We start from the raw sequence: 263,013 nt of genomic DNA on the forward strand, positions 1-263,013 counted from the left end.
TTTGTGTATATCCCAAATATAGGACCACATTAAAGTGAGAGAGGTAGGTATCAACTCATCTGTCTTTTCTGACTGCGTCCAACTCAGAGCATTATTGCTGTATGTGGGGCTTTCCCTGGCCCTGGTACAGTCTCCTTGTGAGTCCTCTACTGTCGGGAGCCTAGGATACCACAGTCACTATTGCCCGCATGGATCTGGGTCCCTGGTTTAGGAGGGAGCCCTGTCACCACTGCAACTTGTTCATTTCCAGAGGAGGCATTAGCAGTTTGTCTGCACCAAATAGGGCAGACTCCGGGCACAGAAGGCTCACATTCAGTGGCCCTGGCTCCTGAGCTGCCAGGCAGCCACGCAGGCCTTGGAACGAGGCATGGCACAGGCTGCTCCTTTCAGGTACGCTTGCCTTTCTGCTGGACTGAGGTGGTTGTAACCACAGCCCAGATGGCCCCATTGTCTTTGCACACAAACTGTTACTGGTGTGAAGTGAGCGTCGAGCACAGGGCTGCTGGGCAGGGCAGGCAGTGGGTATGTGAGGGGCAGGTATCAGGGCGGCGGCCTCCCCTGGGGCCAGGGGCACAAAGGCAGCTTCTCCCCTCCTTCGCAACTCCTCTGGGCAGGTGGGGGCACAGCCTCCCGCGGCTCGGGCCGTTCACACTTTCAATCGCTGCTCAGAGGATGCCTATATATGCAGCTATATATATAGGTCCCTACAGAGATGAGCACGCGGTCGTGTGGAGACACGGGGTGCCAGCGCGGGAACACCTCTGTGGCTGCACAGGCCGAAGAGCGAGAGCCGGTGAGCAGCTAACGGGAGTGCGGGACAGGCCCTTCGCGGGAGCAGGCCCACGAGCGGCAGGGCAGCCTATGCCGGGTGAGTGAGGGTCCGGGGGCCTGTCTGCCCAAACACTTTTTGGGCGGGGGCTATAAGAGGGAAGGATACTGGTAAACTGGCAAACCGATAAACCACGGCAGGGCCGACCCCCGCCGAAGGGCCGGGCCCGGCAGCGCCAACAGGCCTCAACCGGGCCGGCGCTCTGTTGCTATGACAACCGAGTTGCCCGGCAGGCGGGCGGCCAGGCAGGAAGTGGATGCACGCGATTGGCAGCCGCGGAGCACGTGAGGAGGGCGAGGGGCGGGGCGGTCGGTCCGGCCTGGGGGCGTGATGAACGCGGTGCCGGGTCCCGCAGACCCGTCCGGTCCCGTCCCGTTCTGCTCCGTTGTTTTGTACCGGCGGCCGCGAGGCGACCGAGCGCGGCGGGTTCCGCGCTGCCGAGCGGACGTGCCCGTAGCCGCCGGGCTGTCATGTGTGTGCCCCGCTCGGCGGGAGGCGGGGAGTTCCCGGCGGAGAGGAGGGGAGTTAGTCAGCCGCGAGGAGGAGGAGGAGGAGGAAGGGCGGGAGGCAGAGCCATGGAGAGCAGCACTCCGCGGCGGCGGGAGGGGCGGGCTGTCTGACCGGGGCGAAGCGCGGGGGGCACGGCCCGGCAACCCGGGCGGCAGCGGCGGGGCCGGGGATGAAGGTGCCGGGCAGCCCCCCGCCGCCACCCGCCGGCCGGTGACGGGGCAGGGCCCGCGGGCTGCAGGGCGGAGGGGGTGTGGGGGGTCGCTCGTTGCCCTCCTCGGGGCAGGCGAGAGGGAGGGGACTCCGTCCGGGGCCGCCGTCGCCCGGGGCCGCGGTGACTCAGAGCCGGGGGTGAGCCGAGGTCTGTTGTTGTGGGATTTTTTCCTCGGCAGGTTATAAATAGCCCCGCGCGGCGCCGTGTCACGGAAGGACACCCTGGCCGGGCGCGGGGAGAGGCCGCCGTCGCTCAGCCGTCCCCGGCCTGCTGCCTGCCTGCCGGCGGGCCCTGGTGCCAGGCAGGGGTCCGCTTGCTGTTCGTACGGCAAAGAATCGCTCTCGGGTAGCTGGAGGCAGCGGCAGCCAGCCTTCGTGGGGGGAGCAGCGGGGCACGGGGGCTCCTGCCTGAGGAGACGGAGGAAATGAAGCCGGAACGAGGTAAACGGTTTATCAGGATATTTCTTTGTGTGTGTTTTGTTTTGTCGCGGATTAGCCTGGTATTTTGTTTCGGTGTTATCGCTCTATTTCCTTATCCCCTCCCCTGTCATTTTGGGGAATGGGAGAGAATCTTGGTGCTCGGCTTCACTCCCATTAGCATTTCCCGAGTTGGTAGACTGGATGGTACCCCGGGAATGTGTCCAAGAGCCCCGTGTCCTGCCTGCCCTTCAGCTTCCTATTGTCTGGGTTGGACGGAAGGGAGACAAAACACCGTAGCGAACTGCTTTTGCTCTGGGAATGCTGCAGTTGGTGTGTCAGCTACAGTCGGTTTGTTAGCCAGGACTGCAGTGCTGGGGCGGGAGTCGGTCAAAGGCAAATGGGACATCGACAGACAATGCCAGCACGTGGGCAAAAATGACAAAATGTAGCTGAAAAAACACCCTCGGAAGAGCCGTAACTTAATTCTGTGATGTTTTGTAATCTGGCAGAGGGGTTTGTTCCGGTTATAAAGGAGATGTATCGTAACAAGCATGCTGAAATACTATTTTTTCGCCATAATTTAGTTCCATCTTAATCTGGATTACTGACATCTGGATTTACAGGAAAATAAAGTCGACTGTCTACGTATGTGTTTGTAATACTTCAGCTCTTTTGCAGTATAGCAACAGCTGCTGATGCCCCTAGAGTTGAAAATATGTCATGACTTCTATCTTGATCTACAAGAGCAGTGATTATTGATTCCTGTTACTTAAAGCAAGGTTGTTTTTTAAACAGATCTTATGAGTTCTCATCGTAGAAGTGAGTGTTAATTAAAAAAATTACTTAGAATTATTGCTTAGATATTTGGGTTTCTTAAAATTTTGGTGATTCTATTGTTCACCTGGTTGCTTTCAGTTTTAAAAACACATTCTTTTTTTTGTGTTATAATCACTGGTGTTTTGAGAAACACTTTAATATAGCTTAGATATCCGTGTGTTAAATGCTAACACGTACATGACATACACAGCTTAATTAGGGTTGTTAATGACATGTTTGCTAATAGTGACACTGCGTAAATGACCACTCTTAGGTGTATTTCTTGTATGTATATGCTGTAAGGATTATATGATGTGGCAGTAGCACAGACAGTACAGAAATGATCACAAACATATACATAAAATAATGGGGTTTAAGTACTAGGGTTTCAAAATGGGCTTTTCTCTTTGCTTTCTTCCTTGTTTCTTAGTTGTGTAAACCTCTACCTGATCAGTTGCAGCAAGGCACGTTGTTTTCAGAATCTCTTTGTTTTAATACCAGACACTGAAGTTTGAAAGGTGTTTGCTGTCAAGGTGAAACAAAACTTCAAAATAGCCAGGTAAAACCCAAGTCAATATTTGCAGCTTTAAGATGTTCTTCTGTAGCCGTTCAGAACCTCCATATGACCTGTGCTTATTCTTTAGTTTCCAGGCAGAAAAAGTTAGATGTGAATGTCTGTCATTAACTGGGTGAAACCCTTCAGAAGTAATATCTTGGAATTCTGTTAAGATTAACAAAAAATCTCGAAATATCTCCAGACCGAGGGAGTATCTCCAGCCATTTTAGTAGATACGTGTAGCTTAGCTGTGTGCTAATGTAATAAAGCAATACCGTGCACAAAGGGGGTTGTGAAAGTGCTACCCTAAATACCACATGCAGCCCATAGAGCTTCTTAGGAGGCAGGAATTGTGCACATATTTACATGTGCTGCTTTCTGCATAGCAGCTGTACCATGGGATACAAGCAGCCAAGTGTGTAGTCACCTGCTTCCAATCATCCCAAATTAATAGCAAAGAACAGGGGAGAAGCACACTCAGCTTGCCACAGTCTCCACTTTTCTGTAGACCCTCACAATCCTGAGAGGACTGCAAATCTGTGCAGCAAGTAAAAACAAAGAAACAGACTTAAACAAACTTGAAATATTTGAGTTTTTTTTCATTCTTGCTAGTAATTATATCAGAATCCACTTAGAGCAGAGATGTAGTTTTTGTAGATAGAATTAAGCATAAAATTATAGTTAATAAGATTGTAATGGCCCCACCTTACTGGGGGAAGTTATGGTTTAGCCTTTGTCATACTAGTAGTAAGATTCTTGTTATCACCAGCAATAAAGGGTGGTGCAGGAGAAGAAAGGGGAGATCTAAATGTGCAACCACTTTAACAGTGGGAAATGTTACAGAATACTTGAAGGAGGTGAGAGGGATGAGCGGAAATGAAGAAAAAAGGGAAATCCTGCCCTAAGGTACTTACCTCCCTTTATATTGTGGAAAGTGTGAAAATTACAGCTCTAAACATGTAGTATACGAGAGCAGTATGGAGAAGATGGAATGTGGAGTGTTGCATAGCAAACCAGTGGAGCAGTTTTGCAAGTGAGGAAGAGGGGTTAGAAAGTGCAGGTAAAAATGTGGTCTTGCTTCTTTGCCATGCAAAGGCACAGGCATTCACAGGATGTGTCTCATGAGCATCACTCAGGACTTGCCCATCAGGTGGGTTGTCAGTGTGGAAGGGCAGTGGCTGCTTTAAGCATATTCATGTAAACATATACCTGGTTTAGGGAATGCATTCACAACAATACTGGTGGCTGCTGCTTGGCTTTACCTTTCCTATGCTGCCACTTTTAAAGAGAAGTGTCAAAGCATCTTAAAATACAGTGGACATGTTGGCTCAGCTGAGGCTTCATCAGTGCAAAGAATGATGTGTCTCCCTTTCTCGAATACAATGTTTCTGAAGTGATGTTTAAGTTTTGTTCTTTCCGGTTTGTTTTTTGTCTTCCTGCAGTAGCAACGTATCAGTTTACCTAGCTTTAATCTATAATACCATCACCATTTATTTTCTGTGGTACAGCTTCTTAGTCAGCTGCTTCATGTTGGATGTTTGGAGCTCTGTTTCCTTCCTCAAGTACAGAGCTTTGCTCTTGCTTCTGTTGAACTTCGTTCTAATGACTTCTGATCACTTTGCCAGTTTATTGAGTTTGGAAGACAGAACTAGGCTTCGTAGCAGAGTGCTTGCAAGCTTTTCCAGCTCAGCTTTGTTCATAAACTGTATAAACACGCTGTTTCACCATCTTAGTTAATGAAAACATTGCATAATGTCAGGGTGATAGCTTACTGCCAAACTTGGAAGGATTGTTTTGTACTCTTAGAGTACACTTGGTGCACAACTGGAAAAAATCTTGTGGTTTACATGAATCTACAGTATAGTCATATTTTACTGTGGGAATGTTACGAGACATCAAAAGTCTTAGTATAGTCTAAGTAGCTCAGAGTTATTGCTCCTTCCTCCTCCCTCCCCCTCGCTGTAAAGGAGGAAGACAGGCTTGTTTGTCTCTAAATGCATGCTGGCTGTTTTTTATCACCTTATTCAAGGCTTTTCTTACTTTTTTATTACCTTGCTTTGTTTATTCCTCGGCTGTGTTCTCTGTGTAGACTATTCTGTTTTCACTTACAAATTAAGCTAAAAGCAGTTCTCTCTTACTTTCTGAAGCATTAATTCCCTTCTTGAAATTATCATAATTTAATGAAATGGCTTTCTGTCTACAAGAGAGGAGCAATCAGTCTGAAGATTGCTTTTTCCTTCTCCCTCTTTCTTTGCAAGTCAAACTTGGATACGTGCCTCTAGGTCTGCTTGTAGTAACTGGGTTAAGAAGGTTTCTTCCACCTTATTTGGTGGTTTGGCATGGAAAGAGCTAACTCTCTGGGCCCAACAGAAGTCTGTTTACTACCTCATACTGGGAGCATAGCTGAAGGATTTCTGAGTGTATCTGTGAGGAAGCTGGAGGAGAGATTAATGAAGATAAACAGACGATTGAATGCTTTATCTCAAATTCTTAGGAGGAAGGATTGAGGAGGCATTGGGTTGGGAGGGAAGTGAGCTGAACCCATGTGGTTAAGAGTTGTGGAGTTAGCTGTTAGGAGCTCTGGATAAGGACCTTGTTTTAAAAAACAAGATTTAATTTTATGCCCTATATTCACTCTGTGAAAGATTTTTTGGAAACATTTTAGCAAAGATGGTGTGGTACAGAGTATGCAGATCAGGAAGTGAAAATATCTTTTTAAAAAGGATGAGTGGTATTTTAGCATCCCATATTGCACTGTGATGCAGACACTTTATTTTTATAGTATCTTCTCAGTGAAATGTCACGAAGCACTTAAACTTTTCCGTGGTGGAATGATGTAGCCAGTAAACAAAGTAGTAAACTGGAAATGAGGTGCTTCCTGCTTAGTGGAGTTGTCATTCCAAAAGCGTTTGGGCAATGCTTGGGGCTTGGTTGCCACAGGTAAGTGCAGGTTGGGTGATAATGAGGTGGAGGTGACGCTGCTCCCTGGCCAGGGAGGAAGCCGTACTGGCGGACACGCTGCACAGGGCACGTGCAAGAAGGTGCGTGTGGTGAGGGAGGCTGGCTCTGATGGGCTGCAGGGTGTGGGGTATCTGCTGCTCCCAGGTTGGGTAGATTGCTTCCAAATAAAACCAGATCCCTTTAAAAGGAGGAAAACCCAACCAAACTGACAGGTGGTGAGGATACTGCACTCGGATTCCATTTATAAGGCATGAAGCCATCTAGCTCTAATCTTCAGGGAGAGCAGATTTGGCCTGATAACAACTCATATGTAAATGGAGAGGATGAGTGAACAGGAATATAAGCTTTTTGTTGTTTTTATTTATTTTATTTTTCTTTTTAAGTGAGGTTGGAGTCTGGATTCTTTCAATGCAGCCTTGTCCTGACATCCAAGAAATAAGAATATATGTTCTGTTATTTCTTCTATGGAAATTTAGCTTAGGAGAATTCTTAGCTTTTAGAAGCTTAACTCCTCTCCCTCTCCCCCTGCCCCCAAGAAAAAAAACAATAAAAATCTAAGGATATTAATTTACAGACGTCATAGAATTGGAAAATCTTACGTTTTGGGTATGTTTGCTTAGGTTAAAATTTTCTTACTGTTCTGCAACTCGTACCTGGATGTTGACAATGAGGTGAGTTGTCCTGTTGTAGAAATAGCTCTTGGGTTGGAAGAGCGCTTGTATGTGTGCTCAGCAAGGAGAGTTCTTCACTGTGTGCCTGTACCTCAGAGAACAAACCATAGTAGTAACAACTTTGCCATTTTCTTTTTGTTTATTTGGTGGTGTCCATACAAGCTGCATTTAGAGGGGCTCTTGTTGCTAAAATGAATGCTGCTGGAGTGGCATTTAAGTGTATATTTTGGGGCTTGTGGATATGCCAAGCCCGTAGGTTTGGGCTATACAACTGACTCTTCTGACCGTATTCTGTACTTGCTGAAGTGAGAAACTTTGGCATGCCAGATCAGATCCCTGGGCTGAGGAGTATTACACTGGACTTTGTTGTTAAGGGCAGTGTTGAAACTATTATTGGAACTGAGGTCTGCCAGCTTCTAAATGTTTTTAAAAATAAGCCAACATTTATAAATACAGATTCTCATGAGAGATGTGAGTTTGTTGCCAAATGAAATTCTGCTTATTAAAATTAGAAATCTTCTATGAAAACAGAGTAACTGATGGGAACAAACCAGCTCTATGACATTTGTGAAAAGAACTTGCTCTGCTTCACTGTTTATAAAATGTTTCTTTGTTATTTTGACAAATGTGTACTAATAGCAAATGTTAAATGGTGGTGAAATAGCCATAGCTTTTCATTCTACCAGGCACAGGTTTAGGATAGCAGTCTGGCAGTTACTAGCTGTTCTTTCAGTCAACAAGATCTTGCCATTTAACTGTAATTATAGCTGTAATAACTTCTCCATTCTGAATTGATACTTGGTAAATTCTGCTTTTTAGATTTTTGAAGGTGTCTCACATTGTTGTCTTTCAGGATGGTAATAAATTGTTCAGTCTTTGCAGGTCATTTGTATTTAATGTTTAGACAGAAGATTTAAATTGTTTTAGGTTTAAATTGTTTTAGAAGTGCCTGTACAATCGCATGGTTACCTTTGTACTCTGGAGTACAAAAACTTCATGTAGAAGTAGGCAGTTAAGGATGTCTATAAACCCAGGTGAACGCAAGTACTGAAGAGTGCCTCTTGGACTTGGGGAGGTAGTTGGACTTTGGAAGACTTTGCATTCATTATGTGTTCCTTTTCCTGCTGGTGCTGAGCAGGGTAGGATGACTGTAGCTGTGAGCACACAGCCAAAGCTGTATACAGTTATTTTTTATCTTCATGCACAACTGTACCAGGATTGGAAGAGATTTATATATATATTTAAAGGCTACTTGTAAACAGCAAAACTGAGCTGTAAGACAGTCATGAAAATTCTTCATCTCTTCTTAACAATTCAGTGTGGTTTTGACCAAATCAAATAAAACTCACTTGCATTAATACATTTTCTTCCATGTTAAATCAGCCTGACTAGTTCTTTTGGCTAGTGGTTGTTGCGTTACCTTTTATTGTTGGCTCTGGGACCAAAACTATCTAGAGTTCCTATCTGGACGGTATTAGTACATTATGTTGACTCAAAATGGAAAGATGTAATAGAATAGTGTGAGAATTTTCTCAGTGATAATTTGAAGAGGAGAGCTGTGCATGAATCAGTGGAGCCAGATGAACACAGGAGGAAGGAAGCACTCCACATGTGAAGTACTAAAGACACTAAAAACACTTTCATGTCTGTTCTGAATGTAAGAATCCTTGTTAGGAATCAAGGGAAACAAAAAGTGTTACTGAGAAGTCTTCTGGACAACTTTGTTGCTTTAGGAGCAGTAAGGGGAGTTCTTCAGATCCCACCATACACATTTCTTTTGATTTCACCACTTTTCAGTTAGTAGGAAGGCATCCACTTTCTGTCCAGGTATACAGTGTGGGGCACATAGACTTCTCTCTTAGCAGTGATCAATGCATTTCCCAAACCTATTGCCAAGTACAACTTTTTTTGTTCCAAGGGAAAAAAGCCAAATTGTTTTCTGAAGTAAAATAAAAAAAGAACTTATCTAAAATAAGGAATCTGTGGTGCACATGAGCCATGTCATCTGTTTTATGTTATGTATCCTGTGAAGTTACTGAGGTTTTTTCCATTAAGATCCCAGAGATCCAGGTTGGTAAGTCAGTCAATTTTGGCTTAGAAATTTAGTGAGACTGGAAGCAGGTGACTGCTCAAGCTAGTTTAGCCTTTTATGGTGCTGTGCATGCAGGGATTCCTTTTTCCCACTGAGCCTTGAGGATTTCTAGGGCATGTTTCACACTTTCTCTGTGCTGGAATAAATTAAGTTTCTTTCTCAAGGTGTTGTACAAGTATCATCTTGTTGTTGGGTGTAATGGGGGAGGGAAGGGCAGAGAGAGAGCTGAGGATGGTATTAGTTGGTACCATGGTGGGAGGTGGCAGGGTGGTGGTGGTTTCCTCTGAAGGTCAGCAGAAGGAGAGGTGAAGGAAGAACTGCTGTGGTCAGCACTTTTCCCAATGATGGGAAGCCCTTCTCCCCTGCTTGCAGGTATTGTTCTCCTCGGTTCCCTGCCAGGGCACTAGCCCAACAACCTAAGTGAAACAAACCTTGGCTCAAACTCACGCTTCCAAGCAGGTCAGCAAGTTTGCTAGAAGGCTTTGTCTGCAGACTTGGAGGGGTGGAGGGGTGGCTAAGAGCAGTATCTGACAAATGCCTGTGATGCCTACTTGCTGAGGGCATAAATTCTGTGTTAGCAGAAAGTGAATTTTGGTATGTTGGGTTGATGTTCTTTTCCTGTGTGGTTTTTGTAAAGACACAAGTATCAATGCATGGTTTGTTTGCATGATGGATCTGAATATTTATTTGCAATGTAGTCCCAGTAAGATGTCCCATTTACTCACTCTTTTTTGTTACAGTTTTTAGTTGAGCTTTTAATTTTGATAAAGTTGGACTTGGGAGTAAGGGAGAAGAGCACATATGCATCAAGAAGAGCTTTAATAAATATTCCAGTGATGTGGAGTAAGAGTTTCCTACCAGTAGGGACTGAGCAGGGACAAAGTTGTCAAAATCAGTATGCACTGGGAATGCACTGTTAGGTCAAAGGAATTGATATCAACACTCATGCTACTCAAAATACTCTGCTGTATAATTGTTTAAAAATGAGTCTTCAGGCATATTTCCTATGCAAGGTTTCCCACTTCAGTTGCCTTTTAATAAAAAATATGGCTTTGTTTTGCTTTATTTTGAGAGGGAAACAGCTTCTTCCTTTTGAAGCACTTGCTATTTGAACAGGCAGAGAAATTTTGTTTACTGTGGAGAAGCAACAAGAAACAAAGTATCTGAAGGACTAGAATTGGAGGAGTGGCCTGAGTAAAGGCTGCTACCGTAACCACACTTGTAGCACTGCTCACAGTGCAGCTGCTTATGCCACGCTAAAGCAGGCAAGGTGTGGAAGACCCTTTATTAGAAGTGTGCATGCTGTTAAAAAGTGAACAAATAAAACCAAGTAACTGGTTTATGAAGCTGAAACAGGAGGAATAGTTCATAAAACTAGAAAAAATTGAAGGTAAAGATCAGGAGATCAATGTAGAGCCAGTAGGGTAAACATCTGCCTCATCTTGCATAGTGATTAAGTTCACTATAACTGGCTATTATTGTACTGACTTTGATAGTCTTACTGGACACACAAGTCTCTACGAGAAAGTATTTTGGATCCACTAGAGAAAAATGTTAAGGGACGATGCTTGATATGCATTGTATGTTTTTTCATCCCGTCTTCATGTTGAGGCTATGTAATGGCCTTTCCTAAATGTTTTAGGACACTTTTTATAAGCTGGCCATATTCATCCTCAGTCAAACTTCTTGTATGAAATTTTGAACAGCTTTATGATATACACTGATTTTGTTTTGTTTTAAAATGGTAGCAGAACTGTTAGTATCTGATGCTACTTTTCTAGATGTGCTGTAGCCAAGATGTAGTCTTTCTCACTCAAGAAGTCTGAGTTTAAACATAAAGGAAAACTATACATAATTATTAAGACTGTGAATAGTATATCTTATGAGCTCTTTGACATGCATTGCAAGCATCAAGAGCTGACCTCAGCTTTGTTCTGAGGAAGTAAGCATCTGAGGAGGGAGAAGGGAATAGGGCTGCCTGCATGAGTGTTTTCTCATTTTATACTTTTCACATTGATACCTCAGTCCAAAATGATTGTTTTGAGCAAGGGATACATTGCTAGGAGCGTGATTTTTGTTTTTACCTTGTCTCTGCAGCTAGGCTGTGTAAACATAAGGTGTTATTGAAGTCACGCTGTGCTTCTTAGAGGTCATGTGCACACTTTGCTTTTCTCACTCAAGGCAGGGCTAGAATTGAACTAGGGTGTTTTTCTGAACTAGCTCGTCACTAGACATGCTGTGCTTTGGCATGGCCCTCCAAAGGCTGGAGTTGGGCTTTTTTTTTATAACAGGGGTGATGCCAATTATGTCTACTGGCAAGTGCCTCTGAATTCGTGCACAGCTGACTTGATACCAAGATGAACCACACTTGGCTGTGATTTCCTGCTTTGTGAAATGTGTAGGACTGCTTATTCCTAAAGTTTGTGTTGGAATAAAATCCATTCTTCTTAAAATCCTCTCTTTTTATTTTAATAAATGTTACCCTGTTTGTGGTAGAAGGTGGGGTGCAATAGTCCGTTAAATTCAGTCTTGCTTGTTTCTTCTAATTTTGCAGTGTTAAAACTGCAAGGGTAATAGTAGTATTCTGAGTGCAGCTCCTTTATGATGATGGAATATGCAGCTGAGGAAAAAGTCCTATGAATATCTCTGTGTTGCTGTACATACTGTACATCTCATATTCAGTCATGCTACCAGTGTCCTTTTATATGTATCTTGTGCCTCTGAGAGTTTGTGGAAGAGTATGAGATCAGACTGACAAATGAATAACATGTTTCAAGGTGTTTTTTTTTTTTATTTGTGGCATTTCTAATATTATAGTTGCTAAGTTTAGCATTCTGCTAGGCCAGATGCATTCATTTCTGGGGTGTTCTTCTACAAGCCGGCACAGAGCTCATCTCTGCAGACCTACAGCTGGCTTAGGACTTTAAGCTTAAAAGCTGTGGTGTCAACATGCTGTCCTGCTTTTACTGTAGTTGAAGACTGTCAGATGTAAAAAGGATCTTAGTGGTTGCACCCTAGTGTCCCAGTGTGGGGAGGCTGTTCAGGAGCACTATGGTGGATATGCCTGTCATCCAGAGGCAGCTGCTCATCACTAAAACATTGTCAGTTGGCCTGTGAAAACAGCTGGTGGCTCCTGAATGCTGTCTGTGTCGGCCCCTGTGGGAATTGACTTGGGGTTGTTGCTTCTGCCTCTTGTTAGCAAAACTTTTAAACACAGTGTGTTTACCAACATGCTAAATATTCTTCTTACCCCTCCCATAGATGCTGAATAACTGTTCCGTAGAAAATCATCTGAGTACCTTTTTCAAAGGCTGGGTGGTTGATTGATTATGAAAACTTGAAATTGCTTTTTCAGACAACTGTGTAAACTTCTGGTGTTTTTGTAGAAGTAAATGTTCCATGAAAGAAAAATACTTGGAAAGCAAACTGAGATAAAATACACAGGAAGCTTGAATGTCAGTGACTAATGAAATGGTATGCTTCATGTCTAACTTTCTGTAAGCCACTATCTGTATCTACAGTCTTTAAATGGGACAGCTACTAAAGGGTATCCAGCCTTCCTCAGAGAAAATGTCTGCTTAAAGATCTTGTATAGGCCACGGCTTTGCACAGCCGCAGCTAAATGATACTGCTCTCTAAAATGTGAGTGGGGAAAAGGTATTGTTCCGTGAACATGTTCTCCATGCTCTTCAATGGGTTAGTGAGTACTACTGGATTTTGAATGTGGTTGTGAAGTCTAGTTTGATCTGGACTTACAGTTTCATGGCATCTAATTACAGAACAGGAGTTGTGGTCCTGTTTTGTAACGTGGTTAGGCTGACAGTACTTTTTTTTTTTTGTGTGTGCTGATCATGTTAATATGGTGCATGTCATCTGATTTAAGTTCTTTTAAATAGGGAGAAACTGGATGAAATTAATGCAGACAATATGTTGCTTAGACTTTGCCTCGAATAATACATGCTGTTTTGGAACTGTTCTCTTGAAACTTCATAAATTAGTCCCCAGGATCGAGGAGGGAGTTGTAAAGAACGCTGAAGTAAGGAGCTCATCGGGGGGGTTAAGAGCTGCGGTGATGCAGGGAGAGGCAGTGACGGTTTCCGTGGGGTCAGAGGGATGGGGCCGAGCCGTGTCAGAGGCGCTGTGGAAGCGGCTCCTGGGGCTGGCGGCAGGACGGGCCTTCGCCTTTTCCACTGCAGCAGCCGCGGGTGTCCGTCCCCCATGTACGCGCCCCTCTGTGTGAGCACTCGGCGCGTGGGGCCGGGCTTTCGGCGGCGCTCGACGGGGAGCTGGACGGTGCCGGTGTTTGCCCTCCCACGAGTGTCGGCAGCTCCGCGGCAGGGCACGCGTGGCGATAGCGCCCGCCCTTGTGGACGGCAGCGCCTCAGCACCCGTGTCGGCGGCTCCCGCTGCCGTGGGTCGGTGCCCGGTCCCGCCTCTCCGCTCACCTGCCGGCGGGGCGGTGCAACCGGTGGGGCGGGCCCCGGCCGTCCCGCCCCGGGGGCGGCCGCTCTCCCGGCGGGGCCAATGGGCGCGGGCCCTGTTGCTATGCGCGGCCCTACTCTGCCTCCTTTGTGGAAATGCCGTGGGCACCCACCCGCGGCGCGCCGGCGGGGCTCGCTGCGGGAGCGCCGGGCCGCGCGGAGAAGGTGTGTACCGGCGGGGAACCGGGCCCGCCGCGCCCGCTCACCCGCGCTTGGCCTGGGGCAGGCCACGGCGCCCGTTCGCCTGCACTTGGGGTGTCCTCGGATCCGGTGGCGGAGCAAGGGGTTGAACCGGGCGGTTCGGGGGCGAGGGGCAGCGGGACGCGGGTGGTGGGGGGGGGTGGACAGGCGTCCCTGGCTTGAAATCAGCTCAGGCTGCGGAACCGTGAGGGCGATCGGCGGTGTATGTCGGTGTTTTGCTGCGGGAGGTGATTTAAAGTCCGTCTGTGCTGAAGTTTGCCCCTCCGGCACAGTGCGGGAGCGCGCTGTGCTTGGGCTGTACATAGTTCCTTTAGAAAAAACAAACAGTTTCACCATATGTTCTCTCTTTCGTTCCGATTACTGAGCATAGGAAAGGCTGGGGCTTGTGAGATCTCTTTTTAACAACTCCCTTTAAAGGAAAGTAATGGACAACCTGAAAATTAATTCTGTTTATTCATTACAGTGTTAGGGCAAAAGTATTAAGTAACCTGGAACAGGAAGGTGATATTTTTAAGCCTTAAAATTGAGACGTCGTTAAAGTCAAATCTGCAAACGGTTGTCAATGTAGCCATATGTAACTGCTTGACTCTTCATTGTTACGGAGGAGAAAACTTTCTCCCCTTCCAAAACCACCCTGAAGCTTAACTGAGTTTCTTCTGTGCCTTGTTATGTAGGTCAAGTTTCTCTCTCTCTTTTTTTCTCTTTTCCTCCAGCAGGAGGAAACTATTACAGTATTTTGATTTCTGCTGGAAACAATGCATGAAAGCACTATCAGCCCTTTGCCACTGCTTGTTTGTCTTGGGACAAATGAAGCTGATGCAAGTATATCAGCTTTGGGGGCAACTAAAAATATGTATGTTTAATTAGCAGCTTACTGGTTGTTTAACTGTAGGCTGTGTTTAAAGCTAATTAAATAGCATATGAGCTCAAAGCTGAATTGAGGATTATCCATTTCTTTTTATGCCAACCTGTTCTCTAAAAATGCAGATGTTGTTTCAGCCAAGTACTTGCATGTCTTTTCATCCTGGGTTTGAAGCTTGTTCTTCCTCCGAAAGGTACCAGAGCTCTAGCTTCAGTGAGATGGCTGCTATTAAACATTCACCTCCCAATATGGGAGGAACAATTCCACTAGTGTACTCTTGTGGTTTGTGTGGGAATATTAGTTTTGACCCAATGAAACATTGCTTTATAAAGTAGTGAGGAATTTTTGAGAGAACAATGTGAAATTTCATAATTGCATAAATTGAATTTTAAATGTGTTAATTTCATGTCTGCCAGTTTGCTATGTAGAAAATTACCATATATTAGCAGAGAGGAAGGCAAACTAGATTCTTGGCTGGAATTCTGTTAAGCATTTCAATTTTGACCCTCTGTAACATTTTATTTTTTTGAGTACCAGAGCTTAATTAAAGCTTAATAACATGGTGTACAATGTGGAAACTTGTAAATAGCTGAATTGTGCTGTATGACACAGTTAAATTCTAAAATTATCCAAAATGTTTGTTCTCTGCATACAAAATTCCATAGTAGGCTCTGGTGTCCATTTTAAATTGAGCAGGCTTTTACACAGCGTGAGAATTGTAATGTCCTCATTTGTCCTCCTGAATAAAGTTTAAATACAATTTTATGCTCCTGGCTGTTCTCCCAGAAGTTTTTTAAATGAGAAGCATATATTGTCTCTTTTGTAACTTTTTTACTTTTGCAGGTTACTGTTTAACCACTTAAGGGCAGGCCTTGTAGGTGAAGGTTAATAGCATTGGAAAAATTACCTGAGGAGCTTCATGCTGCTCCACCATCATAAATGTCATCTCGGTTCTTTCAGAGCTCCTTGCCTTTCTGATGAAGAAGCCTTTGGTCTGATAGCCTTATTCCTTTCCCTCCACCTCACCCTCTAAATAATCTGGACTGCAGGTATGGAAACAAACCTGAAGCCAGAGGCAGCCTCACTAGCTAGGAGGAGGATTTTGGGTGGTCAAACATGTTCTGACAAAGTTCCACAAGATAAATTACCCACCACTTAGATGACGATGCAGGTTGTAACATCAAAGTTTTGAGAGATGAAGTAGGAAAGCAGAAGATGAATACAGAAAGAAAATGCAGTAGAAGAGGTCAGATGTCATGAAAATAGGTTGCTCTGGGTTTTTTGATTTGTCTTTTTCTCTATTTCAGGTAAAATAATGGGATTCTTAATCTACCTTCCTCACCTGGGGACACTGTGTGCCTTTTTTAAACGCCCTAATAGCTAGTTCTGTTCTAGCAGCAGTACTGGAGAAGTTTTCAGCTTGTAGGTGTAATTTCTAACTGACATGATGTTGTAATAAAGATACGAGAGTATCAGCTCCTACTTAACCTGCATACTATATATCTAATGTTTGATGTGCTGTCCATTAAAATAAAAGTCTTAAATTCTTGAGTGTTTCTCTCTTCTCCTCGTGCATATTCTTTAAAAGCTCTGCTATTAACAGCGCATTTGCATTGTTTGGTTTGTTTCTCATTTCCTTGTTTTTCAGTTATTCTGGGAAAATAAGAAAACTCTTCCCCAGTGTGACTATTTATCTTGGACTTAGGTATGCCACCAGTGTTCACAGAGCTTCTTGGAGTTGAACCAAGTCTCTGGAGTTGACATGATTTGATAGTCGGAAAGCTGCCCTGGGTGTAATTCACATGTGAACCTGAGTATCTGTGGTGGAGAATTTTTCTGAACATGCTGAAAGAAAACCCTTTTCAGATGCTTCAGTCTGTTCAGTTGCATTGTTCTTGTCAGAACCAGAAGTAATGAATTGGTCTGGGTTCTTGTTTCGATACAGTAGCACACTGGTCTCTAAACCATAGCATTGTATCAGATCTATCCTATACATGTGTGGTTGTATCTACCAAATCTCTCATCTTCATAGAATCTGAGAATGCATGTTAGCCAGTGCTGTCTGTTCACTGGGTCTTGCACTGAGAATGCTGGTGTGTTTGCCAGGCTGTTGGTGGTCTTGTCATTTGAATGAAAGACTAGTCTGGAAAATCCTGTCTTGTTATTTGGATGAGTGAATTAGTTTTCTGATGCTCTGCAACTCTCTCTTCCCACATAAATGCTTTTCGAATTTTTCATCCACTTTCAAAGTTCAGAGGATCTGATCATTACTGGCTGTATGTGTGAGCAGAGTGGTCTTAGCTTATGTGATACCATGTTTAAGTTGTTAAATGACTGAAACAAGGACTTCCTGCTGAAGGCCTCTTACTTGCTCCTAATAGCACTGATCTTTTTTGTGAAGTAGGTTTAGGAACAGTAAAAGAAACAGACATGTTGTTCCCTTTTTGTGATTGAGTAGCCTTCTGCTTTCTTCTGAGAGCATGATGGATGAGAAGTAGGAAGGCTGGCCTGCTTTCCTGGGACTAGATTCAGAAAGAGTCAGTATTTTGCTTTAGGTCATAGAGATCTGAATGTAGATAGTGACGATTTTTAACTCCAAAATTCTAAGCTTGGAAATGTGAGAATGAAGTTTTTTTGTTTCCTTAATGTGTACAGCTAGTAGATGGATTTATTTCGGATCCTCTTGGAGTATAAAAGGTAGTATTTCCTTGCTAGTAACCCATCATTGAGTCTATGCTATTCAGACTCTGAAATAAAATGACAAAACTGTTTTCTTCTGCAATATTGAGAAGGTGGAATGTAGAAGATGAAGGGATACTTTGGAACTTGGGAATATAACACACAGTGGAATACGTTTAAATGGGAGGCATGTAGCCTGTCTTGGAGTTCAGCCACATCATCTACTGCCTGAAATTCTTTTCAAATTGATGTCTCTAACAATAAAGCTGGTGCTTCCAGAGGTTGGTGTCTGTATAAGTGTATGCTTTTTCCTTGGTGAGAAAGGAGAATACTGACCAAATTTAAGTAATGGTGGTCATCCTACCTGAAAGACAACTGAGCCCTCAGATGAATTTCCACATTAAATAGGATATTTACAAAAGGGCTGAAGGTGGGGAGATAGATTCTGCAAACTTAAATAGCAAGCACCAGTGCTAACAATCAAGACTGTTGTTAAATAGTTAATAACAGATGGCTGAACTTCTGATGCAAATGATCAGACAGAACAAGAGAAGTTCTCTGCATCCTGACCCAGTGACTCCTCACCGCTGCCATGACAACTAACAGTTCCCCCCCCCATTTTAGCAAAGTTTATGAAACTAAAGATAACTTGTTGGTTTTATGACTTTAAACTAAATTTTAAAAGGCAAAGCAGACCAGCTGGAGGAGAGAAAACGTAAACTAAGACAATGTGGATGTGAATTCCAAGAGGCCTAGTGTATTCAAGTTCCTATAAGGTTTTTATAAAAGATGTTTGAAACACTGTATACTTTAAAAGCCTGGCTGCTCAATCATTGGTTTAAATACAGAAGTTTATAATCTGAGCAGATCTCTCTTGATCCTTTTCATTTAACTTAAGGTGAAAATTGCCTACTGCAACTTGAATAGCATGGCAAGGGGGAAAATAAGGAGGAGGTAGGAAGCTCTATGTATTTGGCCTGAGCATGGTACACAGGAGCAAGGAAGATCCTGCAGCTTGTAGCGTGGATGTGGCCTTTCATCTGACTTGCACTTGCAGCCAGGTGTTTGTCCTCCTTGGTGGGAATAGGGGAATGTTGCTTTAGGACAGTGGAGGTCTGTAGCAGGTGCCACAGAAGGGGTTGAAGCTCTTTGCCACTGAACAGGGCAAAGTTCTCTGCCCCTTTGGTTCAATTGACTGGGAGAGTATTTTGGGGAAATAACCAGCACAACCCTACTTTGTCTGTGCTCTTTTTGCTAAGGTGCTTGCCTTTGGCTGCTGTGAGCAGGATGCTAGAAGGACCCTGACTGCTATCTTGCTTATTTTTATAGTAAAGTTACTCTACAGTTCTTGTACCTACTATAGTTAAATTCAAATCAGAAGGCTCACTATGTCTTTTTAGGATAGGGCAGCTGAAGAAGTGTTTGTATAAAGTAAACTTCATAGCACTGAAACTGCTGGAGGGAAGTTCTTCTGAGGCAGGTTTTGATCTGGTCCCCTGGGAAAGCCTTGAACAAGACCTGTGTATATTTGTGAATGCAGGGTGCTTCTCATAAAGCACAAACAACCTCTTGTAAGTCTGTTTCATCAATGCTGTTAGAACACATAGTTTTTTCAGCTCTTGCTGTTTCTGTGAGGGACATCTATGCCTGTGACTACGACAGTGGCTTCTTTACAGAATAAAGTCCTTCATGTAGATCTGTAGCAAGCCACTGTATTCTCAAATTGTATTTCCAGAGTGTATCATATTGCTGTGTTTGATTGTCTAAATGGATCAAGGAATTATTCAGCCTCCAGGTGTCTAACTCAGTCCTAATACTACTTTTAAAGAGAAGGGAAGCAAATTCCTGGAGTTCTTTCCTGGAGATTATAATCTGTTATCTGTGATACAAATTAAGAGGTACATTCAGGTATCATGGCTTGCTGGGTATTATACAAGCATGGAACAAAAGGCCATCCTCACCTCAGACCTTATGCAAGTATCAAACATGAAATCAATGACTTCCAACAGAGGCCTGTAAGGAAACAAAGGGATAATACTGATGAGACAGATAAACTGTGCTCCCAGCGTACAGGCTAACAAGCCTTTATCAATGTAATGGAGAAGCTGGGAAACAGTCAGTTGCATCAAGTGTTCTTCCTGACTATAGGATAACACAGGGGGGAAGAAGTACAAGTGATTAATCAGAGGCTAATTGGAAGTTTATTGCAATAGTGAGTGGGGACAGTAGGAATGGTGGTGAGCTGTGGAAGATCCTGAAAGTTGGGGTTTGGGTTTTGTATATAAGTTATTTGCTTGTTATGAAAGATGGTATTTTGAGAGGCAAAAAAGAGAACAGGAAAATGTTTTGCTGTTAGACACTGACCAAACCTATCTTCCTCACAAAGCTGGATGCTGGTGAGGCATCGTCTCTTCTTTGTCCCTTTCACACTCATTTTCAGTGATGAATTCCATGAGAAATCCTGTGGGCACTGCTGGCACTTCCCCAGCAGGCAGATAAGGCGCTGCCATCTGCCTTCCTGAGCCCTGATGGCATTCACGTGGGCTGCGCCCAGCCTAGAGGTCCCCACTGCAGGGCCTGTTTCCAGCTCTGTCGCAGCTCAGACTGTGAAGGATCTCTGAGGAAAATTGTAGGATTCCAGACAGTGTTTTTCCACAGTTGAGGAAAACCAACTCATGCCAAAAGCAATTCTCTAAATGCTGTTTCCTAGGGATCCAACCCAGTATTAAGGCTGTAGTGAACCCAATTTGCGTGCTCTTCTGGGGATAAAGAGGGTGGGTTGCTTGTTGTCTGGATTCCCATGCCAAATTCTGGTTCTTTCAAGATCAGCCACTAATTCAGATGGTAAGAATAAAATGTTCTGTGCTGAAAATCTCTCGGATATGTTTTTTATTAGCTCTTGAAGATAAGTGATTGCAAATACCAGCTGTTTATAGTAATAGCCAATGTAGTTATGTATTCCTAAATGTAAACTTGAAATCTTTTCGACTACACTTACTCCTTGTAATCTCTTAGGAAAAGATCCTCTTTCTCCAACAGAATTTTGTGTTGATGTCACTTGATAGTAATGAAATTTGTTCTATTGATTTTAACAGAAAAATCTCTGGATAATCTTTTTGGTAACCAAGAGGGTTGACAAAACAAGTGTGGCTGTCAGGCCCCTGGGTTCTGTAATGGTTGGGGGAGGGAGGCTGGTTGGTTTTGGGGGTTGTTTGGGTTTTTGGTTGGTTGGGTTTTTTTTTTGTTGTTTGTGTGTGTGTGGTTTTGTTTGTTTGTTGTTTGTTTTTCCCAATGCTCTACTTGAGTATTCACAATAATTTATTAAATCTATAAAAGCTGACAAGCAGGCAAATCCTAAATGTTCACTGAACTATGCTAGTAGCTGATGTGTAGCAGATAGTGACTTTTTGGCATTTCTGAACTGAAGGCAGCTTGGGGAAATTTTCTTCTGATTTAAGTTTCATTGCATATTTACTTTGGACATTAATACCTTTTCTGTTGGTCCCTAATTCAGCTCCCCCCCCCCCCCGCTGTATATTTTGTTTGAATATATTTTTGGAAGTTATCAGGGAAGAGCTAAAGTTGGGGTTTATTTGTTTATCTGTCTTTGCTTATTTCAGTTGTTTTTGCACAAAACACAAAAGAGGCTGTGGAGGTCCTTGAGCTTTGACTGGATAAAAACTGTTGTTTTTCATATGCTGCTCATGTGTGCTATTTTTAGAGCAGTGTTTTGTTTTCCCTAATAATTTATTGCTCTGTATCTTGCCTCACGGGTCACCTGATTTTAGAGCATGCAGATGCAGAGGTTGGATCCTTCACTATTCTGTAAACTGCTAGTTTATCTTGAGGAGCAGGATGCTGCTGCTGCTGGTGAGATTGGTCTGGAAGTGGTTGTGGAGGGGTGAGCCCTGTCCCTTTGGTTCTCTGGAAAGTATGTTCTAAGAATACACAGTACAGGGTGTTACAAAACACACGTGCAACCAGTAAACTTGGAGCGGAGGCCAGGGATGGTGGGTGACTTGAGGTCAGTGCTGTGCCTGCTGACCCTCACCGTGCCTGTCTTAGCTCTGTGCCAGCAACGGTGCAGTCATCCGTGAACTCACTTTTTCCCTTGAAGGGAGAATTGGTTTGAGCAGATATGAGTACACCACTATTATTCTTGCTCTAGTAGTGGTAATTTCGGCACTTTGAATGTCTTGCATCTAGCATCGTCATGGACTTGTGTTCCATGAGGTGCTGGATGTTTCTGGCAGCCTTCAAAGCAGCAGCGCGGCCCTAGCAGGATGGCTGAATGAAGTGGAGAGGGAAAGCAGACACCTTTTGTAAGCAAGCAAGTATGTTGTTTGAAATGTCAGTGTTCAAGTGGGCCCAGGTTTTAGAAAGGTACTTTCCAAGATGTGTGTATGTGTGGAGGGAAAACATAACAAGGTCTGAGTGCTCTAGGGTTTCATTAGTCCGATTTTTAAAGTTCTATTATTGTTTTGTTTTTTAAATTTTAAAGTGAAATGTGAACTGTAACAAGATAAATGTCACTCAGTTAAATCTTGGCGATCCTTCAAATTGCTTGAAAACAGAGAGGAATGAAACTGCATCCATCAAGCTATTCAGCATTTGCACGGGTGAAATAAGTCTAGCCACGTAAAATGGGTATTGTGATAGAAACAGAAGTTCATTACTGCCCAGGCAGTTGCAGATTTTTAATTCCTGTCCCATGAAGTCTTTTCAGCCTTGTGAAAAACAGCAGAAGTCGTGCAGACTTCTCTGGGATTTACAAATAAAGCAAGTTAACCTTCACCTATGTGGATCTTGGCTTAACTGAAACCGGGATATTGGCTGACCTGGGTAACAGTGGTGGCATTCTCAGGACTTTCATTCACATCATTATAATTCTTATAGGTTCCTCTAAGACCACACAACATTTGAAATTGAGTGTTGTGTGCCTTTGAGGGAGGGGGTTGCTTTTTGGCCGAGTGCAGGGCTTATTGTTGTGCTGGTGAGTTGCTGATAGCACCTCTGTTGCGCTTGTACCAAATACGTAATGCTGGTAATGAAACCACAACCTTCTGAAGGCGTGACACTGCGAGCTGATGCCCCTGAAGAGCTGACATACTGATCGTGCACGTGGGAGGCCTCAGTTGCTTTTTTAATTTCTTTAATAGAGTAGACTCCTTTCACCGAAAAGTAGACTAGGTCATAGATGTTTTTTTTTTCCAGAACTTCTAAACTTCTGCCCACCCCTATCCCACAGCCTCCTCTGGCTTACTGTTGGTTTGGGGTTTTGTTACCACAGTAGGACTGAGACATTGCAGACAGTGATAGGTATCCTTAAGGAGATCTTCAACATACAAAAGCTTCTTAGTATTTACAGTCATGTGGTATCTTTCTGTACATTGAAAAAAGATCCTTTTCAAGGGATTAATAGGAGGGAGGAATTACCAGGGATGTCTGATTTGTACAAGTTTAAATTAGTTTATTAATGTCCTGACATCAGAGTCTAAAGATCATGGCTATCGTAAAACCCATTCTTTGGGCTTGTTGGCTCCTGGCTGTTGTGTGAAGATGAGAGTGTTTGGCTACTGGTTGTTGAAGGTTTTCAGGCTTTGTGGAAGGCTGAGTGCTTCTGTACTTACAAAACTTCACCTGCTTGGACAATGGTTCTGTGTTGAAGGCTGAGTACTTAGTGAAGGGTTTCCATAATGCGCATTCCTGTAAATCAACATGGTACTTTTTCCAGGAGGTTCCCTTGACTCCTGTGGCTGTAGCATCCCTGCTGATTCCACCCAAAAATGAGTCAGTGCTTTCACATTGCACTTTTCAAATCACTCTGGTTTATATTCAAGAAGTCTTGAGTATGGGTTTGAAGCAAATAGCACATGATGTAACTGTTCTTTTTCTTGCAGTGATCTTAGGGAAGAAGAATACCAGTTTATGCATGGTGATCATAAACCACAGTGGAACCTATGTTCACACAGCATAGCTGGCTTTCCCCAGCAGGATTTTTGTATGCTCCCATTAGAGTTTTTCTCAGACCCTTAATGCCTTTTCCAAATCATTCACTCAGTGTGTCTGAGCTGAAGGCTACTTTACATTCCTCCTCAGCATAGAAGTGTTATTTTATCAGTGTTGAGAAGAAAATAAGTACAAGAACACTTTAAAGTGTATTGTCAAAGTTTCTAAGCACGATAAATACTTAAGGTGATGAGATAAAGCATGAAATACTAAGAGATTAACTCTTAGTAGGGGAATTTCAAAACCCATTGTTTTTTGGCAAGTGTAACCCTACATCACTGTGAATGCTGTTCCCAGAGATACTTGATTATATTGTGAAGATGATAAGCTACAGAGGAATAAACTGAGTAACACTTCAGCAAACATCTGATCACCACAAGACACAAACATGTCGCATTTTAAATAGAGGGCTGCTCTCTCTCTGACAGCTCTCATAAGCACTGAAATACCTACTGAAGTATTTTTTAAACAGTCCTGTGTTGTTTTTCAGGAACATCTGAGAGTGATTTATTATTACAAATTACGGCTTTCCATCTTTAAGCCAATCTCTGTATAAAATATTGCGGAAGTCTGCAAATAGTTGAATCTTTGTCAAGCTGGATTGTTAAACAAATTAGAAAGGAAACTTATGTTTGTTGTCATGAGTTGTTTTGTGTTTAAGGCCTCAAATAAAATTTCTGGCATGCATTTTTATTTATGCATTATAAAAATGCTATCACAGCTGGAATTCAATGTAGAGCTGCCGTCAACCTGTTTAATGGGAGGGATGTCTTGGCTTCCAAATGGAATTGGACTTCCCAGACCTCAGTTGCTGCAAGTGTTGTGTGGAAGGTAGTCCTTCAGAAGGAGATGAGGCTTAGCCAAATACATATGCTTTTTCATAGCTAATTCATGTCGGGCCTCCTTTGAAAAGAAAGCAACAGCTGTGGAGTCGCTGCAGGGTGGGATTTACAGCTATCATAAGGCTGAGTAAATTGATGAAAGCCTTCAGTTTGTATGTCTTCAGCCATGTAGTTGTGGCTAAGTTGGTTCTTGAATGAGTGAGTAACAGCAGTGAAGATGGTCATCATCTATCATAATCCTTATCTCCAAAATGTTCCCTTGGCTGGAGAAGCCTTGACGAAAGATGAAATGGTCATCATCAACATCAGTGAAGGAAGCTGTGAAGTGATAAAAAAAGGAAAATATTGACTATACCTAGAATTCTCATCTTGGGAAATCTGTATTTTAATACAAAAGTATTTAGTTGTTTTTCCAGAAAACACCTTAGGAAGAAATTTTCACATGTTCTGTAAGCTTAAGTGCACTCTGTTTTCTGTTCTAGGGTGACACACGGCTCCTTCAGCTCCCCAAACCAAGCATGTTGGACGTGGTTTCACATTATGGTGGCAGTGACTGTGAAGCTAGCGTAGGTCTGACCTCCACATTGCCCTTCCTCCTATGAACTAGGGTGGGATTTAAAACAGGAGCATTTCAGTAATTTGTTTTCAGTATAATTCAGCAAAATGTATGTCAGCATATTTGAGGGTGGTAAATCACTGTATTGATGGTGAGAGTGAAGACTAGATATAAATCTTTTATTCCCCTCCAATTACAGCTTAGTGTCTGTTCTATACTTAGTGCCACAGCTACGTACTTACTGAAGAGATATTTTCTCCTAATGTTTTTTTTTTTTTATGAATTAACATATACCTGAGAAAGAATAGTTTTGAATTGCAGAATTTAAAAACCTGACAAAGCAATAGGATTTCTAAGTGTTTTGGTTTGTTATGTTTTTTTTTTTTTTGTTCAGGTAGGTTTAGGTTTATTGAGTCATGCAGTTTTTTCTAACATAAGCTAATTTAGGCAGAGCATGAGTTAAATCAAAATGTGAAAAGCTAGAGAAGAATGAATGGAAAACTCAGAAATTACTTAGTACAAGCTAATAGGCTTGTTTGTTTCATTATAACTTGATAGTTTTTTGTGTAGTCACATTTAATAAAATCACAATCTAGGAAACCATAATATAAAGGAAAACATAAATTGATATGTGCTTAAGTAAGGGCATTAGCTGAGACAAGTGTTCTTTGCTTTCTGTACCTGTCCAGTTATAGCATGTCAGTACAACTGGCATCTTTTGCAACTTGTTTTGTAGACTAGGAAGTTTAGGGATCAGCAGAAAAGTGTATGTTCTGTTCCTTCAACTTGCTTATACATAAAATGCTAAACATTGCAGCACTGATAATCTTACAGCTTTATACTGACAGTTCAGCACTTCTTTACCCATGTCAGAATAGAGTTGTATTTTAGAGATCTCTTGCAACTTTTGTTGAACTTAGGTTTGAAATGAGCCTTAAACTTCATATTTTCAGGTATTGCTTTCCATCTATGAAATACAGATGACGAAATCATAATGACCTACTTCACAATTTGTGATTTCCATGTGGAGCAAGAAACAATTCAGCTTACATAATTTGTTCTTCAGTATTCCTTTTCTTTGTCCAGTTAAGAGAAAATAAAACCAATTTTCTTGATCCAAATGCAAATATTGGATCTAGAATTTGGTTTAATGCCAAAAAAATCAAAAGAAGCAGGTTAAACTGTTGTTGCTTAGATAAAAATAGAAACCTACAGTTGGAAGAAGAGAAGTGACTCAGTAAGCAGTATGGTGATGGCAAAATAGGATGTCAGCCAAAATGCAGGAAGCAAGATGGGAACACCCAGATCAGTTTAACAGTCTGCATTTTACACTCTCAAAGAGTGGTAGTTTCCGAGATGACTGCAGGAAATCTTAGCTTTAAATAAATATAACTGGATTTTACTTCTGTACTTATTAAGCTTCTTGAACCTGAGTAAGTTTTACTAAATGTGAAATGTATGTTTTTGGTTGGTTTTTTTTTTAACCCAGCCCAATTTTAAGACCAGTCTCTTTTTGGTAACTTTATTTATGGTAAAGCTGCCTTGAGTTTAGCTTTGGATGCTGTGAGAGGCATCCAGCAGAAGTGTGTGGTAAGCAGGCAGTGATACACACGTACTAGGGAGTTACTGCGGCACTGCAGTCTGGAGTGGAGCTGATGGCACTGATTGGTACTGATTGATTTTTATTACTCTGGAGCTCTGAGCTAACTTCATCATCTGCCATGTAGCTGTGTCTTGACTTTTAAAAATCCCCCCTTAGTGGTGTACATGGTTTTGCTTTTCTAATTATAAGCAGGTAAATTTCTTCCTCTTCTGCTATGCAAAACTAAGTAGATTCAGCAATTTTTTATAGCTTATACTCTATATTTTCTTTGAATAGCAGGTATGCATCAATCCTAATGTGAAATTCCTATGCTGCCATTTCCTGCCTACAGCTGAACTGCTTTTGATGATAATCAGGTAGTGGTTCAGTTTGGTACCCTGGAAAAAGTAAGGTGACAGCAAGAGTAAGATGAGGTATTGTGCTGCAGTCCTCATGTTTTCGTAATGGCTGGCCCTGACCTTGAAGATCTTGGTCCCTAAGAATCTAAGGAGTTAATGTGGGGGGGGAAAATGTCTGTGTAGGAGTATTTTAACGTAAGGTAACCAGTTCCTTGCATATGCTTCAATTTAAGTAAACTGAACCAATACTTTGTTTTTTGAAGCAAGTAGACCATCTCATGACTTTACCTCTTGATAGCTTAAGTTATACTTAATATAGCCTGGCTTTTGAAGCGTGTGACTTCAGATATAATTACAGGCTTGTAACATGCAGACGCAATATGACTGCTCATCATGAATTTGGGGGGGTTCAAGGCAACTTTCTTTTGAAGTGAAGCACAACATGGAATTAGTTAACCAAAGCACCCATAGGTGTTTCTAATTCCAGAAGAGAAGCTGTTAGTCAAATGTTTACATTGTGTTTCATTTCCTTTACAGTAGTGTCCTGAATCGCTGCTTTATTCTTAAAATGTGGACCTATCTTTACCCCTACTTCTTGGAATAGTGAGCTAATGAAACTTATCCAGTGGACTGTTTTGGGGGAAGGGCCAGAGATCTTTTGCTGTACATTCGTAAATGCAGAGCGATGCCTTTGCTAGGAGGTGGTGGATTCTGAAAGCTGATAGTGCAGCCTGACTGTCCTGCCACGGGACTCTTAGACTGAAGCATCTCCTTACAGACAGCCTGTACTAAAAGCACAAAAAACCCCAAGTACTTAAGGAATATATTTAGTCTTTCAAAGAAAATTGTAACACGTGAAGGAAGCAGAGAGCCGAGGTAGCAACTGTGCCAAGGTGCCTGTTGGACAGCTGGGGTAGGTCAGGAGCAGGGCTTGTCAGCTGGGAATCCAACCAGAACACACCATGCGCTCTAGTCTACTGCTTTGCTTACTGGGTTTCAACTTCCTAAGAAGCGAGGTAGAAATCTGATTATTTTAAATTGGTGGCCTTCAAAATCCATGATGGATGCCCGAAGATTTTTCCAGGAAGGTCTAGACTGTTACAGAGCATATTTAAAGTCAATTATTAGTTGTTTTGTGGACCGTCTAGGAAAATAGCCCTCCAAATCTGTGGAGGTCAGGACTAACGGATAGTTCAAGCTGAATAAATTCATCACTTTAGGAAAACAAGCTCTTCTGAAAAGAGGACAAGCTTGGTAGATGTTTGTGGTGTGCAGTGCAGTAGGAAAGGTGCTAGACAATAAAATAAGCATGGACTAAGGGAGATTGCAGTGGCACTGCCTGTTTGTGGCAGGAAGAAGGCACAGGGCTGTTTACCCTTTCACTGTCCCTGCACAGGATAGGGCATAGGATTGCAGATGGCCCCTGGAGCACAATGGGTTACATGGTGCCAAATGTCTTTGTTTCTTGTCTAAGCCTAGAAAATAGATTAAATGCTCTTCTAATACATGTATTTCAGGAAAACGTTTTCTGTAATGACTACAGAAAATGCTGTGATAGGAAAAGGAAGGGAGTTGGTCCACGTAAGTGTGACCTGCTTGGGAAAGGAGTCAGCTGGGTACAAGTGGATTAACTGAAGTTTTGAGAAAATCCTTGGGTGACAGTTAAGTGGATTTGTGACTCACTACTACCACATCCTAGCACTATTACCTAACTTCCACAGATGTTTTAAGATGTCAGCCAGTTTAACTTTTTGGGTTTTTTTTCGAGTTCTTATTCTTTATTTCAGTGCTCCAGTGATGTGCACATGTGTGTAGTGGGTGGGGGAGGACAAGGATTTGAAGACTGTCTTTATGACATCTCTGGGTAAATGGGCTTTTCTGCTTGTCCAGAAGGTGTATGAAATCAGCCTTAGTTGAGGTTGGTATGTGCAGGAGGCAAAGCAAGAAACAAGGATGTATCTTCAGGTTCCAGTTCTCCAGTACTGTGTGTTCTGGGGTATGTGCAGTAGCTTCAGTCTAAATTTGTGTTTGTCTTTTTCCCTCCTAGAGGAGTCTGACATCTGCTATCTCTTGTGACCACCTGGTCAATAAACTTCAGTTCCAATGTATCTGTTAAAGGGCTGTAGTGTCTTGTTACTTTAATTCCAACCTACTCAGTCAAGTAACTGGGTTTTCTTTGCTATTTTAAGGGGAATAAAACCCAGACACTGCTGGGATGCATATTTTATATTATTTACTTGAATGTCCCGTTGCTAGAGATGAAGCATAAAAGTAATCATTTTTGTATAGTCAGATTATAGGATTGAGGTTTCTCTATGCACAATATATGATGTGTCTCTTAAACAGGGCTGATTCATACACAAAAGAGAACGGTTACAGCACACACACTGTAAGACTTTTTATAACTAAACACTGAGTTTGCTGTTTCTATAAATGTCTTTCCACCCTTGTCCTCAATTACATCAACTTGCATCATCTGTGTCTTTTGTATAGGAACAATTTACCAGGCTTTTCAATATTTATAGGGGTTTTTCCTTTATGAAAAGGGACTAAATGATAAATAAACCTAATGGAGCTAAAAAACATCAATATGCCCATGAACTTTGAAGAAAACCCATCAGTATCCCTTGCTATTTGTGCTTTTTTAGTCCATATCAAAAACTTAGTTTGTTACAATGCTGACATAAAGCATTGCCCCTGTCTTTATAATGCTGTTATGAAAACAGTAGCATTTCCTAGTTGAATACTTGCTGTTTACCATCTTCTAAGAAGCTGAAAGTTTTATTTTGAAGCAATATCATGTTTTTGTGACTGCAGCCAATACAGATTTGAATCTCGAGCGAGATGGGTCTCCTATGCTTAAGGCAAGAAACTGGTTGCTTCTGAAATAATGGGTCTGATACAGGAACAGAGGCAGTGTTTGCAAATTGAACTTAGAAGTAAGCTTTATCTGTTTACATAAAGTAGTATTGCATATGTATTCTGAAATAATCACTACTCATTTCAGATTTATTTACCTTGCTTTATTCACTAGATCTTGCTTATTTACTACAGTCACTGGATCTTAGACATGCTTAGACCGTCTATGGCTTATGTCAGTTTGTGCTACATGTCTGTAAAGACACTGAGTGTTTTAGATATACAATATAAGCTTTGATATCAGATTTTTTTCATGCAAAAAGGGGGTGGGCTTTTTTACCTGCATCTAACCAGCTCAGCAGAAGCACTCAGGCCATAGGATTTATCTGTTAATTTCTGTCAAGTCCAGAAGCTTCTGATCAAATATGGATTTTTATCTTTTTTGTTTCTAAGAAAAGAGAGCGAAGTAATACAAGGTCTACAGCTTCACATAGTAAGCTGCTAATGTTAATTAAAGGGCTTGTCAGTTTTACTGTCCCTTGCTATTTAAAATCACTGAAGGTAAATTCTCAGATACCACATCTTACTGTGCATGTTTCTGTTACATACAGTAAGATCAAGTTTGAGATGGGATCTGTGTGCAAAAGCATGTGCAGATCTTGCTCAAGCTCTTTATTTTTTCTGTAAACCCATAGATGTTTTTACTTATTTTAACTAAACAGAATTCCTCTTACACATTTTCTCAAGGTTGAATTCCCCTTCTGTTTAGTCTGCTAAGCAGGAGGCAATTCTGGTTTAAGTTAGTATCATTCTTGCTGAACAATTTCTAGACTTTTTGAACTTCTATGTCAGAGTAGGAAAATTACTCTAGTAGTGATATTTCCAGCTGTGGCTTCCTTGACATTACCATGGCCTTGAACATACAAAGATGAGCACGAAGCTTGTGTTAGCAGAAAGGTCATAGAATCATAGAATGATTTGGGTTGGAAAAAGCTTATCCAGTTCTAACCCCCTGCCATGGGCAGGGACACCTTCCACTATGGCAGGTTGCTCCAAGTGCCATCCAACCTGGCCTTGAACACTGCCAGGGGTGGGGCAGCCACAGCTTCTCTGGGCACCCTGTTCTAGATGAATAATGCTGCCATTATGTTTTTGGTCACCTAGAATACCAAATGCTTTTCAGAGCCCTTGCAAGTCGCGTTTCCATATCCTCAAGAATGATTTGCCTACTGCCCATCAGGCTTTCAGCTGGAAAAAAAGAAGGAAAAAAAAAAAGCAGGTGCCTAATTTTCGAAGTGACTCATAACACCACCGAAGTGTCTTGTCCTTTATTATTTACTATTCCTTTCATGCACCCTTTATTAGTCATTTTCTGCCATCCGTCAGATGAATAACCATTTTAACTCGTGCCAGATGATTTAATGCATTGTTCACGTGCCATGTGGGGTCTTCCAGGGTAATTCATCTGTTCTCTGGTTTTTCTTCTGCCTGAGGGCAGGCAATGGCCAGATGAATTGTCCTGGCAGCACCCTGTTCTTCCAGGGCCCATGGTCCCTTTCTGGTCAGGGTGCCCCCCAAGGTGGGGGGGCAGACAGCTATGTCAGAAGAGCCCCTTCCCTGCTCCCCCATGGAGGATGGAGCCACAGGACCTGTGCTGTTTGTGGCAGTCCAGTGGCTAGCGTCTTCTCATAGATGTGTGCATGCAGGTGTGACATGTATGGTGTGGGTCAGGAGTGCTGCACCACTGGCTGCATATGGGCACACAGCGCAAAGAGGGGCCCAGTTATAGCCTGTCCCTGCCACTGGAAGCAGCTGTGTAAGTGCATCCCTTTAAAAGGGTGGGGAGAAAGAGTCAGTAAAGATGAGGATGACTATGCAATGAATTTTGTTCCCTGGCAGTGGGCTGGCTTCTCTTATTTACTTCATGTAGATCCATCAAAAAGGCTATAAGCCCTGGGGTCTGTGGAGTACAAGCCTGGGCTAGGCAAATATGTGCATGCAAAAGCTAGTTTTACACACTTTACAATTTGCATATGCAGGTAATTGCACATTTAATTGCAGCTTTTGTTTCATGCATCTCTTCTTGTATGGATCTCTGAAGCCTGTCTTGCCATGTCTGCCAAACGCTCTGCTATGAAGGAACGAAGACAAAAGAGACTTTCTTTTCTTTCCAAGTGGAAAGGTGTTTTATGCATGGTAATCAAAACGTGAATAGAAATTAACTCTGTTCCTGTGGCAGTTTTGTTGGATGACTTAGGACATTTAAGCTAAAATTGTAAAGATGTCATGTGCTTTTGTTCCCCTAAAGCATAAACATAAAGGTGAAGGACTGCTGGCAGCCTTGCCTCCACCTGCTTTTCTTTGCTGCTCTTAAAATAGACTCTGAAGTAGAAGTAGTTTAGCTTTTTCAGAAAAGAGATTTTCCTGAACCTCTTCAGTAACTAAATCATTTTGAAACATAAGTGTTTCTAAGCAGAGAAGGGAGTGACATGATCTGGTTGTACTCGAATCTGTTTGAATGATGTATGACATCTTCATGATGAGGGAGAAGGAGAAGGGTGGTCATACCATAAACAACACCATAAAATCAGGGAACATTCTCCCTCTGTGGGAATAGAGTGTGCCAGGGTAATTCATGAAGAGCAATGCCAGCTGCTGCTTTGTCTGCGGAGACTTGTTGAGTTTTAATTCTTTGCGCAAGTTTAGACTGACCATGGTACAAAACAATGAACACTCTGTATGTTCCTTGGGAACCTTTCCTGTGTGTTAATGGTAACTGAAAATGGACCTCTCAAGTAAGCCTTGCTCTCAGCAGGAGGGAATCACAGTAAAAACTTCAAGAACATTGTGTCCCACTTTTTCTAATAGAAGTAAATATTTTTTTTTCCTTATTCAATCTTTAATGTATTTTATGATGTACTGTGATTTCTCTTTCTATCCCATGATACTAACAATGCCAAGTCATATTGCCGTCAGACTTTCCCTACCAGAACCCAGGGAACTTTTTTCTTCTAGGGAGGCTGTGATCCAGCTGTGGTTCACAGCACAAACCATTGTTTCTCAGCACTGCTGACATCTGCTGCACTGACCAGTTACTATATGAATCGTTCTTCAGAGTATTTCTAATCTTGTCTGCTTGTAGCAACAATGTTATGGGACGAGGAAAATTGTTTTGTGGTGGTACAGTAACTTACAGGGAGTGCAGCCAGTGTGGTACAAAGATCCATTTCCCATAGCTCTCGTTTTAAATGTAAATTGAAACAAAACTGTGGGCTAAGCCAACAACTGAAAGCTTAGTATACACCAGATATCATTTCTTTGTCTTTTTGAACTGACAGATACTTTGGATGAATACTTTGAGTATGAAGCTGAGGAGTTCCTGGTCTCCTTGGCCTTGCTGATCACTGAAGGTCGAACACCCGAGTACTCGATCAAAGGCAGAACAGAGGGCTTTCATTGCCCGCCGGCACAATCAGGTCAGCTGCCAACAACTAAGCATGAATGCAGCGACAAACTTGCTCAGGTATGATGGTACTTGTTTCATTTTAAGTGTCATGGTGGGCATCCTTGCTACCCTGATTGAAGTCAGCTGAGAACCCCATGGTAGAGTCACAGTTTAGCACGAGTAACAATTGCTTTCTGTCAATCCCACATTTAAATGACTATGTAATTCAGTATCATACTAATAATAGAGCTGTCCTTAAAATGAGAGATCATTAAGCCTTTTATCCTTGAACATGAAATTCTGCATGACTACTTCAATGCAGTACATTTTCGAGTCTTTATTATGCAAATGGTGAGTGCTATTCTTAGCATTCTTGGTCTGTTTGGTTTTGATTTTTTTTTTTGTTTCGTTTTGTTTTTTTTTTGAGAAAATATAGGCTGACTTGCCTAACTTCTTGCTTTTTCAGGTATTATTGAAAAGTTAGTGACCCAAAACCATGAACACAACAAATGTAGCTACTCTGTTGGGGAGTAAGGTTGGAGCACCCCATTTCAAGTAAAAGCTCCTAAGTACTGTGAGAATTTAAGCTATTATTCATGTAGAAGTTAGCCTGCTCCAAGACACAGAACTTATAAAGATACTTCTTGAGTGTGTCCATCCAAGAGGATGACTTGTGGAGAGACAAGTACAAGGTAGCAAAGTACAGTTATTGGGGAAATGTGGTTTTATGTGCTCTTTTTAACATAATTGTCTACAGAAGTTGCTCAAATGGCAACCATAAAAGGATTTGTTAATAATTTTTCATTTAATAGCTCTGGAATCTTATCTCTGATTAGTAAAACCTGGTTTACAGAATTCCACCCTTAGCCTTTGCCAGTACTTTGGAACATGTTTTTAAGTACAGTTAAATCTGGCTAATATTTTTATGGCTTGCATGCATTGACATTTCTTCTTTCCTTCAGTGTCGTCAAGCCAGGCGAACCAGATCTGAGGTTATGCTATTGTGGAAGAACAATATTCCAATCATGGTAGAAGTGATGCTACTTCCAGACTGTTGCTATAGCGATGAAGGGCCCACCACTGAGGGGAATGATTTAAATGACCCTGCAATCAAACAAGATGCATTGCTATTAGAAAGGTGGATTTTGGAGCCAGTTCCTCGACAGTAAGTTGAATATGAGGATTAGCTGACAGTTGCAAGAATCTTGTCATATTAAAGGCCTTAAAGTTATGAGTGGTTTTGAACTGGTCCATAGCCATGAGGACTGCCCTAAGAAAACCACTATTTACCAATGAAATCTGAACATCTTTTAATCATAGTCATCCTGTACTCATACGTTCTGCAGTGCACACTCTGCAACACAGATTATGAAATGCTCCTAGCTGAAGATTTTTGTACATGACTTGTTATGTTAAATTGTATGAATTACTTTGTGGATAAAACCAAATCATGTTCTGTAATCTTCAATGTTTCATTGTTTTGTTTGTTTCAGCTGTGTTTTATTGTCAGAATGAAGCTTTGAAAATGTTCTTGTTCTAATAGTGTATATTCTTGCCAGCATCCATGTGTTTCTTTTACTCCATTTTAGGAGTGGAGATCGATTTATTGAAGAGAAGACCCTTTTATTGGCTGTTCGCTCTTTTGTGTTCTTCTCTCAGCTAAGCGCGTGGCTGAGCGTTTCACATGGTGCTGTTCCCCGAAACATTCTGTACAGGTATGTCTGGGATGGAAAAAAATACTACTCGTTTGCTGTTTGCAGATTGTTGCAACTTGTCTTAAAACCATCCTTCCCTCTAGTTTTCCTGTTTGCTTTCAGAAGGTGCCACGCTGTTGTCCCAGTTCTTTGGTGGTTGTATAGGATTTATACACTTAGCAAAGTACAGCAATTGCTGCTTTTATTTAGAAATTTGTGTTATGAAGTAGATAATTAAAGACTCTTCATTTAGATAATTCTGTAAATGCCTTTCTGTATTGTTTCAGGGTGAGCGCTGCAGATGTGGACTTGCAATGGAAGTTTTCCCAGACACCAACTGAGCATGTCTTTCCTGTTCCAAACGTTTCTCACAACGTGGCCTTGAGAGTCAGTGTCCAGTCCTTGCCCAGACAATCGAACTACCCAGTACTGACCTGTAGTATTCACACCAACCTTAGCTTTTATGAAAAGAGAATGCAAGAGCGTAAGTTACATCAGCACAGTGATTCCATTGTGGCACAGCAATGCAGTACCTCCAGTCCACAGCGCTTCTGTGGGAAACAGACGTGGACAGTGACACCTGAAGGACAACTTAATGGAAAAAGGGCACCTGAATTTACCACATCTCTCAGAAATTTAAAACTTTATCCATCTACTGGACTTGGATCTGACTTTGGGGCATCGCAGTCTAAAGTTCAGTGCTATAACGCTACAGCAGACAGTAAGACACAATCTCATGAAGCACCTGTCAGAACTTTTAAATCCTTTTCCCTTGCTGATTCTCGTGTTTCGAATAGTCATTGCTCTCATCAGCCCGCAGGAGAAACCAATCCTTTGATAGGCTCTTTACTTCAAGAGCGACAAGAAGTCATCGCACGGATTGCTCAGCACTTGATTCACTGTGATCCAGCTACTTCACCAGTTGTTACTGGACGTCCGTTCAACATACATGAAAACAGCTTGGCTACACCGAAAGCTTTTCGGAGTACTTATGAAGATGAAAACTTGCCAAGGAAAGGCAAGGAGACCTCCTCTGTTTCCAGCTTAGACAATGCGATGCAAGATGGCAGTGAAGGGAAAACTAGAGCAATACCAGAGATCACATTGCTGGATTCCCGTGTTCCAGTGAACCATTGTGGCCGTCAGTTGGCAGGAGAGGGCAATCCCCTGATCGATTCTCTGCTCCAGGAGCGGCAGGAAGTGATAGCAAGGATTGCCCAACACTTGATTCATTGTGATCCGGCTACTTCTCATGTTACTGGACATCCTTTAAAAGGACATGAGACTAGCCCAGTTACTTCAAAGATTTTCCGAAGTACATATGAAGATGAAAATTTGCTGAAGAAAGGCAAGGAACCCTCTTCTGTTTCTTTTGCTAAATCTGATTTTAATTCGTTAGAAGACAGCAGTAAATCAAGGACTAAGACACCTGATACTCCTATCAGTCCTTCTAGGTTTGATGGAGAATCGAAGCCTTCTCTGAAACTCCAAGCAAGAAGAAAATTAGTTTTATCAAAACCCAGTGAAGCTGTCCGCAATGCATTTCATCAGACTTCCAATAAAACTTCTCATGCATTTACTAATATTCACACATCATCATCATCATGTATTAAAGAAAATAAATCTGAATTGCCAGATAAATCAGAAATGAAACATTCTGGTTGTGCACAGAAAGACCAGATAACCAACAGAATTAAACAGTGTTCAAATTTCAGCAGCATTGATGAACAGATTTGCACAAATAAACTTAAAGAAAGAACAGTTATTAATGAGAACAACAGCACGGACAGTTCTTTTAACAATTTACAGATAGATAAATGCCGAGTACTTGAAGGTACAAAAAAGGCAACTGTGATGCAGGTTTCTGACTCTTTGCACAAAAATGAGCTCAAGTGTTTAGATAAAGACTCAAAAAAACCAATTATTTATGAGCAAAACACTCAGCTTATTAGTATTGAGAATTATTTAAATAAAGACCATGACAGTTTCAAAAACAAAACCAAACAAGATAAAACTAAAACTGCACATGATGAGAATGAAGACCCAATAGGTGTCGATTTACAAAGCACTTCTCAGAAGAAACCTACAGAAGACAGTGTAGTTAAGTGTGAGCGGCTGAAGAACCCAGATGTACAGGTAAATACACAGAGGAAAAAAACAATTCATATAGCTGCTCTTAGTCACATAGCTTATACCCCATATCTGCTAAGGACCAATATGAACATGGATTTAAGTCTGACTTCGTGGAAAGCAGCATGTTGTTATTGCTGGTTTGGTCTGAAGTAATGTTTGGCTGGTAGTGCCTTCCCCATACCTTCTTAATTACAAATTTAACATTGAGGAGAACATTATGTTATTCTGCTTATGGTGATAGCCTTATGAACGACAATCAGGCAGTTAAGCATCCGGTCTTTTTATAAGTACACCAGTGTCTCAGAGTATGTGATCTTTAGTGACCAGTCTCTGTGACTGTAGATTGAGTCAAGGCATATTTATACTAAGTATTTCATAATATGCTGGTGTGATGCAGATCCACCTGGTTCAGAAGTCCTCTCCATCACAGCAAGGAAAGTATTGCCATGCTAGGCCATTGAAATATCCCATTGATCTTGGGTAAATTTGTTTTGCTGACAGAAAGCACAGTCTTCAAAACACGCAAATACATGGCGGAAACATAATTTTCGATCCTTGGATGGAACGTCAACCAAGGCTTTTCATCCCAGAACTGGATTGCCTCTGCTTTCAAGTCCTGTAAGTTATTGTTGGAGTTATGCTGAGAAAGGAGGTATTTTGTTCTTTTAGTATCTCTGTATGGTAGAAAAATGGACCTATTACCTAGGTGAAGTGCGTGTGTTTACTTTCAGTGTCAGAATGAATGCTCTTGCAAGTGGAAATTTGAGAGTTAACACTCACATGAAGTTGAACAATAATTCTGGAAAAGAGAATATTAAGCAGGTAGTTGTTGAGATCCTATCAAGATTAACAAAGGGTGACATTAGAAAATTCTATGGAAAAAAAAAGCTTTGGTGTTATTTTAGAGCACAGAAGAAAGCATTTTGCAAATTAGTGTAAGCTAACATATTTTGTCATTTAAGAGTTTTTGTGTGAGTTATTAATACCTGATTGCCTATTGTTCCAAAGCTTTTGTTTCTGTGAACAGTTTGTACTGTATATTCTTCAGCAATCAGAGATGTCATTGAATGACTCAGTGATACAAAGCTGCTGTGATAAGACAGGAGGACATTGGGAAAGTGTTACAGCTCTTGGTAGGTTGTTGAGAGTCTTTAAAGAAAAAGGGAATCTCAATTAAAACTTCTGAAGTAGTGATGTTTTGTAATCAATGCCGGATATGTTTTATTCTTCAGTGCTTGTGAAAGCTGTCATATTTTCAGGGAACTTGGATGGAAATTGTTACAGCCTGTTTAATAGTAATGTTCTGTACCGTTCTAAAAAGGCATCAGCCTCTTGAATGAGTCTTTATTCAAATACTTTTAAAACCAGAATTTACAGTCTTGTCATCAATAATTCTGGGATTTTCTTCACTAGGTTCAGAATGCATAGGAATGACTTACTTCTGCTCTGTGTTCATAGTTTTGTAATGTCATGAAAATTGTTGGGAAACTTGTGCTTACTTGGCAAAATTGCCCTTGCTAGCGGTACAGTTTTCAAATTAGCATGTTCTTTCCCTTTTGAGGTTCCTCAAAGGAAAACACAGTCTGGGTGCTTTGATCTGGATTCATCACTGCTGCAGTTGAAATGTCTGTCTGCAAGAAGGTGTGTTTTATTTACAAGCAACATTAACATTTTTTGGGGAGACATATCCATATGCAACCACAAATCGTGTTAGCAAAGACAGAAAATGGGGGCCTTTCAAAAAGAATCCTTAAGGCTTGGCAGCTGAGTTGCTACAGGGTTCCAGGTTAGCACAGTTCTGGGGCATAAACATGGTATGAGAGCTGCTGCCAGGATGACCTCTGTCCTGGGGGAGGCATGCTGTCATATACACTTGAATTTTCAAACAAAATACAGTAATTGTTGATTCTTCTTCAAGTCAGTGTTATGTATGTGTCTGTTTTGTTCTTGGTGTTGAATGGGTTAAACATTTTACCTTATAAAAGGAACTGACTGTGGCCTTTTGTACATTAATATAGTTAACATAAACAGCTTATAGTATGGTATTTTGATGTTAGAAACATCAGGATACAAGACAAAAATACCTGCATGCAAGAGAGAACAATCTGATACTTTAGTTCCTATTTAATGGAGTTAATGAACAATCTACATTTTTGTTGTCTTCAACCCCTGTAATGTAAAACTTGTGACTGTATTTTTTCAGTCACTTCAAACATGTTTTGCTAAAGTATTACCAGGCAATGTTCAACTGTTACTTCTTTAGGACAATATTTTGTAATGCAGTAAGTAAATGATCCTTTCTAGAGCTCTTTGTACCCAGAAGACAAAAGCCAATGCTTTTATCCTTTATATTTATTCTTTTTTTTTTTTTTTAATAGCCCACAACAATGTATAAACAGAGACAGGGATCCAGAGAGCCATGGGAAACCATTCCTAAGTTCTAGTGCTCCACCAGTAACAAGTCTTAGCCTTCTGGGAAACTTTGAGGTATTGCATATTCTCTGGAATTCTTGTGGTATTGTTATTATTCTTCTGTACTGCTTTGAAAAGTACTTGACTGTGAATAATTCCAGCCTGATTACAATGTAAAAGTTTATAATTAAATTGAATAAAATTTGTTTTAATTTCCAGCTGTAAGGGCACATATTTCATGCCCCAGACATCTTCTATTTCAGAGATTCAGACACAACGCATCGCTTAACTTTTATTTCCCACTGTGGTCAAGTGAGGAGGTGTTTTGTTGACTTAAATAAGGTTTAATAATCTGTAATTGTCCATGTATATACCTAGAAAAAAAGATTTACATTTTCAGTTTTAATGACTACTTGATCACAAAAGCTGTATTGGATCAGTGTAGTAAACAGAATGTATTTAAAGTGTAGCCTCCAGCTCTTCACTTTGTGTAGTGTATCAAATACCAACAACTGATAGCAAGTGTATTAATGGGTTGTATCATACTCTGTGAAATACAGAGTGAGTATATTGAGAAAAGTTACAGATTCTAGATTCCCCTGCCCTCCCAGCTATTATGTGTCAAGGAAAATTGTGCCTAGATCCTGCTGCAATAAAATTCTCTGGCTTTTGCACCGGTTTCAGTAGGGTGAAGACTGGATGTGGATGGTGCTTTCTCTTAAACCCATATCATCTTGCTGAAAGTTCTGCTGTTTATCATAATTCTTGCCTCAGTGTTGATTTCTGGCAGGTCACCTTAGAACAGACCCAAGATTTTATATAAACCTGTTCCCTGGTTTGCTGCTATATTCTGAGGTGTTTCCAACGTGAGCTCTGTGTGTTTTGTTTTTCAGGAATCTGTCCTGAATTTTCGCTTAGACCCACTTGGCGTCGTGGAGGGTTTCACAGCAGAAGTAGGAGCAAGTGGAGTCTTTTGTCCAACACACATGACTCTGCCAGTTGAAGTGTCATTCTACAGCGTTTCAGATGATAATGCGCCCTCTCCTTACATGGTAAGTGTGTGATTGGATTTGCTTTACATAAATTCTGATAGGTGCAGATGAAGGACAAGAGCTCCGTGAGTAGATGTTCAGCAAGTGGGTTTGAAGGGATCTGTTGTTTTCAGCTGCTTATGATGGAGTTCTGTCCCTTTTCCTTTCCCTAGCTAGTGCTTTTCCTCCCATTGCTCTGCTGCACCATCCAACTGCTCTCACCCTGGGATATTGGACATATTTGTCTCCCTCCACATTGGAGGGGTCAACCCCCACCATCTCTCTTTATTCACCTATCTTAAAATAGGCGGTGAGGCAATAGCTGGACTTAATGGGATACATTTTGTTGTCCCAACAAGCAGCTGTCCTGGGCAACTAACCACTCCCAGAGTGGCTTAGGTGCAGGCCAAGGTATATTTGCTGATGGAGACTTTAGGTACAGAAGTTTTTCAGCCCTTTCTTTTAAAGCAAATAATGTCTCAGCTACTGTGACACGTGGCACTCTCACAAGCTGTATGGTTTGCTGATGTTCACACCAACACAGTATTTATGTTCTCAGTATTTGTGTGCTAATTCCATGTTTCTACAATGACAGCATGGATTTTGGATGTCTAAAAGTGCTTCCTTGTAAAAAGCATTCTTCCTTGTAAAAAGCATGCTTCCTTGTAAGAATCAAGGGATGTCTTGTATCATAACATTGAATTAGGCAGCTAGATTTGTTCTGAATACCTGTTAAGGAACCTCAGTGTTACTAATTTTTAGAGGTTTAGTCCATTTAAGTAAGTAAGTAAAGCAATGAACATCTGATTATCCCGATATTGAGATTGTAAATTAATGGCACTTAACATATTTCTCACCTTCTGTTTCTGGCAGAAGGTCAGAACAATGAAAACAACCTTCAGAAAATGAAATGGCTTTACAAATTAAGTTTGAGTAAACTTTTATATATCTTCTCTTAACCACTGCAAAGAAGTATCTATTGTTTTGCTTTCATTTTTCTAGATTATTTCACGTGATTTTCCAGGAGGTGAAGGGATTCTGATGTTCCTCAAATGGTTAAAGTAGCATTGCTTATTTTCCTAGCTGAGTTTCATTGTTTCAGGCTTTTCCACATGCTCTGAACATGTTATTATGGCTGAGTCTCCCAGGATTAATACAACGTTTGTATAGTGCCTCCATCATCAGAAACATTGTTCATGTTTTTATAGCTAGTTTCTCTCCTCTGGGGTCTTTTTTGTTGTTGTTTGAGGGTTCTGGGGATTTAAGTCCAGTGCAGTGGGGGCCAACAGCTGTGCACTGCAGGTCAATCAAACCTGTGCTCTAGGGCAGTACCCTAAGGGTGGCCTCAGCAGTGTTCCAGCGCACTCGGATGCTCTGTAGTTCACAGCTGGTACAAAAGCAGATGTCATCATTGCTAAAGTTTGGATTAGAATGGAAGATTAAGTGCATCTGCTGCCTTTGAAAAGCAGAAATAAGTTCTTTGAGATATGGGGTATATTGGTGCAATTGTAGGTGATATAAAAATGGAAAGGAGGAGACAAAGTTTCCATTTTAACTTAGGAGCCATGTTTTAAAGACAGCTCTATTTTGCCCTAGCTCCCTGACTGCTAGTTTGGAAATGCAGCAACTTGGATCTTTACAAGATAAGAATATACCACTTATTGCACAGCTTCTAATGATCTGCCAAAGTATCTGTAAGGCCCCTACTGTTGATTTTTAGCTGCATCTTAATTTCATTGCCTTCTCTGTATTTTAGTTTTTATGCATTACTAGTTTTTGGGTTTCTTTTGTTTTTAATGAATGCAATTATATGAATAGAATGTTTTGATTTGTTTACATCTCTCCCTGTGAATTAAATGCGTGTCCTTTATTATTATTTTTTTCCTAGGGTGTAATTACTTTAGAGTCCCTTGGTAAAAGGGGTTATCGGGTACCGCCTTCAGGAACAATACAAGTGGTACGTATTCAGCAGATAGGGGTGCCTTGAAACCACTAATATCAAGGAAGTCATGCAGAGGAGATGGGGTTACTGGAGATGAGCACAAAACTAGCAGTGGAAATGGTACGTCTCTGTAGGTACTGCAGTTATTCAAAAGCAGAAATAAGAAGATTCCCAACCTTTGAACCCATCTGTGCTGTGAAGAGACTTAAAATCAGTCACTGAAGATTAAGAATAGTTGGGGACACTGTGGCTTTGAACATGTAACACAGAAGCAATTAGGCCACAGTCCAAATTCTGAAATCCTTCTAAAGGGATTAAGATTAAATACTCAGTTGTATCTAAATTTTGTAACATTTTAACACCACCAATTTATTTTTTTTTTGGTAATAAAGTTAGAGAGTAAATCACAGTCATTGCTTAAAACTGAAGATCTGCCTCTTTCTTTTAAGAACCCAATCCAGGGTAACACATTTCAGGATTAAAAGCAGAACCCACCACTGTGCTTCCTGTGAGCATATTGTGTGTAGAAAATAGCGTAGACAAAAAGCTGACTGGAAAAGTAAACGGGGAGGGATACAGATTAGCAAAACAGTATTCATACACTGATGTTTCATTCAGATGAGGTTGTATTCAGTATTATATTTAAAAGTGGGAATTGCTAGTAGCTGAGGTGTTGAAAACCAGAAAGACTGCACAATGTTTTTACATAAACGTTTCTATATGGCACCAGAACAAAGTGCATAGAGGATGGTGACTATTTTGGCAGGTGGAGTTTGTTTGGGTTTTGTTGTTTGTTTGTTCATTTATGTTTTATTAATTTGCCATCTCTAAAGAGCATTGCATTGAACCATTTGTCTTTTCAGACCTTATTTAACCCTAACAAAACTGTGGTGAAGATGTTTGTGGTGGTCTATGACTTGAGAGAAATGCCAGCCAATCATCAAACATTCCTACGGCAAAGAACTTTCTCTGTTCCTGTGAGACGAGAAGTCAAGAGAACTGTCAATAAAGAAAACAGTCAACAGACTGAAGAAAGGCTACTACGCTACCTCATACATCTGAGGTAAGCCCCTCAGAGTTAATAAAAAAAGTCCCCAAAATCAAAAGAACCCAGACAAACAAAGCCACAAAAACCCCAAGTACCTCACAACATTTATCTCATGATTTCCTTCCCAGCCAACCTTTCTGTATACAGACTGATTTACAAAAAGAATGCCTTTAACTTTGGTCCTGAAGCTAGACAGCAGCGAAAGAAGAGCTAATAAATAATTTGGACTCTGCTTGGGAGAAACGAAGTTAAAATATAAAGCTCTTTTTTGGCATTGAAGTATTTTGTAGAGCCTTGTAAAGCTTAATAGTAAGAGAGATCTAGTTCTGGCTGGATCAACGTACTTTTTTTGAGGTTACAGGAAATAGCAAGTGTGGATTTTACATGGGGAAAAGCCAAAACTAAGGATCAATGTAGAGAAGGTGCCCAGTGTCCCACATGCATGCCTCTTGACCAGAATAGCTTGTAATATGAAAAGCATTCTGAGTTACTCCTAAAAATACAGAGGTTAATGGTAAAAAATGTAAATGCCTGTTCCATGATGCAAAACTGCTGATAATGCCTTTCACTTTATAAAATATTCACACAATCTTCCTTAAATGATTTACAAAGCACTGCCTGAAACCAGATACTGTGCTGCTGCTCTCAGGAGGTTCTGGAGACTGTAGTTTGGAACAAAGGAGGAATGGTGGATATACTCTGTCCTTCTCCAGTGTGCAGACTTTTGCCTGCATTGTGGAAAACAAACCACATATGTGCAGGCCCACTGCTTTCATTGCAGCACTTGGATAAAAACAATGGCAGCTGACATTCTGGGGTGAGCAAGCAAAACAAAATCAAATCTCTCATACTCTTCTCTTTAACTTGTTGTAGAATTAATTCTGATACATACTATTTTCCCTATTTAGTGGTGCTGATTTCTACCCAGCAGACTTCTGAAACACAACTTTGTTTAGGGCAGTGATTCCAGGCCAAGCTTTCCCATTAAATGGAAGTTGAAAGTCATAAAAAAATGCGTTGGTTTACTGGAGCATGAAAATAGCATCCTGCTGAGGCTGCTGAACTGTGTTTTCATTCTGAATTTTAGCCTGGATTGAAATTCACCCTTTTGGGCTGCACTAACTTGCCATATCTAACTTGAGAATGTGGTTCTGGGCTAAATTCTGAAAAAGAATGTGTAGGCCAAATAAAGGCCCCATTCACTTGTATGTTGAGCTAACTGATGCAGAGGAACTGGGGACAAGCATCAGCTGCAGAGGTGGGAAAAAGTCTGTGGCCAACCAAGTCTGGCCTACAGGCATGGAGAATTGTAGACTTGTGTCCCCTTTACATTTCTGCTTTAGGTTTGTAAATTTGTTGTAGACTGGCTCAATAATTCTATTTGAGGTCAAACCTGGGTTCCTCTCTGTTGGCTTTTATAGCTAGAAATCTTCTTTCATGAGCTTCCTATTTCTGATACCTACTGAGAAGCAGAAATGCTATTTTGATTCTTCCAGTTTTGAAATACCTGTACCATTTAGCTCAGCTTTCGGGCATGTAAGAGGGATCAACTCATGGATTTATAATAGGTAATTTGAAATGCATCCATTTCTGTCTGAAAAAAAATGTTTAGCTGCTTAGTTGGGAAAGTAAGCACCTGCAGAGTGTGCCAGAAGTTCTTTGCTTCAGAGATGAACCCAAACAGTGGGTCCTTTCTCACAACTGGAGAACTACAAAACTCCTTGAAATATTATGGGGGTTTATGTTGATCTATCTTGTGATTTATTAAAGAGTACTTCAGATTTTACAAGTCTCAGTTGTCAATTTAGTAGCCTTCTTTACTAAAGATGGATTTTAATAAGGAGAGTTTAAAAAGTCTTAGTATACTAATTTCTACGTAAGTTGGTTTTCAAACTTCATTTTAAAAAGCAGCAATGTTTCCTCAAAGCTGTTTTACTGAAAACTTATATACAAACCTAAAAAAATTAAACTATTGAGTTTTTTTCTGTTATTCAAGTTGGCTTAGAAAAGCCTTTCAGTTTTAGCTGCAGCAGTTGTTGAAAACAAGCATCTTAAGCTTACATGTTGAAACTTCATTTAAAAAAAAACAAATGAAGTCACCACCAGTAAGCTGCATTGTGGTCGCATCTGCTTGCGAGGCCTTAATCACAGTTGTCAGCACTTGCATTATGAAAGCTTCTTTTCAAGTGGTAATGCAGCAGAAATGCTTGCACAGGTCTGGAACTTAACATTGGCAGCCAGATTTTCTATAACACTCTTTAAAATGTCAGATTTATTGTGTACGCAGCTTCTGCATGCAGCTTTGTATGTTTGAGATACTGTTCAATATGCCATTAGACTGTATTTATACCCACAGCTACAGTATTGAGATATAAAATAGAGCCTGAAAGGACAGCTGAGCTTCATTCACTATTAAGAAAATCAAGAGTTGCATCTGGAGTTTAAGTCATTTCTTGGAGATGTTTTGGGGATCAATTTTTTGTTGCATGTGAAGCAATGATTTTTGCATTGTAATTTATCTACTAAGAGTTGCGAGTCCAGCTCTGCTCATGCCTCATTTCTGCCTATGAAGGTGATGACCATCTAGGTTTCTAGGTCACATTCTGGCATCCCTATAAAAGACAATTAAACAGTTAACCTGCCCAGAGCTCAGCATTTTTCAAGTATTTAAAGCTTGGTCAACAGCTTTAGTTACTGACATTGCCTCTTTTAATTGCATGGAGCATCGTTGTTGTTGCCTAACAGCTAAACAGGGGTTGTTACTGAAAGCTAGGTGGAGGGTAAGCTTGAAACTGGTTGTTAAAAGTAGTGATTCCTCAAGGTGTTATAACTTTAAAAAGATTTTCTCATGTGGCATATGATAAATTTACTGGTGGAAGCTGAAGATGGCTGCTATTACTGATGTACTGGTTGGGCTCTGATCTTTCTGATCTCTTGGCTTTTTTCATGATCTTGACATTTGTATCCTTGTCCCAATCAGTTTACTTAGATATTTTACAGATGGTGTTGTATAGTCTTTTCCGCTTGCAAAACATGTCTTGCTACCTATGTTTTTGTGCTCATCCTGCTATATCCTGTTTCTGAGGCTTATTCTGTTCTTCGTGAATTTTGATGGCATATAAAATATATTGGAATGGATTTATGCTTGTATTTGTTATTTCTTCAGTAATGTTTGTCACTTTGTTTCCTCTGTCAGACTTTCTCGCTCATCTGATATTTGTGTGTTTAAGCCTTCCTGTATTTGTCTATTGTAACTGTTCCTAGGACACCATCTGTCAGAGACCTTTGTGTTTTTCTTGATTCCTCTACACAACACTACTGAAGCTGCCACAGCTCCTGAGCCAGTCCCATGCTGGCCACTCCATTACCACCCCTCACGGGTGGTGTGTGTAATGGTTGTCTCTTGATTATTCCAATGTATTCGCATGTATGAAAAGCACTGTTTCTAAATCCCAATTACTATGATGAACATTTCTCAAAGAAAAAAGGTGATGGAAGCAGAGATGAGAAGAATCCTCTGAATTCTGTCTCCACTCATAGAATCATAGAATCATCCTCAGTCCTTGTGAAATGTCATGCTCAGAAAAGCCAAGTTACAGGGAAGTGGTATTTTCTGGGCAAAGGGAGTCTTGCAGAATTTGCACTAATAGAAAATAGTAAGCTTGAGAAGTTTAAAAATAGACCTTGCTAATTATTTTCCGATAGATCCATGTGTAAAATGGGAATTGAGCTCTACTTTATGATGGTGCTCTGATAACTAGATCTGTCTGTTCTGGATGAATTAATTTCAATCACAGTTTTGCTGCAAAAGTTCTTTCAATATTTTACTTTTCATTTTAAATTGTCTGAAGACCTACATGCTGAATTAACTGAATTAATATGTTCAGTTTGTCTCTCGCCTCTTTCAGTCTTCCTTCTTGTGCTCTCCTCCAGAGTCTTGTCTTAAGACAGAATCCTCTCTCCTTTGCCTATCGGGTAAAGGGCTTTCACACTGACAGCACCAAGCAAATAAATAGTGATGGATGGGAGCTCTGTGGGAGCCAGTAGGAACATTCTGCTGGACCCCACCACGTTTAATGTCATTGACAGCTGTATCTAGGAGAGCAGGATTTTCCTTTGTCTGGCTGTGGGGATGACTACAGGCTGTTTTACATCACTTGCCTGAATGAAATGGGGGCACAGAATCCATTTCTACAACCTGGCTGCCCCAGACGATGAAACCTTGACATGTCTTCTGTAGCTGTCTCTTTCTTCCCTGTCACAATTTCAGCCTGATTATGGCTAGGTTTAATTGAAGAGGTACTACTTTTGCTTCAGAGTGGTCAATGAGTAAATGCTTATTAAAGATCTGTGCTAATTGTAATACATGGGATAATACAGTGTGCACTGCTCTCAGCTTTTGTAATGGTATCGTTTGGTCATTAGAATAGCAGTAGCTTTTCTGTTTCTATTTCTGTTACAGTAGCAATAGCTTTTTTTTTTCCCCTTACTGTGGCATGGAGATAACATCAGCTGCCATAAGAAATGCTCCTTAGGCTCTCCTGCTTTTCCTGGCTGAGGGAAGGAAATTAGGGAGTTCTGCCAGATAAAGACTATAGAATACAGTTCTCTGAAATGCAGATCTCTCCTCTATATATATATTTGTTAAATCTCAGGGAAAGTGGAAGTGGCACATTCCTGGCAGGTTTGGAGGACCTGAATTAGGCTGTTACAGCATAAAGGATAAATGGGCGCAGGAACTGGCTGCTGTTTACTTTGGTGATTAGGCCAGTGAACTGTAGTCCCTTTGAAATAGCTCCACGCTAAAACCTTTCCTGTCTGCCTGCAAAGATCCCTCTACCTACTGCTTCTTGAGTTGGACTTCAGTTTGGCATGTGCTATAAAGCAGTAGTAAACTTGCATAAAGAGAGTAATGAAGTCTGTATAGTAGCTAACAAGTGAGATATATATATACATAATATGTATATATGTCTTTGTTGATAGCTGAACTTTCCCTTTTCTGTGTGCTTAGGCCACCCTCTGGGCATTTTTAGGAGTGCTCATTGAAGAGCACTTCTTGCCTTTCTAGATTGCTGAGAGCTTTAATATTCAATGCACAAAATTGCAGTGTGAACTTCAAATATTCCATGCCACTTTCAGAGCTGTGCACCACGTTGGTGATTAGGAACAGAACATGTCAATGCTGAAGGAAACAAAGCAGATCAAAAACATTAGGTTATTCTTTGTTCTTTCATTTTAACTTGACTTTGTGTGTGTTCAAATGTTGTTTTTTTTTGCCTTAATCTCTTAAAGGAATACATTTTATTCAACCATATTTAAAGATGAAACTTTTGGTTTAGATAATACAGATATTTGTATCTTTTCAGGTTCCAGAGTTCTAAATCTGGAAAGATCTACCTCCACAGAGATGTAAGGCTCCTATTCTCTCGGAAATCCATGGAAGTTGATAGCGGCGCTGCATATGAACTCAAATCTTACACTGAATCTCCAACAAATCCTCAGTTTTCACCAAGATGCTAGCAAACAATGGCAAACTGAAGCATTCATTTTACTGTTGATTACTCCTTACGAGCGAAGGCTGGTAGAGGTGGCAGTATAAAGTTAAGTCTGTAAAGGAATGAAAATAGCGCTCAAGAGAGAGAAGGTTCTTATGTGATCCTGGACCAGTTTTTGAAAGGTTTCTGCAATGAGCTTTGTGTATTCCAAGTAGACTGGAAATATACTTAAATCTAATCTTTTTGTACTGTTTTAAAACCACTTCATTGGATGTGTTGCAATAGCAAATTCCCAAGGTAGTTTAGTGTTTACACTTTTTATTTTTCAGTTATTTAATATTTAATGTTTCATTTAATACTCAAGTGATGTTTGTCTTCAGTGTTCTAATGTAGCATAAATCCTATGTAAAATCATACTATGTATTTTTGGCATTAATATTGAAATCTGAAATATATACAGATGTCTTTAATCTGTGTGATGTTTTAAGTGATATTCATTTAAGTTATTGCAAATGGGGACAACCGGTAAATTTCCATAACATTTCACACTATGCAAGCATTTAGCTTTCTTTTTTCTCTTTGATGGTACCCTCTTCCTTTATTTCCTCACATACAGATTTAATAACGCTTGCAACCATAGCACAGACTGTTTCTTTACTTACTCATGCATTCAGATCATTGGTTTGATTCATATTTTTACTCCCTCAATTTCTTCCTTTGCCTAAGGGCCACTTTAATTTTGCTTTCTGTTATTAGTTTTTCTCACACACAATTCCTGCTCCTCCCCCATTTGATTTCTCAGATTGTGTTAAAGGATGTACTGTGCAAACAAATTAGTATTTATATCTTAAATATATGCAAAAGCTATGGAACTTGTACTTTTTGTTTTATTTTTAGATAAGGAGGATCTTCGTGTAATCCTAAATATTTTTAATAGGTCAATTCTATTTAGGCCACTAGGTGGCCATAGGAAGTTTTACTAGAAATGCTACATTGGGCATATAAATCTTTTACAGTATGTATGTGTATTCCTAAACCAAAATACAGCCAGAGAAACAGTTTATGCTAAGTGTTAAACTGTGTAACTGAGAGAAATAAAGCTAGAAGCATTTGATTATATTTGAGGTATATATTTAATAATGAAGCTTTGCAATGTTTGCTGAAGATCTCAACTATCTTACCTTGACTTACACATTCTTCTTTACACGGCTGTAGGTTTTCAGTGGGTAATATGAAAGGTGACCTTCATACTTGGGAGTTTTAACACACTTATCTGATGAAGACTCTGGAGAAGAAATGAATGTGCAGCTTGTATATTCAGCAGTGCCCTTAGATGAGAGGAGTCAGTGTATCGTGAAATCTCCAGGAAGTCTGCCAGGGAAAGTAAGGGAGACCAGACTTTCCAGATGATACTTATCGACTACCTTGTATATTCAAATCCCTGTTGCTCTAAAAGGGCATTACTGCATCTGTTCCCCAGTTCCGCAGTATTTTCCCCTCTGATACACTGGGTTTTCAAAGGTTAGTTAGCATTTATTTTATAGAGACCTGGGAAAACTGTACATGAAGAGATTGTTTGCCTTTTCTAGCCATTTGTGTTACCTGTGAAACTGGGAAAAGGCTTCTTTTGGTAGCAGAAGAGTTAAACACAACTGCAGCTATACTTTATACAGAACTAGACTAGTGTAATGAGAATGTGTCCTAGTTTCTTTGTAGTTACTATTGAGTCATAAGCAAACAGCATTTATCCTCAGAGTACTTTTTGTGTCATGGTGCACATCTGCTTGCATACTTGACAAAAAATAGGATGAGAAAAGGACACGCTTTTAATGAAAAGTCGCAGTTCACCTGTACTAGATTAACTTTTTATATTTTGCACTGATAATACGCAATGTATGTTTGTGTCCTCTTGATAACTTTAAAGGACTTCTTCAAGCCTTTTCTCCCTTAAGAGTTATATATTGATTCATTTTGAGCAGTGAAGTAGTGTGGATTTTGACTATGTGGTCACTGCAAATCATGCCTAGGAAATAAATTTGTATTGACTTAAACAAAGTACATTTAGTTCCTGTATGGATTCAGAATGAAAGTGACCTTAGATTATCCATGCACAACTTTGATTTAACAAAACCGTTCTCCATTTATAGCTTGATCTGAGTTAACACTTCCTATTAGGGACACACCTGGAGAAATGCTGAATGAATAAAATATTAGTTGAATTCCACATGACCTTCTATGGATAAGTTAAGAAATTAGACTACAGGCTAATTTCTGAGAGGGCATTTGCTGCTTCCCTTTACTCCTCAATAGGTTATACCACATAGAATTATTCTTGATAAACATTTGAGTGGTTTATGAGGGCCTCCATAGATGGACACTCAAGTAATCTCTTCCAGTGTTAAACTACAGAAGTAAGCTATTTATAATGTCCAACTAAGCCTTGCTGCAGTTGAAGTCAAATGCTACTTGGCCTTTTCACTATATACAAAGAAAACAACTTAGTTCTTTTATCTCCCTTCTCAGTCTTCTTTTTCTAAGACAACCCCAGACTCTTCAGTCAGCTTTGCCTTTTACATTCTGCACATCTCACCCTTCTAGCTCTTTGCTTTCTCCTGGCCTGAATCTGTCTTGAAATGCCTCAAGTAGACACACCATCCCAAGCAGGGCCTCTCTGCCAATTAGACTGGAAGGATTGGTTGATAAGTCTTATGGATTAAAGTCCTCTTCATACATCCTATTATACTTGTTTTTTTAGTATCAAAGATGTCAACTTACATTCGTCTTGCAATCCAGTATAACAGAAGTGTCCTACCTGCTTGTTCCCAATACAGTAGCTTTCCTGGATGTGATGCTATTGAACTTCATTCTCTCAGTACCCAAGACCTGATCTTCTGTTTGAATCTGAATTGCAATTATTTTCTAGTGTTCTTGTAGCTTCTCTTACTGAATGTAATTTGCTCCTGTTGAAACTGATGAGCACTATTGGCCCTGGGAAGCCCCTTTGTGAAACCCTACTAAACACAGCAATGCTGTCTGAACAATTGATAGCCATTTCCAACAGAACCTACAGCCACTGTATTAAAGTTTCATCTAATTTGCATGCAGTAGTGGCAGAAGCCTTATTAATGCCAGAAGGCATCTGGAACTTCAGCCACCTTCACCCACTTCTCCACATGGTCTGTTTGCTTTCATTAACGGAAATATGATTGTGTGAAACCCTTGTTCTTAATTGTGATTTCACATCTAGCTCCTCAGTTTCTTTTTGGGTGCTTATTTTAGGTTATTTCTCTGGTAATGATTAGACAGCTTAATTATATAGCTTGTATTCTGTCCTTCCCTTACTCCTATTTAAATTCAGAAATATGGCCAAACTATCAATCTCCTAGAAACGTACTAATTTTCTACATGTTCCTATATAGATGACCACTAGTTAATTGGAGATTGCTTCAGTCAGTTCTCTAAACCCTAAAGGTTAATTTTTCATCCAAGTTGAATACATTCACCAGATAAGAAAACCAGTAACTGATTCAAGTATCCCTTAAACTGATCTTTCCTTATTCCAGCTTGAGGTTATACTCTGTTTGTTACACTAGCTAGCTCAATTATGCCAGATTGAAAAAAAACAAACATGAAGCCCTTTGGCCTCTACAAGGTTTGTTCAGTAATTTTCATTAATGATTCTGTGCTCCTTTGTCTTCACAATCTGCTTTAGATGCACATCTCTAAAACACTGACCTAGTTTCTGTATGCTGCTTTCTTGTATTTGAGGCTATTGAAGAACTTGTGCTTTTCCTGAGGTTCTCAATTTGCTTCCCATCCTTCCTCTGCACAGTATAGTTTACATTTGTTCCCTTCAAGAAAAAAAATTGTTAAGGAACTACTGAGTCCTCAAAACTGTCTTCCCCTCACATTAACATCCTAAGAGGTTTAAAAGAAACTCCTGAAGCCTGCATCCTTGTCTGCCATCACTGCTTTGTTCTGTTCCCTTTCAAAACCTATGGTCTTCATCCTTTTCATGATCATTCCTTCTATCTGCTGCTCTGTTTCTTGCACCTCCAGACCATTTCTGCCTGGTTTTGCTAGAAGGAAATGGGGCACACCCACTGCTATCATTGCTTCTTTTATCATTAGGAAACACAATACTAGTGTGTTCTATGATTTTGCTGTGCAATCTGCCCTGCTGTATCCCTTTCTGAACAAGGGATATGCGCATTCCTTGAGTTCTGTGCTACTACACAATCCTCATCTCTGGACAAATCTCTGTTGCTTAAAATGACTCTTCCAACTACTGGTTTGGGGGGCTGTTAGTAAAATTCAGCTGTGGCAAAATCACTGACTTAAAATAGAAGCTGTAGACTTCTTTGATCCGACCCAATCTGTCCTCCTGATCTCAACCGCACAAAGCCTGCCCATGCCCTTCCCTCCTGGGTGTGCAGGAGCCGGTTCACAATCCGTGTGGGTGTGGGCAGGGTCTGCGGCGCGGATGGAGAGCGTGTGCTGGCTCCCAGGGAGAGCTGCGGCGGGAGGGCTGGAGGTCAGAATCACAGGACAACAGCAGAGGTGCCAGGAAAGGACGTTCTGTGTAAGTAACCTAAGTGTGCATTCACTTAACTGAGTATTAAGTAAAAGCTGTAGCTTGTTCAATTCCCGTATTTAGGGATCCCTACGCATTTATTGACAGTGAGCTATTTAAAACCCTCCTCTATGTTCTGAGAGTCCCAGGGAGGTTATTGTTCTGCCAGGAACCAGACAGTGAGAAGCAGACTGAGAGGGAATAAAACACTTCATATACTTGAAACCGTGCTGTTAACAAGTTTCGACGATCTGAGACCTCCTGTCCTGTCAGCTGGCGTCTGGGAGTTAAAGCTCCTCAGGTCAAAGCTGCCGAGGGCCCGAAAGCTCATGTTAACCAACCAGCAAGGCTTTTTCTTGCCTATAGCCGGTGTGGGGCCGCGCCGCGGAGCAGGGTGCCATGAGCATCCCCCAGCACCCGGATCCGCCATCGCCGTAGGGCGCCCGGCACCGGACGTGAAGTCAGGGGGCGGAGACGGAAGCGGCTCCTGAGCGCGCGCGGAGGAAGTGTGGTCCCGGCGGCACTCCGTCCTGCGGGCGGTCGCCATCTTGTGCGGGGGGCGGTGGTAGCGGTGCGCTGCGCTGCGCGGAGGAGCGGCGGTCGCGCCTCCCTCTCCTGCCCGTCCTGCTGCCGCGGCGCCATGTCTGCCGAGAGCCCCGAGCCCGCCTCGGCCGAGGAGCAGAAGGTGGGTGTCCGGCACCCCCAGCGCAGCACCGCCCAGGGCCAGGAGGCGCCCCTCGGGGCTTCTCCCGTCTCCATCCGCGCGGGAGCGGGGCCGCCATGGCCGGGTTTCCCTCGCGCCCGGCTCCCTCAGCCAGGGAAGCCTCGCGGGCCACCGCGGCCTTTCAGGCAGCTTTTCCCGGTGCTGGCCGTGGCCGGAGCCCTTCAGAGCAGCGCCGTGCAGGAGTGCAGGGGTAGCCGGCGGCTTTCTGCAGCCACCATCCGCCGCCGGTTCGGGCGGGATGGAGCTCGGGGCCTGTGGCAGGAGCGGCGGGCCGGGGCTGGAGGCGGAGGAGCGGCACCACCATGTTGGCTTCTGCGCTTAGGGATGTCTGTTCTCTAGTGGATCGCAGGCGTGCGCTGGCCTGGGCGGGCTCATGGCGCTTCTCCGCGCAGGGCGCCCGGCTCTGCCTGCCAGCGCGTACCGCTGACGGGGCCTCGGCTCACAGCCGCGGCGGGAGACGGCGGTAATCCTGTGGGCAAACGCTGGTTTTGCTTTTAGAAACATTTCGGGTTTTGATGTAAGCCGTTTCAGAGGACGGATACCCAAAGCACAATGGCTGTGACCTGTTCTAATGTGGGCCTTTAGAGCGACCAACTGGCAGGGTTGTCTTGTGATGAAGCTATTACGTCATCTCTGTAGTTAATAATTTTACAGTTTAAGTGGGATTTGGCCTCAGGTGACTGTACTGTTAGCAGCTCCCATCTGCGGGCTGTGACGTTAAGAAGTCGTTTGGTTTTTAGTATCGTTATTGCTATGTGGACTCAGTTGCGATCTCCACAGCTATTTCTGACAGGGAGAAGTTATGAAACAAATACTGCTTTGGAGAACGCTGAAAGAAAAAGCTGGTTCTGTTTTAGCTATCAATTATTTGTTTAATAATTCACAGTTTGTAATATGAGTTAGATGTACAAGTAGCGCTTTGAGGGTTAATATGGAAGGATACTATCTCCGTAGGTGCAGTAATCAGAACCAACTTCTGTGGCAGGTCTGTAATCTGCTTTTAAATGCGTGCTCTGCAGCTTGACATAACGTTCATCTTAGGTGGACTGCTGGAGGGATACTGTTCCTGTCTGTTCAAAGCCTGTAAAAATAAGTCCCTGGCCTATGCAGTGCTCCTAGAATAGCTCTGTAATAAGAGCAGAGTAAAACATGTGGCAGCAAGTTTATTGTGATGCCTTCTAGTGTGTTCTGGTGAAGTCAGGTGACTGGCGCTGATTTTGCTAAGTTTCAGACTGAAGTCTTGAAAAGCAGTGCTTATGCATGGGCTTGAAAAATTACCCTCTATCTGACAGGCAGGAGTCCCATACCGGTATGCTAATTAAGTTTTAATCTGATGAGGTGTTCAAGACAAATTAATAACATCAATAAGAAGAATTTGGATTGCTGTGAGTTTATGTCCTGTTAGGATCCTGTGATATCAGTGCTATGCAGTATTAACCTCCACTAAAACTGTTTGTCTGCATAGGCAAAATTCAGTTAATGCTTAGCTCTGAAATATAAATAATCTATTTTGCAGTACTTATATAGATATGCTTAAAAAAAGATGAAGCCCCTAAATGAACTTTGGGACAGCGTTTTCATGACCAGACCTCTTCTAGACTGTCCTACTATGCTTTCTGACGCGTGTGCATGTGTTAAGTGAGAAAGGTGTTAAACAAGAGAGTGATACACATTGAAAATTTGCCAAAGACAAGCGTTTCCTGTTCTCAGTGTGAAAACTCAGGATAGTGGCAGGGGGAAGTTCAACAACAAAGAAACTTTAGACATTGGAGAGCATATGCTTGGGTGACTGACGTTTTTTGCCTTAAAAGCCATATTTTTTCAGGAAGCTGTTGGCGGTGGTGCATTTTGTTTCTAGACTGGCCTTTGCCACATAAGTTGGCTGTAGAGCTGTGCTCTTGTCCCTATTGTTTTCCTATTTTCTGCGTTGCATTTTGTTTAATAATTTTTGCTAAAGAGGATGAACGCTTAATACCAGAATTCTAAAAGCCCGATGGCTCTTTCTTTAGCTGTGCAGTTTAGTTGTCCAACAGATACGGAACTTTATGCTGCTATTACCTCTGTAAAGTTTAAAAGCAAAAGCTATATTTAAATGAGTTAGGTAACTACTGCCTTCCTGGTAGATCCTTTTAATGAAGTAAGCAGACTTCATTAGCTGTGTCAAATTCCTGTAGAGATCTAAAATTATAGCTTTTGTGTGGTTGTTGCTAGGAAGAGGAGCGTGGTACATCTTGACATCCTCCCCCCCAGTCATGTGTTAGTCACTTTTTGTTGCTTCTGTAACTCAACGGAGGATGTTATAAATGTAAGATCAAGCCTTGCTGGCTTGAGTTAAAGCTGTTGCGGCTCAGCAACACATCTCCAGGAGTGCTGAAGACAGTCTAGTCCACAGAAGGATATAAGGTCAGGACATGCATGCAGTGATCTTCTCCAGAAAACTGTCTCGGCAGCCTGTGGTTTAAAATTCTTCTGAGCTGCGAATGAACATAATCCATTTGCTTTCTGAATTCTTCTAATTTCTTGGCACCCCTTGTATCCTTTGGCATGGATTCTGCAGCTTAACTCTTATTTTATAGGAAGAACTCTTGTCTTAACTATTTTTTGAACCTGCCATGGCCTGGTTTTGTTTGATACCCCAAGTCTTTGTGTTGAAATTCTTCCATTCTTGTATTTTTTTTTTTTGAGTCTTAGTTGTTCTTGGTCATCAAGGGTAAGTGGCCGTAGTCTGTATCCTTTTCAGCTGCATTGATGCATAACATGGCATTTTGTGTTTTGATTGTCTGCTGTGTGATGATTTGTGAGCCCTGTGAGTTTGCATAAATGTCTCCTTTGATGCACCATGAATACATATTTATGTAAGCTATTTATTGTTGGCTGGCTGTTCTTAAAAAAAGATAAATCTCCTCTTGGTTAGTATTGGCAAAACATGCCCCCTGAAATGCTTTGCCTGTTGGCTTAGCAGTGAGTACCCAGTGATTCAGCATTAGATGTTGAAAGTAGCTGAAAGGATTGCTTTTGAGAAAATCCTGTCAGTGCCGGCATGATAATAAAGCACAGTAGGAAGGACAGCAGCTGAAGAATGGTCTTCATAACATGTGAAAACAGTGGTCTTGGCTAGTATGATTGTATAGTGTGAAATAGCTCTATGTTCAGTAGTGTCAGGGAGACTTTGCCCTTTATATGTATTTTTGTGTTTTGCATTGTATTGCTTAGCTCTGTTTTCATCTGATAAAAAGCATTGGTTCCTGTCTTCATAAAGGTTTTCTTTAACTGTTCTGACAATTTCCTTGGTAGAACTCTTAATTCAGATTCCCGCTGTATTGTGCAAAGCTCTCTTTCATATGTCTTGGTCTAATGGGGCAGCTAGCCAATGTTACATTCTAAATCTGTTGTTACAACCTTTGCTTTTGAGGCTTCTTACCAGAAATATGTTGAATATTATATAGACTGTTGAGTTTTTATAAAGGAAAGTACTGGAGGTAGGCTAGTGTGGTGGCTCTAGTTCTTTGGCAGCTCTGGTTTAAATAGCTCCCAGCTGCTTGGTGTTCTTGTGCCCCCCCCCCCCCCCCCCCCCGCTTCTCTGCTAACATACCTTTTTGTGCTGCTGCTTGGTTAAACAGACTGTGAAAACTGATCCAAAGGAAACACAGCCCAGTGGGGGGCAAGGTGGTTATTTTTCTGTTGAATTATTTTCTGTAATCCATTCATGTGGAGTACACACAATCATGCTGAATGATTCAAAGGATGGTGACACAGATGGAAAGGCTGTGAAGGGGATGCCTAAACAGCTCTAAGTGCATATGAAATCTTAGTTACAGATGAATGAAAGGCCCTCCTAATTTCAAAGATAATTCTTGTTTCCTGCCTAAAACTAATTCTGTGACTTTGGATGATGATAACAATTCAGCAGTACAGCAGTCAGTGGAAATCAATGTGTATTTTTCCTGAAGTAGCAATGATTTGCATGCAAAACAAAACAAAAGCCTTAGCCAAATACTGGAAAGTAGCAAAACAAGAATTTTGAATGGAAGATACTTTAGAAATGATGTATGAAGTATAATTTCATCTATTACATCAAGTTGCTACATGGACTGGATTAGAGGTCAGTGTTGAAAGACTGGATGAACAAATTGCAGTTTTTTCCCATTCACATTTTACGGTATACTCATAAAATAGGCATTTTATTTTACCTAAATGCACTACCTCATAATTTTAGGATAATTATAGATACATACAAATACAGTATTGTTGCTACTAATATGATAGCAGGCATGTTTTTGAGGCTGAGCAGCTTTAACACTGTTTCACAGTGAATATCAACACATTACAGTTAGAGCAGTTATGCAAACTAGATTGTGGCAATGCATGTGCTAGTCTGTCCGTGCAACTTTATGATCAAATGGGCAGTTGAAAAAATTCCTGTGGCTCTTCCCCAACTCTCAGCATTTGTTTGTTCTTAGTGGAACCCTTGTGTTGACAAAGAAAAAATAAATTTGTTTAGGGGCATTTTTTATCCTTTTTTCTTTTTTTTTTTTCTTCAAAATCAATTTAATTTTGGTACAGGCTGTGAAAGAGGAATGCTTTGATTAGATTTAAACATGTCTCCAGGAAGGGTATCTAAGATGGGAGGCTCAACTCCTACAGTTGCTGTCAGTATTCAGGAGAGAATGTATGAAAAGGTCTAACCAAATAATTATGTTCACTTGGTAGCAGCAGTTGGCTGCTGGTGAATTACTTGTGAAGGGATTCTGCATAAATAGTTCCTTATTGTGTATTTCATTTACAGCATTGCTAATTGTCTTTCAGGAAATGGAGGATAAGGTGATCAGCCCAGAGAAAGTTGAAGAAGCAAAATTGAAAGCAAGATATCCTCATCTGGGCCAGAAGCCAGGAGGCTCAGACTTCTTGAGGAAGAGGCTTCAAAAAGGAGTAAGTTATTCATTGTTCACAGGGTATGGACAAGAAATTCCAAAATCCCTGTATCTCTGTGTTTGGTGTTTGGGTTTTTGTTTCTTTTTCCCCCTGCTCCACAGGTCTTTATGAATAAAAGAGTGCTGAGAAATTTAAATAGTGTCTGTGAAAGCACAAGGAAGACAAATTTTTTTCCACAAAACAAATGGCAGATTGGCAGGATAACTGTTCTACGGCAGCAGTGGCTCTACTGCATTTTATAGGAAAAAATTGAACTTAAAAGCTGGCTCAGTGCTGCTGTGATAGACATCATAAAAGACTTCATAATAAACACTAAAGGTCAGAACCTCACCCCTGTTTTGTACTGATCTTGCCCATTCTTAAGTCCCAGAAATGACCGCTCTTGTTATCCATGTTTTAGCACATGAAAGCTTAGTGTCTGCTGAGTTACACCAAGCACCATCTGACATCAGCGGCTTGAGAATGGTGGTATGATTCTGAATATATACCCTAAGGAAAAAAATAGCGATAGAAGAATGAAGAGTGAGTTCGTATTTCAGTATTGTTACACACTTAACCAGTGTCTCTCATTTTCTTAGTTATTCAGCTGGTTGTTTGGCTGGTTTTATTTTTAGTTTAATTATTCATAAAGGTGTTATGCAATGCCTTCCAGGCACGCTAGAAGCCTGTTCTTGGAATAATCCTAGAATATCACTTCTTCGGATGGTGCTTTTATTGCTGTCATGCTGTTTTCTTTTTTCCTCTTTTTTCCTCCTTTTTTTTTTCACTATTGTCTAGGCCTTTTGAGTGCATGCAACGACTCCAAGTATAAATCCTTCGCAAACGAGCTGTTGGAGTTTGGTGCTGATCTAATTCTGTACTACCTGGTAACATCTCGTGGGAATTGTTAAATGTTTTCTGAAGAAGCCTTCTCTCATAAGTTGGAGCATATGCAGCATAGTTAATGGCTGCTGGGCATGGACAGGTAGATTAGGTGACTCCTTTTGTGCGTTAGGCTGTTAACATGATCAAAGTCAGCCTAAATTAGACTTCAGTGGGTTCAGTGCACATGTAGAGACAGAACGGAGAAGGTTAGTGTGTATTGTAATGGTAATACAGGAAAACAGCATCCACTCCCTAAGGACTGATGACCATAAAGGAATTATGGTTGCTTGCACTTAGTGTAACCATGAGGAAAACTCACCAACAGTAACAATTTGTACAATATCCTCATCTTGATGAAGTGAATGAGGAAGCATTTTTACTTGCTATAGAGCCTGGTGTATTTTGGGCTGCTTGGATTGCTGACGTTTACAATAGAGTGAGGATAGTGAGTATATTTTAGATCATGTTTCTGACATGAAGATACTGGGACAGACATTGTCAGTTCAAAAGGGATGATCAAATACAGGCCATCTATGAAAAGCTAGAGTAAATCAGAGGAAAATACAACAGTAAGTTGAAGGAGGTAATGGACTGATATTCTAACGCATGAAAGATGGTGGGTTTTCTCAGATGTTCTTCTAAATGTACATACTTACCCATAGCCCAGATTTCCTTTGATTTGGCAACTAGGACACACTTTACCCATTGATAATTGCTCTCCAGAAGGAGTTCTGCATTGGGCACGCACACCATTATTATCACACTTTCTCCAGCATAATAGTAGATGAGGGTTGGAACTTGATGATCTTAAGGTCCTTTCCAACCCTAACTACTCTATGATTCTATGAGAACTATGTGATACCAAGTTCCTGTAGAAGGATTCTGTTTGGAGCTCTTGCATGGACAGAAATAGATATCCATTAACAGCAGTAACACATCTAAAGAGGGAGCAGTTCTGTTATTACCTAGTTATCATTTAAAAGTTGCTTTTGGTTGCTGTAGTCTTGAAGGGCAAAATAGGAAAGCCTCTTTCCAAATTAGGTTATGGTATAACTTGGTGTCTGGTCTGCAGATTGCAGTGTTAGAACATTATGGTATAAATAGGGATTACAGCATCTAAAGGACTGAATTGTGAAGGTTTATAAATAAAAGTGTGTGATTCATATGTACTACTGACTGCATGGGAAAACCAGGTTTGGTAACTTAAGGTTGTGGCAGGGAATATTGAAAGCCTTCTTCAGGAGGCCTTGCATAAACACCCATACCTGCTGCCCTTAGATAAAGGCCCGTTAAGTCAGGAGTTCAAGTTATGACTCTCTAACAACTGTTGAACGTTTTGCAGCTGGTTAGTTGTAACAAAAATGAAGAGTATAGTAGTAATATGTAGCCTGGAAGCACTTAAATGTAGCAGGTAGTGATGGCTGCTCAACTGACCTATGAATAAGCCTATATAAAGCGAACTGGGGAGGGTTCTCTCCAGAGTTTGTGATTGTAAGCAGCAGTTGCTAGTGTAAGTCTCCATCCTGAATCTAATTTTTTTGGCCTTATATAACAATTTGGTCAGAATCATGGGTTGCAAGTACCTTAACAATAAATGTCATAGTAAGATGTAAACAAAATAAACTTTTCCTGCAAAGTGTATTAATAAGCAGTTGAAGACTTGATTCAGACCTTGGATGAAATTCTATGCCTCCTCTTACCATGGTGCAGATGAGTCATAACAGTCATTTGGCTTTTGCATCCATAGGTAACTTATTATTTTTGGAATCTAACAGAAAACATTGTTAATGCTAATAAAAATATGCTGAAATAGTAAGGAACACTGCTTTAGAACTTCAAACTTAATGTACTTATTTTTGTATTCAGAAGAAACCTGGAGTGTGGGATAAGAATTTCCTTCACATAGTGGTTTTCTGAAGGACTGCACAGTAGATTTGACTTCGCTAATAATTGGTTTGGGAACTTTAGGGATGGTAGTTTCACTGTTTTAATGTATGCAGATAAGAGGGTTCCTTGTTAGCATGCAGTTTCATGCTGCTTTGATCTTCTGGTATGTTGAAGCAGGCTCTTTTCTCCACCTGCAGTTCATGGATTGTTTGGTTATTCTGTGTAGCAGAACTTGTTTGCTGCAACAAAATTCACAAATGCAAAGTTTCACTCTTGGGAAAGCAGGGGCAAAAGTAATGTGTGATTTTAATGGTATATGTAGAACCATAAGTGTACATTTACCATTACTAATGTTAAGAGTTCAGATACATGTGCCTAATAGTCCTTATAAGATTTTATTTTTAATAAACGTAAAGCTAACTGTGCCAAATCAGGATTTTATAACTGTGTTTAAAATTCAGGGAATATACTTTCTGTGTATGAATTCAGTAAGATTTCGGGCTTTTAAACATATGTGTTTTGTCTTCCAGCAAAAATACTTTGATTCTGGTGATTACAACATGGCTAAAGCAAAGATGAAGAATAAGCAACTGCCTACTGCAGCACCTGACAAGACAGAAGTCACTGGTGACCATATTCCTACTCCACAGGATCTTCCACAGCGGAAACCATCTCTTGTTGCTAGCAAGCTGGCTGGCTGACGAGAACAGCTGAACTGCATGATTATTCTCATTCCTGTTATTTCTCCTGAATAGTTATTTCTCACCCTCACATCCCCCTTTTTCTTTCTTACACTAAGTCATGAGACTGACAGCTTTGCAGGTAGCGATAGCATGTGCTGCTATTGTAAGGGAGTACTGTTAAGAGTAAAACGTTTAGTATTTGAACTAGTTGAGAACAATGCACTGAATAAAAAGGACAAGTTTGGTTAGAGCAATGTAATCTACTTGAAAATGTACATATTTGCCCATTTCCTAGTGTAGGACTGGTTCCAGCAAGTGACATCGCAAGTTTTACTTCTAATGTTTCTGCTTTTGTTATTTCATCTTAATTACAGCATATTTGTATTTAATATAACCTTCAGTTGTGTTGGGTTTTTCTTCCGTGTTTGAGTTTGTTGTCTAAAATAGAGGTTTAGACCACAAGTTGCTAGATGGTAAAGCATGTATTAAAACAAAGACCAGGGCTCTGATTGAATTTTGTTTCTGCTTTTGAACTTGAACGGCCTTAAACCTGTTTCAGCTTTAACAATAGAGTTTTTACTTGGGCAATATTTGCCCATTTGGTGTAACTCTTGTGAATCTAGTGCTTATTGACAACTGCCTGTTGAAGCTGGTATTCTTTTCAGTTCCGTAGCTTAGGACACACTTTTGTTGAAGATGTGAATGAAGTGTGCATGTGCATAGACTGTTGAATTCACTTTTGTGCCATTTTTGTAAATACAATAGTTTTGCACAACCTTTTGCAAACGTCTATTAGTTTTACATTTTAAAAAGCAGATAATGTGCCAATCAAAGCACAAGTGATTCTGTATCTTTCAAAGTCTTGTCCTGAAACTAAGAGCCCAGAATCTTGCTACTGAAAGTTAAAATTGTATACCTGAAATTTGGGAAACACTTTTACACTTGACTAATCCTTACGCTTTTGCAGTTGTATATTTTGATTTTGCAAGTGTCCAGCATTCAAATCTAAATCTGGAGTTTGTACCTGTGTTTGGAGACAAATGCCCTTTCAGTTCAGCAACTCTTCAAGCTTTTAAAGCTGAAATGCTCTATCTAATAACGTGGAAGATGGATAAATGTACTGTTCTAGCGAGTTTTCTGTGTGGCAAACACCAAATCTAGGCTTGCTGAGGTTTGATATGCAATTGTCCTTGGGCTATTTTAGACTTCTAGAAGGAGAAGGCTATAATTTTTGTTTTCTTGGCCTCCTAAAGTGGTAGTAAAATACCTCCTTTTCTCTCTGTTATACAGCAGCCCCTCATTGGCTTTGGAGAAACAAAGAACTGGAAGTGGTATTTATGCAATGACGTATTGAGAAATAGATAACTTTTCATGTCAGAAAATAGGAATGAATTTCAGTTCATCTTCATGATGCAGGTCGTAAGTACTAGATAGCCAAAATACATAGTTGATATAAGGCAGGTAACTTGATGCATTTAAAAGCATGTTTATTTAATGAAATCGGAATACTAAAAGCACAGTATGATCCATAATGCAATTGATTTTCATATAGGTAACCACAGCCTTTATCTTTGGGAGTTTAGAAACTTTTAAGAAGATCAGTTTACTGAATACCTTTTTCTTGAAAGCAACAGTTCTGAAACAGCCTGTTGTAAGCACTAATGTGGGTATTACAAAGCACTCTTAAAGATGCATGTTTTCAGAAGGATGTGCTTTTATTGACGTATTCAGAAAGGTCTTAGAGGATAAAGGACTGCCAGCTGAAAATGCTGGCCCATATCTTGTGTAATGCTCTCTAGTCTAAAGACAAACATAAGAAAATGATCAAGAGAAAATGAATAATCTTAATTTGGTCCTGTTTTGATCAGAACATGGGCAAAGCATTATTGGTGTCTGTGTAATGTCTTCAGTTCAGAGAAGTCATTCCAGATAATTTTGAAATTGCTAACCGGGTTCTCTTCAAGTCTATATAGCACCTTCCTAGTAAATCAATGGGCTCTGTCAAATCTGTCCTGATTCCTCATACTCCACTAGTATTATTAAAAAAAAGTGACTTTTGCAGAACAGGTTGGAGAAATGAACCTACTTGACTTCTTTACATAAGAAAGTAGGCTGGGACAATAGCAGGGAAGCTGGATATATTGAAGCAAACTGCTTTTTATAGATGTTTGTCCTAATGTGAAAATCCCTCTTTATTTTTGTATGTATAAATGAAATTGGAACTTAATGATAGGACTGGGCCTGAAGCAAATTTTGAATAACTTAAGGTGACTTGCTGTGTGTTGTCTGGTGCCACTACTCTAGCTCACAGAAGGTGAGCTTTCTTGATGTTTGGGAAGGTTTCAAAACAAAAAACAGCCATGGAAATTTAAACATTCCACTCACTTAGTTACAACTTAGCTGGTCCTGCTGGTTGGACAGCACAAGCTCTTCTGATGTTCACTCAGTGACTTGCAGCTCTTAATAATACTACAAATTCAGCTCTGAATATATTATCCATGTGTATATTTGAAGTACTGTAATACTAACTAGGTCAATGACTGATTATGAGCCTTCACATCTGACAGACCTCAGCAGCAGGCACAGCTATTTTGGTTCTATACACTGTATAAAACTTAAGTCCTATAATCACTTAACAGTAAATCAAACATGACTGCAAATCGATGCTTACTTGCAGCTTACTCCAGCAAGATAACTCAGCTATCCAAACTTATGTATATAATGTATTATATGAGTTTTACCATTTGATAATTGCCTTTTTCAAAGAAAACCTGTCCACGCTGTAGACTGGCAGTCCCTTTCATATCTTGCCTTTAAAGATAGAAGTGTTTAGTTATTACAGTAGTACTCATGTAGGCTTATAATAGCAGATAGCACCAACGTTTTATTTGAGATAGTTAAGTGGATTAATTACAACTTCACAGATATGTCCCCAAATCTGTAACACCAAAGGCTTCCCTCTCATTGTTCTTGATGTAGTAGGACAGTGTTTGTGTAAAGGCCACAGGAGTACATTTTGTTGGACATACTTACACCCAGTCGAGATGTTAAGGTGATAAAATTGTCAATTGTTCTTTACAAACTTACACATTGTATAGTATACAGAATAAATTGATCTACTTAGTTTTTATTGCAACATGTCTTGTCTTTACTATGGTTTCCTAAAAGATATGGGATACTTCGGTATTCTCCATGGAAAATTTCTGGAACCTAAATCTTGGTACTCTGTATCACTAAAAATACAAGTAGGCTTTGGTTTCTAGTATGTTAGACTACAGAATTACTTTAATGTAATCACATTTATATATATTTCAGTGCTTATTTTTCTAATAAGGCAATTAAAAGCTTATTGTTTGAAAACTCCGTAACAGATGATTGTTTTGGTCCCTTGCACTGAGTGAAGGTGATATCTGGGAATTAGTTTGGCATATAGAAGCTTGCATTGCTAAAGACTATTGGCCTGAATGTGGCAACGTTTTCAAGAAATCAAGATGCTGCAAAAAGTCCAACTAATTTTATATTCGGGTTGACTCAGGTGCTGATCTTTGTGCATCTTGAAGATCCATGTGCTATATTTACACGATTAGCGAGTTGCCAAGGTTGTAGTAACCTTCTGTACTCTGCATCTCTAACTAAGGAGAAAAATGTCTGATTGAAGTAGTGTTATTCAGATACAGTGCTGGGGCAGTGCAAAGGCTGCATGAACACTGGCATCAGTAACCTAAAGTACCTTACCTGAATCTCTGTATGGGGAGCGGCATCAATCTTCAGGCAAAGAGAAACTTTTCAAATATAGGCTTAATGGTCAAATCTCTTTCTAATTAGAGCTGAAGCACGTGCAGTTGCACAAACCTGTGCCCAGAGAAGCTTCACATTTAACGGCTGTGCGCACAGAACATGACCATGTCCTTCAGGGAGGAGGCCAGACTGCAGTAGCTTGTTCGTTTGATGACTGGGGGGCTTTCTGAAGGCTAGATTGGAGGAGCACACAAGTGGGATAAATGTTTTTGTTAATTTAAAGTGGTGTTGGGCTGAATGTGTGGTTTGGTTATTTATTCGTGCTGCAGTACTAGTGAGCCACCCTCTTTCTAGATTCACAGATTTGGCTTCCCAATTTCTGACATTTCTAGATCCAGAGTAACTTGAAATCTGAAAATTTTCATGCATATTCAAAGCATTCATTCCCACTAAATACTATCTTGAAAATGTTTCTGGAGTACAAGCACAGAGGCAGACATACCCTTGAGCTCAAGTGATGTACTTGGAAAAGCAGTAGTTCAGGGACAGGTGACAGAATTGTCAGTGTCATTCTCTGGCAGTACATCTTTGTTACAGTGAGGATGCTGGTTGATCCATGTTCAATAATAAATATCCGTATTTATAGGAGGCACAGAAGTCTATTCACTTACTGCTTTGGAAAATACTGACAAAGCCTCCACTGATTTCACAGAATCACAGAATGGTTTGGGTGGAAGGGACCTTAAAGATCATCTGATTCCAACCTTCCTCCTATGGGCAGGGACACCTTCCGTTCAGAGAGATGTTTATTTGACTTTAGTTTAAAATGGGAAGATGAAATACTTATTGTTTCTGACTTTGTCTAAGTTTAATAACATATTTCAGTTGGGTTTAGCATTTTTTTACTTTACTGCAGAACAGTGTTGTAGCTCCTGTTAAAGAGGACTATGGTTGGATGATGTCAACTTCCCTTGACAGTATTATGGAATAATCAAATGACATCTCCACAGAGACTGGATTCAACCGCTGCTGGTACTTCTGCATTAGCATGGTAGGGTTGTTTCCTTACTGGGTTTGAGTCAAAAACCAACTCTTTGTTGTCCTTGAGTAACAGGATTTTGACTAAATGCACGGCATTGAATTATATGGCTGTAATTACAAGAATGCTTAAATGCAAGAATGGGAACTGGATTCTAATGATCTTCAGGTCTGTTTGCAGGTGGTTGTTTTTATACTGTTGAGAAAAATTTGGCTAATGCATTGGAAAGAAAATACATGTTCTAGAGACAAGTGAAATCTTCCTAGTGTAGGCATAGATTGAGGCAAGCTTTTTGTATGGAAATTTCATTATGTAGGTTTTGTCTTTTCTGTAAGGCCAGAAAAAACCTATAGTAAATCGCAAATATTGGTGGGAGAATATGTGCATGGAACAGGATTTTATTTCTTACGTATCTCGTGCATGACATTTCGGAGTTCTGAACTGATAACTGTTCGGTCAGTGCCAGCTGAAACCAGCCCGGTTTGTTTTCTGCAGCTAAAAGTTACAGGCCTAATCCTTGTAGTGTGACAATATAGGAAAGGGTAAGTGGAGGATTTTAGCCTATGAATTTCTCAGTTAGCTTTGTCTGTCTTTCCAGTGATTAGTTACACCAATGGTCCATGCTGAATATACAAATGCTTTTCTGAAGGAGTGGATAGGCCCATCCACTGTGCCATATAAGCTATCTCATGTTCTTCATATTACCGCTACATATTGTTTCTGTGCCTGCAATGAATTCCCTTTCTTGTTTGGCCAACAGAGAATCCACTGCTCACTTGTGGTACAGTGTGACAGTTTGGAGAATTTTTCTGCCACAGCTGAACAGGTTATGGATGTAAACATAATGGAACATAGATGGAAGAGAAAAGATAGATGCTTTGTAGTCACTTGTGAAAAAAATTACATAAACTCAATTCATAGGATTATTCCTCTTTTGGTTTGGGGTTGTTTTGTTGTGTTTTTTTTTGATTGGCTTCAATTCAGTATAAATTCTTCATGTGGACTGTGTCAGCTACATGAGCTGTACATTGACAGCTTGAATACCCTGGGATATATGCTCTGAAATCAAATGCCATAAATGGTCTTTTTGAAAAGATGAATCTTGCCAGCAACTGCTTGATGCAGGATATGCATCTTAAAGTAACAGGTAGTCAGTCTAAATGCATTACAAACAGGTTGTTTCTTGGCAACTTTCGGTGCCCCCGATTCCTGTCCTTAATGACAGATTTGAAATCCTGGTTTATGCAAATTGTGTCAAATCATAGCATATTTTGGACTCGGATATCTATTTTTTGCTGGGGCTTATAATTACATTTGGCTTCTGAGCTCCAGCTGTGAATGGCTGATACAATAATCCACAGCCCAAGCAAACTCCTGAAGTGAGTCTTTGAATTTAGAATAGATACAGTGAAGAAAGGGTATTGAATACCGGATGTGAAGCAGCAAACAGAACAGAGGGTCCTGTCCCTTGTGAAAACAAAACAGATTCACGATTCAAACATACAGATTCTTAGATGAAGTCTGTTAATGGGGAGTGGTTACACTGTTAAATGAACCCCAGATCACTTTTGTGTTACACATGAAAGATGAGTGGCTGCTTTAGGATATATCTCTCTTTTGACATAGTGCTCATGTGAAGAGCAGCTGTGCAAGCTTAGCCAAAAACCCCACTGCTGACCTGGACAGCAACTTACAGGAATCTGGTCTGGACTCCTTGTAGGAATGAAAGGAAAAGCCAGAAGCATTTTGGTGGAGTGTGGCAAAAGTCACTGTTTGGAACTTGTCTGTATGTTGGACCACTTGTACTGGTAGGAGGCATTGCTACGGGGAAGAAGGAAAATACAGAAAGGTAATGTAGCTTCAGTTCTGCTGTCAAAAGAACTCTTGGTGTATTGTGAGCTATACAAAACACCCACTAATGATTCATAAAGCAATGAGGTGCCACTTTAAGACCTAGGCAGAACATGGATTATGCTTTTCATTCCCTTTTGACACAGACATTAAAACTTCACAGATATGTGCTGTCACTTCGTGGTGAGAACTGGTCTCGCTTTTCGACAAAACTCTTGGGCCCGGTTCTCTTCAGTGTTTTCCGTAGCGTTTTCAATGTAAAGAAGCAATCAATCTGGAAAAGATGGTAAACAATGCAAGGATGGGATCAGGATCAGAGGGAGAACACAAGAAACGGAAAACGTGGCTCTCGGGCAATACATGCAGAAACCCACAATGTGACTAAGGGGGTAGGAGGAAGGATGTCAGCGGGGCTCAGGGAGGCTGCAGCAGGCTGTAACCCAGCAGGCTGAGGGTGCACAGGAGGCTCCTCTCCCTGAGGGTTAGAGGAGGGCGCAGGGCTATCCCCGGCTGCAGGGCGGGTCGCGGACCGCAACTCGAGTAGCGCTGGCTGTGAAACAACAAACCCGAAGCGGCGGTGCAGGAACGAGCGGTAACTGCGCTCTCTGGACAGGCAGCGCAGGGATGCCGCTTCCTGCCCTGGGCGGGAGGAGGCGCGGGCCGGGCCGGGGGCAGCCGGGCGGGTGTCCCGCTGCCAGGGCCCGGCAGCGCGGAACGCAGCGGTCACCGGCGGGGCCCGCGCCGGTGGGAGGCACCGCCCGCCCGCCCGCGCCGCTCCCACAATGCACAGAGCGGCGGCCGCCCCGCAGGTAGCAACATGGCGCGGCGCGCCCGGGCCGCCGCCTGAGCATCCTCCCTCTCGCCTCCTTTCAGCCCTCCCTCCCGCCGCCGCCCTCCGCCTCCCGCCGCCGGGCTGCCGCAGAGGGGCCGCCCGCCCGCGCCCTGCGCCATGGCAGCCTCCGAGCTTTACACGAAGGTAGGGCGGCGGCGGGGCCGGGGGCTGCGCGGGGCGGGCGAGGGGGAGCGCGGCCCGGGCTGGCATCACCGCGCCGAGCAGGGCCAGGCAGGGGCCGGCGCTGCCAGCCGCGGCCCCGGCAGACGCCCCGGCGGGAGCCGGCGCCTCTTCCCAGGATGGAGCCGCATCCCGCCGGCGGTGCGTGCTCGGCCCGGTGCGTCAGGGCCCTCTGCTCCCGGGCCGGGCGTGGGGAGGCTGCGGCGGTGTGTGCCCGCAGAGCAGCGCAGGGGAACGGCCGTGCCGCCCGCCCCGGCCTGGGCAGCGGGGACGTGCCGGGAGCGGGCGGGTCAGCCGTCTCCGTAGGGATGCGCCGCTCCTTGCAGCGCCTCGGGTTGGAATGGCCATCCCGTTGCACGCGGGTCTGCGCTGTTCGGCTGTCTCCTTCAGAAACACCGCCCTGCTCCTTGCAGAGAAACCACTTCTACAGCATAGGCGCTTTGATATTAAACTAACCTTTTCGGTGACACTGCACCTTTAGATTGTATTTATTCTCTTGGCAGTCGTTCAGAAGCCCTACAGTCAGCAGTGATGCTGTGTGTGACTCTCATATGCGTTTCAAACAGGCATTTTCCTAATCTTGTTAGCCTTGTGTGTTAGTACCTCATCAGCTTCCACCTGGAAGTAGTTACTGCCCTGAACATCCTGATGATGGCCAAGCCTGCAGATCGATAGCTGTGGAAGTGATTGTTTTCTCCACTAACAATGCATTGTCTTCATCGCTCTGCCTTGATCTGGTGTAAAAAACTGGGAAAAAAGGACAGAGCTCAGTTTCTAAGGGTGGAAGAGTTGACTGGGGTCACCAGAACTGAGCACCACAGTGCAGCGCAGCAAACTTCAAATAGTTCTGTCAGAAAGCTTGCACAAAGTGCTTCATCGAAAGCCATGCCATGGCATCCAGATGCTTGAGCCGGTGCATGACATACTCCAGAATTATCCCCTGTCTAGCTCTTTGTGTGAGGGGGGAAAGGAAACAGGCTTTTTGTTTTGGCATGAATAGTTTACCTTATTTACATTGTATGCAGTGGACAACACATTGACTGTCTATCAGTGCAAATCAAACCAGAGAGTCACTTCAATAGGCTTGACCATATCTGAATAGTGTATTTGTGTAGGAGAGATTGAATGTGAGGAAGTGAGGTGCATGCCTGCACCACCAGAGTGCTAATGCATTAGTGGATATGAGGCATCTTAGTGCCTTGTGTCTCACAGAGAAACAGCTCTGTTGTCGTTGCAATACAGGATGAAAATTACCATTCTGGTCAAGAGAGAAATGGTGCTGCAGAGTTGTTCCCAGGCGCCCAATAGGCCTCTATGTGAGGAGTTACATTGGAAAGGTATTCTTGATTCATCTCTCTCTGTGGAGGTTCTTACGGAATTAAGATGCCTCATAAGGAGTTGATCAGAAATACTTAGGTTTTTAATTTCCAACCCTGCCAGACCTTGAATTAATTTCCTTGACTGGTTAAATCCTTTGGTCAGGAGGTGCCCCAAAAATGTGCGTGTCCTGTTGTCTTGGGACTGTGTAACAGTAGAAAGCTCAGGACCCCTTGTAGTTCCCAAGGAAGTCTTTGCTCTGCATTGGGTGCTGGGATAGGAGAGCTGCAGAGCATTCAAGAGAAATTGTCTCTGCTGTCTTCTTCCCCAGGTAAAGGCAGCATGCTGGTTAAATCACATTCAGTATCTCATCCTTAATTAAGTAACATAAATAATGGATGTAAGGTCATAGCACGCAGAGGTAAAAAGAGCAAATGCAAAGTCAGACAAGCACAGGCATGATCCTCCAGTAGGGACATGCTGGGTGACCAAGGCCAGTGAGATTGCTTCTGTGCTTCACACCAGAGGCTGTTCTTGTCCTCTTCAGAGCCATATGTAGGCACAGAAAGAGCGACTTTTCATCTTTTCTGTATTGGCAGGCAGAGTCAGGATTGTCATTCAGGACAGCTGCTTAAAGCACCAGAGCTTCCAGTATAGCACTGACGCTTAACGTATGGTGTTGGCATAGAACATGCTGGCAAGCAAGGTAGGGTCTGTCATTGCTGGCTGTCTAAGTGCATGTGCCCCCCCTGGAGCAAAGAGCCTGAGAGCTCTCTTAACTGGAAACCCATGTCCCAGCTCGCCCGAGTTGCTCAGGTAGCTGTGTTCGTGTGAGTTACTTGGAAACAATTGGCAGAATTACGTCAATGACTGGATGGCCAGTGTCGCAAGAAGGTTGTCAGCATCTCTGCAAATGTTGTCTGAGAATAGGAGACACGGACCTTGTATTTCAGCTGTCGTTTGTGGAAGTAGGGCTCTCTGCTGTATGCTTCAGTGTGTCCAGTTTTGCTAACATGCACTGGTGAGCCTTCTAATCTGGTTCCTTTGCATGGCAGTGTAAAAGTAGCACCCATTGTCCCAACCGTGTGCCACCTTGAAATAGCATAAAGGAACTCTTATGTTCCCAAGCTAAACTCTGTTTTGTTAGGAACTAGCAATGCACAATTTTGAGTCACTCCTGTGAAAATCCTGTTCCTTGATTCATCCAGGTGTATGTCTAAACTCGGTGACCTCATTGTGTAGGCAGCCTCTTTGTTGTGTATGGTTATGGTTAATCTGGAAATTGGATTTAAGTTAAAGGACTTGCTCTGGCACACTCACAAGAGAGTTATGAACAACGGGCCCAAACTGTGCCTGACTTTATATCCTGTGATGCTATGGGTACAGACCCTGCTTGAAGGCATTAGCTTCAGTTGTGGGATGCAGCAGTTTAAAACTGCTCCATGGGTTATATCCTGGGCATTCCTATTTAAAATATTATGCCTGTGAGCTCTCTTTAACTTGTCCCATTGGGCATCTATCACTGGCAGGTTGGTGGTTCTGCTGTAAGATCATTTCTGAAAGCTTTGGTTCTTTGACTTTGGAAACAAACTTGGGAGAATCTCTCTCTGTTTCCTGTATCACCATAGCCCTGCTGAGTTGTGATCAGATGTAGCTGATCAGCATTTCAGTAACTGTTGACCTACTTGTACTGATCCATAAAAATTGATAGGGACAATCTAGGCCATGTGTCGGTTCCTGTTAGATGTAATCTGCTTTCCTTGGAAATTAAGAACAAGTGAGAATGCTTTGTCTAGACATGGAGCTCATCTGACTTCTCTGCACTGGCTGAACTGCCATGTTTTGTGTTACACATCTTTGTGAGCTTTAGATGTGTAAAACCAAGCCCCAGCACCTGTACATGAAAATTAACAAATCAGATCAGATCGCTGTGTTTATGTCACCTCTGTTAAAGTCAGAGTGAAGAGTTGACATTCAGTCATTTCTGTCCTCCGTCTCTATCCTTTTTTGCCTGGGTTTGAGGTGTTTCTGTTTCAAGCCATGCTTTCCTAGAGCATGCTGCTTTGCCCTCCCGGGATTTCTGTTTCGGTTTTGTATGGCTGTGCACAGCACACTTTATTTATTTATCTGTGCAGTCAGACATTCATTTATTTTCATTCTTGCTGCTACCAATACATTCCTCCTGTTCCAGTATTTTTGAGATTAGGGGCAGGAGGCTCCAGCCAGCTCACTCCTAACTTAGGGCCTAAGCCAATTTCAGTTAAAGTGAGTGGCAATATTCCTTTGAACACAGAGCAATCAGGAAACAGTTTTGTGGGTGAGCACCATCTGGGCAAGCTGAACTCGGTACCTGACCTTCAGTCCTGCTGCCCTGTCCTTGAAATGGTTCAGTTTGAGGTTTATGAGCAGTAAATTAAGTTAGGGAAGTGTCAGAGGGAACTGCATAGAACAAAACACTGCTTGTGGACTCCCCAGCATCCCAAGGAGCCCTTTCTTGCTTTCCTGGGGCTGTCTGCAGGCAGCTACTTCTGTGTGCAGTGTTATGAAACTTGGTCCTTGGTCCAGTTGTGCCAGGTCCTTACGAACAAAGATGGCAAAAGGCAGATTTTGACCAGGTTATGGCTCATCTTGGGTATGTCAGTGGTACATAGGGAGGGAAATACAGCAAAAAACCAGCTTGAGCGTGAGAGAAAATACAACTATTGCCAAATTTCTGTGCTTATTAATGAGCTTTTTTGGTGGGTTAAAACCCCCTGCCTTAATGATATAGTCTTGTGTATTGCCATTCAAACTATTGCATGTGACATAAGTGTTTACTAAGCATTAAACGGTAACCACTTGTCTCAGTAGGTCTTTGCTTTGTTCTTCCAGAGCCATGCTGCCCTGTAATGCAGAGATGGGTGTCACTCAACTCCACGCATGACCTGGGCATCCTGCTCTTACCTCTGAGTTGGACCCATGTGGTTTAGAGCAGAAAGACTGTTGCAGAAATCAGATGTTTACTGTCAATTTCACATGAAAATGACGGAGATGTCATTTACATTGTATTTTTTTAGCTGTATCTCTGTCTCTTCTAAAAAATACAGCCGAAGAGGGGATATTTCAGTTGCTTTTCTGCTTCAGGGACCTGCTGTGCCACTAGAGCAAACCTGATGGCAACTCTGTGGCAGCTCCCAGCTTTGCACCAGCTCTATTCCTATTGCCTTTAAAGTGGAGGTGCTGGGGATGTAATTACCTAACAATACTTGGTTTGCCCTAACCTGGACATTTTATTATGCTTTTGTAAGAAGTTTCCTGTAGTTGAATGCCAACCAGAGCAGCCCAAGAAGCTGAAAAGCCTCTTGGCTTTCTAACAGCAGCTTTGTGACATGTCAGCAATCCAGCCTTCTTGTTAAAAGAAAGTGTGAGCCTTGGGAAACAAGAGGAGCAATGGCTTGAGTCAGAGCCCAGCCTGAGCCAGAGCTGTTCCCCTGGGTGCTGAGCGTGGCCGCAGGAGGAAATGAAACCACCCTGGGCAGGCCGGTGGGGCCTGAGAGATAGCAAGCTGTTTGTGAAAGCTGCTCGCAGCGCACAGATAGTGTTTGGGAGGGTGTTTTTGGGAAGCCTACTCAAACACTGAGAGTGTAGCATTGTTGGGAGCTGCTTTTGGGGACAGGAGGTCACAGCTTCATATTCAAAAATGTATTTTTTAAATCTTTTTTTTTTTTTTCTGTAGACCTCATCTTTAAAGTTGTGTGAATTCTTTGTTATATGAAAAATAATTGTGAAGGTCCTATTTATAATAATTGGTCTTATTTTTCTCTTAATTCGGGTATCATGTTAAAACATTTACCTAATAATATTAGTGGATTGTGTGGGAATCTCCCACAAACTGTCATCAGCAATCCTTGCAGAATAATAGTGTCTGTATGCTGAGCTGCCACTGGTTATTTACAGTCTGTTTCTACTGCAGTGATTTTATAGTGTGTGCCAGATGGCTTAGGTAATGGATTACTATTATTTTTTAGAGAAATAAATGAAGAGATAAAGTGCTGTCAAGCTCCTGCTGTGTCAGGAAATGCATGCAATGACCACTGTTGTCTTCTGGTGAGCCACAGAGCTCCAGGTTGAGTTGGAAGGAGCCAAGCGGCTGGTCAGGCAGATGCGTGGGGCTCATCCTGGGGCCTTGCGGAGTTTAATCTTTTCCACTTGTTCTAATAACAAAGAAATTTGTCTCGCTCTTTAATGAGACTCATTGTTTAACCTTTGTAGGACTAAAGAAAGCATTTTTGTTATTGAGATTTGCTCATTGAACCAGTTGAATCGGAGGAAGTCACATAACTGTCCAGTGTCACAAGGTTTTACTGTTTCTGGATGGTCTATTTTTAATAGGATTTAAAAAAAGCAAGAAGTGATAGGTTAATTGTAAATGGTGCTTCTGCTGTGAGGGAAAAGTAGTGCTCAGTTGACAAGTCTGGTGTCCTGTGGGTACCAGTGGGATGGTGCCTGGATTTCTGGCAAGTCAGAACAGCGTCTGCAGCTGACCTCAGAGGAGCCAGCAACTTGGGGTGTCCTACAGGGACATTGAATTTGGATTTCATTACTTGAAAACACAAAGAATACATTAAACAAATACCTGACTACTTGAAGCGTTGCTTGTATTACTGGAGTCTGTGATGCATGCATGTATATATGAGCATATGTACAGACGTTGCTGGTTTGAAAGGCATCTTGGCTAGTGGGAAGTAATGGACTCAGTTTCACTTTGAGCTCCAAAAGCAGCAAGAGCTCCTCTGATACAGTGGGTTTTATGCCTTTTGATTAAAGGCAGCTTAGCTTGGTTTGCCTGAATGAAGTTAGGGATGAGCAGAGCCTGAACTCCGCTTGGTTGGGTTTGATTTTGTACGCTTGAAGGCGCAGAGGTTAACTCTGATCCAGTTTTGTGTTTGCTGGAGTGGAGCAGTGTTTACTACTGTCTGTATTGTGCTGGACTCTGGTAGTGAGTATTTGTACAGTTGGGCCTGAGGCCAAGAAATGATGTTTGGCCAAGGCTATTGTTCCGGCTGCTCCATCAGCAAGCTACTTGAATGAGTTGCAGCAGCTTGCTCACCTTCTGCTTGTCTTCTCTGCTGCTGAAATAGCAAGGAAGAACTCTCTATTTACCCTTAATAATAGATGGTTCTTGTTGCAGAAAATATGGTGTTAGGGTCAGACTAAAGCTGTGGCTCTTGGAAATATTCATCATGTCTGTGACTTTGACTTTTTCCTCAAACTATGTCTTTCTGCTCAAGTTATTTTCATAGACCAGAGCCCCATTCCTGATACACCACAACAGAGGCATGTTTTTGTTTGGGGGTGATGATGCTCCTAAGAGATTGATTGGTTTAAATTAGTACCAAAACTTTTAAGTAGAAATGCATTAGGCACTGAATTAAATCTGTTATCTAAATGGCCTGGGAGATAGAGAAAATTCAAACCAAGTTGAATTCAAAGGCTCTTTGTACAGTAAGTTTTTCCTTTTGTTGGCTTTGCTTTTGAGCTGCATCCAGGATGGAGTGTTGTATGATTGGGTTGCTAAGGCCTTGTCTATCAACACTAATAGCAAGGCTTTTAGTGACTTCCTGGCAGAGAGCAGCTCTTTCATGTCGGTGCCAGTCCATGCTCTATGCCACTCTTAGGACTGCATCATTTCCTCCTGTTCTCTGTGTTGCTTGGCTTTGCTTAACCCTGGGTTTGCTTAAGCCTGATACTGCAAAAAATTATCCTTATTCCATGTGAGTAATCACATTGCTTAATTCATGCTTTGAAATCAAGCATGTAAATCTGAAAGATTGGGCCTTTTATTCTTGCTTTCCTCTTATTGCAGGGCATGACTGCTGTTGTATACCTGTTCAGAGTAATTTGTGCAGGAAAACAAATTAAAACATATCCTGGGGATGTCGTCTTGTTGAATTCTTTGTGTTAAGCACTGTGTATGCAGTGTTGCAGTAGGTTAGTCACTTAAAACCCAGTTTTAATGTTTAATAGCAAGAGTATATTCAGGACTAGCTTCTGCTTTAAGGACACTCACCATCTCGGGGACATAGCGGTTCCACTCATCTTATTTTAGCATAGCCCACTGTCTCAGAGTGCTACAGGCAGCAGCCTGATGTGAAATTCTATGTGAGATGGATAACCTGGGCTGCCCAGCACTGCACACATGTGAAAAGCACCAGAGATACAGAGCTGATAATCTTGGTGGTTTGGGATCTTCCTGTTCCTGGCCTTCCGGGTCATAACCCCCACCTTTTCTGTCACAATACAGCTGCTTTGATGCCTGCTCTCAGTTAATCACAGTATTTAGGAGTTTTATTTGTATGTATCAGTATATATACAAATGTAAAAAACAAATCAGTGCTGGCTAAAAGCTTTGTTGTTTTTTTGGGTTTCTTCTGCTTGTTTGTTTTTAAAAGAATACTAAGTACTTGGTGTGATTACATTAGGGGAGTGCTGCTCTTGCTGAATTCTGGGCATTAGGCGGCTGGAAGGTCAGCACAGGAAACATTAGGCACTACTAATAAAGTTTCACTCTTACTGTATGCCTGTGGGTTGCACATATTGATCCAACTTTTAATGTATTAGTGAATTTTAATGCAAATTCTGAAGAAGGTGAAAATGGATTACTTATGAAAGTATATAAATATAAATATGAAATATATATTATAAATATATATAAATTTATACATAATATATAAATATATATAAAATATAAAATTACTTATAAATAAGAGCAGAGATCTTGTGTCTTTACACCATCTGTTCTCCTTAGTGGCATGGATTTAATTTCTTTGCCCTGTTATTCAGGGACAATAGCAAGAAGTGTCACAGATCTTTTCCTAAATACTAATGGCGTGCAGGTACTGAAGGCTGGGGTAAAGCTTCTTAAAATGTTAAGGGAGAAGAAGGTACAAACCCTGGCATCAAATAAGTTCGAATGAGGGGTCACCGTGCTGTGAAGCATTCTGAGGGAGCAGCATGAAGATGACACTGGAGGAGAAACAGTCAGGGATGCAGAGTGCAGCTGTGCCTGCAGGGTCATCTTTGAGGCTGTTACCTGCCTGCTGCTTGGGGAAAGTTGTGGTTATTTTATGAATATCTTGAAAGCTGTTGCATTTCCCTCATTGCTCATTGAGTCTTCATTTCTGCCTCTTAACATCACTTCAGGTGTGGCTGTTGGTAGGGCTGTAAGGGTGATTCATATAGGATAAAAAGTGCCAAAGTGCCACTGGTAATTAGCAGAAGTGACTTGTTGAGTTTATTTAGCGCTTAGGAGACAGTGAGGATGGTTAAGAGCAGACTCTTCCAGGCTACTTAAATACACTGTGGTCTGGTAAGAGCCCTCGCTTTACAGTTAAATGTAAAGGCTAATGCAGCATTGCTTTGAAGAGCTCTGTCTTTGTAGTAGGTAACACGGGGGGGGGCAGGAATAATATGATGTGTGACTTGTTGTGTCAAGTTTCCCAAGATTGCTGTATGGTTAGATGTAAACTGCACGTTTCTCTCCTGTATTCTCCTAAATACAGGAGAACAGAGACTTCTCATCTGAGTGACTTTCATACTCATGGTCTCTTTTTTGTAAATGGATATGAAAACCCATGAAGTCTTGCTGCAGTTTACTGATGGTGGCTTTGAGTTGTTCCATTTGATTATCACAAGACAAGAGTTTTGCAATTACTTTGTGATTTACAGGAGGATGCTCTTGCTCTTTGTAGCACAAGAGTGTAAAAATACTATGAGTTGGTCTAACAATGCAGGAATTCATTGCCCCAACATGGCTTGTCACACGTTACTCTCTGCAGACTCCATGGGTTATTCATAAGTATCTTTAAAGCAGATGACCTCAGTTGTTTTGCTGAGGAAACCAGACAGATTCCCAAGTAGCCTTATGAGTTAGTGTACACCAATGTAAGAAATATGGAAGTATTTTCCATGGAGATTGAGCCCGTTTTGCCTGGAAGCGAAACACCAACTGCCTCTGAAAGCGCTGAAAATCTGTGTTACAAGAGATACGGGATGGAAATAGATGGTTTAGACTGTATGTATGTGAAAGTAAGTGAAATGTTTGTTTTTTCTTGGGTTTAAGATAGGTGAAGGGTGTACAGCCAAGCATATTATAGTTTATTAGTACAATGGTTTATTAAGGTTTAAAGTAAGTAGAGTTTTGGCTTACGATCTAGAATACACAAGGAAGACGTTTTCAGACATGCCAGACAATAATGTCATTGTTTAGGACATTGTCTCCCTTAGAGAAATCTTACATGAGGAGAAGCATTTGCAGAACTTGTTAGAATTTGATGTCAGAGTGCTCTTTTCCTTGTGACAGTCTTATATACTGGAAATACAAAGGCTATATAGGCATGTTGCAAACAATCAGATAGAGATCTCTTCTTGCACAGAATAGAAGTGGGATAGTTTCTCTAGGGCTGAATGTAGAATATGATTTCCAGCTATTGTGAAAGGCATTAATTTCTCCTCCAAGACAGAGGTGTTTTCTGTAATTTCTCATGTTAATTGAGGTTAGAATTGCAGTGAGGAAATGGGCTGGGCCAGGCAGCACTCGGGAGCTGGTGGTGCTGGTGCTTGCAGCCCTGTTGTGACTCCTGTGCATGCATTTACATCCCTTTGGGGATGTATGGGAGCAGGGCTGAAGGTTGCAGGGGAAGAAGTGCAGCTGCTCTTGCTGGGGAGTTCCTGAGAGCAGCATTGGCCTTAACCCTAGTTCTGCTTTCGCAGCTTCCCCTGCCTCTTGTGGAGGCTCATGTGGGAGGTTTAACTGCTGGCTGGTTTGAAGTTGGAGCTTGAGGGCTGGTTCATAGCTGGTCATTCTGGTTTCCTCGCGTGGGGACTTTCTGTTTCCCATGAAAGCATGGTGGGAATCAATATAACCTCACTAGATGTGCTTCACTCATGTCAGGTCGTTGTTATATAACATGGCAGAAAGGTGTCTGTGGTGTGGACTTGACCGTAATGACAAAGTTACGTTCTGGGTTAGCTGAGTAAAACTAGTTTTCCCTGAATAAGTCTAGCTCAGTCAGAAAAAGCTCTGTTTCAATGATAGAACCTCAAGCAGGTGTTTTACTTTCAGTGTGACTATGTTTTTTGGGGAGAGCAGGGGTTAGGATTAAGTAAAAACTAAAGAATGCTGTTTAGATTGGAGCTCAACTTTACAGAGAGATACTTGGAAAAGTACATTCTTATCTACTACCAACATTTATGCCAAATAGCTTTCCTTTCATTTTTAACTTTTGAGTTAAGCTTTCACAGTTAAGTCATCAATGTTCCATACACCAGATGCTTTACAGATACCAGAAAACTTAGCTTTATTTCACCTCTGTGAGCCAGGTGATAGTTATGGCTCCACGACTTTTTCCTCAATAACTTCTTGTTTCAAACCCCAGTGCTGCAGCAGGGCACGGCGCAGTGCATCTGCCCGATCAATACAACCCTTTATTTCCCCTTCCTGCCTAAGCGAGTGCCAGATACACCAAATAGTCTCATGGCAGTGATGCAGATGGCTCCGCGCTGAAGCGGGGACACTGAGACAAAAGACAGTGCTTCCTCTCTCTGCGTGTAGGAGCCCAGGATGAAGAACCAGCTGCAGCCAGTGCTGTGAGCCCCTTCTGTCCTCGAGCAAAACTTGGGCTGTGCTGCGTGTTGTGAGAAACGAATCAGTTCCCCTGGGTACTGTGGGCGAGGTTTCTGGAGACTGGTGATTTGTAAGATCTTAAATCCACTCCAGAACATTTCATTGTGTGACATCAGCAAGTGAAAACATGAGGGTCTGGACTGAATTTGTACCAGTGGCCTGAAAGTAATATGTATTTCAGCATTTAGGTAATGATGCTGTGCAGTCTGTGTTATGACTTGCATCATCTTGGTGTTAAAACAAAACCACTCTTTTCATTTGCCCTCATGGTATTTGTTTTCTTGAATCTTGAATTCTGGCACCCATGATGTTAATCATGACACTTTGAATGGGGGGCTTTGTGTATTCTCTAAGTATTGGCTTTTAAGAAGTTCTTAAATTGGAGTATTTTTGTAATATACCCACAACATTCACTGTAAACACACATGAAACTGTGCACCCTTTCCCTAATATTCTTTTTTCAATACGTCTCATTGGCTTAATATCCAGGCCGCTCTTCTACAACTCTTATAATGTCTTTTTCAGGTTGCATGGATTAGGGGTTTTAAGGCAGATTTATAATTCTTTTTGAAATCACTAGCATATAATTCAGTGCTGGCCTTCATTGTGGTGTTACGGCTCAAAATGCATTGCAGTGTATGCCTCTCTGTGTGGGCATGACCCCAAATGAAGTTTTATGTGAATATTTCCCTGTCGCTCAGTCTGGGGTAGGTGTCACGCTTCTGCTTGATGTTTTCCCTGACCTTATTGTGGTTATTCAGCTGGTTTGTCTCAAGTAGCGACCAAAACATTGGTGGGTTTGATGTAGCTGTAATTGCCATCTTCCTGAAGATCTTTCAGAGTCGCCTTCATTCCTTTGACGGGTCTAGAAATCAAAACTGTTTCAAACAGTATTGAAACAGTTGAAAATATTTTCTTAAGCATTGATATTTTTGGTTTGAATATCCATTTTCAAGCCTGATTTACTTTAAATGAGTGTTTCTTGATCAGTGTGCTGCCCTGAATGGGAATGGTATACTGCAGCAAGTAAAGTAGAAGTACTGGTGTTTCACCATGGTTTTAATGTGGGTTATTGCACTGCAGGTTTGCTGATGGCTGGTGATGTGTGAGGAGCCCCGCAGTCAGACAGGGCAGGTGGGGAGCTGCAGGGACAGTAGTGCAGGACATCATCACTCCTTGTTGTACTACATAAGCTCTAGGCAGTGGTGGGGGTGTAGGGAAGCGTGTAGCTGCACTTCCCATTTAACACCTTTGTCCAGGCCTGCCCCAGTCCTGTTTGTGAGACATGATTTATTTTTCAGTAATTGACAGTACAGCCTTAGTTAAGCCCTGTCAGAAGCATCATGTGGACAACTTCATGGTGTACCCAGCAGCGCTGCATGTGATGTCCCATTGCTGTCCAGTGGCTTTCTGTGGTGGGTGCTGCTGGCATCATCACAAGATGAGCGATGATCACAGCATACAAGGTGGTCACCGCAGCTGAAGGTGGAGAAGAGCCTGTGAAAGAGGGTCTGTGAAACACGACAGGAGCTGACAAATGCTGTTCCTGCGTGCAGCAGCTTATAGTGAAGTATTGTCTGGGTTAATAATGACTGAGTATAAACCAGATCTGTCTCTCTCAGTATGACATTCTGAAGAGGGTAAGTGCAGTCAACATGGAATGTAGAAAGTTATGGTTTTAAAGATGAAAATAATTCACAACTTTTAAACAGTTCATGTGTGTTAACTCCTTAAAAACGTGCCTTACAAAAATGTTATCAACTACAACCTGGGAATATAACTGTTCTTTGAGAGATTTGATAGTTTAAGGTAAAACACTGGGTTTTCTGGCCTTGATGTCAGACCCAGTGCATAGATTTGCAGGGTGATGATTTCCTCTGAATTGCAGTGGAAAGGTTGCTAAAATTGTAATAGTTCAAGAAATTTTAAAAAGTCTACATTTGTGTTTGCTGACCAGGGTTGCCGGTAGCAGTATGTGTACGTATCCTGTGTTGGGGATTTAGCTTTTCTTGTGTCGCTTGAAGCAAGGTGAAGTTTCAGGTAAACAGAAGTCAACAGACATTTTCCCAAGGTGTAAATCTTGCTGCAGTGATTCTTTGTGGCATGCCGACAGTTTCTGATTGTACCTTGTACAATCAAGGTGTGTATGGCAAACAACGTGCAAGCTGTTTTCATTTTACAAGGCACCAGGCCCTAAATGCAAAGAATCCCTTATCGAAATGCTTAAAAGAAAGAAGGAGAGGCACTTTGACTTGCATCTGCAAACCCAATGCCAGTCGCATTGCAGGCTCGTGGTGGTGGTGTCTTGGGGCGAAGCTCAGAGTCACCACTGTCCCCTGGATGCTGTTTGGGAGCTCTGCATGTGGCTGGTCAGGGAATTCCCACAGGTCAGAACAACACGAGGCTTCTGATCTTCCTATTGGGTAAATGAGCTATGTGAGGTTGTTTTTCAGATAAAACATTAATAGAAATTGTCACATGTATTTTCATGATGGAAATGTCTCTTTAGATTAACACTTTCTAAATGCCATGCCTTAAACTGTACAAGAGGTATGAGGTATATAAATGGCTGTTGCTGAGCAACAAGAGAGAAAATATGCTCCATGCCCCAAAAATGCTGCTGCCTTTAAGAAAACTGATTTTTGTTTTGATTCTTTTGCAAAGTTAATGATGCCATTTCCTTCAGGCCATAAGAAGAATTGAGATGGGTACTGCAGCAACCTGCTTGTCTTGGAAATGCTCTAATGTCCGATCCTGCCTGGTTACTTGGCCTTTTTATGAAAGGAGGGTAAAGTCTTGTCTTTCTTTTCAGAGTGCAGCCTCAGCAGCAGTTTGTTGGTATAAATGCAGTCCTTCCTTGGGACTGCCTGTGTATCACAGGGCAGATAGCAGAAATTTTAGTGGCTTCAGCAGTGGAAGAAATGGGACATCCTCTCACCTTGTGTGTGAGTGATCAGGATCTCTTTGTGGTGATCCAGGTTGGTTAAGACTTGTGTTTGACCTGTTACTCACCTGGCCGTGCCTCTGCTTATGGGGTTAATATGAAAGGTAAACTTTTCTGTTTCAAGTGTTCCTAGGGTCAGTATTATTATCCATGGTGGTGGTGCTGTGAACAAGTATAGGGGAGAAGATAAAAGCTGAAAGGAAATTATTGCAATAGCATCAAATTATGTTTTCAGAGCAATCCCATCCGAGGAAATCACACAGCTCAGAAATCCTTTTCTAGTGAGTTCGCATTTTGCACAGATCAGTTCAACACTTTTGTAGTGAGAACATTTACAGCATTGCTCTCTGGTTTGATATTGCACCTTGCTAGCACAGACACCTCTCTTTTTCCAGCCTAATAATGCAGCCTGCTCTCCCCAGGTGGCCGTGTTCAGTTAGCAACAGGTTCAACACTGAATGACTTCGGTCCAATTTGGCTTTGACTTTCATCAGCTGTTGCTGTTCCACCAGCTCCTTCAGCTACTGCTGCCAGAATTGATGGTGTCTCTTTGATGCAGACATCACTGAGCTGGCTTATTCCTACTCAAACCTGAGGTCATTCTAGAGAGAGAGAGGCGCAGTGCCTCTTGTAAGGTTCTCATGGTTAACACCTGAAAGACCCTGGGTTTTGAGGCTGTCTGTAAATAAATAGCTGATCTTGGCTAAAGTGAATTCTCGTACAGGTTCACTTGCATGGGTAGATCTTGCTGAGAAACTGGGGACAGCTCTTTTTGAGTTGAAATTTTCCTTTTTAGGATGTAGATAGTTTCATAAACTCTTTCAGCTCTTATCAGAAGAGCTGCCAAGCTGGGAAGATAGCTGTGTCTGCTTCTGCAGTGTTTGTGGTTGTGCAAGGGAAGTAGAAAACTGTTTGACTGCTGGAGCGACAGCTGAGCCGCCTGCATTGCTAATTCTGTTCTGTCAGCAATGTCAATTAGTACTTCAAGAGGTTAATGTCTCAGAAGAGAGGCTTTGTGAGTCATATGATCTTACTTGGTAGATAATTCTTATAGTCTGCTGATTTCTTCATGTGATCTGAGGCAAGAAATCATGAGGTATGACAGAATATTGCAATTTCCGATTATATTTTCTCATTATATGAAACTAGTAATACAGCCCGCTTTGTGACCCACCCGTAAAAAATGGAAGCTTCTCCCTCTGTTTCTGCTGTGAACTCTTTTAAAGAGTTACTAATAGTGTAGATACCACTAAGCCATTGCCTTTCAGCAGCCCTACTTGACCTTCGTTGAATAGGTATTCCATACTTTGTGTGATTTTGGAGGTGGTGGAGGTTTTTTTGTGTTAGCCTGCTGAGACTGGAAGAGAGTTTAGGGAAGAAACTGGGTTTGAAGTAGTCCGGTCAATACTCAATTAATTATTTGTTTTCCTTCTGAATCCAGGCATATTTCATCTACATGCCTTACATTGTCATTCTAATGTAAAATATCATTTAGTGCCTTTCCTTGAATAAATCGTACTGTTATATCCCCTGTCAGCAGTTTTATGCTGGTGGTTCAAATTTGCATTGAACTACTGCAGAGGAAGGCATTCATTGATCAGAATCAAGCACAATTTCACTGAGGTTCATTTGATTCTTGCTGCAATTTTTATTGTCATTTCAGTGCTATAATTTTAGAATTTATTGTCATTTTTAGGCGAGAATTTCCTTCCCTTTTTAGAGGGCTGATTTGTAAATTAGTGTCTCTACAAGTTTATCATATTTTAGTATTAATGTAGTCATAAACTTGATTTTATATACTAGTAGATAAAGAGGGGTGAATGGACGACAGTAAGATAATTCCCAGGAAAGAGGCCCTCAGTTCTGTTTGCACCAGTGGTGGTGCTTTAATCTCTGCTGTAGGATTGAATCCCATTAAAGGCTAGCCAGCAATGGGATTTTACCACCGATTATATAAAAGACTGAAAATCTTATGTTGCAAATCGTTCTGCTAAATTAAGGAGGTGAGAGTGTTGTGAAATGATTCAGTTCTTATAAGAAGGAACATCTCTCTCTCCTCCTACCTCTCTGTTTTACCAGGTGTTTTCTTTGGCAGGGATTTAAGGCTAGGCAATGAAAAGCTACAGCTTAGCGCTCATAGGATGACTTCAGTATCTGTGGGGTTATGTCATGTGGAAGGTTCAGCTGTCTGTAGTAAACTGGGTTAGAACCCAGTTTCTATGGTGATCTGTTTTCTTCTTTCCCTTTCCCTTCTCTAGACAGGAGAAAATGTACAGTTTCAGCTGAATAAATTAAAGGTGCCTATTTCACACCGGCATAGATCATGCAGTTAGAAACTGCTATGCAGCATTTGCTGCCTGAAGTTAACAGTGTTTGTGTTTTAGAGGGCTGCTGCCTTTTTTATGTCAGGAAACTTTTCTTTGTGTAGCCTAGAGGAAACCAGACTGCTAACCTGTTTTGCCAGACAGTATTTAAATGCTTTCCTCTTTCAGATTACATTTACTGTGCTTTCTCTTAATTCCAGTGATGAACGGCAAATAACATCCATCAGAAATGTTGAGGATGGGGAACTGCTGCTATAACTGGGATGGGGGAAAACCTCAGCAAAGTGTGGTAGACATTCAGTCTTCAGCCTGACACTGCAGCATCTTTGCTTTAAACTTGAAAACTTCCCCACTTTCTGGCAGGGTTTTGATTTTTTTTCAGGTGAAAGAGTTCTGTGAACAAGTACCTTGGGGTAAGTTTGAAGTTTTATGGGGAATCCTTTGTTTAAAAAACAAATGTAAAGGAAAGCAGACATTGCTCCTGAGCGCAGTACTTGGCTTTAATGCTGCACCCCTATGGTCATGTCCTGGTTAATTTGGAATTATGCTGTAGTTTCTGTAGGTTTATATTTGCATTGGTACATACATGTATTACCACACACCTTCATTTTAACCTGAACAAGGCTTTTAAGCCTGTGAGTTTTGGATACAGCAGGGCTGAAAACAAACACATAATCCAAGTGCCCAAGTCATGGCTTCCACTGCTAATTTCCCAGCTGCTCCACTGCCTTTCTGTTGGCCTCCATTGCTGTTATTATATACAGTGTTCTCTGTCAATGGCAAGAGCACATACAGAAGAATTGTTTTGGGATCTTTAATTTTTCGGAGAATTCATCAATATTCCTATCTTTTGGGGGGAGGGATGAAGGTGTGTAAATAATAAAGTAATACTGTACTTTGGTACAGGAAATAATAGCAAATACACATGAAAATAATAAAGTTGATGTGGGGGCAAAAACCCCAACACAGCCACATTCACTACAAAGAATTATTTCTTCTCTTTGTGTAAATTAGATTCTTAGGGCTGACATAAACATCCAGTGAAGATGAAGAGAGACGATGTGTGAGCACAGCATACTCTGGTTTTGAAACCAATTTTGAATTCTTTATTTCATTACTTTTCTCCTTTCACTCAGTGGAGCAGATCGGTTTACATCCATGGCATGTGCTTTTCAGGAGTTAGGAGCTTTCTAGACAAAGGCAGCAGCAGTGCTTTAAAGGTTGCAGAGTGTTAAGGGTAAAAGCCATTGATTTAGGCTGCTGTGAATTACTCACGTGCTCTGTTCTTGAGAAACATCCTGGGTATGGGAAGCAAATTGCTTTGTCAAGTTTGAAGGCTGCACCTTCCTGGCACCCTCCATCCAGGCAGGGTGCGTATCCCTCTGCTGGACCAGGGGCTGGGGCTCCTCCAGCCTTGCTCATCAACCCGTTGTGTTTACTGAACACACTTTATCATTTCCTGTGTTGCAAGAAGGTGGCAATGTAGAGTTTGGTCTTGCAAAGGATCCCGACTAGAAACAAGAAGTTTGCCATTTTAAGTAGAGGGAAAACTAGGTTAATAAGAGGGGGGAAGAGTGCTTCAGCGTTCTTTGAGGCAGAAGATGCTATACAAAGATAAGTTGTGTAAGATTAGGTGATGAAGCTGTATGACCACATGCAGTTTTCTCTGCCATCAAGTGTTTGCTTTGTCAAATACTTAACAGTTATTTTGAAATAACTTAGTGTATTGAGAGTGTTTTGCAACATGGCTGCACCTCTAAAGCCAGAAAACTGTTTTGTTTGCAAAGGTGATGGGTGTGGGATGATCTCAGTGCTCTCCAGGCATTGCAAGAGCATCATCAGTTCAGAAGTTCTAATACATTAAAAATGTCCTAGCCTTTTCCTTGTATTACTCAAGTGCTGCTTTCATATGTACTTATTTGCATGGATATGCAACTGTATAAGTAACTAGATGGTTTCCATACGCCTTTAATTGATTCTGGAATATGACATGACCATTATGTCTTTACCCTGTTAAAAATAGTTTCTGGTTTAGAAAACAGGCCATATGTTTGTTCTGGGTTACTTTTATGAATAAAATTTGGTGAAAATAGACATTAAGGGAATGCTTTTTTGTTAAGGGTTTTTTCCTAGTATTTGGAGGCCTTTTCAACCAAATCTTTTCATTTTTTTTTTCTATTGGCATTTTGGAGGTAATGTGTTTTAAACTTGCCCTATTTACAGCTACAAAGGAAAGAGCTTTTAATACTTGAGATCAGGTAGCTTTCCCTGAATTAACACAGATGTGCCAAAGTGTTCTCTTAGGGGGGAGGAAAAAAAAGGCAGAAAGAAATATATAATGTTGTGCTGCAAATACATTTAGAACCTATGCAGAAGAGTTACGCTAATTTTTTTTTATAGCCAAGTATTTGATCTCTCTAAAATCACAGATTTATTTTTTTCTTTGTCGATTTTCAACATTGAATGTGTATCTTGTAACATTATTCTGTGTGGGAAACGTCTTTTTCCAGTGGGGAATAAAATTAAGCTTGTATAGCCTTTTATCAGTAGAGCAACTTACTTCAGTTGTTCAGATGCAAGGGTTTGGCTGTTAAACATCCATGTGAAAAAAAAACAACGTGGCTTGGGTGTCATGTCTATTGATGATTTAACTATGTTGCCACAAGCAGTCAATGATCTTTTGCTGTTGTTACTGTATTGCAGTATGCCAGGGTTTGGATCCCTGATCCAGAGGAGGTCTGGAAGTCAGCAGAACTTCTCAAAGATTATAAGCCTGGAGATAAAGTCCTCCAGCTTCGACTGGAAGAAGGCAAGGTAGGTCTACAGTGTTCTTAAGGTGATTTTGTTCTTGACCGGAGACCGATACATCTAATGCAGGAAGCTGCATTATGTCAGAATTTATCTATGTGCAATTATACTTAGCCACTGACTTCCAGTGGTATATTTTTGGTGTGATAAATTATACTGTTTAGTTAGAAAAATCCATTTTGCCTGATTTTTAAGATAAAATTAAAAAATGGTTGCTTTTATCCAACTGCCTGTTATATTCAGTTGCATCATCTTTTTCTGCTTGCGCTATTTAACCTATAACCCTGGTTTGATATTCCAGTGAGAACAGTGTTGCTAGGAGAACAGTGTTGCAGAGAAAGAACTGTGACTTGTAGCAGAAGATTAATAAAGATAAAAAAGGGAAAAGATTAAGGGCGTGACAAAAATGATGCTGTATACAGTGTATAGAAATGATGACGAGTCTGCGAAAAGCTCCTTCTAGTAAAGGCCTGTTCATTTTTTTCGTGCTACTTAAATGATTATTTAGTTTTAATGATGGTGATTCCTCAGATCTTCTAATGGAAAATGTAGATCTAATGCAGGGGGTGAAATACTTATTTTTACTTTCTTCTTTTTTCTTACGAGTGGGCAGCTTAGATCCTGCTTTCATGTAGAGGCCTACACAGCAATAAAGTAAAAAGAGCAGACTACATATATATAGAATAGCTTCTAAATAAAATATCTTACTTGAATGAATTTCAGTCTTTGACTCAAATTTCTTATATGACAGTATGAGTACAACCTTTTTAATCTGATGAGATTAATTTTCCCTCCATGTATTCCAGGCTGTGTGGTGATGCTGCACACTTACATGTAGTAGAATGGGGGTATTTGCCAGTTAAGTCACATTATTTGGGGACAAGGAAATAGCAAGTAAATAAAGTGATTTTAGATCTAGAGACAGGTGCAATTAAACCATCTGTGTTAGAGACTGATTTTCATCTGCAAAAATTGTAAGTAGCATTTTTTCCAGTTTATGTGTTCCTCATGATGTTCTGTCATATTCTCATGTTGTATCAGCGTATGAAGCTGGCTGATGGGAATCTGCTTCCTGTGTTCCTCTCAAGAGGAAGATAATTTGGAAAAACTGGTTAGATATTTGCTATAACATATTTTGTTTTATTTAATAAAAAAACAGGCAGCAAAAGCAAGGGTTTTGCTTAAGTAATAGTCTAAAAAGATGATGTCTCTTTATGGTTGCCTGGTGTGTGTATATGTATATATATGTGTGTAGAAAACCCTTTTGAGAAATTTTAACATTTTTGGAGGAAGAGCTGCAAACGGAAATCACCAGATAATTTAAATATTGCTGTATTTTTTCGTGGTGTCTTTTGCTGGGAAGAATGACTGGAGGGACTGAATGAGGAAACCTAAACAGCAGCTCTTTCAACACGTGTTTTCATTTGATTTTCAGGACTTAGAATATTGCCTAGATCCGAAGACGAAAGAACTCCCGCCCTTGCGAAACCCTGACATACTTGTTGGTGAAAATGACCTCACAGCACTCAGTTATCTCCATGAACCTGCTGTTCTACACAACCTCAAAGTTCGATTCATAGACTCTAAACTAATCTATACCTATTGTGGCAAGTACAGTCTTTTCATACCATAATCTTTACAGAGGATGCCCTAGATGGGAAAAGGGACATTGATTGTTGATATGTCTGCCTTTAAGTTAAAGTAAGTTAATGACAGGCTGTGTTGGGCTATTCTTATGAAAGTCCCTATGTTTATTGTGGTTGTGAAGTGCTTCAAGTATACTTGACAGTATTAAGGTTCAGAGAAGAGCCTTAGTGTTCCCCATAGGCTTCCTTCAATAGGCATGGCCTGGAGGAGGGCTTCACATGGTGCAGATGCAGGAGATGAGCCTTGCTGTTCAGTGGGTTTATTGCCCAGCTATGATTGCCTAACTCTGCACTGAGCTCCTCCCTCTCTGTATAGAAAATACCAGTTTATTTTCCTTTTCATGTTTTCCAGTCAGTGCAACTATAGGAGTGAATTTTTAACAGTGCATGAGCCAGTGCTTATCCAGTCACAATTAGGAACAATCTTGGTTTTAAAAATACCATTTAGCTCATAAGGGGTTACCTGAAGTTGTAATTGCATGTGTTATTTTCAGATGGTCAGAATGAGAGGAAGTTACTTTAATGATAATTTCATTGTAAGTGCAGAATTGCAGCTGAGTGGTCTATTTTAAGGAAACATTGTGAGATAATTTAGGCTCAAAATTTAGATTTCATGGTTCTGGACTTTGTGTTCATGTGTTTCTTTTAAACCTCAGTGTTTAGTCCAAGCATAGCTGACTTTTCACATAACCTTTCAATGTACATAAATTTTGTAAATTTTCAAATATTTCTCTGGTTTATCTGTATTTGGACATTGTGCCAGTGCGTAAGAAACAGTTTAAATCATTAGTGAATGTTTTACATTTTGAGTAAAACAAAACATAGTACAATGATGCGCTTGCTAGAAACTAGATATTGAAAATTTCCTTCTTGTCTGATTGAGGCAAAGACACATTTCTCCAGTACCTGGAGTGAAATTATCATTTCATATCCATTGTAGCCCAGTTAATGCCAGGAGAAAACATGCCCCATGATTTCTTTTTTTAATATACAATTTAACTTTGTCTCTAATCAGACTTTATTAGGATAGTCCCAGTTCTTGGTATTCCAAGCCAGAGTACACTGAGCCTCCTTAATGTTATCATGTATTATGAGACTTGCTGTTTATAATTTCATTTGTTTTGCAAACTGTTGAGTAGGGAAGTCGTATTGCAAGGTGGCCCTTGACAGATATCAGCTAATCATGGCTGCAGGTAGCTGAAGGCCTTGTTCTGTCCTGCTCTGCATATAGAACATACCAAGGGTCAGATTTTCCCTCTTCTGGTCACTGTTAAAGCTCTACTCACGGTGATGTGTATGGAGAGCTAAGGCAGCCACCACATTAAACATGTTGTGATGGACAGACTAGGCATTAATGTCCTGCCACATTTTGCTCACTCTGGCTGTTCCTAGTCTGTGGATGCTCAGCAGAGTGTATCTATTCCCAGTCCTGCTTTCAAGTGTCCAGACTGTGAAGGCCTGAATCAGACTTTGCCACCCTCTGCTTGCAGCCAGTCTTCATTCCTGTAGGAGTGGGAGATGATTCATGCCCATGTCTCATCCCATCATGCAGTCAGAGCATGGCCAGAGGCACAGAATAATTTAGATTGCAGGAGACCTCTGGAAATCTTCAGTGAAGCTCCCTACTTAGAACAGGTCTGACCAGATCGGATTGCTCAGGTCTTGGACCAGTCTGTCTCTGAGATTTGAGTGTCTTCAGTGATGGAGATACCACAGCCTCTCTGGGCAACCCCTTCTGAGGGTGCATGTTCTGGTCCCTGCACTGGGAAACTTCCTCAGTTCCTCAGTTTAGGCATTGTCTGTGTTTCACTCCCTGGTGCCCCCACCCAAAGCTCTTGATGAGGAAACATTTTATGAAAGGGCCTTGCACAACTGGAATCTCACAGCTTGAGGTTGTAAGGGTTTCACTCTGAGTTTCGTGGTCCTGTGCCTACTGATACCGCTGTACCTCTCCTGTAAGGCAGCCTATCTGATTCATGTTTTGGCTGCTTACAGTATGCTGTGTTTAGCATCATTGAAGAGGCTCTCAAAAGGAACGTGCTTTCTGCTAGTTCTGTTTTGATGTGTTTGGGAAAGCATGTTGTTCTCATGTTTTCCCTAATGCAGCTTCAGTTGTGGGTTTGGCTGGTTTTATAGTTTCTCATAATGCTGGAAGGCAGTTAGCTTCTCATGGATGGGTCTGCCAAAGGGCGTGGGATGGTGGAGCTTGGTCAGCTGCTTTGCTTCCAAACAAGCCTCAAGTGATGACTCTGGTAGCTACATGCGGGTTTATTAGAAACATGTGGATCCAGTAGCGTGGGGGTTCCTGGTGGTGAAAGTGCAGGTGAAGGAGGTTTAACTCTTCCTGAAGAGACCAGAGGAACACAGTATGCAGTGGATTTATTAGCTTGGGATGTAGGCGTGTGTACATTATGTTGTTACAAGCTAAAGAAAATACAGTTGGCATGTCAGCCCTTCAAAATCTGATCCTTTGGCCATGGACATTCACCTTTCAAACTGCTCTGTCATTTCCTGTCCTGAGTACAAGTTAACTTCCCCTTTGCAAAGATTATTGCCTTAAGAGCTCTGCCTGTGGAAGGAACTGCATTTACCTCCTTAATCTGACTCACACATTAGCCAGGTTAGTTTAAATACCTCATGAAGGTGGTTTGAGCTAGCCCAGTTGATTTAGCCTGAAGGAGATTAAAAACGCTTTACTCCACCAAGAAGATTGTTCTCAACCACCAGAACTAGATGTCCACGGCCCTAGAAATGATTTCAACCACTCTTAGTATAATGTGTCAAATGGATATTAAGTCCTTTAAAATTTCACTTTGAAGTAATCCAAACTTAAACTGATTTCTTAATTTCACTTTTACTAGGAATTCAGAGGCGATTTTCAACTTTGCTTTACTGTTGGGAATATGAAATGAAGAATTAAGGAAGGAAGTTGAAAAAAGGAAAATCTGAATGCTTACATGGAAAAACTGCCATGGCTGGGATGAAAAGTCAGGGATACTGCTAGTTAGTTCAGATGTATAAACTACTGCGTGCTATGCAGGAGAGCAAACTTTCAGTTAATAAATGGTTTATGTTAATATCCAGTTTGTCCACAGATGGGTGAATATGTTAAAAAGAGAACAATTAAATACACTTATTTTGGGTGTATATATAAGATGAATGGCAAAGAGAGTAGCCGGAGTTTAGGTTAGTGTAATTGTAGGAATGAAAATGCACATAAATCTGATCTGAGTCGGGCCATGATATTTCTTAAAATAGCAACATGATTTAGTGGAGATAAAGTTATATATAAATTCGTCTGGATTACAGACCTGCGAGGCGGACTGATTTAAAAGTTCCATACAAAGTACATAATTCCTTACTCTCTTGTTCTGGATGCTTCCAGACGGTAGTTGTTTGTTGATTTTACAGGTCGCTACTGAAGATACGTGATTTAATATGCTGGAGACTTGTCATGGGGCTGCTTGTTTTGAATTCAAGGGTTTATTTTTGCCAACATAGCCAAAAGCAGGAGGGAATTGTCTGAAGCCTCGCATGGCTTTTTTTCAATGTCTCTTTGATTAGACTTGCAAGCCTGGGAGGCTCGGCTGCCTGGAGCAGCATTACTTAACTTTTTACTACTTGTCTGTTACAAAGGGCAGATGTTAAAAACCGACGCCAAAAATATTGCTCGAGTCTGCTGGTGCTGAGGTGTCTTCCCCTCATAACTCCCTTATGTTTTGGCTCATCACTACAGCATTAGAGCTTGGCATACAGTTTTATAGAGACTTTTCATTTGAGCTCCTGAGTCATTTCAGTGGAGTCACGGCTGATGGAAAAACACTGACTTGACTTACATGGGTGTATCTAGACATAAAACCTGCTGTATATTTGAGGAAATAGATTGAGGTCTCTCAGATCTCTTTGTGACAGATACTCTATTGTTTAACATTTTTGCTAGGGTTTGTGCTTGATCTGTAAGTGCATGACAGGATTTAAAAATGGGGTGATGCTCCCAGCAGCGGTGCCAGACTGTAGGTGCTTTCACTTCCCTGCTCCCAGCTTTTCCATGGAACATTTCTTAGATCATCACAACACTGTGATCTGCACAGAGCAGAGGGCTGGGATCTGCATTGAGGAAGTCTCTGTGTGTGCGTGTGAATTTCTGGGTAAATTTAGAAGCGAGCTGAGTGCTGTGGAAATGCTGCTGGTGCAGGTCCTTTGGGGTGGTTGGCCAAGGAGCATGTGTAGCATGCTTGCTATAGTTACTAAGCACCTGTCTGCACCTGCATTAAGCACTCCTAGGCACCAAAATACATATGTGAGAAGAAATTCTATTTTTAAAATGGCTACTTCAGTGATGGAGATACCACTTCTATATGTTACATGGTATTAAAAGAGGCAGATACGTGTTCAATTGGGATCTAAGAACTAGAAAATGGAAGGTGTCAGCAGTTAGACACACAAGTGTTTTGTGGTGCCTTCTAGAGGTGCAATTACTGAAATTCCTGGCATGACTGTGTACTGCTGTGTATCAGCCCTATGAAATATATCTAATGGGAGGGTTTTTATCCTTTTGAGCAGGAGATTGTCCTGCCTGACACGCAGAGATGCCCTGGAATCCAAATTACACAGTGACTGGTTTGTTGCTTTTTACAAAAACTGGTCACAGCGTAACAGCCGAAGGGTTAACACACTTCATGCATCCAAACTGTCGGTCAGTGAGGCCATGTGGTAGCTATAATTCACAAATCACTATCATTTGTAATTCACAGTAATACACAGGGAAGTAAAATGCACGTTCATTGGTTTACTGCAGTGAGCAAGCAGTGTTTCAAGTCAACACACTCTGAATCTGGTTGTTCTGTGCATGCTAGAAAAGACAGAGAGAAAAAGTGTGTTGTCCCTGATGCGTTTCATACGGCAGAGTAGAAATTAACTCCTCTGATACTTTTTGAATGCAAACCGTGGTCACAATAAGTATCTGTTGACATCAGTAATATCAGATTTTTATTCTTCCCCAGTTAATATTTTTAGAAAGCTGAGAACAATAGTTGGTGTTAAAGCTATTTTTTTGGTTTTATTTTGAAACACCTATTAATAATTCCTATTGTTCCATTTCCTTTCTAGGTATCGTCTTAGTGGCCATAAATCCTTATGAACAACTGCCTATCTATGGCGAAGATATCATCAATGCATACAGTGGCCAAAATATGGGGGATATGGATCCACATATCTTTGCGGTGGCTGAAGAAGCGTATAAGCAGATGGCCAGGTTTGTAGATCACAGCTCTTGAATTCATTGTTTTTCCAAGAGGAGTAAAACTAAAAATTCCTGGCGCGTGGCCTTCTCTTTGGTTTATAGCTTATGAAGTATTTTGCAAGATCTGTCTTTTATCCAGTGTTTTAGTACATTTCACAGGAGGATAAGTTGCCTCAGTTAGTGAACAGTAAAGCATTCTGAATGCCGCAGAGATCATGACTGCTGACAGGTAACAGGAATAACCACAGATCTGGTCAGGTCTAAAATTAGCCCAGAGCTTTATAACATTAGGATGTTTTAATTTGATTAGCAAAATATGGAGATGCTTTTTAACCATCAGTGGATGTTTAAAGAGGAAAGCACCAGATTCTGAACTGGTTTGTATTTATATGCTGTGATACTGACAGCATTAAAAATAAATCGCTCGGCTTATGAGTGCTATTATAGGCTCCTGGTTGTGATGGTAAAGTCCCAGCAACGTAATCTGCCTGTCGCTGTTGTTGGCTAGATTTAAGAGGGAGCAGAGGGAACGATTGCACAGAGCTCCTGAAACGGTGTCTCTGAGGACACTGTAACAGCTGCACAGGAAATCCTCATTTCTTTAAACATTACGTGAAAATGAGCTTGTCACCCAAGGAGAGTGTTTATTAGAAACTTCTTCCCCTTCACCCCGAGAGCCCGCCAACCTGAGGAGCCTTGGCAATGTTTCATTTCCAAGATAAAGATCTTCTGGGCTACTCTGTGGTCTTTAGTTAACAAGATGGTCCCTTGTGTCCTAATGGTCAGCTGCAAGCTACCGATACAGTTTTCCTTGTTGACAGTACAGCCCATGATCAAATTACTCCAGTAAAACTAAGGCAGATCTCTGGATTAATTGCGATTGCCCTCAAGTATACTGCAGGAGGGAGAAGCACAGAGAGAATGGGTTAAAAATGATAAAATTTTTGTCTTAGAAATTAGCTATCTGTTAATTTAAGAATCCATATGAGAGCCAGAACGGTGCAGTGACCTGCATCTATATGTCAGTGATGGATGTAACCTCGATTCCCAGAACTGGTGTGTTTAATATAACCAGTGGACATAAGAGGTTGGAGAGGAATCTCTCTCCACTGGCTGCCTCCAGCCATGGTCTGCAGTGAGCTTACCTCTTACTTGTGTTGAAATTTCAAATTGTCAGATCACCTGTATTCTGTGTGCTTGATCTATAAGTGCATGACAGGATTTAGAAATGGAATGATGCCATAACTGAGGCCTGTGAAGTGGAGGTTTCTATCTGCAACCATCTGCATTCTCTGCTGTTGGAGGAAGACTCAGGGGGCTGAGATTTTGGCTAGAGTTTCTGCCGTGGTTTTTCCTTTCTGTGTTAATTGCCTGCTCCTCGGCTCTCACTGCACCCTCCAGCGATTCTGCTGTCCTGAATAACAACAGATAACATGCGGTAGAAGGTCCTTTTTGAAACAAATGATGAGAAATTATGTAAGCATGGCAGTGATCTTAAACAATCCTTTTGCATTCATGAAGTAAATTCCTTTGTGTGTCTACAGTGTTTTATAAACAATTTGTTATTCTTTTATGAGTAACTGACAGGACTTTTCATTGGTGCAAAATGAAATCTGAGCACACCATGACAATGAAAAGAATTCTACACTGAAGTAACAATTTCAGTGTTTGTTTAGTTTCTTGATGTATATTTCCTTTTCTCTCTATTTATTTTTTTTCCTGTTTGTTTTTAAGAACTTTCTCTGTCATTTGGACATTACTGCCTTTGCTCTTTGAATTTCTTTTTCTAATGCTGTTTCCAATTCCTTGTCCTGCCCTTTAACTTCTGTGATTTCTACACCCTGAACAGATCACATTTGCACCTGAATTATGAAGTTAGACAATAATTTGCAGATTTACATTTCTGCAGCTGGTTATTTAAAAATGGAAATCAGATTGTCTGTGACTCCTTCATTAACACTTCAGTAATTGCATTGAATATTCATGTGGTAGCTACTCATATGGCATTAATCTGTATTTATGCATGTAATTAATTGGTGAGATTTAATTTTCTGTTGTTTCTAATCTCTCCTAACTCCATCTTTAAATGCTTACTGGAATAATTAGTCATGACGCTTCTACCCATAAGGCTTCCGTGAGCTCTTCTAAATATTTACTCCTTAGGTCTTCTTGTTAACTTCTAATTTAACGATCTGAAATTTGTTCTTGCCAGCTTCATTACTCATCTGCTGTGACTGAGAAACTCCCTACATGTACATGGTTGTAACTAAATGATCTCTGTGGTCATCTTCAGCCAGAGAAGATCCCCATGACAGCAGTCAGGAAGCCAGTGATTGCACACTAAATACTTGCCTTCCATCTTCAGAAAAAGAGTGCAATAATGTTGGCCACTGGAATGACAGGGATGGAGCTTACACCTGGTCTGTGCCTGAAAAGTGATACTCAGCAACTGTGTGGGGTTAATTGCAGTATAAAGCAGCCCATAAGGATACCTTTGCATGTGAAATTTTCTGCATAGAGTCAGCCAAATGGTGTGGTGTGTCTGGGCCGCGGTGTGCCCCTTTGGGCATCCATTATTTCTGCTTTCAGCTGCAGTTCTGTCACCAGTTTCCAGTGAAAAGGAATATGGCTCATCTTTACCCAGAGCTGACAATGGAATAAGTGATTGCTGTTTGCTCAGTAGCTTCTGACTGATTTCAGCACAGGGAAGTGTGCACAGCTCTTTCACGACTAATCTTGTTCTTTCTTCTGTTTCTTCTCTCTCTGCTTTTTCCTTCTACTTCCCCCTTCTCATGCGTATCTTTTTGCCGTTTTTTTCTCTCTCCACCTCCGACCACTCCTCTGTGCAGACTGACAGTTTTGTTTCTTTCCTCTGCTGTGCTCACAGTAAGCAATGGTATAGTTTTACCACTGCAGTTAAGTTGTATTAGACCCAGGGTTGTGAACCAGGAAAGTATGTCTCATTCTTACCAGTAACTTCATTGGTTTGAGCTGTGTGATCTGGACCAGAGCCGATCTCTTCCTTTGTCTGAGCAGGAGGAGATCCACCTGTGAGCATTTTCCAGTGGGAAGAAGCAGGATCGGTTGGATGGGGACCTTGCCTGAGGGCCTCGCCCCTGCCACAGGGCTTTGTGCAGAGCAATTTGGGGGCTGCTGTGGTTCTGTAGGAACAGCTGTAACAAGCTGTGCTTTTGGGAAGAGCTGGGACCTGCACTGAGCGGTCTCTCTCCTCATGGGTAGGTGATGGGTGGCTTGGTTCATTTGACAAATGTATACAGGTTTGGGGCAATGTTTAAGGCAGATGAGTGATTTAGAAGGAAGTAAATTATTATTGAAGAACTTATTTTTGTCTCAGAAATATAAACCACAAACAGTGTTTGCCTGCGTTGAACCCTTTGAATGGCAATGCAGACTTTCGTAAGCCCGCATTTCCAAATTACTAACAAAAAAGAAGTTGAGTTTTCAGTCACCTCTCTCTGTGGTAACGATGCAAATTGAGGCAAAGCAGCAGTTGGCAAATACTTCATTCGTTTTGGAAAGTGTCACAATTTCAGTAGGAATCAACCATCAGCAGGTGCAGCTCATTTTCTTTGTAATATTCAGCAGAAGCCTCCGTTTTTAACTGTATGGGTTGCAATAAGAGAAGATGTTGATGATTATACTCTCGAATCTGCTAAGAAATGCATTAGTGTATGAGACTTATGATTATCAGTTTCCTAACACTATTAGGGAAAGAAGTTCTAAATCACTCTTACACAAGATTCCTTCCTCTGCTTAGTAAGGGATATATTGCAGTAATTAATATGTATTTTTATCAGCACCTTGTTGGTCTGGTTTGTTAGATCCTACTTGTTGTTGATGACAGATACAGCAGAGTTCAGTGCTTTTCAGTCTAATAAATTAACTTGGAAATTTTCTTCTGATTAATTAGCAGAGTGCAAGTTGAAAGTAACATTTGCAAACAGAATTACATATTGATGAGATCCCTATAAAACTCAACAAATGCCAGGATGGAAAGCATTAGTGTTTAAAGCATCAATCTCCAATGAGTTGCGGTTTCTGTTTGGGCAAAGTGTTATTCAATGTTAGTGTGTATCTTTTTCATTAAATTACCTTTAATAAGAAGGCTGCCTCTCTGTTTTGTCAGATTTTTGGCATGTATCTGATGGCTGTCAGCAGCAGGAAGACTTTTTCTTCTGTCACTTTTTGTTCAAAAGGAGGCTTGGTGAGCTGTTGAGTAGGTGTTTTGAAAGCACCTTGACTGACAGTCTCCAGTTACTCCAGGCATCCCAACATGATGTCCTCTTACAAAAATGCACATTTGATCAGCTGCTGCTTTGCTTCTGGGTGTCTGATAAATGGATACTCTCTTCTCCCCTGGCAGAAGTCGGGAGGGGGATGATTAACAACCCGTCACGGATCTGCATCCAGTGATGAAATGAGAGCCTGCTGTGGTGGGTACTGTACAAACATACAACAGCCTTCTTTGACTTATGGCTTTGACATATGACTCTTTAAATTAAATACATTGAAAAGAGATGGCAATTTTGGGGCTCTATTGTTAAAATTAGAGTGAAAAGGGAAACTGTCCTTTCTGGAGAGAACAGATGACTTTGGATTAGTCTTTTATACTTTTGGTCTGACATTTTACGATGTTACGGGTACAGGACAGCAGATGGGGTAATCAACGTAACATCAGGGACCTACTTGTCTAAGCAGTGATTATTTTTAGGCAACAAAAGGGTTAAGGATGGTGGTAGCTGGAAGTGAGAGTTCATGTGAGGTGTCCTGCTGGTAGCTAAGCAATGAGCTTTCCTAAACTACTGTAGGAGTGACCTCTGACTAATCCCCAGATAAATCAGTTGCATAGTGCTGGCTCATCTTTGTGCTCTGGAGTGCAATCTGTCATGATTTTGCAGCGTGTGCTGACCTCAGTTTTCTTCATTTGTATGTGTCGAGAGATGTTACCGTCAATTCATTATCTTTTCACCTTTTGCCGTTTTACAGTCGAGAGCTGTGTTTCCTGGACACCATTAAAATGGCACGTGGCACGGTTTGTTAATTAAAACAAGGTCCATCTGCTGGTTCTGAGAGTATTGCAGAATGTTTTGACAAAGCTGTTGTTGAAGAGGACCAAAAGATGCTTGTGAGCTTAAGGTGTTTTGGAGTGGCTGAGTTTGCAACCGGAGCAGACTCAAGGGAATTCAGGTTATGTATAGTAGTAATATTTCACCTTTGTTTGGCACTTTCCATGGGCAGATCTCATAGTCCTCTACCTCGAAGTCCTGAAAATATCCTCTAATGATAGTGATCAATACTATTATTTCCATTTTATAAATTGAAACAGACAGGGGTAGGAGAGCAACTTTGGTGAGTTCACCAAGGTGGCAAAAGCAGGGCATAGAGTCCCTGAATTGAATATCTTGACCCAGTGTCTGATGACTTGATCAGACCAGCTTGACAATAAAATATATGAGAATAGAATGTACAATTGATAATGCAGCACTTAAGTGGGTTTCCTGGTAACATTCTCCCAAAGCTGATTTGTTTTCAATGTACAAAAATAACGTGCTATGTTTTGCATGTCTTCATTTCCTGCAGGTCTCTCTGTGCCAGGTGACTCATGCATACTAACGTTTGCTTTCCAAACCTCTGTCCTGTGCTCAGAATATCATCTTTTCTCCAGCAGCTAAAGATGTCTGTGAGAAATACGGTTAGGCTTCAAAAGCTATTTAAGCTCAAGATATATATAGAAGCGTGGTTAAAGAGCATGGTTTGCTGGACTAGTGTTTCGTGCCTATTAAAAATGAATGATTTTACAAAGAATTAATTTACTGCTTAGTCGGGAGCAATTGTTGTGACTCAAGATGCAGCTGAACAGTTCTCTGATGTTTTAAAGCGTGGTGTCTGTGAAGGCTGGGATGTGTCAGGTCGGAGCATGGTAGATCCAGACAGAATAAACTGGTGTGTGCAGGTGGAACAGACCAAGAAATGTGGGTGCTGTTCCATGCAAGAAGTGATGCTTGCTCCTGGGGGCACAGCACTGGTAACTCACTTTTTCTTCCCTCCATCACATCGTCACAGAATGGTTCAAAGCACTTCAGTCTCTAATAATAATCCTTAGTGCTTACATAGCACTTTGCACATTCTGGGCTTTTTACAAGAGTTAATCCACACAACCACCCTCTGAGGGTGGAAAAAACACATTATCTGTGTCAGGCCGCACCTTTTGGGATGTGCCAGTACAAGGGATTTTGGAGTCTTCGGCACTGGGAATGCTGGGATGACATGGCTCTGTGGGAAGGAGGGACTGTGCCCGCTGTGCAAGGGAGCACTGTGAGAAGGAAACTTTAAAAGTGGGGGAAAAGGGTTTCCTGCAGTACAGGTGAAGGTAGAACACTGGGTGACATTTATTGGTGCTGCCTGGTTGTTCTCCTGAGGAAGGTGACCTCCTAGGAAAAGGGGCTCAGAAGCTACATAGAGAATGGAACGATGTGTTTGTGTTGTGTGGACTATAGGAAGTGGTTGGAAAGTAAGAGGACAAAACGAGGGTGCTTTCCCGTGTTAATGAGGCCAAGAACCAAATCCAGAAACAGGGGATAATGGAACTTTGGGCTGCAGAGAACTTTGTGATTAAATTGTTTGTTCAGAAGGTTGATGGAAGGGCAAGATGTTGCCTCCTGCCCTCAGTGCTGGGAAGGCTGCCCAGACTGGCTGCTGCTGTTCTCCATCGGAGCATTAGAAAACTGCTGAATGAATCCTTATTTATTTGTTTATTGAACAGTTAAATTACTTCTGTTTGAAAAGTTAATCCTGGGTTTGTAGAGTTGCCAGTTTTTATAATGGCTCCTAACAGATGCTGTACACCCTGGGCTGAATTTCAAAGGCCTTTGCACTGAACAAGTGCTGCTAAACATGTACAGCCTTGTTTGCTGCCACACAGCACCGTGCTCAGGCAAAGGTGAAGCTAAATATATTGCACTGACTCATGTTAAATCTTTTGGGTCTGGTGGGCTTTACAGCTGCCTTTCATTTTAGGGTAAGTGTGAGAAGCAGTTTTGGTGTTTTAGCAAAGCAAGTAATTGTAACACTGGAAGCATCACACAGAAGTGGAGCACAATTGCCCAAATAGTGAACCTGGGACCTGCACTGACATAGGACTAGGAGGGCAGGTGCTGGGGAGACCACAGGTCGGGGAGCTCTGTAAATGTCCTTGTGTCTCTCATTCCATGCTGAAAAAGAAGAGTGCTCTAGGGGGGAAAACCCCCAAACCAATCCAAACCCAGTTGTATTTTGATTTCAAGTTTACAATCACTGGTATTTTTAGGAAACACTATATTTATTTCAATGTTAATTGAAGTCAGACCTCATCAGTGAGCCTTCAGATGAGATGTGCAAAACCGTTTCATTTCATCTTATACCACAGATTTGTACTTCTCTTGCTGCATTCTTTTCCCTGCATTTGTCTGCTGTGCATTCTCTTTCCCCCAGAAGATGCTCAGTCCCTTGAAGGCTGCTGGGACTGGCCACCTGGGTGGGTGGGAAGTTCCTTCCTGCGTTTCTTGATAAGTTAATCAGGCTGCTTTCTGTGAAGCTCACAAAAACCAATTAATACTGGAGAGAACTCTTAACTTTGTATTGGTACCTGATGAAAGCCAAAGGATTTCACAGGAAAGGAGTTTAAAGTCTTCCCTGTGGGTAGTATTCGCAGACTGAGTAAACTGTTTGGAATGGGTGAGATGCTAGATGCATTTTTCTATTTCTATTTACATCAGTACTTCTGAGTTATTTGGGAACATCAATAGAGCAGTAACAACGATACCGAGCACTTTCACACTGCTTTGGTTTCAGTGCATTATTTTCAGTAAACTGGTTTCCTCTTATCAGTGAGGAAGCTGTTTGGTAAAGTTTTCTGTGCTCTTGTTTTTGTTACAGCTGCTTCATGGGAGAGAAACTGATCTTTATTAAACAGAGTTGTTTAGTCATGCTCTTGGATACAAAGATGTGGGAATGTTCTGACTGTAGATACTGCAGGTTATTTTGGTCATATGTTGTCACAAACATGCAGTGGGGATGCTGAGAGATTGATTACAAAAAATAGGATGCTTACTTAGGTCAGAGTTATGTTTGCATTGCTGGAGACACTTAATCATGTCAGCTGCATGTATCTACCTGTATCCTTGCAGAGCCTGGAAATGTGCTTTATAGTGCAGGGTGTAAAACATGTCATTTAGCTCGAAGCAGGTTTGTGTTGGTCCCTGGTTAATCCAGCGGCACTCAGAGTAGCTGGAGCTAAGTTTCAAACATGCCAGCATTGCAGAATGCATCCTGTCAGACCTTTCAGCAGTGTCGCTGGGTTTCAAGTTTTATTTTCTTGGGTTGGTTTTCCTGCTGCCGTCATTCAGGTGTAGAATGGCATATTGCTAAGTGCTTTTCTGTCTTTGATGGGCACAACACACATCAATGTAATGGTAATTATGTGTGTGCTAAGAACAGGATCTATCCCAGATGTTTCCTGAGTCACAGGTTCCTTTCCTGGCTTTTTGTGTCAGGTTCTTAATCATTCAAAATTCACTGTTTTGAAAATGTGAAGCAATTTCAGGCTTACAGGTCTACCTTATTACCACAGAACTGCAGTAGAGAAACAGCAGTGGGATAAAGCAGGCCAGACTATCATTAAATAAAAGCTATATATTGTGTTCTTGTTCTTGCATTGAAGCAGTGAGAGATAGGAATGTTTGAAGACTGCGGGATCAAGCCTTTAGCAGCAGTTTGTGCTGTGTTGATTTAAATGAAAAATGAAACTGACACATGCCATGGGCTTGGTGCCCTTTGCCGTAACTTAAACCTGTTATTCCAAAAGAAAAGAAGAAGCCAGTAGCAACTCCACAAAAAAGAAAGAAAGGCACTAGATTTAATTAAACCTCAGTAGTGGAGCAGTGGGAGGAGAAGATGACCTGAAGGTGGTGGCCTTCAAACCACCCTGGCAAGAAGCTTCCTTAAAAACATCAGCACTGTGGCAGTGTCCTCAAGGTAAACAAATGCAGATGATTTAGGATCAAAGGCAAAGTACTAATGTTCTTCTCATCAAATTGCTCTGTTATTTGGCGTCTTCAATTTATATTAAGGGTATCTTGCTCTAGTCTTTTCTGCCAATCTCATCTACGTTGTATGGCATTGAGACAGCTCAGCTTTGAAGTAGTTCATCACAGGCAAGCTTTCAAAGTCCATATCAGAATCTTTTAAAATCAGCAGTTAAATACACACTTTTCCCAGGTAGAGGTGCTGGTGGCTTGGGGCCGAATGGGTTGATACGAATATTGAGGTAGATACCGATAGTTCTGTATTCCTTTTGTTCATTTTCCCAGGCTGATGCTTTCTGTGGTGTGTGTGCTTATATACATCTATTTGACATTATCTGCTGTGGAGTCATGAGTCTGAGAGACATGATCAAGTGGTACATCCGATGCATCAATCACAACAAGCAAAAAACCAATGTTGTGCTTTGATGATTAAGTTGGATAGCTCTGAGCTTCTTTAATCTCCTCTGAAATGCTCGTTGGTGGATAGGTTTTTAACTTGTTTTAGTATTCCGGCTTCAGAGGGGGATTTTCTAATGGTATAGAGGAAGAAGGTAAACAAAGATATCTGTAGGGCTTTTTCAGTTTGTATGTCTTGTTTACCCTGATCTGTTTGGAGAGTCTACTATGAAAATAATGGCTGCAATGCAGTAAGTGCTTTTGGTTTTTGAGGGAACCAGCTTAAGTGGGTGTAGTGATCTTAAGGAATGAAAATGGTTTGAAAAGTGACAACAACAAGCATTGTAATGTTGGTAATGTTAATGTTTCATTGCTTGATCAGTTTTTTTCTGTTTTGCCTCAACTTTTCCATTGGTCAGCTGGAATTGTTAAAAGCTGCCTTAGATACTGACAGCTGTCAAAGATTAGTCAGTGTTGGTGCGGCACTGTATCCATAGAAGGTGCCCAGTGACCTGCTCTTGCCTCCACTGCAGCCAACAGCTATAACCTCACTGGGACTAGCATTTCCTGTGTTCTTCTGAAAGCATCTCCCTTAGATTTCTATGAAATACAGAATTTAAAGTTAGTAGTAATCAAAATTATTAGAAGTATTGCATTAAAATACGTGCATGTCCTCAACAAGGCTTCTTTTTTTTTTTTGACATCTTGAAAACTAAATTATTATTTTTTTAAACCACTTTCTGGTTTCTCATGTATTGCCATTTCAATTCATATTCAGCAAAACCATTTTCTGCATGTAAGCTATCTCAGGTCAGTTTGTAGCACTCTTTTTCCCAAGTACTGAACCTTCTTTGAACAGAAGCAATCTTCAGTGTTGAATTTTTCAGTCTTTTTTCAAAGCATAAAAAATCCTTATTGGAATGTAATTGTAATCTCAAGATCCCAGGAGTTAGGTAAGTCTGTTCTGTTTTGGCACTCTGGCAGTAAATTTTCTCATGAACATATTGCCTGTCAACAGAATTTTGTAGGGAAAGCAAAATTGTCTTTAAAATTTAGCAGCCTGTGCCAGCCTATGCACAAATCTGTTTCTTTACTGAAATTATTATATGAAAAATTAGTGACATTTATTGCTCATTCTATAGCCATTACTTTTCACAAGGAGTGGAGTTGTGTACAGCTTGGATACAGCATCTGAATATTACCTTTAAAAATTAGACATCAGCATTATTTTTGTGGTAGATAATACTGTGTTGAATTACCAGTTACTTTTTCCATAATGTTCTTTTATTTAGCAAGAGCTGTTACCCTCACATAACTCTTAAAGCATATAAGCCTCAGATAATGGATATGGAACATTCGTGAATCAAGTCCCCCCAGCCACTGCAAGCAATCTCAGCCTTTCATTTCACATTTCAACTTGTGAAATGTTTGGGCCTGTCATCTTAAAACACAAGTTTTATTTTGCTTTTCTCATTCATTTATTCTTCTGCACTGTTCAGAAATGGTAAAAGCTGAACGTGACCCTGTCCAATGCCTGAACATAATACATTCTGTTTCCATGAATGGTAAACTGCTCGCAGTCAATGGTTCATTCTGCTGGGGTTGCACATGTATTTTCAAGATAATCATCTGATTTAAAAATTTTTAAAAATCATCTTTTAAAATCATCTATTTATGTACTTTATTCAGAGAAAAAGCTCGAAGAGGATGAAAAAGTACTGCATAGATAATGGATTGTGGCATCAGGCTGCAGTGGTGTCACACACAACGTTGTTGCCCTACTTACTTGTTTCGTTGGCTGAAAGTTTCAATTACAGCTTTTTTTTCTGACTGCTGACATGTTAAGCACTCAGAATGTCGGGTCAAAGGTTGGGGGCTAGCACTTAAACTAAAAATAACTCCAAAGGTGTTATTTATACCCTAGAAAGAACTCATCTGTTGCAACTTGTGTTTTCTGAGGATTTACTTTGTCTGTTTTGGTTTTTAGTTGTGTTTTTTTGCAGCCTGATTGTGAATATTTCATTTGGCATAAGCAGAGGTTACATTTTAGATGGACCATTGCTTATGCCAAGCCATTAAAAATAATTCTCATCACATGTCATACACTGTCCAAGGTATTTTGATTCTGTTTTACTTGTAATTTGCTTTTCATGTAGCGTTTTGTTTCTTAAAAGCTTAATGACTTAAAAGAGCCTTCTGCTGAGCTGACATGGCTGCCTGGCAGGACTGCCCACCCTCTTTGACAGACTGAGTATCTTGCTGTGTGGTAGGATGCCCTCATGCCAAGTCTTCCCGTGGGGTTGTGGCAGTAACAGCCGCTGTTGTGTTTGGGGTGTTGCATTACTCTGTCCTCTCTCCTTCTTCAAATGTCGAGTGTGATCTTGGGCGTTCTGTTGTGTTTTCCTTTCTCTCTGCCAAAAAGCAGAAAGAATAATATGCTAGAGGATGGCCACTCCAGTGTGTTAAAGCAAAACAATGGACTAATGTACTTTGGAAGACAAGAGCTGCTCTGAGTGTGGATGGAGCGCTGGCAGGGCGATGCGAGAGGACTCTGCTGCAGACAATGAGTGAGCCCTTTGTTTCTCATGATTGCTGTAGCTGCTGCAGGCACAAATATTCATTGCAGAAGAGATGGCAGCAATGTTTTCAGCTCACACAGAGCCAGCTGTATCTTCTCTGGGCAAATCAATGAAAAGTTTATGTGTGTGCGTACTTACACAGTAATACAATAATGGATCACTTATTCTTAGACACATTAATGAGCACTAAGGAGAAGAGTACATCTTCGTATCTTACAACATGGAGGAAGGAAACTGTAGGCTAATTAGCAACAGTATTCTTAAGCAGAAGGTTTTTCCACCTCATTTCTTCATTGCTGTTGAAGACAGGGAGCCCCCTCCTCTGCAGTGCTCTGAAGATCCTGGTGTTTCCTACCCCTCCTGAGCTCCCCGGCAGGCACTAGGGACTGCAAAACCAGCGTGCACTTCCCATGCTCTCGCACATGCCCTTCAGGAGTGTGACAGTTAGGAGGAGACACCTTTACTTTGGTGTTCCTCTCTTGGCAACAGAGTTTGGGTTTGTTGACAGTTCTGTCATAAGTCTGAAGTACTGAGGTTGCACTGCTTTGTTTTCTAAAAGCCTTTTGTACTTCAGGAACTAAGCTAAAAATCAGCTTAATCATCAGAGGATACATTTCACAGGACTTGAGCTTCCCGAGTCTTCATGTGTTTAATGATATTTAATACATGAAACAGAGCTGGTGATCTACAAATGAAAGGCTTGTTATGTTATTGCCCATCTCCTGTGTTGGGCAGCTGCAGTGTTGGGCAGCTCCAGTTTCTTATTTTTGAATTATATGTTTGGGGTTTTTGCTATTGGAAAGAGCACAGGAGGAATAAAAGAGAGAACAATGCCAGTCCTATGAAAAAATTGTTCTCTCTTTTTTGTCTCACTGCAGGAACTGTTTGTGTGAGAGGAAAACTGTTGTTTGTCTCCTTTAAGCCTGAATATTATGTGTTCAGTTGGACTTCTCCGCGTCCTTGTGCTGCTCTTTTTGACCATGAGCATCCATATAACTCACACCACCTCCTGATGTGCAGAGCTGCAGGCTGTCCCTTGTACGCTGGGAGGGGGTTCTGTGAGGGGAAATGGGGAAGAAGCAAGAGTGTTTCTTCTTCGTTTCCCAGCTGGAAATGCTCATTGCTACTGCAAGGCTCACAGGCCTCCTTCAGGAACATGCACAGCAGGACCCATGGCCACTGTAACGAGAGGGGTTACTGATGGGTGTTTTCACTCTCATGTGGCCAAGGCTGGCATCTCTGGCAATGCAGTCTTTGAAACCTGGAACACTCAAGCTGGTACCAAGCTGACTAGTTGTGCTTTCCCCCAGCTTTCCCAGTGAGACTGGCAGCTTGGTGTATAGGAATGTGTGAACTGTGCTGTAGTCATTCACACCTATTGCATGTGTTAAATGGAAGTTGAGAACATAAAATTAGGTTGCTTTGATCTTCTTAACACTTTCCTATTAAATTTAAATCAGCACTCAGTCATTTCAAGTAATTTACTTTTACCAAAATGTGGAAAATCTGCTTCAAGTGATGCCTTCATCCAGTTAAATGAATGCCAGCTTGGTTAAATGAATGCCCAAGTGTGTGATGGAACCAGGGGCTCCTCTAGCTACGTCTTTGTGCAACATGAAGTAGATGCTGGAGCTGTGCTCTTACCTGGGGGCTTGAGACTAACAACTTGATCTGTAATTTACCTTCATAATTTCATCAGCAGCTTTTATTTGACCACCTCAGAAACAGAACCCCAGACCTTCTGGAGGATGTTCAAGCTACAGAAGCCACAAATAGTTTTTTCATGCATGTTTCTTTGCTTCCTCTGCATAGCATTTACTGAGGGCCTCAGCAGGTGTTTGGAGGCAGTGCAGACTGCATGTGTGCTGCTTGAGTGTGTGTGCCTGAAATTCCATTCACAGTTACTGTGCAGCCTGCTCTGGGGCTTGGCTGTGCTTTCTGTGTTCCTGCTCCCCAGGCTTTGGGGTAAAATTTTACTTCTTCATTCTCCTCTTTGCAGTATGTAAAATAGAGTTAAGCTCACTCAGCTCATAGGCGTCTTTTGAAACATCATTCATTTGAACTTTTTCTTTGGAAGTATAAAGTACTGTATAAAGCATGTATGGTCTTTAGAAGATTCAGGCTATATAAATGCTAATTTCTATCCTTGTTATTTTGCAGTGTTTTTATTATTCATACAGTTGGGTTTTCTGGATAGAGCCCTCTCTGAGATGAGAAAATTGTTTTAGTAGGAAATGGAGATTTTCTTTTTTTTTTTTTTTGATGAAAAGAAATTACTTCACAGCAAAGGGATCATCTTCACTCCAGAGCTGCTATTTGTGTCCTGAACAGCCCTGCTTGCATTTTTCAGATTCAGAACAATTCTGGGAAAAGCTGGTGATTAGATCAGAAGGACGAAAGGTTTCTGTGGCTGACTCTGCTGTTGATTTCTCTATCTGTAAGATGGCATTAATGATCTTTACTAATGAGCACTGATAATTAGTGGAGCACTGTGCCACAGAGCCTGGGTAGAAGTAGCTGCAGAAGCACGTAGTGAATAGTGGTAACAGGTACTTTGCCGTAGCCAGGTTCTCTAGAGCAGCTCTGCTTGCTGGCTGGACTGTCACGGCAGCATCAATACCGACTGAGCTTCCTGGTTGCAGGCAGTCCAATCAGCCGTTCAGGAGCTTGGTCACTAACAGCCTCGTGTCTGCCATGTGCATTTACATTACTGCTCTATTGCTAACATTTATGGTAGAAGGGTTGCTGCCAAGCTGGGGCACACAAAATGTATGTCCTCGAGAAGTAATATGTCCTCGAGAAGTAATTAACATGTCTTTGTGTTTCAGAGATGAGCGAAATCAGTCAATCATTGTCAGTGGGGAATCTGGGGCTGGAAAGACTGTCTCTGCTAAGTACGCCATGAGGTATTTTGCCACGGTCAGTGGATCTGCCAGTGAAGCCAATGTTGAGGAGAAAGTCTTGGCCTCCAACCCCATCATGGAGGTAAGAGAGCTACTGCACTAACCCCCACCCTCCAGCCACAGTTATTCTGGGGTTAACATAAGCATTCAGTTGAAAGAGCAATCCATACTGGAATCAAGGAACCTAGAATAAACAGATTTTAAAATACTGGTTTTGACCCATTTACCAGGAGGTGCTTTAGGCATCATTTTGTGTAGGATTTATGACAGATTGAAAGAAGATGGGAAGTAGGGTTCCAGTGTTGTTAATGTATTTCACATAGCAAGTAATTTTTATCTGAATACTGCTTCAAATCTGTTAAGCTTTGTAACAGCAGTATTCCCCAGACCACTGGCCAAATGCGCGCCTGGTTTGTGTTTTGTGTCTTTGCCTGTATGTGTATATTCAAGTTGTAGCTGAAGTTAAGGAACTACGTTACGTAATGATTCATCAGAGAGAAAGTCTTGGGGGAATTCCTTGAGAGAAGTACCGCTGTCCATAGGTGCACACATGCGCGCATCTGTGAGCAGCCTAAGAAAATCCTTAGGACAGCTGATGCCTTGGTAGATGTTTACCATCTCTGTACAGTAATGTGAAGTATTAGTGAATAGACAAGAGTAAATGGAGTACACACAGTGAGCCGTGAAATGCTGCCATTGTTGTCTTGCTCAGGTATTTTTAAAAATTAATTTATGTTTTATTCCTTCTTTCTTCCTGGCATGAGGAGTTCATGGTACTCAGACTATAGCTGCCCCATCACAATTGTGTGTGTGTTCTGTCACAAGGTAATTGTGCCTGGTTTGTGGTGCTGTGTGGTGTTTTGAAACCATTTTATGGGCTAAACCAAGCTGTGCCGTGATGGGCAGTGGGCTCTGCTGTTGAGGGATTTGAATGTCCCGCTGTAGGAGGAAGCCAGAGGAGCTAAGCCTTGTCTTGAGCTGCATCTTCCCCAGTGGGAGCTGCCTGCGAAGCAATGGCAGTTTTGCAGGCGTGAGCTAATCCCAGAGTACTCCTATCATTGCTCCAACATTTGCAGTGAGTGTCACGCTGTCCTTGGCCACGTTGAGATTCAGTGCATGGCTAACAGGTCTGTGGGTCTGCCTTCTCCTGCACACCAGGAGGTGGTACCCGGGGCCAGGCAGGTGGCTGTGCACTCACCGCCTGTCTGCTGAGTGATAGCTACTGTAAGAGACTGCAGGATGGGTCTGCAGTTTGCTGTGTGTTTGCTCCGTAAAACACAAACTGTTCACAGGTTTCCCTGTGCCACTTCTGTTTGGTCTCAAAGCCTAAATCAACATCCTTCTCTCTCACTCCTTGGACTGCACCTCACAGTCAGTGGTCAGCAGCTTACCACTAATTGTCTGGTTTAATTTCCAGAGCGAGGAGCTCTAAACTGAGGACTAGAAATGAACTTTCCATCCATACCTTTTTTATCCACTTAAAACCAGTGGTGGTGCTTTATTTTGATTTTCTAGGGATAACAACAATTTCATGAACCTGGGTATATCTAAAATTCCAGTTACTTTCAACATTGCTATAATTGGATGATAGTAATCCTTTTAACTTCAGCACTTGAACTCAATAAGTTTTAGACTGTTATGAAATCAGGTGTTGAGGCAGATTCTAGGATAGCAAAATTAGTGTTTTGAACTCTTCAGTTGATAAATCAGCAGAAACACAAATTAACCCCTGTAGATTAGGAAGAAAATGAGTAATTCATTATAGAAACAGCAACTCCTCATCTGCTGATTGTGAAATCTTAGGAGCAGACGGTAATTTCATTTTTTTAATTCCTGTTTGAGCAACCTAAACTTCAGCATTTTATGAGCTGCCATCATTAGCATTGTAATTTCACCTCGTCTGTGCCTACTAAATACTCTGTAATATCAAATGATCACTATACCTTTCTAGCAACATTTGAATAATTAGTTTCATAGTCAGTAGCTATATACAGTTTTCCTATTGCAGATACAGAAATTGTCAGGTCTTGAAACACATCTTTATGTGTAGTTTCCTGCCTCTTGTTGTTTGTAGCTATGTGAATTGTACAGCTTAGTACATACTCTGCTAAACAATCTTGTAATACCAAAGACTGTTTCTATAATACCTTCTAAAGTAATAATTGGTTTCTGAAAATATTGTAATACTGCTGCCGCCCGCACCACCAAAACAGATCCACAGTAGCAATAATTTTAAACCACAAGAAATGCAGCTTGAGTACATTCAGTTTGAACGAATTTAGTGTTTCTTAGGGCTGCAGAGATGCAGTTTCTTGTTCCTTTATAGCAGCTGTTCATCTGATACCCACTTAGACATCTGCTTGGTCAGGCATGCGTGGTGCTGCTGTTGTAATGGAGGTTCGGAGAGTATAATCCCTGCTTCCTGTGCTGTACCCAGCTAGCCCTTACTGATTCACAAGCCTGGAATACTGCATTCCCCACATTTGGAATACTGATACTTAGCATTGCTATTTGCTCTCATTTGGTTTCCTCAAGTTTTATATCAATACAGAGTTCCTATGGATGGCTGCATGAACAAGGGAACCAGGACATAGTTACAACTCTGTTCGTTAGTTGGGGTGCACTTCAGAGTTAGGTGCTTGATAACATATACGCAGTGGCATATGATAATAGGTAGTGTGCTGTATCTGAATTACTCCAAATGCCATTCCTTTCAATACAGAGATATCTTTAGGATTTTTTTTGAAGGTCAGTTGTTATATGATGTCTAAAACACAATTTAATAGAGAAGAGAAAATGCTGTTCTTTGGAGTTCAGCGTGTTGTGATTTGCATGCCTTGATTCTGATATATCCAGCTGGTACCTAATATCCCAACACCGGTAAGGTAAGGCAGAGTTGCACCAAGGCTGTTTAGGAACAACAGTCATCAATCCAAGACCACGTGCCAGAGAGGAAATACATGAAATTTAGTTTATTGCATATGAAGCTGTGTTGAATCACTCTAAGAAACTTAGACATGCAGGGCAGCATTGAAGACTGTCTCCACAGAGTCAGTAACCGAGCTGCTAAGGAAGGGATCCAGTTTCAGGGGGATGAAAATGAAGTCTGTAAATGTGCATTTTTAGATTATATTTAGACACACAAGTAAATATTTTTTAATGATATGTTTGCAGAAATAGTTTGGAAATGTGGTTGGTTACAGAGTAATAATAGTAATAAACTGTTAGCCAGGCAGGATACAGGGGCTGTTTGCTGGACTATGGGTTTATGATAGGTAGACTTACAGAGGTTGCAAGATCTATACATATATCTGTACACATACATGTAGGGATATATACAGTGTGAAATAATTGTTGTAATTTTATTAAGTCCATAGAAGAAATCTGAGTGTAGGTGAGCATTCTGTCAGACTAATTCTTTTAAAAGACTTCAGAGAGCAATGAAGAATTTTTAGATTGAAACTTAAGTTATGTGAAAGTGAAATCATTGCTAGGAATGATCCTGCATTACTGAAAACCATATTTTGATGTAACTTGGTGACCAGGTGGAGATTGTTCCTCATTAAATTCTTGATTATTTTGAAACCAGGGCAAAACTAATGTTGTTAAATGTTTATGAGCAATGTAGATGGTTGAATAGAGTTGATAATTTCTAAAAGCTGTTTAACCCTTACAGTATTTCCATTTTTCAGTCCATTGGAAATGCCAAAACTACGAGGAATGACAACAGTAGTCGTTTTGGGAAATACATTGAAATTGGTTTTGATAAGAGGTATCGAATCATTGGTGCTAACATGAGAACTTACCTCTTGGAAAAATCAAGAGTGGTGTTTCAGGTAATACTGATACAATCTTCTTACTGTATGTTTGTGTGACTATTCTTAAAAATGCTGTTGCAATATTAGTTATCTCTCCTAAGAGCTGGCTGTAGTAGTGTATTTGTAATATAGCACATGTTGGGAGGGAGGAGAAAAAGAAAACCAAGTCAGCCCTTCATTATAGGCCTTATTTGTAGTGATAAAATGTGTATTAAAAAGGCTGTGTATTTGAACATGAAATACTGTCAGTGCACTACTGGGTGTGAGTTTGTGCTTACCGTAGTAATACAGAGTATGGCCACAAGACCCAGCAGAAACCACTCATACTCAAGAAGAGCTCTCTGTTGTGGTTGTAAAGTTGACACCTTAGCTCACTTTCAACCCCTTGTTAAAACCTGGTGCTGTCACAGTAATTACGAATGAGTCTCAGTTGCCATCACTTCTCTCCATCTTTGCCTACCTTACAGTCTAGAGCTCAGTAAAAATGGACTTATCCTTGAATAGATGCCTAAAGGTATAAACCTGAATAGTTACGATTTGCATTTTGTAGGGGTGTTACATGAAATACTGTTGTAAATTTAAAAAATGAGAGACTTCCTGCACATTGTTCAGTTGGAAGAGAGTTTTGGGGTTTTTTGGGTTTGAAATTATGAAACTGAGGGTGCTTAAATTCACAGTTATGGTGTTGGTCTTGTGTCATAACCTTCTGAGCTGTGTTTGTCCTCCGTTTGAAACTTACAGCTTTGTCTTGGCAAGGGAGATACTGCCTTCACCAGCCTACTATAAATGCTGAGGGGAATGGTATTAGTTATTTTTGGAAAATGAAAAGCTTTTAAGTATGATCATTTACCCAGCCATAGAACCCTTATCTATATTTAATAGTAATCCACAGTTCTGGAAAGTGAAATCATACATTTTTTTGAAATGAAAGTGTCTGCTTGCCTCTCGCTGTTGAAAATGGATTAATCAAGAAGGAAATGATAGGTGCTGATTTATCTTTCCTTTTTCCATGTGCCCTCCATGCTCTTAATCATCGAATCATAGATCATTTAGGTTGGAAAAGACCTTAAAGATCAGCAAGTCCAGCCATTAACTGTCACTGCCAAGTCCACCACTAAACCATGTCCCTAAGTGCCACATCTACACAACTTTTAAGTACCTCCAGGGATGGTGACTCAGCCATTTCCCTGGGCAGCCTGTTCCAATGCCTGACAAACCTTTCACTGAAGAAATTTTTCATAATATGAAATCTAGACCTCCTCTGGCACAACTTGAGCCTGTTTCCTCTTGTCCCATCACTTCCTACTTGGAAGAAGAGACTGATTTAATGCTAGAGAAAGCTATTAAACATAGTAATTCTTTTCTATTTATGGATGTTTCTGGCATTTGTTAAGTTGTGAAAAATAATAAATTCCTTTCTTTTTAAAGGCAGAAGAGGAAAGAAATTACCACATCTTTTACCAACTTTGTGCCTCTGCAGCATTACCTGAGTTTAAAACTCTACGATTAGGTATGACATTATTATTCATTGTGTTGTGCAATTGGAGGTAGAAAGCAGCATCTCTGAGCTTTTTGAGCCACAGAACTGAAAGAAGAATTGCTGGCCTTTGAATTCTAAGCTTATAAACCTTCAAATACTAAAATACATTGAAAATAATTAAAATGGCAGATTGCAGTCTTTGTGGGTTTTAGGTAAAACAAAAGTAATGAATTTGTTTAGTCAGTATATTTTAACACACTGCAGTTGTAATTACTAGGATTTATTATGTCCTAGATTACCACATAGCTTTCCAGTAGTGAGGGTGAAATTCTCTTCTCTTGGTCCTTTAAAACCCTTTTTCCATGGCTCCAGCTACCAGAAAATTTTGCCATTTCTCTTGTAAGCACCTGAAAAGCTTATTTTGCGTCTGCATTCTTTCACTTGGGCTGTTACCAACAATTCCTTTATCACAAAATTGATAAGTGAAATTTTTCATTTTTGAAGTCAAAATGTTGATAAAGGAAAGGTTTCTCATTTAACGGGACCTGCTCCTTTGTGAAGGAAAAGCGTGACCATGACCTTGGGCCAGGCAATCACCTCATAATTTTTCAAATTCAGTCTAAATTTCAGTGTTTCTTATGTATTTTTAAGAGTTAGTTTTGTGTGGGCAAACTGCACAGCCTGTCAGTGCTAATTGCTGAAATATCGTTCTGGTTTTAAAGTGTTTCTCTGCTCTTTTGCACCATCCTGGCACATTTAGGATTCACATCTGCTGACTCAAGAAAGAAGGGAACTGATGTAATTATAACTAAGGAAGCCATTTAGCAGACTCCTCTTGCAGTGTTCTTGAAACCTTAGCAGGTCAGAAGGAAAGGAGTCTGTTACTGCAGCTGGAAGCGTGGTCACTGAAACCATAGGAATTTACACAGTATCCAGGAGAGCTACTGCTCTCCCAGTGAAGCCCAGTGCTCTCCCCAGAGTGGTATGAAACATTCAGTTCTCCACCCATGACTTCTCAGCCAGAGCAGATCACAGATACGTAAGACTAAACCAGACCATAAATTAGAAATGGGAAGAAAATGGGCACAATAGTTATTAAAATATCCTGATGTAATAATAACATAAGAATATCTGCCATATAATTCCAGAGTGCTGCTGTCAACTCTGTACCTACCACTTGGGTGGCTAGCTCATACTTGAAGAATAGTTGCTTCTAAAGTTGATTGCTCCATAGGTGTGGAAGTCTGAAGTAAGATTAGGTAGAAAATATGCTCGAGGCCCTATTGTAGGAATCAGGTATTGAAAAAAATTCTTCTCCAGAATAAGTCAGTCTTGTGAGCCAGAAGGCAAAAATATAATGACATATTTCAAATCATGGATTCTGCCAAGAGCAACTCAGTCATTACACAGCTTTACAGATGTGCTGTGAATTTCTGCATCAGTGTGTGTAAAAGATTTGGTTTTTCTCTTACAGGGAATGCAGATTACTTTCACTATACAAAGCAAGGTGGAAGCCCTGTGATTGATGGTGTTGATGATGCTAAGGAAATGGTAAACACCAGGCAGGCCTGCACTCTCCTAGGTAATTTGTGCAACACAGTCATATCCCAAATCCCATATACTAGCAAGTGTTTTCTGCATTGTTTGCAATATTTTGTTAAAATCTGTTGCATTTAAGAGCAGGGGAGTTTGAAAAACTTTAGGACTGAGATGCTTTTATTGCATTAAGAAGGTATTTAAATTGCAGTGAAATCACATATCTAATATAGAAGGAGCACACGTTACATGAACATAAATACTGGATTTCCTTGGTGTAGCATATACAGTATTGGAGGTCACTGACAAAGCACTTTGAAACAGGAAATTAAATAGTTCGTTTAAATGGGGGTTTTTGGGGTGCAGAGGGGTGGGGGTGTTTTGTGTAGGTTTTTTGTATCTGTTTGTAAAATGGTTTTAATAGCAGTGGAGCAGGCAGTACTGTCCAGTGTCAAAGCCTCTGAAAAAAACAGTGGTCACTGGTTTTCTCTTCTCGATAAAATCTTTGAGCAACTGCACGTTGTGGTTCTTTATTTCTCTCTCTATTCAAAACGTTTTGTTCATCATTTTTTCAGGCATTAGCGATTCTTACCAGATGGGAATTTTTCGAATCCTTGCTGGGATCCTTCACTTGGGCAACGTGGAGTTTGCATCTCGGGATTCTGACAGCTGTGTTATTCCTGTGAGTAGTAGATGAGCTGAAGGGTATAGTTTCTACTCTGACACTTCTGCCTTCTGCTTGTTTGCAGGGACCTCTTCTGAAAGAGGATCAATATAAAAACACAAGCAATGTGTTTATTTCTAATTTGTTACTATTTTCACGGTTCTTTTTGCGGATGGATTCAACTCCTCTCATTTTAGAGGCTTTAGACAGTTCTCACTGTATTACAGCAGTGGCGGCCTTAATTTTGTTTCAAAACTGTGATCGATCCGTCCTAGAAAAGACAGGATAGCTTTGAAGTCCCGGGCAGGTGTCGAGATCTTTATATTCCTACATGAGTGCATTTCCTGCCCACAGTAAATGCTTTGCAGGATGTTTCACAAAGTCCAAGGGATACCTATCTAGACATAAGTATGGGATATACAGGTGCAATTCATGTGGCTCATCTAAATGTTGTGGAGGTCAGCAATGAGGACTGCATAATGTGATCTGGAAAAAAACCTCCTCGTTCAGTGGCTTCTTACTGAAGGCCGTGTTCTGGGGATGAGAAGCAAAAAAAGATCTGGCTTGTAACTCCTCTCTTCCTTGGATTCACAAGTGACCAGTTTCTCCTTCTGCCTTTCCTTGAATGTCCACTGCTGGACTACACAGCCTTCATCTCTCTCTCTCTTCAAATAGTAGCAACAGTTGCAGGTTTTCGTCCCCATTTTGCGATTAGTTGCTTTCTCAAGAGTCTGCAGTAGCAGTTTCCTGAGACATCAGGCCACAGATGATCAGTGTTCCTCGGACACTGTTTGCCCATGGGGTCCAATGAATAACCGCTGTGAAACTGCAGCAGTAGTCTGGCTCTTTGGTGTGTCTTAGAGAGGTTTTCACTGCAAAGAAAGCGTCATTTAATGATCACAAGTAGAAAGTTGATGAGCCCCAAGACAAGATGCGCTAGCCTGTGTTGTAATGAGTATCTCCAATGCAGGAATCCCACTGAATGAGCTAGTACAAAGCTGCAAGTTCCTGTGCAATCCTATCCTGAGGTGGTAAACAACTAGCAGGCGGCAGTGAATGTCTGCTCAGTGGCATCTGCTACCTGAGCCAAGCTGTTCTCTGGCAATAGCCATGCCACTGCGCAGTTCTGTTGCCATGCAGACAGGTCTGCTTTGGAAGTGCTGGCATGGTGTTTCAGGGAGCTCACCGATGGGTTCCATGTAGTGCTTTGTGAATGAATCTGTTTAATGCCAGTTTGAGTAACCTTAATGTGACACTCTTCTGTGCAGTGTTCATTATTATTATTACCTTATTGTCTTCTGAGCCAGTTCAAGTGGTATGGCTAAACTGCAAGAAAGCATGCTCAGTTAATTGGATTTTGGAGGTGTAACAGCACTGCCATGGGATCTGTATGCTATAAGGACTGGAAGAAGCCCCAGAGAAGTCAGGACATGGAAACAGAAAGATAAAGCTGATGTACCCTGAAGCTATTGGGCATGTAGTAACAGTCCCCTGTAACCTGTCTTTGTCAAGATGCTGCTTGTCAGTCTGCTGTTGAGCCACAGAGTGCAAAATGAACGTGATGAGGAAGTAGTATAAGGGGAGTTCCTTATGAGGAAAGACCTGTCTGTCCTATTTGATTTCTATGTATCAGTTTGCCTGTTAGTCACAAGGTGTAGTATCTTAATTCATTGAGTGGTAAATGCCTTGCACTGCCTTGCTAATTGATTTTGCCTGGTTAAACAGAGGTCAGTTTTTTCACTTGAACAGTCCAGTCTGAGAGTTAGAGAACATAATTTGTGTGCTCCAATCTCTTAATGTTTGTCACCAGAATTCACTGAGGAAATACTGTGTTAAATACTGAGACCAGAGCACAGAAGTCCTCCCACACTTACTCCTCTTCCATCTTGGCTTGGGCTGTCATGCCCCATTATTGCCCATCCCTTTGTGCCCTGCTGTGGGTGTATATAGGCAGATGAGAGCACCACTCAAGATCTGTAGTCCAGTCTGTCCCCAGCACACAGCTGATGTCTTCTGCATTTCTCTAGCTTCACTCAAACCTGAGACAGTTACAAGAGTTCAAAATACGAAGGCCATCCCTGTGAAACTAGGTGGTTCATGTTTATGAAGGCTGCAGGTTCCCTGTGTGGGGCTTTTTGGTGAACACAAGTATGGTAAAATGCATTTGGGGAAACTGAATCACTAATTTACTGCAGTGATGTGAATGTGGTGAGTGGGCAGAAAGCTTGGTGCTGTTGCTGCTTATTGTTGGATCACTGCAGGCAGTTCTGATTGCATGATGGCATGTGTGTTATTGGTGATACTGCTTCAATACCTAACCAGATTGTTTTTGTTAGCCCAAGCATGAACCCCTCACCATCTTCTGCGACCTCATGGGTGTGGAGTATGAAGAGATGGCCCACTGGCTTTGCCATAGGAAACTTGCAACTGCCACCGAAACCTACATCAAGCCAATTTCTAAACTTCATGCCATCAATGCCAGGGATGCACTTGCCAAACATATCTATGCGAATCTCTTTAACTGGATTGTAGATCATGTGAACAAAGCCCTTCACGCTACTGTAAAACAGCATTCTTTCATTGGAGTGTTGGACATTTATGGGTGAGTCTTTCTGTCAGTGATATGACATCTTTTACATAATTATCTTCCTGGAAGACATCTTTGTCGTTACCATGTGGTGTTGCGTGGATTACACAAAAAACCCCAAGCCCTTAGGAGCTGCCCGTTCCAGCTGAAGGAAGTAGGTGTTTAGTTTTGACATGCTAATGAAGATCTTTGTCTTGGCTTTCACGTTTGACATTTATAGTGGGATTTCAGATTTTTGCTGTTGGTAGTTCCTTGATGTATTGCACAGGGGAAGGTTACAAGGAAATAGTAATCTCCTGGTTCCTCCAGCTGGCAGTTCTAGAGAGGACAAAGATAACTAACATGCTCTCCAAGAGCATCAGTCCCTTCCCCACGTTCCTCATCCCTGCCTAAGGAGGCAGCATCACTGAATTACCCATGTACTGCATTTTGCCATTTCCCTGTGTGCATTGTTGCTTGACTGCAATTTGTGCCTGGAATAATGCAGTGAATTTGACTAGAGGGAGGGAATTTAAAATTATGCAGTCATTTAATTTGTCTTTTTCACTGCACTAGTAATTTTGAGTATCTGCATATTTTAGATTTGAGACATTCGAAATCAACAGCTTTGAACAGTTCTGTATCAACTATGCCAATGAAAAACTGCAGCAGCAGTTCAATATGGTAAGTAGGAAATGGCTGGCATTTCCTCTTCCCTTTCCCCTCACCCAAGCCCATTCTGCTAATTGGGTCCCCAGTGGTTACAATGAATTCCTTCAGTCTATTAACCAGCTGTCCTGGCCGTGGGCTTTGGGGGATGGAGAGAGATCGACTATCTCCTAGAAATAGATTTTATGACTAACTGCTGCTCTGGGACTATTTGAAATTCCAATCACACTAACAATTATAAGACACAAGCAGTGCTTGGCAATTAAGACCCTGAGATTGCCTGTCAATGAGAGCACCATGTGGATGAAGTTGGAGTTAGCTGTGTTTCTGTCACCTCCAGCAAGAGCCAGTGCACAGGCAGCAGAGAGCAGGGCTCCGCTGCTGGAAATGTGTCACTCGTGCTGCCTCTCCTGGAGTTGTTTTCTGAGGGTTTTCAGCCATGAGCTGGCGACTGACGTGTGCCTCTTCCCCTCCTCCGGAGAGATCACGATTCATTCTCTCTCCTCAGCCCTGTGACGTTTGTAATTACATATCTTACCTGCATAATGATGAGGCAAGTTATTTATGTCAGGTCTGTTGCTAGGCTGTGCTGCAGTGCCAGAGTAGCTTGGAACTCTCTTTACAAGCGTACTTCCATGGCAGTGTGTGCTCGGAGGACCAGATTCCCTCATGCCGTTATTCATCCCGGTGTCAGGGATGTGTGTCAAGGAGTAAGCTGGGTGCTGGAGCAGGGTCTGGGCTTTCCAGATCCCAGTGTGCCCTCGCCATGCTGGTAATGCCATGGCTGGCTTCAGTTCCGTAAGCAGGATGTCATAGCTGCTAAGTGCAAGGTATCTAGGAGTTTTCTTAGCTCAATGGCAAAAATCTGGTCACTGTCCAAACTGTAAGGGTTCACTCCTTTAGTGAAGATCATTGTCTCTGTGTTCCCTTCCTTCTCACGCTGTTGCACGTGTCCCATGAAGGATGGGGTGACAGGGCTTTTGTGTTGATGCCCCACCAAGATACCAAACCCAGTGACAGTGAACACGGACCCATTGGGCTGCTGTGCAGGTGCCTGGGGTGGAAGTTGCTTTAAACTAAAGCTCTGTGTCTGATGGCAGGCAGCAAACCTTCAAGTGCTGCCTGGGGTGGCCTGAGCCCAGCTGAGGGCAGGCTGCTCAGGGACTGCTCAGCCACCAGTCATGCCTCCACAGCCTCCCTGGCCACCCTTCCCCTGCCTGACCACACACAGCCATAAGGAAAAATGGATCTGAAGACATTTTTCACCATGTAATTGCTGATTCCTTTACAGTGAAGAAATGGTTTTATGTTTTCTATCAGGACTTGGGTATGATTCATCAGCGAAACACAACCATTGGCTTTCCAGTCAGGAATTAACTTGGCATGTAACGCAGCCATTAAGCGGCGGGGTGGGAATGGCTCCCGCGGGCACTGTTAAGGAGCACTGCTTTGGAAAGGATGGTGTTAAGCTAATGAAATAAAAGGGATAAACTGCTTTGTCAGGGTAGTTCTCTGCTGTCTGCGAGGTGTTTGTGGGCTTGTGCACTGAGCTCAAGGCAGCTGAGGCCGGCTCCATGAATGCTGGTGTTTGAGGTGGGCCCTGAACCCACACCATGGCTCTTTGCTGCTTGGTGGGGTATGCTGTGAGCTCTGTTCTGCCTGCCAGAGGAGTTAGTGTGCTTTAAAATTCAAATGGGAGGTAAAACATCATTTAAAATAACTGGAGTCAGCAGTCTTTTTGTGTTTAAAAAGAGTGCTTGTGCTCTTAAGACCACAGTTTGCCTGTTTAGTGTCTTCTTACCTTCTTGTTTCCTGAAGTTTTAATTCATCCATACACATTTCATTACAGCTGTGCAGATTTTTGCGATAATATTTTGGATTAAGTCTAAAACTACATTGTGATTGATCTTTGCACCAGGTAAATCTTGCACAGAATTTTGCTTAAAGGATTTATTGTGCTAATACTCCTACAGTCACTCTCGCAGCGTTTTGCTGAAGAGTATATTTTAGTGCAGTGTGTCAGCCATTTAAGAGAAAATGGAGCTCTGTTCTTTTACAAGGGAATGCAGAAGTATTTATAGTGAAGTTTTGCTTGAAATAGAGCAGTATTCATAACTTCAGAAATCATAAATGCACGGCACATCCTGCTTTATAAGTTGCTGTTCCTGCACTTAAGGCTTTTTCTGGGGTTTGTGCTGTTTTGTTTGGTTTTTTTTTTAATAAAACAGTTTATAATAATTGTGGAGCAATGCAGTGAAAAGATAAGAGGAAACAGACTTTATTTGCAAAGAGTATGGATGAGTGCTTTAATTTAGTCTGTTGTTTTTAGGCCAGGAAAAAAGGTTAATTTATTTTTCATACGCTTACTTGTTAAAGGGTTTATTCAGTTGAACCAGTGTGTTACTTGACAGCCTGGATTAATGTGCCAAGATGAATGCAAGTGAGAGTTCGATATATTTATTCTGCATGTTATTTCACAGAAAACTGTTTTCTTTTCGCCCTGTAGCATGTCTTTAAGCTAGAGCAAGAAGAATATATGAAGGAACAAATACCATGGACCTTGATTGATTTCTACGACAATCAGCCTTGCATCAACCTCATAGAGGCCAAAATGGGAATTCTGGATCTGTTGGATGAGGAATGTAAGGTGTGTGTACACGGGCTTTCACAGAGAAAGAGGTCATCGGCTGTCCTGCTTCTGGGGCCTCACAGGGAAAAGTCATCTGTTTACAGCCATCATTTTGACACTCTGCTGTTGAAAGGATTTGGAGAACAAACAAACAGAATTGGCAATTACTGGAGGAGAAAAAATGGTTTTACTTATGGGCTTTTTTTTCCTCTCCTCTCCATCATGTATCTGGATCTCTGACCGACCTTTGTTTTGACTCTGGCAACTGTCCCTTTCCCAAGTGTAGCAAATGCAGTCTTTGTTCCTGTCAGATTTCTCCAATCACCTCTTACTTGATGTCTTACCTTTGTCTTTTATCTTCTTTGTAATTATGCAAAGCCATGTACAGAGGGTGGCACATGGTGTCTGCTTCAGTGGAAAACTAGCTGAGGGTCCTTGTATATCAGAGAGCATTCCAAGAAATCTCTGCCTGTGGTGGATGAGTTCTGACCCACTAAGATGCTATGCAGTCAGATATAACATACGTCTTGGAGCCCTGCCCTCAAGTGTGTGACAATGTCTAGTGTGTCACATAGCCACTACACCAACTGCTGGCTACTTCAGTCCAGAGTGTTAGAAAGGCTAGTGCATAGCTGGTTAGTGGCTTCCATGCTGGAAATCCAAGGAGTTGGGAGTTTGAAAGCAAACCACTAAGTGTTGTCCCACATTTTCTTAGTTTCTTTTGCTACTGCAAAGTTTTGAAGACATTTTAAATGGCTGTGTGTTCTCTTCCATAGATGCCAAAAGGCTCGGATGACACTTGGGCCCAGAAACTGTACAATACTCATCTGAATAAATGTGCCCTCTTCGAAAAACCACGTATGTCAAATAAGGCTTTTATCATCAAGCACTTTGCTGACAAGGTGAGGACTTGCTGACTAGTGCAAGGGGGGGGCATCTTGGGGTGGGTGGCAGCAACTGGACAGCGGCATCCCTGGCTCTGCTCAGCCTCTTGCAGAATGTGTGCCTGCCTGTACACCCGATCGGGAGAAGAAACTTGACCTGGGAGCTTGTGCAGAGCCAGGAACACAAACAAGAGCTCCTGACTCCTGTCACATGCTGTAACCACGAACCATCCTTTTTCAAAACATGACAGCCTGGGTATTTGCAATTCACAGCATAATTGTATCCATTCCAGTTACGCTATAGAAATGCACAAAGCATTTGTGTATTTCTGTATATATCTCACTGCAGTTTTAGCTAAAGAACAATGAAATTACATGGTTTTGCTTCCACTTTAACGTAAAAACAGGAAAGAGGCTAACACACCCTTCTTATCGCTGGAGCATCATGTGCTGCTGCTACCCTCGCCTCTGCTGGTCAGTGAACAGCTACTTCTAGGAAGCCAGGCGAGGGGTACCTCGGTGGAGTGCATGCATGTACAGCTCCCACAGGGCATCATCAAACTGAGCAACTCCTCAGGTTGAAATACAGCTTAAAATCCTGTTTAGTTGTCCTGTTTAACAAAGCAGCTGCCTCAGAATGTTACCAGCTTTGCCAAGAAAAAGTTTGGAAAACTCAGGGATTCTTATCAGTAGGTCTCTACACGGTGACATGGGGGTTTGGAAGCCTTTATTGGCCAACCCTTGATTTTTCCCAGGTTCTGGAATTTATGCATAGGAGAGGGATCCTGTTCTTGTTGCATCTAGTGTCACCTTAATGAAAGCAGCAAGAACATCCCTGTAACTGTTTGTTTTCATGAGTTCTCTTTTATTTGGTGGATGAGAGAAGAAGAAGGATTTAATATTATTTTGTGTGCTGTTCATTAAGCTAAACCTTGGTATTTGAAAACAAGGCTTTCCTGTTCCTCGTTTGAGCAGTGAGGGCCAAGTAAAGCTAGAAGTAGCTCCAAGCAGGTATTGACTAAACTCTAAGCTCTGATGGGCTGTCTATGCCAAGCTTTTTATGCTTTTCCTGTGTGCTTACGTAAATGCATACAGACATCTTGAAGGAAAAAATAAAGCTGTAGCTGGCAGGTTGGCATCCACTGAGCCTTGATGGTGTCTTCTCTGGGAGAAGGCAGATTCTGCTGCCCTCTCGTGGCATTATTTCCCGCAGTAAGAGCATTAATGGCTGTGCTCCGAGCGGGATTTAGCTGTGGAAAGACCAGGGGAGATCCGCTGCCTTCTCCTCCCAGGAACTGTTTGAAATGGTTTACATCTCAGGGTATATTGTCACTGTGCAAGCACTGATAAATGGCTGTACCGAAAGAGGGGCTGCTGATACTGTCAGTCTGCTCTGAAGAACAAAATTGCTGTCAGGGTCTGCTCATGTATTTTGTAGTGTGCACTTCTGCTCATACGAGATTGAAGACTGAGCGTGAGGCACTTCCTGAGGGTTAGCGTACTTAATTAATAGAGAAATCTGAGGTATAGATTTGTGACAATAGTTTTTGGTTTCTGTTCAGCCTGGAATTAGGACAGTGAAATAAATACCAGGTTTTTATCTGAAGCTCTGGCTGTTCTTTGGTTCAGGAGACTCCATGGCCTTGTGATGGAGGATTATTATCTATTGTCATAACACTCAGGCTTTTTATTGCTTCTGGTAAAAATAGTCTTTCTGAGTACAAGTGAGGCATTTTCATAATAAGCTGCAGGCAGATCCACGTGCTGCCTCTCAGCTAACGAGATGAGATACTTTGTTCTCGGTTGCATCTGGATTTCACACAGTTTTGCAGCCGTGATAACTTCAGTGAAGGAGATGCTCGAGACACAGTTTGAGTCCTCACCTTTACAGTAACCATTCAATCATGCTGACTTACCACAATCATCTCTCAGCAGTGAAATATATCTGGTATAATGCAGTAACAGTATTCATCTCTATATCTTTTAATGTTCTACATTTTACTGGAAAACACTCTCCTTGAAGAAAATCTGTATTTAACAACGATGCACTTGGGAGCTGGTATTTATAACAGCCACAAGAATTATCTTTGTTAAATGTGAATGTTGTAACTGGTGAATTCCATGCAAAGTTTTCTTATTAAATACTTTTAATACTTTTTTTTTGGTAAAATGATGGATTTCAGGTGGAATATCAATGTGAAGGCTTTTTGGAAAAGAATAAAGACACAGTTTATGAAGAACAAATTAAGGTCCTAAAATCAAGTAAGGTTAGTATAAGCATTTTTTTGCCTTCTTTTGCAGTTATGGATCCTTGAACTAAGGGTCATATAAAATTCCGTACAAACCTAACAAATCTTTCCTCGTGGTATTGGATCAAGTGAAATTGAACATAGTTTGTATTTTACTTGAATATCTGTATGAGTTTAGAAAATCCTGTAGCTTCTTATTCTCCATGTAAAATCAGTCTATATTTAGCCACTGGTTTCACTGTTTGAGGGGGTGTTTTTTTGGTTGGTTTGGGTTTTTTTTGTTTGGGTGAGGATTTTTGGTGTTTGGGGTTTTTTTTTGCGTGGTTATTTTGGTGGTTGTTGGCATTTTGGTTTTTTTTTTTTTTTACTTTTCACAAAACCTTTCTATATCTTCTGTAAAGGCATCAAGGACTAACATACTATAATAGTATAAGAAGGCTTAACAGTTAAGCCTTAATTTTGTAATGTGATGACAGAAGCTCCTTACCTATGGCCTGAGCAGAAAATTTCTGGAGGAGAAACAAGTTTTGTTCCACAAGCAACGTGAGAGAGGAATGAAATGTATAGACCCTAAGGACACAAACCAGAATGTGTGGAGTCTTGCCTTCTTCATGTCTGAATAGAATAGAAATGAATAGAAAAATACTGCATGAAGCAATGTTACAGAACAGACCTTCAGTAGTGTTGTCTGCTTCTTCTAATGGCAGAAATGCTAGTTGTGCTCTTCTGAAATGTAAAGGCAATTAACTCGACATTGTACTGTGGTGGCTGTTGGGAATTTGCTCGCTGTAATGGCCCAGGAAGCTGGGTATGAAGGACAGGCTGTTTAAAATTATGCTGTTCCATCAGGAAAGCCAACACTTTCGTCTTTGCTTCTATTATGAGCAGATATATGAAGCTAAATGATTAAAACATAATGAAAAACCACATCAAAATTTCCACAGAGAAAAGTGTTGTCGTGGTTTGAATGCAGTCACTTGCTGGCAGGGGAGGTGGGTGGCATCCTTGGGATGCTGGCAGGGAGGTGCAGCAGTGCTGTGGGCATGTAGGCAGTGAGCAAGGTACAGTGGGGACATAGCTGCCATAAGAGCATGGCAACAGCTTGGGCAGGCTCAGTAGGCTGGGTCTGTTCAGCCTAAACACTGAGAAACAACCTGGTTTTCCCCAACGGTAAATCTTACCAAAACTAGCATTAGGGAAAAAAAAAGAATGAACTGTGAAGAAAATAGATTTTCAACAGAAGAAAGTTTCATTTTAATTTTCCAGCAGTCCCTCTTGGTTAGTAAGTGTAGTGAAATTGCATTTCTGATTTTTGTTTCTTTTTGTTGTCGCTGTGTTTTGGGTTTGCTGTACACATTCAACAGAAGGTAATTCTAAATTGAATGCATCATCTGTCATCCTGCCCATGCCCACTCTCACATACAGCTTGAATCTTTCTTTCCTCTCCAAAGTGCATGACACACACTGCTCTTGGCAAGCACTATAGTGTTTAGCTGTTTATTTTGGCCTTTTCTATACATCTGCCTAGAGGACCTCTTTGAACTAGTTTGGTTTCCACGCATGTATCATGAAAGGAATACAACAGTCCTCAGCTTCTATGCTTGCTACTGGCATATTGTTAAAATCTTCTGTCGTGACTCTATGTTGAAAGAAATGATCTGTAAGACTGTTAGCTGCATGGCTGTTCAGTTGTTGGGAAAAAAATACAGGGAAGAAATGCTGGCTTGCTTGTTTTGTACCATGTGAATTATCTGCCCTTTGATCAGTGTTTTCCCTCTCTTTGAACACTCCCAGTGTTCTGCAAAGCAAAGAAAATTGATAAAATACTGAAAGCCAAAACCCAATGAAAACATGAATGCCTTCACCATCTGGAAGATCTCAGCAATGCTCTCCCGTTGACCTCTGCTGCAGAAGGCCATGCATTGCTCCTTCCTTCTGCATGCAGTGGCTAAGGCAGTGTCTATGAAAATGAGGCCTTTGAAATGCACTTGCCCATTTTTACAGACAGATTTCCCCAGGGTTGGAAAAAGGGAATGAGACTTAGGTACTGGTAGCTTAGAAGACCTCATCGAGACACTAAGGACGCCTTCCCACCCTCACCCCTGGTGTATGAGAGCATCAGGAGTTTCCAAAGAAGCATATTGCATTCAAAGAAGTTTCTGTATGAGATGAAAAGACTTGGCTCTGTAGCTCAGATGCCTGCGCATAGTGACTCACTCCATCTGACCACAGGCAGCTGAATGAGAGGTGGTGATGGCCTGATCATCCTCAACTCTGCTGAGTATAAGGAGACAGGCTAAATTACCCCCTAGAAATGTCATTCTTCCACCAGCTACAGAGGTAACCTAAAGTGATTGTGCTCCTAATCTGGCACGCTCCGGTGAGATAAAGCTAAGGTGTGAAACTCCTTTTTTTCTAGTCCAGGAATTTAGGATACCTTTGCAGCATTCATAGTCATTATATTATGCTGGAGTGCTATGCTGGATGCTGCTGAGGAGTGTTTGATGCCTTCTGCTAGCCCATCTGGCAGAACCGCAGAGCACAGGCACCACTTTGTTGTGCAGCATGTTTCACTGGGTATCGTGCATGCTCACTAAGTGTTACAAGGCAAAACCAATTTTTCTGTTCTTTAGGTTGTACTTAGCCCAGACACTTTCTAGTACTGAAAATTGAATGCTCCTATCTTGGGAGAAAATGCAAGATGCTAGATAAAAGATTATTCACTGACAGGTAGAGAAGTTCAGATTTTCTTACTCATAATGCTTCTCACATGTTATGGTTGTCAGTAGAAAGACTTGGTGGTGTTATTTTTAGTTACAAGCTACTTCAAAGCAGCTATTATATATGGGTGTATTTTGTAGCAATTGAAAGGGAACTGGAAGCCCTGAGTGATATTTGGAAAGGTGTTTCAGGTTTTTCTTCCACTCCCAATAGCCTGAGAGCAGATCTTCGGTCAGATAAATTTGGCTAGTGGTTGTTTTTTTTAGTTGGTGGTTCCTCTTTTAAGTTGATTATTTCAATTTAGAGTGATAAAGCAGGAATATGTTGCCTGCTGGGTTACTCAGTGTCCTAGATATTTCTCAAACACAAAGGAGTTTGAAGCACCACTGAAATATAAGAGGACCCTGTTGTTTCCTTCTTAGATCAAAGCAGCCATATATAATTGCAATTGGTGCTTACGAAGCTGCTGTCAGTATCTAACAGTTTCACATGGAAGCTATTGCTGGCCCTATGAAAAAAACTTAAATCAGAATTTTATCTTCAGAAGGAAACTCACTGATCAAACCCACAACATTTTTAGTATTAAATCGTGGCCCACTCACTATACTAGGAGCTTGTATGCTTTTTTGCATTTGTCCCCATGTGGAGTTCATCAAAAACATGCTTGCAAAAACAGGCTGGATTCTAACTACCTTAAGCATGAACAGGTACAATCACATTCTGGATTCTTACCCTCTGTATGTTTTCTGCTATTACACCAGTTTAAGCTGCTACCGGAGTTGTTCCAGGATGAGGAGAAGGCCATCAGTCCCACATCAGCAACCCCTTCAGGGCGCGTGCCTTTGTCTCGAACGGCTGTCAAACCAGCCAAGGCCAGGCCAGGTCAAGCCAGCAAGGAGCATAAGAAAACTGTGGGACATCAGGTGAGTTTGAAGATGCAGCTCTATTGGATAATCTCTCCCTCTACTTCCTTTTGTCTTTTATGTCTCAAGGTGTGCTGGTGCTTCGTGGGATACCTTGTGATTTTGAGACAAGTGCAGCAGATTATGACTGACAGTTTGGAGCAAGTAACTCTAATTGGTAACACATTTTGGGCCACAGTGTCAGGGTACAGTTCTTACTGTGGTGCCAAAACCAAAACTCATGTTTTTCAAAATAGATTTAATGTGCTGGGTGCTGATAAATTCTTATACTGGGTCCTTTTGATCACTTGCCACATTTTCTGACTCAAATCAGAAGTTCAGTCCCCAGACAACTTGGTTCTAGTTATCAATGGGCTAAAATAAAATATCTATGTATATGTCCTAGAATTCTATTAAAAGCATGCAGATCAGTGCTTTCCACTCAACAGATTTAACAGATGCTTTCTCAAGATGGTAAGTCCTCAGTCAGTGCTTTATATGTGACAGATTGTCCCTTGGACTGTACATAGGAGCCAAGGGGAACTTTTTTGACAGTTTAGTACTCATTTTTTATCTATTTGCCAGCCTGCACCACTTTGCTGGTGAGTGGTGACATTCTTCTTTTGCCTGGGGCTTCCAGGAGATCTGTGTGGATAACTCTTTGTATGTTACTATTGGACAGCCTGGAATATAAACTAGGTCTCAGGGAGCACAAGTTCTTTGTATCAGGGTCTCCTGCCAGTTCTTGAGGATGAACCAGCCACATCTCTCAAGTGTTCAGAGTTCTGATGAAATCACCAAAAATGCCTGGGCTTTGTCCACTGCCTTGGCTGGTTGGCAATCCCCCAACAAAGATAATAGCACAGTGTCTGTGCAGTGTCATGAGCTAGTCACACTGCTGAGTGAGAATCAGAGAATGTTTGATTTGGGTATTTGTAACTTCTCTATAACCTTCCCCAAGGGAGTTCTATCAAGCTGTGGGTGGGAATAGGAATAGATATTTATGCAACTGTACAGAATGCCGATCTGCCTGGCATGTGTTTGTGGTACAGGCTGCAAATTCCAGTCTTCTGCAATTCATACAAGGGAACCCCTGCCCAGTTATCTTTAATTTCTGATTTTGCTGACAGAGAGTATCTTAAAGCTTGCAAAGGCCTAACAGTTTTGTTGTCAGACTGAAACTATGAGTTGAAGTGTTAGGGGTGTTCTCGTACTGCTCCTATCAACCAACCACATTAATTGATTAATAAATTTTAAAGAAAGCTGATACAAAAGTGATTTTTATCATATTCTATGTAAAAATAGAGGTTGATGTAGAATCATGAGTTCAGCAGAAAGAAGGAAATCCATACCAATATGTTTAAAACATCTTAAAATGTGCTTTCTTTATCTAATATGATATCCTGTGGTTAGAAGGATCTACTGCAGTATGTTGGATATTTGTGGTCATGATATTGCTTTTCAAGTAAAGCTCCTAAAACTCTCAGATACTGGACTTCCAAGGATTTCTTCAGTAGGACTGACATTGGGATCAGTGGAGCTGAAGAAATTAATACTTTTTTTTTACTACTCTGTTGATTTTAAATTTGATTTAAATGTATTTAAAATTAAATGGCTATTCAGTAATGTGCTGTGAAGTTTAGTAATGAAGAGATGGGTTAGGCAAAGATAAGGGTAGATGAGACAGAAGCTGAAAATAACCCTGGCTATCCAATGTTTTTGTAATTCATCACATGCTGTAAAGCCTAACATTTAGAAGTCTTACTGTAAGATAATTCACCCAAAGATGATATCTGAAATGAAAGTCCATTGCCATAACAAAAACAGGCTGGTGTTTATCACTGAAAGCATTACTACAAATAAGCAGATATCCCTAGGTCAGCGTCCTGGGGTTATCTCAGACTTTGAGGCTATTCCCTAATATTTTTCCCTTTTTCTTTTTCACAAAGTTCCGAAACTCTCTTCACCTGCTGATGGAAACCCTGAACGCCACAACCCCACACTACGTGCGCTGTATAAAACCCAATGACTTCAAGTTCCCATTCACGTAAGCTGCTTCATGTATAGGTCATACAGCCTGTGCAGGGGAACCTTGCTTACTTAGGAGTGATCTGTCTCCTTTCTCTTGTTATGAACTTGTGCATTTTTATGTGTACTTACTTACAGTTTGGACATTAATAGAGGGAGAAATACTTCTTGATGCTTTTTTGTTGCTGATGGTGATATATGAAAAGAAATACCAGCATTTTTATTGCTAGCTGTTTTAAATGTGACTGGCAGTTTGCACTCCTTGAGTTATTTGCCAGAATTTGCTTTTGCAGATTCCAGTGTCTTATTCCTTATCTTTTTTATTGTATATGAACTTGCTTAGAGCTTTTCTCCCAAGCCTGTTTAAAGTCCAGGCACACAAAGACCCCATGGCTATTGGGCAGACCAGTGAGAAGCACTCCAGGATGAGCAGCCTGCAGCAGTCAGGCTGTCCTCTGTTAACAGTCACTGAGTTGCAGAAGCACTGGCCAGACTTGTTAATCACCCATCCCACCCCTGTTCCCCCTCTCTGCCACTCCTGTCCTAGGTGTGCTCAGGGCCACAGGTCCCTGTAATGCAAAACTGGTCCCATAACCACAGGCTCTTTTTATTCCTATGTAGATTCGATGAAAAGCGGGCAGTGCAGCAGCTGAGAGCTTGTGGTGTTCTGGAGACCATCCGAATCAGTGCAGCTGGCTTCCCCTCCAGGTGTGTTTGCTGCTTTTTAGACGGCTTTCACCTGCAGTTCTTCTTAAGAGAATTATTCATTGCTGTGACTGACACTGTCTGTGTTTTTGGGGCAGGTGGACGTACCAAGAGTTCTTCAGCCGTTACCGTGTTCTGATGAAGCAGAGAGATGTCCTTGGTGACCGAAAGCAGACATGTAAAAATGTCCTGGAGAAGCTGATTCTGGTACTAGACTTAGTACTGTCAGCATTGGGAATCTGAAGGAGTAAAGACAGCATTGCTCATAGCCACACTATTCCAGTACTTCTATGCAGTACTAACCCATCTTATTAGTACAGAAACTGTAGAATTGCTCAGTGTATCTCAGGAAAGGAAGACAGTGATTTAAGTGTGAGTGGGTTGAGGGTGAACCTTATCTTGCTTAAAGGCAAGGTGCATTAACCACACCTTAGGAAAGGTATAGTTATCTGGAGGTTTTCTAATGTGGAGGTGTTTTTGTCTGTGTAGGGGTTTGTGTCTTTCACATTGCTCCTCTGTGCTCCTGTACTGAAGTCAGCCTCTTTCACTCCTTTCATCCTCGAACCTCGTCTCCCTGCTTAGCACCATGGCTATCCTCCTGCCTCAGCAGCCTCCTGCTTTGCCTCCTACCCCCAGTTGCAGCCCTACATTCCCAGGCTATGACATCCACACCACCATCCACCACACCACCATCCACACCACACTGGCGTTGCCCCTGAACTGATGTGTTTGTTGGGATTTCTTAAGGACTGATGAACAGTGGAGGGCAGGCAGGTTCCAAAGAGAGTTGCAGCCGATTCCCAGTAGACGGTGGGGAACTGAGACTTAGTCAGAAGTGCTGGCTAGGAAGAGAACTAGACAAAGTTTTCTAAAGATACAAAAGCAAGAGCACTTACCTTGCCATAGTGCAGTGTCTGTGTGAGGATGTTTATGGAAACAAAAAAATACTGTGCAGGTAGGCTGGGACTTAGGTCCTTAAATTCTGTGTCATTGGGTGGACTTAGCTATGTATGTATGTATGTATGTATTATATGTATATGTCTTCATTTATAGCATTAATGTATAGTGCTAAGTGTATCCTAAGCTGTAGCTCTTTGACTGCTGTTCCTTTTAACATCAGACAATGAAAAAAATAGTTTTTTTTCAATGTACTCTGGTATATTCTCAGTTTTTCCCTCCAAGGAGTACTACAGCCTGGAGTGACAGAGTATTCTCTTTCTGGTTTAGTTTTGAAATTTCAGCTGTGTTTGAGCAGCAGCAAGATGCTTTGTTCTGACTTAGTCCTGGAGCAGTAGATGGTGCATACACATTTGAAGCCCCAGCTGTTTTTTTTGTGTAATACGGTTGAAGATGGACTGTTCAAAGGTGTCATCTACTATTTAAGTAGGAAATTGTATATGTGCATTGGCTGTATTGCTTTCATCCTCTGGGCCCCTTTGTCACCTCCTGTAGCCTTCTGCGTCTCTTACAGTCTTTATGAGCAAAAATCTCAGTTACTCCATTAGGCCATATTTGTGGCCTTGTTTTATTAGTTTATTAACAGAATCATACAGAGAAAATACTCTCCTCCTCTACTTAATTTAAGTCTAGGTTTACTTGAAATATTACACAGATAATTTTGCCTCTTTACTAACCGTACTTTCATTTAGCCCTTCATGCCTTTTTTTAATGCTCTAACATTTTATGCTGTAACTGATCCTCTTTTTACCTCTGAAAATAGGACAAGGATAAGTACCAGTTTGGTAAGACAAAAATATTTTTCCGGGCTGGTCAAGTAGCCTATCTGGAAAAAATAAGGGCAGATAAGTTGAGAGCTGCCTGCATCCGCATCCAAAAGACGATCCGAGGCTGGCTGATGCGCAAGAAGTACGTGCGTATGAGGAAGGCTGCCATCACCATTCAGAGATATGTCAGAGGGTACCAAGCACGATGGTAAGCAATGCTCGTGGGAAAACCCACAGTAGCCTCAATTCAGATCCCTTTAAGTAGGACATTTAAATGTGATACATTTGTTCTCTCCTTCCTGTACTGGCTGAGAGGAAACAGTTTTCCAGAGAAATTAAGGAAATTGAATATGAATGTGTCTGTCCTGCCTGCTTTTGAACTTCCTGAGAGGACAGTAGCACCCTGACTGTATGATGCTTTGAGTAGTATGTCATTAGCGAGAGAACAGTACAAGTAGTACTAGTAGATATGTTGCAGGTGAGGTAAAACAGCACTCTTGGCTGAGTCCTTATTGTCCAGTTTCCATGTGCCCTCTCAGCTGGGCCTGACTGTCCTGCTGGAAAAGCCATCCCTCATCTAGAGTGTAGCAGTGAAGGGATTTACATCAATAAGCGTCCTTTGTTTGGATTGACTCCTGAGGGATGGCTGTGGATGGGTCAGAGAAAAGGGTAGGAGTACAGGTTCAAAGACAAGGTGGGTGGTTATGAAGACTGTAAGAATCAACCTTCGGAAAGAGGCTTCTGTCAAGATGGTTTGTAATTGTCTTGCTGAGAGGGCCATGAACAAGCAAACTTTTTCTACAGTTTGAGGTTAAGAGAGTATATCTGAAAAGCAGCATAGTGGAAATAGCTTTAAAGCTGGAGAAAACATGATGAGAAGCTGAGTTTATCTTGTCAGTTCTGTAGCACAGTACTTGGAGGAAGTGAAAACATTGCCCCATAAAACCTAGCAAGGTTTCTCATAATTTGCTATTGTAGTGCCATATGGTGGGATATCGCAAGTAAGCATGCTGCATCACTGACAGCATTAGGAAGAAGTGGAAGTAGAAAATGTGGCTCTTGAGAAAGAGGGTAAAGTTACAGGTTGTAAAAAAAAAAAAAAAAAATAGCATTCAAGCACTGGAAATAATTACAGGTGGTGGTTGTAATCTTTTTCTTGCTTAGCTATGCCAATTTCCTCCGGAGAACACGGGCTGCCATCACTATTCAGAAGTTCCAGCGCATGTATGTGGTCCGCAAAAGATACCAATGTATGCGAGCTGCTACTATTGCTCTTCAGGCTCTCTTGAGAGGTTACATGGCCAGGAACAAGTACCAGATGGTAAGAAATCATGGTTTACTTCTTCTCTCTAGCTTCATCTCCACACACCTTCAGGATGAAGCTGTGCTGTGCTTCTCCCCTGGAAATCTGAAACGTTTGTGTGGGTGCTGTTACGCATAATGCGCAAACAAAATATCACAGCATGGAATGAAGGGCAGCACCTGCAAATAAGAAAGATCTGATACTGCAATCAGTGCACTTGTCATTAGAGATATTCACATTGTCATCTGATATGGACGCACCTAGACTTTCAGTGCAGTCAGTGGAGAATCTAGCAGAGATTTACAGCATTTCTCACTTTTTCACTTGTTATATAGAGTGTTGAGGTACTTAAATACTGAGAATAGCCTTGTGTGAATGTGCCTCTTTGAGTCTGAATCAGTGTTGCTCACATTGATACATGTATGTGATGCACTACTATTCCTATTCCATCCCTAATTTCAGTGGTTCCAAAATAGCTGATGGAAGATACTGAAGGAGATTAATGTCAGCAAAGAGATACACACAAAAATAGGAGATTAAAACTTAAGCATGGCTGTGGGCTTGTTTGTTTGCTTAATATATTGTTGGTTTTGTTTGGGAAAGCAATCGATATAACCTTGTCCTAGTGATATTGATAGAATTTTCCTTATTATGCTTGATAAAAAAATGAAAATTCAATTGAAAAATTAGTGGTTACAGGGCTGGAAACAAAATTATGATTCAGATGGTTAAACTACAAAATGCCAATATGTTTCATGGCACTTCTGTCTACTAATTGTTTTAACAAGGCTCAAAAGGCAGCCTATATTTCACTGAAAAATTAGCCAGAAGAGTTCTTTTTTTTTTCCCAAGCAAGTAGATATTGGAGGAATATAACCAAAAGCCAAGTAATGCTTCCACATGTTTCTCTTTTACATTTGAAGCTTCTGTTTGTTTTCCATTTGTATTAAACTTGCCTACCTAGTCACATGTGAATGTGTCTAAATTACAGCATTGTAACACAAACCAAAAAGTCTGAAAACAAGTAATCCTGATAAGAATTTTTAAGTAGTAAGACGTGGCTGTTCTTTCGTGCAGGTATCTGTTTGTCTTTTCATTGGAATTCTTAGCATTTTCATTATTGCAGATGATATTTTATGTTGTGAGATTATACAAGATGCATTTATAACGGATGTGACAAAGCGAGACGTGGGTCACAGCAATATGTGGACTAAAAGCCATCCTTAGGAAAACAGGAGATGATTGTCTGTGCCTGAATTTAGTCGCATGAGTGATACCCACCCCATCTGTCCTGTAGACAGAGTTTTATGAACCTGTTATATTCTCTCAGTAGAGATGGTAGATTTCTGGAGGGGTCCCTGTAAGGGGTGGGTGGACGTGCTTGTCAAGGGCTTATCCCCCTTGAGCAGTGAATTGTTCGCCGTGGTAAAATGTGAAGTTCTGACAAGTGCCCCTGCAGCGTGCTGTGTATACATTGTGCTCCTAAGATGGATTGTATTAAAGTTGAGCTACAGGCGTGGCCAGCGAGAGCAGCACGGGCTCTGCGTGCCATGGGAAGGTAAACACGGTTGTGCTGAAGTTCATGCTGATTGCAAGTGAGTGAAACTGAAAGGTTGCCCCATGACAGCACACTTGGGCTGAGCCATGACTCTAAGTAATGTAGAGTACATACGTTGTTCAGTAGGATTGTGAAAGGTACCTGTTGTTGTTGTTGTTGTTAGAAGGGAGGTCATGTGTTGCAGGCACGTGGCTAATACAAGGAATTTGAAATGGTTGAATCATCTATTTCACACATCCTGGGGAAAGCTTCTCCCAAGATGTTGTGATGAGCTTCTCAGCTTAGCAAGGAGTTGAGTTCCTCCATAGCTTTTACATGAGCTTTCCTGGGAAATACCTGGTAAATTAAGTGACTTTCCTGGTCCTCTCACCCTGGAGTGGTGGGGTTCCTCACTGGATTCCGTGGGTGTGAGAACTCACTGGCAGATGAGGACCAGCCCTGCACGATGGAGGTATTTGAATGGGACTTGCTGCTTTCAAACTTGGGGTGAAAATGTTGCTGAAAGCTACTTGTATTCGAGCTGCTCAGGCATCCATGGGTAACCTGAAAGAGTATTCCGGGAACCATGTAAGAAGGAAGCAGGAGTGCTAACTGCATGACATGCTGTCACAAGGACTTTGCCTTTTGAACTTGCTGTACTTCTGAGAGAGGTATTTCCTTACCTCAGTGTGCTGTTCAACTGAGTGCTGCTATTTCAAATCTCTTCAGAAATAAAGGCTAAGGGAGAAAGTGTGTGTCTTATAATATTGCCACTTTGCCAGTGGACCTTTCAACTTCATTGCTCTGTAAATGTAATGCTTCTAACACATTTCAGTTCATTTTCTAAGAAGTATAAAAGAAAATCAAATTGTTGTTACCCTACTGGTTTGTCTCACCAGCTTTGTGGTAAATCAGTGTAAGAATGTGAGCTGCATATGATCTTTAAACTACCAAATCCAAGAAGTAACATAAAATCTTAAGTAATTTTGTTCTTTAGAATACATTGTTTAATTTGCAGAAGCTTTATTAAGTGAACTCTAACATTCTCAGAATCCTAGAAGCTTTGAGGGTTTAGGCAGCCTTTCTGAGCATAGCTGTGGTCTGCCGGGACTCAGGTGCTTCACACCTGGGGGATCTCTCATTGAATCAATGGGTGAAGGATCCAAAAAATAGTAGACTTTTCCTAGTGGAAGTCTGTGGCTGACACACTGATGGGGGTTGCTGGCATTCTGCACTGGTTTTAATATAAAATTACCTTTTTTAAAATTACTTTTTTGTTTGTTTTTTTTTTACACTCCAAAGCTATAGTTGAAATTTCTGCCATGGAGTAAGTTGGAAATATTACAATATAAAATTTCAGATTAGAACAAACAGAGATTTTTCCCTGCTGCCAAGTCTAAGGTAGGGAATACTGACTGGAACTGTAGTTCAGTCAGCTGGCAGCTGGACTAAGGTTGCTGTTTGGAACAGCTGCTACAATTGACTCTGGGTTCTAGTATCTACTAGCTGCATTGCTTATCAAGTGTGACTGTTTTAAACTGTTGAGTCCTACACTGTGTATGTCAATGATTCTAAGATGTTCATGTACCATGTATTTTTGTAATTAGCTTGGATCTGACATCAGCATAAAGGAATGCCTGGTTCTTCAGTGTGCCTCTAGTTCTTTCTTTCCATGTTTTTCCATCTGGTTCCTTTTCATTTTATTCCCTGTTATCTTCTTTATTCCTGTCTTCTTTTTCTCTCCTTTTTTATTTAAATGGATTCCATATCATTTCTTATTACCCTTCACCAGAGGTTTCTCTTTTCAGGCTAAGGTGTCTCTGTGTACATCATCTTCACGCCTCTCATTATGCAGTCTGTTTAACTGAGCAGGTGTAGTTTGCAACTCTAATATCCCCTATGGTGGTTTTTCTTCACTGTAGATGCTCCGGGAGCACAAGTCTATTATTATTCAGAAACATGTAAGAGGCTGGCTGGCTCGAGTGCACTACCATAGGACCTTGAAGGCAATTGTTTACTTGCAATGCTGTTACCGGCGCATGATGGCCAAGAGGGAGCTAAAGAAACTGAAGATAGAGGCCCGCTCTGTAGAACGCTACAAGAAGCTTCACATTGGCTTGGAGAACAAGATCATGCAGCTGCAGCGAAAAATTGATGAGCAGGTAAAAGCTCCCTCGCCTCAGGAACATGTTCAGATATCTTGTATTACCTTTCTCAGTAGCACTGTGGCCATTCGCAGAAGAATGCATTGAGGTTTCATTGTAAAGTACCAGTTCTCTTTTCTGCTGAAGAGCATTGATAGAAGAGAAAGGGAGGCCACAGTAGAACTAGAACAGTAAAGCATCTGTTTGTGGGTGTCAGCAGCGCTGAGAGAAAACATCTGCTCCCTTAACGTCAGTACTTCATTGGAAGCACATCAGCTGCTCAGTTTTAAGGGGAAGTTGAGGTGATCCTGTTTGATGTATGTATGTGGGCTCTCTGTCTGATTTTAGTTTGGAATGTTAATGTGTGCAGGCTTAGGGGCTGGAATGTTCTGTCACCTCATTAAGCAATTCTGCAAAACTAGTGGGGAAGCTCCTCTTTTGCTGCTGTGTCTGGGTATATTCTGTAGAGAACTAGAAGGCTCCCATAAACAAGAGCTTCTCCAACAGCTGCTGTGTTGTCTGTATTGTGTTTTGCAAAGAACAAAGAGTACAAATCTCTGATGGAGAAGTTGAGCAGCCTGGAGATCACATACAGTACGGAGACAGAGAAGCTGCGGAGTGATGTGGAAAGGCTTCGGATGAGTGAGGAAGAGGCTAAGAATGCGACCAACCGTGTCCTCAGCCTTCAGGAGGAGATTGCCAAGCTCCGGAAGGAGCTGCACCAAACTCAGTCTGAGAAGAAGACCATTGAGGAATGGGCAGACAAGTACAAACATGAGACTGAGCAGGCAAGTATGCAGTCTCAGATGGATGAGAAGATTTATAGGGGCCTGGTGTCCATTCAGGTTTTGCCCGGTCTTAATTACTTCAGTTGTGTGGATGATATTTCTACAGTATTTTCAAGTAATGTTATACCTCTCAATCCTAAACAGGCTTGATACCTAAATAACTACATCAATGGTAAAAGAATATACCAAATCTGTATCTTGTATGTAAATATATGTATTCAAGCTATTAAGATTTTGATATTGAAAGTATTTGCAAATCCAAATACTTAAGCTTCCTCAATTAGTCAGAGGCAGGGCATTCATAAAACCATTTTGCCTACCTAGAGAGATTACACGTAGATATCAGAAATCTGTCCCATACACAGTATTCAAAGGTACCTGCTTATATCCTACCTAACTTAAACAATCAGCCTATTAAACACATGCATGTTGACATGACATGACTAGACAACAGTCTAGTTCCACACATTTTGACTAGCTTCTTATCTTCGCTTCAATCACAAACATATCAAGCAGGTTGTTTCCTGTCAAGTTACTTGCTGATAGTGGTGCAAGTTTTGGATATTGGAAGAGCCATTCCATCATTATGTGATGTGCAGAAGTACATTTCAAGATTAGATGAACATAAGGAAAAATATTACTTGACTAAGCAAAGTGAATGCATAGTAACCATAATCAGAAACAAATGAGTAACTGGCAAAGCTGGGCACAGTTAAAGTGGCACAACTTTTGGGTGGAGGCAAGATGTTAGATTATGGTGTTACTCAATGCAATGGAATATACACCAGAACTACCAAATTTGTTCCTATTTTAGGAATATTTCTATTCAAGGCATCAGCTGCATCTTTGGGACTTTACTGAAAAATCTGACACTATGGAGTTGAAGGTTCAAGGCAGTTTTGGCATCTGATCAAAAATCGAGTGCAGAACATACAGGGGAATCTGCAGTGGGACATATTTAAGTAATGTAATTTGGGAAATGAAGATGTCATAACTTAGTTCACTGATTTCATTCTCTGAAGAGAAGTTGAAGTATTTGATCTCTTACAACAGGGATGTTGTTGCTGTTAGAGCTACCGGTGAAAACTGATCTGCATTCTGAGTCAAATATTTTGTTATTTCTGTAGCTGGTATCAGAGTTGAAAGAGCAGAACACATTGCTGAAAACAGAAAAGGAGGAGCTGAACCGCCGCATCCATGACCAGGCAAGGGAAATAACAGGTTGGTTCTGTTATCTTCACTTAGGTTTTCTACTTCATACTACATTGTACAGCAAAACTCTACTGCATAGATGGAGCGAATTTGCCGTAGTTTGCATTCCTGTTTAGTTTAATGGTTTCATTTCTTTGTCCTAAGTACTCACATGCATCAGAATTACTTACTGTTTGAATTTCCATGAAGTCCTATGGGTTTGGGGTCTTTTTGGTGAGGATGACTGTTATAAAGTGTTTCAGTTTTTTAAAAGAGGCTCTAATATTTAAAACAATTAATCTACAGCAGTTCTTCTGGCTGCTGTGACTATGTAGACAGATGCAAAGGCTGTGATGGATGCAGCTGTGATGAGGAGAGTCAGTGTGCTTGAGGCATAAAGCATTTCACATTTTGTTTTCTACATGATGCCACACTGGGCAAGAGCCCCTTCTGCCTTCCTCCTGGAATTACTAATGCAAGGTATTAGCAGAATAGCTAACTTGGCTGATTGGACCCTTCTGTGGTTACCAGAATAATGTGTTGGTTTTTCATATATTTGGCTTGATATTTGCCTAAAGAAGCACAAATACCAAACACCAGCTTCAAACAGCAGACTGTTTCACCATCTGTGTTCCCGGAGCAGACACATGCCTGTACCTCCAGTATCGATGCACTGCATAGTAGGTAGAAGTGGAGTTCTCACTTTGGATTCCTGTTCTTCATGGCAGAGACGATGGAAAAGAAACTAGTGGAGGAAACGAAACAACTAGAGCTAGATCTGAATGATGAGCGCTTACGGTACCAGAACCTGCTGAATGAGTTCAGCCGTTTGGAGGAGCGGTATGATGATCTTAAGGATGAAATGAACTTAATGGTGGTAAGTGGCTAAGTGTGAGAAATCAAAAGCTGTTCACAAACATGCTCATGCAGAAGCTAGTATAAGTTAGTAATTTATTCTGTTGTCAGCTGAGTGGTGGTGACTTGCACCTGAAAAGAGAATATTTCCTTTTAAATACTGATTAATTAGATTAGCTGTCCGCCCTTCTTTTGCCCTGAAGTTATTCACATGTGCTGGGTCGGTTTGTGTCACATCCAGTGTTAAATTTTAAGTAGTTATAGGAATATTTTATGTGGTGGGAAGAAAAACTATTCTTCAATATAATGTCTGGGAAGTTAGAGAATTGCTTCCTGTGCTTCCTGTAAACTGATCTTGTCTTTCCCACAAAATGCTGCGTTGTTGCTTGATTCTGCGGCAATACGTGATGATATGGGATCTGACCTTCCTCCATAGATTTGATTGAGGACTACCTCTCATAGGCTTTAGTGGAATGAGAGACTAGAATCAAGAAATCTTTCCTTACAGATTTTGATAGCTGTGAAATAACAGCTGCTTTTTATGTCTGTGAAGACGCAGTTATAGGGTAAGCCATATAGCTGTATTGATTTGTTTCATTTGCACTCCAGAGCATCCCCAAGCCTGGACACAAAAGAACGGATTCCACTCACAGTAGCAATGAATCTGAATATACTTTTAGCTCTGAGATCACGGAAGCAGAAGACTTACCAGTGAGGATGGAGGTAACGTTAAAAAAAAAAACCCACAACTTTTCATTGATCCATGGTTGCACTCATTCCTGCCTCTTTGCCTCATATGTGTGTGAACACCATATCCTTATATTCAGATATCTAATGCTTTAATCCAACTTTTCCCATTTACTTTTTGAAAACGGTTCATTCTGTAGTTATTAATGGTTCTATGTAAAAAGACTTTGTGAAAGTGTGCTTTGAATTCTTCTGTATTACAGTAGACATAGACTAGATATTTGGCTGTCTGCTTGATTTGCATCTGTAAAACATTTGCTTGCCAGTGTTTGTAAGCACAATCACTTTTTCAACGCGAAGTAGGAATTCAAAAAACCAGTGAGATTCCTGAGCAATCTGTATACTGTATATTCAAGGATTAAAAATGGCAAGCCAGGAGTTGAATGTAACTTCACGACTGTGCTAACCTTTGTATATACAGTGATGCAAATCCCAGGATATTTAAAAATCTTCAGAAAGATGACTCTCTCAATTCAGCTAATGAATAATAATAATGAATAATTTGTGCTGCAACTCCAAGCCATTGCTTAATACTTTCCAAGATAACTCCTCCTTTTGGCCTCTCCTACAGAGCTGGGAGTGCCAGCACAGCAGTGAGCTGTCAGGTTGGTGGTCTGACTCTGCTTGGCAGTTTGCAGATGCAAAGCTTTTTCTGTGCATTCTAGAGATCTTCTTAACTGTGAGCCATTGTACAGCTCACTCCATTTGCCCTCCGTCTAGGTTACTTATCTCCACAGTTGCTTTTTGCAGGCTGTCTTTACTGGTTTTGAAAGCTTCTGCAGAACATTATTTTCTATTATGGATGCAAAAACCCTGGTGCATCGATGCTGACACATACTGTGTGCAGAGTCTTTCATGATTTGCCTTCCCACTTACTTTTTTTACCTTGCATAATTGTTTCAGAAGGATGTTGCTACCTTCGTGGTTAATCAGGAAAAGGACAGTGCAACTGTTTGTGATAGGTTTTCACATATGAGCCAAATGTCATCTTTGCCTTTGGCCAATAGACTGACTGAATTGCTGTTCTAGAGCCAGTTTGGGGTTTTGGGATAACTCACCCAAGAGTGTGAATAAATGCAGCACTGAGAAGATTAAATCTGTATTTGTTTAACCCCTTTAAGATGTCAAACTCCAGTTTGATCTAGACTAACAATATAGATTAATGATACAAAACCACATTAAAAAACAGGGTTCATCTCAATGCAAACCAATAAAGCCAGAAAACTAAGAGTCTTCTTTTTCCTGAGCTGTTGGTGTGGTTTATGACCCTTCCCCTTAGCAGTAAAAGGAGATGAAGTGGAAATGGCTGTGCTTGCTTCTCTGATACAGTCATTAATATTAATTTTCTAGTTTATTTTCTAGGCTTCAAAATTTTATGCTGCAGTTCACAGTAAATGCTTTGATCTTCTTGCTACATAAAGTACAAAATGGCTGATGGACAATTTCTGGTGGACCTTTGGATTGCAAACGCTGGTCCTTGCCCAGAAAATAGCGAAAAAGCCAGTGGGTAGGCTTAGAATAGGCTGTATAATTAGCATAGTAAATGAACAAAAGGCATAAAAATATATCTTCTGATACCTGTTTTTTTTGTCACATCCCACTAATTAACCTGTAAATCTGCAATCAGTGGAGAGATTTCTCTGTAGCTGAAGAATTCAGGATTTAGCTGTAGAAATAATTTAAAACTGCAAAAAGCACCTCTGTTTACAGTTGTTTCCAGGTGAGTCTAACCACAGACTTTGTTTTTCTCCTTTCCCCCTCCAAACAAGTAAGAATAAAAGGTATGCTTAATTATAGACCTCCAATCTGCTAGGCAGTCTCTAGTGCTTTCTTTTGCTGGGCTTTAGGCTTAGATATGTTTTATAGTAGTAGATCCTTTTTTTATAATAGCATTTGATAGCTGATGAAATATTTTAGATGCTTCTAGTCAAGTCTCAGAATCAAGTAACATTTCTGTGTTCCTCTCTTTCCCCAGTCCGTTTCCCATCTTTACTCACTGTAGTGTTTCCTCGTGGTGTGGAAGGGGAATACTTCTTGACTTCCTTCTGTTCTTTCTAAAGCAGGAACCAAGTGAGAAAAAGGCACCATTGGACATGTCTCTGTTCCTCAAGCTGCAGAAACGCGTTACAGAGCTGGAGCAAGAAAAGCAATCCCTGCAGGATGAACTGGACAGAAAGGAAGAGCAGGCTCTCCGTGCTAAAGCTAAGGTGGACTCCTAGCTGATCAAATGCTGACACCAGAGTATCTCTTCTTGTGAAATAGTAGCTGTGTGAATGCTGACTGGCTTTTACCAAATCCTTATGTTCCTCTAGTACTTGCTTTATTTAACAACATGTTTTATGCCTGGTGCTTAGTACTAGGAACTGGTTATTTAGTTTTCCACAGTCCTTGCTATGCTCTGAGGGAAATTAACAGGAACAAAGTGATTGGGACTTCACTTAGAGGAAAAAAAAGACACCACATTTTTTATTTTTATTAAATTATTTTTTTATTTTATTAATTAATTTATTGGTTTTATTAAGGAATATTAATATAGAAATATACTTAATGATGGGGAGAATAATTAAATGTTCTTTTTAGGCAGAATAAGAAGTGTTTCAACCAGGATGCAAATCCAAAGTGCTGGGATTAGACATGTTTAGCAGATTTTATGTGAAATTCTCCTCTGATTTGGTCTCCTTAAATACTTATAAATGTATGAAAACAGTTTTGGCAATTTTGTCTTGCTACTCTTCTACCGATGAATTTCTTGAGCATCCTGGGATTCATCCTGCTCTGCTTCATTACCAGTGACAGCAGTGTGATTTGTACATGATTTTATTTATATTAGCCAATTATGTGTCATGAACTCATAAGTAAATGAGATGATGCCAGTATTCAAACTAAAGCACTCAGCAAGCACTCAGCAGTACCAGAATGAGTGTTTGCCAGTTTTATAGGAAAAAAATTACAGCTCCCTTTCTTTTTCCTGCCTCAACTAAATTAAAGAAAAGAAAGGGTTGGATATTTACTTTTCATTTGTCTTTATTCTTTCGCAGGAGGAGGAAAGGCCTCCAATGAGAGGTGCAGAGCTGGAGTATGAATCTCTCAAGGTAATTCTAAAACGGAGGTTTCTGTTATTTTCTGGTAAGAATATTGCTACTAATTGTATATGCTGGCACAGAAAATGACATCAGCCCCCCTGTTTCATATTAGCTAAAGAAATGAGAACAAAGATTCCCCAGCAATCATCTTACTGTAGGATTGCCCTTTTTGAGTGTAGAATGTGTCACTGAGGCTGCAGAACAAAAAGATTTCCTGAAACAGGGGTTGTTTTCTATTGGAACACTTAGCACAGCTTGCAGCTTAATTTGAGCAAAACCACAGTGATAAACATGGCCCTCTTTTCCACACGCATTGTTTAAATTACTGCATACCTTAGACCACTAAAACTAAAAATGTTTCCTAATTTCACTGAGTGGTGCAGAATTTTCTCAGCCTCCTGACCACTGTTTGTTGTGAACTTTATTGTAAAAATTGGTAGTTTTTTCCTATCAGATCTGTATGATACATGTATATGTGTTATGTGCTCTGATTTTGCACCTTAGACAAAAGGTTAGCTCTGTTAGTGAAATCCTCCCAGGTACTATTCACTGCAGACCAGAGGCCAGGGACACAGGAGAGATTCATTGATTTGTTGCAGTTATTCATTGTTTTTACCGTTTCTATCTGTGTAATCGAATATAGATTGTTTTGTAAGTTTTGTACCTGTGGCTGGAATGCTGCTGCTTGACAGAACTGTCCCTTTCCTGCAGCGTCAAGAACTTGAGTCTGAGAATAAAAAACTGAAGAATGAGCTGAATGAGCTGCAGAAGGCCCTCACAGAAACGCGATCTCCAGAGGTAACTGCCCCTGGTGCCCCTGCCTATAGAGTCCTCCTGGATCAGCTGACATCAGTAAGTGAAGAGCTTGAAGTACGCAAGGAAGAAGTCCTCATCCTGAGGTCTCAGCTTGTTAGCCAGAAAGAGGCTATTCAACCCAAGGTAAATAAGTTAGCGGATGCACTGTGTAGTAAAGTTACGTTCCATCACTCACATGCTTTATTTAGTTTAATAGCATGCTTAAAACGGCAGAAAAAATGGTAAGGGTTTGAAAGCCTTTGTAGGTGTAACACAGTGATCCATCATTAGTGCACAGATTGTGGCAGTCCACATTGGCAGAGTCTACTAATAAACCAATACCAATTTTGTGTTGGTCTACCAACATCCATGTAAAGATACCATGTTGTTCACACCAAGCTGGCAGATACTCATGGTCTGGCCAGAATCTCCGCAGACTCCTTTAACAGTGCAGAAATGATTCTCATTTGGAGCAGTATCATTTCTCTAGTAAGTGTGTAATTTGACTGGAAAATTTACAGTAGTTGTCAAGAATTGTTTTAATTAATAGTCCAGTAGGGAGGTACAAGGGCAATTTCTTCTAAAAGGTGCTCCATGGTTTTGTTGGGAAGAGTACTTTACCACCACTGAAATGCACATCTCCTAAAAAGCTCTCATTCTGGTGACATATTTAGGGAAGCAAAAGCTTTGAAAATGAAAGTTATTCAACCTGGAAAGGTATCATGTGAATCCAAGAATTAGTCATTTCCACTGATCTGAGCAATTTAGTGTTTCATAACCACAGCAAGGAATGAACAGATACGTCATCTTTCCTTTGCTACTGCAAAGTTATGTTTATATTTGCCCTAAATAAACTGAAAGTCTGTGATGCGTGTAGGTGTACATATCTTGTTTTAAATGATTCATTATAAAGAAAACAAAAGTAATTTTTCTGTAATATTAGTGCATTTAAAAAAAAATCTTGAACAGTAAATCCTTGAATAACTTCCTCTCAGCAATGGTGGGATACGAGTGTTGTTTTTCCAGCAGTTATGAGTATGAGGGAATACGAAGGTGACCTGTGGGGTGGCTAACATCCAATTTGCAGATTGCTTCTGCTTGTTCAGTTGGACAGCTGCAGCACAGACAGATTTGTTTTTAAATGATTTGTTTTTCTTCTTTCTTGCCTACCAATTTGATTGCCAGGAGGATAAGGTACATATTTTCTTCTACAGTTATAAACCAGAACTGTTACATGCTAAAAAAAAACCCTCAACAATACTTGAGCTGTCATTTCCCTGCCTCTCATAAGTAGCTTACATGTATTTGAAGTTGTTCTTGCACTTTACTTTGCTGTTATTGAAAAACCTTTCTCATGCCCCCTCATCCCCATCTTCCCACTCCATGCACAAGAACAAGTTACCTGAAGCAAATTTAACAATTTTGAGCTGTTGGTTTATGGTCACCTGAACGTGAAAGATTCAGGAACTGGCCTAGTCAGCTCAGTCAGTTTATCCTGCAGAGTGTGTCTGGGGAGTAAAGAGCACTCTAAGTCAGGAATCAGATCTCTGTTAACTTGCAAAATTCACAAATTTTACCCCAAAAAAAGTCTGTGGTATGCAGAGCTACCTTATTTTACAATGTTTGTTATCCTTGGCATGTCACAAATACTGAGGACCCACACTGTGATCTGTAGAGAGGAATTGCTGAATATTTTATTAGAAAATGTAGTTGAATACATAATATTTCGAAGTATGAGGAACTGAACTGACTCTAAATGAAGGCTGTTAATTCAAATACTAGAACTACAGCAGGTGGGCTATTCTTGAAGGTACAAGAGTAATCAGCATTTTTTCTATCAGCACAAAAATAATAAATGTGTTCAGACTGCTAAAGCTTGATAGAGTGGCAGGGGGGATAGAGCAGTTTTACTGTGTAATAATAGGAGAAAAATCACAAGGATCTTATAAAGATGTTGGGAATAATTCTTTAAGGAGCTCATATATTTGATTGTTTTTTCATATTAGGTAACATGAATCGTACTAGGCATAGAGACCTAGGCTCCAAAATTTATGTCTACAAAGTTCTTACTGGGAATACTCTGCAAAATTTTACTCAGGAAAGCAGAATGTGATTGTTCCTTAAGTCAAAAAGAAAATTCAGAATTCCATCTCTTATGTTCATCAAAGTCCTGTGGTTGCACTGTAATTATTCCACAGCAGTGACTCAGATCACACTGGCCAAGGTGCCTGCAAACATCTGCTGAGTATTTCAAGTTTACTGAAGAAAAAGCAGAAGTGCCATAGAAAACATTCAGAACTGAAACAAAATGGTATTATGATGGCATTTAACTTAAGAAATCTCCAGCCTTTGTAAACTATTTCCTGCTTTGCCAGGGTATTTAAAATACACAAAGTGAGGAATCAACCTTATTTATGAGATTTGAAAGACCACATGTAATGCTGTGTTTAAGAAATATTAATAGAATTAAGTTTGCTAAATTATGTTTCTTCAATTTCCTGTTCCTGATAATGTGAAATAAAATGCACATTCATCATTTCATGACATTTATTTTACACAGTGAACAAGTGAGAAGAGGTTAACACATGTACCTGCTTATTAGACTGATAGCTGACTATATTGCATACATTCCTTTTAAAGAGATACACCAGAGGGACATAGAAATTATGGACTCACCTCCTGCTCAGGTACCCACGCTATAGTTTTCATGTGGCCAATCAAGGATTAGTGTTCCCTATGGGTAAAGTGGTGAAAACATGGATTCAGAGAATGATTACATTGTTAAATTTAACCTGGAAATCATCATTCTTTTTTCCAGAATACCATGACAGATGCTACAATCCTCTTGGAGGATGTGCAAAAGATGAAAGACAAAGGAGAAATAGCACAGGCATATATTGGACTGAAGGAAACAAACAGGTACAGATTCTCTTTCTTTAATCTGTGATCATTTGGGGTCTGCTCTGACACACTGTGTGTGTATGATGTGTCATACTCACTAAGTTCCATTCATGTAAGTCAACATACTTAGAGAACATTTATACTTGGAGTTATCATTTTATTTGATTAGTCAAATTGCTGTATGCAATATTTGAAAGGATTAGGAAACAATGGGGAACTGCAAAATCAAGCTTCCTGGATTTATGTCTTCTTAGTCCTTAATTGCTACGTTGCTCAAACTGGGTGCCATTCCCCATGCTGGTTTGTTACCTTTTGTCCAGTAATGGTCACAATAGCCTGTTGTAATATGTTTATTGTGACAGCATAGTAACCAATTGGGCTAACATTGACAACTGAACTTCGTCATAAAGAAGAAATACATTTGTTAAGTTGTTCTACAGCATTTTTTGTTTCTCTTTTATAGTAACTGTAATTTAGTGTGTAATGTCCTTACCGTGTCATCTCGTCACCATCACATCTCTCTTGTATTTTTTTCTAAACACTTTTCTTGAAAGGCAATCTCCTCAGGACTATCATATGCTGAATGAGGACGGAGAACTTTGGCTGGTTTATGAAGGGTTAAAACAAGCCAACAGGTTACCAGACTTCTCAGAATGGTTTTTTTCTTCTTCATTTGCATCTTCTTTTCTAGCTAACTGTGCCCCTTGCTATGGGTTTGCTTCTGCTACAGTATTTCTATTGCTTTAACAGTTAGAAAAGCATTCACCATAAATTATACAAATTAAAGTATTTCCTCAAACTTAGTCCCCAAAACTTTCTACTTGCCAAGTTTTGTAATTTAAAAAGATGGTGCAGCAGCTACTACATAATTCATAAGAATACTTGCACAAAAATAGACAGTAAAATACCAGAAGCTCCATAATGGGAAAAGATCTGTAGTTTGTATTATTTGTCTGCCTTTATGTCAGGTATCAAAATTCACGTCCCATACAGTTTTTCAGGCTAAAGAACTACAGTCATTTTAGTAATCGTAAAACTATTGTTTTGAGTGACTTCAGCCTACTCTTGACTTTCAAATAGTTACGGGTCTTACTCTCCTTCTTATGACTCAAGTTCAGGAAACTGAATGTACTTCTCCATGCCAGATTCAAAATGTAAGACACAAAATAACCAATCAGCAAGTTCATTGTGGGGCTGTTCAAACCTCAGTGCACTCACTGCAATCTCTGCAGACTGCATGCTGTCCATGCAATGGGTGAGATTTGCCTGGATACAAAATGCAGTTCTGGCTCTGTGTGCACGGCCCGTATCCATATGTGTGTCCCAGGCTTCCAAAATGGTTTCTGGCAACCTATTCAATGGATCAACAGTGCTGATCATCTTCAGTATACACATTTGGTAGCAGAAACTACAGAAGGAGGTATTTGGTAATGAATGCTACTAATGAAAGTCTTTCTTTTTCTTGTGCTAACAAATTCTACACCTAACATTGTTTCATCAGCCTGTGAAGATCTAACTCAGAGCAAGTGTTCTGCAGAGCAGGGTGTGTTTGCTCTGTGCTTCTCGTTTCTTGTCCTAGCACTGTAGAGACAAGAACCTTTATATTAAACGGCAGAGCAATGCAGGTAAATGACTATTTGCTCTTGCGTGCTTGATCAGTCTGGTCACTAATAAATGTGCCTGCCTTATGCATATTTAAACCCTGAAAGGTTGTCTAATTGAACACTAGTAGTCACTAGTAATGTCATTTCCTGTATGTGTGTATGTATGAAATGAGTCAGAGCACTTGGACAGTGCCTTGCAAGCAGAGTAGATCCCCACAGCACTGCTCAGAAGGAGGCTGGTACGTGTTATCCCCATTTCACATGAGAAGAATTTGAGACATGAGGTGCCCAAGGGGAAAAAGCGAGTCAGTGGTGAGGGTAAAATAGAGCTCCCAGATCCCAGTCTTGGGTTTGGTTCTGTTGTTAACCTTTTGTGCACTAATGACAGCCCTCTACAAAATGTTGGTTTAAATATAAAAATAAAGATTATTTATGTGCATTTGCAATTACATGGTTTCTGACTGAAGAGAGTTAACTAGAAAGATTTTCCTTTAATATTGCAGGGTCCTAGCTTAAGCCAACAGTGTCGTCTTCATCTTACACAGTTTGATCTGATAAGAGGTAAAACCTCTTTAAAGCCCCCTTAAAAGCAGTGACAATCTGCAGTGATTTACCATTACATTTATTGCCACATGTTCTCAGTGGCACCACACAGAGTATGTGTTCAATCACAGGGAAATGCAAAGCACTGTCACAATTAGTTTCTCTCCACTTTTTGATCATGCAAGCTTAATTTAATTAGAAGGCATACTGAAGGGTTTAAAGAGTACTCTGCCTTTTTCATTTTCCTTTGCAAGCCCTGGCTAATTGTTCCTGAGCAGCAGCTAAAGCTTTACACTCCCTCTGAGAACTGGGGATGTGACTTTCTGAGTGTGTTCACACAACTGTTGCTCAACTTCTTTAGGCTGTTGGAGTCTCAGCTTCAGTCGCAGAAGAAGAGCCACGAGAACGAACTGGAATCACTGCGAGGTGAGATCCAGAGTCTGAAGGAGGAAAACAATCGCCAGCAGCAGCTCCTAGCACAGAATCTGCAGCTGCCTCCAGAGGCCCGCATTGAAGCCAGTCTACAGCATGAGATCACCCGGCTCACTAATGAGAACTTGGTAAGGGAAATGATGTTGCAAGAGCAGGAGAGGGGACTTGCTGTACCTGTAAGTTCTTATCAGTTATCAGATGGCAACCTGCAAAAAATTGTGTAAGTGTAGTGGGCTTTTTGTAGGTAAGGTAATGGACTTGCTGATGGAGTAATAATGTTTCGGGGAATTTGCTTGAAGTTTGTGGCCTGGAGAAAGCTCATGTATCCCAGCTTTCAACTGATGAGTTCAGTCATCGCTAAATAGAATGCTGATACTAGGGAGGTCAGAAAATCTTACTGCCAAGTAGTGGTGTTTCCTTTGAAATATGTTAGTTTGTTTATTTCACTCTGACATAGTTCTTCAGTTATCAATGCCACTTTTCTTCCCCCCTTCCTGAAGCTACACAGGTAATCTGCTGTGTTACCAGCTCCAACTATTCGGTATGTTTTGAAGATAAAGTAGTTTCAGAAAAAGAAACTTGGTTAGAAGTCGCTTAGATAATAATTGGTGTTCCTTGTTTAGTGCACATTTTTGTATGAAGGAAAGGTGGGGTATAACTCCTTACCTTTCCCTGCAAAGGAGTATATTCTTCATGTGCAGGCTAGCTCTTTTATGGGGAAATTTTCCAGAGAGTCCCATTTTATTATGTTATTTTATTATGTTATGCCATGAATGTTATTGGTTTATCGCTGTTTATTGGTAAAAGGAACCATGCTACTTCAGGAAGAAAAATCTTAGCTCTGAGTGTCAATGCTTCCTCTAAGCATTCCAAAGTGTAGTCTTTCCTGCTTATGTAGGTTATAGAAGTTACTTGGTTTAGTACCACAGGTTTTGAGGAGAGCATCAGATAATTCATCTAGTAGATGTTGAAAAACTAATTGAAAGTATAAGTTTGCCTTCAGCAGCAGCTGTCTCCCACTGGCAAAGGTAAATGGTGAATATTTCTGTCTTTGACAGCTCCCTCCCGCTGCTTAGTCATATGTTATCATTTTTAGCCTTTTTTTCCCTCCAGAGACCTACTCATCACATTCTGCGTTCCCAAGACAACACACAGTCACATAATTACATTCCAGAGGAGTTCTCTTTATTTTCAAATACAATTAATGTAATTTTACTCGTTAAATATAGACTCATTCCTTTGTATTTCACTTCTGATGTTTGAGTATTGCAAGTCCACTTTAGGTCAGGTATATGCTGCTTTTGCACTCCCAGCCCTAGAGTGGAAATAGGGTGGAGAAGCTTTCCAGATGAGATACTAGAATGGCAGTATTCACTGCAATCCCTTCTTGATTAGCGTAAGAAAATGTCCTGGCTGGGTTCTCACAAAAGTTGTATTCCAGGCCTTTGCAATATTAGCACTGCCCGTTTTTAGAACATCTGCAACTGATCTACATCAGCTTCTCTCTGGGAGAGGCTGATGCGAGCACCACAACTAAGGACTCAACTACCTAAATGCTAGAGCTTATGGATCTTGCTGTACTGATTTAATTTATATAGTGCTTACTGAAGTATCAGTGTCTCAAGGGAGGGGAAAAAACAATCCTGTACCTATTTTTGCAGTTTTATGAGGAGTTGTATGCAGATGATCCCAAGAAGTATCAATTGTACCGGATTTCACTTTACAAACGGATGATTGTATGTAGATCACGTGAACCCTGTTTCTCTGTTGTCTCGTTTGCTGTTTCTGGAGCACTAATTGAAAAGCAGGCTGCCTCCCTTTCTCCCTTTCAAAGGAAATCCCCTGCAGAGAGCTTCACGATGCCAATTACTTCCCTCACTGCTTTTTTTGTTAGTGTCCTTTGTTGTAATCTGTGTCTCTTTTTGATGCACAGTTTTGTTACTAATATAAGTCTTGCACTATGAGCAAAGCAGCTTCTTTCTGAATAGTACTTAATGCTGCCCTGAAACAGATGCACATGATGCAAAAGATTCTCAATTTTCAGAACCACTCCTTGCTTTAAAACTTTGGTGCATTCAAATTCAGTTCAGCAAAATAAGGGCTTGGTCATATGGAAACTTATCAAAGTGAAGAATGCCGGCAGTCCAGTCATACCCTGAATTTGTTCATGAATCTCTTTACAGTGCTGACATCTGCAGTGAATAAATACCGGAATCAAAGTACATAACCTTTAAATGTATTTCAAAAAATGCAAAATTATGTAGGATAAAATTGGAAAGAGTATTTCCATAATCATATTGAAGATAACACCATAAAATATTAACGATAGCAACATATGCAAGCTTGTAAGAATATAATTTATGATATTCTAAATCTTAGATGTGATGTGAAATCTGCTCAATTTGTTTAGAGGAACCGCAGAAAGAACTTTATTCTGCTTCACATACTTGTTGTTCAGAAGCCATATTCCTTCACTGATGCGTTTGAAACAGTCTGTTGGACTTGGACATATTTTTTACTAATTTCAGGGTAAATAGTTGTGTCTGACAAAAGTATATTGTGTTATTAACAGAACTTCTATTGCAAAATTGAACACTGCTTTTAAAGTGAAGCGTGGCCTCAATTCTGTTCTTTCAACAGGCCTAGTATCTTGCTGCTCAAGTATATTATATTAGGTTGTAAACTCTTTACTACATGATTAAGAACAATTTCTACCTCATTCTAAGTTGTTGCCCATGCTGCAACGATATTTTTCAGTACTTTAGGGGAGGTGTTGTTTCCCAGATGATGCTTTTGACGCAAGGAGCTTATGGTCCCTTACCAGTGCCAGGAAGAATCATGCTTATGAAAGAGCACTTTTCTTTTAAGCTGCTTTCCAACCCTTACCCTGGAATGGCTCTCAGGGTTGGTTTTTTTTGAGCTTGAGGTTTTGCTTCCTTTAGATTTACTTCCCCCTTTTTAGTTACATGATTATTTTATGAGTGTACTACCACAGGTCACAGAATTATTAAAAGATAGATTTCTGGGGAGTGCTCCTTTGAAGGAAAAATACAGATTTATTGCAAGAGTGGGACTTCTGGGTGCTAGGTTTTGTTCAGGTGCAGAATAAAAAAATGCAAGACACCATTTTCAGTGTAAGGAAACGTGATGACAGCAAGCACTAGGGAAACGGCAGAGCATCACAAGAAATGCTGCATGTTTGATTTTTGGTAAATTCAAGTGCAAGTTATGGTCCTTCTGCAGATCTCTCTCTTATCATCTTCTAAAATGGATAGGTCTGAGTAATGAGTCAGTCCCGAAGGCATGAATAAATGATGCAGAAATACGGGCTAGCTGTTAAATAATGAAGAACATTATTTCTGTGAGGCATTTGGAAGAGCAGGGAGGAAGCATTAGGGAGATGCTTTTGCAGCAAAACACCTTCTGCCTAAGAGCTGACCTAGTTCTGAGTGTCTGCAGAATATACCTGCCTAAGAGCTTTGCCTTTGTCTTGCTGCACATAACTTAATATTTGTGATACTTGGCTTGTGTTATAGGCAGCATACCAGCTTGCAAACCTCAGCCAGAGGATGGCACCACTGTTCAGCTTTCCTCACTGCCTTGTAATTCTAACAGCACTGATTTTTGTCTCTGCCACATGTTATGGGATTTCTCTCATATCTTAATCTTATTCTCATTCTCATTTATAGGATTTAATGGAGCAGCTTGAGAAGCAAGACAAAACTGTTCGCAAGTTAAAGAAACAGTTGAAAGTATTTGCTAAGAAGATCGGTGAACTTGAAGGTACTTTTATATTTTGTAAGAAAGATTTTGGTTTACTTTTTGTGATCCTGTTGTCATCATATCCATCCATTCTAACAATTTGTAAGGGAGCAAAGTCTGCAGTAGTATTAGTCTCTGTTAACTGATTCCAGAAACAGGAGGTATACTCAGACCATTATGTGTTCCTTTACAAACCTTTAGAAGATTTAGCATATTTTGGAGCAATGAGTAAAGGAGATTGATGTTTCTCTGGAGGACAGAAACTGTTTGAACATAAAGACGTGTTACCTGGGCTGTCTGTGTACTCAGAGACACTACCTGGTTTTGTCAAGACAAAAGCAATACTACGTATGAACCAAGCAGAAATAATTAACCCAGTATTCCTTTGGTAATTTCTATATCACTGGAACCAAGAAGGCTGAGACTGTCTTTTTCTGCTTGAGGTTTCCTTTGGGAGCTGCTGGCCAAACTTGAATATGAGGATGCTAAGATATGGACTAAGCTGATTTTATTTTTATGAGCATTAGTGTGAGCTGCCTTAGGATCTCAGGACTGGTAGGACTGAAAGCTTTCTATGTCTCTGCATAAGTAAAGTAACTTTAATTGCTAAAAGCAAGTAATAATGCTATAAACTTGAAGTATGAATTTGTTTTTAAATAATCCTGGTCCTAACCTCTCAGAAGCTTTTCATGGTCATCTGCTTTTTCCAGAAACAAGCTTGCTGCCTAATGAGTTGTCTTATTGTGTACTAAGACAGAAATCAGTGACTGTGTGTAGTCATCAGTGTTTGAAAAGAAAATGATAATCTGGTCAAAGCTGAATTAATAGGAGTATATTATCCTTCAGTTAGTGGGATCTCTCTTTGACCTCCAGTTTGGATTTCTGCATTTTCTATCCCATTTGACAGGTGCACACATTCAGCGTACTTACAGGATGTTACAGTTCATAACTGCATGCAGCTAGCAGGGTTTTGAGAAGAGGATGTAGCTTTCATGGGACGAAGCTGAATTCTGCTTTGCAGAAATAAGCACGCAACCTAATCAGGTGGAGTGTAGGTGTTGAATGTGATAGCGGGAGGTACTGTATACAACAAGGTGGATATTTCAGACATCCTTTTGAAAGATTACTCAAACTAAGTCTGTTTTTAAAAAGTCTTTCAATACTCTTTGGTTACCTCTGTGGACAAGACCACAGCAGCATTCATATGCAACACAGGATGAGGAAAATGGTTTTGAAAACATAGGTTTATCTGTGTATATTACCTAATTAATGTAGAAAGGTGTGGTAGGTCTGGCTGGGATGGAGTTAACTTTCTTCATAGCAGCCTGTACGATGCTGTGTTTTGGATTTGTGGCTAAAGCAGTGTGGGTAACACATCAGTGTTTTGGCTATTGCCAAGCAGAGCTGGCACAGTATCATGGTTGTCTCTTTTCCCTGCTCTGCCCCCTCAGTAAGCGGGGAAGTAGGAAGGCCCATGGGCACAGTCAGGACAGCTGACCCAAGCTAGCTAGAGGAATATTCCATAATCCATACCACCTAATGCCAGGAGCCAGAAGAGGGTTTTTTTGCATACAAGGTAGCTGTTGTTTGGAAGATGGCTGGGTATCGATCCCACTATGGGTTGTTTTGAGTGACTGCCTTTGCTTTGCTTCCCCCTGCCCCTTTCCTTTTCTTGTTAAACCATCTTTCTCTCAACACACATTATTTCTCACTTTTGCTCTCAATATTCTCTTCTCTGTCCTGCTGGAGCCAGTGTGCATGCTTGGCTACTGATTGAGGTAAACCTACCCAAGTGGCAACAGACATCAAGCTTGAAAAGTGCCAGCATTTTGTAGAACAATTAACAGTGACCCTTGCAGTGTTAATCTGGGATTAAGTGATTAACAGCTATCGCTTTGACTTGGTGCTTTTATATGGTAAAATCCAGGAAATCAGCAGTAAGTTTGCATCAGTGGATGCTGTTCACATACTTCTACTCTCCTTCAAAGGAGGAATGCCACCCCAAGGTACATTCGTCAACAGTCTGTCTTTTTGTTTAATAGAAGTTTTGGTTTTTAATGTTATCCTGAACCAAAGAAAACATTTTTACTTCTCTGTGCTGGAGTTCTTCCTTAGAAATGTCATCGTTTTCTCTGGTATGCATTGGAAAATATTTTATAATTGCTTTCATTTTCCCTCTGCAGTGGGCCAGATGGAGAACATATCCCCTGGACAAATCATTGACGAACCTATTCGTCCAGTTAACATTCCACGGAAAGAAAAGGACTTCCAAGGCATGTTGGAATATAAGAAGGAGGATGAACAAAAACTTGTCAAGAATCTTATTTTAGGTAAGCAGCTTTCACACTGCTGCCTCCTCTGCTCCCACACACCCTGAAAAATGAACAATGAAAAATGAATTGGAAGAGCACAGAATTTTCATTAGGAAATGAAAAGCTTATTTTGGTTTTGACAGTGTTTAGTTTATCTAAAATTCTAAATGTCTATTGTAATTTAATCATCCTTCCTGATGAGGGTTGTACATACTAATGTGCCTGCATGGGCTTTAGCAGACAGTTATGATTTTTGTTTTATTCTGTTCTGATATTTTGCAAGAAAGTGGCGGCTCTTAGTTTTCACTGGCCATACGTAGATATGTGTGTACCATTAACAGGGGAGGTTGCAATTACCTCATAGAACATCTTCAAATGATTTTACACTTAACAAGACCATGTGTATTTGTTTTTCCCAAGAGCTGAAACCACGTGGGGTAGCTGTCAACCTGATTCCAGGACTACCAGCATATATTTTGTTCATGTGTGTGCGCCATGCGGATTACCTTAATGATGACCAAAAAGTGCGGTCGTTGTTGACTTCTACCATCAATGGCATCAAAAAAGTGTTGAAGGTTGGTTAGTCTGCTTGGTTTAGAAAAATGTTAGTTTAAGATCTGCTTTCAATTTTATGTTAGAGGAGTGAGGAAACGGCTGTCAAAGAATTGGCTCTGGATTTCTGATCAGTAAACTCTGCCCACTGAAGTCACAAAAAAGTGATCTTAAGAAGCAATAAATTACATCAACAGCATTTTTTCCATATAATGCCATAGATGCTTTGAATTAGTGGAAAAAGAACTACCTTCTTTTTAATTTGAATAGTCTGCCTTCTCTGAAGCTCTGCTTATAAACTTTTGGATGTAGTCAAGAGTATGCATAGTGAATGAGTCTTTGTTAATCTTTTCCAGAACACTTAATTAAAATGTTTAATTTGCAGTTTTGGTTCACAGATCTCTCCATTTGCTTCACCTACAGATAATAATATGTTACTGCCTGAAGTCTTTGCAGTGAGTTGGCTAGGTGAGTTTAGGTCAGGGGTATCTTGAAGGCATTATTAAGACATAAATATGTCTAAAGCATCATGGAGTTTTTTAGTCTTTAAATGAGACAGATGTGCCCAAAAGCCAAGTACTTAATCAAGCTACATTTAGTAAACAATCCTGCAGGAGCTTAGCTATTCATAGAAAATTTCTGGGCATTTCTAAGCAATTGGAGTGTGTGCTGCAGAGCTCTAGAAATTTTGATTTATTCAGCATATACCAGATCCTGTGTTCTCTGGTGACGAGGGTTGGTTGATTGGTTTGTTTTGTTCTCCTTATCAGGCTGCCAAAATGGTTAGGATGTATGCAACATTCATCAAAACTGAATTGTTCTCTGCTCCTCCTGCTGGCATCATTCCATCCTCTCTGTTGGGCTTTTCACTAGAGTCATGCCACAGAATGGGTGTTTTGGGAATACATTCACACTGCTCAGTGATTTTCTGCACAGAGCAGTTAGGGCAGGTCTGTAAAACATAGAAAGTTCATATCTGTGGTGGAAATTATATGCTGAAAGTCCTTGAAAAATACTGTATAAACCATGGAGGATGATCAGTGGGATTTCGGCAAAAAACTTGCTTTTCTAGTACGTTACCAAAACACACAAAGTTTTGCAAGCTATCACAGCTACAAAAGAGTGGATTTTAAGTGTTCAATTGTTTAGCTAACATTTTATTATTTTATTCATCCTACCAGTCTTTGTTAAAATGTGTTTGTTTTTATCTTCAGAAAAGAGGGGATGACTTCGAAACAGTGTCCTTCTGGCTATCTAACACCTGCCGATTTTTGCACTGTTTGAAGCAATACAGTGGAGAAGAGGTAAGCAGTGCTCCTGCTCTGGTTTCTGTTGCTCTACAATACTACTGTGAGCAGCACTCTTAACAAATTGCTGTAATATCTTAAAGTCTTTTAAAATGGCTTTGCTTTTTGGAATGATGGTGATGACATCAGTAGGAAGCACAGGAAAATAAGCTTTCCATTTATTGCAGGCAGGGGGCCCAGAGGCTGGATGACATTTTGCTCCCAAAAAGTGCCAACTCAGATGGAGCAGAAGAATCTGGCTGCTACCATTACATTGTTTAGTAATTATTTTCTGCACTTCCTATGAAAAAGGCCATATTAAGTCCATTAACCATACTGTGGCAGACCAGTTTAGGTTTGGAGGCTGTGTTATGCCTAATTCCTTTTTCAAACTTAATTGGGCTTTTGGCCTTAAATGACCAGGTGAAAATGCCTATGCTTGAGTGCCAGAAAGTTGGCAGAGTTTGTTCCTCTGTCAGATACTTGAAGTGTCAAGTCACAGAAGCAGATGTTGTACAAATCACAACTGAAAAGCTAATCCTAGCATTAGCCTCAATCAGAAGAAGTTCCAAATTAAAGTTTTGAGGGCTGTGGCTATTATTTTAAAGTACTATTTGTGAGTTGCATGGAAAAAACACAAATACTGGGCTCATGTAATATTTTTGTATTCCATTAGATCATTAATTTCTGTTATGTTCTGAATTCAGGGATTTATGAAGCATAATACACCTCGTCAAAATGAACACTGCCTCACTAATTTTGATCTAGCCGAATACAGACAAGTACTCAGTGACTTGGCTATTCAGATCTACCAACAACTTGTCCGAGTGTTGGAAAACATTCTGCAACCAATGATTGGTAAGGAAAAGTTGAATTCTTTAAACTTCACACTGTAGTACCAAATGGAAAGTTGTGATGGTGGCAATATAGCGTAGCTTTGTATTTCTTCCTAACCAGTAGTGTCATTACTGGTTCTAGTGGTATTCTGTGTAGCGATGACAAGGACTACACTGGACAGGCTGGATTAGAGGAAAAAACTAAACTGTGGCTGGTTCTTCTGGCAGTGCCAGAATAAATGGATATACCTTATTCATGCTTGTCATAAATCATGCATTTACAGGAATAAACTGTTAGGACCGTCTGATATTTGTTGCCCTGTCTGTTGGGAAATATCCCATGGAAAAATCAGACTTCAATTACATGACAACTTAAAGTGAATATGGAGAGTAATGGTTGGTTGTTATTATGGACAGCAATTGGCAGTGAAATAGCAGGGATGAAGCTCACATTCAAAGAGATTTTTTTTCATTACAAATACTTTTTTCCTGTCAGTCAGTACTCACTCACATTTTCATTATGCTTTCCAATCACAGCATTCAAAAGAATGGAACAGCTCTTGTTTTGCTGACTCTGCTACTCATATGACCATGGGAGGAAAGAATTACTTTGCTAAGCTAGAGTTAGACTTCCCTTTCAAACACAGATGCTGGAATCTTTATATAAACCCTGTGAGTTTAGATTCTGCAGAACATAGAATTGCTGGAAATCATGGTCAAGTATGGCAGGCAGAAAGCCCTGCTCTTCCTGTGTAAATACTGTTTTGCCATCTTCCACAATTGCTTGCATGTTGGTGGTTTTCAGTCATTATAATAATGTTGCCAATCGGATGCAGTTTCAGGAATGCTGGAGCATGAGACAATCCAAGGTGTCTCAGGGGTGAAACCAACAGGGCTGCGGAAGAGAACATCCAGTATTGCTGATGAAGGAACCTACACTTTGGACTCCATTATTCGGCAGCTGAACTCCTTCCATTCAGTGATGTGTCAGCACGGAATGGATCCAGAGCTGATCAAGCAGGTTGTCAAGCAGATGTTCTACATCATTGGGGCCATAACGCTTAATAACCTTCTCCTGCGCAAGGACATGTGTTCGTGGAGCAAAGGAATGCAGATAAGGTGGGAGAGCTTATGTTACACTTTTCTTGAGGGTGCTGCTGAAAGCCTTAGTGAACTCTTGACACGGCTCAACATCATTTTGATGGAATAGCAAATACGTTTTGAATATTTATTTTTCCACATACAAAAGCTGCCAATGCTGTTAAACTGATCTTGTGAGGTTCAGTCAAAAAGAGCTTGGTTAAGTCAGGCCAAATCCCACCTGGCTTTCATGGAAGCGTGATAGAAGCAAACCAAAAGTATTTTGTCATCAAGTAGGAATCGGAAGTGTAGGTGAAATGTTGGTAGTTGCTTTCTCAGCTTTTAGAGTAGCAAACATCCTGCATTTTTTGTGTGCTGGTGGCACACTGTATACCTGCTGTGTTCACCCACCCCGTAGTTTGCTGCATCCTGAGGTAAGTCCTGTGCCATCTTACTCTGTTCCTATGTCTGACATTAGTCGTTCAATGCATTCTACTGGCATATGCCAAGAAATTTAGTCAAGGCATTCCAGCCCCTCAAGTGACCTTGAAAAGCCTCACTGTACTTTTACATGGACAAAATCTTATTTGTCTTTCTTCTTATAACATTCCTGCAGTTAACAGGAATAGAAACAGATGGGAAAGCTGGTTAGTGTAAGTCTTGGTCCATAGTTTCTGACTGTTTTGAAAATCAGAATTTCCTGTCTTAATCAGAAGGAAAGAGTATGAAAACAAAATTACAAGAAATTACAAGGAAAAACATACAAGGACAAAGAAGAAACACTGGGGAATAGAAATTGCACATGTTTTCAATTTAGCCATCATCAAGCCTTAATATCTTGATACTCTTACCTCTTTGTACAGATACAATGTGAGTCAACTGGAAGAATGGCTGAGAGACAAAAATCTGATGAATAGTGGGGCTAAAGAAACCCTGGAACCCCTCATCCAGGCTGCACAGTTGTTGCAAGTAAAAAAGAAAACGGATGAGGATGCTGAAGCCATTTGTTCCATGTGCAATGCACTGACTACTGCCCAGGTAAGTAAACTCTTACTGACTCTTCGTCACTTTTGAGCAGTTCTCTGCTCTGCTGGTGTTTGCTATGCCTTCCTGCACTGCTGTTGCACATGGATCAATGATTTCTTACTTTGTTTTGAATTAGTAAAACTGAAACAGATTAAGTTGGAGGGGTAAAAAAAAAGACCAGACCTTTTTGAAGTCTGATGTTCAAGGTAAGTTTTGGAGTAAATGAGAGGGATCTCAATAGATTGTGCAGTGTGTAGTACTACGCATAGTATCTCAGTCTGTGAAAATCCTTAGAGAAAGCTCTTCACTCAAAGACGTCTCTGTACTCTGTAGCTCTGCCTGGGATACCAGGAATTGATCCTTCTGCCATCAGAGTTAGTATCCAGTTAATGGACAGTTCACACAGAACTGTTGTCTCTGGGTCTGCAAACAAAAGTGTTAAGTTACTGTACCCATTAGCCTCGGAAGGCTGAACCAGGCACATCTCAGTGAACAGCTGAAGACTTCTCTTTATGAAAGCTTAGATTTTGTCCAGATAAAGTTGCACTTTTCTTCAACAAGAGTAAATGAATCCAAGCATCTTTGGTGATTAATCAACATTCCCATCAGGGAAAGGAAGAAATTTCTCCATTTCTTTCACAATGGGGTTGGCAATAGCAGTTGCATTGATACAGTCATTTTGATTTAGTAATTCACATTGCTGGAAAAATCTGTTCGTTTTTCACGGAAATAATAAATTAGAATTCCATCTGCTTTGAGTGTTTTAACTTTGTTTAAAAGTGTTGTGTTTTGGTTTGGTTTGTTTTTAAAGAGAATTGTGTAAAAAACAAAGAGAATTTTTAGTAAGTTTTTTTTACAGGTTTAACCCATGTTATTATTTAAAGTCTTTCTGATGCAGTTCTTCCCTTTGGTAGTTTTAGCCCCATTTTTAGAGAAATAGCTCACTCTCTTGAACAGTGGAGTCATAAGACTCTTGAATGGAAGCTACAGAAGGTCATAATTACAGGGTCAAAATTAGGGTGAGAAATAAAGCATGTTTCCAGGGAGTGCAGGAGCACAGTCAGTTACTTATCATCTGATTTTTCCATAGTTTGGTATTTTCCACAAGCATGTAGAAATTCAGAGTTTCTACCTCCAAAGAACACATATTTTGGAGGAGGCAGTCATATACCATAGCATTATGATGGAATTCTCTATATATTGAATGAAGCAAAAAATAAGGAATACTGGTAAAGAATTTTCTTATTAAAACAGGTAATTTAAATGTATATTATTAGTAACCATGGATGCATCTGTTGATTCAACGGTAAAATTAACCTGAGAATGGTTGTTCTTCACAGATTGTTAAAGTTCTGAATTTGTATACTCCAGTTAACGAGTTTGAAGAGAGAGTCTTGGTATCATTTATACGTACAATACAGGTATGGCTATATCTTTTCATCTATAATTATCTGACTATTCTTGATAAACTTTCTGCTGAGCCAAAATAGCTTGCATCCTGAAATACATTCAGGAGTCTGAAGTAACAAGGTTTGATGCTGTCAGCCTTAAAATTATCAGCAATCACAATTTACTGCCTCCAGGCTTGCATGAAAACTTTAGCTTCCCTGTCAGTCTCTATGAGATTTCTGGAAGGTGAGAGAGTTTTGTGTGTATGTATGTATGTACATACATCTTTGTGTATGTAAGCAGACTTTTATGTTTTATGCCAGCTTTTCAAGTGGTAACATTTATATATGCAAATTTATTTTTGTCAGACCTATGTCTGCATGAGAAGTTCCAGCTGCTTTGAAAACTGAGGCCTATCTTCGTTCCAAAGTTCTTCATTTAGCCCTTCTATATAAGTTTACATACATATTATATATATAACTTCTATAAAGTTATAAAAACATATAGAAGTTTTATATATATTGATGAAAACGAAATTGGTTGAAAACTCCAAAGAAAAGCAGCCAGTAGAGCAAAGTAAAAGAAACAAAGATGATCCTTCTGGTCTGTTAGAAATTTGACCTGCATTACTAGCAGGATAAGGGAGATTGGGAAGGTATAAAACTGTAATTTCACTTACTGAAAAGATGCCCAGATAGTGGGCAAATTCTTCATTTTGCAGGGAATCTTAATATCTTCAGACTGCATTGTAAGGGGAAGTTATGCAGCACCAAAAATGACAACAGTAACTACAGTTAAAGGCATGATTGTTGCAAATGTGTTGGGTCAGGTTAGCATAGAGTGTGTGTCTGTACACACCCGGGTTTCTGTATGCATAGATGAAACACTAACTCTTTGTAAGATGATAATTATCAATGAATAATTGGCTAAATGCTGATGTAATCACTTTCTTATCTTTGCAGATGCGTCTGCGAGACAGGAAGGACTCTCCTCAGTTGCTCATGGATGCTAAACACATCTTCCCTGTTACTTTTCCATTTAATCCATCCTCTCTGGCATTAGAAACCATTCAGATCCCAGCCAGCTTGGGCCTGGGCTTCATATCACGTGTCTGATCGCAAGGATGTACCATCAGTGTTAGATGGAGAATCAGTTGCCTCATATCTTTACCCATTAAAACATAGTGAGCCACTGAAAACACGTTTTCTGAACACTCTGTATGTATGCCCAGATCTGTAGTACAAGTAACCGGAAAACTACATAAGGGCACCACAGATTGGAGGCTAATAGAAAGATGTGCATTTGTGTTCAGTCATTGCATTTATGAGGACATCATCGATTCATGCATTTCCAGAACATGGAAATTGAGCTTGGACTAAAATTGTGTCTTCAGCTGTCTAGAGACATTTTTAGATCTTAAGTAACATATTTAAATAGTGTAAATTAAACTCCGTATGTAATCTCATGGGCAGGGATCAACAGGGACAGCCCTGAACATGGAAGACTTGAAGGTAAAGCATTTTGTAGTAGAATACACAGTCACTTGGGAGCCTGTTACATTTAATTTGTGAAAACTGGAGTAGAGAAACACAAACTGGCAATATAGAAAATGATTTCTTAAACCACTTATTTATGTCGGTTTGACATGAATTCTAGTGATAGGTCTTATAGCTCACTATATGCTGTAACTTAGGTGTTCATTTGTTAGCACTGTGGTTTACCAAGCATACTAAATCGCTGCTGCATAATGTGTTCTTTTAAATGTACAACAGTATCATACTAAGCACTAAAAATAAGATAATATCATTTTTTGTTGTCAACCTTATTTACAGTCTGATGCAGTCTGTTACTTTAACTGGATTTTTGCAAATAGTATCAAATAACACCTATAAAGGAAAATGGTAACTAAGCACAAGTAGCACACTGGAAATTACATGTTTAGTTATTTTTAAAAGTAGCTAAAAATACACAATCTTGAAGCAAATGATCAGAAGTCAATAATGATTTCAGTGTTTATTTAGATTTTGTAGTCTGTCTAATGCTCTTCGTTTGTAGACCCCAGAAATAACAGCGTATGTTTTGAGTGTGATCCCTTTTGGTTTGTTGCCACTTAGAAAAAAAAAAAAAAAAGAAAAAGAAAAAAAGAAGAAAAAAAAGCATTCCTTCCTTCTGGAATTTGAGAGGAAAACCTTTAATAGAAAACTTTTGCAGTAGCCCAAGGCTCTCATTCGTTGAAAGGTTGACAAGAACATTAAGTAGGTTTTGACTGTGATGCTGTCACTTGACTATGATTCATGCTGATTTAATGGTTGGAAATCCAGAGTGCCATTCAATAATGAGAAACTGAGTTATTTTGGATCTTGCACATCTTACAGGAAAGGTTCTTCTGTCTCACATATCTTCACAACAGAATTCACATTTCACAATGTGCAAATTAAGCACAGAAGCCCTGCTTAAGGTTCCAGTTCTGAACTTTAAAAGAGGTAGTTTGTGGTGTATGGCTCAAATATACACATAAAAAAAAAAAAGCCACACACGTTGTTTAATTGCATTGTGCAATATTTTTTACGTATTATAACAATTAGTATCTTAGCATTAACATTAATTTCTTTTAAAATATTGAGAAATAATCTAGAGGTACACTATTAGACTATTTGGTACTAATCTGTTTGCCTGCAAACTCACAGAAAAAAAAAACGTTGCTGTTAAGCAGACTGAAACATTTCAGTTGTTTTACCTGAGGGGCAGACATGCTGTTTGTATGGTTGCTAAAATCGGTAGTACAGACAACGCAGATTTTGTCACTATCGGTTGAAGATGCTCAGGCCATCTTACTTTCAAATGTGTATGCCCCATGTTATGTTTGATGGGTCATGCCAGTACTTCCAAGAATCTAATACTGTATTGCATAACTGTTGTGAGTGATCTTTGCTAAATGATTTGGATTGTTTTTCCTGTGCATGGTATACCAAACACTGTTTTTTCCAATGTTACTTGATTCTTGAAACTACGGCTGCTACTGTTAAGTGGCTCCAGATAGGGTATAATGTAATTTTCAGGCTGTTAGGGGTACTGTACTTGTGAGAATGTAATGGGAAAGCCTTCACATCCAGTAATGAGGCTAGGAAAGAAAATACCTGAGAACATTCTGACTTACAATTTTTTTTCTCCTATTGAAAACCAAACTATTGGCATTGCAGTATGTTCCTACTATAGATCAGGAAATGTATCCACTCCTTAAGCATTAGTGTTTAAAATGTATGCCTAAATGTATTTTTGTTTCATTTTTAAGTTTGTTTACCTGTAAAAAGCCTTATTGTATCTTGGTTCCTTAAAAAAAAGTAGTGTTTAGTAATTTATAGGTATTATCCTTAAACTCAGTGGTTTGACTGGTATTAATTACTTTTATATCACATTAAAAGTATATGCTGCTTGACATGTTTTAAAGGAAAATACTTTAAAGTTGGAAGAGATGCATAGTTGGTAACTCACCAAACATTTTACATGGCAGTATTTTACATGCACTTTTCAGAAGTAAAATTTTAGTGTCAGTGTATAATATATCTTTCACCTTAGGACTAATATCTCTTTAACCATGGAATATAATGCAGATTTATTTTAACAACTTGTTTTCATTTTTCCCTTTAAATCATTGTCATGCTCTTTTAATGTGGACATATCTTTTCTATTTTAATTTATTATCTATTGCTATGATAGATTTTATCGGATGCTGGAAAAATACTTGTCAACCACCCCTTAGAATTATATACAGTTATTATAGAGAATTTGCACAATAATTACCTCATTCAGTTTGGTGTATTTTTATTCCAGTGATCATTTTATTCTGATGTTTAGGACACAGTCTTCTACCCAAATTGCTTCTCAGACTTCAATCTGGGATGGAACATGAAAGTGCGTAAGTCCGTTAAATGCAATTAATCTATCCCAGGCGAAAAGAAATACCAACTTCAATGTTGAAAAGTGGATTGATAACCAGTAACACTGGTTCCTAACTTGGAAACACCAGCATTTGCAATTTGAAGGTCTGTGTAATTTGTGATTTAAACTGAACACATTTCAAATACCATACAAAAACTATGAGTAAACACTTGGTTTTCTAAGATGCTGATACTTCATGTGATAAAGCCTTTAAACACAGGTTTTCACTCAATGCCACTACAGTACATAGATGAAAACCAAAACATTGTCAGAATGACCTGAGCTCTGATCCGTTGTAGTGTCTGATGTTGTACTTAGTAAATGTATGCATCATAAAAGCTGTAGCCTAATAGCTATCACTGGAAAATGTCCAAATAAAAATACAACACTAGGATTTGCTTTGGATTTTTGTGTTTGCTTGTGTGGTTGTTCATATGCTGCGTGCTGGCACACTCCCCGCATGGTCACACAGGTTTCCTGCACCTTCGTGGCAGAGTCCGTGTTGAGTGCCAGGGGAGTTGGTTCAAACCTGAGGGTTGTGTAAATACACACCCAGACAGTAACAGTGGGCCATAAACTGCTGTGCTTGGTTGGAAATAGTCTGTTCGACATAACCACTTCTGTTAGCGTATTTTGTCACCAAATAGTACCTGTTACTGAAATAGAATGAAGATTTGTGCTTTGCTAAAACATTGTGCATCTTTGGTGGCGGATCCTGGGCTTCTGGCATATATCTGGCATATATCTGGCATATATTCTGCCAAAACCTGATGCTAGGTTTATTCAAGCCTTCTTCCTCATAAAGGATGTTTAAGTACAGTACCTGTGAGTGCCCTAAGCTTACTAACTGAATTCTGAGATGTTCGTTTTCATCGTGTTCTAAGTTTGCTAGAGAAACCCCTTCATAGTGTCTGATACGTGATTAATGATGTGCCTGGTTTTTCTCCCTGCTCTGTCTCCCCTCGTGATCCCCCCGCCACCTAGACTACCCGTTATTCCTAATCCCTAACGATGTATGCAGGATGCCGACTTTGCCAGCGTGGTTCCTGGGAGTGCTGCGCATCCCCACTGTACTTGTGTACCCGTCAGAGTCGGGAGCCACCCCGCAGGCTAAGGCACAAACACCCCCACACGGCTCCGAGGGCTTTCCCGACCGGCTCGGCCGTGCCTGCGGGAGCAGCCCTGCGGGCGGGGCCAGCCCGGGATCCGCTTCCCCGCTCCCCGCCGGCCCGAGCGGCCGCTCTGCCCCATGGCGCTGGCCGAGCTCTACACGCAGGTGAGCGGAAGGGGAAGGGAAGGAGCGGGGTCGCTCTCGCCGGAGAGCGCTGGTGCGTTACAGCCTGAGCCGCGTGTGCTGCGCGGTGTGCGCTGCGCTGCGCCGCACCCGGGAACCTGCGCCCCGGGCAGCTCGGCTACAGCACATCGGGGCGGCCGTGAAGTGCCGGGCAGCACAGGGAAAGAGGGCTGGTTTTCCAGATAAATACCCATTTCTTGAGACTTTTGGCCTTTTGTGTAGGGCTCTGATGCCCTAGCCAGCAGTTAGGCACTTTCAGAGTTCAACAGCACTTAATCGTGGGGTGCTGGCTCTTCTCGTTACGCAGGTACCGGGTGTTTGGCAGAACTTGGCAACAAACCGAAGTTTCCTCCTCTTTAACGTGGCTGCTGTATTTTTTGCACAACTTTTCCCACTTTTCCTGTAGTCACCACAGTGCTGTGACGTACCATTTGTTTGCTCAGCTTTAAATGGTGTAAGTTACTGACTTACAGGACGGTATCTCTTAACATTTAAAAGCACCTGCTGTGATTAACAGCTGTTGGCCTTGTGCTGCAGGGGTATTTATTCGACTGGTGTGTTGGTACTGCACTGGGCACAGCTGAAAGCAAGAGTAGTTGGGTTTCTTCATCAGCAGTAGCGTTTGGCAGGCGGAAGCAGAGTGGGTGTAACTTGATCCGAAAATGAGCAAACTCTGCTGTGTTTACCTGCGAGGCAGGTCTGGAGAAGGGAATGTTGGTAGGCCGGCTGCATTTGCCAATGGAGGCTCCTGGAGCTGAGGAACCAGCCCTTCGATCACATGCTTTTTCCTCCTCTTGTCCCTGACCTAGTGCAGTTCGCTTTCTTACATGGGAACACGCTGTGTGGGATATTCTTGACCCACACGGAGCAACAGCAAATAAAGAATTCTGTTTAATTTCTCAGGTAAGCAGCTGCAGCAGTTCTCATGGGTTTATGTAAGCACAGTTGGTTTCCAGTGACCAGGAATACAGATACCTGTATTTCCTACGGAGGGAAATCAAATGAAGGGGGTTAACCATTTAACACCATTTGTTTGGCTATCAAAACAGATGCTGGAAGGTTATATGGCACGGCTGCTTGTGCAAGTAGGGACTAAATGGTCCTGTGCTCTCTGGTGTTACTTTCTCACAAATTATAGGAGTGATGGCTCATAAGAAACTCGGTACTGGCATGTACTGGTGGTTTTCAAGCTGTCCTTCCCTCTGTACTCCCCTTACATCCATATATAGCCTTCAGTGTTGTCTTCATTGCCATCTGAGATACACAGTATATGGTATAAAACATGGTTTAAGGAAGATGGTGAAGTGTAAGAAGTGATCACAGCCTGCAAATCCCTGAACAGAAGTGATTTCAGTGTTACTAAAACCAGTGTCATTGATGCTTAGCTGATGCATTAGGGAGGCTTTTGGGGCTGCTGTTGCTGTGTTAAACCCTGGCAGAACAGGGAGGACACACTCCACATTTGGGAAGGAAGAAATTCCTGACTTACAGAGGTTGCCAGCTGTGTTACGTCCTTCTAAGGAATGCTGTTTCCTATAGCTTCTAGGTCAGCACATGTAAAGATATTGCTAATGCTTCACCATTGTAACTTCAGCATAGGAGAACTAGATGTCTCCAACAGCATAATTTGCATTCACACACGCTTCTGAAGGCTGGAGGTAATTCTGTTGTCTCAGTTCTTCAAATGTGTAAAAGAGAATTACAATTCACCTGCTTCCATTGGAAATCAGCACACTTAGGAAGGGTGGTTTCTCCCTGAGGCAGAGCTGAAGTACCACACCGGGACTGAGCTCAGCTGAGCCAGCTGGTTGCTTGTAAAGAGAAAAACCTGTTGATGGTCTTTGGTGTTCACCCTGTAAGAGGGGAAGATGTTGTTTGGAGCTTGCAGTTCAGTCCCATTGAAACCAAGGTACATGTGCAGAGCCTTTCTTGTGTATACATCTGTACCTATGGTAAAATGCTGCCTAAGGTCAGTGTCCTACACTTGAATTGAGGGAAGTCTCAGTTCTGGTAAATGAGATGTCTTCTCAGGTACTCGCTCATTTAAAATCTCCTAGAAATCAGGGCTCTGTCTCAAGTGGGGTTTATTCTCTTTGGTCAGTGTTAGAGGGTTTGAAGAACTTGGCAGCAGCCTGGCCCTTGTTCACCCTCCTTCACACCACTGTTCTGCAGCCTCCTGCACGCTGCTGTTCTGCCGACCTTGTGCTAAACAGGAGCAGAACAAACACGTCTGAGCTTGAGTGTGCTCTCTTGTTTGTTTGCCTTTCATGAAGAATTGCTAAAACACAGAAATACAGCCTGCTGGACAGAGCTAATAATAATCCATAGAGTCCTGGCATCCAGTTCAGCTTTAGGTTGCACTGACATTTGAAAACTGTTTTTTTTCATGGCAGTCTGGTATTATGCTAATAACTAAGCTAATCATTACCTTGTTTTTTTGTTGTAGTACAATAGGGTTTGGATCCCTGATAACGAAGAAGTTTGGCAGTCTGCAGAAATCACAAAAAACTACAAAGCTGGAGACTGTTTTCTCCATGTGCAGTTAGAAGATGGGACTGTAAGGAGAAAACCTTAATTATTGTGGGGTTTGCTGGGATATGTTTATATAGACACACAGGACTCACGGGGCATAAATGACTTGTCCATATTTTCTTTCATGCTAACCCTGTGGTGACCAGAATTTTATCACATTGAAATTTGCACAGAAAACAGCTGTTATCTAAAATGATGAAAAGTGCAATTTTACTCTCTGTATAATGTTAGTATAGAGCATGTACCTCTAAGATCACTTCACTTTTGAAACAAGCACTGAAACTCATCTTAAGTTGAAGTAAACCAGAAGTGCAGGGCAGGCACAGTTCTGTCTCACAGAGCCAGCTGTTGTGGGTTTTTTTCTCTCTAAAGTTGTTGCTTTAAGTAAGATTTGTTAATTTTAGTGTCTGAGTTCTTTCCAGTTTAATGTTTCTAAACGTTGTATTTCTGCAATGCTCTTCTATAAATACCAGTATGAAATGTGTGACTAAATGGATCTGTTGAAAGAAACAGAAGTTTTAAACAATGTGTAAAGAAAAACAAAGGGCTGCAAGTAAGGGTAGTTTCAGGGCTGACTTAAGTTCTGACCAGTTCATTCAGTTGCAGCCGGTCTACTGTTTTCATCAGTACTTAAATACACATGTGTTTAGAGAGCTATAGTATTTTCCATTTTATAGATTTCAGTACAAAATACTGTGAATAAAGAGAACCTGGCTTTCACTTTGGGTAAATATTGAAGAGCTTCATCTTACTGTCATGATCTGCAAGTCCCTAAGTTCAGTGGGATGTATGGAACTGATGAAATACAGGATCAGACAGGGCTCCATCAACCCTGTAACTTTGTGTAAAGGTAGCAGATCAATTTATGTTTAGGCAAAACTAATGCATTTTAAGGTATTGTAAGTCATTTTTGTTGACAGGAACTGAATTACCCTGTTGATCCAGCTGCTTTGCCACCCCTCCGAAACCCTGACATACTTGTTGGTGAAAACGATCTCACTGCACTTAGTTATCTCCATGAGCCAGCTGTTCTACACAATCTTAAAGTTCGTTTTGTGGAGTCTAGGCTTATCTACACCTATAGTGGTAAGCAGAGGAAAATGCAAGGCTTAAGAAAAGAAATCTTGGGTTAGTTTGCAATATGATAAGCGTATTTTAACTCACTTTTGTGTGAGTATAGACTTGTTTGTTGATCAGTATCTCTTACCTAGTTTAGAAAATATTACTACTTTGTATCAGTTCAACTGTTGTTGCCAAAACCTGTCATTTAATTGAGCTAACTTGTGTTTTGTTTTTGTTTTGTGCACCTGTTTGTAGGAATAATTTTGGTTGCAATAAACCCCTATAAACAGTTGCCAATATACGGAGATGCTATTATCCATGCATATAGTGGGCAAAACATGGGGGACATGGATCCACATATATTTGCTGTGGCAGAAGAAGCGTACAAGCAAATGGCAAGGTTCAGTATGTTGTTTAATGTCCATAAGTAACATTTTAAGTCTAGTGCAGTCAGTATTAATTGTCATTTAATTTAACCGTCTATGTACCACTGGCTGTTAAGAATACCTTTGGATGAGCAGCTTAACTAGAAGAGGAATAATTCCTTAACAAGCTGAGGAATTTCTAGAACTCATAACTATTTTCATTCTTGAAGGGGGGCAAAATGCTCTTTTAGCTGAGTGAATAGCAGTGACATCAGCCTAGATGTTACAACCAAAGAGGACTAAAAGATGAACAGTTAAAAGATGAAACTGGTAGGAGAGTAGATCACAGCTGTGTTTTCACACATTGTTTCATATATATAATTCTTACATTTATACATGCATTTTAGACATGTCTAAGATATTTTATTAATCATGTCTGATTATTTGGTTTTAGAAATAACAAAAATCAGTCTATTATAGTCAGCGGAGAATCGGGGGCTGGAAAGACTGTGTCTGCAAGATACACTATGAGATATTTTGCCACTGTGAGTAAGTCAAGCAGCAATGCACATGTGGAGGATAAAGTATTGGCATCCAATCCAATAACTGAGGTAAGCTTCAGAGTATCTGTCAAGTCTGTACTTGTCAGGGAAAGAAATCTGGGAGCTGCTGAGAATCTTCATTTGAAATCTTTAGGGATGTTTTAGCTGCCTGAGTTAGATACCTAAATTAGAAGTTTAACCTCTGAATGTTACTGATGGAAAGAGGTAATAGCTTCAGGAACACCCAGGTCCTACCTAATTTACCAGTGGCCCTTCAGAGGCTCTAGTTTGCCTCCAGAGTTTTATCTGACCACATCCTGTTAGTTAGATGATGAGAAAACCAATATTGAACAAGTTGTTTGGTTTTATTAATTGGAATAGAAACTGGTTTAAGTTTCTTTATCATGGGAAAACTTTCTCTAATTCTCAGTTTATGCAGTGTTATGCTATTTTTGACTTGAGGCTTATCTTCACATTCAGGCCTCAAAATTTAAGTCTCGCAGCTCAATGCTGAGATTGATCCTTGAGCACCTCTTATTTTAGGAACTTGTAGTTGAGTCATGTCTTGACAAAGTTACTGTTATGAAAAAAGCAAGTAAAGCAAATTTTAACAGTTTATAATTTTTGTAGGCTGTTGGCAATGCGAAAACCACACGGAACGATAACAGCAGTCGATTCGGAAAATACACTGAGATCAGTTTTGATCAGAGTTATCAAATCATTGGTGCTAACATGAGAACATACCTGCTTGAGAAATCCAGAGTTGTCTTTCAGGTGGGTAAAAGTGGAGGATGTATCCTGGGGACCATTCCCTGCAATAAGTGTAAGAAGTATTTGAGAAATCTGTGTCTTTCGGTCACAACAGTAACACGTGCCAGCTGTATCTGGAAATCAACAGTGTATATAGGGCAGAGAGAGTCTCCGTAAAAAAATGGATGAAAATTTATAAGGCCAGGGTTTATTGCATATGACTCATTACAGAGCATAATTGTGATAATCTACAAAAGAAAGCACTTAATAAAACTGTTTTTACGAGGTTTTCTTCTCTTATTGTAACTTTTTAAGTACTATGAAAAATACTTCTGTATATCTGTTGCCTGATGGATGGTTTGGAAATAGTTTTCTGAGAGACCACAGGGCAGTGTTTCAGCTGGCACTCTGCACAGTTGTTTAGTGCAGTATCTGTCAATTCTCATTAGTAGATGGTTGTTCAAGCAGAAGAAATTTAGTAGTGTAAGAGCCTTAGGGAAAGCACTCTGCATATCGGTAATGAAAAGAAAGTGTACTTGAATTTATCTCTTTCTTGCTGAAGTCTAAGATGTGCCATTTTAATATTGGGCAATTTCTTTGCCAGACTGTCTTGCAGCAGAATTTTTAAGTGTCATTATCACTTTACAGTAGTGTGGAATACAGAATGTTTTTCTGTTTGTGGTTTGGTTTTTTACTCTTTTCTGTCTCTCTCTAATGTTGTTCTTTGCTTTAACTTACAGTCAGAGAATGAGCGAAACTACCACATATTTTATCAGTTGTGTGCGTCTGCTGTGCAACCTGAATATAAGCATCTCAAATTGGGTAGGTCTCAAGAAAATAACCTACTCTTCATTTTTGAAGTGCAGTATTTTGAAGATTGGATTTTCCTGTTAGATATGCTAGAATGTTAAGTGTTTTGTAGCATAAGTCTCACAGACTTACAATGGGACTTGGATTTTTAAGTTACTTAGCTATAAATCCTGCTTGTATTGATCTTGGTAGTAAATCCCTAGTAACTTGAGCAGTGCGTGATTAGGTACCTAAGTGTCTTTGAAAATCTTATTCTAATACTTTCTCTAGTGACAGATGCCATAATGACTGTTTAGAGGTGTGATTCATTTACCTACAGAGAAGCTTTAATGCCACCTGTGAGAAGCAAATCTTGGGTATATGTTTACTCAGTCTTCATTCCTGTTTGTTTATCAGATCAAGTATTAAGATTGCCAGGAATTATGAATACATGTTTGTGTCAGCTTAACTGAGCTAGGTTAGAAAAACAGGACTCAGCTCATCCCTGAAGAGCTGTCACCTGACAGCGTCTTTTCTGATGTTACAAGAGTCTTTACCAAGTGGCTATCCCCAGTGAATTTTCCAGCATTACAAGTTTTGATTCTTATCTTTAGGAAGCGCGGATGAATTTAACTACACAAGAATGGGTGGCAGCACAGTAATAAAAGGAGTTGATGACAGAGCAAATATGGTGGAGACTCAGAAGACATTTGCCTTACTGGGTAAATTTTTGGGGATACCTTCTCAATAGATTTAAACAATGGTCTGTTTTCGTTGGGTTGGTTTGTTTGGTTGTTTTCCTGAAGTGGGCAAAGGTGGATTGTGCCTGAAATGTCCAAAACGGTAGTAGTAATTACCAACATTATTTCTGTCATAGCTTGTACATCATGCTGTTGGACTGGTAAAGTACTAGGCAAGAGCAAATGGCTATTTATTGTTAATGGTCAAAATCACTAAGAGCTGAAGCCTTCTTGGCCCTTCAGCTAAGAGAGGAGTGCTGTGACAGAAGTGGAGTTGGAAGCTTCTTTGCCTCTTATGGTTCATGTGAAAGCCAAGTCAGACTTGAGCTCGCATTTAGGGAGGTACAGGAGTTTATGCCTGATCTCTGCTTGGATCAGACAGGCAGAAAGTAGGCAGAACCAAAGCTTTGCATAGCAGGCTGCAGAGATGCTGTACAATTCTTGGCTGCACAACAAAGCAGGTAATCCGGCACAGTGCTATTTTAATTGATTGTACTGTTTCTGAGTATTTAAAATAATCAAGAATTGGGTTTTTTAGGTCTGAAGGGGGATTTTCAAATGGATGTTTTTAAAATGCTGGCAGCGATCCTACACTTGGGCAATGTGGAAATAACAGCTGTTGGAGATGAAAGATCATCCATCAGTGTAAGGAATTAGCTCATTCAGATACTAATGTTTTCTTTATATTCTATGCCAAATGTCTTTTAGCAATAGTTTTTCTTGTATATGGGGATCAGAGCAGCATTAAATCTGAAATACTAAACTTGAGAGAATTTTCCATCCTCACCTAAATAGAATCACAGCAAGTGTTTATGTGAATCCTCTTTCATGCCCAAGTTCAGAGGGTGTGAACAAAAGGCAAAATGTGGCTAAGAGAACCCTGTGTCAAATTGATACACATCTGCTGGAAAAGCCATTTGGGACTACCTGCATCCACCACACTCAAGAAACAGAGCATTTGCAAAGCTGCTCACAGTGTGTCCCAGCAGACAATGCAAGCCTAAAAATCAAGGACACCTAAACATAGACTGAAGTAACTTTTCCTTTGAGTGTCTTAATCCAAAGCAGCTCATCCAGTCTTATTTTTTTCTCTCTTGTATCAGGAGCTCTATGAAGTATTATTTGCTTTAGCTTTTCCTGATATTTTACCAGGCAAAGAAGTGGACACAGTCCCTAAAACCTATCTAAAGTCTATCTAAAACCAAAAATCATAGTTTGACATCAGTGGTGCTAGGATTTCACTGTCTAGACAGCAGCTATAGTATTAAATTTAATCTGATACTATTTATTTATCTTCCTTAAAGCTGAAGGATAAACATCTCAATATATTCTGTGAACTGCTGGATTTAAACTGTGATAAAATGGCACAATGGTTGTGCCACCGAAAGATAATCACTACCTCAGAGACTGTAATAAAGCCAATGACAAGACCTCAGGCTGTTAACGCAAGGGATGCTCTGGCAAAGAAGATCTATTCCCACCTATTTGACTTTATTGTGGAAAGAATTAACCAAGCTTTGCAGTTCCCTGGCAAACAACATACTTTTATTGGTGTTTTGGACATTTATGGGTAAGAATGTCTCTGGAAGCGAATCTAGGTTGTACCTTTTCTTTGGAGTTGATAAGAGACCCTTTTCAGTTTGTACTGCTAATGATTCTGGAGGAGTTTCTTTTACTAACAGGTCATAGTCACATAAGTTCTTTTAGCATCCAGAGTAATGGAAATGTTCAAATATAAATATGTAGTATTTTTGGTGAATGAGGTTTAAATTTCTCTTTTGACATGATGTGTCTAGATTCAACTCTGGACTGTTTTAGCTCAGTGATGTCTGGTAACATTAACTTCCAGGGAAGTTTTGAAATTTCTTAGCAACCTCCTTAGTCTTATGGCTATTTAATTTTCTTGGAAATATTGAAATACTTCCAGAGTTTTGCAAGAATCCTACCATCTGTATTTAAACGTCAGAGTCTTATTTTTTCCTTATTTGACGTGTTTTTCAGCTTTGAAACATTTGATGTGAATAGCTTTGAACAATTTTGCATCAATTATGCTAATGAGAAACTGCAGCAGCAATTTAACCTGGTATGTTCCTTTATTTGTTACAGCTCTTTTATTTTGCTTCAGTTTTGAGAATATTGATGATGGATATTTGAAAATGCTATTTGTATTTGAGTAATGGGTATTTCTGGGTAATGGCTATCCAGAAATAGGTAAAAATAGCAACATACGCACATATATTTATGAAAATTTCTGAGTTTATTTTCTTACAAGACAGACATCTAATATACTGTAAAATACATAAATATTTGGTTTCTGTCTTACGTATACAGTCACACACGTGCACCCATTGTATTTATTTTCTTCCTTAATTGTAACCTTACATTTTCATAATTTTCACATATCTAGCATGTCTTTAAACTTGAACAAGAAGAATACATGAAAGAAGACATCCCATGGACTTTAATCGACTTCTATGACAACCAGAATGTCATTGACCTTATTGAAGCCAAAATGGGGATTTTGGAACTTCTGGATGAAGAGTGCTTGGTAATTTAAAACACTATATAGATTTTTACAGGTTGGGCTTGTAATCCATCTGTTGTCCTTTTTAATGGGAAGTAAAGCATTTTCTTTATGAAAGAAACATTAATGATTGTCCTCTATTTGGTAATTTTAATTGTAGCCTGTTTTTCTCTTACAAAATTAAGGACCTAAAGCTAGATTCTTACCTCAAAGCTAACCCAGATTTCTGCACTGTGAGGGTAGTGTAGTACTGGAACAGGTTGAGCAGAGGCACAGTGGGTGTCCCATCCTTTGATACTTTCCGGTCTCTGAGAGATGTTTCAGTGATGTTGCCAACTCAGAACCCAAATCATACAGTAATATGGGAGAAATTAGGGAACATTCCCTAACTCATTATCTTATCTGTTGTTCTGCCCATTAGCATTCTTAAGGATCAGATTGTTCCTGATTGCAGGTAACACCCTTTATTGATAATAGTTTTGCTGTTTCTAACAGTTCATCACAGTTTGGTTAAAGAGGTTGCCCTTGTTTTTACAGTTACCCCATGGAACAGATGAAAACTGGCTTCAAAAGCTATATAATAATTTTGTCAATAAAAATGCACTCTTTGAAAAGCCGAGGATGTCAAACACATCTTTCATCATTCAACACTTTGCTGATAAGGTAAAGTGTAAACAATCCAGTCTTATTTCACCCTGTTTCTAGAATTAGCTCATTCAGAAAAGAAACCAACTTAGGAAATAGAGGAAATACCAACCACACTTGGAATTTCTATTAAATCAGTCTTCAGTACATAGTATTACTTGTTTATTGATAATACTGTCTGTATCATACCATTTAAACATAAGAAGTGCTTAATGAATAACATAATGAATTTGAGAATATGAAAGTAAATAATCAAGATAGAGCCAGAAAAAAGTACAATGTATAAATAAAACAGTTGAGATTGTAGTCCATACGTATTTTAGTCTCAGTGATTTGCATTTCAAATGTAGTATTCCATTTAATATTTAGATTTGAAATCGCAGGATAATGAAAGGAAAGAAACTCCTGATAAAGGCAGAAGGAAATTGCAGTTGATAGAGGATTCTGACAGTTTGTCCTGCTTCTAAATTTGCGCTATGTGTGTATGTATTCTTGCCACAGTGAATCTGGATAAAGCAGTGTTTCAGCCATCATTTTAAGAATAATAAAGATCTGTTGGCTATCACAACTTACTAAAAATTATTGTTTTGCTATCTGTTGATGTATTTGTGTATGTGTAACTGAGAAGTGAATAATTTCACCTGTTTGCACAGGTAGAATATAAATGTGAAGGATTTCTGGAAAAAAACAGAGATACAGTACACGAAGTATTGATTGACATCTTGAAAGACAGCAAGGTTTGTGAACAGTCAGTAATGACTGATTTTTCTAAATACCTGATTTTACTGGAATTCATTCACATCTAATTTTAAAATATTGTTCTGATAAAAAGAGTTTTTTAAGAAGTTGAATCCATTTGTTTAGACTTAATTTTTATTCTACAAGTGTGTGTTTTTAACATCAGAACAACATACAAGATGAAAAAACGCAGTATTCGCCTTTTTCATGTACGTGCATTTACTTTGCTAGGTATGTTATGGGATTTTTGTTTGGTGGTTTGGGGTTTTGATTGGTTTTGGTTGGTTGGTTTGTTTGGTTTTTTTAATATCTCCTTTGAATTTTGGAAGCCTTGTAACTGACTAATTCACTTAGGTTTTTTCCCATAGTCATTACATGTAGCTTTGATGGGTAGTGTATCATTAACAGCTGCCTTTGTTTATTCTTCAAGAGACATTAAGAGAATGCCAGGGCAGGGAAAACATCAGATGTCTCATACGTGCCTGCCGCTTCCCATCTGCTTGAAGTTCCTTTTGAGTCTACAGACTTGAGACTTCAGGATTACTATTAAGAAGCAAACTTAATCTGAGCAAAAACCATATTCTAAATCTAAGTTAAATACTGGGAAAATATAACCTTAAATGGTCTAAATCTGTTCTGTATTAATGTCCATGTTTGCTCATACTGAAATGGCTTTTGCAGGCCAGCTTAACAATTACTGAGTTTTGTCTGTGAAATGTGTGCGTGCTTCACAATAGACTCAGAGTTATTGAACTGTTTTCCAGTTGTTGTTTGTGGCTTAAAAATCTGGTTTCAAGTCCTGCAATACGTGGCCCAAGCAATAAGGTTTTGCGTTTTATGTTATAGAAACTGTCATTTTTGTTTAAACGTTACTGCAGTTCCGCAGCATCTGTGATTCTTTCACCACACTTTCAGTTTCATCTGTGTGCAAATTTTTTTCAAGACAGTCCAGTGTCCATTTCACCTTTCAGTTCAACTATTAACATCAAATCTGCAAGACCTGTTCTCAAGTCACCTAACAAGCAACTCCGGATGACGGTTGGCAGTAAGGTACTACGTAAACGTGCTGTTCTATGATGCTCCTGCTTTCAGGGACATGTTCTGTGCAGTCTGAGTGGAACACAGGTACTGTATTCCACTACTGCTCATAGGGGCTATCCAGTTTTCAGGAGGGGCTAGAGCCAACCACAGTACAGTGCTCTGGATCTGGGTATAACGAAGTGAGTTCAATTTATATATAGGAGACTGTTAGGTACAGCAGGTCTGTTATGTTTCCTGCATTTAAGATCTAAATGCTAAGAAAGTCTCCCAGTGTCCAGCCAAAATCTAACAGATTAAAAACCCAAGATTCAACTTTTTGCTTAGCTGTAAATGTTTCATTAGCAAAACTGTTCTGTCTGATATTTTCTAGTTCCGGAATTCTTTGTCTTTACTTATGGTGACACTCAGTGCAACCACCCCTCATTATGTAAGGTGCATAAAGCCAAATGATGAGAAGTTGCCTTTTGAGTAAGTATGTTTGTGGTGTTGAGCTGTTATATTAACTTCAAAGTTAATAGAGTATTTCTCTATTTCACAGTATCTACATGTCAGCAAGTTGAATTCTTATTCTTGAACAACTTTCCATACAGGAAACATATTTTAACTTTCAAGATTGCTGAATTGGAGTCATCTTACAAACACTAGAATTATTCAGCAGCGGTTATTGATACCTTGAAGAATTTTAGGCTAATGAAGAATTTTTAAGTTGGATATTACTGTTTGTGTATTTGTCATAACATTTTTAGGGGAGAGGTCATCCACCTTTAATTTAAGTTGATGGATATTTTATATAGGTGTGTTTGCTCTTGTACAGTATGGATTAGCACTGGTTTGTATTTGGGGAATAAAACCCACTGCCACTTTCTTTGTGAACTTTTCTTTTTTCCACAGAAATATTTAGAAGAGCTTTAGAAGTCAAAAGGTGTGAGCAGTGTTGAACACAGCATTGGTTTTTCCAACAATTTTGTACAATTTTAATCTTATAAAATAATCATATATGTAGGATAATTTGCAAAATATCTATGACCTTCTTGATAAGCACGAACTTGTAAGTAGGAGTTAACCTTGATGCAGCTATTGGTCTGTTTAGTGAGCGCAGGCGGAAGCACTCTAGTTTCGATTCCACAGCTTTCACCTGGAAGGTTGTGTAATGGCAAGCGAAAAAAAAGCTCTTACTGTATCTGAGTAGGAGGGAAAAGGTGAACTTTGATTCTAAATTAAATTTAAGTGTGTTAGCTCATTTTCCTGAAGCCAGACAAAATCTCCCCATTCAAAGCATATTACAGATGGCACTGTTTCACTATCACTGCAGTGAGACCTCATTATTCTCTTTAATAGCAATGAAGAGGGGAAATAGCTTGGGTAAGATAAAACCCTGTCTGAATCAGACTAGAAGAGTGTACCGTCTGAAAGAACTATGAACAGTCTGTCAGCCACAGGGATTTCTTAGCTCGCACTGAATTCACACTGTAGTGTAGTGCTCTGTGGGCATATCAGCTCTGGTCCAGCACTGGAAAGGGTCTTTCTCTGCCTTGTGCAGGTAATCTTGAACCCAGATATTCATGAGTAAATCCGGGTTTATTCATTTGCTCATTCATTTAGCATGTTTATTCAGCGTGCTAAAGAGTACCAAGAGAGAGTTTCTTCCCAATAGACTTGAGGGAATTTATTTCTATGTATGTTGTGTGCTGAGAGTGGCATGATTCTTTGCCACTTGCTAATGTGAACTGTCAACATTAATACAGAAAGGAAGCAGGACTTTCCAAGAGAGAAATAGATGCAGTCTTCCTTTTGTTTTGAGAAAGAAAAAGGAAATCCAGGTAGTCCCTATCACATATTTAAAAAAACTAACAAACAAACCCCTAACTATGCTATGATTCTCTGATTCTATGACTGTATATAAAATGTAGGGACCCCTGCATCCTAAGGGCAGAAACGGAAATACAACTAGTAGAATGCTTCTAATGATCATAGCATGCCAAACCAAGCAAAAATGTAAACTATAACTCTGTTGGGTTTTTTTAGGTTTGATTCAAAACGAGTTGCTCAGCAACTGCGAGCATGTGGTGTTTTGGAAACTATTCGAATTAGTGCACAGAGCTACCCATCCAGGTAGGGACAGCAGTGGGCCTCCATCTGTCAAAGTACTTGAGTGCCTCTAAAATGAGTTGCATTTGCTAACTGTTGATTTTCCAGGTGGACTTACATTGAGTTTTTCAGCCGTTATAGCATCCTTATGACACAGCAGGAACTCTCCATAAATGATAAGAAGCAGATTTGCAAGATTGTTTTGCAGCGGCTAATCCAGGTTGGTTTGTATGCACTGACCCACCATGTATTATAGTGTTTATTATTAATAAAGTCTTTTTTGCCAAGAGTAGTATCTCAATCATCAAATAGGAAAGATGTTTACATTGCTATTTTCCTGATACAGTGTGTTGCACATAGGCTTGCGAGTTAATAACCTTGTGTTGCGATGCAGTCATGATGAGATTTCACCTCTCTGTACTTAATGTCTTCGCTTGTAACATGGAAGATATTCTACTTATATTTATAAACCAGTGAACAGTAAATGATACATTTTTTTCAGGTATTAGAAGTTTACGCACATGACAGGGCTGTTGGTGGTGGAATGCACCACATTGGAGAACTGTTCTAAAAATGTACTATTTTGTATATTGCTCCTATTTTTAGACAAGCCTGTAGTGGTGAGGCTTGTCCAGTGATTCAAGTCAGCATGTCAGGACTGAGTTCAGAATCAGGGATGTGTAAGACCAAGCACAGGCATATTTACAGCACAGCTCTGGCACAGGCCAAGGGTTGGGAGCCTGAGCTTAAAAGCAGCTAAGTTTTTGCTCACACAGCTCCCTCATTCAAGGCCAGACGTGTACACAAAGAGGTGGTGTTGAGCCCAAGGAACCAGGCTTGTAGGAGGGTGTGAAGAGGTTCCTTTCAAGGCCTTAATGATAAGTCCAGATCCTCCCTTTAATTTGAGATCATTAGGGTACAGTATTTTGGATGTGATTCTATGGTTCTTTCCACTTATGTGGAAATTTCCTCCCATATGCTTCCACCTACAAATAAGGCAGAGAGGATATTCTTATTTAACAACATCGTGTCGTTTCAGAGGAGCTTGCCTGAACTGACAGTTTATAAAATGAAGAGAGTGTCTGGTCAATTATAGTAGACTAAAAACTGAATACACCCATTGCTTTCTTTTTCAGGATCATAACCAGTATCAGTCTGGGAGAACAAAGATTTTCTTCAGAGCAGGACAGGTTGCTTACTTAGAAAAGCTGCGATCAGACAAACTGAGACACGCATGCATCGTGATCCAAAAGAGTGTTCGAGGCTGGCTGCAGCGGAAGAAATTCCTTTGCATAAAACAAGCAGCTCTTATAATACAGCAGTATTTCCGGGGGCAGCGGACTGTACGGTACTTTTGGATGATAATGAATTTGCTGTTAGGGTGCGCCTGAAGGGATAGGAAAGGTTAAACTAATGCCCAGCACTAATTTGGCAGTGTAATCGTTATGAATGAGCAGTTCAGATTGTATTTCCATTTCTTCCTGACTGTAAATATGGGCTTTGAAACGTTCAAGCTATTCAGGTGATATGAAGAAAGTGCTCTAGCAGGTTTCAGATGTCTGCTGGATTCCTGAGAGGCCTGCCTACCCGTAAGCTCACTACTTAGCTAATGATGCGTGACCCACTTGTCAGCTTGGGCTTACTGCTGAGCTTCAGAGCCAGAAAAGAAATGAGGTGGCAGAAAGGAAAAGCAATTTACAAGGGTTTACAGGTAGTGTGTAAAAGTTATTAAAAGGAATTATACAGCAGAGATACTGCACCAGAAAAAGACCATCAGAACAATTGCTTGTGGAACAGATTTCAAAGATCGTGGATAATTCTCTCTCTCACTTTAATTGAAGAAAAAGCTGTATTACTGGTAGCGGAGGCGTGTTTTTAATACCTTCTTTTTGTGTGTGTGTGTGATTTGACTGGCCAAGGGAACGAGTATGAGAAATCTAATATGACCTAAGCAAACTTTATTGTCTCTTGAATCAAGGCAAGCTATAACTGCAAGAGCTCTGAAGGAAACGTGGGCAGCTATAATTATTCAGAAATACTGTCGGGGTTACCTGGTTCGTAGACTTTGCCAGCTCATCCATGTGGCTGCTGTGACAATACAAGCTTATACAAGAGGATTTCTAGCACGAAAAAGATATCAGAAGGTACAACCTATCAAAAGATTTATTTCAGTAACTGGAAAGAGCTATTGCTCTATAGGACAGTTGGAGACAAGGGCAACGATCCCTAATACTTTACCTTGGGCATGCCTGATTCTCATATCTTCTGCTCAATTTTTATATCGTTAGAAAACTATAATAATACTGGTGAATAGTGTTTTAGATTTAATCTCTAAGCCACCAAGAGCTCTATCTGGTTTATACCTGATACAGATCATTTAGTGATTACTACAGTGATTCAAATGTGTCTGCAGTCTGGGTATTTCACTGTTTTGATACTTTCATGAGAAGCTTTGTCATTACCAGTGTATGCAGAGTCACAGAACGTTATAATTGGTGCTGATTGAGCCATATATAATTACAGACAGATGTTAATATTTTCTTTTAAAGATGCTCAAAGAACACAAGGCTGTGATCCTTCAGAAGTATGCCCGTGCATGGCTTGCCAGGCGCAGATTTCAGAATATTCGGCGGTTTGTCTTGAATATCCAGCTTTCATACAGAGTTCAGCAACTGCAGAAGAAGATGGAAGAGAAGGTGAGGGCCGTCAGTCAGCTTATGATTTGTACTGGCTCTTTATCATATCTGTTTCATTCAGAGCTCTCGTGCTGACTAGAGATTTACATGAATTACAACATCCATGCTCAACAAGACGGGAGAATATGTAAGCGATATGGTTTTTTATAATAAACCAATAGTATTCTTTCTACATCCAGGTAGCAAGAATCATCTAGGGTTTCCTTATGTTTTTGGGTTAGTTGTGCCAATAAGAGTCTCATATTTTAAATAGTCAGTCCAGTCTCTGGGTGGGATTACTTGTGTTAGGATGAAGGATACTGCTCTCGTGCAATGTATTTTGTGACTTTCGGGAATTTCATATTATATCTATTTTGCAGCTTATTTCTGAGAGTCATACCAGCCAAGCCATCTTTAAGATGGTAGCTTTAATCTAGTTGATGGAAACAATCCTTGGTTGAAATAATCATGACACGGGATGGTGAGCAGAAATAGGTCAGGTGCTGCCTTCGAAGTTCTGTTAAACAGTTTCAGGTGTGCATTTTTCTGTTTTCTTTTAATCTCATTGTAGAATAAAGAAAATCATGGTTTGCTGGAGCGATTGACCAATCTGGCTTCAACCCATATGAATGACATGGATACAATTCAGAAACTTGAACTGGATCTTGAAAAGTTAACTGCTCAAAAGAGAACATGTGAAGAGAAAGGGAAAAAAGAGAAAGAGGACAGTGAACAGGTAAATTTTAATTGCCATCTGCATGCTTTTAATTGAAATTTTTTTTCAGTTACTGGATTTATCAGATGCATTGTTCAAGAGTTACCAAGCAACTTTACATTTGGGGGGGGGCATCAGGGAAGGAAGGGAGTCCATATATGCTTGTTAAAATGTAAGACCTTCTGTGACCTATTTCATCTTCCTTTGCAATTTATATATTATGCTTATTTTCTATGCGTACAGAAAATCTTAAAACTTGAGAATCAGAATAAAGAATTACAAGAACAGAAAAAGACCTTAGAAAGAAAGCTCCAAGAAAAAACTGAGGAAATGAAAGGTACGGTAACTAAAAGGAGCTTTAAAGGAGTTAGAGTGGGTTGAAGTTGTAAGGTCAAGTTTTCAGCAAGAGTAAATAACTTTTGCTCTAATGAAAGCAATATAAATGCTGAATTTACAGTAAATCTAAACTTCTCTTGTTAGAATGTGAAGTGGAAGTGCTTTTAATGTAATAATTTTGTTCTTTTAGTAGCAAAAGCTCTCCTCCTGTTACGTTTCCCATCTCATGCACACGCACTCCTGTCACTTTGTCCTTTCTTCCTTTAATATGCAGCTTTTAAGAATCTAATTTCAAAGGACACAGGCAGCACATGGGGTCAAGTATAGTTTAGATGAATAACACATTGGTATTACAGAACCTTTGTATTCTATAGCATTACTTGTAAAATTTGCTTTGTTAATTTTTGGCATTTGTGAGAATAATTTCAGCCTTAAAATATGCTAAGGATCACTTATTAAAACAAAACTTCTCATTGTGCTCATGCTGTTTTAATAAACGCCCATGATTGCCTGAAGGTCTTTGAAATATTGAAATCTTTTTTGACAGAAAAAATGGATGACCTCACGAAGCAACTCTTCAATGATGTACAAAAAGAAGAAAATCAGCGAATGTATGGAATATGAATCTTACTGTTTTGAAGCAGACTTCATTTCTTCTCTTTCCCTGCCTTCCTTTCTCCTTCTGTAACTGTATTATACTCACATCATTATGAATCTGTCAGTGTTCTTGGACATGAATGCTGGTACTGAAGAACTTCATGTACAGTTGAGGAAGAGCATATGCTTGTTTGAGGGTCAGTCACACAGAGGAAATTATACTGTAGACTTGAGACTATTCTTTGCTCTTGCAGTTTCCTGTCTTTTCATGTGTCTTCCCGAGAATTGAAAGGCAATCCTAACCATAATGGTTTCTTTGGAGATACCCTCAGAATTTGGTCAGGATTGGAAGAGCAGATGATGGCCATACCCATACCAGTCAGAATTACTGTGAAGTGAATATTAAAGGACAGGGTCAAAAGATTCAGCTTGAAGGAAAGGCAGTGTTTGTAAGGACATTTGGTTAAAAATGTGGAGGAAAACCTTAACTTTTTCACCCTGTTGGTATTTCATTTGCATTTATTTAACAATAGACGGCTGTTGCTTTGCAGCATGCTTTCCTCAGAGCCAGTGTTTATTTCCTGGTAACTCTTTTCCAGTATTGGACAGAGAACCTAAGGTACCAAATAAACGGTGTTCTCTCAAGTGTGAAGAGTGCAATCAAGTCACTTTCCTGAGGGTTGGAAGCTGTGTGGTGTTTCAGCTCAGTCTGATTTCAGCTGCAAATAACTTCAGACTGTGCTAAGGGGACTTCTTTTCTAGTTTTCCTGCTTTGCCCCTTAGCTATATTATGTTTGAAGCCACTCCATTCCAGCAGGGACTAGTAGAAAATTGAAAGGTTCTTGCAGTGTTTTACTCTTGTTACATCCTTCTTCAGTGCTGACTGTGGCCATAAATGTAGCATGAAGCTGCTCAGGTAGGCTAACTCTCAAAGAGGTAGAGAATTATCCTGTAAGTGGAAATAAGTTAGTTTTGCCTTGAATTCAGTTCCAATATCTGAATTGTATGTAGTGAAGTCTAGGCTTATTCTCATCCCATTGTCATCCATTTTGTAGATTGATTCTGAGGATATAGGATGGCATTTTCATGTAATAATGGTTCAATGAAACATGTTCTTCAAATTAAAACAAAAACAAAGCCCACTCTTTCACTTACAAATATAGGAAAATAAAATCACCTCCTCATTGCTTTATTTAGGATACTTGAGAAAAATTTCCAGAATCAGAAGCAGGACTATGAGAAAGAGTTTGAGTTGCTCAAGGCAGAAATTAAGATTCTGAAAGAAGAAAAAAGTCAGCTACAGAATCAAATTCAGCAAGAAATTGTCATTCAGGATGGCTTGAAGATGGAAGTAGGACAACTTACAAAACAAACACAGGTGAAACATGACACATTTAATTTTGGCATCTTTGCTAGATAAAGCGAATAGAGAATGTGGGTATTTATATATATATGATATTAAAGCATTATATGATATATTATTTTTATATATATATATTTATATATATTTCACTAATTGTTTATCTCCAGTGCATTTTTAGAAGAAGTTGTAGTTCATAAGATGCATTTTATACACCACTAGGTTGCATTGGTTTCATATAGTCCACAATATAAGTCACTGCTTGCAGAAATAAGTGCTTGTTTTGAAGAGTAGTTGTGCCTGAGAATTTGTATGTTTAAATGTGTGGGTCTTTTTTTCTTCCTTTTCTCAAGAAAGTATTCATTTCTCAAGGGAAAACCATGGTTTATAAACTGAACCTGAAAATAGTACTTTTGTATAAAGTAACCTTTTTTTTATGTTTTTGATCTGTTTTAATCAATTCCATGACCCAAACACGTTTTCACTACATCCCATTACTACTCTCTCTGATGCCTGAGAACTAGGTGCTTTAAACAAGTTTTAAGCCTTCTACCACATGCAGTTGTTCTTAATTATAATAGTCTTTATGATATAACTGATACTCAGCCCATGTCATTCAATCCTTGTCTCAGTTCATAATTTTTGTCTTGATTCAGAAAATACCTGAGTTGCAAAAGGAAATTGAACTGCTTCAGACACAAAAATTGGATGTTGAAAAGCAGGCTCAGTCACAGAAGCGAGAATTGAGGGGTAAGCTACATGCTAGGTAATTCAGAGAACTTACCAACTACAGTTTAAATGGATTTCTTCCATCTTTGCTTTGACAAAACCCCAGTTCTTTTTCCCATACCATAGAGGTTTCATTCTATTCATACCTTTACTCAGAAAAAGAAAAAAAAACCCAGCAGATGAGTTTTACAAAGTGAACACCGCATACTGTGATCTGGGGTACCCCTTTGAAGAAACTCTGATTTCAAACATTTCTCTTTTGGGTTAAAAAATCAATGGTAATAACTTAAACTTCACTTAAAATTTAGCAAGTAGCTTGTAAACACCAAGAACATAGAAACATTATGTTATCTACTTTTCATTCATCCTGTCTTTCACCTTAGGTCCAGTAAATGTCAAACATACTTAGGTACCTTGCTGAACTGGGTTCTCTTTGGGAAAAGATACTTAAGAAGCAGCACTACTGTTGTGCACTTTGTTCAGCGCTGGCAGTGTTATAGAACAGACCTGTATCTGCAGTGTTTAATGTAGTAACCCAGCACTAGATGACGGATCGTCTATAAAACTCTAGCAGTTGTCCAGATTCAGACCAGAAAGAGGTAATCTTGCATTGAAAGTTTGTTGTGTTTATTAGGTATATCACCAATACTGATTTTTATCTGGTGCACCTTAGATGTCCACAAGTAGAACAAAGTCCCTCATCATATTCTTGTGGTAAATCACATATATATACACTGAGTAACAGGAAGAAACCTTGTAGATTGAGGAATAGGTTGGTTTGATTTTTATAATCAAACTTAGTTTGAAATGTGCTCAGAAAATTATTCATGTAATAAACTTTTCTTTTTTTTTTTCCCAGAAAAGATGTCAGAAGTTACAAAACAGCTTCTTGAAAGTTATGATTTTGAAGATGTAAGAAGCAGGTAATTTTGTTCTGGAGTCTGTTCTAAAAATCTTAGGAAATACATTTTGTTCACCTGCACACTAATGGTACCACCTTGTGTTCTAGACTCTCTACAGAGGATTTGGAACACCTAAATGAAGATGGAGAACTGTGGTTTGCTTATGAGGGCTTGAAAAAAGCTACAAGGTTAGTTCAGTTCTCCAGTGTTTTCATAACTCCACGCTGTGATCTAGAAAATAAATGGAAAGATCAGTGAGTAGCTAATCTGACAGTGCAGTGCTGAACATCTGGTTAAGAAATGAACAAACACTACATTATACAACTGGCTGAGCAGTTTAAAATCAGTTTAACAAACTTTTACTGTGTCAGTGAGGTGCGTGTATGTGTCACTTGGGGAAATGTGTTTTCTCTGAGATAGAATCATAGAATAGTTAGGGTTAGAAAGGACCTGAAGATCATCTGGTTCCAGCCCCCCTGCTATGGGCAGGGATGCCTCGCACTAGACTATGTCGCTCAAGGCTCTGTCCAGCCTGGCTTTGAACACTGCCAGGGATGGAGCATTTACCACTTCTTTGGACAACCCTTTCCAGTGCCTCACCACCCTCACAGTAAAGAACTTCTTCCTTATATCTGACCCGAACTTCCCATTTAAGTTCCATAGCATGCGTAACTTTCAACTCCCTTAATGCACAGGTAATGCAATGGAATGTCTGCATGTTAACAACAGTACTTTGTTTTCTCTTGGTAAATCTGACCCATTGAATAGAGGTCATACTACACCTGCCATGTTCTTTCTCCCTCTTTGTTTAACAGAGTAATGGAAAGTCATTTCCAGTCTCAGAAAGAAATATATGAGAAAGAGATTGAAGGTTTGAACTTTAAAGTTGAACATCTCAGCCAAGATATTAATCATCTACAAAAATTATTTCGAGAGGAAAATGACATAAATGATGGTATTCAACTTGAAGTTAGCAGGCTAACTTCAGAAAACCTGGTAAGATCGAGGTGTAGTGAAGCAAAGTATGCTTTTGTTACTTAGTAATACAATCCAAATGTGTTTGTGGCATAAAGACCTCAAAATCTTTTGGTCATGTCCTTGAGATCTCAAGGCTCAAACAGGTATGGCCATCTAAGACTGCACACCCATACAGGCTCTTTCCCTGCATGCTGGGTAGTGTGTTAGGAGGCAACCAAATTTAGTCTTGGCTGTACAGCTTGTTGAGGCAGCCTCGCAGAGGCTTTTTTCCTTTACTTTTCCTAAACCTGAATTGAGATTTTGTTCTAATCACAGAATATGAACCGTTCTACAAACTCTGGCTTGGTGTGTAGTGCACACACAGGCTTTGGCTTCTGTTGTTGATAGCTAGGGGACACTGAGAATCTTTAGAAATCATTTGAACCCTTGTACATTTATGTGGCTGAATACTCAGATTTTATAAGAGAAGTTTTGGACTTCAAAATACTGCCAGGATGTCCAGTGTGGAGCTCATACGATATTTTGGTTGTGCTTTTTGCAGTTTCTCAACAATGCAGGGAACTTTGAAGGGGCTTAATGATTTGTACAAATATGCAGCTTTGTACTGGAAGTCATGAAGAAACTAGTATTAATTTAAGGGGTTTTATTAACGCAGAATTTTAACTAAAAGATTAATCAGAGGTTTAGCAGTGACCAGAAAGGTAGCTCACAATGCCTTTTTAATACCTACCTCATATAACTTCTCATCTGATAATTAAAAGACAGTTATTTTAGGTCAGATTGTGTTTTTCTGATGGAACACTTCCAGTATTCAGCCTTAATGGAAAGCAGTTTTGTGATACTGTAACGTTCTGTGGGTCAGTGTTATAACAGTGTACTGGGTCTGTCTGGGATGGAGATAACCTTGTAGCTCTCTATGATGCTACATTTTGCCTTTGTGGCTACAACAGTTTTGATAACAGGACAGTGTTTTGGCTGTTGCTGAAAAAAGCTGGCACAGTGTCAAGGCCTTCTCTTTCTCCTCTACTCTGCCCCATCTCAGCCAGTTGAACTGGAGATGGGTAAGGAGCTGGGAGGGCACACAGCCCAGACAACCAACCTGAACTAACTGGAAGGATGTCCCCTACCATATAGCTTCGTGCTCAGCTATAAAAGCTGAGGTAGAGGAAGAAGAAAGGAGGTGTTTGGCTTTATCTTGGCTTTATCTTGACCCAGGTATTTTCTTGCTTCTGCTCTTCCCAGTCTCTTCCCTGTAGTTCCAGGATGTGGGTGGGTATATGGGGGGAGTGAGCATTTTTGGGTGCTCTACTGCTGGCCAGGCAGGCTCAACCCACAATACCCACCTTCAATTTTCATTGCAGTGAGACATTCAGGTTCAGAATTCAGTTACTCCATTCTTTCCCTGTAATCAGAGGGAAGAAATGAGCATCTTTTTCTCAGAAGCCTCTTTAAAGCTGTTTCTGTCTCTCAGGTTGACAAGTTCGATGATTTGATAGTGAAAAAACAGATGCGTGTGGGGTTTATGATGCAGTTCTGAGGCTCTCCCCACCAGAGGGCAGCTAAGCATATCAAGTTACTAACAAATTGCAGGCAAATCTCGTTGTTGGTACTGAGGAGACATGCATGAAACAAGGAAGTGCTATTATTCCAGAAGGTAATATCTGCCATAATATATACCATATTATGTTTCTGCTGAGTGAAAAATAACTAAAGAAATACTTTAAAAGGAAAGCTACTTAAATTGAAAATACATGGAAAAGTTGTAAATAATGTTATTTTTAATTGACACAGAGAAATTAAAGCCAGGATGTAATTTCCTTTAAACTAGAACAGAAGAATGGTAGTACTGGGGCCAGTCCAAACATTTCAGTAGCTCACTGCTTCATTTGTAAGAGTGGCCAGCAGCAGATGCCTCCAGAAAAGCTAAACAAGTCAGGCAAGCAGGTAGCACTGCTCCCTCACAGTCTCTCCTGGTTTTGACTGTTTGCAGTTGAAGGTGTTCAGGTGTCATAGGAGCTGTTGCAGACACTTGAAAAGAAGGTGCTGAAATGCACAAATCTCCCCTTTTCTCCAAAAGGTGATCCCAGATCTTAAACAGCAAGTTTCTGAACTTGAAAATCAAAAACTGGATCTTGAAAACCGTCTTCAAGAACAGGCTATAAAGTTGAAAGGTAAAGTACCAGCATGGTCCCCACTCTTTTGGTTGATTAATACAATGGATTCCCTATATTTGAATTGAAAAGCTGACGCAATATTGCATAACTTCATTGCATAACGCAATGAAAAAATGTGTGTATAGTTTGTATCTGTTATTAATAAAATACATGCAAGTATGTCTGCTTTTTTCTCTTTTTTACCTTTTTGAGGCCACTCAGTTCTGTGATCTGCAAGCAAATTCAGTAGGACTCTGCTAAGAATAATGGGCTATGCCCTTTGGAAGCACTCATAAAAAGGAAGGATGTTTTGGACCTTAAGGCATACTCTATGAGGTGGACTTCAGAGGGTGCTGAAGAATTCAGAGTGGGAGACAGGGAAAAGTTCTTGCTAAATTTCCTTGTTTGAAGGTTGTTCTCAGTTTAGGAAATCACACACTGCTGGGGATTCTGAGTCTGTCTACTGCAGCGGCTTCCTAGGGAACTGATTGAAAACTTGGAAGCAGTTTTACTGCCAAATGCAAGAAGCTAGTGGAGTCGAAATTCCTCCTCCCATAGAGCCTTCTGTGTGGTGGGGAGTAGTGTGATGTTTCTCTGATACATTATCTGGCATGGCATTCAATTGCATTAGATGAAACAAAATTATGAGTGTAAGAAGAGATTTACTGAATACCAGTCCAGAACAGTAAGAAAATATGATTTTGTTCTTTCTTTTTTGTTTTGGGTTTTGTTGTTAATTATTACTGAAAAAAATGAAAGAGATGTCTCATCGGCTGCATTACAAGCTAGAAGGGGACAGAACAGAGAGAAGGTAAATATATAGTTTAATTTTTTTTAATGTAAGAAATGTCATTGCTATAAGCTGTGGTAACAGAGTCATTTAAACTTTAAAGTACCACATTCAATGTAAGATTTGCCTTACAGCCTTGTGTACAGTTAGTAAGTGATGAACAAGTACAATATGACTATGCTTTAACAAAGGAAGGATAAAATCCAAAGCTTCTTATCTATTTTTAGAAATAATGAGGCCCAGAATGAAGCAAACATAGAAGAAAAAGAGGGACTGAAAGTCAAAGCCCAAGAAATTGGGGGTATGAGCAATGGTTTGATACATGATGAAACCCAGGATGAAGTACAAAGCAAGATAAAGCAAGAGACAGCACGACTTACTGTCGAAAACATGGTGAGGAAATGAAATCACAATTTAGAAACTGTACCTGAAATGCAGGATAGAGGAGATAATGTGATTTCATGGTGTGGACAGGATGGTTTCTCAAATCATTGGAGGAGAAGAAAACTATGAAGGTTTCATGTTTCTTCTATCAAATATAAGTAAAAGCACATCATAGTGTTCTTTCATTGTGGCAATAATGTAGCAATAGAACACGTTTTTTAATTGTGGTCACTCTGAACTCACTGAATTTTATTATTACAGGATCTTAAGGAAAAACTAGACATGAAAGATAGAATAATAAAAAAATTGGAGGATCAGATCAAAACTCTTACCAAGTCTATTGAAAAAGGTGAGATAATGTTATGTGATTTCTTTGTAATAATAGCTTTGAATGTCTTTGTAATAATAGCTTTGAATGGTAGAGTCTGGGGCGGGGTTAGAAATTTAAGTCCACAGAAAACAGTGAAAGGAGAGCCATCAATAGAAATTACATAAAAGTCCTTTCCTGCATTTTTTGACCGAGCTAAATAATGGGCACATGTGGAACCTAGACTATACGATAAAGATTAAGCCAGAAGCGTAATACTCTTTCAACAGAAGTTAATCCATACCCTCACACAAACTGTTTCTAAACCAACAGAATGTTAGTTTTGCATTGGATGAGTAACTTCTCCCATTAGTCTTCAAGTGGCAGATGGTTCCTGATACAAAATCAGTTTGGTCAAAGCTCTTTTATAGGAAGTAATTCTATAAAATACTCTGAAAAGTATTGCAGTGGTGACTAATGTAGAGATGTTTTGTTGCTGTTTATTTGCCATATAAATGCAAGTGATTCCACTGAATCCAGTGAAACTATTCACATGAATAATACAAATGTTGTTTAACTCACAATGCCTGCAACCATAAGTTAAAAACATTTTTGTGAACAGGGCCCATGCCCATACTATACTACAAAGAAAACTGCCTTTCTTCAGTAGTTTGTTCTAATGTGAACATTAGCTTAGCTATTTACCTGCAAATAACAGTGCTTTCGTGTTTGATAGCTGAAGCTCATGTGCCAACTTCAGCCAAAGAGTACATTGGAATGATGGAGTACAAAAAAGAAGATGAAGAAAGGATCATTCAAAATCTCATCCTCGGTATTTTAGTAATACTTCAAATTTTATCAGTAGTCAAGAGCAGTCAGTGTAGAACACTATAACAAAAACTACAAGGCAACGTATTTCACTTATGTTTGAAGTTGCCTTTTCCCCACTGTCTTACTACCAGTACAACTTGGAGGCTCTATATTCTTCTTGTTCCACTGGCAGACAGTCTTATGTATGGAAGTGCTTTATCTGTGTAAAAATCATGGAATCATAGAATCATAGAATAGTTAGGGTTGGAAAGGACCTTAAGATCATCAAGTTCCAACCCCCCTGCCATGGGCAGGGACACCTCACACTAAACCATATCACCCAAGGCGTCGTCCAGCCTGGTCTTGAACACTGGCAGGGATGGAGCGTTCACAACCTCCCTGGGCAACCTATATATATAGTGTGTCTGACTCTACATAATGCTGAGTCTATCATCTTTCTTATTATTTATTCACCTATAAAGCTATAAATCTCAAGAGCACACCAGGGACTTGAATTTACTTTCTTCCTGGTCATCTAATAAATCTGGAAGTCACTGGGTTTATATCCATGTGTGATGGATTGCTGCCCTGTCTGTTCTTTCCATATCATTCCCTTCACTGGAAGGAAATGTACTTTAGTGTTTCTCTTGTAAATGAATTTTGTCCTTTCTCTGAGTTATTTTACATTATCAGTCTTACTGCCAAACCAGCTTTTTGCATTAGCTTACAATTAATAGTAAACTCATCAAATTTTCCATGTACATTAGTACCATTACTAAACACTGTTTGGAAACTGCACCTTCCTTTTCTTCTCACCTGCTTCAGCTTTGTGAATGTTTATATCTTTGTGAACAGAGGTGTGTCATTAAGCAGTGCCAGAATTTGGTGAGGCCTTCAGTGCACAGGGAAATGCAAATTGCTTTTAAAGTTGTCCTGCCTGGCACAGCCTGTGCTGGCCTTAGAATTTGCTACAATATTCTCCTTTTCTGGAAAACTTCATTAATACTCTTACAGAAACAATACAAACCAGGCATTTTCAGAAACAAGCAATTTGTCAGTAAATCAGTTATCAAGTGACTGGTCACGGAAGAAATGAACCCCATAGTGCTTGTCTTCTTCAGAATGATACATTGAATCATTGAATTTTTGTGTAAAAACCTGATGACTCTCCTTTATGCAGATTTAAAGCCACGTGGAGTTGTAGTTAATATGATACCTGGCCTTCCAGCTCACATCCTATTCATGTGTGTGAGGTATGCAGATTATCTGAATGATGCTGACATGCTGAAATCCTTCATGAATGTAACCATTGATGGCATCAAGCAAGTTGTTAAGGTAGGAATTACGTTTGGCTGTGCTGTACTGTGTGATTTTTGATGTGAGGTTTATAAGATGCACGTGCAGTACCTGGGGAACACTGACACTTTCATTTGCTAGTGTTCCTGTAATAGAATAATAATCCTAAGCGGCACTCTGTTTGAAGTTTGTAGTAGTATCCGTGTAAAGCCTCCAGGTAAGGTTCTACTGTGCTGAACACAGAATGCACAGAATGCATTAACATAAATTATTTCTATCTGAAGAGCTTGTTGACAGGGTCATTTAAAGTATTTTACATTTTACAATTAGGTGAAATGCACCCGTGCTTTCAGCACTGGTACAAGTCAGACGGACAGAAGGAAGGTTGGTATGTCTGGCAGCAGGCAGGTATCAGAGTTTTAAGAGGTTTTTACATTGCTGTTGTACTCTGCCAGTGTAATGGGGGGTTTTGACTGTCATTTGGTACTGCGTCATTAGTACCCAAGTGATTAAAGTTATGTTGCCAGCCAGTTTACAAAATCAAGTTATAAATAAGAATTGTTAGCCTGGTTCATCTGCATAACAAATGTGAATGCTTCATTATGGATTTATAATGCCATGAAACACCAAGCATGCTTTGTAGCACAGGCAGGAATGGACTGTGGTTTATGCAGTTGAGTTTGTGGTATACAGAATGCCTATAGTTTGTTCGTAAATAAATTTATCCCAGGGTTTATCCACTAGAAGAGCTTGTGTTTACTTAGCTAACAAAAGTAAAACACACTTACACATGGTTAAAGTGTGTTTATATGTAGTTCGGTTTCATTTGTGTATACAGGTGGTCAAACTTTTTGCAGGAAGACCTCCACACTATGCATAGAAACGTGTAATACTGTTTGGTTCAGGCTGCTTTATTTAGCCAGTCTGTGATATAAGAAGACTTAAACACTGTTTACCAAATAAATGAGGGATCTTTGCTATGTGTATATTAGCCTGAAAACACAGCATGTTTTGTTCAGCTAGCATGTTATAGATAGTATATGCTCCTCCTTCTATAATTAGGCTCTATTACATCAATTCTGTAATGGTCTTTAGTTAATTTAATACCATTGTAAGGTTGCTTTACTTACTGTTTTCAGGAACATTCAGAAGACTTTGAGATGTTGTCCTTTTGGCTTTCCAATACATATTATTTTCTTAACTGTTTGAAGCAGTACAGTGGGGAAGAGGTAGGATTGATTTAGTCAAATAATTTCATTACTTTACCTTTGATAGACTTTAATTTGGAATTAAAAATAGTCATAATGCGTTCGCCAGCACACCGATGTTCTTTCCAGATACATACATTCACATTGCTCTGCAGTGGCATTGTATGCCTTACACAAGTAATAGGACAGTATAGAACTAATGGATCAAGTGAAATCAAAGAAACATTAAAGTGTTAAGGTAGGTTAAAGACATGACATGGAAACTGCTACTTAATTTGAACTCTTCCATGAGTTTAATATGATCCGGACTTCAGATATCCAGCTACTTAAATATATTAAAAACAGTTTTACTATTTTATAATTGTGACCATTCAAACACCTACTGCTGCCACAAAAGGTTACAGAAGAAAACCTCAGGAAAGGAGCAAAACAGTAAAATGACCAGGTTTGTCCTTGCTTCACTTGCTTTTTGAGCTAAATTTAATCCCAAGGTTCAAAATTCTTTCAATTCTTTTCAGTTAATATAAAATCAGTTAATAGAGTTTGTGGTGGTTTTGCTAGGTTTTATAAACTTAGGTAGACTGAACTGCATAAACACGTAAGAATATAGTCTTCAGGATTAAAGCAAAGAGGTACCATAAAGCCTTGAAATCACAGTAACTGTACAGTCTAAACGCAGCACTCCCTCTTGTGGTCATCTCGAGAACATCTAAAGAGCATTGGAGAACTGAAAACATCTGAACTTAATAACAATCTTTTATAATTTAGTTGCAATCTTTTATAATTTGGCTGTAGATTTTTAATCTATATTTTTAATGAACATTCAAGACTTTGAACAAATTAGGAGTCAGCCTAGACTTAAAGTCAGAACTTACCTGATGAAAAGTCCAAAAATTAGATCCCTTTGTAGCAATAAAATGTAATTCATAATTGTTGGGGCTTTTTGTCAACATCGTTTAAATAACTGCATTTTGCCTTTTTTTTTTGGGGGGGGGATGTGTGTGTGGGGGTGCTTTCTGTTTAAGTGATGAAGTAATTGTACCAAAGTTCACTGAAACATATACGTGTTTTTCCTTTGGAAAATTAAGTACAGGAAGCCCAGAACTGGAAGCATCCACTGAAGTCAGCTGTAGCTTTGACTCCCTCCGAGGCTGTGTTCAGCCAGTGATAGAATGAATTACTCTAATACATCACATTGTAGTAAAAACTTACAATGTTACGTGATTTCTAATAATTATATTTACAACTTGTAGGAATTCATGAAGTGTAACACTCCACGTCAGAATAAGAACTGTTTGCAGCATTTTGATCTCTCGGAATACAGACAGATTATTAGCGATTTGGCCATTCGTATCTATTACCAATTCATTCTTGTAATGGAGAACAGCATTCAGCCCATGATCGGTAAGACAGCAGCAACCCTAACAGGCTTCAATGCAGCTTCTGAAGTACACTGATAAAGCTTATACATGGAGAAAAAGAGTGGGATAAGATTCTTTTTCCTGTTGATTTATAGATATGAGTACTGGCATCTGTGTTTCTGCACATGTAGATTCCACTGAATGGTATGTCCCCATAGGGTTTGGAAAGACATTTGCCTCACATTTCCTGATGTGGGATAATGCTTTGAAACTGATCAACATCCTACAGAAATAAAAGGCTGTTTAAACTTTGTGTGCTCCAGAAACCTTTGTCAGTATCTTTTTTTTTTTCTTGCATCATTTACCTTTTAAAATATCCTGAGGTAGTTTTTGTTCAAGAATTAAGTTAATGTAACTGAAAGGAGCCTGAGGAGTTTTGGTCTTACCAGTTATTTTCTGTTGTATTTCAGTACCAGGCATGCTGGAATATGAAAGTCTTCAGGGCATTTCTGGCTTGAAACCTACAGGGTTCCGTAAACGTTCTTCTAGTATAGACGACACTGATACCTACACAATGACCTCTATCCTGCAACAGCTCAGCTATTTTTATAGTACTATGTGCCAGAATGGCTTGGACTCTGAGCTTCTAAAGCAGGCAGTGAAGCAGCTTTTCTTTCTGATTGGAGCTGTCACCCTCAATAGCCTCTTCCTCCGCAAGGACATGTGCTCGTGTAGAAAAGGAATGCAGATAAGGTAAAGCCAGTAAAGTTCCAACAAGCTTGAGAACAAATTGTTAACATTTTGATGTAATGTCCTTTATCTCTAAGTCACTGTAACCATTCTGCTGGAAGTAGCTGATCAGATTTTGCTGTTACTGAAAAAGTAGATCTTGGCATTTTGGGCTGAGCTTTCTCAACATAGCATATTACAAATGGTCTTTCCATGGAAACACTATTGGAGGAAAAGACAGAAAATTTCAGTCTGGAGTTTACAATCTGACATGTTTAGGATTCTTTTCATGCCAGGTCACTTATGATAAATAGCATTTTAATTCTTACTGTAGTAAACAAGTGCAGCATCCCCTGGCTGGCCGACAGACAAAAGTTGACTTGCCTTTTTTTATGCTCTGTGATGAGAAGAGTGCTGAGACAGAGCCTCTGAGGGTGTAGATTGGGCATCATCTGTCTTGTTACAAACATCAAGAGAACATGCTCCTGATTTTCAGAAGATACAGTTCATTTGTTTTCCATTAGACAGTCTGCAGACTAAGGTGAAAGAAAATCAGTAAAATCTTGACCCATCTGGGAATATTACTAGATTAAAGCTGCTTGAACCTCTGGGTCATCAATTATAAGCCCGGCCCTGCTTTGCAATGTGCAAAGATTGTTCTGATTTCCTGTACAAGCTCAGTTGTAAATGAATACTTTAAAGACCTATAGTGGTACAGAGTAATAGGCAATGCCAAGACATATTAGGAATTTTCTGTAAACAACATCTAAAGTTGTAAATTGTTTTCTGTTATCCAAACTTTAAGAAATAAAAATCTAAAACTAATCAAAATATACAAGGGATTAAACTTTCAGATCAGCAAGCTATTAATTGTATTATTTTTATGATCTACAAGTATGGTTTTTAACTTAAAATGTATGAGTTTGAACAGTGCATTAGAGGAGCATTCCTTCTTTAGAAATCTTTAATGTTTTTCACTGGTTATGGAGAACCTGACATTTCTCTTGTCCATTTGTGGTTTAAACCAGATGTAATATCAGCTACTTGGAAGAATGGCTTAAGGACAAGAATCTTCAAAGCAGCAATGCCAAAGAAACTTTGGAGCCTCTGTCTCAGGCAGCCTGGCTCCTTCAGGTCAAAAAGATCACAGATGATGATGCCAAGGAAATATGTGAACACTGCACATCTCTTTCGACTGTGCAGGTAATGAACCATCTGTTTCCTTCTGGCAGCACCAATTGCAGAATCTTAGCTATCTAAAATAATTCGTTGCAAAGAGTTATTGGCCTTTCATTTGATAAGCAGCATTCCTCAGCATTCCACATCACCACTTCCTACATTAAATTTTTAACTCCTCATTCCTGATTTAACTGCTCCCATGGTGAATACTTGCCTGCTTTGTTCAGTCCCTTGTTTTTACTCCACAATGTATTTTCTTTATTTTGCCATAGGCTTTTTTGTTGATGTTTCTCTTAATCAGTTCAGCTTTCTCTACGTCTCCTTCATCCTGCTCATACCTCTGGAAATGAGGCATAGCAATCATCATATATGTAACAGCTCATTGGGTGACCAGTCAAAATTCTCTCCTGTAAAACTCCTTACTGAAACTCTAATTAAATATCAATAAAGATGTTATGTTAATGCCTTTTTCTTCTTGACTTTGCATTTTTTGTGACATACTAAAATAGGGTTTTTTTACTTTTAACAGGTTGTTAAGATCCTCAACTCTTACACTCCAATAGATGATTTTGAGAAAAGAGTGACTCCATCATTTGTTCGTAAAGTCCAGGTAAGAGCTACCACTCTCATTTCTCATATTGAAGCTACAGGGTACATCATACACAGTTTTTGATGCTACGTAATTATGCTTGACCTTTATATCATATTATTACTAAGCTGTTCAGCTTCTAGACGTTTGGAACTGATCAAAACAAGTCTCCTTAACATCATATGAAAGCAAAATTTGCAATGGGAAGCAAACAATGTCCTGGTTTTGCTTTGATTCTTAATACAATATTTCCTTACCCTTTCTGTTGTAATTTCAGGCTATGCTAAACAATCGTGAGGATACTCCACAGTTGATGCTCGATACCAAATATCTCTTTCAAGTGACGTTTCCTTTCGCCCCCTCTCCGCATGCCTTGGAATTGATACAAGTCCCCAGCAGCTTCAGACTTGGCTTTCTTACAAGGGTTTAATAAAACCAATGCATTGGTATTTCCTCAAGGACTGCATTAAGTCAGGCAGACTTCCATGGCTCTACCTGGTGGATAGCGTTGCAGCTTGGAGTGAATTAAACTGATAAAACCTTGTTCCTGAGTCAAGACTTCAAAGCAGGAATAATTTGAGCCTGTGATTTCCTTCTCTCTTATCTTACTTATCTTCCTGCATTACAGTCCTACAATGATTTCTTTATATCATCAGCTGGACACAAAGCCAACTCTACAGTTTCTTAGCCCACACCTGACAAGAGAAGCATTTATCTGGAAGGTTTGCACTGGTGTTCTCTCAGCACCAGTCGGAGGGGAAGAGATGTGATAAATGTTATTACCTTACAATTTTCTTTGCCTTTCCTTCCTGTAACAAGAGATTTCTTTCTTTTCTTTTTCCACAGTAATTTCTATTCATTGCCTTGATACACTGGATCTGTTTTACAGTAGCTTTCACCCTTCTAAACTAGTTGTGCCTGTATTCCTTTCATTGAAGAAGTCTTTTCTAACAGTTCTTCCAGAACTGTGATAGGAGGGAAGGGCAGGGCCTTCTACAGTTGTTTAAGAAAATCAATATAAATAGCTACATTGAAACTGGGAACTCTGACCAACCTTAAAGAACTACAAACCCACATTGTCTCTTTGTAGGCATGCTGGCTTGGCTGACTGAATGCTTGCACTGCTGCTCTTCAGCCAGGGAAAGGACTCAGGTGCTCTTCTTGAAGACAGGTTTCGGTTTTATTCTTTGCAGTGACAAGTCTGGATTTTAATTTTTTCAGTCATTATAATACAAAAGTCAGATATGAAATCAATTTTATGATCCAGATTGGAATTACAGACTTCTCTAAAAGGCAGGAGTCATCTGGTTTGGTTCCTTCTCTACTGCAGTGTATTTCAGAACGTACACAGTGTATACACACATGTGCACACCATCTTTTCTCCCTTTTCTTTTTTGCTGGTTTCCCTCCTCCAGTTCAGACACTAAGTAGGAGTGAATGCAGGTACTGTGGTCTGGTGTCACTGATAAACCAAGCTTAATTCCTTACATTTCATCTTTGTTTCACCTGTGGGATCCTCAGAAGCAGAAGTGTGGCCCCTTTTGCTTTGTCCAGCTTCTTCCTGTAGTCAGAAGGCAACAAACAGTAACTTTATTTTAGTACTGGACCATGTCAGAACAACTGGAGAAACAACACTCACCTCACCGCAGTGATGGCTGTCCTTAGGAATTCCTCAGTAAATAATGCTAGATTTCTGGCTAGTCTGTCAGGCGTAATTATTAAAACTGAGTACTAAAGCTTTGGAATATTTAAAGGATTCTAATTAATTTAGTTAATTTGAATATTACAGGAAGGAACAATTGATTTGATTTTATTACACAGTATTAGTACTGCTTGTTTAATTTCACAGAACTATCTGTAAATATAAAGGAATGGTTCTTCTTAATTTTCCTTGGTGTTTACTATGTACAGTGAAATAATCATGGTGATATTCACGGAGATATATTCAAAATATGTGATGGAAAAAATCTGTATTTTGTTCAATAACACTGAAGGCTGTACAAAATACCACAGACATGTAGGTAGGCTAGTAATTTTATCTGTTAAATAAAGTAGCTTTTAAACCAATTTGTAGTGTTTTGAGTGATGCAATAGTTATGTTTTCAGTATGGGATCATTTGAAACTTTTAACTCTGTGAACATCAGTGAATACTGATAGTCTTGTATTGCACCATAAACATCTCTTCGTTTGCTGTGGTGTATTTTCCTGTCAGAATGGTATGCTGTCCTGCCTCCTCATGGATTTCTGTAAGTATTTTGCTGCAAGCAAGTTTTGTTGCTTTCGTTTATATATAGCCTTTTTTCACAGTTACTGGACCTGTATATCTGTTACCTGCGACTGTGTGAGTAAAACCACGGCTCACTCTTAGACTACATCCATCACACAGAAGCATCAGAAGGCGTGTATGTCATTATGACAAAAATTGTTGATTAAGGAAAGATGTCCTGGCAATTTGATGTGAGGTTACTTTGGGAGGTTTGTGTGAAGATCGCTATCAACAGTGTGTTAGCAAGCAACAAAGTGTGTTTTTAAAAGCAAGTTCAAAATGATCAGTGTCTGCTATGCTCTCAGAACCTTACTTTTGCTGACAATACCTTCAACCAGAGTGCAGGTACAAAATTCTGTGTGTTATCTGTAATCCTTCTAAATATAAGGAGCAGTTTTAGACTGCAGAAGGCAGATCCATGAAAGAGGCATTACTGAGGTTAACTTTCCTAGGGTGCTAGCAAAGGAGAAAGCTGTTTAGTTCAACTGGGAAAATGTCAAATGATCCCTGCTGAATGGGAAAGCACTGAAATGCCTTATGGTGAGATGTGTAAGGTGCTGTTGGCATCTTTGGGTGTGTTTAGACATGCGACTCCTGCAGTTTCTGCCCATAGGACTCAGAAGCATACATAGGTCCCTGTCAGTCCTGTGTTTCCATAATATTCTAATAGAGAAAGATTAGGACAGGTGACCTCTACCCAAGTCTCTGCTGGGCAGAGACCTCATTTTTTCCCCCTTTTTTCCCCCTTCATTTTGTCTCAGATCCTCTTGCCTATCAAATGCAAACATCTGATGGCATAAGTCAGTGACTTCAATAGTCTCAAGTAGATGTGATCTTCAGCATTTTTTAATTTTTTCAGACATGTTTTCATAAATTTCCCAAAAATTTTTCAGAACATGTGAAAAAGCAACAATTTTTTATCTTACTGATTTTAAGTCTATTGAATTGAAACAGGTGAATAGTAAAAGCATATCCAAGGAAGAACCAGCACAGACACTGATCAGTTTGACTTTTAAATTTCATTAGGGATATGAGATAAACTTAGCATTGACAGTGCTATTTGTCTGAATGTCAATTTAATAGTTGGAAAACTCAGTCGTCATTATCTCTCCAGTATGTTTAAACTTTAACATTTGCAAACCATCCAAAAATTGCTGCTATGTGGAATAGGAAGGTGAGATCTAGTGTGCCTAATAGTTTATGTTCTTTATATTATGAAAGAGGGCAGTTAAAGTTAAGTCTTTAAATTATAATCATTAGTACATAGCTGACCTGAGGTGTTAGCACTGGAAGAGGCTGAGCTTTAAATACCCTTTAAGTAGACTTAATGGGAAGGTTGCCTTTCTGTGTTCACAGTTGCACACAGCTTATTTAGTCGTCTTGAGAATCTCCAGGTTCTTGCTGCTTGAAAAGGTGGGTAATTTTGGATATTTATCAACGAGATTCATTGTATAGAATTTCTAAGTAGCGTATTTCTTCATGTTTCACCATGACATCATTTGTAAATTTCTACTGTAACTTTAAAAACCAGCAAGTTAAAATTTCAGGCTACAGTGCAAGAAGTTGTAATTTTTTTAGACCTTTTTTTTTGGTTTAAATAGTTTGTCTTTATAAAATAGTGTAAAAATCCACCATTATCACAATCAATCTCAGGTATAAAACTGCTTTTTAATTATTCAGAAGTTTTGATGGCTCCTCTCGTAGCAAAATTTTGTAACGTCATAATCTCATCTGAGGTAAGATACTGAGCAGTTATGATTCACCCTGTATGTTACTCCAGCGAATTCTTACACTTTATCAAAGATTAATTCTGCCCAGATTATCTATTCCAAGCCTAACAGATCCTTGTATAAAGTCCTTAGAAATAGTAATGATGTTTTGTCCAAATAGGATGGCATGTAAGATTCCCTGTAATATCTTCATTTTCCACTTCTTCTGAAATGAAGGGTTTCCTCCCACAGTCCAGTTGGCCTAGTGTCTCAAGGCTTCGCACCAAGTATATAAATCTGTGATTTCATCACCTGAGTTGGCCTTGGTGGGAACAACTAATTCTAAGAACCTCAGAATAACACGTTATTGAGTTGTAAATGTCCAGTTTAAGTAATCTAACAGACCTGAGCCCTGGTGCTGTAGTCATTTTAAAGATATGAGCAATACCAGCACAGAGACACTCCCTGAAAGGATGGCAGCTCGTGGTCTCAGGCTCATTGCTTGCAAAAAAATGCATTGAAAACTTCAGGACATATTTGCTGTTTTTCATCAAATGGAATATAAACCTCCTCAACTGTGAGTAGCTGACTGAAAGCTCCATCCATATTTCAGGTTAATGTGCTGTAGTTCCTTTCAGGACAGATTGTTTCCCACATGTCTTGCGATGAAGTTAAGCATCACCTGGAGACAACAGCAAAACTTACTGACTTGAGTGTGGGCAGAAGTTCTGAGTTTATCATCTCTCTGTTCAAGTAGTCCACTGAAATATGTAAGAATAAGCAGCAGAATGCAGGGAGGGGCATAGAATAAATTTTGGGTTGTATAATGTCCAGCCAAACAAATTCTAAATTCTGCATAGCTCATTGAATTTCTTTTGCTCCATTTAAGTCTCTCTTGCAATAGCTTCTTCTGATCGTTACACATAAACTCATTATTTATGTACATGTTTAAATAATGTTAAAATCTTTCATTTTAGAAGTGGTGAAAGGTCCCATTTTCCCTATGAAAAATGTACAGAGAAAAATGACAGTACGGTATTATCCTTGTTTGGGTTTGACTCTGAAGTTGGATTTGAATCTCTGTTGATGGTAGTGCTTTAATCCTAGAGATGGCTGGCTTGAGGACAAAAGTGGGTTCATAATGACCCAGCTTTCAGTGTGCTTGAAGCATCAATTCCTGTGCAAGCAGTGCATTGTTCATATTTTTGTTGCTGCTGACTGATTCCTGGGTTGTCTTTTCAGCTTTAAAAATAATGCATAATATTGACTGTTTAATAATGTAGCGGAAAACCAGTATTGATCAGTGCAGGTTTAGCACAGATCCAGCTGCTGTTAGAAGTTTCTGGTTACTGTCTGCTGACAGTAGTTAGAAACTAAGAATAATTTCCTGCGTGTAGTGAATCCATGTGCACATTATAACCATGTATAATCCGTGCATGTTATAACACAATATATGTATTTTGCTTTGTATTTTTCTTCACAGAAATATAATCTGCAGAGCATGTTAGTCTCTTGCATATAGTGACAGTTCAAGCTTCAGGGATTAGTCACAGAGAGATAATCCAGCCTACAGATGTCTATATTCAGTCTAGGCTGCCATTAGCTAGCAGAGCAGTCATGGGAAGCTTTGTGCTGGACTGGAATGCACTCTTTCCTTCTTCTCCATCTCTTTCAGCTCTCTCAAGCAACAAAGATGGACCAGACCTTTTTAGCAGTTGTATTTGGCCCATGTGACAAGTGCTTCAAAGAGAAGCCCCTTAGGCCTGTTTACATCAAATCAGAACAACTCAGCTACTGCTCGCTATGTGTGGAAATGGTACGTTATTGATTTTATCAGCCAGAATGTGGAAGGACTACAAAAACAGGTTGATGTATTTATGGTCTGTTATATTGGATTTTTCTGGACAGCAAATAAGCATTTCTAGGCCTATAGACTGCAAAAAAAACAGCTCTGCAGACGTGTTTCTACAAGCCTGCAGTAGTGGTGGTCCCAGGGTTCAGGGACACCTTTTATGATTCTTGACTGGAAAATGCCTATGAGATTTTTCCTCTAGGGTACCATATTCCTCAACTGTGCAAATACTGCCTGCCTGTCTAAACTCTGCTGTGAGGGATATGTGTGCATGTCTGCTTGGTCTATGATCTTGAGTGTTTCCCATTACCTTTAGCAGAACTTCACAAACAAGAAAGGTTAAACCACTGCAATAAACTCATTCACTAGTGATTAACGGATATAAAGTTCATTTAGTCTGTCTCAATAAAACCTAGACACAAGTGCAGTGCTGTCAAAACTCCTTCATGGCCCACGTTTAATATTGAGACCCTGTTGTCTCCTATGCCATGTGCGGTACTTGAGTGAGAGCTGGAAGTAGCTACAATGAAGATGAGGCAGGAAAAGGATGCACAGCAGTGGGGGGTCTTTTGTCACCATGTGTGTGCATCAGAAGAAGGTGGTAATGGCGAGACTAGCAAACCTGCTAATCTGACCAGTAGGTCCCACCAGAATACCTGCATGAAGAAGGGATGGTGTTGGAGACTTTCTCATCACCAGCAATTACAGGTGAGGTGATGTCCCACTCTCCTGGTAGGGAGCACTGTTCTAGAGAGATCACAGTGAGGCTTTTAGATTAAATACAAAGCTAAGGTCGTGAACTCGTGGCTACTGAAGAGCTGGTCTCCAAACCTCCTTTTGTAAACTTAAGGATTTTGTTGTCCTGATTGTACTCCAACTTGGAATAGTTTTATTTTATCTTTCTGAACCATTGTGCATTATCAGTTGGAGAAGACATCCTTCCCTGTTTCCTCCGCAGAGCTGGTCTCTACCACAATTGAGTAGGGTCCAGTAGTTTGTTTTATTTGGGTCCAATAGTTTGCTTTATTTGAGTGTCAGATTAAATGATCTCTGCATGAATGCTAAAAGGTTTAACTAGAGGTGTTTACCAAACACTGCTTTACAGGCAGATGAGAGCATTGATTTGATGGCTGTAGGTGGTGTGTGTGTACAGTTCCCTGGCTGATGCAGCACATTCTCATGCGTTACTTTGTTTAGGAGGAAATTTAAATGTAATGACCACAAAACAAAAGGCAGTCTCTTCCTGGTTTACATGCTTCTCCTGACTTTGAAATTGCTGCTTTGTTCAGGTCCTTCTTGGCCAACAGCCTAGAAATAGCTATTTATCCAATAAACTTTTGCAAGATGTGATAAATACATGCTGGAATTGCAGGAAACTGGATGTTTGTTGTTTACAGTTCCTGCAACTTTCTCCTTATTATTTGCATTATGGAAGTTAAACTCCTTCCAACTGAAACAGCTGCTAGGTGGAAGCAGACTGAGACTTCAGGAAGAATTGTGTCAGTACCTAACAGCCTGTTAGGCTTCCTATTAGCACTGCAGTAGGATCTTGGGCTTTCTGGTAGATCTGGCTTTAGCTTGCTGCTTCATATTTATTTTGTAAAAGATTTAAAAACAATTTTCAGAACACAAGTTTCAGAGAGCTCTCTGCACTAGCATATGCATATTCCCCTACCTGCATACGGGTATGGGAATTGCATCCTTTTTTGAACGGACTTTTTCAGAGCTACGGGTATACTTTGGCTTATATCAAAATGCACAATATATCCTTGCCACACTTGTACACATGTTCGTGGATGCATGTGCATAATGTGGAGTATCTTTTTGCAGCGTCCTGACTTGCACATGCAGCTCCTAATTTCAGTCCAGCAGATGCACACATGCATTTTCATCAGCCAGTCTTTGTGATTTCTCCAAAACCAACTTATGTTGAGGGGTAACAGAATTAGAAATTGCTGATTCCCAGTGTTGAGATCATCCTACTTAAGTTCTTTGCCTTTTAAAGGATCATTTTCCTTTAGTTTTTGCTTGCTTTGGAGATTGGTGCTAATCAATAGAAACTCAATCAGTGTTTGCTGGTTTAATCTTCCCACAGAAGTGTTAGTAAATTAGCTAAAAAGAGATCAGCTGGTGAATTAGTAAGAGTGAAAACTTGTTTTAAAGACCTAACTCTTGAGATAGGTGACAATTTGTGACACACTGTTACATCCTCCTTTTTCCCCAGTGTCCTTATTAATGGAACAGTACCAACTTTCTTCCATGCACCCTCATCACTACAATCTGGTGTATTTGCCATGTGTGGTTTATGATTGCAATATTGAGTGGGTTTGCCACAGTTCTTGGTGATTAATGTTTCTGTAGCACCTCTATAGAGTAATGCCCTATAGAAAGCTGACTACTTTCAGAGTGGTTACCTCAAAACACATGAAGCCAAGAGTCAGTTTGCCTTTGCTTCATTGGGAAGAGTCAGAGAAAAAAGCCATCCTTGTGTTGGGCAACTTGGAAGCTCACTGCTGCTGAGGACATAGCAGCCAGTTTGGAAGTAGTCAGCTTTGTAAGGAATGCTGGTGGGCAGTAGGAATCCACAGCAACAAACACTTTTATACGCCAGTTATTAGTGCACAATTACTGGATCTTAACATTACAAAGGGGAGTTCAGTTACTTGTCACTGCTTTTTCATATATTCTACATACCACACCTTCTGTGCAGGATGTTTTCACAGCCTTTCGTCCTACGCTGATGCATTTTGAAACTCATCTGAAAGCAGAGACCAGACTAAGAGAGCCTAGACTTTATCCACTGCTGCTGACTGCACTGCCATTTCATATTCAACAAGCCTTCAGCATAGTGAATTCTAATACTGTTTTAACAAACTGTTGACTCCTTACCATTTTTTTAAGCAATTGCTAGTATATTGAAGAAGTGTTGCCTTCAGTAGGGTTAGATTTTATGAAAAGGGAGAAACAAAAACCTTGACTGTTTATTAAATGGCAACATTTTTTCTTTTTTAGTTGACCTAGTACTGTATTACTCTCTAAATTAATCCAGCCCCGGTTCATTTTATTTAAAGCTCCCAAATGGCCTGACTCTAACCTGTGGTTTTGGCATGGTTGGGTAGCAGCTACATGGGTAGATGAGCAGCTTAGTCAGATGAGTTAAATACTTTTCTTTAAATTCAAACCAATGAAACACACATTACATATCACACACTTCTAGAGCTCGCTCTGTTCAGTAGAGGCTTCTCTTTCACTTTAGGTCTCAGCTTATCCCTGTTACATCATATATCAGTCTGAACATGTATGGCTCCCAAAGACTTTCACCTTCCATGCTGTTCTTTGTAGACATTTTAATCCCATTCCCCAAGGCAGTGAGACTGTTCATATCAGTAAGGCTAGAAAATCTTCATTTTTCACTTAGAACTGTGCCAACTATCTGACATATAGGTGTTACCTAAGTCAAATTCCTTAGAGCTGATGTGTTCCTATCAAGGCAAAGACTTTTCCTATGGGTTTTTTTTTGTTGTTGTTGTTGGGCCCCTTCACACTTGTCAGGTGTCAGAAATAGGGCATTTGTCATAAACTGAAGTCCTTCAAAATCTTATTGAAACTCTTCCCCTGCTACTCCCCCAGCACACAGATGCATTACTGAGTTCTATATAAGTAGGTTTAATTTTTGAGACATGGAGATAACACACTAGAAGTTTCCTGTCACTTTCCTGCTAAAGGGTGCTTTTTTTGTTCTTTTGGTATCATTTTAAAAATAGTGCATTTCTATTCCCTTGGCACTGTCAGCATGCGGGAAGGCAATTCCAATGTGCTGTTTACTCTCGGGGGCTTTGAAGAATATTCCCATATCAAGCAGTATGTGAACTCTATACTGCCTACTTTTGCTTTTGTGATACTGAATGTAGCTGGATCAATTCACTTCAAGATTCAGAATTTCAAGGTTTCCTATGTGGCAGCCTGTGTAGTGGGGCTAGGTCACACCAGTTGGTGTAGACAATGAGAAGACCTGGAAATGCATCCACTGCATTTGATTTTCCAGCAAAGTAACCCTGCTCCTGCTTGCAAATCCATTGACTAAGAGAGACCTTGAGCACACAGCCAGACCAGGGCCTGAATTCAGCTTCCACAGTGAGAGCGAAGAGCTTAACAGCTCTGCCTGTGCATCCTGCTTGGATGGTGACACTGCTGCTAAGTAAGCGCAGTGTGGGAAAGGAGTTTTATTTCCTCCAAGACTCACATCGTGTCCAGGATGTGCCCAGAGTCTAAACAACAGCTGCAAACATGTATTTTCTTATCTCCCTTTCCAATTTTGGCTCATCTCCATGTTGAACAATAGCCATTGGATTGTCTATTTTCTGGCTAAAGGGAGATAATGGGAGTCAGCTTGAGCACAGTTTCTCTGTGTAGATCAAGGACAATTACTGTAATAAGAAGAGGACATTTTCAAGGAACTCCCCTTGCAGGGAACAAAAACCCACAAGGCCATGTGCCATGGCTCTTTCCCTGGAAGCATCAGCTTCTCCCTGTGCCCAGCACATGCTCTGACCTGCATGGAACTGCAGAGCCATGAAGCTGTGCCTTAGGCTCACACCAACACCAAACTGGGGTGCTCCTTGTTCACTTTGGAAACTGGTCCCTTTCAAGGACTGGAAAGGCCTCAGACCACTTACCTGTGTGTAGGGGAATGAAATGGCATTGGGAGGTGGAAGAGTAAGGGAGGAAAATGAAAGAAACCTTGATAACACCAAAACTAAAAATGAGGAATTCAAAGCATAGTAGAGAGAAGGGTTCACACCACTGCATCTGTCCTGCTGGCACAGGAGCTGGGCCACCTACCTTCTGGGTGATGAAGTTTTCTAGCAAATCAGTCTTTCCAGACTGATATTTTAAAATTCCATATGACCTTCTTTTTATTCCCCTTTTTCCCATGCAGAGTGTGCAACTTCTGGTACAAACAAGTTTGGGGACAAAGCAGCAACACCCTCTTGTGTGTATTTCTGGGGAAATGAAGCCTCCGGGCTGTGAAAATGGCTTGGGATGTACAGTAGGTGGAAGCCTGTGGGTGGGAGGAGGCAGGAGGTGAGGCTGGTCCTGCTGCCTGCCTGGAGGCCAGCAGGGATGGATGATGGTCCTGCTGCGCTGCCTCTGCGCGGGGCCGGGCACGGGCTGCTGGCTCTCGGGGGTGTTTTTCCATGCGGTGCCTGGTCAGGTGCTGGCTGCGCACAGGCTGGAGCAGCATCCAGTCCGGCTCTGGACGTCAGCATGGGGAGGGGGAGGGAGCCCGAGCCGGCTCCGGCGCCGTTGCTGAGGCAGCAGGAGCCTCAGCAGCATCCCTGAGAGCCAGGCAAGCAAACTCCTCCTCCCTCCCGATCTCATCTCGTCTGTCTCCCTGCTTCCTTCGCAAAGATGGCAACCGAGGGGCTGCGCGAGAACGAGACCTTGGCATCGCTGAAAAATGAGGCTGAGACCCTGAAGGGCAAGCTGGAGGAGGAGCGGGCCAAGCTGCATGACGTGGAGCGTGAGTGGGGCCGGGGTGCGAGGGACGCGGGCACCGCTGGGTGCTGCCGGGCAGGGACCACTGCATGCCGGCACCACGGCCTGGCCTCGCCGGGGGCCCAGGAAAACACGCTGCTGTGACCCGGAATGAGCGCAGCTGGAAGCCGGGGCCGCTGCCCGGGAAAGGCAGGAATGCCGCTCTGGAGCGGGGTGCGGAGCGAGCTGCCCCAGCTCTGCTGTCATGACAGTCGGTTTTCCATGCTCGCTGAAGCCCAGCTGAGAGCACGACCGCTGCGCTCGGCCGCGCTGCTCAAACAATGCACGGCTCCGTGATGGGATAAATAGGAAGCGGATGGGGAGCGGAGGCGGCGCAGCCTCCCTGGGTGCTCAGTGCCACGCAGTGCCCGCCGGGTGCGCAGGCAGTCCCCCGCAGCGCCCCGGCCGCTTCCTGCACCGCCTTTGGTGTGGGAGGCAGGAGGGGAAGGACCGTGGAACATCCCCCTCGGTGGTTTCCGAGGTGTGTTTGCATCGGTTTAGTGTTCATCTTAGCGGCAGAAACAAAGGTTAAACCCAGCCTTGGGGAATTTGGTGGGAATGAGGCCAGGATTTCACCCAAGGTGAAAGGGCTTAAAAAGGAGCCTTGTTTCCAAAACCAGCTCCTTCCCCAGGGAAACAACTTGCGGGGATCCAGTGCTGATTCAGAGGTGCGGGGTGAGTCAGTGCTGGAGCTGTCAATGCGTAACTCACCGTTATCAGCTGCAGTTTCAAGACCCACGCTTAACGAAACAGAAATGACATGGGCAGATTTCAGCCCTGACCTCCTCCCGTGCCCCCCGCCCCTGCTCAGGAAAAATAAGCTAACCTTATTTTTACGGAGCTTCTAAAATATGTATTAATTCATCTGTCCTGCGATATAAAAATCCTTTTTATTTTTTATAATTACAAAGATATCATATGTTGCAGTTTAGGGGGTTTATTCCTCTGAAATCATATAGCTCTAATAGAAATATTAATGGGTCATTAAAACTTTTCTTTCATCTGTTTGGATGCCTTTAATATTGGAAAGGAAAATGAGCCTGATCCAGCGTTTAAGCTTTCAGTGTTCTGTAAGACTGAGGGACTGGCAAACATCCTTAAATTTCAGGTGGCGAAGATTTAAGGGATTTTTTTTCTGGAGTAAATAGAGCATTTTCTTGTCTAAATTAGACAATCACACATTATGTGAGTATCCTATTAATAGGAATCATTAAACAAATGGAGATGTCTTCATTACAGAAACATTATAAATCATCATATTCCTGCAGTATAATTTCTGTATCAGAAATAGTGAAGCCTCTTTAACAGACCTCTTAAGCATATGCTTAAATCCATTTTTGTTCACAAGGAGTGATTTCAGAGACAGTGTAGCTTTACATGTCATTGATAGTCATAGGACATTTATGTCTTTGTCATATGTAGAATCTGTTGGAAGGCTGTGTTTGCATAGCTATGACATGATTTCAAAGACAGAAGTCTTATGTTGCTATAGAACAAGGCTCCTTCATGGTATTTTATATTATTGATTCTGTATCAGAGCTTTTTTTGCACTTATCTGCAAGAACTAATTCTGCAGAGATTGGAAGTTTCAGAACAAAGCATCTCTTCTGCTTGGTTTGGTTTTGTTGGTTTGTTTTGGTTTGGGTGTTTTTTTTCTAATCTAAAATTGTCTCTTGGATATTTCTTTGCTCTGATCATGATTTTCCCTCTATGGTTCCCAAAACAAACAGCTGGCTGAACTAGGATTGCCCTTATTTGTTCAACTGGTTTTGAACAGCAGCTCTCAAAAATGTGGATAGAAAAAGGAAATACCAAATGTGCATTTGATTTGCAATCTCACAATTTTAAGGATTCAGTTCTATCGCTTGAGGTGTAAAGAAAAGTTTGTTTTGTTCACACAAACTGCCAATTTTTAAGCCCAGAAGAGACCATTAGGACCCAATGGACTTCCAGGACAGAAAAGGTCAATGACCCAATAGTATCTGCATCAAGTTCCCACCTTCTGTTCAGGCCAAATGATATGTTTTAGAACAAACAGCCTGTTTTACCTGGACCTTTGTAGAACCACTCAAACTCATTGGCTTTAGCTGATCTGCTTGCCTGAGTGCGTAATTTTCAACTATCTTGAAACAATATTGGAGAATGCTTCAAAATAATTATCTGCCTCTAAAACCTGTGCTAGGCGGGTGCAGGATTATTATGGCTGTGGTTGGAGATAAGCGTCCTCAGAGAATCAGAAAGGCTAAACCAGACAATTCCAGCCTCAGCTGCGTTGACATAATGGGAATACTTTGTCCATTGTCTGTGAAACGTTTGTTTTCTCAGATAGGTTCTGGACACAGGCATCTTTCCAGCTGCGACAATAACCTCCTGTCCTGTGTTTTGATTGGATCATTTGGCAGGTTTCCATGGGTGAAAGTAGGGGGAATGTATCTTTCCTCAGTGGATTGGTATGCTGCTTTCTCAGAAACTTGCTTCTGACCTCATGATAGAGATAGTGGGGACAAATTGTCAGGGATGGTGAACAGTATTTGTCCCCTGGCTGGGTTAGACTGGTTGAGCAGGTAAATACATTATTCTGGCACAGCCTGTGGGGCTGGTGGTTTTGAAAGGCAACTCATGAAAAGCTGATCTACTGGAAATCAGTCTCTGCCTTAGGCAGAAGTTGTTCCCCTGACCATGGGCCATGAAGGGAGCTCAAAGTTAAGGATGCCTGCTCTTGGTGTGCCAGCCCTTCCTTTCTTGCAGTGCTAGAAAAGTGACAAAGCATGAAGCAGCAATGCAGCTCCAGAGTGATCACCTGCCATGTCGGGTATGGAGCTCAGCCTCCGACATGGTACTGAAAAACTTTGTATTTCCTTCACCATCCCATTAAAGCATGTAAGCTTCTGCATTCATTTCAATTACTGAGTCAGACCTTGCCCCCTTAGCTAACAGCAGCTGGATCTTCTTAGGTTTGTGTGTGGACAAACAACGCAGGTAAGCACTGGAGCCTATTAGCTCTGCTCTAGACAGATTGATTTTTAGTTCTGGTGCCTCAGGACCTCTGCTCTGCTGTGAGACTTCACCCCCACCAGACAATGCTACTCAGCAAAGTTCCTTGCCTGCCTGCTGTTCCTGTTTCCCATAAAAGAAAAAGCTGACCAATCCATGAAGTCATTAATGTCCATAGACACTGTTCAGAAGTTGGGTAGCGCACCTTTATAGTAAATGCCAAGCTTCCCCACTCACTCAGAGCTGTCCTGGCCCTCAGTGCTTTCCTGGCCACCAGAAGTGATGGCACAGCAAAGAAGTCTCCAGCAGCAGTGGCTAGTACCTGTATCACACTGCACCAGCCCTGCGGTACTGAAAGGTGATTGCAGCTGGGGGTCTCACATCTAGAAGTCTTTTATCATAGAAACTTTGGAGAATTGATGTTATCCCCTTCTTTTGTGTGATTTCTTTTTTGTCCAAGATCCATCAGTGGGCTTCACTTCTGAGTACCTTGAGGCATGTGTTAGGCTGGAGGCTGGCTGTGCACTTTCAAGCTTCAGCCAGTTTAAGGATTTCTCAAGTAAGAGGGGTCAAGAGGGTAATCTGTTTTCCAGTTTTACTTGGGTGTGATAGTCTGCAAGAGCTGCTACAGCCCTTGAATTTCAACTCTGAGTGAATTCACCCTTGTCTTTGTCTGGTAAATATGTTCATACACTGCTCACCTTGGTTTTACTACCTGCCAGCTCTGAAACAGAGTTCATTGGCTTGCACTATAGGCTCAAACTTCAGGGATTACTTCCTCCAAGTACAGCTCTGAAACAGAGTTCATTGGCTTGCACTATAGGCTCAAACTTCAGGGATTACTTCCTCCAAGTACCATTACTCATAACATAGACATTTACGAGGGAAGAGCTTTGATGAAGGGCTCACTAACCATCAGCTGTTTGCAGTTCATCAGGTGGCAGAGCGTGTGGAGGCGCTGGGCCAGTTTGTGATGAAGACCAGGAGGACCCTGAAGGGCCATGGAAATAAAGTTCTCTGTATGGACTGGTGCAAAGATAAGAGAAGAATTGTGAGCTCTTCCCAGGTACGCTGTTGGGCAGCTGTTTCCAAAGCTAGTGTGGGGCACTATACAAATCTTCTGGCTGTGCTATGTGCCACTATTTGCAGATGATACCTGTGTACAGTGTAAATGTTTTCAAGGTGCCATTGAAGCAGTTCATTGGCAATGTATTTGTTTAGAGAGTATAAATCCAAGATCATCACTACACCTGTTGTAGCTAATACCCTAAATATTTCTTGTCCAGTCATATATGTTTTCCCCATATTCCGTACTACAACAGAAAATAGAGCTCATCTGAGGCCACTTTTATTTCCTTGCTCTTTGCAGATGAAATATTTAGTAACTATATCAGTTTATGTGTTCAGAGAAAATAACCAGGAAAAGGGAAGGGTGAAAAAGACTTCTGTGCACAGAGATTTCGTCTGCAGTCTGTATGCTTGCTGCAGCCTTAAGAGCATCAAACGTCCTCCCAAACTTACTGCTTTTACTTGGGCATGTTTAGAAATGGTCTTAACACCTGCTCCAGACCAGTGTCATGAGCCGGAGGAGGTAATGAGATAATTACTTTCTAGATCCCCTCGTTCATCCTGAGCCCAGTATGGCAGTGAGTGAGCTCGTTGCATCTCACAGCTGTTCATTGACCTATATGAAATCTGTCAGGGGTCTCACTTGAGGGATAAAAATAGGCAATCTGCATTGCAAGCCACCTTCAGTTACTGCGAGTTTCTACCATTCATGGTGATCTCAACACAGAGTAATTTTAAATAATTGATGTCACATTTTCTGAAGTGGTTAATATGTCAGTGTGCAGCTCAGAAAGCTGAACAAGGCAAGTTGTAATGCAGTTTAGAGATTTTTACTCTAGTTAAGAACCATAGTGAGTCCAGATACACCAATAATGGTTGCTTAGTAATAAACATTTTGCTTTTGTGATGCAGGGAGGATAACAATATTACGTGCACACGGCATGTGTATAGCTGCCATGAGTGTAGCTGGCATACACAAAGCGCTTGTGTTGCTCTCTGTTGGAGGGTTCTCACAATGGCAATTTAGCAGATTGTATCAATGGTTAATTGAAGGTTAAGTAAGTGTAGAGAGAAGGGAAAACCAGGGAAATACAGGAAAAGGAAGATGAATAAACCGTGTAATGTCCATAAATAGTCCCCATGAGTGCTGCCAGTTCAACAAGTGATTTGTAACACAGGCCACCTCTTGCATTTGTAATGCTCTGTACTGGTCCTGCCCATCCTGCAAGTGAGAGGATTTCTCATAAACCCACTAAAAGGGAAGGGGATGAGGGGAAGGGAAATTACAAAACACCCATCTTTTAAGCCAACATTAGTCATCTCAGTGAGAAGGAAATACACCTTTCTTCCGGCCAAAGGCATAACTGGCACTACCGAAGAGTGTCTCCTTGGTGCTTCACTGTGACCATTGTACCATGTTAAAATGGGGATAAAAATTTAATGACAGAACAGCCTGGGGGATGGAATTGAGCAGCAGAGTTTTCCCGTATCTAGGAAGCAGGCTGACAACTATGTCTCTGGAAGGCCTCAGTTTCTCTCTCTGTGTGCTTTCATTTAGGATGGGAAGGTGATCGTATGGGATTCCTTCACTACCAACAAGGTAAGTGAAGCTTCAGCAGAAGTCTGATTCCTGTGCACCCGAGAGATGACAGTGAGATAAGATGGAGGGCTGAGGGCTCGCAGGTGTCACAGGGAGCTGCAGGTTGACAGGATAACATGCAAACCTCCCCCAGCATGTCAAACCAGTGGTCCCAGGGCAAACCACCTCCCTTGACCTGTCTCTGAGCAAAATCCCTGTCAGGGCGTGGGAGTTTGCTGTGGTGTCAGTGGGAGGCTCTGATCCAGCCTCTTTGCTGACAGGGAGGGATCCCAGCTGGGGCATAGCCCATCCAGCAAAGCAGAGGGCCTCCCTGGGTAACCCCAAACCAGGTGCCATTTGTGGTAACCAGGGATCCTTCAGCTGTGGTGTTCACTGTGCTTTGGTGCCACTGCTCCTCCAGCCCCAACCAGGGCTGCCTCATGGCTCCTGCTCCATACAGCTGAGAAAAACAGCTTGTTTGTAACTCACTTTTACAGTGCAGCACTGGGACCTTTTACAGCACTGAGTAACCCAAATAAAACATGCTCTTTGATCAGGTTGGGGTGGGTGAATAAGGTGGCAAATGTCAGGACTGCCCATCCTGCTGGGTTCTGCGTAAGGGCTGTCCCAGCCTCACATGCGAGTTACGGCTGGGGGAAACACCTTTCACTGACCCTCAGGATGTCCCACAGAAATACTGAACTTGCTACTCTACACTATTTTCCTTGCACTGACTAGAGAAACAGTGACATCCCAGTTTAAAGAGATGCTGTGTTTCAGGAACATGCAGTGACGATGCCGTGCACCTGGGTGATGGCGTGTGCGTATGCCCCCTCTGGATGTGCCATTGCCTGTGGGTAAGTTCCCTGTTCCCACAGCTGCTTACACAAAGGAGTTAGCTTGATTGGTAGTGGTGTCCTCGTGCCTTTAGATGCTGACAGCTAGAAGTTTTCATGCCTTGATTGTGGGTGGAAGGACTGTGTTCAGTGCCTCTGATTCTATTCCCATAATGGCTCGTACATATTATCCCCACTGACTTCAGTGCAATAACATTTGTTGTGTAAGCAAGGAAAATAATCCTCTTTTAGCATTTATATCATGGGTTAAGAATTCTGCATGCATGCAACTTCCCTGTTCCAGTTTGGTTATGCATTGGATATATCTTCTAAAGGAGAGAGGTTTTAACTGTGGTCTTACTTTGCACTTTTTCTTCTACAGCATAGACATTAGTCATGAATGATAACCAGCACGTGAATAGATCTTGCCAAGATGGGGTGGGGAGAAGTAACTCCATCCTTTATAATCTGCTTTAAGTTTTCTGAGGACTCAGGTTTGAAAATACTGAGTTTATGCAGGGGAGGAAATAAAGATGAAATGTTGGCAAAGCATCTTTTCATAAGAGACTGGGTGGATCAGACAGACAAAGCAAGCTTGGGGCAAGAGAAAGGAACAAAGGGAGACTTCACTGTGCAGCTTGCAAATACAGAAAGCTGAGACAGACAGACTCCACAAATGTGTGTGGAGAGGGAGTCCGGAAACAGGACGGCTTTGATTGAATCTCGAAGAATGGCAAGAAAGCTCTGTCTTCATACTTGCAAGAGAGACAGTGAGGGCACACATGCATTGCACTACCTAATTCTCTGTTTCTGTCGTCCTGTCAGTTAAGTGCTGTGCACGTAATACAAGGCACAGAACCAGCACTGGTGGTATGCTGTGAGATCCCTGGGACCATGGCAGGGCTGATCTACCACGGCTCTAGAAAGGGGTCAGACACAAGACAGAGCCTTTAGAAAAGACTCCTGCATTTGGCCTGGGAGACACGTTTTAAGTGGTGCAACTGTCCAGGAAGGACATGTCAGCTATAGAGATCAGTGCTTCTGCTAAAGCCCTTTCTTCACCCCCACTACTTGCTATACCGTCTCTTCCATAGGAGTTAGGTTAAATTTGCGAAGGTAGTTAAATAATGATGCTTTACTACAGGTGCTCAGTGACAGATGTCACCAGAAAGCCGTCAGTTTGGCTCTATGTGAAACTACCCCTGAGGTGACTGCTCTGTCACCTCCCGGGTTATACTTTGGTGAGGTTTCATTCAGTGCCATTTATAAACTCCACGAGGGTCAGAAATACCGGGCGCAGCTGTTGGAGTTCTGTAAAGCAGCCAGGCTGGTGAGGCAGCTGGGGCTTCCCTGTGCAGGGAGATCCCGGGCAGCACAATACAGGGAAGTCAGTACTTGTAAGGGTTTGGCAGCACAGCACTGACAGGTGGTTTCCTTCTTATCACCACTCGCCTTTTGTCATTGCAGTTTTAACCAGTTCTACCCTCTCTCTGTTATTGCTATTATTGCTCTCTTTAGTGGCCTGGACAACAAGTGTTCTGTGTACCCTCTGACATTTGACAAAAATGAGAATATGGCTGCAAAGAAGAAATCGGTTGCAATGCACACAAACTACTTGTCTGCCTGCAGCTTCACTAACTCAGACATGCAGGTAAATGCATTCCCTACCCACTGCTCGCTGTCCTGCAACACTTACCACGAGCTGCACTCGTATGTGATGCAAGTCACCTTCCTTGCACTCAGGGCACCCAGGGCCATGTCCTGCTCCATGCAGGGGCTGCTGGAACACCCTCGCTGAGGGCAATGAAGATGCTGCAAAAGCTGCTGTAAGAAGATGCTTGTCACAGCCCACAGCCAGGCTGTGATACCTGCGCTTCCACAGAGGGAGCTCACTGGTACCTGTGTGTTCTCTGCTCACTGGGTCTGTGCTGGCTTCTGCTTTTAGGAGCAAAAACTAACACAAGTAGTTAAAACCCCAGTTTCACCAGGACTAGGCTGGGTATGTGCTGTGCCAGCCGATAGAGACTGTGTTGTTTGCCTGCTTTGTCCTGGGCATCCAGCCCACTTTTGCTTTAATTCTTAGTATTTTTGTTGAGTGAGATGTTTGAGGTTGAGGATGGCCCTGCAGGGCCAGCCCTGTGCTCCCTACATGCAGTGATGTGTTCCCTTGAGGAAAAGGAGTGATGCTATCCTCATCTGCCAGCAGGGGAGGTGGAGCAGAGAGGCCCACGGTGGGAGACAATGACAAAGCTAGGAACTAAATGCAGATCTCCTGAGACCAGGCCAGCCTTCCTCTGTAGTGAATATCAAAGATCTCTTTCTCCAGGAGCATGAAAGATGATGAAAGGAGCCAAGATAATTCCCTGTCCTCTTTCGTTTTTGAATTTCATTGAAGCTCTGCTCAGTGCAGCTCTGCAGCAAAATAAGTGGCAGAAGAGAGAGCATTTTCATTGCTCTCTGTGTCAGCAGAGCTGCTGGAAAGGGAATACCTTGTCCCCTTCTTCCAGATACTTGGAGCTTTGCTGAAGGAAATATCAGCTTTCATTGCTTCTATTTCAGGACATGAGATGCCCAAGAGTATGTTGTTGTTTGTCGTTCTATGGTGCCTGCAATGACTCTGAGGTGCTAATTTAAGTGCATTGCCATGGAAACAAGTGGTGGAGGTACCCAGCGCTCAGGCTTGCTTAAGCCCTGACCTTACTGTGCAGGAGCCCGGTGTAATTAGAGCTGTCTAAATTAAGTGGAATGTTTTTGATGCGATAGAAAACCAGTATTCTCTTTCCTTGTCCATATTTATGTGCATCATGATTAAATCCTATGAAAGGAGAAAGAATTATTTTTCATAGAAGAAACAGAAAGAAAAGTTGGGTCTTTTTTCTCCATATTAAATACAGAAATCTGCACTGATATTGAACGAAAAGTATTGTTACTGTTAAATAATACCACAGAGGACTTAGATGCTTTATATTCAGTGATTCAGAGATTTTTCTAAAGACTTTTAAAAGAAATCTTCTTGTGATTGATAGGCTTATAAGTGATCATTTATAGCACTGCATGTTGCTATTGAAACAAATACAAACAAGTGGGTTGGCCAAGCTTCTGTTAGAACACTGTTATGTAGGGGATCCTAGAGAATCCCATATTTCTTATCTTTTCCTTTACTTAATGCACCCAGAATTAAGATTACTCAGTAACAATAAGGGTGCACCGTGCAATGAGCACACTGTGCGGGAGCTTTCCCACCTGTGTGCGGAGCAGCTCTGCTCTCCCTGCTTGTGTCACTGAGGGATGTGGTACCTGTCCCAGAGCAGCTCTAGCACATGGCAGAGGTTCAGCATCCACTGCTAGGTGCTGTGAGTGCTGCTGCTCCGCTGTGGCTGCTCTCTTAAACTACAGCTCAGTTTTCCCTCAGAGGAATGAAAGACAGGAGTTTAGGAGTTGATGTGTCCATGGGCAGTGCAGTGCAAAAAGAGAAGCGGGGTGGTTCATTATTGATTAAAGCCACTCTCAGGCTATGCGAGTGCTGAGAAACGGGGTCCCATCCTTGCTCCTCATCTGGGCCAAAACAAGTGCTGAGCTGCAGGGCTGGGTGACCTGCACCTTGTTCTCAGTGCCCCAGATCAGCTTTGCCAGAGAGAGCCTCCCTCCCTCAGTACACAGAGAGCCTCGCTTCCTAAATTAGGTATGTGCAGCTCTGCGGTGTGATAACGCTCCCCACGTGACAGTGCTCCATGTGTATTAATAGCAGCAGTTAATTGGGATCTCAAGTGTTTGCATAGGGCAGGCGGACATACTGCCAGCGCGCTGGGCTGAGGAGCAGGATGAAGCCCGTGGCGATGGCGGAGGCGGCCGAGGTGAGGGTGCCCCCTCTGCCCTCACCGCTGCTCCCAGCCCTGGTAGGGGCTGTGTCCCTGCTGGCCCCTGCCCTGTGCAAGTGCTGCCTCTTGCCACCAGGCGCCAGGCAAGGATCCTCATCCGGTGCTGCTGGAGCCCCTGGTGCTGCGAGCGGGAGGCTGGTAGCAAAGATTGATAATTTCCTTCTGGGCTTGGATGTTTTGGGTTCTTTTGGTTTGGTTTTCAACAGCAATGCCCTGATGTTAAGTCCATAACCTTTGTCTTTAAGGATTAGCTGCGTTGCCAGCAGACCCCTTCCTTACCCCTTTAGCTATTCCTATTCCCCTCATATCTATCTCACAAGACCAAATCCTCAGGGCTGGAAGTCTGCATTCCTCAGCCAAGTACAAATATTCCTCAGAACAGGAAGTTCATTGATTTAGGCTCAAAAGCTGGTCAGAAATACAAGTCAAGACTTTCTTCTGCTATGATCATCTTAGTGCATTGGTGTCTCTCTACTGCAGGATTCGGAACAGTTTGTTCTGCCGCTTTGCAGACCGCCGTTTATGGGAGGAGGTTTTGGAGCACCTGTCAGACATGTTCAGTGTTTAACCTTTGTGCAGCTCTGTGAATGGTTTCATGATTGCCTGATCATTTTCTTCTTGACGAGTATTTTCTTGCTAATTTCTAACTACCCATTGCGGTCCCTTGAGTTTTCTCACCGACCGTGAGAAAAACCTGTGTACAAGGCTGAGAGCTCTCCTACGTTCACACTTGCCTCTTCCACACCAGTGCACAGAGGCTCTTTCACCCTTCAGAACCTGTGATTGTATAACAGCTTTGGGTGCCAAGGGGGAGTTTTGAACAATTAACCATCATCAGGATTTAGGCACAATAACAAGCACTGATCACAAGTGCTGTAGCACATGAGGGAAGCTGGGAGCTGGGTTTGGTCAGTGTATGCTCAAGCCGTTTCACACACAAATGGTTTTGGACAAGTGAGAGGCGATGGACTTAAAAACAACTGTCTAGACAGGCTTACTTCCCTTTCAGAAAATCCATGCCTTAAGCCCAATTAATTGAGGTTAACCTGGCTATTTCAAGCAGAAAGAAAAACTTAGGGAGCTAAACAGGTATACTTGACTCCAACAGTTCTGCTCTTTACCCAGGTTGAATTACAGCAGCTTGAACATGGATAGGGTTAAATACAGGGGCAGACAGGAATACCAGTCTGGTTCTGCCTCCTTTTTGGAGGATACGGAAATGCCAGCAGATCCTTATTGCTATCAGTTCTCCAAACCCACTGCATAAAACTGACCATTATTGAAGCTATGAAGATACAGCTGTCCTTTCCACTCTAGCTTCTTTCCTTAAAAATAAAAGCCATAAACTGTGCTTAGGTTCACATTGAGTTTATGGCTTTGATTTATTACATGTTTCATTAAATTAAAGCTGTTCTTTGTGTGTTTATAGGATGTCACTTGTTTGTGAACTTGCAGATCATCTGATTTTTGCATTGTGACTCTTCTTGCCACATCCTATAGATCCTGACAGCAAGTGGAGATGGAACTTGTGCTCTGTGGGATGTGGAGAGCGGGCAGCTTCTACAGAGTTTCCATGGTCATGGAGCTGATGTCCTGTGCCTGGATCTGGCCCCTTCTGAAACAGGAAATACTTTTGTCTCTGGGGTAAGCAGGAGCTTCCTATCATAATATAAAAATTAAGGAATGTGTAAAAGGCAGCAAAGGAGGAGGCTCGTGATCTTATTGAGAGAGTGCTGGAGTGTGTGTTGGAAGCCCTAGTGCAATCCACTCATTGCAAGCACATTTTCCAAGCTGGAGCAAATTAAACCCCTGAGTGTGGGGTCAAACCCACCCAGCCAGTCTGACTGCAGTTCTGCTTACTTAGCAAATTCCACCCCACACCAAAGCAATCCAGCCTGACATCAAAACAACGCCTCTGCGGGGCAGGGAAAGGCTCAGAGTCAGAGCAGCGGGCTCGAACCACAGCAGAGGTGTGAGCCCCTGTGGATAGGAGCCTGGCACAGCAGATGACTTCCCACATTTGGCTGCTCTCTGGTGACCAGCTCTCTGGAGCCAGACGGGGTGTGCCAGGCGGCTGCCCAGGGCATCGAAATGGGGCCACAAATAACATGCGTGCCACTGTGTCCCTCAACCGCTCCCCAGAAGCCAAGAGGTAACTTGGATGCTGGTAAGCCCTCGTACAAGTTGGAGCAAGGAGAGGAGGTGTGGCCACATCTTCAGCTGTTGTTGAGTCCCCTGTGCCTTCCAGCGGTACCAGAGGTATTTAAAGCCCCTTTGTCAGTGGAACACTGCCCGCTCCCTGTCCTGGCCCAGAGGAACACACAACCCTTGCTGGGGCTGCAGCACTGCTCCAGGAGAGTACCTGGGGCATCTCCCACATCTTGTCCTGCTGCTGAGGGATCACTGATCCAGGCAGCTGAGCCATTGGCATGCAGCCTGGCAGTGAGGCGGGCAAGGCATAGGTGGGATGGGGTCAGCTCCTTTTTGAGGTGGTTGTGGTCTTTCCCACATCAGAGTGTGCGGTGAGAGCTGGCAGGAGCTGAAATGACCTCTCCTACTGAAGGCAGGCTACTACCAGTCATTTTGCTGAAGGTACCTGGTTTCTGAGCCCCACCAGCACTGGCACAGGGCTTGTCCTGTGCGTGCTGATGGAAACGGCCCTTGTGCCAAAGGGTGCCAACCATGGATTAGGGGATTCCACCTGTGCTCAGCATCATGGTCCCATCCCTGCACAATAAACCTGGGCCTTTTCTGTTCTGGCTCTTCTGACACATTTGGCTGGCCCATCAGGAGCAGATCCCAGCACACTGGCCCAGTTTGCCTGCTGCTAGCACAGCTGCTCCGAAGCGTGACTGAAAGCTAATTCCATCCAAATGCATTACTCCTCCCGGGCTTTCCTGTCACTGAGCTTGCTTCCCAGAAAGGATAGATTCATTCTCCCTAGGAACAGCTCAGCTTATTATAGGGCAAAGAATCACAAGCAGCTATGGTACTGCTGAGAGAATATGTCATACTTTGTAGATGTAGCAGCTTGGGCATGTCTGTGCTTACAGGGACTTGCTTAATTCATCACATGCAAAATACTGCCTCAGTGAAGGTCTGTCTTATACTGTGTCAATGCAGGTAGAGCCAAAACAGTGTAACCTGAAGGTGTGGTGGCATAGAGAGACTCCCTATGCATTGTGCCTATGTAATACAGTAACCTTGAGCTGGAATAAACAATGCCAATACATCAGTGTGTAGATTGGGTGCTGTTATACTCAGTGACTTAAGCGAAAATCCCAGCCCTCCTGGGAGAGCTCAGGGCTCTGTCCTGGGCTCAATGCCCTCAGTGAGCTGGATGGCACTCAGGGGTCCCATCTCTCCACAGACATTGCTGTTTTCTCCTTCAAAATCTTAGGAGACAAATCACCAGCTTGTCTGATTGGTCTTGCCCCCAAACTCCCAGAGAGATCACGATGAACAGTGCACATGCACATGGAAGCAATACAAAGGGCTGGGCTTGGGCTGTGGCAGGACTTGAGAGGCAAATATGCTGAGTCTAGAATGTTCTCTATCGTGTTTCGTTTCCTGTGTGCAGAAACCACAAGCTGGTACAAAGAAACATTGCCTCTTTTAAGTATGACATCATTAGTAGAAAACTGGGATTTCATTTAAAAAGAGTATTAAAAAAGAGAGAGAAAAAAGATGTGTACTGTGAAGAGACTGTTTAATTTAATTAGCAATCATATTTTTGTAAAAATAAATGATGTGTGGTACAGTCTGTTGGGCAGGACACACTCACTTGGCAGAAACAGCAATGTCCTGACCTGCCCCATGCTTCCACACCCCTCAGAGAGGCTGAGCCCCCCAGAGCTGAGCCTTGCCTACAGCTTGCCCCTCACCAGGGGCATATCTATTAAAATCTCCTGCTCCTCTTGAAAGACCACCACAATTGTTACAGCAGTTCAGACACCACAGTTGAGACATCCCACTTCAGACCATGACCCTACAGGTAAGAGATGGTTCCTGCCCTGAGGACGCGGCAGAGTACATGGGCTGAGCCCCTTGCCCAAAGCATTCAGGGTGTTGAGCACCTCACAACAAGCACTGAACGCTAAATGGTCTTTTCAAAGCATTGGTTGAAAGGCACGTTAGAGCTTGACAATGAGATGTTAAATGAGATGTTAAAATGAGATGTTAAAGTGCTGTTATGCTGCTTTTCTCATCCCAAGCATGCCACTGAGCAGTGGTTGCAGAACCACAGCAGGGGTTAACTGGTAGTAGGAGACTGTGCAAGAGACCCTCCAGATACACTTATTTCATTTTCTGTTTCAATGTTTGAAGAGAATTAGTTATAAAACTTTAAATGCTGCATATTAATTTTTTATACTGGGTATGTTAAGTGGTAAGGGAATGAGTCAGTAATGCAGCTCCGTGGGGTGGTGGGACTGCAGGCACAGGTACAGCAGCAGCACAAGCACAGCAAGGCTGTGAGTGCTGGTTAGTATGGGGCTGCCTGCACACCCCCTGGCCTGTCTGCACCCCACTGTGCTACATGGCAGTGCTGTGCCCTTGCTGGTCTGCAGGACCACTGAGGCTACAGCCTTGGTAGAATACTCTGCTTCTAACTGCAGCTGCATCAGGCTTGGGGTACCAGTACAGCCAGTTCTGGGCCTGCTTTGCTGGTTAAATCCCCTCAGAGCAGTGATGTTCTGAGCCTTTTAATGTAGCCGGGCTTGATGACATGGATCAGACACAAGTGATGAATGTCACCATTTGCAGAGACATAGTGAAATTTTTTTGTCTTATTAGGGATGTGATAAGAAAGCCATGGTTTGGGATATGCGGTCCGGTCAGTGCATCCAGTCATTTGAAACCCACGATTCAGATATCAACAGTGTCAGGTCAGTATGTTTCTGGGAGAGGACACATTTGTGATGTTGAGCAATGTGCTCCTTCTATTTTTGAAGTCTGACCTCATCCAAGTAATGTAATGTGTTCTGGTCTTCTTTTTTCACTTGTGCACAGATACTACCCAAGTGGGGATGCTTTTGCCTCTGGTTCGGATGATGCCACGGTATGTCAATTCCTATATATAAATAAATAAAAGTAACCTAATTTAGGAGAGTTCTGCTACTTCCTGAGTCTGATTTTCCTAAAAGACTGAGTCACATCCACAAAGGACTTGCCTGTGACACCAAAGTTGCAGAAATACTATATGTAATATAGTAAATATATTAATTATAAATAATAAAATTATGAAACACATTACTATTAATGCATAATATGTATTATATTAATATTAAGATAAACGGTATATATAATGCTGTAGGGGAAATCTAGTAGCACTTTGTAGGTCACCTCTGCAGACTTTTCTACATGAGGTTCTGTCCAAATAGTCATTTCAGATTTTCTGTGTTTTGAAGTTTCATGATCAGAATGACTTGTCTTACTGGAAGAGATATGGCTTTCTGTAGCTGTTGGTCACAAATGGAAGGAACCAGATGAAATGCTGCAGCTTGTGTCAGAAGCAGCAGCACAGTGCAAGGGTATAAATGGAGCCTGAACATAATGCACGTGTCCCAGCAAACAGAGAGGCAGTGGGCTTAGTGCAGAGCTGAGCAGACCCTCTCAGCACTGTGCACCCTGAGAACACAGTCCAAGGGTGGCCTTGGCCATGTACATCTCCTCCCTCTCAGCCTGAGTCACTGCCAGGTCTTCACTGCGGTGAATCACCACATCTACGTTGTCCTAGATGATCTTCCTTATCTATGAGCAAGCTGCTAGGAGGGGCACAGGATGTATTGACAGGCAATTGTGGTCAGCACATTGTATGCAAAATGCCACTGGTGCCTCCGGGTCCCTGAGTCATGCACAGGGCTGGTGGCTCTCCCTGTAGGTGGTGGGTCCCCATGGAGGACCGGGCTCTGCCTGTACCACAGCCCTGCAGGGACTGAGCTGGCAGTTCAGTATATCTGCAGGGCAGATGTCTGGGAGGCAGCTGGGACCTTGTTTCTTCTGTTTATTCAAACATCACAGAGTTGCATGAGGATGAGCACTTTATAGAAGTACTCTGCCCTCATTGCATGTTTTGAGTCTACTGCAATACTAGCTAAACTCAATAGAATCATTCCTTGTGTCTTCACTGGATGTAGAGGTGACCTAAGGCTTTTCTGGAGAGAGTGTACACTGCTTTGGGGTCTTAAAAGCTGTGATTATAAAGTAATACCTCTAGCTCTGTGGTGAGCACAGTGGCTCTCTGCACATTCAGGTGTGGTACCGAGATGCTGAGGTAGTGAGATGGAGAAATTGTCCATTATAAATTCCAATAAGAGCACTCCTTTTTATGCCCAGTGCCACAGGCTCTTATTGATTTATTTGATTTTTTTTTCCCTCTCTCTTAACTATTCCTGATAGTTGAGAAGGAGAATGGGAAAATCCATCTCTGTACTTTTGACAGAGGTTTTGACAGTTTCCGTTTCTTTAAATAAAGGGGGTGTTTTTTTCAGTGTATATCCTGATGCACTGACAGGTATCCTTGACCTGATCTACATGCTTAGGGATTTCAAGGAACAGATAATCCTGACTGGAGGGAGACCATAAAAGCATGCTTACATGGCAGTGCTGTCACCTGCGGTGACCCCAGCTCTCTATCAGGACAGCCTGAAGGAATTACTCATCAACCTGGAGGAGACCTGGACTTCACATACCTGGCAGCTCCCCACCGCCCTGCGAATGAAACAGCCTCTCCTTTATGTGCAGGCTTGAATAGCAGCCATTTTTTATTTGTAAAGTCTTAATATTAGCAACCCCATCTGCCCAGTGCTTGCTTAAACTTAACTTACTGAGGAAGGTTTTCAGTTCAAATAGATTCAAAAATGCATTTCGATTTCAGGCTAACAGACTGCCTTTATGCATGGCAATGAAGTCTGGTCTGCCTGTACTTTATTTCCATATTAAACAAACCCAGGTATGCTGGCAAATGATAAAAACAGGAAGTGCAGGTTGTAGAGGTGATTGGGAGTTTTCCATGAGAAATGAACACCCAGTGGTCTATATAGGAATGTTTTATCTCACTTGATTTCATGTCAGGTTTTCAAACAGAGAGGCTGCATGGAAGGGCATGGGCTGTTTGCTGTCCTGTCTTACTCAGAGCAAGGACTACCATCTAGGCCTCCCCATGCCAAGCGACTGTGTGAGCACTGTGCCATGTGCTCTGTATTCTCAAAGGTTACTAGTGATTTAATCCTCTGTCTTCCAGACTCCGTATGTGGCTAAACTATTTCTTTAGAGACTGTCTCCCATGTACCTCCTTAGCAGCAGGATGACTAATATGTAGGAAACCATGGTGGGGAAGCAAGAGGGACTTTCAGTGGGTAGCCATGGTCCAAAGCCCACCACTCATCTCTTTGTAGCAGGACAGGCAGGAGGCTTACAGAAGTAAGCTTACAGAATAGGCTTACAGAAGCCTTTTCCAAAGGTTTGGAAAAGGTTTGGAAAAGCAAGTCCTTCACTCAATTTATACAGCTTTGTTTTGCTTAGGTTGCTGTTAGACTCCAGAGGAGTCCCAGTTACAGCAGGCAGGAATAGCAGAAGGGAAGAAGCCAAGCAGCCACTTCCCGTGATGTGTTAGGCTGTGGTCCTTCACAGTCCTTTTTTTTAATGGAATGTGGTAGTCATTGACTCCAGCCTTTACTGAGGCATGTGTGTTGATTTTGTTCTAATCCTAGTGTCGTTTATATGACCTTCGTGCAGACAGAGAAGTAGCAATTTATTCCAAAGAGAGCATCATTTTTGGAGCATCCAGCGTGGACTTCTCTCTCAGTGGTGAGTCCTGAACTTTGGAGGTTATCTTAGTGCTGGAATTTGAGGGGAACTATAAAGTTTTACCGGTTTAACTTGGTAAAGCATTTGTTATTAAAAGTAATACTAAGTACCAAAGGAAACATTTAATACATGGAAGACTCTTTTTGTCTCTGTAAAAGGAATTACTCTTTAAATAACCTCACTGGCTATTGCTTTGTTGTAGCAATGAAAAGTATTTTCCTGGCCCTACTGAAGGCAGGAAATATTTTGTCATTAACTACAGCTGGGCTAGAATTTCATAATAATGACTAAAAACATTTCAAAGGAAACAAGAAATGTAACTAGACTATGAGGCACACTTACACAAATAGCATTTAAAAGGATAGTAAATGACTAATAGTTAACGTATGTTAGAGAAGCATGGAGACACATATATTACCACTTTTCACTGCAGATCTGAAGACATGAGCTCGAGTCTTCTCCCTCCTGCCCCAGCACAAATGCAGATTTGCATGGGGATGAGTGGGTGGTGAACTGCCATCCCCCCGGGACAGAGGAAAATGTCTCTGTCATGGTCACAAGCCCACAGCTCATCCCCTTGGGGACAATGAATCACTTACCAAATTGTCTACTAATCATTCAACCATTTGTATTCAAGTAAAGTCTGAGCAAAATATCATTACCCTGCATTGGCTTTTGAAGTGCTCTTCAGTCTGTTGTGATTTGGTGTCATCCCGTCTCTAATGACTGAACAGATTCTATATAATTTAATTAAATTTAACTATTTTTAACTAATTCATTTTCATTGGTTCAGCTTTCAGTATGGCTAGCTCAGCAGTGGAGCAGGGCTGCCTAACAGGAGCACAGCTAGCCTGGAGGAGCAGTGGTTAAGGCTTGCTGTGTGCAGAGAGTGGCATGGGAAAGCTGGCTTGTGGCTCACTGGGTGGTGGATGTCCCGCAGAAGGCCCTTGCAGCAGACAAGACGTTCCTTAAGACCTCACTTTGTAAAATCCCATTCTCTTTGTAGGTCGCCTACTGTTTGCAGGCTATAATGATTACACCATCAATGTCTGGGATGTGCTGAAAGGGTCCCGGGTATCCATTCTGTTTGGACATGAAAATCGTGTTAGCACCTTGCGGGTCTCTCCAGATGGGACAGCGTTCTGCTCAGGCTCCTGGGACCACACGCTCCGAGTAAGTGCTGGGGGCAGCTACTTTGGGTGCTTCTTTCCTTCTTTGATTGTTTAAAGGTGTGAGTGGAAAGATTTTTACAAGAAAATTGACTCTAGATTGACTAACAAGGCTGTAAAAACATAGTGTAAAGCATGAGCAGAAAATTCCAATTTAAATGTTCCCACAAAGTGCCAACAGAACTGTTTTGAACTTGTGAGTTAAATAACATCCTTGCTGCTGATGCTCTGTATGACTAATGTGACTGCCTTGCCAAATTCTGATTAAACATTTGATAGAGTAGTCAATGTCATAAATGATTGTTCAACTCTCTCTCTGCAGATCTGGGCTTAACCTGAGATCCTGTATGCAGAATTGAGTGAAGACTGAAATCCTGGAATACAAAAACTGCATAAAAACACCACTCCTCAAAATCAAATACTTGCTATACCACAAAAGAGTGACATCAAACCCACAGGCTAACACAGCTAGGTAGAAAATGTAATCTGCTTGATCATATAGCAAGCACCAACCTGTAGTAAAATGCAATATTTTTAATTCTGTTTTGAAACTATCTTCTTTTATTAGAACTAGTTTAGATAATTAAAAAGGGACTTTTCTCTGAAGTCACCTGTATCATAGAATTGAGTATTTCAGTGCACATTATGTATTTATTTGCATGAATTTAGTTCCTTTTTAAAGTAAAAAAAAAAAAAAAGAAAAAAGTTTAAAAAAACCCTGATTTCTGATTTTTATCAGGATGTAGCATAAGACTTTGGAAACATTCCGTAGTAGTGCATTGAATTCTGGTCGTGAAAAGTGGAAAGGAAATCAATTCTGATACTTTATGATGGCGTTAGGAATGACTGAACCTTGGTAGTAAGTAGAGGAGCAGAGGACCTACTGTGAAGGTACTGGCTGTTGTCATAAAAATGTATTTTTTGTACAGAAAAGGAATCCTTTCAATCCCTGGTTTTTCCTACTGTCTTTTTAGATAGAAATAAGTATTTCATCTCTGTTACCTGAATATAAAGAATCTAAATATATACAAACTGATAAGCTGCAAAAAGGAGGGATATAAACATGATTTACTTAATCATGAGGTAATACTTAACCAGTAGTTTCTTAGAAATTTTTAATTGTATCACTTGGTGAGTGAATTTTCTTTTACTTAAAGGAATATTACATGCTAAGCACTAAGGGATACTATACGCTGAGCACTAAACACTGTTACACTGATGGTCAAATCTTTTCCAAGTCAGTCATAGTCATTCTACAGTCATGATTCTTACTTGCATTTTGAGCAGTTCATACCACTTTGGCAGGGCACTGTAGCTTAAATATGCATTGAGGCAGTATATTCCCATTTTAAGGCCCTTCTGCAGTGTCAGAGCAGTGTAAGTTCATGCAAATGCCTGTCAAACCTTACAATTCCAATTGTACAGTCCTTATTGCAACAGTAATCTCCTACGACTAGCATAGACATAGTTTTGTCATATTTAGAGTTGAGAATTCACAACAGTGAGTTGTTGAAAACCTGCTGTGAGCACAGTTCTGGCAGCATTTGACACCGTGCTCACTAGAGCATCTGATCCAGGAGCTGCTGGGCTTCAGGAAAGCAGTACAGCCGCATTGCTGGCAGCACCTTGCTGGCAGCACATTGCTGGCAGCTCTGTGTGAGCATGGTAATGCAATACAGACTGGCAGGACTATGCCTGTGAGGAGCTGATGCTGTAGAATGAAGATTTAATCAGATAAAGCTGAGATACAGTTATTTATAGAACTACTGGGAAATTATATCTGCATTTATACATTGGAAACTATTGAGTGTGTCACCTGAGCAAAGGCACATAGGGAGCAAAGTGCTGGAGTAATGCTAGGGGCTTGCATGGTCTGGCCTTTGAAATGCAAGTGGTGAGATACGTCTGAAAAGATTAAAGACATGGTTTATATTTAGATTGAAACAAGAGAAAATAAGCTCACTGGAGTGGGCTTGATCACAAGCTCACTGATCACTGGAATTGACTGTTCACCCAAGTTTGATAATATCCTCATTCTATTTGGAAACGGGATTTCTTTACAATTTGATGAAAGTTGTGTTAGGAACAAAGTCTCCTCATTCATGAAAACATTAGGTTCCATGAATCCACAGTTATCCTAGGACACTGACATTTGTGTGAGCCTTCAGACTCTAATGAAATAGTCCAGCTGTTCTCACTTGGAAAAGCCAACTCTGATGCTTTGCAATGTTTGTGGCAAACTATCCCTGTAACAAACTGCACTATGGAAATGTCATATAGAGCTCACTGTGCAATACTGAGTCAATACACTGTACACATCTGATCAAAAGATTAATATTAATGTTTAGATAGTATTTATTGGTAAGATGTTTGTTTCAAACATACTACATTGTGTTGATACTTATGAATGGCCTAATTACAATAAATTGTATTTTACATATTGAGAACATGTATATACTAGTTTTTTACATCAGTTAGGTATTTGTAATGGTAGCTATTTTTTCTCTTTTGGGGGATTTACTTTTTGCATCATACAGTTTCTTAGATCATTTGTCCTGCAAAAATGTAGGGTGAAATGTAGGTCGACTATAAAATTGCTTTTGGAATATCTTCTGGAAATACTCAAAGTGAGCCACAGCAACTGAGTCGTCGAAGGTACCTGAAACTCCACATGAGCTCCTTCTGCATTCAGGAGGCCAGCATTCAAGTTATGCTTTCCTGCTCAGAAGGATCACAGCTAATGTGATGTTTTCTGTGCAGAATCAGTATGTGTTTTGTGGGAGCACAGGATTCTCCTCGCTTTGCAGTGGGACACCAGTGGTAGCTGGGCACTGACACACTGTTGAGGGCTCAGGCTCTCACTGTTTGGGTAAAACCAGATGTGCAGATCTTGCGATTTGCATCTTGAGATGCAGCAGTTCAGCCTTGTCAGTAGAGGAGAATTGTGCTGGGCTCAGCTGTCCACTTCCATGTAGGTTTTGTGGTCAGCATGAAGTTGGCTGGTGGAAGTGCTCAGTTTAGATGCTGAAAAAACCCACATCCTTAATTTAGGCACATTGTTTCATTTCCTTCCCTCTGAGGGGAAAAGTGCTGAGCCAGCTTGTTCTGAGTGACAGCAGTACCCAAACCGTCACCAGTTCCAGTGAAAATGAAGCTGGCATCACATCTTGCACCTCTGTTCTTAAGAAGGGAGAATTCCTGTGGTTCCTGCTCTTCCGGGCCAGTAAGTCAGGCTTCATGGACTTGCCCCATGTGGAAACCACCTTTTTGCTCCTGAGGGAATAGTGAAAGCCATGAGCCAGAAAGAGCTTCAACTTCCCATCAGATAAATGAAGACAGAGGAAGAGGGCACTTAGGTATCCATTATAGCTCTTACTCACTAAAGGTTGGCCAGGGAAGCGTTGGAAAACCCAGTGGTTTGAAACTCCCCCTTCGGTCTGGGAAGCTATTTGTGTCTCAGAAATGGCTCTCTTCCTTTCCAGAGGGAGAGGTTTTAACCTGTATCTTGTCCTTTCCTCAGCACATCCCAGCCTTGGAGAACAGCCACAGCAGCTCTGGGTGCAGCAATGGAGCAGCAGTGTCACATCCCAGAGCCTCAGCACTGGCCCTACCTTCTTGACCCGAGCTGAGGTGAAGTAAAAGCAGCCCCAAAAGGCTACACAAGCAGGATGTAACCAGGGTGAATGTATGGAAGCAAGCTATAGCCAGGTCAAAGTCACTATCGGACGGCTCCATCCTGTTAAACAGAAATGCTATATAAACAGGAAGGGTGGAAAAGGATATTGCAAGAGAAAGAGCAGCCTCTCCCTCTTGCTCTCCTGCTGTGAGGAATGCAATAGGAAATTCCTGCCGCAAGATTAACAATCGTAAGGAAAACTAGTTAAAAAAGCATGTGTGTAGAGCACTGGTGACAAGTAAAGATATTCCAGCTACTGCTCTAGCACATAAACACAGGCTTGATTTCCCTGCTTCAAAACAAAACAAAAGCCAAATATGGGGATGTAAAACTAAAACTTTGCCTTGGGAATGACTCTGAGAGACCAGGCCAGTTCTTGATAGTGATCTGAGAAACTGCAACAGGGTTTATTCCAACCATCTATTTTTAGATTTTCTAGCAGGGATGTGAAATGGAGACAGAGAGCTGCGACTCGAGATAGATGCAGTGAAGCTGAGCAGTCCCATGCCAACACGTTGGGCACCCGGATCCTGTTGCCTGAGGAGAGGTGACAGCTTGCCCCCATCCCAGGCTGCTGTGGCAGCACTTCTCCCAGCGCTGGTACGGGGGCTGCATGGGACAGCATGGTCACAGGCCACCACCTGAACCTCGCCAGCAAACCGGCACGGAGCAGGAAGCACATGTTGGGTGTACCTGTGCTGTCTGCCATAAATCTCGGTGTGGTGTTTATGGGAGTCTTGATATCTGTATGGAGCTGATGGTACTCCCGGCTCGAAGGGCGCAGCTGGGATGCAGGAGAGGCATGTGGCTGAGACGTCTCCATGGTGCTGTGCAAACGACAGGGCTTGGCCAGTGTTGTTCTCTGCCATTTTATTTTACACCAGCAGCGAAGGGCCAACCTTTGTACCACAAAGACCCTAATCCTAATTTTTGTCTGTAAACCCATCACAGCAAACGCCACTGCATTTGTTTGGTAAACAGACAACGCGCTCATCCTGCGGCCCTGGAGAACCTGACTGATGCACATCATGCACTGATGCGTGTGTGCGGAACTATAAATAAAGAGGCATCTCTCCGCCCGCATCTGGTAACCCCGCGGTTTGCTGCTGCCGGGGACACCCGCAGCTCCGTGCAGTGCGTGCCCTCGGCAGACCCACACCGTGGGGGACCCCGCTGTGCGGGACGTGCCGCTCGCGGGGCTCCTTCCCCCCGCTCCGGGCTCGGCTTTCCGCCGGGCCCCGCCCCGGAGGAGGGCAGCGCTGCCCATCGCCCCGGGGCTGGGCCGGGCGGAGGGGCCGCCCCGCCTCTTAGTCGGCGGCAGCTGCTGCTGCGGGGCCGCAGCTGCCCTTGGGCCGCCGCCATGCCGGGATCGCTGAAGGAGGAGACGGCGCTGCTGCTGGAGGACTACTTCCAGCACCGCAGCGGCGGCAGCGCGCTGCCCCCCAGCCCCACGGCGGCCACGCTGCGGCGGGCGGCGGCCGAGCTGGAACGGCAGGAGCGGGTCTTCTTCCGCTCCTGCGCGCCGCTGGCGCGGGCCGAGCCGGAGGAGGCGACGGCGCTGCTGGAGCGGGTGGCGGTGCAGCTGGAGGCGGACGGCGGCCTCAACTGGGGCCGGGTCCTGGCGCTCGTGGTGTTCGCGGGCACGCTGGCGGCCGCGCTGGACGAGCGGGGCTGCACCGACGGCCCCCGCTGCCTGGCCGCCGCGCTGGCCGCGTACCTGGCCGAGGAGCGCGGCGAGTGGCTGGAGGCGCACGGCGGATGGGTGAGCGGGGACGGGGCGCCGGGCGGGCCCCGGGACCAGCGAGGGTGGGGAGCGGGAGCCCGGCCCGGGGTGGATAACGGGGGCCTGGCCCCTTTACCCCGCTCGCAGAGCACGGCAGGGCAGCCGGGGAAGGGGCCGCCGTGATGCGGGTGATGGGCGCATGCGGCCCCGGACGGAGGCTCCGCAGGGAACGCGGACCATCTGTGGGGCCTGGGGAGCTCCCAGCGGTGGTCGGTGGGGACGTGCGGGGTGCTTAAGGTGCCTGTGGGAGTCCTGTGTTCCGCCTTGGTCCGGTTCCATAAAGGTGCCAGTGTCCATCTTAGATGAACTGCAGCCTCGGGGAAATACAGGAGCTATGCGCTGGCTTGTGGGAACAAGGGTTACCTTCTCAGGTCCGCAGATTTTGGAGAGCAGGCTGACACGGGTCTTCTCCCAAGCGTAAACACAAAACACTGATGTGCCTGTTCTCAAACGCGCCTGGGTACGAAGCCACCCGTCTGCTAGACCTGCTGCTCTGGTTCCTGCTTGTCCTGGAACTGGTCAGGTCGGAGCCTTGGGAAGGTGTGGGCAGCAGCATTAATATACATTGCAGCGTAAAGCGGTGGCTGCTGTTGCTTTCTGCCGCTTGAGATGCATGCTAAAGTACAGCTTTTAAAGCGTCCATGAGGCTCTGCCTATGTTACAGAACAAAACGTCAGCTGTCCCACAGAACTGCACATTCCCTATTTCCAGTCCTAGTGGAATATTTGATGTCAGTACAAATAAGCACTAAAAATAGAAGGGGGGGGGGGGAAGCAGCCACTGGTTTCGTTGTCTTTTCCAGACACCAAAATGAACTTGGTTTTCCAGTGGTCCATCTGACTGCTCAGAACAGCATGGTCGTTGGCTGCAGTGTACACTGTCACTTGGCAAAACTGCATCGCTTGTTCGCACAAATTAAAGCTTAAAGAACAAAGTTCCGGAAGAAATTAAGAGTATAACTTGTTTACATAGACATCTGCGGAGCAGAGTTCAAACACGACCATCTGGAGTTGTATTGCTGCCACTTCTGATTATCACAACTAACGATCTAGGAGAGCAGCTGCCAGCGTTGCTCTGAGCAGTGTCCACTTGGCCCTTCCAAGAGTGTTGTCATCAGTCCTGTATCCACTGAGATGGGACCAGCTTCGGTCTTCTGCCTTTCAAGTGGAAATTTCCATATCCTGTGTTTCAGATGCTTTCTGGAACTTGAATGAGGGGGAACAATGCTGGCAGCTCCCATCAGAAACTTGTCTAAAAGGGCTAAAATAACGTAATGGCACGCTGAGCATCTTGATAGGAAGGTTGCGATTGTCTGTTGAGCAAGGCATACAAGCACTTGTAGCTACTGCTTCTAGTTGCCTTATGCAAAGGTTCTCACAAAGCATTTTTGTGTGCCCGAGGCAGAAGGTTTAGACCTTCATAATTAAATTGATAACTTGTATAGCTGACAAACACCATTCTGGGAGTGTGAACCAAACTATGCTCAAAGAGTTGTTAAAAGAAATCCAGTCAGTTGTAAGCCAACCAACTCAATGTCATTTCTCTGTCTTGCTTTTCTAGGATGGCTTCTGCCGCTTCTTCGGCAGACAGGGATCCGAGACGGCTGAGCAGAGCAGTACCATAAGCAACGCGATCATGGCCGCAGCAGGGTTTGGAATAGCAGGATTGGCTTTTCTCTTGGTGGTGCGGTAGGCTGATGAATGGATGTCGCCACGGGGAAGTACTCTCAAAACTGACAATTTACCAGATTTCACTCTATTTTCTATAGAACAGACCCTCTAAGAAGAAGTTTATATTTTTAAACTGGCTTGGGAAAATGTGTTGCCAAACCCTTGACTATAAACTGCTTCACACAATACTCAGTAACAGCACAAACAAATGTGTCCTAAACCACCATTTGTGCATGTTCAAAACCTCTTATCTGCAAACATCCTCTGGACTTTCTTATTGAAGATGTAACCTAAGCTTTAGCATGGTTCATGTACTGTAACTTCTGAGTGCTTGGTGTTATGCTAGGAAGACGTTATGGTGGACTTGCTACTACTAAACCCTCTGTTTGAGACATCTTTTTTACATGGAGGCAAGTCTCTGAACCTGCCTTCCATTAATACTGTAAAGTGGGTGAACGTTAACTGTGATTTAACATAGCTTATGGCTTCAAATACGGTGCACAGCACTTGTTACCGAAAGGCAATTAGTTGGTTGATTTAGAGCAATTAAATGCCTGTGATGCAAGGGGCATTAGGGCTTGATATAACATACAGCTGATTTCATTACACTACAAGAAGATAAGTATTGATACAGGACGCTAATGGCTGCAGTACTGGTTCTTACTGAAAGGAATTTAAATATTAAACCTTAATTGGTATATTGAAATCCAGTGGAGGCTGGAATTTCTCTGGATTTCCTTGACAAAACAAGAATTTCCATATATCTTAATATATTTTTGAAGTATTTATCACTGTATAATACTTGTAGCCATAACATCTTTATTTTTGTTTAAAATTTAATGCTCGTTCTTGTCACTCTAGTGCGTATCAAGCGTTGTCTTGTTCAAGTAATATTTCACTCTATTTTCAACATGCTGTGTATTTCTTTCAATGGTTGTACAAATTGCCTTATGTTTCTGATAGCTTTTAATAACGTTCCTGGGTTACTCATAGCGTGTAAAATTTTACTATGGTGACTTCAAAGTTGAATAAATGTTGAGTATTTTTATTTTAAAAACCTTAACTTTCTGCTTATTTGCTTGAATGGGTGATCCACTCCTTGGATGATGAGTGTTTTGGTGCATCAGTTTGTGTTCACCTTCCTGGTGCTTTGACCTGAAACAAGTAACTGTGGAGCACCAGAGCGGTGTGGTACTGCTTTTTGCTGCAGAGGAGTCCTGCAGTAAGAACTAAGGCTAAGTCAGCCTAAGCGGAAAATCCAGTCCAAAAGGCCCATCTTCACCACTGCAACTGGAAATAACCATGTGGTTTTGTAGGGCAAAACTTTCCAGAGTGCATTAGCATAGGTGAGTGCAGACAGGCTCCTCTGAGAGCTGCTCCTGCTTGTGCAGAGCAAAAGAACTCTTGTTCTCTGCCAACACTTGCTGCTGCCTCTCTCTTTCACACGTGCACACTTTTTTATGAAGCTGGAGTTTCTAACACGTGTTACAATGATGACTTAGCAGTAGGTGATGGAGCTTAACATTACTGGCTTAGTAATACCGAGCAGCTGTACTTTTGAGTGTGCTAGGTTTAATTCTTAAAAGCGGTCTCATGCTCCTGTCTACAAGTGAGATGTTTCTGGGGCACTGGTGGCTCTGATATCTGCTAAATGGTGCAAACCTGTTGTTCAGCCTCTCTCCCTGGTCACCCGTCAGCCCACTGCTCTGCCTGTAAAGAGGGCATGTCCCTTCATGGGGAGAGCAGTTGGCATGTGTTAGACTTCCTCTTGGGAAAGTTGAGCCTTGGCAAGCATCGCTGTGGCCGGCAGTGGCCACACTGCTTCTCCTTCTGCTGGCCACTGGGCCCAGGGGTAGGCGTGTGGCAGGGACCGCAGCGCAGCGCCGGACAGAGCGGCGTTGTGTGCCTGGCCACAGATGCGGGAGAAGGACAAAAAGGGACATTCAGGGACGGTAAGTCCTGTGGAGGAGGGAAGGAGCTGGTGGTGCTCCCCCCTGCACTGCCTGCTCCGAACAAACGCCTGCTTGTTCTCTGACTTCCAGTTCTCTAACTCCAGCTTGGCTGCTCCCGGCAAGAGGATTAAGAGCCTGCGGTGTGGGACCATTGTGCTCAGTTCCTCTCCCAAGTTCCCACAGGGATGGCGCCTGCCTCAGCAGCAGCTGGATGCTCTCAGGCGTTTGCCTCCAGTCCTCCTGGCCAACCGTGAGCCTGCAGTGCTGGCAACTTTGGCTACAGTGGGAATGAGCTGGCTGGTGCTGGGAAACAAAGGTAGTTTCCGAAATACGGGATGCTTAGGCGCATGTGTGCCGAATGACAGGGCAAGAAATGCTCTAAACAGAGGGCAAAAGCTCCATGGAAATCTGCTGTAGATCTCAGTGCCTCTCCTGTACCAAGCAGAACAAAGATAAAATATGAGTATTTTGATTTCCAGTGTAACCTGATCTGGCAGGCCCCACAAAAGCAGTAGCAGAAAGGATATTATCCTGGTTTTCACCGTGTGCTCTGGAAAAGAGAAGAAAATGGTCTGAAAATGTCCTTGAATAAAGTCACAATCAGCCTTTGGTGTAAACCTGACCCTTTACAAGGTTCAGCTTGGAGAGTGTCTGCTGCTCTTCCCTGGCCTGGGAGATGCTGGGGGTGGGTTTCTAAGGCTAGAAGAATCAGGAGTATGGGAAAGCTGTAAGGCTGTCAGGAGGCCGCAGCGCAGCTCAGCAGCATCATGGCAATGCTGCCTGTAACCCCCTGGAGCCAGGCTGCTCTGGTCTATGCTGGGAACCCGTGCTTGAGGGTGCTCTGCTCAGCCACCCTGAGAGCAGTGGACACAGCCCAGGCTCCTGGAGCCTGGCATGGGAGTGACTTGCCTGTGCACAGCTGGAGCCATACTCTGATGCATGGGGACTGTGGTAATGTAGGGTTGAAGACCAGGGCTGTATCACCAAAGCCTCACTTATTTTGGGGCAGTTTAGACTTAACTTACATTTAACTCTATTTTAATTTATTTTTTTCAGTTTCATCCTGACAGTTTGTCTCAATGAAGTCCTCTATTTCAATTGAAAACTGCTGCTCATCCTCTTCTCTGCCTCAGAAAAGGGAAGCAGGATGCTGTTCCTTTCTTTAAATGCAGAAGGGGAATAGGGGATGTTTAAGTGCAAGGCTGCAGCTAATCATCACAACAGCTTGCTGACCTTCAGCTTTGGTGAACTTCCCTGGCAGGTGGTGGGTGCAACAAGCCTCATCCTACCTAATGATTAGCACACAGTAATTGCTGCAGGTTCTGCTGGGGTCCTATGTGCCTACAGCTGCAGAAGCCATCAATCGTGGGTCACTTCAAGGCACCTGCGTGCTGGGCAGGGTCTGTGTTTGAAGGGAGGTGCTGGCTGAGCTGCATCCCTTGTCTGGATGCTCACACCAGTTTGGAGTCTTCCCTGCTCTGCTGTATACAGAAACCTTTGCAGGGCCCAGTTTTCAGTGTTCTTCCCTCTGATCTTACTGGAGCTGTTAGTGTTATCTGCTGGCACAGCACCTGCTCCCAACCCAGTTCCCTTCTGAAGGCGCAGCCATTGTAACCACGGGCAAAGGCTGCAGTGCTGTTGCAGGAGCCCAGCTGCCTTCTCTCTGAAGGAAAAAGCAATCTATTCATCACGGTTTTCAAGGGTGTTGAATTAGTAAGTGGGTTTCTTTTTGACTTGGAAAAAATGAGAAGCTGTTAGAGCTCAAAACCTGTGAGTTGCAGAATGGTGTTAACATGGCACTTTGTGAGCTGTGGTATGCAAAATATCTGGTCTGGCATGTCTCGCTGGAGGAACTAGTGCTGCTGCTGCATCCTGCTCTCTCCACATATGGTGGTGGGGTGCACATGGTGGTACCCAAGCCCGGGCAGGATGGGAGAGCCCTGTTGCAAGTGACTTAGTAACTGAGCAGCCAAGCCTCCCCCCTAGAATCACTGGAAAGAAAAAAAGATCAAGTGTGTGACATTTATTAACGTAATTTCAATTCTTGTGCTCATTCAGTTTGGATAATGAAAACAAACTTCTGGGTTTCACTTCCGTTTCCCTGCTTTCTCTATCTGCCTCAAGCTGGGCTGTCCCTGCCATGATGAGATGCTGTGTGGGGAGAGCAGGCACATCTGGGAATTACCTGCTTTAGGGTTTAAAGAGTCAGCGTAATTGCTTCATAAATACTTCTGTTACTGGGTGCACTTTAAGGTGTTATCTTCACACTTTTAACCATTATCTTGTCACAAACTGAAGTTCTTCAGTAAGAACAGAGTTAAATAAAATCCTGGTTTACTTGAAGTCAAATGTAGGAAGTTTAAAAATCAACTCTGCTGAGCTAACAAGATCGTTTTGTTGGACTTTTTCTCCGCCTGGGCTTGGTCTATTTGTTTTATTCAAATGAGAAAGAGAGGACCTGGCTTTCCTTGTCACAGAGGTTTCCTTTCGAAGGGGCCGTTTGTTTCTGCCCAGCCTGTGATCAGTTTCTAGCGCTGCAGCCTGTAACTGAACTTGCCAATTGGCAGTCTCGCATTCTGGATGGTCACCCATTTTATGTCAGAGCTGACGTGCATTACACGTTTCTGTTAGTTAGGAATTAAACCTATTAAATTGGCTGCTTTAATTCAGTAGGGGATCACACCAGCTATCGGGGCAGTGGAAATCCATCATGTCCTGTAGTTAAGAGGCACCGCAGCGCAGGGCATTGGAAAAGCCTGTCCCCAGAGAGCTATGGGAGGCACTGCAGAAACTTCGTGCTCTCTAGGTCTAATCCCTTTAATGATTGTGACCTGTGACAACAGTTCACTTGAGGGAGTTCCTGTGTTTGACCCAGCCTGCTCTTTTGTTTGAACAGCTCAGCACGTGGTGAGTAACAGCAGGAACCCCACACCCGGCTTACAGCTTCTGGATGCTGCCTTTCAATTATTTGTATAATTATCACATGTGGCTTATACCCAGCAGGGCCTGTGGGGAACGATGGTCAGGCTCATCTAACTGTGGGGAAGGTGCCCATGCTGCATTGCTCCTCGGGGAGGAGCAGGCATGGCACTGGAGCTCTGCTATGGGCTGCCCGACAGCAAAGCACTCTTGCTGGTGCTTTTCATTTGCAATGTGTAAAAGTGCAAAGGTGACTTCATCAAAGTGCTAGAGAGAAAGCACTGTGTGCTGAGCTAACAGGCTGGTTGGCTTCTTCCTTGTAGTGATTAGTGTCTTTAGAAGAATCCCAGAATGTTGTAATTAATTTCTGAGCATTAATTGTGAAGCTGTATGATGTGCCCATTGGAGACTCCTAGAACACAGGCAGAGCCATGTGGCTTGGTGAAGGCAGGCAGCCTGCAGGGCAGGCAGTGCTTAACTCGTCTCTCTTGAAACTGACAGCAGAAGCTCACTTGGTGCCTGATCTCCTGGTATGTGGGCTGGACCTGGGGCTTTCCCACCTCTCCTGAGGCAGAGGATGTGCTCCTAGAGCTCTGATGGAAGAGTGGCCATGCTGGATGTACCCAGTGTCATCCTTCTCCCTGGCAGCATGGCCACACTGCCTCTTGGTGCCAAGCACAAGACTGTGAAGGGGTGGCCATGTTGGTGCTACACTGGATGGGTGGTGGTTACATAACTTTTGGAGGATTCTAATGCATGAGCAAGAATGAATTCCAGCAGCCATGTGTAAAATAACCTTGTAAAACAGTATTGACAAGATCAGTGGCAGCTGAGAGCTGATGGTGCTTGACACACAGAGTGAGCGCTTGCTTCCTGATACCCAGCACATGGGTGTGTGCTTTGATACAGACAAGGACTTCAAATGTTGAACCAAATCACACTGGGAGCCTGCCTGGGATGTGGTTCCTTGAGCGATTCATACCCAAGCTGGATGGCAGCATTCTCAAGCAGTGAGTGGGATGTGGTCCAGCAGCCAGCTCTGCCCAGGAGGCTGGATTCCTGCTTGGGCTGCGCCGGGTCCTGTCTCCTCTCACAGCCCCAGATGGAGCAGCGCTGCTGGGTGGGGATGGTGTCTTTTGGTCCGCTGTGATGGGGCATGGGGCTATAGCATAGCCGCTGCCTGCTGCACTCAGCCAGTCAGTACATGGGTTCCATTCCAAAACTCTGCAGAAAACCCTGAGCTTTCTGGTGTGAGAAGTGTCAAGTGTGTGCAGGGGTTGAGTTTTTAATCATATTTTCCTTTTGTCTTCTCCTAACCCTTACGTGCCCTGCAGAACATGTACCTGCAGTAGCTCTGCTGGCAGTCCCAGTGTGGGCAGCTCTCCTGTGTGGGGCTGCTGGCCAGCACAAGTCAGACTCAGCATGCAAAACCTGGCATCCTTAAGCGTTCCTGCTGCCAGGCGAGTAGGCAGCTCTGTGCCATAGCAGCACTGCCCTGCCCTGGGCTAGAAAATGGAAGAAAAGAAAATGATTTCTCATAACCTCTTCTGAAAATGGCACAAAATAGCACAAAAGGAGCCTGAAGCTTTACAAAGGAAAAACCAGTCCCTTGGGATCTGGTTTATTGTCCTTGGTGATGTTCAGAGCAGAACACCACCTGCTGCTTTGAAACCCTTCCAATGTTCCTGGTTGCTTTTGCCAAGCGAAGGTCTGCCACATGGGAGGAAAAGGTTCAGCGTGGGAGTGAGTGGGGGGAGAGATTGTGCGAACCAGAAATCCCGGTGCTGTGTTCTGCCATCTGCTCTGTAGCCGGTCCAGGGCTGTGGGTGGTTTCCCACAGCACTCCCCTCGCTGCCATGGCCGGCGGCTGGCTTTGAACTCCGGTGCTGGCACTGCAGGGCCGGGTGAGATCTGTGTCTCCCGTGTCCCACAGGAGCTGCCCTTTGGCCGGGCGAAGCTGGGCACCGTGTCCTGGCTGGTGGCTGCGGGCTGTGCGGGCAGCCAGCTCCAGAGCAGCATGGACCTCAGTGCCTTTGGCATGGGGCGAGTGAGTGCCAGGAGGTCCTGGCGTGGACACCCCCTATGCCATGCCCATAGGGAGAGCTCTGCCTGCAGTGCCTGGGGCTGTGGCTGCACACCCCTCTGCTCCGCACCCCTCTCCTGCCCACCCCTGCTTCGCTTTCACTTGGGAATGTGACCTTGCTCTCTAGATTATTTACAGACAAAATATTGCTGCAAGCCAGTGGAAGGGTTTTCTGTTGTTTTTCTTGTTTTCTTTTCAAGTGACTGAATTCCATGAAAAATGAATTATTTCAAGGGGTGTGTGGGGCCTGGTGGGAATGCTTTGCTGTGTTTGGGAACAGGCTGCCCAGAGCCTCTCTCCTGGCCAGCCCAGAGGTGAGAGATGCTCTTAGATTCCCTACCCATAGGAAACAATCATCTTTCTCTGGTTTTCTTAGAGAAACTCACCCCAGGCTAGGGGAAGGCTGCCAGGACAGGACACCAGAATTAACACGGATGTGGCACACGTGTAACTGGGACTGGGCTCCTTCCCTGCTTGTGTGAGCGGGTGCATAGTGCTGGCTGTGGGGAAGGGAAGAGCAGAAGCAGGGATAGCTTTCCTTAGCTCCCCCTCCTGCACCCCTAGAACCACGGCTCTCCACTTCCCACCACTTGGGAGCCCCTGGGCCTCCTGCTGCGCTTGCGACACGGGCTGGGTTTGCTGCGCACTTCAGGCAGAGCTGTCACATCCGATCGGAAGTGGTGTGGGCTCATGTCTCCTGTTTTGTTTTTACTGGCAGGACCAGCAGCTGCCCTTTTCCCCGCTGCTGACAGTTCTTCTGTCCAGCTTAACTTCTGAAAGCCTCATGGTGGTGGTTTCCCACTGTGCAGAGACATGATGCCTTTGACCTTGCACCGCTGCGGTACCCTTTGCATGCTGCTGGAGGCCGTGGAGCTGCTCATTGTGCACAATAATGTGTCATTAGGTTCAAGCAGCGTTGGTTGTGCACTGGACAGTGAGGATGCTGAAGGAATGGAGGTGGTGCGCCTAGGGACCTTTGATCAACCAAACATGATTAACCATCTTGCAGCAGACTTGTCTAGTTGGTGGAGCGGTGCTAACTGTGGTGCTACTGAGCTATGGAGCACTCTGTGCAAACTGTAAATAGCGTTCTAGTTATACATAAGGGCAAAATCCAATGAATTTTGTGCAGAACAAAATCTGAAGTTTCCGTGCCTAAAAAGCCATGGGGATGAAGGCCTGGTCAGGAAAAACAAGTGGAAAAAGGCTTATTATTTTAGTCAAATCCTTGATTTGGCTGTAGCCAAAATGCTTAGTGGCAGGGTAGAAACCTACCAGGTTAGAGACAGCAATACCACCGAGATCTTGTGCAGCAGCAGCATATAGAGCTAAAGGGCATCATGAGGCTGTGTCTGTAGGGACTGCTCCCTATCGATGTGCTGGCTGACCTCTTTGTGCAAGCAGCCCCTTGCCCTGTGAGGACTCCAGCACCTGACCCTGGATCTGCTTCTATGCATGTATAATGCTGCTCCTCACTAACAGGGTCTCTGGCACATTGCTTCCAGCCAAGTACTAGTGGCTTGACTGGCTTGAAAAACCAAGTGTGACCAGCCCCATGCCAAGCAGGGGTGCAGAGCAACCCTAGTAGGTGCCTGGGGAAGGGGTCCAGTGGTGCTGCTGGTGAGCAGCTCTCCATAGCATTAGATCAGTAGTATCCCAGTCCTCTCAGGGTAAGCCTGAGGATTTGATGTGTGCTCCTGCCCCCTTAGATTAGGGAATCGGGCATCCTGAGCGAAGCATCTTCTCTGCCTGGGTGTCCAAAGCATTTAATGATCTCAGCAGCAGATGGATAGGTGGTAAAGAGATCGATTGCTTCCTGCAAGGTACATGAAGTCCCACCTTTCCTGCAGAAACACCAGGTAAATAATAGGTTTTAAATCCCCTCTTGCAGCAGCTGACCCTACACGTGTTTATCCAAGTGACTGGAGTTGTGCCAGTCCCTCTGGTAAGTGACCTTTCCCGAATTTTTCTTTTCAAGTTGACATTTAAAAAGGGGGGGAAAAGTCATAGCAACAAACAGTGTTTTAACAGCGATAAAGCCATACCCGTCAACAAAGCCAGGAAAGCTGCTCCGGAGCCTGCTCCGGCGGCTCTGCTGTCCCTAATGGAGCCTGTATGGACAGCACTGGCTTGTGCTTCCCAACCTGCTTGGTTTTGCATGAACCAATGCCCGTGGGCTGGGCTGGGCGCCTCCGCAGCTCCAGGGAAAGGCTTGTGGGGTACAATTAAGCATAAGCCAGCTGCTGGCAGCTGGAGGCACTCACGGTATTAGCTCATTACTGAAATTCAAATGAAGAAGAGTCTTAAATCTCTGAAAGGAATCTGGGTTTGGCAGGCAGTGGAGCACTTGGCTGATATTGAAAATGCCTTGGACAATTTACTGTGTGTTTGGGGGGAGTAAAATTCACCCCTAGCTTCCATGTTCCTTGGTTCTCAGCTTCAGCACTGCTGTGACACAACCCCTCACCCCTGGCAATAGTCTCACAGGGAGATACTTAAGCAATGAAGTGCCTGTGCTTTGCAGGAAGTTTACATCTAAAGCCCAGATGAGCTCCTCTTCCAGGCTGGGCATCACTGAAGGGTTCCCCAAATCCTACTCTCCCCATGTCCTGGCCAATGCCATAGCTCTGCCATGCCAGCTGCTAGCCACTCCATCTCCACTGGGCTCTGTGGCATCTCGTGTGTGTCCCTGCCTTCTCCATCTGTAAAGCACCCTGCAGCCCTTACCTGTGTTTTTGGTTTACTTGCAGGTGGTGAGCAGGACTGTGAGCAGCAACCAGTCTGGGGTGTTGGAGTCTCCCTGGAATCCCCCCTCTGGCTCCTCTCCTTGATGTGCCACTAGGAATGATTTCCACCAGGACCACTCCAGGGACGGCAGCATGGAGTGCCTGCATGGTCCTGCCTTGACAAGAGGAATTGAAACAGGGACATTCCAGCACTGGTGTTTCCTGTAGCTGGAGGCATAGGAGATCCATGGGAAGCACCTGTCAGCAGGGATCCCCCAGAACTGGGTGCTTCCCAGGCCTTTCTTGCAGATGGCTCAATGGGAGAGGCTGCAAAAAGGTACGAGACAACAAGGGGACCAGGGCAGTGGCAGCACTTTGGTTGTGCAGGGACATGCTGTGGCTCAGGGTGGTGCTGGGCAGCTCTGCACCAGAGTCCTTCTAAGCATGGGGGCTGGTGGCAAGCTCTGCTTAAACCAGTGTTTATGACACATTTCAGTTGAGGAGCACCTAAGCAGTTCTGCCATGACAGGCCTGTTCTGCGCTTGGCCTTGCGGTGATGCCGTTTCTTGCATTTAATCTGTTTGTGCAAGAGGATAAAACAATAATGAAATAAACCCCAGGTAAGTCCAATGGCAAAGATGCTTTTAGTGAGCTGATAGCCAAGCCTCATCTTTGCAGTTCACTGTGTCCCTGTGCAGCCCTGGCTCTGCTGCTGGGGAGGGTGGGACACTGCAGCCCCTAAGGTGCTGGGAATGGAGACTGGCAGCTCACAGATCCCCCTGTTAGGAGTGCCCACTCCCCTACTGCTCCTGAGAGGTCTCTAGGCTCTTAATGTGAGACAAGCAAGCTTTATTGCCAGGCTGCTGCTGGAGTGATGCTCATTCAAGGCTCTGTGGCTGCTCAGTGGTGATGGCAACTTTGGGACTTCATCCACTGAGTTGTCTTCAATCCATCTCAGCAAGATTGCCTCGTTCCGCTGCTGCTCACAGTCAGCTCGGCTGTTGGCTTCCTGCAGGGCCGGTACGTGAGCTCTGCAGCAGGGCTGCCTGTATCCAGAGCCTTCCTTCCCCTGTGATAACGTCAGCGCTGGAGAGCAGGCGGCTATTTTGGTCCCAGGAATGCCAGCGGATGATTTCACTTTTGTTTTGTACCCGATAACCTTTCCCATCACAATGAGAGACGACATCCGTGCTCCCTGTGCTTCTGTGTGCGAGGGGAAAGCCATTCAAGTGCCTCTGCAGGGGAAAAGAAAAAGCCAGTTTAAAAATAGCTGCCCAATTGTCCGTGGAGCCTGGGCAAAAGGAAGGGCAAAAGCTTCTCCATGCTGCACTGTGCACTGGGGTCGGCTTCCCTGGGGCTCAAAGACGGCAACCGTGGGAATATTTGCTGTGCTGGCTTTTCCCATCAGCCTCCTGCAGACGGGAAGGTCTGAGAGGGACTTTCTTCTCCATGCAGAGCCGTCCCAGTGTGGGGCTTCAGGAGAGCTACAGCAGCTCCTTTTGCCCCCCACCTACCCATCTCTGCCCCTCCTGCCCTTCCCTGAGTCCTATCCCTGCAGGGTTTCATGTCTGGGAGCTGGGTCAGGAGCTTGGCAAGACAAACCCACCCGGGGCCGCAGGCGAGATAAATCTTGTCAAACCCAGACTGCTGAAGCTGAGCTCCAAGTTTTGTTTCCTGTGGGGAAGGAGCTGGCTGAAGTAACTGGCTTTTAACTTTCAGGCTGTGACTTCCCACGAGCTGCTGACCCGCCATGTGACAGGAGCTGCTGCAGGGCCCTGCACCGAGATGCTGTATCACTGGATAACCGAGCTGCACTGGGGCCACAGCAAGCCCCGTGCTCTGGTGGAGAAGGGCTTTGTGGTACCCATGGCACAGACAGCATTGGCTACCAGACCCAGGTGGGAATGGGCAACCCCTGATTTGCTTAAAGAGGGAAGGCAGCAAGTTTATGTAGCACCAGACCCCCTCTCCTATGGAGAGATGCTTCTCTGCTCCTCTGGGGCTGTGTGGCACCGCTCACCAATGCCTGCCCTGGCCTCCAAAGAACATTACAGGCCATTTTGCAAGCTATGGGCAGCAGGGTGGCTGCCTGAGTTCCAGTTTGATCTCTCCCTTTGCTCATTGAGAGGTTTTTGCACAGTCTCCTGAGCACATGACTCCACGTGGCTCCAAACCTGCCCTTGTCCTTCCTGAGCTGGAGCCTGTTTACAAAACAGAGGCTGAGGGCTGCTATTTATCCTTACATACACATTACATTCAGAGTTGCTAAACAGGCAAAGCCAAAATGAAAGTCATCCGAGTTTTCCTTAATTAGGATAAGACCCTCATGAATCATGAGGTTCTTTACCTCAAGGTTGCACAAAGAATTGACTTTGGCAGCAGACATCAAGGTACAGCAGTCAGCAGAGCTCGCTCACTGCATTGACATCTGCTGGAAAGACTTGTTTTTCCCTCCCAAGTCACATGCTAACTTGTGATGTGATCATGAGATACAAAGGATAACCTTCCAATATGTACTTTTCTCATCTGGATTTTTAAAAGGCAGAGGAAAAGAGCAAAAAGCAATGTAAGCGAGGGGGGGAAAGCCTCCCTGCCTCTTTTGGTTAGTGTTGCTGTGATTGCTGCTGGGACAGGGCAGGAGACTGGCTCCAGCGTGATGGGCTGCATGGGTGACGGAGAGCATCGGTGAGAAGAGCATCAGTGTGGGCAGAGCTATGTGTGTTCACCCCATGGGTGTCCCCTTCTTCACCTGTGTGCCCACAGAGGTGAGCAGAGGCTGCCTGTTCCAGGGTAGCCTGTGCTGGCCCAGGCAGAGGGAACTTTTTCTGGCCCTGTGCCATCCCATCCCTCAATGTTAAGCTCTCATGTTTGATTATAAATGTCAAAGTAACTATTTTTAATAACAATATCCCAATGTAAGCAGCTGGGCAGGTGGAATTATTTGATATGTGTTCTAGTCCAAAGGTTTATAGTAAGCCCAGCTGCAAGATTAAGCCAGAATCACCCTTGAATAAAATCCCCCATATAATCTTTGGGGAATTTTGCTAGTGCAGCTTGGGTATGTTTACTTCTGTGAGATGATGCTTATCCAGCACCAAAAACCCCCAGAAACCCATCATGGTGCTGACACGGGCGATGTTCAGGCTGCTGAAGGCTTTGGTGTGAGAGGAGTTCTTGCTGAGGAGCGTCTAAGGCAAAGCAATGGGGCAGGGTTGTTTATCTTCCAAGCTGGAGAGGTGTGTGCCATTGACTACCAAATTTGAATAAGGAGGTTGCTGCCCATGGTTTGCATGCAGGCAGCACTCCTGACTTGCACCTACAGCAGGATTACTCTGGGAACGGCAGGCAGAGATGAGCAGTGTGTGCATGTGTCTGTCTGTTCAGGGCTGGGAGCAGCTACGCAGAGCAGGAAAATGCAACAAGTCATGGCCATACTTTCCAAAACCCCATCACCATGGAATGACCCTGGCTGCACGTCTGCCAGGCACTCACACTGGTGGGAAGAGCTGAGGTTGGGTGGCCTCTGCAGCTGTGTGTGGGATGACCGGCCTGGCATCATCCCAGTTACTCAGTACTTCACCTCCAATGCTGCAGAGCCTGTGTGTGACACACTGTGTGTCAGCCTGACACAGGGTGAAATACTCACTGTAGCTGTCCTAGGAAGAAGTCACTGCGAGGAGGAACATAAAGGGGTGGATGTCTCACTGGAGGGGGACAGCCAGTACAAACCCTGTTACAAAAGCACTGCCCGCAAGAGCCACGCGCCTGTCCACAGCTCGGCCACAGCTATTTCAGTGCCAAGACAGGGCTGAGCACGGAGGTGTTTCCAGTAAACACACTCATTGGTGTCATGCGGGGAGGGAGGGAAGTGGGATGGAGGGCACAGCAGAGACACCCTCCCTAGTAGGGAGGGCACGAAGGCAGGGTGTCTGCTGGGTGCCTTTAATGTGGTGAATGGTGCTTTGACTGCTGTAGGAAGGTAGACTTTGATGTTTTGGGGAGGATGGTTGGGTGATGAACTTGCAGTAGAAATAGATGAAATCCAGCCTGTAAGGCTCAGCTGATCCCTGCACCTCCACCAGGACCACAGCATTTGTGAGAGACTTTGGATAGCTGGAACCTGATACAGTCCCTAGGCTCGAAGCTGGGGGAACATGAACAGGAGATGATTTTAAACTAAAACCAAAGCAATCCCTAATAAAGAGCTGTCTCTAGCAAGCAGGGTTATTTCTGATTTCAGGTCTTGAGAAGTTTTGGAACTATTTCGGTCAAATTACGTGTCTCCTGCTGTTACAGGAGCTTCACTCTGCAGTGTCCTGAGCCACCCTCCCATCTCCACACTTAGTGCAAAGACCAGTGTTTTTATCCTGAACATCAGACTATCCTCTTGCCTTAGGCAAGTATTTCTGTGGCCTCTGCAGCAGCATTAGCCAGAGCTCTTTAGGAGCACTGTGACACACTAATGGGGGGGTTGGTGTGCAGTTATCAGGGGTCCGTGCAGGACGGCAGCAAGCCTGCCTCTGGCTCGTGGGCATTTGGAAGGAGTTTGGGAGTTCTGAACGTAGCTGATTTGTTGCTGTGCAGTCTGGCTCAGTGGCTGGAGGGGGTTTCAGCCTACGGTCGGTCCATGGGCCGCAGAGGGCAGATGCCCCATCCCTGGTGAATGACTTTGGTCCTTCTGCTCTCCCTTGTTGGTGATGGCGTGTGTCTCTCTAGCAGGTTTTGCTGTGCAAGGTGTTTGTTCTGCAGCAGTACAGCGTGGAAGGCTCAGGCAGAGGGAGGCAGCCAGGAGAGTGCTGCGGGGCAGGACACACATAGCAGCTCCAGGTGTGATCGTTCCTCATGTGAGTGCACGGGGAAGGAGATGCACTGCTCATCCCTGAGTGTGGTGTAGGCACTTGCTCCTGGACAAGAAAGCAGTCCCTGTTCTTAAGGAGATGAACAAATCCCAAAGAACATCCTCTTGGAGTGGCCCCTCCCGCCTGCTTGTGTTCCTAGAGGACAACGAGGGCTTTGTAACTGCCCAGGGCTCTTGGGAACCAAAACAACCTCTGTGTGAGCTCAGTGGCTGTAAATCAGCGGGCTCCACCGGGTGCTAGTGCTGGGTAAATTTAGTGCCGATTGCTTTGATCTGAAATGCTTTCATTTCATACCCTCCACAGAGATAGACACAAGGTCAGACTAACGGCTAATACATGAAAAACGTGTGTGGTGGTTATTGATTTTGCAGTGATTAATGATCCAAAGGGAAGGACGGTGATTCATGCACAGGAACAGTGCCTGGGAATGAGCAACACCGACTGAGGTGGCCTTTTAATTCCAGCATCAAGCCTGTTTCCCACTCCTCAGGGGTAGCAGCACTGCTCTCACTGATGTCCTTGCACTGGGCAAACACTCACTGGTACACTGTGAGCTCTCGCACCCGTGTCTGAGCTCTGTTTGACTTGCTTTTGCTCTCTGTTTTGCAAGGGGATCAAAAAGGCCAAACCTAAAGATTTACTGTGCTCTTACTGTCAAAGGCTCTTGAAGCTTTCCTGCTGCTGTCCCAGGTGGCCAGGAGAGGCCTGGGAGAGGGTATGGCACGGCACCTTGCCCAGGCTCACACTGGGAGGCATTGTGGCTGAGTGCCTGCAGGAGGGATCACTGGGGTCAGCCCTTTGGTTACCAGTCAGTGATCTCTCAATGAAGGAGTTCCAAAGCTCTCTGCTGTGATCAGCCTTGCAGGTGATGTTTTTAAAGATGCTTTTCCACCTCTCAAGCACATGGGACTCCCCAGAGGCTGCCAAGCTGTAGCAGGGTGCATGCTCTTCTTCTAGAGCCACCCGTGGATGGGGACAGCAACTGCCCGGGTCACTCTGTGCCACAGACACAGCTGGAAACTGGTGCAAGGGGAAGTCCCCCTAATTCTGGAGGGGGAAATCAGGCCCTGTTTGAAGGATCTGGGCAGCAGTTATGCAACTTTCCTATTTGGTATTTGAGAAAACTTCCCCCTCCTGGCTGTTTTAGCCTTGTGACTATGACTAAAGTCATCATGTTGCTACCAAGGCTCCTTCTGCTGGGCTCATTGCTTTTATATTAGCTGTCTCGCTGAGTGGGCCAGACCTCCTACATCTCTTAGGGCCTGAAGACTCACCACACTTTGAGTACCACTTGTTGCCAGCACTAGTGTTTATTTTTCTCTCTCACAGTTGTTTATGTTTTTCCGTTGCTGAAGGCAAAGACATGTCCTCTCTTTGGCAGCATCATGGAGGAGGTGATGCTTTGCTGTAAGAGCAATTGCTCAGTTATGGTGGTGACCCTCCTGGGGCCATGCATCCCTCACACCCCTCCTTGGGGTGCTCAGTGCTGAGGCACAGGCAGGGTAAATGTGGCCAGGAAGGCAGGCGGGGGCTGAGGCAGGAGGTGGGAATGCTGGAATGGATGAGGTTTGTTCCATGTGGATGGATTCAGGGGTAGGAATTTCAGAGTTGGTGGTGATACGTGTGTGTGTTGCTGATGCCGGTTAGCTCATCACCCATCCCTGTGACCAAGCAAGTCAACAAAGGATGACATACGATGGTGCCATATGGTGGTTCCTTAGGGAACCTGTGTTCTGCTTTGCAGGAAGTCATTATGTGGCAACACAAACATGGACACAGGTGAAGGTCCACAGGTACCGGATGGGTTCAGGCTACGTGGATGCCAGTGCACACAAACCCATTCAGCCACATGCAGGGAGGTGTCATGCCATCTGCACCTCGCTCAGTGGCACTGGCTCCCAGCCCATTTGTGGCTGGAGCTGTAGAGGTGCTTTGAACGTGCTGAGGAGACCAGGGAGCTGCATACATTGGACATACATAAGTCCGTGTCCTCACACTCCCAGACCTCCCTCATTCCCCCATTCATGCTGCAGCAGAATAATGTCCCAGCACACCGGGGTGCACTGCCCTAAGGGAAGGGGCAGGAAAACCTTCCCAGTGGCACAGCTTGGTGACAGCGTCCCCCCTGCGAGTGGCTGCAGTACAGTGCTCATGCACTCTGCTGTTAACACAGAAACTGACTGGTCCCACATGCCCAACGCCAGCTCTGCGTGTGACTGGGAATGGTCCCAGTGGGGTCCTCATTCCTGTTCAGGAGCAGTCGAGGGCCGTTGTCTCCCTCCAAGGGGCACTATAGAGACATGGGGTGCTGGCCCCAATGCTGACCTGCTACCACTGGCATGGCAGGAGAGGGCAGGAAGCATCACAGAAAGGCATACCAAGAGAGGCTGTGTGCTCCCAAATTAGCTACCAGGCCAGGTCGGTTTTCCTGTTTACTCCCGAAGTGGAAAATAGGAAGAGAGTGAAAAACCTCATCCCTTCAGCTATAAAAAGACCTTGTTGTGTAGGAACAGGAATTTTACCTTCTTTCCATTTTCTGCCTTGGTGGCGCCAGGTGTGTGGTGTGGGCTGCAGCGGGAGCAATGCAAATAAAGTGGAATGCCGGGAATGGCAGCTCCTCTGGAGGAGACGGCTCCTTTCGGGCAAAGAACTGGGCCCAGTCTGCTGGTGAGCAGTTGTGTCAGGGTTTCACAAAGCACGAGGGTCACAGAGGAGAATGCAGGGTTTGTGTGGGTTGTGCTGGGACACGAAGCCCTCACCAGTATACCTGGTACTTGCACAGGGCACAAGGCTGATGGCTGCTCACAGCTCCAGAGTGCGGGGTGGAAGGTGAAGAAACCACATCATCCCTACAGCGTTTCATGGGCAGATGGCAATAAAAAGGTTGGCTGGTGGGTTTGGTCAGCAGGAACGAGGGGTAGGAGCAGATAAGATATTGCCATGGTGGGAAAATGGCTGGGCTGTGTGTCAGGTTTACAGCATCAGGATGAGTTATTGGGATCCTAAACCCTGCAAACCTAGTGAGGTTGCTAAACCTTGTTTGCCTCACATTGTTTGTCCAAAATGATACCGAGAGATGAACTTGTTCTTCCCTTCGTAATTGGCAATGTTCTTATCTGAAGCCTCCAAAGTGTCCTAGAGACTCCTCAAGGAGATAACAACCAAACAAACAAGAAGTCCAAGACCATTTCTTTCTGGGGAATAGAACAAGTTTCTTGGACAGCTTTGGCCACCCTTATTTGTCACAGAGAAAGAAAGGACACCCAGAGCTGCCAGTGTCTTGCTTAGGTAGCAACTGAGCTTTCTTGCCTCCTTGCTCCTCTGGGATAACTGCAGCTCTTTTAAGGAGTGAAGACTCAAAGTTGATTTAGCTGATAACTATAAAAGAATACTGCATGAGAGCATGCAGTTTAACCAGCATGGTTTAACTGCATCCCACCAAAGGGTATTCTTGGTGTGTTTGTTGTGGGCCTATGGATACCCTCCAGGTGAGAGGCTTTCTCATAGATCTGGGGATGGTTTCAAGGTAGCTTTTGCTCTGCTGGTTGATGGCTTCTCACTTGCTAGAGGAGCCTCTAGTAGTCTCACTGTGGACTTGGAAAAGTATGTGCAATTGTAAAAGAAGATCCCCCCAACATAGTATTTCCATTAAAATCAGCTCAGTGTCTGTGTGCCTGACTGGTCTGAGCTGCTCTTGCCATAAGACTTCACAGACAGTGTGTTTTTTTTTGGGGGGTCTACTTCTGCTGGTGCCACCTGTAGTTGTCCATTCGAAGCAGCTGAGTGTTATTTGTGACGTTGCTTCCATGTGCACACAGTCATGTGGGCTTGCTGGAGTAGATGTAGTGGGTCATAGGTGGCTTTGTCCATGCTGCATGTCTCATCCCCAGCAGCAGAAAAGCTCCTGTGCTGCACATCCATTCCCCTTGCTGAAGCTTTCTGCTGGGAAGGGGTTGGGACACCAGAGAGGAACACGGCATGCCAGCAGCAGTCAGACTGGGTCCAGCTGGGATGTTCTTGCTCAGGGATCTTTGCTCATGAATTGGATGAGCCCTGTTAGTACCATGAGGATCCATCATGCCCCTCATGTCCTGTCGCTGAGCCTGTCTTGGCTTTAGCTGTGATTTTTGTATTTGTCAATATCAAACATTTACTGCATGTGCCCAGCTCTGGAGATGGGGGCTGGATTCTGTGTTCGTTATGGTGGGTTTGTCCAGTTCATTACTTAAAAATGTGAAATTTCAGAGGCAGGAAAAAAATCCCTCTCTGACAAACTGTCTACTTGATGCTGGCTCATGACTTAGCATGGGGATTCACACCTGCAAGTTGGCCAGGTTTTGCCGTGGTTATTATGTGCTATATTACCTTTTGCATTATTCTGGTTCTGAGAATAATACAGCAGCCTGTATCAGCAAGTTACCATGAACAGAAACAGATCTGTTTTCTGGGAACCCTTCTTGATTAGCAGAAATAAACTGCTTAAGGGAGGGGAACTGAATTAATCAGCACCCACCTGGGCTCTAGGTCATGATGCCTTGCCTCCGGCATTGTCCTGTTTACTCTTGCAAAACACTGGCATCTTAGTTTTCCTTCGGATGAGTCCCTGGGCAGCTGGGCAGGATGCACGGCTGCTGTCAGTGCCAGCGCCGATGCCCTCAATCAGTCCTGAAACATGTATTTTAGGAGCAAAGGAAGTAGATGTAAAGGATACTTCAATGTCGGGTTCTGAGCAAAGCAAACTAATGTGACAAATGAGCAGTTTGCTAAGCTACTGCAATGATTTCATTAACACAGGCCAGTTCACGGGCAGTCAGGACACTGTCAAAGTAAATGGATTTCTTTTTGACTGTTTTGCGTGCCTGCAGCAAGCCTTGGGCAGCATTCAAAAGGCTCTTTGGGTGCCCTTTGCTTTGCTGCACTCAGCCCTTTGCTCCCTGGGGCTCACTGCCTGGCCCGGCTGTGGGATCACCTCTGGGGCAGCACTGCCAGGACCCAGGCTCAGGCTCCATAGGAACAAGGCAGCTACAGGATGTGGTGGATGATGGGTGCAGGCAGCAGGGCTTGGCTTGTGCTGTGGAGTGCAGGGGACAGGCATGGAGGAGTTAAAGCCCTTAGGATGACTCTGCGAAAAGCCCATGTTGCATGGTTTGTGTGCACAGGCTGCCCCAGTTCCCTGGGGTTTACCACACGTTTTCATCATGCTTGCAAAATGCTGTTATCGCACATTGCAACAACCAGCCTCATCCTCATCTGATCAGAGCAAAACCAGCACAGCTCTGCATGTCTCCAGCATGTCCGGTCTGCTGCGTGCGCCTGTGGGGCACAGGGTCATTGCTCAGAGAGACTTTAGTTTGCTGCTTTGGGATTGCTTTTCCCCACTGCAGACTCCTTGGTCTGTGGAAGCAGTTGGTAACCACTGCAGCCAGGGTCCTTGCTGCTTTAGCTACTGGCCGTGACACGACTCTGTGCTGACGGCTGATGTGACCTGTCTGTATGCAGATGGGCTGCAGTAAGGCTGTGGGTGCTAGGGAGCCTGTGCTAGGCTGCCCCTGATCACAGGGTCTGGGCTTCAGCCAAAGCCCTGATGAGCAGAGGCATAGCTGGAGCTGACTGTGGAGCCCATCCCAGGCTCTCCTCTCCCTCTCCCACCAGGCCATCAGCAGCCCTTTGGGGTCACCCTGTTCCTCTGGGGCTAGGCGAGTGGGGCACCCACTATCTCCCCCCTGCCCGTGCCCCTGTTTCACCCTGATAGCTCCTCCCATCCCAATAGTATTTTGTGTCCCAATAGCTCCTTCTGACCCAGCCCTTGTCTCTGGATGGGACAGTGATGCAGATGAATGAGTAGGTTTGGAAGGGAGGGAGTGTGGGAGGCTCTGGGTGTTCCTCAAGAGCAAAGCTGCTGGTTATACTAATGTATTTAACAATTATTGCATGTCCTGGAGGCTGTTTAACCTGTGCAGAGGTCACAAGCTGGAGGCACCATGTGGCTCAGCAGCACCAGTCCCTATGACAGACCACTCTGGTGTGCAGCTGGGATGGAGCATGGCACGTGGAAAGCACTGAGGAGCACTGCAGGTTGCTTTCACTAGAGCTTACCACTCGGATTGGGCTAGAAGTGAGCCAAGCCGGATCTCACCTCTTCCAGCACTTGCAGCTGCCTGGGTTTGCTGCAGGTGGATGGGATGGGGCTGAGGAGAGGAAAGCCCAGGTTACATGAACAAGAAATGATGGAAATGCATCTGGTGAGGGCTGGCGTGGGGCTGTCAGCTCTGCAGGCATGGAGAGACACAGCTCCCTGCCTTCAAATGCCATGTCATACGTTGGGATCATATGGTGCATCTTCAGCAGTAATCGAGTGACTCAGAATCAGGACATGAAAGTGCTTTGGCAATGCCAAAAGCAAAACGTAATGAAAAATATTTCCCTTCCTCTTACTCCATAAAAGTTCAGTATTGAGCAGCTGATCTGAGATTTTTTGAAGTGCTAAAGGCTGCCTGTAGGACACAAGTGTTTTACAGTGGGCACAGGGATCTTCTGCTTCTAAAATAGATGAAACACTTCACAGGGCAGTCTTTAGACTTCCCAGGCCGGAGATAACAGCAGAAACTTGATACTATTGGAGGCTGGGCTGTAGGAAATGCAATTGTTAATGGCTGATCTTGATGTTCTGCTGTGCTTTGAACTTAGAAGTATGTGTTTTATCATGAGGAATGATGGGAAGCTGAGCTTTAAAGGCCTGTGTTGCTGTAGCAGGAGGCAATGCAGGTGGATGTCCAGCTTGGTTCTAGCCTAGGCTGTGTTTATGGGCAGAGGCTGCGGTGGTCCCAGCCTCTCTCAATCCTCTTCCTTTTTGC

At 41.9% G+C, this 263,013-nt stretch overlaps 6 protein-coding genes and 2 long non-coding RNA genes across 17 annotated transcripts; all 8 read left to right on the forward strand.

Moving 5' to 3' along the window:
- Positions 1 to 1,285: 1,285 nt before the first annotated feature.
- ATOSA (atos homolog A) lies at positions 1,286 to 49,165 on the forward strand. Of its 7 annotated transcripts, XM_062628224.1 has the most exons (14): positions 1,286 to 1,301; positions 1,729 to 1,990; positions 24,622 to 24,709; positions 32,834 to 33,018; positions 33,903 to 34,105; positions 34,530 to 34,655; positions 34,922 to 36,770; positions 37,269 to 37,385; positions 38,329 to 38,408; positions 39,146 to 39,254; positions 40,073 to 40,231; positions 42,099 to 42,167; positions 43,016 to 43,215; positions 48,567 to 49,165. In XM_062628224.1, the coding sequence occupies exons 3-14, from the start codon at positions 24,658 to 24,660 to the stop codon at positions 48,718 to 48,720; spliced, it is 3,303 nt and encodes a 1,100-aa protein (XP_062484208.1). In that variant the 5' UTR covers positions 1,286 to 1,301; positions 1,729 to 1,990; positions 24,622 to 24,657; the 3' UTR covers positions 48,721 to 49,165. The 7 variants fall into 7 exon arrangements, with proteins under 7 accessions (XP_062484208.1, XP_062484218.1, XP_062484238.1 ...); XM_062628216.1 differs by lacking the exons at positions 1,286 to 1,301; positions 1,729 to 1,990 and adding an exon at positions 13,693 to 13,711; XM_062628234.1 differs by lacking the exons at positions 1,286 to 1,301; positions 24,622 to 24,709 and having other exon boundaries at positions 1,596 to 1,990.
- Positions 49,166 to 53,762: 4,597 nt separating this feature from the next.
- Positions 53,763 to 65,494, forward strand: ARPP19 (cAMP regulated phosphoprotein 19). Of its 2 annotated transcripts, none has more exons than XM_062628284.1 (3): positions 53,763 to 53,953; positions 58,799 to 58,921; positions 62,206 to 65,494. In XM_062628284.1, the coding sequence occupies exons 1-3, from the start codon at positions 53,909 to 53,911 to the stop codon at positions 62,374 to 62,376; spliced, it is 339 nt and encodes a 112-aa protein (XP_062484268.1). In that variant the 5' UTR covers positions 53,763 to 53,908; the 3' UTR covers positions 62,377 to 65,494. The 2 variants fall into 2 exon arrangements, with proteins under 2 accessions (XP_062484268.1, XP_062484277.1); XM_062628293.1 differs by lacking the exon at positions 53,763 to 53,953 and adding an exon at positions 56,244 to 56,395.
- A 4,262-nt stretch (positions 65,495 to 69,756) lies between these two features.
- Positions 69,757 to 169,978, forward strand: MYO5A (myosin VA). Its single transcript, XM_062628305.1, has 41 exons — positions 69,757 to 69,962; positions 88,951 to 89,061; positions 90,491 to 90,662; positions 95,811 to 95,955; positions 110,830 to 110,986; positions 114,597 to 114,740; positions 116,151 to 116,232; positions 117,677 to 117,784; positions 118,314 to 118,420; positions 120,739 to 121,004; positions 121,571 to 121,652; positions 124,144 to 124,284; positions 125,043 to 125,168; positions 127,334 to 127,417; positions 130,882 to 131,043; positions 132,972 to 133,069; positions 133,672 to 133,758; positions 133,854 to 133,962; positions 135,476 to 135,687; positions 136,644 to 136,800; positions 140,242 to 140,481; positions 141,003 to 141,251; positions 142,379 to 142,472; positions 143,171 to 143,319; positions 143,907 to 144,020; positions 146,105 to 146,251; positions 147,083 to 147,136; positions 147,839 to 148,066; positions 150,741 to 150,841; positions 151,378 to 151,458; positions 153,332 to 153,530; positions 155,064 to 155,138; positions 157,092 to 157,185; positions 159,348 to 159,494; positions 159,897 to 160,051; positions 161,243 to 161,332; positions 162,022 to 162,172; positions 162,987 to 163,269; positions 164,094 to 164,268; positions 165,597 to 165,677; positions 166,608 to 169,978. The coding sequence occupies exons 1-41, from the start codon at positions 69,936 to 69,938 to the stop codon at positions 166,758 to 166,760; spliced, it is 5,637 nt and encodes a 1,878-aa protein (XP_062484289.1). The 5' UTR covers positions 69,757 to 69,935; the 3' UTR covers positions 166,761 to 169,978.
- An 818-nt stretch (positions 169,979 to 170,796) lies between these two features.
- MYO5C (myosin VC) lies at positions 170,797 to 205,859 on the forward strand. 2 transcript variants are annotated; one of them, XM_062628318.1, is made up of 41 exons: positions 170,797 to 170,860; positions 173,325 to 173,435; positions 174,331 to 174,496; positions 174,728 to 174,872; positions 175,292 to 175,448; positions 176,010 to 176,153; positions 176,870 to 176,951; positions 177,533 to 177,640; positions 178,197 to 178,303; positions 178,963 to 179,228; positions 179,660 to 179,741; positions 180,066 to 180,206; positions 180,720 to 180,845; positions 181,481 to 181,564; positions 182,481 to 182,615; positions 182,977 to 183,074; positions 184,632 to 184,718; positions 184,803 to 184,914; positions 185,831 to 186,042; positions 186,673 to 186,838; positions 187,244 to 187,390; positions 187,941 to 188,105; positions 188,328 to 188,421; positions 188,968 to 189,031; positions 190,215 to 190,395; positions 191,034 to 191,127; positions 191,966 to 192,029; positions 192,116 to 192,196; positions 192,824 to 193,004; positions 195,064 to 195,157; positions 195,899 to 195,950; positions 196,157 to 196,322; positions 196,575 to 196,662; positions 197,357 to 197,452; positions 198,611 to 198,765; positions 199,866 to 199,955; positions 201,188 to 201,338; positions 201,766 to 202,048; positions 203,053 to 203,227; positions 203,733 to 203,813; positions 204,070 to 205,859. In XM_062628318.1, the coding sequence occupies exons 1-41, from the start codon at positions 170,834 to 170,836 to the stop codon at positions 204,220 to 204,222; spliced, it is 5,211 nt and encodes a 1,736-aa protein (XP_062484302.1). In that variant the 5' UTR covers positions 170,797 to 170,833; the 3' UTR covers positions 204,223 to 205,859. The 2 variants fall into 2 exon arrangements, with proteins under 2 accessions (XP_062484302.1, XP_062484311.1); XM_062628327.1 differs by lacking the exon at positions 181,481 to 181,564.
- Positions 205,860 to 214,812: 8,953 nt separating this feature from the next.
- On the forward strand, positions 214,813 to 235,196 carry GNB5 (G protein subunit beta 5). The gene is made up of 11 exons (XM_062628342.1): positions 214,813 to 215,144; positions 219,082 to 219,218; positions 220,779 to 220,820; positions 221,580 to 221,656; positions 223,154 to 223,286; positions 227,014 to 227,157; positions 230,308 to 230,399; positions 230,524 to 230,572; positions 233,226 to 233,322; positions 234,329 to 234,495; positions 234,814 to 235,196. The coding sequence occupies exons 1-11, from the start codon at positions 215,033 to 215,035 to the stop codon at positions 234,823 to 234,825; spliced, it is 1,062 nt and encodes a 353-aa protein (XP_062484326.1). The 5' UTR covers positions 214,813 to 215,032; the 3' UTR covers positions 234,826 to 235,196.
- A 951-nt stretch (positions 235,197 to 236,147) lies between these two features.
- Positions 236,148 to 238,896, forward strand: LOC134168555 (uncharacterized). The gene is made up of 2 exons (XR_009966579.1): positions 236,148 to 238,121; positions 238,598 to 238,896. It is a non-coding gene; the product is annotated as an uncharacterized LOC134168555 (long non-coding RNA).
- Positions 238,897 to 239,445: 549 nt separating this feature from the next.
- On the forward strand, positions 239,446 to 242,677 carry BCL2L10 (BCL2 like 10). The gene is made up of 2 exons (XM_062628356.1): positions 239,446 to 239,929; positions 241,511 to 242,677. The coding sequence occupies exons 1-2, from the start codon at positions 239,528 to 239,530 to the stop codon at positions 241,640 to 241,642; spliced, it is 534 nt and encodes a 177-aa protein (XP_062484340.1). The 5' UTR covers positions 239,446 to 239,527; the 3' UTR covers positions 241,643 to 242,677.
- Positions 242,678 to 250,434: 7,757 nt separating this feature from the next.
- On the forward strand, positions 250,435 to 254,316 carry LOC134168578 (uncharacterized). 2 transcript variants are annotated; one of them, XR_009966594.1, is made up of 4 exons: positions 250,435 to 251,637; positions 251,797 to 251,920; positions 253,020 to 253,090; positions 253,621 to 254,316. It is a non-coding gene; the product is annotated as an uncharacterized LOC134168578 (long non-coding RNA). The 2 variants fall into 2 exon arrangements; XR_009966593.1 differs by lacking the exon at positions 253,621 to 254,316 and having other exon boundaries at positions 253,020 to 253,163.
- Positions 254,317 to 263,013: the final 8,697 nt, after the last annotated feature.

The sequence above is a fragment of the Pezoporus occidentalis genome, unplaced genomic scaffold, assembly GCF_034315485.1.
Source record: "Pezoporus occidentalis ecotype Australia unplaced genomic scaffold, CSIRO_AGI_Poc_V1 ctg11, whole genome shotgun sequence".
In the NCBI taxonomy this organism is placed as follows: domain Eukaryota; kingdom Metazoa; phylum Chordata; class Aves; order Psittaciformes; family Psittacidae; genus Pezoporus; species Pezoporus occidentalis.

Bases quoted from the DNA above. Each gene is read 5' to 3' on its own strand.
- MYO5A (XM_062628305.1), top strand. From the start codon at position 69,936: ATGGCAGCCTCCGAGCTTTACACGAAG. The intron at 117,785-118,313 runs GTAATTTGTGCA...TCATTTTTTCAG, and splicing joins GCAGGCCTGCACTCTCCTAG to GCATTAGCGATTCTTACCAG. The intron at 146,252-147,082 runs GTGGACTCCTAG...ATTCTTTCGCAG, and splicing joins CTCTCCGTGCTAAAGCTAAG to GAGGAGGAAAGGCCTCCAAT.
- GNB5 (XM_062628342.1), top strand. From the start codon at position 215,033: ATGGCAACCGAGGGGCTGCGCGAGAACGAGACCTTGGCATCGCTGAAA. The intron at 215,145-219,081 runs GTGAGTGGGGCC...AGCTGTTTGCAG, and splicing joins CAAGCTGCATGACGTGGAGC to TTCATCAGGTGGCAGAGCGT. The intron at 223,287-227,013 runs GTAAATGCATTC...CACATCCTATAG, and splicing joins TCACTAACTCAGACATGCAG to ATCCTGACAGCAAGTGGAGA.
- ATOSA (XM_062628224.1), top strand. From the start codon at position 24,658: ATGTTGGACGTGGTTTCACATTATGGTGGCAGTGACTGTGAAGCTAGC. The intron at 24,710-32,833 runs GTCTGACCTCCA...TTGAACTGACAG, and splicing joins TGACTGTGAAGCTAGCGTAG to ATACTTTGGATGAATACTTT. The intron at 33,019-33,902 runs GTATGATGGTAC...TCTTTCCTTCAG, and splicing joins GCAGCGACAAACTTGCTCAG to TGTCGTCAAGCCAGGCGAAC.
- MYO5C (XM_062628318.1), top strand. From the start codon at position 170,834: ATGGCGCTGGCCGAGCTCTACACGCAG. The intron at 176,952-177,532 runs GTAGGTCTCAAG...TCTTATCTTTAG, and splicing joins ATATAAGCATCTCAAATTGG to GAAGCGCGGATGAATTTAAC. The intron at 179,229-179,659 runs GTAAGAATGTCT...CGTGTTTTTCAG, and splicing joins GGTGTTTTGGACATTTATGG to CTTTGAAACATTTGATGTGA.
- ARPP19 (XM_062628284.1), top strand. From the start codon at position 53,909: ATGTCTGCCGAGAGCCCCGAGCCCGCCTCGGCCGAGGAGCAGAAG. The intron at 53,954-58,798 runs GTGGGTGTCCGG...ATTGTCTTTCAG, and splicing joins CCTCGGCCGAGGAGCAGAAG to GAAATGGAGGATAAGGTGAT. The intron at 58,922-62,205 runs GTAAGTTATTCA...TTTGTCTTCCAG, and splicing joins GGAAGAGGCTTCAAAAAGGA to CAAAAATACTTTGATTCTGG.
- BCL2L10 (XM_062628356.1), top strand. From the start codon at position 239,528: ATGCCGGGATCGCTGAAGGAGGAGACGGCGCTGCTGCTGGAGGACTAC. The intron at 239,930-241,510 runs GTGAGCGGGGAC...TTGCTTTTCTAG, and splicing joins TGGAGGCGCACGGCGGATGG to GATGGCTTCTGCCGCTTCTT.